At 46.1% G+C, this 218,636-nt stretch overlaps 3 protein-coding genes across 7 annotated transcripts; 1 reads left to right on the top strand and 2 right to left on the bottom strand.

The window, feature by feature from the left end:
* Positions 1-22,190: 22,190 nt before the first annotated feature.
* On the bottom strand, positions 22,191-25,757 carry RPL37A (ribosomal protein L37a). Its single transcript, XM_064451308.1, has 4 exons — positions 25,614-25,757; positions 24,886-25,014; positions 23,593-23,675; positions 22,191-22,343 (listed from the first exon to the last, which is right to left on the bottom strand). Exons 1-4 carry the CDS (start codon positions 25,614-25,616, stop codon positions 22,280-22,282), a joined length of 279 nt encoding a protein of 92 aa, XP_064307378.1. The 5' UTR covers positions 25,617-25,757; the 3' UTR covers positions 22,191-22,279.
* A 3,774-nt stretch (positions 25,758-29,531) lies between these two features.
* On the bottom strand, positions 29,532-69,839 carry SMARCAL1 (SWI/SNF related, matrix associated, actin dependent regulator of chromatin, subfamily a like 1). Of its 5 annotated transcripts, XM_064451307.1 has the most exons (18): positions 69,745-69,839; positions 67,778-68,738; positions 67,033-67,083; positions 64,062-64,322; positions 62,811-62,861; positions 58,770-58,950; positions 57,678-57,828; positions 54,179-54,337; positions 52,322-52,387; positions 44,200-44,340; positions 38,369-38,587; positions 37,490-37,560; positions 35,169-35,271; positions 33,291-33,473; positions 32,680-32,780; positions 31,093-31,189; positions 30,440-30,666; positions 29,532-30,339 (listed from the first exon to the last, which is right to left on the bottom strand). In XM_064451307.1, exons 2-17 carry the CDS (start codon positions 68,646-68,648, stop codon positions 30,460-30,462), a joined length of 2,913 nt encoding a protein of 970 aa, XP_064307377.1. In that variant the 5' UTR covers positions 68,649-68,738; positions 69,745-69,839; the 3' UTR covers positions 29,532-30,339; positions 30,440-30,459. The 5 variants fall into 5 exon arrangements, 4 of the variants coding, with proteins under 4 accessions (XP_064307377.1, XP_064307374.1, XP_064307375.1 ...); XM_064451304.1 differs by having other exon boundaries at positions 29,532-30,666; XM_064451305.1 differs by lacking the exon at positions 69,745-69,839 and adding an exon at positions 69,606-69,737 and having other exon boundaries at positions 29,532-30,666.
* An 18,364-nt stretch (positions 69,840-88,203) lies between these two features.
* Positions 88,204-195,838, top strand: MARCHF4 (membrane associated ring-CH-type finger 4). Its single transcript, XM_064453302.1, has 4 exons — positions 88,204-89,471; positions 163,789-163,944; positions 172,996-173,188; positions 194,733-195,838. The coding sequence occupies exons 1-4, from the start codon at positions 88,980-88,982 to the stop codon at positions 195,092-195,094; spliced, it is 1,203 nt and encodes a 400-aa protein (XP_064309372.1). The 5' UTR covers positions 88,204-88,979; the 3' UTR covers positions 195,095-195,838.
* Positions 195,839-218,636: the final 22,798 nt, after the last annotated feature.

Raw genomic sequence — 218,636 nt, 5'->3', positions numbered from 1 at the left:
CCCTCTGCTCCTGCTTTTCTCACACACAAGCCAGTAGCTGCTCCCACTCCAGCATAATGGTAACCTCTCACCTGGGGACAAAGGCTGTCACCAGATGCACATTGCCATTTTGCCAATAAACAGTCATTACTCAAAGAAGGGTAAAAGCACAATGAACAGTATAAAGTGCTTGGTAAACCAGTTCACCACATTGGTCTGAACTGGGAAGAGTTGTGAGACATCAGCCTGCCAAATCCTCCACTGAAGTCCTTCCAAATTACCCAGGCCAGCCAGGACAGTGCAGCTTGGCTGGGAAGCTGATGGGACAGGATATTTGCAGGCAACTGGACTTCCCCTGTGTCTAGACTGACTTGGAGGGGGGCGGGAATTGCACTCCGTGACTCACCCCAGGCACCTGGCAGCATGACAGTGGCCTCTGCTCTCCCCCACAAAACCTGACAGCTGTGGTGGAGGACTTGTGTGCACAATGCTGAGGAAAACCAGTCTGAAGCTGGGTCTGGGTGCTGAGATGCTCCGGGTGTGGACCAGGCAGTCTGGCTTCAACCTCTGTGCAGAGCTCTGAGAGCACAGGCAGACAAACCTGCTCCACCACTGCTTCTGTCCATGCCATGTTCTGTACCTAAATCATGGGATGACATGGGACATGACTACTCTACCTGAGCTTGTCCCCAGAATGGGACTTACCTGCTAGCCACATTGCTCACAGATGAACACATGCCCCACATGAGGCCTGGAGCCCTGCAGCAGAGATTCAAGTCTTGGTTCACATGATGATGATCAGAGACACTGCTCCAGTCCTCGAGAGACACCAAGAGCCTGAGCCCGTTGGCAGGTCCTTTGAACATGAGCAGGTCAGAGATCTGGGCATCTTCTTTCAAACCCACTCTTGAACTGGAAACATGATGTCACAGCCTAGCATGAGAAAGTCTAGCAGGGCTGTACTTCACACTGGGACAATAAAGTCACCATCCCCTGGGATGGCAATAAACTGTCCCCAGAAAAGAACAGCTCTGCTGGTGTGACTGCTCTGGGGACTTCAGTGAGCCCAGCTAAAGCCACTCACAAATCACATCACCTCCCACCCCTGACCCACATAGCTCTGCGGGTAAAAGTCTGTACCATTGCTCTGGCCAGAAACATTAGACATAACAAATGTATTTTTAAAACAAGGGGAAGGAACATTTTTCAGGCCTGGGGGGTAGAGGATGTTGGCTTGAACTGCAGGAGAAAGTTCAAGGTCAAATCCTCCTGCATGCAAACCAGCTCCTCTGGCAATGCTTTGCCAGAGGATACTTTTAGTTTCATCTCCTATTCTAACATCTTCCACAAAGGTACTACTCTGCTTTGGGCACACACATATTTCTGAAAAAAAAAACCCAGGCTGTAAATCAGTTCTACTCTTACCTGGTAAAGTTCTCAAGGCAAGAAGAGTCTCCAAATAATACCTCTAAACCATACAACAGGAAGTGAGGTGATTGTCACCGATCGCTCCTCCTAACATGCATCCGGCACTGTAAATAAAGAATGCCTGCCTTTTAACACTACATTGGTGTTACAAGGTTTATTCCCGATTTCAGTGACAATGCTGTCTTTCTCACACCAAGACACTGATGCATCAGCCCATGCTTCTCACTCAGGATCCCAGCAGAAGGTTTGGGCTTCATAATTCTCGTTATCACCTCTTTTCCAAGACTGGGACAGACAGATAGACAGGTGGACAAGCAGACCATACATTAGTAAAACAGATCACATTTAGAGCACCCCTGACTCTTCCCCATGTTCTTCTTCCTACTGGGAATCCAACCTTTCCCAACAGAGATTGCCAAAGTTTTATTATTTGTAGTAATTGTCCCAGCCAACCAAAGGGCTACTTTGTGGCTTGAGCACAAGCTAAAACCAGACTGAAGTCCTATCTCGGGCCTCACTGCCAACAGATGTAGTTTTATGAGCTGGTTTTCTTGGTTTCTTAAGTATTTTACTCTCCTCCTCATTAGAAGACTGTAGGGAAGGAAGTGATGAAGTACACCCCGCTCACAATGTTTTGTTGATCTCACTCATCTCCCCCAGCCTGAGTCACAGCAGATACTGCACAAGTTAGTAAGGCAAAGTTATCACTTCAAATATGTTTAGTTCGGCATTTGGTGAACAGTATTTCCTGCAATGAAACCTCATCTTGTAGGTATGCTAACTCCCCTGAAGAAATGTCCTTGTGCACAGCAGATTAATCACTGTCCCCTGGGCATGGTGTTCCTTCATTTTTATTACAGTAAACTATTTTCAGGAAAAATACTGCATTCGGAAATTAACTACACTACAGATGTTAAAAAATATATCTTGTGTGGCTCAAAGCAACTGGCGTGGTCATTTTTCTGCTCTACCCACTTTCAGTTCCTTGCCACCCTTAAAAAAGATTACAGAAGGTGCATAATAGAGGTCATGCAATTTTGTTCTGAGCTCTTTACCTGCTCTTTAATTCAGCTAAACCCTCAACAGAATATTTTTCATATGCCTGCGCAAAAGGAGTCCACCATTCAAGAGCTTACCCAGCTGCCTGTGACTGCAAAGCACTCCATTAACCACTTTCTTTTTAGTGCTCCTCACTGCATAGATGTTCCACATATTTCCCAAAGGTTTTGGGGAGGCAGCCACCCTGGGGCAGCACTCAGCAGCCCCTCAGCAGGGCTGAGCAGAGCCCTGCAGTTGAAAGGGGAAGCTCTGCATGTCTCATGGGAACACGCTGTCAGTGCGGCAGCGTGCCAGAGTCAACATTCATGCTGACCTTCAGCTGCGAGCAAGAAAATCCCATAACAGAGACTGTACCACAAACATCTGTGCTCTTGCCGTGGCCAGGTGAAATTACTGTAACCAGCTGTTAATTGGCCTCTCCCTGAAACTGGCCCAGGGGCAGCAGTGCCGGGGATCGTGCAGTACAGGAGGAGCAATGGTTGCACTTTGCAATGTGCTCCCCATCTGGGCAGCCCTGCTCCTGGGGACTCTTTGTTCAGTGGCCAGGTTTGCAATGGGTCATCTCCAAGCCTCCTGGCTCAGCCAGGGTCACCCTGTCTCCAACAAGGTCCTTCACCGCAGGACTCTCTGCCTGGAGGAGATCTGATGGCCTGAGCCACCCCATCCTCCAGGCTGCCCACAGAGACCCACCAGTGGCTGGCTGGCCCATAAGGAACAGGCCCTTCCCTTGATTGCTCACATTGCCCTACAGACATAGATCTTCTGCTGGTGCCTGGTGATTAGAGAGCTGCTCCCAGTGCCAGGCTCTCCTCCACTGCCTGGCTGTATGCTGGGACACTCTGGCTTCATGTCCAGATTTTTCAAATATTTCGCTTTGTGGTTTTTCTTGCAGCGCTCAAGATATTTTGCAAAAGGCACCTTATAAATTGACTCAATAAATACACATAAAACACCAAGTTTAATCCTTCCTTTCACATTCTTCTTTTCATTATTAAAATGTCCCCAACCTACTGCCTGCCTCCCCACCCTGTGTTTAGGCCAGTCCAGCCCAACTTAAAATACTTTTGGCTTCTACAGGAAGACTGGAAAATGACTATTTTATTTCAAGGAAGCTTGTTTTGGACTAAAATCAGGGCTTGTAAATGGTCAAAGCAAAGAATGGCTGTAAGAACTATCACATCGAGTGCAAAAAATAATGACAGCATGGTGGTGTTTTCATGCCAAGGGGCCCAGTACCATACGATAAGACCTCCACTCACCCATGCTTCCTTGCTGGGGCATCCTGAGTAAGAAAAATACATACAAAAGAAGAACAAATTCTCAGGGACAGAGAGGCTAAAAGACACCCAGCCATGGGTTGAGCAGTGTGGGTATAGTCATGGGGACAGGCAGGACCTGCCCACACCAATAGTGTATAGATCAAGAAGGTGTCTGTCTGCAGTAAATGATTCCTAAAAGGTGGGTTCAGGCCCTCCAAAAATCAGGTCATATCGGCACTGGTTTAGAATTAACTTTAGAGGAAAATCTATCAACCCTGCTTTGGTTTCCTTGTCACCATGGTCTTTGCATCATATCCAGCACCAGGGATGCTCAGCCACCCAACAACCGTCTGTTCCTATCAGCCTCCAGCTCCCATCTTCTTGAAGCCCAGCTCTGCTCAGCACTGATGGACCATCTCCAGGCCCTCTATGCATTAGAGAAGTAACAGGACAAGACAACAAGAGAAGCAGCAAAGGTGAAATGGTGATGACAGCAGTTTAGCCTGCACTGGCCCATGCTCTGCACCTCATAGGTTTCCTCCAGCAGCTAAGAGATGGAGAGAGACAGCAAAGTACTAGAAGGGCATTTTGTACATCACCAGGTAAAACCTGAGCATTCAGGATTTCCCCTGCTACCAGGTGACAGACCCTCATCTGAAAAATGAGAATTAATCTTTGTTGTCTGCATCACAGCCATGGGCACAATGGGAGACTCATGCCATCCATAGGGATAAGGGGGCACCCTCATCTGACAGGGCTCTGGGTGACAAGCCCCAGAGAATAATATCAATGCTCTTTAAAAAGCAGAAAGTTCCTAGATAGGGTTTCATCAGCTAAGAGGTCAGAGCAGCTGACAGACCACACTAGCCCAGATTTTGTTCCTGGAGGCCTAACTCTGTGGTTTAACTTTCTTAAGATTCCTTTAAGGATCCCAATGTTCTGGACAAGAGACCTTTGGGACCTCTTGGGTAAATGTGGGCATTTCTTGTATTCACTACCAGCCTTTGGCTGCACTAATACCTTAGCTATTTCATCACAGGCCTCTCATGCCTGTTAATATGTCTTTTGGACTCATTTCAGCCCTCAAGCCTCCCCGTTCCACAGTTCTGCTGAACAGATTTGTCCTTTTTCAGAAGGAGCTGAGCACTGTGGTCTGGAGGTTAAAGCCCTGGAGGCCTGTGCATAAGACTGCTGGCCTCGGTCCCTGGCTCACTGCAGCCTGGGCACCCCTTTTACCCTTTCCGTCCCTCTGAGCCCGACGGAGAGAACCTGGCAGCAGCAGGGTGACCTAGCCTGCAGTGTTTGCAGGAAGGGGAATTACCTGTGCATGGGCACATTTGTGTCTATCAGATGTTCTCACTTCTTTGTTGATAACCGAAAGCATGATGGCAGCAGTGGAGCCAGGCACAATGCCAACTCAACCAGCCATGTCTGACACTTGCGAAGCTTTACTGCAAGATCTGAAAGGCAGAGTGAGCAGGCTGCTTTGTCTGATAAATGAAGGGATAAACCCAGCTTTTGACACAACAGATATTTAAAGATGGCCAGAAGCCCAAATAGAGCTTTGTCTTCAAGATCTGAAACGGGAAAGACACTTGTCTTTTTCATGGGATTTGTCTGGATTTTTCTTTGCAGAAATAGTTTGGTCAGCGAGAGTCTGCAAGCAGAGCCAGAGACAGCAAACTGAAGGCCATGTGCTCAACAAAAATCAAGCCCTGAAAAATGGGCATGGTGATGACCTTCAGTGCCTTCTGTGTGAGGAAGATGCACAGAGCAGATGAGGACCAGAGCCCAGTCCCTGCTGCCTGCACTCCTGGTGGCTTCCTTGCCCATCTCCCAGGAGAGCCCTCTTCACCCCCTTTCCCTTGGAGGTGCAGAAAAACAGGAGCATATATGCACAGGCTGCTCACCCCTGTGCAAGTGAATCCCACTGGGGTCAAAACCCCAAGGCTTGAGTCATGGGAGTTGGCAACTAAATTGATTCATCTGGCCAGCTTATGGCACTGGACTGGCAAGGTTGTGGCACCATCACCAGGATGTTTGAGGGGGACCTTTCAGGCATCTGGCTTTGCTGCCACCTAAGCATGGAGGTTTTGTTCCTAAGGCTTTTAACAGTGGTTTAATGGACAATTAGCCAAGCTGGTCAGGAAGAAATGTTGTTAAAATGTTGTTGCTTTTCCCTGCTAAAAATGCCATTATCCTTGACCTATTTTTAATATGTCTCAGGTTTAGGATGAAGAAGCAAAACCTCCAAGGCTTTCAGAAAAGGCCCATAAATTTGTTTTAAAAGAAAATAACCTCAGAGTTGGGGTTATTTGGTCAGTTTCCCATGAAAAAAACCAAGACAAAATCCTGAGAGAGAGATGTACCCTGTTGAAATGCTCAGTTTCACAAAAAGGACTGGTTTTCATTGTAGATAAACAATTCCTGTAAGAAAACTGGAAGTATGTCTGATAAGATAGTTCATATGAGTTTGGTTCAATAGGAGCTACTGGATCTAGTACTCTCATATTCTTACCGTGTCACACTCCTCCTGAAACTGTCAGTAAAAGAACCTGCATCCTATAACCAGGTAACTAAACAAGACTGACACATCTTTGCTCTTTTCATTATAGACAGAGATTTGTTGTAGTTCTTGAAGGCCTTAATTTGCAATATTTGACAGTTTAATAGTTTCCCCACACCTTCTGCTCATTAATTGCATCAATGAAAGAAATGCATTTTATTTATATCCGTCTACGTCAAAAACCATCACGAGTGACACTTTTTAATAGGAACCATGTATTCAGCAATAAGAGAAATGTCACAGTGCTTTCCACAATAACAATAAAATTATAGATCTTGGAGCTTTTAAAGCAAGGATAAGGTAAATTATTTCGGATTGTTCCTCCTGGTGCCAAGTCTGAAGCTGATGCCTAAACTACTTTAGAAGTGTAAATTGGTGAGAAAAAAAGCAATAAAAGGTATGAGCTTGTCACTTACTTTCCTGTTGCTCCAGACTGGATCTCAAACTACCTTCTCCAAAGCAGCTTGCTCCATGGCACACATATCCTACCCAAAGAGAAAACCTTGAAGAAACTCTTCCACCATGGTCCACCCACACAACCCTTTTTTCCTCAGCTCCCTGCAAGGCAGCAAGTACAGGCCTGTCCTCAGTGTGAGCAGCAGATGATGACTTCAGGGACCTTACCTATGGGTAGGATAGCAAGGAAGGAGGAACTGGAAAAGATATCGATGCTTCTGCAGGCCAAATGAAACCTTTCACAAGGCCAGAGATGCAGATAAAGTGACTTACTGCTATCCAAAATGTACAGCACTCCTCCTGCCCCCGCATTTAAGGAAAGGGCCGGAGGTGTCATTAAGCAGGCAATTTCTGGTTCAAATTAACTATCTGATCATGCTTTTATCTATCAGCAAGCCCACAAGATACCCAGATCTGCTTGCCTTTCTTTCCATAAATGTTGTTGTGCAGTTCTGGTCACTGTAAACAGTTCCACACTGATAGCTCTGGAAACTTCATCCATTTGTGCCCAGAGGAGCACAAGCTTCAATCCATCCAGGAATGGAGAAAGGGGAGCCTGTCTTTTACCAGTGTCTTCTGCAGACACATTTGCTGGGCTAAGACTTGGAGCTGAGGCTGAAGTATATGGGAAAGAAAATGACTGAGAACAAAAGATGGAGGGGAGGACAGGTTCAGAGACATAACTTCAAATATGACACAGACCATTCAGCCCATCTATGACACAACCCCAGAGTGACTTGGTTGAGACAATAATTATGCACATGGAGAAGAGAACTGATATGACAGGGGCTCTTCAGCCTGCCAGACAGAAGCATAACACAGCCTATGGTATACCAGCAAAACTGGCCAAATTCGGCCTAGAAATAAGCTTGGTAGAAGGAATCACCCATTGCCTGTGATGGCTTCTCCATCACTAACAGTTAAGAATAGTGGGTGGACCTTTCCCTATAAGATCTGCTCTTGCATTCCTGAAAACTTCTAGCACTACTCAGGAGACTGGATGATCAGTGTCCCCTTCATCTTACCTGAACCACTGCTCAGCTACCTGCTGGGGACCACTTGGGATGACCAAGACAATAATCAAAATGAACAGATGACCTACATTTTGGTGACGGACTCTGCTTCAGCACCAGGCTCCCGAACAATGCAGCCTGCTGGCCAGATATTTCTCTCCCTCTGCCTAACCCATTAGATCAGAAACAAGCCAGAAGAGACCAAAACAATCACTCAGCCTGAACTCTTGCACAAAACAGACCACAGAGCCTGCCCCAGCAATTCCTGCATGAATACACTGCAGTCCTCCAGAGCCACTGGGAATACAAAGCTGGAAACAATAGCTTCGAAAGAACAAATCTAACTTATAAAGCAAGAAAAGAGGACATGGGGGCAACAAAAGCCATGGTGGGTCTACGAGGTACTTTTGTGTGATAGCAGGGTTTCTTTGGCTGAGTCCAGCAAGAGACACTGTCCGCATCCAGCCCTCAGGATGAGCATGACAGAGCAGTTTGTGCTGCAGAGAATTAAAAGTCTTCAGACAGGAGAAAAGCGAGCAAAAAGGCAGCAATCTGAGATGGGGCCGGGCCGAACTCAGACACGCACAAGTCATTAAGCTAATGTCTCTGGCTAATTGCACACACAGAGACATATCCTGCAAAGAAAACAGCCTGAGAAACAGCCTCATGGAACAGGCATTAAACAAACGCATTAAGCAGGGGAACAGTAATCCTTTTTCGATGCCGGCAGGGTGTGAGGCATTTCTCATCCACAGGACTGCAGCCATTAAGTCACGCTCAGCCCACAGAAACCCCACAGAAGCAAGAAATTGCAAGAAGCTACAGGCCGCCCCATCATCACTTCATGTACAAAGGCTCAGGGCAAAGAGGAAGAGATCTGGCTGATGATACATGTGTGCTGTTAAACATACCTCCCTGGAAAGGACTGCAAGCCCCAGGTTTAGACTTACTAATAAAATCATGAAATGAGAGTGGGGGAAGGAGGCCAAGGCTTCTGGGTATTGTTTGCAGCTCTGCCCGTGTTTGCTCTGTGAGTCAACCCAGAGTTATTGGGTCTTTTAGAAATGGGCCATGAGTCATCCAAACCATTGGTTCCTTCCCATTCTAGAAACCCCCAGCCCAGGATGATGAACACAGAGGAGCAGCATTTTTCTTGATTAAACCCTTCAGCCTCCCAGCTTCCCCTACCTTTTCTTATGCCAGGTATCTGTAAGCCTCAAGCTCCTCCAAGCAGAAAAGTATGATGCATAGCCTGATGCCCTCAGACATCAGTGCTTGAAAGGTAAGACCTGCTGTTTTTTAAAGCCAAAGCAAGAAGGGACCTCAGAAGGACAGACTGGTTTCAATCCTCCAGTGTCAGCTCTACCCAAGCCACTTCTGACAAGTGTTTGCCTAATCTCCAACTTGAAACTTCCAGAGATGACATTACTACCACCTCACTTCATCGCTATGTGGCCATCCTTATCGCAGGGAAGCTGTTCCTAAAATGGAATTGTACAATTCTGAAGTTGAAAAAGACCTCTGGTGGTCTCCGCTCCAACCCCAACTCAAAGGAAGGCCAACCAGATCTACCTGGTCAGGTGTTGGCCAACCAACACCTAACTTGTATTTCTCTCTTGCTGTGGCTTCCACCATCACTTCTTGTCAGGTCTGCCATGGATACAGAGAACTGATGAGTACCTTTCACCTTACAGCAAAATCATTTGTGTATTTAAAAAAATGTTTTTAAAGCACCTTTCTTTCTTCAGATCCTTCAGCCTTTCCTCATAGGTCATGTTTTTGAGACTGATCTTTTATGCCTGTCTCCCACAGACAATTGCTAGTCTCCAGCCACACACATTCTGAAGCTGCCAACCTCATGAAGACTACTGCAGCTGTAAATGGGAAGAGTTAGAAGCACATGCCTCCACAGGCTTGCTCCATGGAGAGACGACAGAAGAAAGGCAGGCAAAACAGAAACAGCTCATCAGATGCTGTGAACACCAGCCTTCCCTTGGGCCCCTTCTCCTCATGTCTCCAACAACCTCAAGCATGAAGACGCATAAAAAACCCAAGTGCTCGGTTCAGCTGTTGATAGCTGTGGTACTTCTTTCTGTGCCAACAATGCTGCATGCCCCAGTGCTTCCCAGGGCTAGCAGCATAAAAGAGTGGAAAACCTAACTCACGAGACATTACTGTTATTGTTTTCTGACAGGGCTGTGCTAAAAACCCCTTCACCCAGAGGAAAGCCCTTTCATGCCACGAACAGGCTAAACAGTCCAACTGCTGACTGGCAGGCTGGGAGGCAAGGCTCATGGTGAGGCTCGTGTGTTCCTCAAGATCCAGAAGAGTTAGCACCAGGTCTCCCTTGGCTGTAAGCCCACTCTTGGATAACCTCTGCTCTGCAAATCCCTCAGCTGCATCACCCCATCCTCTTCCTAGCCCTGTCCTGGGAGCTCTGCTTCACTATCCTTTCTTGCCTGTTCCCATCCTGCAGAGCATTTGCCACCTCCTTAATCACAAGAAAATCCCTCATTCAACTTCTCTTCAACCTGCCCTAGTCCTGCATTCTCCCCAGGTCCCCCCCTCTCCCCAAACACACACGCATTTTAGGGCTGAGAAACTCCAGTCAGAGTCAGGAGAGCAGGGCTTTGAAGAGAAAGGGCTTTGCCATGTTAACTATAGGTGCCTGCCAGCCAACAGCCCAGCCCCTGAATGCGCAAGGAATTTTGACCTCACATAGTGAATTTTCCTAGAACTTTAAACCTTTACTGTTGTTGTCATTGTTGTTTCTTTGGCTCTCTCTTGCTTTTCAATTTTCCACTTGGCAACTGCGTTGAAATGATGCAAGGAAGTAGCCACTGCTCAACTGCAAATTATTAATTAGATGCCAAGGAGTCTGTGCATGACTGCACGCAGGGCAAAGGGGGCCGTGTCCTACATTACAAAATCAACCGACTGGCTTGGCATTGCTTTTCTGCCCTGAGATATAATTTAGTGGCGAGTCTCCGTTTGCTCCAGAACTGATTCCTAAAAGAGAAGGCACTTGCACAGTCTGTTGAGGGAGAGAAAGGGAGGGAAAACAAAAAAAACCCCACTACCCTTGGTGTCCAAGGGCTGATCCTTTAGCTGTTGAAACTCTTTCCTAAGAGCCTTGATCACTGTTAAAAAAAATACTAATTGTTCTTAGCTAGGGGCTGGCTAGAAATAGTCTGACTGAAGATGTTCAGCTGTAAAATACTAATCAGATGAAATTGAGAAAGATTTCAGGTGCTCAGGGCTACCCAGCTCTCCAGGTTTTCCTAAGACTTACTGCCACCCCAGCGGGAGCTGACACCCCTCTGCTGAGACAGTGTGTCTGTCCACATGCATCCTCCCAGGCTGCTGCAGCACAACTGAAAGTAGGTTTGCACAAGACATGGCTGAAGGCGCTGCGGTTTTCGGTGCTCTGTGTACACTGCCCTAGACACGTCTCTGCTCAGAGAACCTCATAGTTTAAATACTCAAGACCAACAAACATCCCGGGGGGGATCTGTCCCAGTGGGTAATTACCCTCATTGTTAAAAATTAACAACAAAACAATAATCATAGACAGCTGAGCCTTTCGTGCCTTTTATAGCCACATTCCCACAGCTCCACGAGAGATATTGTTTGGGATTCACAAATAAATTTTCACCCCAATTCAGGATAAATCCTTAGTCAACTGTTTCAGTTGCTTTCCCAAGAGGGAATGGCCACTTCCCATGTGGCTCTAGCCATGGCGTATCTTCCTAGCCTGCATAACCCAGGCAGCAGGGATGGGGGACTTTGATGCTTGTAGAAGCCAAGCTCCAGACCATGCTTGTGCACCCAGAGTTGCTGCATCCCTTGTTTTCTGAGTGTTTTAACTCACAGCATTGCCTGGCCTTGGCACTGACAGAGACTTGGGAGCCATTGGTTTACTCCTCTCCTCCAAGAGGTGGGTTGGTGGCAGATGGCCCAGGGCAAAGGGAGGTTCAACAGAAGTGTAATCATGTAAAAAGCTGCAGCCAGCTTATCTTCAAGAGGGCAGGCAGGGGTGACAAGGAGATGGACTTAAACTGAGCAGAGAAACAACCCTATCTTCTGGAAGCCAAGCTGATAACATAGGAGAAGACTGGCAGAGGCCTGACAGGAAGGGTGGAGGGAGCTTGGTCAGCTGAGATGCAGTACATCCTACAAAGCCAAAAGAGCATGCTTGGCTTGGAGTTCTCTGAGTACCAAATCCTGGGGGGGATCTTGGGCCTGTCATTTGAAGGCAGACCCCAGCTGTACCCTGTTTATCTCGGGCTTGGGTGTCCCCTCCTTCTACCACCTGTAACAATTCATATTTCTGTATGCCAGGAAGTGCTAACCAAGATTAAGGGTGCAGGCTTGCAAGTGGCAAGCAAAATCTTCTACAGCTCCCCTAGATGCTGTAGCTGATCGCTGCCACTATGTAGCTTGATGCAAAACCAGAGCAGGATGATGTAAACCATCACATAGACCTTGTCAGGGTTAGCAGGAACAGCCTGTGCTTGGTCCTGGCCCTGAGAATCAGAAAGTCTTCGTAGTCCAGACTGAAAAATATCCCTGGGGAATCTGCTCCACTGGTTAATCACCATCACCCTTAAAAATTAATAACAAAACAATAAGCGTAGACAGCTGTGCTTTTCCTGCCTTTTATAGCAACATTCCCACAGCACAGTGAGGGACATTGTTTTGGGTTCACAAACAGCTTTTAAGCCATGTTCATGCCTTCATCTCTTTTTCTGTGGCTTACCTCTCACCTGCTGGACTCCACCCATCAGAAGGCAGCCAGCCTGCCACTTCCACTGCAATGAAACCAACCAGCTGGCAGAAAAGCATATGCACGCATGCAGCAAGCTTGGTGCTAGCCTGTGTGAAGCTTAGCATTCCTTCACATTCTGGGTTGTGGAAAGAGTTGTTCAAACCAGGCTCATAGCAACCTAATAGACTTCACACTCAGAGTTATGTAAAATATTTTCCCTGCTTTGGTAGCTGGCAAACTTTGTTTTATAAGACAAATGGAATTTATTAATGCAAAATATTTATCAAGTCTTTGTATTTTTTTTCCAAGGGAGTAGAGAGGTTGACCAGGAGTCTTTCATCTTTGTTGGCTTCTGAATGTTAAAAATGCAGCTGAGTTGAGCAAGGCCACCAGCCAGAGTCTCTCTCATTTCCATGCAACCCCTTTTTCTGCAAGTGATGGCAAGTTGTCCCTTTGACAAAGGTACCATCTTCCTTCAGTGATGGCAGAGAATGCTCCTGAAATGTATTCTGAAAGGCTTGAGTGATCTCCATCCTACAGATGAACAACAGATGTAAAAGGCAGCAGGCAGGGTCCTCTGCATTCAGCTCTCCACTGATGGCCAAAACAAGAAGATATTCCACTCCTCAAGGACCTCACATCCTCCAGGAAGGTGCACGTAAGGTGAGAACACACCAAAAAAAGGAAACAGTGGGAAAGGAGAGGGCAGTACATCAGCCAAATGAAGTAGCCTGGTCCCCACATACAACCACTCTGATCACTGATCTCCGCCCTTTGGAAATAAAAGAAGCAACACAGCTGGCAGCTCTACTGCCATGTCCAATGCCTTGAATTCTCCAAGTGAGCAATGTGAAATGACTTATCACTGCTTACGGTCCACACTGTAAAAATCATCACTGTCTTAAGCTGCTAAGCACTGATGCTGTATTAATAATCCAAACCAAAGTTCTGGGCAACAGCCAGACTGCTGATGGGCTCAAATCACAAACCAGCTTCTTTAGGCTTCCATACCTGCCTGATTATTTATCATCTTCTATCTTTTCCTTTGACTGTTTTCTTCTTTGTTTTAATAGATACCAGCACAGTCTTCATCTGAGGTTCATATGAACTATCATGGCATACACAACTTTTTTATCAGAGGTAGACCTACTTTGGAATAAACACTTCTGTTTGCTACAGGAGGCTGCATTTATTTCTTTCTTATTCTTCACACACAAAATAGAATACATCTTCAGCTGACTAAGGTTAAAAATTTGTTGTTTAATGCCTGGATTATTTATTTGTTCCCCTTTTTCCTTGCATGACTCTTTAAAATGTTCCCTCTACACACTTGCCTTTTAATCTCAAATCAATCTATTACAGTAAAAACAGTTTCACATCCGACAGCTTGAATGGAAACACACATGACTGATAGAGACCAAGATCCTATATTGAAGCAATCAATTTGGGCTCCCAGCCAGGATATTGGAGATGATCTTGTTCTGCATCAAAATTTCTCTCTTCAAAGGTGAGGCCCAGTAGGAGGTGGTGACTTGAGAGAACTTTATTCGATGAAAAAAAGGCAAGTGCCCTCTTGGTCCACCACTTAGCGCATCCCATGAGGTAATATTTATTTGGAGGAATTGTGTCCTCTCTCCACACTTTCAAAGAACTGGAGCCATTCCAGAACTGCCTGAAGGGGAGAGCAAAGCAGGAACTTGCAGGACATTTGTCTCAGGGTGGGAAAGGCCTGCAGAAAAAAACGTTCCTTTTACAAGATGAGATTTAATCAAAGAAATGGAGATGGCTCACAGAGCAAATTCCTGAAACCAAACTCATGAGTTATAAATAAATATTCCCTGGTGTCAATAGAGGTTGCTTTGGAAAAGCCCACTAAATCAAGGCTGAAAATTTTCTGTTTTGGTGAAGGAAAAAAAAAACCATAAACAAAAAAGAAGTTGTCATTAACAGGAGAGCTACAAGATCCACTAGGATCAGGTGTCCACACTCCAGGTTAATGGGCCCATTTCATGGGAGCAGGACAAAGTCACAACACTTCGAGCAGAGAGAGCTTGAACAAGAAGCACCTGAGTGGAAAAGTAAGGAGTCACCACACAGCCTGGACTACGCTTCCAGTTGTCTCAAGCACGGCTTCTTCTGTGCCAAGGCCTGCCCTTGGCTTTCCAGCCCCCTGCTCATCCCAGGCTGTAATGTGATGAACGCAGCTCTGTGGCCCCACAACTCAATATCCTCTGCAGCAGCTTCCCCACATCCCCCTGATGAGCTCTTTCCACCAAGAGCAGGTCGGACTCTGAGCACAGGGGAGAGGATCTAACATCCCCAACCCAAACACAAACGCATGCTCCCAAGGTGTATCCATCAGATGACCAAAGGCCAGGAGAGTACGTCAGAGGCAGCATGATGCCCAGAGAGTCTTTTACAGAATTCATATTTTTAAAGTGCAGCCCAAAGCCTCAGCTGGTGTAACCTAGCAATACTGTGCTTGTAATTGCACAAAAATAAGAAGCCCAGGTCAGCTCTCCATCTGCTGCCACAGGGGCAAGGGGCTGCCATGACCGTGCACACCACAGCAGAGCTGGTAAGGGCAGCTCCAACCCATTTTGCCTCCTGAGAAATCAGGTGGAGACATGCTGCCAGCAAAGCCCCAGGCGTGCCGCCCTGTGGCGCTGACCGTGCTCTTCCCCTGGCTGTGCACCGGCAAGCTCAGACACTTTCCCGCAGTGACACTGCTCACACTCTGGGTCAGGAGGTGAGTAAGAGAGACAAGAGAAGAAACAAGAGGTGGGCAAAGGTCAAGGGAAAGCCAGCCCTTTGGCTCTCCAAATGCCTAAGCAATATTGTCTCTGGTGAAGCTCAAGGGGGGTTTGTAGCCTGACATATCAGTGGATGCCAGAGTTCAAGGAGAAGGTTTCCTTTAGAGACACTGGGGTTTTGGCAATGCTGCACTGGCTTCTTCTGCCTTTCTTTGCTTTCACACTGCCCTTTGCCTGGGGCAGAGGCAGAGAGGCAGCTCTGGCCTAAAGCGCCAAAGCCAGGTCCCACTGGCTGTAGGCACCAGCTCCAGGGCTGCTTCTACACCAGTATAAGCACTGGGAGGGACGGGGACACCAAAAGGGGAGCACAACAGCCTCATTCACTTGCTAATAGGCTACTGAAAGACATAAAATCTATGATTGCCATGCAAGGATACAGTCCAACTTGCTAAAAACAGGAAAAACCAAGAGGGGGCAAAAGAGGCAAGGAAGTAGATTAGGTTTTCCAGAAGAACCCCAAACCCCAAACTTCCAACTCAACAGGAGCCCCAAGAGGCTGAGCAGAGCAGTGACACCAAACCGCTGAACACCAGACAAACACATTTTTTAGCTCTGGTTAGAAAAATCCTTTCTTACAGACCTGTCATGCTCAGCGCAACACTGTACAGAAAGGAGAAGGGTTGGGGATTTTTGGGGAAGGGGAGGTGGAAAAAAAAAAAAAGAGCACAAACCCTGTGCTGGGAAAGCCACACCGATGAGCTTGTTAACATTTGAAGAGACTGCTTGGCGTGATTCCTTACAAAGATTCCTGCCAAGAATTTGCAAGAGGAAAGTATATTTAGCAATCCAAGGCATGCCAAAGTCTTGTCAAGAGAAAAAAACGCTTTGAATATGTGGAATAGCAATTAGACATTTTCTAAGCAGCCATTTTCAAAATGCATCCAGGCATCTAATAAGGGCACCTGAGGCATATCCACAACTCTGCCACACTCCATGCCTCAAAAGACATCCGCTAAAGATTGAATACTTGGAGGAAGGATATGTTACCGATGGCAACTGCCCACTTCCAGAGCACTGGGCCAGTTTCAAGCAGGCGAATCTCTGTCACACTGAACCACTGGAAACACACAGTCTCATGCCACTGCGTATCACTTTGTAGCATCCTTTGAGGAATCATTTCTCCAAGAAAAGCTGTGAGCCATGCTGCATTGCCATGAAGCAGAGGGGGTGCTGCCTGCCCACCTCTTTCATGGGAGCTGGACCGCCAGCTCCGTGATGCTCTGTTTCTCCAAAGGGAGCTGGTGAATATCCAGGTGAGATGAGCAGCAGCTCAAATCTGGGATAACATGTAAAATCAGATGGTGACTTGCAGCCCATTAGAGTGGCACTCACATCACACCCCAATCCTGGCTGATTTTCTCATTGGCCAGTGCTCTGAGCTGCAAAGCCAGCAATAAGCTTCATCACTAAAGCTCCTTTCTTTCTAGGGAGAGACCTAGAAAAATTTCCCAGGACAGGGTGTATCTGCCCCAGGAAGGCAACTCACCTGCATCAGTCACTCTTGCTTCTGTAGTGTTGTTGGGAATCTCCCTGAGATGCAGCATAGAGGAAGAGGCATGAAGAAGCTTAGGAAGGCAATAGGCAGCACTTGATCTTGCATATGGATGAAGGCAGCCAATCATACAGTGAGGCCAAGACATTTGCTCCTTGTATAAGTTAGAAATCACACTAGGATACACTCCTTAAAACATGGTGCCCATCGCTTATACCTGTCAGGCTCTATTACAGTCAAATCCCCAGGTAAGACACAAAGCCAAAAGGGAATACTTGCACATGAGCTGAGATCACACCACCTTTAAGTCAGGGTGCACAGAAGGGACAACCAACACCTGTGGCTGAGGTTTCTCATCCCCATGAGCCCCAGGCCCCAACAGTCTTTAATGTGTGGCAGAACACAAACACAAATGGTGCCCCCAAGGCTTAGTATCATGATCCCCTACAGAGCAAACAGGCTGTCAGTGAGCAGGAGGGAGCAGGTAGCACAAACGGGGTAAAGCCAAAGCAATTATTTTCTTTTGGAAGCAGATAAATGGTTAACAGAGAAATCAGAACAAGGACAGTTGCCCCAAGTTCTTTCAATCTTTGGTTTCCAAGTTTCATTGTGCTCCTGAAATGCCTCTTTGATTACAGCCACCATCTCCTTCAGTTATATCTTTGATCCAGTGTAAAAATCCCATAGGACTGATAGATTGCTCTGAGAAAGAGGTCCTCTGCCTACCTGCTCTTCAAAGGCGACCAAGCTCAACCAACCTGCTCAGCCACATCTACAGAGCAGTCAGTCAGATTCAAAGTCTCTGCTTCCATCAAACCTTCCTCTGATTCCCACAGCTGTAGCAATCCAGATGGGTCAGACACTGCTGTAAGCTCATACCCTCCAGGACAGGTGCCAGAACTTTGCTTCTACAGCATCTAAGACAACTCTGTCCAAGTTACTAACTAAGGCTCAGCAAGTATACTGAAAGCAGTAAGTAAAATTGCTAAGAATTCCTGTTTTCATCCTGGATTCTCAGAGGAAACAACATGCTTTGAGGCTTGCCTGGCCAAATCACAGAGTTGTTGATACAATAAATTCTTCTAGGATATATACAGGGTTTGGATAGAGCACCAACACAAATTCAGCTCTGTTAGAGGTGACAAGTGACCATAAAACCCCATCTCCAACCTTCCCATTCCTACGTCCTTATCTCTTTTGGCACAGACTCCTGTTTCAGTCCAAAATCACTGTTACAGTCTGTTTTAGGGGGAAAGCATGGAACGCTGAGCTAGGAAGCTATAGCAGGCATACAGGTGAACAGAGCCTTTCTCTTGGATGGGAAGGGAAGCTGAGAAGATGCAGCCAAGCAGCAGCCCTGCAACACTGAGCAGCAGAGCGGCAGTGTCACCCGCTGGCCGCTCGCAGCATTGCCAGCTGACAGTGCCCTGACCACAGCATCCTTCCTCTTTCCTGCCCTCTCCACATTCCTCCCTGCTCTCACTTTGGGGAAACGTGCCGAATTGACAGCCCTGAAGGTTCACCGGCACAAAACGCATCTGTTCAGGAGCAGGCCAGGGTTCCACAGTGCTCTTGGGAGAAAACAAGCCCAGGAGCTCGGCGGGTCCAGCCCAGGCAGGGCTGCAAGTAGGACCACAGAGTCCAGATCAAAAAAACCCCATCATCCCACATCCTTATCTTCTCTTCCCATTTCCACTCTGCCCGGCTTCCACCCTCTGCAAATATGAATCCCAAAGGTAACTAATAACTTCCTCAGCAGGAATAGAAGTCACCTTAGTTAAGATACCTGTGCAACCACCCTGGGATGTCAACATATCTCAGCACCAGGACTGGGAGGGGAAAGGGACATGTAAATGTCACCCAACCACACTGAATCAAGAATAAAAGGCAATATGTAGAACAACGCTACCTTGCTTGTAAAGGCAGTGAGAGCTGGTAACGCACACCTTCACACAGCAGCTGTCACAACCAGCTACAAGCCTTTGAGACAGCAGGTAAATCCAAGTTTTCCAGGGGGACGTTCACCAGCTTGCCACTTACACCTTGTAGTAGTGGTTCAAGAACTCCAGAAGAGAGGAGGACATGTTTAACCAGGGGACACCCACAGCTGCTCCAAGGACTGAGCGGTACTTCTCTCCAGCAGATCACTGAGGCATAGCAGTGACTTTCCTGTGGCAGATGAGCCACATCCATGGCCCGTGTCACTGCGGATCCCTGTTAAGTTTTCCTCCTGTAGGAATGCCTCATGCAGGTGGGGCTGCAGTTTTGGACATAGCATTTTCCCCTCCCATCCTCAAGCCCACGACCCAGGGAGCTGGGCTGTTGTTTCCAAGCTGTCAGGCCTCCCCTGCCCCAGCTGGCTGCATGGTGCCCCCTTGTAGAAAGAGGACCTCCACAGAACCACCCGAGCCCCTTCCAGAGGCAGAAGCTGTAGCAAGCAAAGTAATCAGTGCTTACGTGGTTTCATCACAATTTCCCAACAAAAGGGCTCACATGAAGACAGCTCTAGCACAATGGAAGTTGTCTTTATTTAGATGCAGTTTAAGAAGTGTTATTGCTCAGAAACCTTCTCAAAAGCACTCTCCCAAGGTGATGCACAGATGAGTGGCCAATACCTCCTGAGCTCACTCGTCTCTATGTGAGCTGGCAGCTGGAGCCCCTCCCCCCAACTGCTTCACCCCTCTTTCCAGAGGCCCAAGCAGGACACCGCTGTTTCTGGACATCCAGTCTATACCAGCTCCCCACCCCTTCTTTCTCACCGAGGAAGGATGCCAACCTAAAGGATGCAAAACTTGCAAAGCAGCTCCTCAACCACAGCACTTCATAAACCTAGGTAGGAAGGTTAGCCGAAGTCAGGGGCAGTACCCCTTAGTAACTCACTGAGGTCAGGTCAGCAGCTGTTGTCATGGTTTTAGCTGGGATAGAGTTAATTTTCTTCACTCTAGCTGGTATAGTGCTGTGCTTTGAAATTAGCATGGAAAAAAAACCTGTTGAGATAACACACCGATGTTTCAGTTGTTGCTGGGTAGCGCTTATACTAGCCAAGGACTTTTCTAGCTTCCCATGCTCTGCCGGGTGCACAAGAAGCCGGGAGGGGAGGGGGCACAGCTAAGAGAGCAGATTCAAACTGACCAAAGGGATATTCCATATCATGTAATGTCATGCCCAGTATGTTACCTGGGAGGGGCTGGCCGGGGGAGGGAGGCAGCAATCGCAGCTCAGGGACGGGCAGCATCAGTCGGCGGGTGGTGGGCGGTTGTATCGTTCGTGTTTCCATGGTTTTTTTCCTGTTTTCCCTTTCCCTTCCTTTTCCCTTTTATTATATTAACATTATTTACATTATTATCATAATCATTTATCATTATCATTTTATTGTAATCATTAAACTGTGCCTATCTCAACCCACAAGTTCTTTTGCTCATCCGATTCTCTTCCCTGTCCCACAGGGGTGGAGGGGGAGTGAGCAAGCGGCTGCGTGGTGTTCAGTTGCCAGCTGAGGCTGAACCACGACAGCTGGTTTTCAGGCAGCTGAAGCACCCTGACAGCGGCATAAGCCATCCTTATGCACCATTCACCCTCTTTTCAGTGGGAGCAGCAGCCAGCAGGAGAAAAGCTGGCTCCTTGCACTGTTCCAGGTAACCACACACTAGCATGCAAGGTATTCCCAAGGGAGCAGAAACACCTTACCTTAAAGTTCAAGGCAGCTTAGAAATGGCATCCCAAGAAAGCTGGTTAGCACAAACCAGGACCAGCAACAGCAGTGCCCAAGACTAAGCTAGGAGCTCTGACAAGTACTTACAGAGAGCTGCTGTGGGCATGTCATGTAAGAAAAACAGCAGCAAAAATGAGACAGTCGAACCAAGAGTTTCTTGAACCCACAGGTTTCCTGCGTAACCCTACTATAACAGAAGATGTTGAGTGCAGAAGGCCATGATGTTCATCTGCATACATAAAAATAAGCCATTGCTTTTCAGGAGTCACCTGCTGCCACCTCCACTCCAGGCCTGTCACACAACTCTCTCAGCCTGCACTACAGGCAGAACAAGGTTTGTCAACAGAAATGTGTAGCAATCTCTCTCCCAGAAACCAGATGAGGGAATGACCCTCATCACTGCTGGGATGCAACATGAAGGATATGCAGGTTGGTGTGAATGACACTGGATACCCGAATACATGAATTTACTTTAGTAAGGGAAGTTTAGAGCACTGAATTAAAAAAAAAAATAGTTTAGGAAACAAGCTCAGGGATAGTATAGTCAAGCTTCTGAGACAGAGACTTCTTGCAGCTTGGGAAAAGGTTCCTACTTAGGTCCAGTTCTGAATCTAAAATGTCAGTCTCATTAATGACATCATTGCCATAGCTCATCACCACCTAAATCCAACTAAAGCTTAAGCTGGACCAAAAGCAACCAAGCACTACGCTACCTGCTTACTATTTTTCCTCCAGCAGCTATCAAGGTTATTACTAAGACTTGTCTGTTCTAACCTAAGGACGGGAAGGGTGCTGCAGTCACCAAAAAGCCCAGACAAAAACAAACCTCAAACCAAACTGAAACTCACCTGACAAACAGTCCATTAAAAAAAAGGTTCCAGCATCTTAAGCTTTGGCAGTCTACAGAGACGGTCTGGAGGCAATTGCTAATTCAAACAGCAGCTTTTCCTCCAAGACCAAACGTCCCAGGAGTTGGCTCAACATGAAAGTTTATTGTTGAAACTCAGTAAGGATCAGGGAACTTGAACATACTGACATGGAAGCCTGCTGCCAGACCTAGGAAGAGCAAACCACAAAGCATGGTCTTGTCAACTACCCTCAAGATCCGCACACAACACTCTACAGGCTGTAGTAAGCAATTGTCTATAGCTGGCACTGGAAGATGAAGCGGCACCAGGCAGCAGCAGAACAGGATAGCTCCTCTTCTACCACTCCAATCTCTGCCCCCGAGCCAGTCACGATGCTGGCTTGCAGCACACACATCTTGCAGCACACACCCTACCCCCCTGAGCCCTCCACAAAGGCAAATGGGAAGAGGTAGAGTGATGGTTTGCATGTCCTCCCCCCTTACACCTGTCCATTCACCCACTCATGGAGCTCTATGCTATTCCTCAAGGCAGAGACATGAAGGACACATCAAAATGTGCCTAGCTTCTTCAAGCTATTTAAGCTTTCCACAGATTCATCTCAGTGCATTCAAACAACAAAGTATGCAATTAACTGGAAAGGAAAAGTGGTTTTTAATGGCTTCACCAGTAACAAGAGCCACTCAACTACTGGATAGAAGTACTAATGCCTCCATAGTTATAAATACATTACAGCGAGACAGACGGGACTTTCTGCAGAAAGACAAACACAATTCCACTCCATTATCACCTTTTTATTGTTAAAAGGACAGATCTTAACAGTGGAAAAGAAAAAAAGATGTTTCACAGGGAGAAAGGGATGTAGCTTCTACTGGTCCTTCAACTCCTTCAGTCGTCTGATCGCAGATTTGACTGTCACTGCAGAGGTGGTACTGGAAGAAGAAGAAGAGTCATCTGCACGTGGCAGTAGAACAACCCGCACCAGTGATATTTTCTGGAGAAAGCACTAATCATTTTGAATAGTTATCGCCTGATTGCACTGTCAACAGGGAGCTAATTCCACTTTGATTTTCATGACAACAAAGCGTAGGCCTTTGTCTACAGAAGCACACGCCAACTTCACAAGATACATCTCAACCCAAATTACCCAGTCATGCATCGACTACAAGCACAAGCACGTGGGCTCAAATTCCGAGACTGTTCTGTGTGGGACAACAGTGTCTTCTACCAGAACTTGGGGGAAGGAGAGTGAAGAAAGGGAGTAAGCAAGGGCACCATCACAGTAAGGATTATAATAATTCAATGCTTTTGAAACAAAACACACAAAAATAATTTTCCTTGGAGTATACCCGGTTTTGCCCATTACATTTGTGTCTCTGAGCAGAGCAGGCTAGGGTAGTAGTCAGAAAAAAAATGTTGCTTAAGCTTTTAAAGAAGAGGTAAGAGGTCCTTTACACAATTAAAGCTTTTATAGTCAAAACAGTCAAGACAGGAAACAATTCCCGGTTCAGGGGCATAATTTATTAGAAGCTGTTGAAGGTCTTTTTAGAATAGGTCGGAGGGACATCAAGTGTCGTTTGTACAGGTGATTCCACCCAGAGATGGTGGGATGAACCAGCCATCCTCTCTGCTCCTTGTCTCCCAACATCACCAAAAAATTGGCCCAAGCGTAATACCTTGTACAAGCAACAACTGTAGCTCACGTCTCCAGTAAGAATTGCTACTACAGCCAAGGCACAGAAGAGGCTACTTAAACAAAAATACTTCAGCATTTACATCTATTTCAATTTCTTTATTTGAAGTTTGGGAAAAGATGCAGAGCTTGCATTTTTGAGGAATAGAACAACTGCTTTAATAAAGCCCAGAGAGATAAAGAAATTTGAGGGACCCACCAAAGCCCACAGCAGTAACATCAGAGATAAAATGCAATCTTCTCAGAAGCTGCACAATACTAAGAAGATTAGCAATCAAATCCAATTTGATCCATTCCAATCAAGTTTTAACAATGCAGACAAAAAGCCCCCCACATATTACTAACTCGAGACAGACCTACTTAATGGTTAGTAGATTAAAATAAATTAAAAAAAAACCCCACACCACAAACCACCACCCCAAAACCCACTGTATTATGCCTCAGCTATATGAGAATAAATGCTGATAGGAGCTTCTTCCTTTCCTTACTTGTAAGTCCAGGCACCACCAGCAACTGTCTTCATGCAGGACCCACAGTGCCAGATACCCACAGCCTTCCTCTTCATTTTGGTCTGTAATAAAAGAAAAAGGGAAAAAAAATCCCCACACTCTCCATCAGCTGAAAAAGCCAAAGAACAAACTTCAGGTGAGGACTCCAGCATCACACCACAGCATTACCTATAAGCCCAGTTAAGACACACACAGCTCAGGGAATGTTTTTATTCAAATCCTTCAGAAAAGGGTAAGTCCTTCTGAAACACGTTTTCATTCAGATATGATGTAGCTCATTTCTGAGCGCATCATCAGAAATTCAGCTCTTCTGAAGGAGAAAAATAGTAAGGAGTTACCCAATAACTGGTATCATCACCTGTTCTGATGACCAATGTAAGACCGTTGTTATCAGTGCTCCCTGGACATCCCAAGATTGCCCTAAACCAAACAGCACTGAGAGAGGGACTGGTGGGTACTGAGCTCCCTGCACCCAGGAAAGTCCCCGTCACCTTACGAAGCTGACAACGGGTTTGCCTAGACCTATACTGGATTTAGGCAGCTCTGCAAACAGGGCTATCAACATCCCCACTTCACATGAGAAAGCCACTGAATACTAAAAAACCACATGGAAATCTTTCTAAATTTCCAGGCACTTCTGGGTACCTGCTTTACAGATATGAGTAAAAATTATCTGGGCAAAGCACAAGCTGATGGGCCTCTCAAACTGTCAAAAACCAGATTTAAGAGTGCGTTTTGATTATGTACACAAGCAGATAAGATTACTTCTTATCAGAAATTCTTTCCCATCCAGAGTTATACAGCACACAAACAAAAGTAAGCACCTGCAATCAAGTTTTAAGCGGAGGAAGTAAGCTCTATTCCTCCTCCAGGCAAGCTGTAAAGTTACTGAAGGGAAAAAAAAAAAGAAAAAAGAAAAAGCCCAAGTCATGCCTTCGTTATCAGGACAACAAGCATGTTGTTTTAATTCTGTCAGATCTTTTTATTAGATACCTAAAACATACAGTATGGCATCATTTCTCACTATTTTGTGTAATGAAATATAATTTGTTTTCATTTAACTACCACTAAACATGCATGTGAAACGTCTACTAACTTATTTTGTAAGTGATTCTGACAGTAGCCTAAAGCTCACAATAAACTAATCACACTGTGTCAAAACTAGTCGAGTTATCCCTTCAGTAGAAAAATTACCGAAGCATCAAATTGCATTTCTGGCATCAATAACAAATTTGTTTTGAAAGACTTTTTTTAGGGAAGAAGGCCTCTCACCTTGCCACAGAAGGAGCAGGTGTACTTGGCATGCTGGCTAATTTCAATCTTCTTCACCATTTTCCTAAGGGAGGCACCGTAGCGGGTACCATATTTACCCACGATCCCGACCTTCTTGGTGCGCTTAGCCTGTTGGGAGGCAAACCAGAATCAGCTTCACCTTTACGGAGATGTCCACCCCCCTCGGCAGCTCCCCCCCTCCCGACAGGGCAGCAAAGCGCCCAGGACTCCAAAGCCGCGCCGCAGCCGACCAGCGCCTCTCCGTGACGCTGTAAATAGAGCATCGGATACAAAAACGCGAGAGGCTCACGCTGCCGCAGCCCGCCAGCCGCCGCCGGGGCACTTCGGGCAGAGGGCCGCAGCCCGGCGGCCAACCGCGAGCAAAGCCGCCTCCTTGCCCAGGGCGGCCCGGCGCTCACACCGAACGCCGCAGCAGCGGAGCCGCCCGCCCCTCACTGCCCGGGCCCGGCCTGCTCCCGGGACGCCCGCTCGGTCTCCCAGAGTCTCCCCGCCGCCCCCGTCGCTCTGCCCATTTCCCACGGGCCGCCTCGGCGGGGCCGAGCCCCTCCGGTAGCCCGGCGCGGGGGCAGAGCCCACGCAGCGGCCCGGCCGGCCCCTGCCCTGCTCTCAGCGGGCACCGCGCCGCCTCCGGCCGTGCCCCGCAACCCCAGCCCGGCGGCCCCAGGACGGATGGCGGCGGATGGGCCGCTGGCCGTACCCCCACTCACCATCTTCCTGCCCGGCGCCGATGTCGCAAAAGGAAGTCCCCAGTACGCAGGCGCAGTGTGAGCCGTCGCCGCCGGAAGCGACGTCGGAGGCGACGGAGCGCAGAGCGGATGGGAACCGGAGCGGGCCTGTCTGCACCGCGGCGCAGCTCTATGGTCGCGCTGAATATTCCATACATTTATTCCATTACCATAGGGCTCGCTAACGCCTAAAGCACGCAAACCGCCGCGCAGCTGCAACTTGATGCTGGAAGACGCATCGCTCAGAAAACACCGTGTATCGTTGTGAAACCCAAGCGGTTTCACATTTCACATGAGCACGAGAGCTCAGGTTCCTGGATTTCCACCCAAAGAGGTCATACCAGCAAAGGAGATGGAGCAGTTACATTCACTCACCTCATTTTTAAAGAGAATAAGTAGTAGGTAGATGTCAGAATTAAAAAAGGAACAGCAAACCAGACTGGAGCTGCAGAAGGGGTAAAACCAAATAATAACTGTAACAAATATAAATCAATAAAGGTGAATTATAATTTTAAAGCATACCAGCCCTAAACCCAGAGTTTTCAAGACAGCCCGATCAGGTGCAACCACAGCATCTATCGGACACCCTGGCACCAGAGCCACCTCCGCCACCAGCACCAAAGGGCGAGGCCGGGACCTGGGAAGGCTCTTGTACCGCTCAGACCCAGCATGGGCAAACACGCCCCAGAGCTGCAATGCTCTCAACAGGATTAACAACCTGTTAAACCGCCCCTAAGAACCGCAATCCAGTTAGCCTTGAGAGTGTTTTAACACGCAGAGCTGGCTCATCCCCTCCCACCACAAGGGAGCTGGGCTGCCCGACCCACCTGGAGAAACTATCCCTCAGTACTTTTCCCAGGTGCTTTTCCTGCCATGGTAGCGCCATACCCACCCTGACTGCCTCGATCCATGACAGCCCCCCTCTTCATTTGCAGTCTATTTAATTAATAGGGAATCAGCAACTACATTAGCCTTTCCTCAGCTGGGGCTTGTACTTTCATAGATGCTCATGGACAGATGCCACATCCCCTCTTGGCTCCTGCTTTGAGCTTTTGAACACTCAGTTTTAATTCCTGCTGTCGTGCCAGGCTCCCTATTCCCCAGTCACCCCTGCAAACCCTGCTCCAATCTGAGCAGGTCCTCCTGTGAGCTGGTGGGCCAGAGCCCTGTTCCAGGTGAGCGCTCAGCGGGCCGTTAGGCAATGGTATTTATATCTGCCTCTGTTGTGTCAAAATCTCATTTGATATATCCTAGGAATATATTTGCCCTTTCCAGATCCTCGTCATAATGATGACTCACCAGTTACATCTTTGATACCAATGTATTAAAAAGGAAAAAAAGAATTCCTTTGGCTGCTTTGAGACTATTTGGTTAAGACAACAACAACAAAAAATGCCAGCTAACACATCCAGAGGATCTACTGCCATTCTCCACTCTGTACCTACAGAGTTGAAGTCCACTGTGACAGTATGGCCCACAGTCACATCCTTCACCTACTGGTATTACAGGCAGCTCTGCCAACCATCAAACCTGACCCCCTCAGACGACAGCCACTCCCAGAGCTGCCAAAATAAATGTACGTTTCCAAGCAACTGAGAAGATGGATGGATGCAGACAGGCCATCACAGCTCTGAAAGCCTTGCCCCGACAGTCCATCACCCTGAACTCTTCTGCATGCCCCAGGCTGGCCAGCTTCATGTATGGAGGATGTAGTTCAAACTGCTCCATTCTATTGTTCAGGTATTTTTCATCTGTTCCTGGTTCAGCCCCCTTCCTGAAAACATGCCTTTCTCTAAGGTGGGTGAGAGCAGGCACAGGTGTACAAGCAGGTAACCAGTCACAGCAAGGTGACTCCAAGATCCAGTAAGATGGGGCCTTCCCTTTACTCTACTGGGCTTTAGATAATGCCAAAAAGTTTGTTACACCATCTTCAACAGGCAGGTGTAGGAGTCCCCAAGAGCACCACATGTTCCTGAGCCTGCCTGCAGGTCTCACTGGCAACCTGCATGCTACCTTGTAGAAATTCTCATCAGTGAGCCTTGGAGATCCTGAGCCTGCTGGCAGCTTCCCAGCCACCCCCTCATCGTATTAATGACAGACTAATGGTGTAATTGGGCTAAGGCCTGCACAGTCTTTCCAATCTCTTGATGTAATGACTAAAAGCATTTTCCTGCAAGATTCTTCTCCCCTTTTTTCATCTAGTAAGGATAAAGTGAATCTCAAGTGTACTTGAAAAGCCTTTGTAACTCTGCAGCACACCAGATGAGATTTTATGGGTGCTAACAAAGAAAGAGTACACCTAGCATTCCTCTAACAGGGCTGGGATTTATCAATATATGGATAAGATAAATTGAGTTTATGAGCAGCAGAATTCTCTAAGGGTACTTTCAGCAGATTTCAGAAAAGTACTACTTTTAAGTAGCGGTAGCTTTACAAGGAGGAAAAGCATTACTCCTATAGGAGATAACAACATGGGTATACAAATAATGTCTTCCATATTTTTTTTCAGTAGGCAGACAGCAACATTTCTCACCCCTTACCCAGAACAACCCTCTCTGCAAGTAGAAAGATCACGTGTCCTAGAAACAGATTAAATACTCCGTGTTCAAGAAGAAAGATTTTAAAATGTCAAAACCTGTGTATTTATCTCCTGGCCAGCTGCTGGAGCAAGAGAAATTATGTTTAGCGCTCTGTCTCAAATCCAGAGATAAAGCGTTTCCTCCAGTTGGCGGGTCACACAATCCTCAGTCCTACTCCTCTTCACCTGCACACAAACATCAAAGCACCTTCTGCAGTCAGGAATGGAAAGCAGGTCTCTACCCAGCGCAACTGCATACACAGCCTATAGGGCACTTCTGTGACAACACTTGCTGAAAATGGGATAATCAAACCCTTCCATGCAGGAAAAAATATCTGAGATATTATCACGTTGATCTTCTAGCACAAACTTTTTCATTGTTAACTGTGGAAAAGATGCCTTTCTGACAGCGTCTGGTATTCCTGCACACAGCCAAGCATGCTGCCTGCACAGCACGTTAGCTCCTGGCCTCCAGAAGCTAAATGCAAGGCTTGAGTTTTCTTTTTCCCTCCACCTTTCTCTACAGATAATGGCTGCAAAACATAGCTAACTCAATACCTCTGTGAAATTACATCTTCTGTACTCCCTGGTCACATTTACTTACCACTACCCCATTTCCAAGTATCTTCTAGTACTAAGACCAGAAGCATGAAAGACATGAATTTAGGATCATGCTATACCACACTGGCAATAATACACAACAATAAGAAAAACAGCCAGAGATGCCTGAAAAGATCAGTTGTGATAAACAGAGCCATTTGCCTTTACATCAAGCCCACATCAAAAGTGGCCTCTAGAGTTTTTGCAGTGCCATCACCACCATGAAGTAGAATCAGGCCATGCCCAAGGGACAGCACAGGTGTCACAGGGTCCTGAAAGGAACCAAAGAGCAGTTTTGCTCAAGCAGCACCGAGGCTGGGAGTTCAGGCCTCCTAGTTCACAGGGCTGAGAGGATGAGAGAGACTATCACAAATCAAAGACAGGCATTTTAATCACTGCATCAAGCAACAGTGCTACTTTTGGCATTCTCCGTGTAACCATACATTTAGGTACAAGCCTAAATGTCTTATGGAAGCAGCTGTTGATTTACCTATAAGCAAAGTATCATGGGAGTTTCCCTTTTGAAAGTTGGTGTGTTTTAGGAAACACAAAAGGAAGTCTTCCAAAAAAGACCTGTCTTTCAGCCATTGTAAATATTAAAAAAAAAAAAACAAAAACAACAAACCAACAAAACCCTCTAGTATCTCCACTGCATCGTGTATTTCTCAAGCTTAAGGACCAAATGGGAGATGAAACTCTGAAATAGAAAAAGTACCAAAAGCTTGTGAACCACAACTTAAAACAACTTTTTATTTAAACAGCTCAGTCCAGTATCGGTTTCTTACAAAAAGAGAACGAAAGTCCACACATGTCCCCTTTCCCCACTTATCTGTGGAAATCAGTCTCAAGCCTTGAAGGAAACAAATACACAGCCTTCCTGAGCAGCCGGGCTTAATCCTTGGCAGTCAGTGCAAGCTTCACTGTCCACTGAGACAAGAAGCACATGCCATGGAGCAGGTCCTAAGGTTTAGCAGATGAGGCCACAGATCAGTGTGCTCAGGCAGACATGTGCATAACAGGCAACACACACCTCCTAGCAGACAGTTATACTACTTAGTTTCAAGTTACTGACTGCTCTGCACAAACAAAAATCTGTCATTCTTCCCCCTCTCCTCCATCTCCACAAAACATCAAGACATGTCCGGATCTTTTCTCCTCACTGCCAAACTGCATCCCAGAGATCCAGTCTGTGAGAGACCCAAGTAGGGGTCAAATTTTGCCACTGAACTGACTACAAATACAGACTAAAATTCTTAGAGATGGAAGACCGATAACAGTGTTAAAAGCACTCTGCAGCTGCTGAGAAGTTAGTTTTCACAACAGTTCTGCCCTGTGGACAGACAACCATTACCTGCTTTTTAAACAAAACAACTGTGGAACCTTACATGCTGAAACAAAGCAGCATGCTACTTGCCCATGGCCACTCGGTCATCAGCAAAACCAGGACTGCAAAACCTACAGGCTGCCAGGTGTGTGCCGCTCATCTGTCACACTGTCAGATTGCCTTCTAATCCTTTGAGATGAAATGCACTAGAGATACAGAAAAAGTCTTTTATTTTTGAAAACTAAAAAAAAACTTGATTGCTTTTGGTTTTGCTTTTTTTAATTAAAAAAAAAATCTCTTAGCCACCTTCTCTTTTGCTGTCACTATTACACTTCTAGAAACTCCTCAATACGCCGCTTTTTGGGGGGACTCACTGAATGTGCCTCTCCTTCTGTATCTTGCAAGGCACTGCCAGAGTCAAACTCACAGCAAGCATCAGCTGCCTCCAAAAGCAAGACTTCATCAGTGTCATCTTTGCTCTCAGAGAAGGTCCTCTGGAAAAGGTCGTAGATGGTCTTCTGCTTTGAATCAGGCTGAGAAATTAGAACAGACAGAATCTGCATATACATTGTCATATAAAAACAAAGTGAGCAACACTCAGAGGGCACTCCCCAAGCCAGTGCACATGTGTGTATACCTCATATGATTTTTGTTTTAGATATATATAGATACATATATATCTATCTCATACACACATATACATATATATGCTCTGGAAGATCATGTCTCCTTGCATGCAGCAGTTTGGGAACTCTGTGGAGAGTCCAAATCAAGGCGTAGATCCTGGGAGAGGTTGGAGAATCAGTTCTGTAGCATTAAAGGCAGAACAGGTGTAAGGTGAGCCTGCCCATGACCTGCCAATCTAGATGTTTGGCCTAGCTAGACCCAGACCTTTGGCCACAAGCCAAAGCTCATTCAGCCTCTCCCACGGACCACTGATATTCTTGCAGGTCAATTACCTTACGGCAGTAATTAGTGGATTCAGCTGTTTTGGAGAAATTGGTTTCCGAAAGACCAGCTTCCCCCAGCACTTTGATTTTCTCTTGAATCATTGGCCTAGAAGATGTAAACAGATATTACTGAAAGGAAGAAAATATCATGCAAGGACACTGTGTCATTTACTATGTGGAGATGAAAAAAGATATAACAGGGATATAAAGGTGGCTTTTCTTCCAAGCTTGTTAGTTCCTTAACCTGTCCTGCTCTTGTTTATGACAACTGTATGCTGTCTTGGAATATCAATCAATCCAATTTAAATAAGTAACAAGAGGAGGATTTCAGGCTATAAATATTTGGAGAACACACATATCCAATAGGGAAACTAATTTGACTGAGGCAACACCAATGGTATGAAGTCAGAACAAGAAGATGCAGCAAAAGGGAGTCCCGATAGCCTGTGTGTTCAGTCTCCAAGGCAAGCAATGGTAATCCCCACCAACAGACATCAGCATTTCTAGGGTATCTCCCAGTGTACTGCAGGAGGAAGAATTCATCGCTGGCCCAAGAGGCTGAGGTCCCAACCACAACTGTAGACTGGACACTTTGAAAGAAGCAAAGGCCACAACACAATTAATGTATTTACCAAATAGCCTTGCTTTCTTGTTCTTTTTCTTGCCTTTAAAAAGGACGCCACTGTCCTCCTTTGAAGAGCTGTATTTCCTTCCCATTGAGCTTTAATGACTGCATGGGCAGCCTTTCACGAATAAAGGCAGAATTACTATCAAGTTTACACAAAACATGGGCGATGCGTCTGTTTCCAGATCCCTGCACAAGTGAACTGCACAAGTTCACTTAGTTCATTCGTTCCTTTGAAAAAGGTGAAAGATGTAATTTTGAACTTTAAATGAACCAGCTGGTGGATAATTTCTTTTCATTATTTGCAGGTCAGTTCCCTTGCAGCACTAAGGATCCCTCAGATCCTCCCCTTCCCCACGATGTCAGACTCCCCAGCCCTAAGGGCCAGTGTCCACTGACAGCTCTCACTGCAGCCAAGAAGGCTCAGACCACAACTCTCCAGAGGTGGGTCAGCAGCACTTCTTTAATCCACATGAAGGGCTCACTGAAGAGCAAGAGGAAAGCAACAGTGCAGTCCTCCTCCACATCTTCTTGTCCAAGCACTCAGCAGCCAGATTGCTCCTCAGACCTGATCCACAATACATCAAACCATCTCCAGCATCTGTTGACTTTGCTTGAAAATACTCAGCACTTTGAAGTACCCCAGCACACGAATGCTCTGCACTGTATCTAAGACAATTCCTTCTCCTTATACAGAGGTGGTGAAGGTTTTAGATGCATCAACTCTCCTAGATTTTCTCTCAACATCCTTTCGTCAGATAACTACTTTTATTCCTCCTGCTTGTCATCCACTTGGTTATGTCCACTGTGGCCAGGCCGTGTCACCAGGTCACAGCAGCCCTGACTGGCAGTTATCGCTCCTCCCCTCACAGGCTGTGGAAATCAGCACTAACACTAAGCACCTTACATCACATATGTGACAAACAGTGAAAACAGGTGGCAGGAGAACCAAAGTCTTTCTCACTTCCTACCATAAGTAGTCATCTGCTGTGCCTTTAGCCACCAGGTAGTGAACATTAACAGAGCTGGTCTGTCCAATCCGATGTGCCCGATCTTCAGCTTGGATCAAAACCTTTATGTAAAAACATGACAAAGAAGAAGTGAGAGCTGCAGTGTCTGAGAAATAGCGTAAGCACCAGAGAACATGGAGATCTCCTTTCTTGTGCTTAGCAACTATTTCTCATGTGGATCCTGTTAACACCTGCATCCTCAAACACACAATAAGCCCAGAATTCATCTGGTGCACCGGGTTCCTAAAAGGCACTGAGCATATTTCAAAAGTACAGGGTCAGCATCAATCAGATATACCCCTTCAGAACTTGGCTGGGCATGTTGTTGAGAACTCTGTCAAATTGAGAACAGGAGCACATTTCCCTTTCATGCCATCTTCTCCAGCCAGCAAGCTGTGTGACCAGCCTCCCTGGTTCAAGCCCAGGCACTTGGGAGTGCACAGACAAGTATCCATCAGAGAAAGGAAGAGAAAAACCCCAGAGAAAGTCCCCTGCCCGTTATATCTCCTCCCAAGCACCAATGTTTCTGTTCTCCAGAGACCATCCACCCCCGTCCCCTCCAAGACACATACCCCTGGATTCCAGAAGAGTTCTGCAAACACCACCAGTTCTGCAGCAGATAACGTCAGGCCCATGTTTGCAGCAGTGAGGGACAGGACAGCCACAACCTGCTTCTCTGAGGACTGGAACTTGTGGCACAGAGACTGCCGCTCGGCTGAAGATGTTGAGCCATCAATGCGAATGTATTCAACATGCTGTGAAAAGCCAGAAGATACTTTTTAGAGTCCTTGTGTCCCCTTTCCCATATCCTCCTTCCGTGTTTCAGTGGATTCTGTTTCCCTTCCCCATGGCAGAACCAGAAAAGTAAAAAGGCAACGGTTGTATTTTTAAGACCTTTCCTCATCTTTAAGGCAGAAGCACTGTAGCTCAGCATGTAACATACCTCCCCTCTGTTCACAATGCATGACTTGCTCCTATGTCCACCGCTCTCTCACCAGTCCCGAGCAACATGAAGAACAGCTGGTAATTCAGGTACAGTGGAAAGGCAACTGGCTTAATATGAAGCTGAAAACTGTCTGTGTGCTGATGTTACAGCTGCTACAACCTCCCCAACCTCCCTAAGTCTTCCTCTGTTTGCGATGGGAGGAGATGGGATCCTACACATCTCAGTTGCCCTGTGGTAGGCTCAGGATAGGCATGACAGACTTGGGTGATTCAGGCTGTCCTGGTTTCAGCTGGGATAGAGTTCATTTTCTTTCTAGTAGCTGGTATATTGTTGCGTTTTGGATTTAGTATGAGAATAATGTTGATAACAGACCGATGTTTTAGTTGTTGCTAAGCAGTGCTTATACTAGTCAAGGACTTTTCTGGCCTCCCATGCTCTGCCAGGTGCACAAGAAGCTGGGAGGGGGCACAGCTGGGACAGCTGATCCACACTGGCCAAAGGGATATTCCATATCATATGACATCATGCTCAGTATATTAACTGGGGGGACTTGGTTGGGGACGGGGGCAGGGACCGCTGCTCAGGGAGTGGTGGGGTGTTGGTCAGCAGGTGGTGAGTGGTTGTATCACTTCTCCCCCACCCAGGGTTTCGCTTCTCTCTCTTATTGTTTTCCTTTTCATTACAATATTATTATTATTATTAGTTATTTTAATTATTAAACTGTTCTTATCTCAATGCACAAGTTTTCTTACTTCTGCCCTCCTGATTCTCTCCCCCATCCCACCAGGGTGGGGGAGTGAGTGAGCAGCTGTGTGGTGCTTAACTGCTGGCTGGGATTAAACAACAACACAAGGACATAACTCTTCAGCGTCCAACCTTCTTGCTCTACAGGAGGATGCCACCACAAAGGCAGCAAAGTCACCACTGCCACTGTGGTTTATAGTTTGGAACATTAACTTGAACCATCCTTCACACTGCCCCAGCATGACCCAGAACTCTTTCAGGGCATCCATGGAAGTCTCTCACGAATAATTAACAGAACACTTTTGAATTCAGAAATGTGACTGGCAGGTCTATCAAGTCTCCCTACAGTATCCCAGTTCAAAAATATAAGAGCACCACCCAGATAAAGGAAGGCAGCCACAGCTGGATTTGGGTTGTTGCATTCTCCCCTCTCTGAGGAAAGCCTGGATGACAAAGCAGAGATGGCCACACATGGTAACACTCCTCCAAGAATTCACAAGGTCCAGAGCAGACGATGGAGATTAAAGAGCATTAAATACAACAAAAGCCATTTAGCTAATACAAAGTGCATCCTTTGCAGGGTGAGTCATTCACCCTGACAACTCAGCTGCCTCATGAAGGGCACATTCAGGAGCACAGCAAGTAGACATTATCTCTGCCACTAACTTTCATAAACTATCTGACCGGCCGTAACTCTGGGGAGCTCTTGTTCTGAAGCTGGAATAGCGATAAAGTTAAGACAACTCAGTCAATTACTTACTTTCTTCTCCAGCTCTGCAACTATTGCATCCAGCACTACCTTGTGATGAGCAAACACCAGGAATTTATGATTCCCACTTTCCAGTAACTCCAGGATGTATTCTCTACATGAAAAAGGAAAAAAATTAAAAAACCCCAGAACTCTGTAAATTACGTGCTGAGAGAATACAGGCTTTGCTCACAACAGATTTTAAAGATACTGCTCATCTGTCAACAGAAACTAAGAAATAGGCTAGCATTAAAAAGTTGCTATAAAACGCAAGTAGCAAGTCTCCTACAGATTAAAAAAAAGGCACTGCAGGAAAATCCACTCATTTGTCTTCACCACAGCTGGACAGCTGCCTACGTTTATACTTGTGTATCACTGAGAATCAGTTTATTATATCCTACTCGAAACGACATCCCAAACCAATCAACTGGAAGTCATCTATACTTATTTGGCAATCTCATTCACCCTTCTGTTTTTCTAACTTTTGCACAATCACAATCCACTAAGATAACATGTATACAGTTATCCTTTCTATGTTAACTTAGGATTGCTTTTACTTTGGAAGAAAAGGTCTCTAAATGCATGGATCAGAATACCCTAGAAGTAGATTGTCTTGCAAGGGTTCACATTGACAATTTACTACAGCTTAACAACCTAAATATATCAGCTATTTCTAGAAATCATCCAAATACATATAGGCTAATGACCAATGAAAGGTAACAAGACTCCTTTTAAACGCAGTTAAACGGTGTTAATTAAATGGAAACATCTGGCTTTTGCCATGGACTAATAAGCAGAGCTACAGAACCCATTTCTGTGTAGTAACTTGTGATATAGTCAGGTCAACTGTAGCCTGAAAAACACCTATAAGCCTAAAATTTGTAACTAAGGATAGGAACAGCCATCAGAACAGATGATACAAATGTCATCTTTTCTTTGGAATAGCGAAGTTGTTGCAAAGATCAGGAATACCAAAGTTCTTTGCTAAATACAACACAGCTTAGGTCAGCAGCAACTGTCAAAAAACACCAGTGGGATTTCCAGTGCTATATTAAGATGTGTCAGTGCTTTGCAGACAGCTCCCAGGGTTCATGATGTTCACATCCCCATTAAGTGACAATGTCATTTAACATTTAACAAATCTGAGAGGGAAGTGGGATTGATGGATTTTAAAGCATCATTCATTGTAGCAAGCAGATGCCAACACATTACAATTATTTTATATCTCATTCCCATATTCCGTTTCACAAACGGCTAGTCATTTCAATAGAAGCAATGGAAGACACTGTTATCAAGGGTGAGACATGGGAGATGCTGATGATCATAGGAGAGTACCATTAGCTAGATAGTACTGTACCTTAGCAGCATATAGTAAGTGGTATTTTAAATGCTACTAAACTCCAGAAAAAAAAATTAACTAGTTCCTACCAGAAAGTCAAGCAAACAGCACTTCATGGTTTTATATTCAGTTCACACTTGCAACTCAAGTAAAGGGAAGAAATTCTTCTAACTGTTCACTAACTTAAAAGGAAGAAACTCTTCTACAGAAACAAATGCTGGGACTCTGAAGTGCAGTTCTGTGCCAAACACACAAATTCTGCAGCAAGGTCTGAGGCTGTGAAATCGCATGGTCCACATCAGCTGGTCGTTACATTAGAGGACTGTGGAAAAGTAAACTGTTCTCATGTTATTAGCACACTTTTATTAAGAAGTCATGCTGTATGACCTAGAGCAACTCCCTTGCAGTCCCAGCAGAAAGGCTAAGGATGAAAGGGCACAGAAAGTCACAGAAGGAAATGATTCCTAAGGAAGACACAGTTAAAAGCACACCTATGATAGAAAACTTTTGCTACTGAGGTCCTCTGTGAGCTCTGTGGAAGAGCCAAGAACTTCAGTAGGGCCTGTGACACCCACAGAGCATGTTACAACTAAAGCTCAGTCCATCTCATAAGCTTTTTGGCTCAGGGTTCCTGCTGCAGGACAACTGCAGTGTTTGTTTTCTCATATTCTGTTGATACTTTTAGTTTCATTACTGCCCCCCTCCTTAAACTGAAATAGGGTCTGGACCTTGACCCAAGTCCCAAACACCAAGTGATTTTAGATGGTTCAAATGACAGTTTAGATCCATATTTGGAATGAAATCAGACAACCTAGCCTAGGAACTCCAAGAGAAGAAAAAGTTTAGTGCACTGTAATTAAAATCAATTTTTTTGGAGATGGCTTGAGGCTATGCTTCATGTCCCTGCACTGTTATCTCTAAAGCACTGTTTTCCTGTTCTCAGCGGGAAAACATATTTTACTAAGCAAGAATGAAGCAATGACATGCAGCTTACACAACTGAGTGGATTTTAGCTTCAGCTGTTCTGCTGTAGAAGAGGAGAAGAGCTGTTTTCTCTTGTTGTTTCTGCAGAGAGAAAGATAAATAAATGTGAGTCTCCGAAATGCCTTTTCTCTGTCTCGCTTACAGATCTGGGATGACTGCTGCTGCCAATAAACGCTTTGCTAGGAAAAAAATCAGCCTAAAACTGCACAACAGAAGGGGGTTGGAAGGGGAAGTCTCCTACTCGCCACTGGGTATGGCAGATACTCACACAATCCTAATTTCTGACACCTCCCTTCCTATCTCCTACTCAACTCCTACAAGTTGGATGACAAGCATATCACAAATGTAGTTTGGGTTGAGAAAGCATTTCCCAAGTAAAATTGCAAGGAAAAACTCCTAAGTTCTTACAGAACTGTATTAGCAACCTAGGAGCCTAGAACATGCATTTGCCATTCATACAACAAACAAAAAAAGCAAAAATACACTTTTCATATTTTTGGCTCCTGCTGTGTTTACAACACAGCTTCAACAAGGCTGTGTTTGTAGGGTGAATAGGATTACAAGGCAAGACAGAAGAGTAAGTACAGAGGCAGGAGGTATGAAAGACAATTAGAAGGGACTAATGAGAGAGGAAAAAAGAGAGAGGAAATGGTATTTCACACAAACAGACAAAGCGGACTACATAAATCAAAAGGAAAAAAAGCTGAGCTGTTAGGATTCCATTGTACATTCATTTAAAACTGTGCCTTCAACAGCCTTCCACTGTGCCTTCACATGAGGCGTGGCTCTGTCCTTCCTTGGAACTCAGGGTACTGCTTTTCCACTGATGATTTTAAATAAAGGTGCCTGAAATACCAATGATTCATCATGAAAATACTTTCTGACTTACACTTCCATATCCTTTGGCCATATTCTCTGCCTCAGCTGCCAAGACAGCTTTGGTCTTTGCACTAATGCCTTCAGGAGCCACCACAACCATTTTGCGTTGCTTTGCTGGGAGCTGGGAAAGCACATCTGATTTCAGACGTCGGATCATGATGGACTCTTCTAGCAAAATTTTCAGTTCAGTTAAGTTGGATGATCGAGAGTAGTCCCAACCCCATGGCATCTGCAAAAGATCAAAGCAGTTATCAGTGTCAGACTTACAAGAGACTGACTGTTCTGGTCTGCAGGCGATCCAGGAGTAGAATAAACTTCCAGGGAAACTGGACAAGGCAAGAACTTAATGGTTAGTAGACAAAGATGGCAGTAAGATAAAAGTGTACAAACTAATCCACCCAACATGAGAAGGTTACTTATAAACCTCCTTTTTCCCTATCCTCAAGTGCTCCAGGAGGTGCAAGGAAGAGGACTACTCTGAACACTAGGGATCCTTACCACAGTACTGTGCCCTGGCATTCATCCTCACACAGCAAGGTGTTTCAGCTCTCCACTTGCAACTTTGGGCAGGCTGTCAGAACTCACTGCAGTTCTGTACACAAACATTTACCTCAGCTTTAAGCAGAGAGAGAGACACAGAAATCTTCCCTAACAGCATGAGGACAAACATCCTTAACCCAAATGCTTTCACAGAGATGTTACACTTGTCTGACATGCCTAGTAAATGCTAGGTCAAAATTGCCTGCTCTGCAGCAAGAGACTGTGACTTGTCTCTTGATCTGCTTCCTGACATACTCTGTTTCTGCCATTACCATGTTTGGCTCAGACTCAAGCAAACCATAAATAAATTGTGGCCCAAAATACATCACTCCAAGCATTGTCTCTTTAAAGTATCATCACTTCAAAGCTCCACTGAAAAAACCCTTCATTTACTTCTCCTTGAAGCACTTGCCTCTGAACCTGCCCTATGCTCCAAGATCCTGTGTGCAGACAACATATCTGTTCAGTTAATCTCAGCTCATCACTGCTCTAACTAGTAACCCCACAGCCTATCATTTGTCCTCTGGGAAAGAACAACTAAGCTGACAAAGAGTGGCCTCAGAATTGCTACATTCCCCAAAAGAAACAACTTTAAACAACTTTCTTTTGGACAGGAGACCAATAAGGTTTTTATGCTGATTTAAAAGATAAAGAGACACCTTTCTTCTGAAGTTTCACAAGTAAGTAGAGGAAACACAGACACAGTAATACTGAAAACCAAGAGGTGCAAAAGAATCTCCCTCACAGCTCTAATTACAAGTCTTACTGGCAGTGTCACAAAAAAAAGCCCCAGAACAAACAAAAACCCTACATATGTATACCAACACCCTCCTGAACTGCAGATAATGGCAGATGTGAGGAGCCTTAGCACCAACCCATTTGATCTGCTGCTCTTTTCTCATTGTGCCACGTTAATTGCTAAAATAGATCTAACCTTAAAAATCCATATTTCTTTCATTTCCTTCCCCAAGAGAAACATGCTGCAACACAGAACCGGAAATAAAACAGGAAAAAGCTCCGGAGTATTCACTGCATCCTCCAGTGAGTGCACGAGACAAAAAGTAGATCATACCAGCCATGAGGTTAGTCATGTTAGTGACTGTTTTTAAGGGATGGTGCTTTGACAGAACAGGGATGAGAACATGCTACGAGACAGAAAGAAGAGGAATCAAACATCTCATAGGCAATTAAGACCTCTCCAATATTTGGAAGTAAGCATTCCTACTTTGGATTGAGGCATAACAGGGCAATCTACAATTCTATTGCTATGTTGTAGTGATGTGAACCATTAACTGACTTCAGATTCTGGCACCTATGGCCACCATTAAAACTCATTTGACTTAATGTACATAATTATCTACCAACCAATCAGTTGGTAGATAAACCAACTGATTATCTATAGTTGGTTCATTAAAGCAGGAAACAATTAAAAACCTAGATACGTAGCCAGTCTGGGTCCTGTAGAGTTAGAACTTTGGCTCTGTCAGTAGCACACTGGTATACAGCTAGACATAATAAGCCCACCTGGATCTAAGTCGAGCCCTCAAAAAGCCAAGATGGGTATTACTGCTCTGCTTCCCTGAAACCAGGAGTGTAGTACAGATACATCCCTCAGGTCCATGAAAGGCTGGCTCAAGTCTAGCTTGGTTTATTAGCTTTAGGCATGCTGCATGAAAGCTGACAGTGCCAAGCCCCGTCTTTGTGCCCCCTTTCTGCACTTCTTTGGGGTCTATGGACCCAGCAGAGCAGAGGTACAGAACCAAGAAGGACCCCCTATGTGCTGTGCCCAGCCTCATAAGCCCCCTGCCCACACTGCTCAGAGAGCTGGTAGCTAAGTAGTGGGGATCAACACTGACTAGGCTGCAGAGCCAGAGCTGCTACAGACCCTGGACACTCTCCTAAGGATACTCCATGCAGCCAATGTTTTTGCGCTTTCTACTTCCATAGCAGGCAAGTGATATATATGTTTCACGTCCATGTAGCACAATTCATTTCAGAAGAGTATGAACAAGGCGCAGAGCCAATATACTATCTACCGACACATTAAAAACCATATACAGGCAGAATCCCTACGGTATGTTCCGATTACTGTATTTCTTTTATGGTGACTGTTGCTGGAACTATTTGCGAACAAGGAAATATGCTAGTTCTGTGCTGCAGGTAGCTAGTGATAAAAAGATGATTATTTTTGGAATTATTAAAATATAGTTTAGTATACTTTATTGTGGGAAAGAAGAGAGAAAAGAGAGGGACATTTATTTTGCCAAAATACACATCTGGCTTTGATCCATAACATTTCAGAACATCCAACTGTGATTTTCTTACCAAAGCGTTACAGCATCTTACATGAGTCAGTAAACTTATTACAGTGTTAGCAGAACCTGCCAAACTCTTAAAAATTCAGAGCATGTGCTCAGATAGAAATTATTTAATATTTGCCAACATCACCCACTTTGAAAAATGAATTCACAGCATGTATTTTGGGAAACAGACCTGAGATATTTTGTAAATAAGCAGGTGACATTTCACTTGCTGCATTTTCAAGACTACAGATGCTGGGAGGTTGAATTACAAAATGATAAACTTTTATTTTATATCTTTTCTAATAACATCTGCCAGATATTTGCAATTTTCTGTCATAAAATCTATTATCTTCAAACAGAAAATTGTCAGGTTTTAGTTTGAAATTCAGTGTTTCAGGTTTACCAATTTTTCTTTAATTGTATAATGCAAACAGATTTATTATTAATACCAAAACATTTTTGCATAGCACCTTTCATCCTGACAGATTTCCAAAACCCTTGCAAAACCTCTCTGGTTCTGTGCAATTCCATCCCCACTTATAATGTTGCCACTTTCAAGATAGAAAGAAGACCTTATTTAAGTAACAACAGTGAAAGTACCACAGTTCTTCAGAGAGGATATAACTGCTAACACAATCTCAGGTTAGAGCTGCAAAAAGGAACATGAGGAACACACTACAGTGTACTACAGTAGTAGTATAGTAGTATACTACAGTAGTAGTATAGTGTAGTGTACTACGCTACACACTACACAACTACAATCATCAAAGCACCTTTTAATTTACTCGTGTGGATCTATGGCAACCCAATATTCCGCAGTCCCATTTTTTTTCCTCTAATACTATCTACATCTCTTCATTTCCAGCAGCCCCACTTCTCTAAATAACCAAATTCTGTCTAGGTCCACTCTATCATTTACTGACATCAACTGTAGCAAAATGTCCCAGGCAAGCACTGAGAAGACCAGTAATGTTCAACTGTCTAGTAGCGGCAGGTCAAATAGGAAACAAAATTGTACTAGAAACCCTGTAGAGGTTTTGAAGGGAAGCTGATCCAGACTGTGACCTCCATGCTGAATTTCATTGTAGACTGAAAACTCATTTACTCAGAATACACTGTTACAACCTGGATCGTGCAAAACAATTTTATTTCTTTTATCCAGTTCAACATCTTACCTGAGGTCCATATGCCTTGTAATTGAAGCAACAGCTAGTCATGCAGAACTTTACCCTCAAAGGGTTTATGAAACTCCAAACCGATTTAGACTCACATGTTGCAATTCAACTTTCCTTTTTACTGCAGAAAACCATCAAGATTAAACTGTATCTCTTCATTTCCCTCTAGGAAGCATTCTGGACGCTGCTCAGACAGGAATCTTTCAACAAAGATAATAAAGCTCAGCAGAAGACATGGCCCTCTCCCTCCATATGATTGCTACTATGGAAGGAGAAACATTAAGTTTATCCTCTGTCAGAAAAGCAGTGCTTTGCTAACATGAATCCTGTCACCTTCCAGCTCAAGTGCTGTATCTGTGATTTCGCCTGCTAAATGGCTTTACTTTAATCAATGGCATCAGCATAGGAGCCAATGAATTGCTCATCTTGCACATTTGGACATACGTAGAACAGCACTACACTAGCTATAAAAGTAAAAGTGTGCATTCAGATCTAGGAAAAAGGGGACTTGAGACTTGTACGAGACTGCAGTATGAATCCTCTGGATGGAAGCCTGGCATATGTATGTATACCCCAAAAAGAGAAAAGAAAACAAACACAAAAGCCCTACAAATAGCTATAACTATTTTTACGGCATACACTGACCATACTTCATTTGTAAGTATTTTTGAGCACCAAAATGGTCGCTTGGTGTTTCCAACCACTCTGCTGGAAGTTATTGCCCAGCCTTACAGAAAATGAGGCACAATAAGTGAAATGGATTGCTCAAGAACAAAGAAGAGCGAGCAGCTTGATGCACTACAGGTCCATGCTCACACTGCCAAACCATTCTGTGCCACAGGCAAACAGCTACATGCTTGTCCTGGAGGAACTGGAGGGAGAGCCAGATTAGAGGGCTCTTGTTCCAAATCAGAATTTAGGGGAACTTTGGTTCCCCTTTTTGTGCCTATGCAACCAACACAGAAGATCCTAGAGCCTCCTTGTACAACATGCAGCAGCAAGCGCTCTTCTCCTAGCAGTGTGTTTTCCAACAATCACAGCAGCCCTAGAGATGGCAAATCCAAGCACAGCTGAGTTGCCCATACATTGAGAACAAGGCAGACACCTGCCATCATGGCTACAAATGCTGGCTTCCTGCAAAGACAAGATCTTGCAGTGGTTGGACTCAATGACTCTGCTGAACCCACTGCTGAGCAGCTGGCAAAGTTAAGAGAAGTTAATTTGTTTTCAAGACATGATGAGGACCATATCCATTTCCTGACTTAGAAGAGGGTGGAATGCAAAGGTGGACTATAAGTCTTAATTTTTATTTTTTTTTTTACTTACCTGGAGGTATAAAATCCAAAGTGCCAAGCAACAGAAGCCTTACTTTGCTAAACAGTCACTAAAGCAGACTAGAAACTAGGTTGTTTTGTTTGGGGTTTTTTTTTGTTATTGTTGTTGTTGCTGTTTTATAATCAATTAGCCCAAACCTGCAGCTGTTTAAAGGTCCCAGAGTTACTCTGTCCATTTAAAACACTGTGGGGGCAAGTTCTTATTAGAATAGGATCCTTTCCCCATCTATGGCGCTTTTTTTGTTTTAAGCTTTTTATTTCTATGGCTTTCAGGGCAGATTTTGACAAGAAGCATTACTACCTCCATATCTCAGGACACTGCAGCACCTAGAGCTTTTCAGGTTGAGAGCTTTCAAAATGACACTCTGGAATAAGACATTCTCAAAAAAAGATGTAACATCAGACAGAAAGAAAGAAAGAAAAAAGCCTCCCCATTTTGAAAAAAAAAAAAAGCAGAGTCCCAATCTGCCACTTCCCCCACTGAAGTACCTTCCTGGCATCACAGTAGCGTAGCCCAAAGGAGTGGAACTGCGGGAAGAAGGCTGGCTGGACAGCCATGATCTGTGTGTAGAGCTCTGCAGGCCGTGACATGGCAGGCGTTCCTGAAAGCAAGATCACTCTCCTGGCAGCCTGGGAAAGCAAAATGGAGCATCATTATCATACAGCTTACAATATGATCAGAACCTGCTAAGAAGTCATCTCCAGTCCTGAAAGAAAATCCCAGAGCCATTGTCCAAGCACCCTAAATTGAAGAGTACTTCACCTTCCACAGACACTTTCAGCCTTCACTGCCTGAAGACACTCAAGGACAGTGCTTAGAACTTCTAGGAAGCAGGACAAACCATATTGTTTCTTATTCATCATCTGCATGCTGTAAGGAAAGGGGACATCAATTTTTATGACAGTACTTTCTGAGCTGGCATTTACCCACTAGACACATTAATATCTTATGCCTGGCTCAACACTTCATTTGGCATCAGATGTCACAGGAAACTGACACACCCCCTCAGGTACATCCTCACCTCCAAAATAAATTCTCTTGTAATAAACCTGCCACAGCAAGCCATAAACAGACTGTCTTCCTCACAAAAGCAGAAGAGATCAAGGGAAGCAGGATTTTTCTCTTACTTTTTGTTCAAGTTTTTAAATTTTACCAGCAAGGAGAGAAACGTGAAACTGCCTGAAGCAGGACCCGAAGATGCCCACCTCACAGCCATAGTGAGTCTGGATGCCAGAACATGAGTTAATAAATACAAAACATGTAAGAAGATTGTAAAGCATGTATTGTAGGGGAGACAGGAAGGAGGTGGGGTGGAAAACCTGTATCTAAAGTAGGTGCTCCTAAAAACTGGGAAAAAAATTTACCGCATAGACATAAAAGCCTCCAAGAGTCATTTCTACCCTCATACCTCCATTATTATCTAATTCTATTATTAGATAAGAGCTATGAATTTCTACTGCTGTAAATTCACATATAGTAGTTAAATTACAAATGCCTTGTAATTTCCTGCATGGTTTAATGCAGGTTCATTAAAATAACAGAGATTCTTGAGTGACATCTGTACCAACAGCTCATTCACATTTAAATGAAAAAGAAAATGAAATTCTTTTATCATTTCACTGAGATCTACCAGTCACCCAAATCTATTCAGCTGATTCATCCACTCGCCAGCCAAATCTGGTAGAAAAAAAGAGTTCACAGATTAGCTACCGGAAATTAATTTCAGGACTCTATCAGATATTTATATATAGGTTGTAATCAAGGTGGGACTTGCCTTCCCTATTAAACAGATCAGAAGGAAATGTGATCACCATCAGGATCACACAATTCCCATAAAAATGTAAAAAAGCAGGATATTTGTTGAACTAAATAAGAGGCGGGGTCAAACCTTCTGACATGTTGGAAGGTGAGAGTTAGTTCGCACAAGACAGAGGTGCCTATGCTACTCAAAACAGGGAGGAGTCACAGAGGCGAAAGGTATCAGATTCCATGAGGAAGCAATGTGATAAAGCAGAAATTAGGTCAGTTTTTAAAATTAAGTTAACAGTGGAGGACAACTGACAGAACCTAGACAATATCTGATACACTGCAGAAGCCTTTGAGGAATGAACAAACACCACCCTGAGAAATCTGCTGAAATGCAAGACAAGCCAGTCCCACATGTGCAAGAAACCTCCAAATTGAACTTCTTCCTCCTGGATGAACAGAAGGCCACTGCTAGGAAAAAGACAACATGGAGGTCAGGCAATTACAGACAGTTCATTTCAAATAACTCTGGATCAAGCTAAAGCAAGAAAAGTTCACTCAAAACAGACCAGGGACATATTAAATGCAACATAAACCCAACTGCGTTGTAAGTTTTTATGCCATTCTCAAGACTCCTCCTGTTTGGAGGGCGCTCCCCAGAAGCTACATGAGATGAGGCTGGAACACTAATTCCCCAGTAGTCAAAACAATTAATCAGGCTCCTTCCCCAATCCCTAAATAGGTATCAAAACAGAGAACGATGAAGTTACAGGTTATCTGAATTCTGAATTTGTCCAGCTGCTGCTTTGCTGTGCGCAACTTAATTTTGACCAGATAGGGTATCTAACCACTGCAAGCACTTACCAAAGGCTGCGATACATCATCTGTAATTAACCATTTTAAACAAATCGAGAAGTAAAAAAACAATGACAAAACACCCAAATCAAACCAAAAACACAACCCAACAAAAAACCCAAAAGATATTATCTCCGCAAGAGCTGTGAAGAACTTGAAGAAATTAAGTCCAGAAAATTGCGTGGAACATAGGTGGTCTAACTCATTATCCCAAGGGTCCCTGTCAGTTTTAAAATCCATGAGAGAATGAGCCCAAGAGAGAAAAGAAGGAAAAACAAAAATGCTGGGAAGACAAGTTTCCAAGTGTTGAAAGCTTACTTAAATTCTGGATGAAAGAAATGGCTTTGATTCACATGTCTTTTTCTAGTGGCAACTCATTTTGAATAGATGCCAATAAAGATTTGCTCCTGCAGAGAAGTCTCTACTGATCACCGCTTAATTCTTGTTTCCTGCTGAACCTTCTATGCTGTCAAGAGTGAGAGCTTACTCTCTTTCTTCTCAGGTCTATAAGAAAAACATGGAACAGCAGTGCAGAAAAGATTGCGGTGACCAGCAAGGACTTCCTAGCAAAACCAAATCTGTAATCAATTGGTATGTATTTCCACATAGGAGAACTAACATTAGCTGCTCATTAGCATTTAAGCATGAAGTTTAATCTTCCCCTCCTCTCTCTGGTGTCCTTGTGACTGTTCTTACAGCTACTTTCGAGATTGCTTAAGGGAACTCTGACAATGACTTGACTAGTGGAGACCTGGTCTATAGCCCTTATTTACTAAGCAATATAAGACAACTGTGGCTTTGTAGCATTACGCTTGCACACAAAACACAAGAGCAAGAATTAATTCCGCTGCTGTGACAACATTCACGAAAGCCACTTTTGAAAGTCAAAGAACAGTTTATGAAATGGTAACCCCCGACACCACTTACTTTAGAGGTCAAAATGCAGCACCTAACTGATTCGAAGGGGAGTAGGTGAGGAGGGGGATGTATGCCACAAAGAAATAACTGAACATGCAAAGAGCCTCATTAACATACAATGACTGTCTCGGTGTTAAATGAATTTCACAGCATGAGCTCTGCCATATGCTAACAGACTAACACTTTTAAAAATAAGTGTGGCTGGTTCTGGCTGTACAATTACTTGTATCCCCTGTTTTTGCCTACTCTCTCATTTTGAATGGCTTAGCACAACAATAGCTTATCCTGTGGAATGAAAAAACTGAGAGTGGCCAAAGAGATAATCACCTGATGAAATAGAAGATTTGATAAAGAGAAAGGGTTGCAGCTGTTTTGAGGAGTCTGTTTCTGTACTTGGGTAAGATAGACAGGGCTCTGCATTTCATAAGATGATTCTACAGTGGTTATTCAAAAAAATATAAATGCTTTTCCCTATTCTTAAGTTACATCTAGACAAAGAATGTCTGTCAAATGGTGACAATCAGCTATGACTGCAGTAAATTACACTACCTCCCTATTTCAAGGAAGGGAAATTGGAAGGTAAGAGCAGATCTGAACATGTAGCCTTGAGGGCCCACAGCTTCTCCAATTTCAAGATGAAGTTCCTTCTCTCAGAAGGTGACAAGCAAGGCTTGTTTATCCAATCCATATGGATTTGTAATGCCTATAGACAACTGTTTTTTATTTCCCACTGGAAAGAGATTTTTGTGTTCACTCACCTACCTTCAGCATTGACCTATTTCCCTCTATTATTTTTAAGCATCTCTTTAATAAAACAAGCAGAAAGAGTATTAGATTTCAGCCACATAATGTATTTGGACTTCCATAATAGAAACAAAGACCTTTAACCCTGCAAACACCAGGACGTGCATCATGCTATTAACCTGAACAGCAGCTCAATAGGAACAATCACATTAGAAATATTACCCAAATGTTGTGGAACAAAGCCCATAGGGAGCACAACAGGAATAAGATCATTTTACGCCACTGGAATCTTTGATTAGATACTACTTTTTATTTCTCAGTTTCTAACCCAGTTCTTCAATAAAAACTTACTGTCGTGCTCCCAAAAAACTCATCCATGTTCCACTGGGACTCTGCCCAGTTTCCACTGCCTTGCAATACCCCATGCAATTACAGAAGAACAGAGACCAAACAGCACTTTGGCTGGTCAAAGGATGCAGAATCCTTTTCAGTCCAGTCCCCAAGAGATCCCACCACATATCAGTGAAAAACTTCCATTTTCTTGTTTCTTCTTCATCTACACCCCTGGGGCTTTGCTGTTTTATGGATATTGGTAGCATGTATACTCCCTTTCCTACACTGATGTGTCTGTACCAGTCTAATCTTGGAAGGAAAAACAAAATGCTTACAAAAAGCATAACACCATGACACTTTCTATCTCTGAGGGAGGCAGATGCAGGGCAGAGGCAAAGGGAACAACCAGTACTGTCAGTACACCCAGGAGAACTTAGTCCCAATAAGGAGACTAATGAAAACAGCAACTTGTCAAGTATGTCTTATTACTGACTGCCACAGCTCTGGATTAGGGGCAGGGACAAGCCAGGCCTGACAACGGTGACTCAACCAAAACCCAACTGTATGAGGCTATTCTCACTTTGATATGCGTGGAAACAAGACAAAAGGACCACTTTGAATACAGGAAATTCTAGCCCTCTTGAGTACCATAAGATATGCTGATGGTGGGGACAGATCTCATGCAGCTGCTGGCAGACTGGTGAAAGCTGGCTGAGCTTGAAAGCAGGATTTCTGCCACATGCTAAAACATCAAAGGACTGTTTTCGACTATAGCTTTCAATCCTTCTGCCTCCATAATTTTGCAGGTACACATACAGACTGTGTACAAACTATGCCACCTGGTTCCATGCACGTGGGTGAAGCATTCTCCCCCTTGCACAAGTCTGCACACTCACAAGTTTGCACACCCACTGGGAACTTGAAAAGAATAAGAAATCTGGCCTAAACGTTTTACTGCTGCTATTTCAGCTCACCCTATCTTACTGTTTGTGTAGTTTTAAGTTACTCTCAAAGTATTGTCCAATAACAATAAATTGGGCACAATGTGTCTATATACTTACTCTAAACTAATAACAACCTGGGGCAAGCTACCAGGTAGCAAGCATGGTCATTGCACACACCCAGCCACTATAAAGTGCACTAAAAAGTCTTTCTGGCCATGCTTCCCACTGTCCCAAGCAAAATTTTCCTAAATCTTTGCCCGGGTAGCAGCTAAGTATGTCACAAAAGACCTGAATACTACACACACCAAATACTGCAGACACACACACAGTTTGTGGTGTTTTTAATATTAAAAAATGTCTAGGAGTTCCCAACTGACAAACTTAGGCCACATGTTTAATACATGTTCCTGCTTGACAATTCCATACCACACTTGCTCCGTGACATATACAAGAGAGCAGGAAAAGATTAATTATTAACAAGCGACTAAAAATTCCACTTCATTTTGAACACTGGTCAATGTCAGATATTAAAACTAAAATGAGGCTTTAAATGCTGCAACCATGGGTTAAATACTCCAGAGGTGGAGATTCAGCTTGGCCATCTAACAAGGCAGGTTCAAAATTAATATCCAAGGTAAGTCATCTTTATTATGAATGTATTGATTTAATCTGATTATTGTTCAGTTCTGTCTAAACACTCCCAACAATTTTTACATTTTACTTATTACCCAAATGGAGAAGTCACAGGAGCAGATTCTATCAAGACAGAATGAATCCATTAAGTATGGCTGGAAGTGACAGAAACATTTCAGGCTCAGAAGCATTTTAACTTACATCTGTCCAGTGTCATTATGGACTCATAAATCTTTGTAGCTCATAAGGACCAAGGATTACATTTCTTAGGTGTTGGGTTTTGGGTTTTTTTTGGGGGGGTGGGGGGTGTTTGTTTGGGGGTTTTTTGTGTTTTGTTTTTTGGGGGGTTTTTTGTGTTTTTTTTCTGTCCCCAAAAGTCAGCTCAAGGCTAAGTTTTCACGCTTTAGGGTTTTGGGAAACTCGTAGGGAATATAAGCAACTATGGCAACTTCAGAAAGTTTGAAGTAGTGTAATGCTAACAACAAAAGTGGCAACATTTAGAAGGTAGACAAGGCACGAGTTGGCTCCAGGGCTCTGGTTATCACACTGGCATGGCTACACACTGTGACCTTAAGGCAGGGACTGAGGTGCTAGAAGCAGTGTACCTATCAAGGGCTTGCCTATGAATACAGCTTTTTAAAATCTCTTCTAAGAGCCCAGTACTGCTCTAATCCCTTTAGCGTAAAGAAGGCAAGAACAAGAATATTATGCTTGGCAGCATGTTTATCAATGCCTCTTATTCAATTCTGAAAGTATCATATGTCAAAGTATCATACTGAAAATACTCCCATTTTTACCCCACTGACTACTTACTATAAAGATGACACAGTATAGTTAAATCCAGTATTCAAGTGATGAAAACTCCTCGTATTTTGGCAGTTCTTTCAAATGTGAAAGTATTGCTGTGATGTGCTGTGCTAGTAGTGACCACAGCATCGCTCACAAGTAGCTGAAGATAAAGCTGCCAAAGGGGCTAGTTTTAGAGCAAACGCCTGTGTTGGAAAAGCAAGGAGGGCAGAAGAGTAGCTATTAACAGCAAATACTCTCTTCAGAAGTTATAGACAGCAAGTAGGAGAATAAAATTTACCTGAATATCTAACATGAAACATCTGGTAATGTATGCTGCTCACAGGTGAGATAATGCATGATATGAACATGAAACTCTTAATGCTTTCAGAAGACTGAAATTCAGTTTCAGAAGCACAAGTTCAAGTCTCTTAAGACTAGTGATGTGACAGCATAAAACTGTAAATTCTCAATGAGTTCATACAGGCAATTAACCTCTGCCTAACAGCTACCATCTTTCACTCTCATATCTTGTAGCCTGCAAATAATTTTGACAAGCTGATCCTTACAAAGCTACAAGTAGGAAAGGATGAGACTGATTTTCGAGCATTTTGCAATGATGTAAATTTGTTATTTTCCACCATTTTCAGACATACAGCCTAATTACTGTACTTCAAACTGCTCATAAAATTGGACCTCCTACTTAGTTTCCAAACATTAAAAGCCTGAAGTGATTTGAAAGGCAAGAGAAGACAAGAGTCAGGCCTTTAAAAAGAACAATTAAGTTATTCAAGGACAAACACCTTCAGCTTGTGAATAAGAATCTTGTGTATAAAAGTTGGTTGCTGTAACGCCACCACAGATAGAGTCTTCTCTTTACACACATTTGCGGATAGCTGCTGAAGAGGAACGGCATTTACCTTGTTCTAATATACAGACTTTGCAGTGTCTAGAAACTACTCGTGACTTTAATCTGCTAGAGGCTACCAGGGAGAGTTTGATTCTTTGATCTCAGGACAACAGGCAGACATTAAAATTTACATTTCTGCTATCACATACTTGAATATTGCCTCCCTTCTGTGGGCCAACTGTCTTGCTAACCTCACATTCTGCCATTTCCTGCTAGTTCTGTACATTTAACCAGCAGGAGTGCTCCTGAAACCCAGGCACACAAATACATTGGAAGCTTGCAGTAACAGAGTAGAGCCCAAAACCAAAGCCAAGGAAGGGACCTACGTAATGTCATTTTGATACACGGCATTGATTTGTCTGCCAAGAAGTAACTGATAATTATTATTTCCATTAAACAAGCTACATTGACACTACTGTATTCTTTCTACTCTCCCTGAACACATTCAGTAAGTTTTCACATTCTCTTTATCCCATCACCATAAAACTCATCAGTGGCAGTACCACAATTAGATCAAGGGAGCTTATGAAGTTCTTTTGTCAGTTCTCACCATCTAACATTTGTACGGAAACAAGTGGCTAAGCCAGACGCAGATTTTGCTCTTGAACCTACAACATTACCTGGATTTCCACTTGTACAACAACAGAATTCAGCTGCTGGCTCCTAAACCTGGGAAATGGAACAACGCTGCTTTTGAAGCCTGGCGTTAGCTGCTGGAGGTTTGGCTCCCAGCATACGCACCTTGAGTAGAGGCATGGCAGCTCGGCACCGTGCAGTTTTTATGTTCTTTAGGAAATGAGATTCATCCTGAAACAAAACAAGCGTGAAAGTGAAGACAGTTCTGATCCATAGTCCAACTGCAGGCTACAGAACAAATTCCCAGTATTGACAGCTATCTAATATTACAAGCCTATCATCCCAGAGGATACTTCAAGCACTGGGATGGTCACATCAAATTCTAAATGAAAAGATAGCATGGAGAGTAACTGGCTTCCTACATTCAAACCCACAGCTGCAAGCAAATGAATAGATATCAAACCTGAAAGCCATGAATCTCAAATGACCGCAAACAAGCGAGCAAAGGGGGCTGGAGAGGGAAGGAGAAAGAGGAAAATTATTTCCATCACTGATGCTCATTTGCCCCTATGTGTCCTTTAAATGCAGCAAACACAGGAGGCCTCTACAGTGCCACTTCCTTAAATAAGGGGTTAATGAAAATGATAAAGAAAAAAACCAAAATCTAATTAGGATCCAGCTGTTCTGCTGATAGGGCTCGCCAGGTGGATAATAGCCTCCTACTTGAGACATCACCCCCAAACAGGCTTCATTTCTACTGCTGTAGCAAGGCAGAACTTAGACACAAAAAGAGTAATGGGTGCCCTCCAAGGGTTCGTTCTCATCTTTTCACGTGTGGATGAGCAAGCAACCATGCATGCAAAGACAATACAACTGCTTAGCCTCTCAGGCACAGCCTTCTCCCTCCTGATTAACAAATAAGCTACATTAATGTTCCCAGCCATCAAAAGAAGATTGGAAGAAAAAGCAGGGAAGCTCAGCACTCAGGAGGACTCTCATCCGTAAAACCATATACAGGGTCCAAATTTCAACATATACACACACAGAAAGAACATCTGCCAGCTCAGTGCTGGTAAAAGGTTCTAGGGGAGCAGCTGTAAGTCCAAGTCCCTTTACTCCAAGCACCAGCATACGAAAGTAACAATCTGCATTTCTACCCTGACAGAATGCCTTGCCAGAGAGGGGGCAGGAGGGGGGAAAAAAAAATAATAAAAAATAATCAATTCCCCAATGAGTTGTTTGGCCTCCAAAGAACTCCATCTATTTCCACATTCCCATGTTGTGCTGAGAAACAAAATGATTAGTATGTTCCAATTGTCATGATCTTAGGGACAGGTGGATATGTGTGCTGAAAACTCAACTGAGAACATCAAACACTCATAGTAAGCTACATAGACAGTTTTGGTCTCTATTGATCCAAGCTGGATTTGAAACACTAGATGTTTTGAATTTTTAGAAACTGTAATCTAGAAAAATGCCTTTTACCACAGCTCTATAATAGGTTAAAAATGGATTTAAAAGTAATTTACAACAGAAATTATACAAGTGATAAGAGAAGTCTTAACGCAGATTGTCAGTGGAACATAAGCAATGGGAGATTTTTTGATGCTTTACCCATATACCTGATGTGAGAGGTTACCTGGTTTACTGGATAAACACTAACACTATCCTGACGTCCAATCCCCTTAAAAAGATACAATTCCAAGACTACTGTATTGACATACCACATTAAACACCTTGCTCTCAGCAGAGGACATGCCCAACACAATGAAATCAGAGAGGCATCATAATTAGTAGAAGAGAAAACAGCCTCAGGAATCAAAAAGGAATTAAACTCTACTTGTTATCTGAAAATGTTTCAGAGAAACCTCCTGCTTCTACTCATGAAGAGAGCTGTGATCACAGCCACAATTACAAGATAGTTTCAGTACTAAATAAGGCCCACTTCACACTGCTGTACAACAGAAGGGTTACCCCATTTGCAGCATACAATTAACTTCAAAATTTTAGTGTACCACTTACAATAATAACTACTTGGAAAGTGCTCTTAAGTGGCTTGTCCATCTTGCTGAGGAGGTCAAAGCTGATGATGTTGATCAAGCTTGCTGTTAGGTTGTCTTTGCCAGTCACTATGACATTGGTGCTACCTGGACTCAAGGATGGAAGCCACCTGTGAAATGCCTGGAGGAAGAGGAAAGCAATTAATTGCATTCTGGTGCTTATGTCCTCTGTCAGGATCCCAAAGCACTTCACAGAGCACCCTCATGAATGCTTAGAACATGGAGCCACCCCACCCACCATTAGACATCAGCTGGGAGCACAGTAAGGGCAAGCAGCCTTCCCAAAGCAACAACCCTAGTAATGGGAAGATCAAGAACAGAACTCAGGCTATAAGGCCCAATCTACCTTCCATGGCTAGGAAGGCTCAAACATGCTCTATTCTTGCTTCTTACTGAGAAAAAAAATCTGATCTGTAGTAGAAATGCACATAACATCCTGACAACGTTACCTGCTACGCTCAGAGAACACAGTGACCACTACTGACAGGGAAATTTGGTTTTCCCACTCAACGGGAACCCTCAGGCTGTGAAACACAGACTTCTAAGCAGTAAACATCTCTCACTATAGCAATGTTTACTCCACAGTGAGGATGAAGTAAAACTCATGCAGATCAACAAAAACTCTTCCACTACCTTGCCTTCTTAAGTCTACAAAAAACAAAACCACGAATGAAAAGATCAAGTTGACAACACACCAGCTGCTCTATGACAGCAGCTGAAATACACATGGTGATTGTCATTCAAATCAACCTCTCTAAGTGTTCCACACACCATAGCAAGATATCTTCCCCCAAACCCATCTGTTAGCTACTCAGCACCCACCATTTCCCTTGTAATTGTGTCCCCAATGACACTAACCTCTCTGCAACATTTGAGTTCTGCTGATGTTGCTCTGCAGAGAACTGGCTGGGCTTTAGCAATCAGGATCTGGTCCCTAAAGAAGTGCATCCAAGGAATGGTGGTAGGAAATGGCACCTCTGCCTCTAGGCCCTTCACTTGTGGAAATTCCCCAAGCCGCATTCCTCTCCTCTGTTCAGCAACCACATGCAGCAGTGTTAAACATGAGCTTCTCACATTTCTCAGTATGTGAGAAACTAACAATTAATTATCCTTTACCATTTAGAGTAAGCACCACAACCAAAATGGGCCAACATGTGGGCAAGGTTAGATCCAAATCAAAAAATACACGGTTGATGCTAATCCAAAACTTGGACAAAGGTGGCAGCAATTGAAAAATATCTGGAAGCTCCTAGCTGTACTGCCTTCTCCTTTTATAAAGGGCACGTGACTAATTCACACCGTAAAAAGTGATCCTATATTTTTCACTTGATGCTGACCGTTGTCCACAAGAACTGCTCTGAAACTGCCCTGACAGTTTGTCCTGGTTCAGCTGGGATAGAGTTGATTTTCTTCCTAGTAGCTGGTATAGTGCTGTGTTTTGGATTTACCATGAGACTACTGTGAAAAAACACTGATGCTTTAGTGCTGCTAAGCAGTGTTTATATTAAGTCAAGGACTTTTTAGCTTCCTATACTCTGCCAGTAAGGAGATGCATGAGAAGCTGGGAGGGAGTATAGCCAGGACAGCTGACCCAAACTGGCCAAAAGGATATTCCATACCATATGACATCATGCTCAGTATATAAGCTGGGGGAGATGGCTGGGGGGCAGGGACTGCTGCTTGGGGACTGGCTGGGTGTTGGTTGGTGAGCAGTGGCATCACTTGTTTTTCCTGAGTTTTATTTCTCTCTCTTTTTGTTATTTTCCTTTTCATTACATGTTTTATTTCCATTATTAAACTGTTTTTATCTCAACCCATAAGTATCCTCACTTTTACTCGTCCAATTATCTTCCCTGTCCAACCGCGGGAGGGAGTGAGCAAGCAGCTGCGTGGTGCTTAGCTGCTTGCTGGGGTTAAATCATGACACCATTAATTATTTAAGTTTCAATGCCAAACTCCAAAGACTCATGGCTGCAGTACTTCTCACCCAAGAGTACCTTGCATCTTCCTGCTAGCTGCCTATGGCATCTTGAATATAAGGGCATTCAGTGGCCTGAGCCCAGAAAGCCAAAATAAAATGCCAACAACTCTGAGATGAAGACAATTTCTGGCAACTCAGCTCAGGAGCCACTACAGAAGTTTTTGCTATTACAGTAAGACACAACTGTGCAAGAATGAACTGAGTAGATTACAGACTATAATAAACTCCACCTTTTTCCACTTTTCTTAGACCTGCCTCCTTCACATACCCACAAAGCAACACATATCATTCTACAGCAAATGTCCTAACAAAACGTCTCCCACAACAGCCTCCTGGGGAGTCAGGAATAGGGGAAGAAACTGGAAATCAAGCACTCAAAGAAAAAAAGTTAAAAAAAAAACACCAAGAAGAAAAACCCCAAACTCATATTGCTTAAATCTCTTGAAGCAGGATGTAGGAGTTCAGCTGCAGGTGTCCAGCACTTAGGAAACCAGGCCCCAAATCCGTTCCCTGTAGGTATCCCACAGAAGCCATGGATTCAGGTTAGGTGTTGACCCAGAGGTCTACAGGCCTTCGAAATATCAAACATGGTGAGCATCACTCCCTTGTTCAGTAAACAATTTTATTTTCTTGTCTCCCAACATTTCGTTGCACTACTGGACAAGAAAACACAAGCCAAGGTGCTCTAACAACCTGACTACAGCACAAAACGAGCAAATCCCAACCAATACGCTTCTCATCAATGCAATGTTACAGGGAAAGCTAAACTCCCACTCTTTCCTGCTTAGGCATGAAATTACTGACCTAAAATCTCTGGCTCACCTTTTTCTCCCACAGTAAACATTTCACTAGCCTATGGCAACCCAACAACCTCAGTGTACAAGCCATGTCAATGATTTATTTCAAGATACATTTCCCAAGCATACAAGCTTTCTTGGGCTTCTGATCAACATTCATAAAGGACTCAAAGGAAACAGCAGCATACAGTGGAGAGGCCAAAAGACATGTTATGGCAGACACTTAATGATGATAATGCTCTTGAATAGAGCAGAGAATCCCAGCATCTGGGCTTCTATCCTAGCCAAGGGAGTGGCAAATACTGTTGTGAAAGGCTTGAATACAACAATTGCTTGAATGCAACTATTGTCTTTGATACTGATGAGTAAAATGCCCCCTATAAGCCAGCTGACTTGCAGGAACAAAGTTAACAGAGGGTCAGAGAAGATATTTTCTCTAGATCTCCCTCTTTCCAACAGTTCAGCTGGACCACAAAATGTCAGCCAATAAAAGGAATAGGCATATATCATACAGTCAGTGCCAAGCAATTTCCCCCCCTCAAGTTTCTAAATTAGTACAAATTTTAGTTTCTTCCCCTTAATAGACATCTTTTTTAAAATTTTAACTTGTACAGAGTGCAACACAGCATAACCATCACACATGCCCTCTACTGGCCACCTGCACATGCTCAAGCTCACAGTACCTCTGCCCATGTAAACCTCACAGAAGAAGGAGTCACCACCAGCAAGGGCCATTCCTTTCGGTAATACGCAGCAATGCAGATCGCCTGGATGGTCTTGCCCAAGCCCATGTCATCCGCAAGAAGTAAACGCCCGTTTCTCAAAATTGCAAAACTGGGGAAAATAGAGATGGGAAATAAGTAAGAGTCAAGAAATGGGTTGCTATTTGTCCTGGCAGCCAAGAGGAGCACAACTTATCACCAAGCCTATAATGTGGATCAGCTAGAAGTGATCTGGGTTCTTCAGTAGACCTGGACCTTCTTCCTTCATCTTAACACAAGTGAGCAACTCTCACAAATCTCTCAAAGCTTCTTAACAAAGTGTTTCAGCCTAGACCTTAGAGTCTTTAATTTCATATGAGGGGCAGTCTCAAGACCTTACAATTATTTAAAGCACATTCTTTCCATGTTATTACTCACATTCTGTCCCAGAGTTCATTCTGACTGAGCTAAGAAAATATTATTAATAACAATGCCACTTTAACACCAGTAAGTACAGACTTCCCTGGATTGCATATTGAAGTCAACAACTAACAACTATATATGATGGGGAAAGGGACATCTAAAAGTTTATCTCTACATCCACTCAGTCATTTTAAATGTTTCAGGGCCTGGGCCCCATTTCCTGGCACCTTCCCATTGTAATTAATATTTTAAAAACAACAACAAAAAAGATATACTTGGGGAAAAGAAAAAAAAAAAGATGACCTTACAAAATTAAAAAATCATACGACAATTAGGTACATACTGAATCACAAGAGGGAGATCAGAGATGTATCATTCGAACACTTTTATGAGACTAGCAAAATGCGACTTTCCTCCTGACTCGTGATGAAGAACTCTAGCTACAAACAGATGTGTCACTCAAAAAAAAATTCCACAAAAACCCCCCAACAAAACAAACCATACCAAACAACCAAGAGCCCAGAGTGTAACAGCCCAAGACTCTGAAGAAATATGGAGCCCTCCATAGAAGACAATGCAGCCTGGGCACCAATATGAAGTACACAACTCTAGGCAAGGTCTATCTCTTAACAACATGCAAAAAGGACATACTTCACACCTTCCCGCTGAAAGGGCATGAGGCTCGTCACAATTTTGGAGTCCACTATTGAAAGGTCAGCATCAGGAATGTCTGTCTGTGATGTAGATCTCTGTATTTGAGCAGCAAAGGTTTTTATTACTGCATCAGGCAGCGGCTCCACTTCTACTGACACAAGCTTCTGTAACACTTCCACTGCAAAGAACAGAGCAGTTTATTATCAGAAGGAGCAAAATACACGCAACTTACATTATGGATGTCAGGGCACAACCCTTGACCTCATCACAATATTATGTCTTATCCTGAAACAGCTCAAGAAAACACTGCATCATGCACAGGTGTCAGCCTGGCCTCTTCCCTGAAGTCTATTTCAGAACCACATGATGAATCACATCTCCTCCCCTCGTATTTAGGCTTGGTTATAAAAAACTGAAAGTCTAACGCCATCATTCAGAGATGATTGCTGCTAATACAGCTGGAGCTGGATTATTCACACTGAGGGCAGCTTAGGGCACACTTTACTCAGAAATAACAGTATGGATTTACACAAAAGAGCTCCTGAAGCCTAGAAGGCAGGGGCATCTTTACCTTGACCTTGGCATTCTGCATTAAACACCTCTGAGGTCTCCACCATCCCTTAGTGATCAGGAGTGACCTGAGACACAGTTACCTAAAGAAGATCATACATCTTCAGCTTTGAAAACTCTCTTCTCCTCCAGTTCCCCAAATCACACAGGTTTGGCTCTGTCTCCACTTTATCACCCCTTGTTTACCATGTTTGGATAAGAAAAGAGGAAGTACCTCAAGACTCAGAGAAACTGCTCTTGTACCAACAGCAGCACTCTGACAGACATCCTTCAGGGACATGATACCAACAGCAGCTGGTGCCCACTGCTGTCCTCCTGGACAGAAGTAGCTGGCAGGCCAGAATCAGCTTGCAGGCAGCCATTTGAGTCTCTCACCATTACTGTTGCTTCACCCATGAACCCTCGCAACTTTACCTGCAGCCTAAAACCTTTTGAGTGGAACTAAAGGGGTCCCCATCCTCCATTATGCAAAGACCTCAGGGCCTTTATCTTTTCAACTCATGTATCACAACAAGCAAAGCATCAGAGCAACCTTATTTCAGTCTTCTCCAGTAGCCTCTCTATCCCATCCCAAAAAGATAAAAGCATTTTCATTTTAGTCCAAAAGTAAGTTTCTGTGAAAACGAATACCAGTTTAAAACATGCAGTGAGCTGGGACCTTGTTTACCATACTAAACATGATTAGTAATCAAGCTTTGTCCACTGAGTAAGAAACAAAAGACACCTTTACGCTAGAAACACAATGGACATGCACAGATCCTTTACTGCAGGAAGCATTTTTTGTTGTTGTTTAGTGGTTGGTTTGTATGTGAAGTCAGGAAGACACAAAACAACTCTCTTTGCAAAAATAACCAGAGCTATGCAAATTGAAATAAGAACCCACTATACCAGCAGTCAATGCACCTCCAAAATTGTTAGGTATTTTCATTTCAGTTATCTCCAAGATGAAAGCAGCAGAATGGACCCCTGCCATATGAACGGGGAAAGAAATTCCAAGAAATATACATTAAAAAGATTTTTGTTTGTGGCTGGGCAATGACCAAACTTTTTAAACTCTCCAGTTTAATTTATACTTCTTCAATAGCAAGGAGTCTCTCCACCCAAAGTAGAGCACAAGCTTGTTATTACACTCACAGACTGAGCTATGTGTTACCATAATTGCTACAATTTGCTCACTGATAATTCTGTTGCTATTGTTCTGTACATGAGCTGGGAGAGTGATTAAGATATATCTGCCACCAGCATGATTCATCTAACAGACATTTTTTACTGAAATGACCTTTATGTAAAGATGACTGAGCAACTAAACAGAGAGACGTTAACCTCTACAAACAGTTCCCAGCTAACAGATATCTCTGCTGGAAATGGCAAGCAGTCTTTTCAAATTCTTTTTTTTTTGTTGTTGTTTTTTAAGTTTTGACATAGGTAAATGAACACGCACAAAGCAAATGCTTTTCCTCCAAAGGCATGTGCTAGAAGCCTCAGATGCCCTCCCAAATTATGCCCTGCAAGAACTTTTACAGAGAATTTTTTTTTTAAACTTTCCTTAAATTTGTGGGATTCTGAAGACTTCATCCAATGCATACAACTGCCCACCAGGGTGGCCAAGAGTGTGACAGACTGGGAGATTATGTTTTTGCTCAGACTGCCTAGCCCATGCTACAGGATCAGGCCCTTTGCATGTGCAAAAGGCCCTTTTAGCAAATTGAGGGAGAGCATCAGCTCTCATTGAAATCAGGGCCCGTCAACATCCCAATCCTGGAGTTTGATAACTGTCTCTCCCAAGACACACTCACTTGTTTTCATGACCTGGCATTCCTGCAAGGCCCCACAATGTGGCTTTCAGCCCTACAATCATTACTGATGTTTTTAAGACATGCATCATAGGAGCATGCAGATACTCAATTATTAACCGTGCTTCAGTATCCCAAGGAAGCAGGAGCCCATGCTGGAGAAAAACTACTCTGGGCAAGAGCACTTCAGCTCTCAAACAGTCCTACTTTCTAAGGATGTGTGTACAGCACCTAGCTTATTATCTTTCTGAAGCTTACCTCAATCACATTCCACAGCCACATACCCTCACACAAGTACCAAGGCAAACACAGCAGGCCAACCAGGATGATAAATAACAACACTTAGGACTTGTGTAATGCTATTCATCTCGAAGCACTCTATACACTTAATTAAATATATAAAAAAACAAAGAAGCAGGTGTGCTAGGAGCATGCTGCTGAGACTGGATTATTCTGCAAAATGGCATCCATTTTTTGAAAAAAAAATCAAAAACAAACCAAAACACAACAAACCACAGTTCCGTATTTCAGTTCAGTGAGTCAGTTTCAGCAGCATTACACAGATGAATAAAGGCAGGAGTCTACTGGGTCAACTTCTACCAAGAAATGAGCATTGCAGCAACACTATGTGCTTAGATTCCACTTGCAAAGGAAAATATGATGCTCTCAAAAAGATTTTTTTGCTAAGCTTTCTTTTAAACATCCATCAGCGAGCACCAAAGCATTTTAGTAGAGTATGAAATTCTGCTTCAAGAAGAACGTTTCTCCTTCAAGCAGATCTGCACACTTCTGCAAGAGAAACAAGCAGTTGTTCTTGTTTGCCTCACAATGAAGTCAGCTATGGAAGCAACCTGAATTCTAACCCGCCTCATATATCAATTAAAAACTTAACAGTTGTGTGCTGCCTGCAAAGCCATTATTACTAGCAGTCACGTACGAAGCTGAACAAAATCAACTAGACAGTCACCACCCAGACTGTAACTGGATGAACTAGTTGTTACAGAAATCATCAGCTGACTTGAATAACTTAAAAAGCAAAATTTGCTGGGTGTGAAATGAAATAGCACAACACCATGCACACTACTTAAAGAACTGGAAGTAAAACAGTCTCACACATGTTTGTTTTCTAAGCAAGAGGTGGCTGTGCTAGTTTACAAATTGATATACACACAAAAGGGAGCAAGGCAGGCTGGCACTGAGGACAAGGGGAGCACAGCTAAAAAGAGTCAGTAAGACTGAGTCCTGTAAGGACAGGAAGGCCTGGCAGCCACCATGCCAACATCTTCAAATCTGGCAAGTGGGAACAGAGGATTCTATCTCCTGCAACTTCTTAGTTCAAGTAGACCTGCTGTATGTTATAAGCAATAAAAATAGCCTTGCAGTAGTAAATACATCCATGTGCTCTAAGAAACAGAACAGAAATTCAGAGCAAAATCTGACAAAACAGAGCCACCCTCCCAATGGGTCCCTAAAAGACTGCCATGAATAACACACATTTATAAAATTTTGAGTCTGGGCAAACAGTATAAGTGCCTGACAAAACAGGAAGACACCTGCTTCACAATTCATAAGCAATTTATCTCCCCAGAGCAAAAAGGCTTAGCCCAAGAAATGAAGTTAGAATTTATTTGCCTCCCCAGAAAACAGCCCTAGCAAGGAAAACACAGCTACTCACTTAGTTTGGGATAGTCCTCCAGCAGGAAATTCCACTTTCTGGTGTTCATATCTGCAATAGTTACAACAAACACTGTCATAGGTCTCATTTTTTTTTAAAGACTGAATTCTCTGTCTGTAAGAACATGGCTATCCATCCATATGCTCCGTATTTCAGAACTGCTTTAAAAGAATTCTTATCTTGTCCAGCAATCAATTCTTCTCTGTTTGCTTTCATGTTAAGCAAACAGTTCGAAGAAGACTTACAAGTATGAGCACACATCTAGAAGTGGTAGTATCACCGGAGCAAGCCAAGGTCAGCTCCCCTAATGAACCATTTTAACGAACCCACCTGCTCAAGGATTTCAGCAACCACTTTCTCTTCACTGCAAGAAGGGATGAAGAATATGTGTGAAAGTTCCTATTCGTTAACCAACAAACTCTGACTTCAGGCAGAAACGCTATCACTTTCAACTGTACCTCTGTACCTACAGGTGATGTGCTCAGAATAATACAGAGGAAATTCCCCAGTTCATCAATACCCAAAATGTAACGTCAATGCCAGACTTGTCTGGTAGGTTTATCCCTGGGTAACACCTGCCTACCACTTCCAGGGAAGTTAGTGAATTCAGAGTCAGCTGAAGACACAGTAAGCCAGGCAGGGCCCTGCCCAAAGAAAAAGAGCTCCAGGATTTGTTCCCCATCCTGTCACCGACCTGCTGTGACAATGCATAGGTCACCTCATCACTCTGTGCTTCATTTCCCACATTACAAGTAGGAAAAACTGCTATTTACCATTGAAATCTGCATGCCAACATAAAAAAGTACAGTTCCATTTGCCTCAAAAAGCTGCTGGTAAATTCAGTTGGCTCAGGCAGTCGCAGCCATTATACACCACAGTAAAGCGGGAGAAATGTGAGAATGTCCAACTGCATTTGATAATGAAGACAAGAACTTATGCATGGCCTCCATACTGCTGGCAAATTATCAGCACATCCCACCTAAACAGTAAATGTAATCATGCTGAGTCCTGAAATGCCACCTTGGCTAACAGGCCCAGGAGAGGACATTTTCTGGTACAGAGTAAAAAGCAGGACAGAGATACAGCACTATACCAGAACTACAGGAGCTCTCAAAATCTTCACCAAAGTACGTCCTCTTGTGCTATTTCAGAGGGATGCACCGTCACAACTTCTCTCCTCTGAAGCATTCGCAGCACTCCAACAGCAGCCCCAACATCATTAGAATAAAGCAGAAATAACCAGACACTCACCATAATTTCTGGAATCCATCTGTTTGAACACTCCAATCGCTTCTGCAGAATACCCAATATCAACCTCAAACCGCAAGCGAGAGATCAGCACACACTTCCCTTTGACAAGGGCCGAGGGTTTCTTCCAGTTCTTACACATATTCAAGAGAGATTTCACATCAACCCCACTGCCAACGAAATGAGAGCCTGATGGCAAGCCAACTGCATTTTCTCCTTCCAGTGGTGCCAGAATTACTGACGAAAGTTGATTTGCTGCTTCCACTAGGGAGAAAATAATGAGATACAGAGAAAAGAATTAATAACAAATAACATGGATAAACTGAAGATACACAGAATGCTTTGGGAAGAGAAGGCACAAGAGAATGATGAACCACCATTGCACCTTCAAGTTTGAAAGGAACGATGAATCCCTTCGTTCACTCACAGGGACAAACAATAGAGAGAGCGATGGCCTAGAGGAGCAGATTGGTGGGATTTTCCACAGAGAATACAGCAGGGGCAGAGGGAACATGTGACAGTAGGTAAGCAAGTCAGTCAGTCACTGCATTAGGCTCCCTCTCTGCCAGCAATCCCAAGGTGTGGCTCACTAGGCCAGGGCAGGCAATCTGCAGAACCACATTCAGCAGTAAATTGCGCAGAGTCGTAGAGTGTTTCCACTTACAAAGTTGCAGGGACTGGGGCATGGTGATCAACAGCATGTGCCTGAAAAGATGTACTTCTGCACAACAGTAAAGCAGAAAGATCTAAAAATATCTGCCTCCTGCCCAATGTCCATGTCTGATATGCAATCTCATTTAGGAGGAATGCTGTATATTCACAATAGTGTGGGAAGGATATCAGGAAGGATGCTAGTCCAAACCCCTAAATCTCCTTTGTTACAATTTAAGTCCATCACCCTTTATTCTACCGTGCCCTACAGATAGACTCATACTTCCCCCCCAGCCATCTGCACTCCTATCTTACTAATCACCAGCAACCACCTCTGTCAGGATGCCAGGGCATGGGGAGAGAAGGGACACAGCATTTTACAGCTGTTCACCTGAGACCACAGCTATTCACACTAATAAACGTTCCAGTTTTCCCTGTGTCTCTCTAACAATCTATAGCTGTATGTTGTCTTTATTATTATAGTTGAACTGCAATGGTTAAGGAACAAGAACCATTTTTTTCTTGTATTTTTACTGTACCAAAATAATTAAACCCATCCCCAAGACACCAACTCATAGGTACTACAGTAACACAAGAATTCACCAGCATCTCCAGACTCAGGAGCACGCAACCACTAAGCACATTCTGCCTCCATGTATTTGTAAAGAGAGGCAACCTCCCCTATCCAGTAGCTGTTTAGAGTAAGCCCAGGTGAATCTAATCCTTTGAGGGTTGAGTTGCACACCATGATCCACCCCGCTTCTTTTTAAATAGTCCAGCTTACTGATAGACAACAACATCTTACACAAATTTAAGTCAGTGGTTAAGATTTAAAAAGGGAAAAAAAAAGGAAAAAGAAACAAATTCAGTCGCTTTCTTCCTAACCAGTTCGTAAGCCATTTGGATTTCATCCACCTTTATTTTAAAGTAAGTGACTTCCAGAATAAACCCAAGCATTTCAGATCTCCACTCTAAAGAAGTTTAAAAGCATCAAGTGAAATTAATTTTTAAAGTAGAGGACTAGGAAACCACCAATTTAGGCTCTCTCCTCCCAGTGCACAAAGCAGGAGAGTTTAGATGCTACTGTTTTGGCATTGCATAGTTAGAGGTCATCCTTACAACTAATACTGAATGAAACTGGGAAAAAAAAACCCACCATACTTTACTCTTTTATTTCAATATCTGTTTCAAGGTTTGACTGCATGCTTAATTTAGCCTACAAAAAAAGAAATGTAATACAGGATAACATTATTCAGAAGAACAAAATTAACAGCAGGAAGTTTTACAATAATAGTTTTTACACTTACAAGACTTCAAACCAAGGCCCTTTTAAGTCAGTTCCCTTTTCTCAGGGTGTTTTTTTCTCCTGCTATCGTTGTCCAACCTGGATCACATATTGTCTTCTCTTGTCAACAGGAATTTTCCACAGTGAACTCATATATTGGATAGCTTTAAGGAAAAAAGCCTGATCTCTAAAAACCATCCTCTTCATTTGCAAGCTCCTTGGTGCAGAGACTCTGCTCTCATCTGTACTTGATACACTTCAAGCAAACCAGCAGCATTTAAATTATAAATGTGTGGCAACCCACATGGGAAGCTAAAATACCAGCACTCAACTGTGGGTTTTTCAAAGTGCTCAACACAGGCCTAATTCTGTTCCCACTGAAATCAATAGTGATTTATCACTCGCTTCGATACAATGTGCTTTTGAAAAGCTTACCTGAAGGGTTTGCCTCTATCATCTCTCAATCTTTCCAGAACAAAATGACAGGACAGAAAAAAAGATAAAGCCAGCCTTGTTATGCCAAAAAAGGCAAATCCATTTTTAGTCTCAAAGCTCTAGAGGATTACCCTTTTTTGTTTTCTGACACCCAAAATTAACAGGAAAAAGTGTAAAGAAAAAAAAACACCAAACCAAACAAAAAAAACCCATCACAACAAAAACACTTTAAAAAGAAAATACATAAACAGACCTAGAAGTTAAACTTTACTCAACTGAACACACTCAGTTCTTAATACAGACCCATATGAAGCACCTGCACAGCAGACATTTTTCCTATGATCAGGTTTGTGGGTTGCTGAAAAATTCAGCAATGGCAGAAAGAGTTAAACCATTGGCATTTAGATTACATGAAAAATTACATTATTTCTAATCAACTGCAAAGTGTCAGAAAAATGTTATGAGCTAGACGCCTAAAAGATGGGCATTATGTTTGAGAAGCACTACTCTTATTGCTGCAGACAATAACAAAGCTAAATAATAATTATGGAAGGGGGTCAAGATCTGGATTCTTTTTTATCATTCAACAACCCATTTACTTACTTAAACTGCTGTAATCTTCCAGGCTGAAATTCCATTTTTTCATAGCAGGATCTAAAATAGGGCAGAATATGAATCATTTGGGGCAGAAGAAAGTGCTGCTGTGAAACACTCACATGAGGTAAGAGAGAATTCAGTCTACTCATGCAAAACTTTTCAGCACACGTCTGAAAAACAGCATGTCCAATTTAACAGCTACATGACTACAAAAAAGCCATAGGGCACATCGATACTAAGACAAGAAAAATGCAGCAGCCATTCATGGGGAGCAGCAACACATGAAGGGTGAAACAAGAGTACAATGTAACAAATAAAGGCAGGGAGAAAAGATCACAAGCAAGCCAAAAGATGGAGACTCCACTGCGCTCAGCAACCCCCAGTTAACAGAAACACCTCAACAACTCTGAACTACAGCTGAAGTGACTCATTTTCCCATACCAATTTATCAACAGCTTCTCTTGCTTCACTCCCAAAAGACTTTGACCAGCTGCTGTCACTAAACTTCTCAAAGCACTGTTCATAAAGCAGGGCTTCTGATTCCTTGGCTAAACCCAAGCTCAAGCTATTTATGCCCAGAATTTCTTTTCTATTTCAGCTGTCCTTACTTTTTCAATCTCCCACTAACACCACATACTCCACAACAGCAATAGCTGGACTGCTAAGAGCATACAGTGACTATGTAGTTCAGCAAACGCTGAAACTTCGATCCAACGTAAAACAGAGATAACATAAAACAATCAATCCTTACCATAGCTTTTGCTTGGTATCTTCTTAAACACAGCAATGAGTTCAGCATTATACCCGATTTCAACCTGGAATCGGTCTTCCCCATATTTCACACATTTTCCATTTGTAACACTATTTGCTTTGTTGCAAGAGGCAACTTCAAAGGTAGAGCCTGTACCAGCAGAGCTGGTCAGCTTCTGCATGCTACCGCTGGCCAGAGAGGCACCACCTCCCCCTTCTCTTTCTGTTGGTCTGCTCGTGTTTATCATCATTTCTGAATCACTCTGAGTGGCACTGCTCAGTGATGAAACATATTTTATGGCATATTTGTTCTGATTTTGTGAAACTTTACTACCATCAGGGTGCCCGTTATCAATTAACGTAGGACAAGATGGTTCTGTTGGGTTTTTGAAAGCTGGGTAGCATTTGGGCTGCTGGAATTTACCAAGATTAATTAAAGCTTGCTGTCCATGTTCCTGACCACCAGTATTCAAGTAATGTGTATGGGAATAACTCGGAGATTTTGGGTTTATTGTAGGGAACTGCTTAATGCCACTTGCTTGTTCTGAGTCCTCTGAACAATTATTTTTTTGCTTTCCATGTGAACCAGCCATCTGCTGATTTGCACTATGATGATTATAATATTTCTGAAGATAGCTCTTCCGCTCTGCAGGACTGTTTGGACTCTGTTGATGCTGGCTAATGAATCTGACATGATTGTTTTCTTCCTTCAAGTTTCCCTGATTGCCCAGACTCTGTTCTTTCACCTGAGGTCCAGCAATCCCCACCTGCCCAACCCTCTGGGCCGCTAGCCTCTCTGCTCTCCTAGCCAAAGCCTTCTGGCGGTTCTCTTCAATTCTTCTCTTCTGTTCCTCTGTAAGGCCTGATGACATCTTCAACAATTCAAACAATAAATCTGAATCAAAACTGCATCAGGATTTCATCACAGAGACACCTGCTTCTTTACAGGAATGGAGGCCAGTCTGAAAAAAAAACCAAAAAAAAAAGGAAAACAGCAAAAAGAGACAGGGAGTTTCAACCCTGCTTCCCCCATAAGTGCTTATTGTATTGATAACTCAGTATTATTAGTAACAGAATATTACTGTAAGAGATCCTACACAAAAAGACAGTAGTACAGCAAAGCTGTCAGACCAATGCTGAGCCATTATCAGCAAGCAAACACTGACAACTACTGCTGGGGCTTTTTTGCATGCCAGTCCCACATAGATAAAACATATAGAATGAGAAAACCCCTATTCCACTACAGTTCTGAGCACTCTCCTCTGCAAATTCCAGCAGAACTGACAAAATAGCCAAGCACAGGGACGCCCTGCACTGCGGAGCCAGCCCTGCAAAGGCAAATGCAGGCAAAGAAATACATCTCTGCAGAGTCTTGTGTGGAAGCGTTTCATATTTCTGGTACCCAACAGCAAAGATGGGACGACAGCCCCTCTTTCCTGATCACCTTCTGGTTCTTGGGCATTTCTCTGCTGCATGCAGCAGATACCCACTCAACCCCAAAGGGCAGAGTCAGCTCCTGCCTTGAAAAAGATCCACTCACAGGTCAAGGACCTTCTGATAAAAGCGAGAACATGGCTGCACCACATCTCCCAAGAGCTGCCCTCACCCAATCTACTCCCTGCCTCATGCCCCGGGGGCTGCCTGCCTGCCCCGTCCAGCACTCGGAGACCTACTTTCTTCACCACCCTTTAAGAAGTGAGGCTCTTTCCCTGCCCCGTCCTCTCCCAAGCACCAGGCTCCCCCGCCCCAAACCCCGCTGAGGTCCCGGCCTCCACCCTGCAGGCGGGTCCCCCGCCGCCCCCGAAGACCACCCACCACCCCAGCACTACCTCACCCCACTGGGGCCCAGAGGCCACGCCGTCGGCCGCGGTCCCTCCCCGCTCCCTGGGGGCTCCGCTACCACCCGCCGCGGGCTCAGCGCCGGCCCGGCCCGGCCGCCTTCCCCTCCCCACAGGCCCGCACACCAACCGGCGGGCAGAGGCCCGGTACGCCGCTACAGGGCCCGCAGCCGCGCAGACTACAACTCCGAACAGCCCCCGCGCTGGCCCCCCGAGGCGCCAACCGGCCGGCAGCGCGCCGGGAAGGAAACCCGGGCCGGGGCGCTCGGCACGCTGGGAAATGTAGTCCTGTCCTCGCGGCGCCATCTTAGAGGCGCTGGGAGGTCTCACCGCAGGCGTCGGGGGGTTGGAGGCTGTCCCCGCCACCTTCTCGCAGCGGTTTGGCTCAGGCCGACAAGCGGGGTGCGGGCCGCTGCTGCCGGCCACGGGCTGAGGCTTTGCGCCAGAAAGCACCCAGTGCTGCCTAGCTGGGCCAGGGCTCCCTCACCAGCTGTCTCTGTTGTGTGTGGACTGGTGTGCCAAGGCATGTGGCTCTTAAATGAGTGACTATAAGTGGGGAATAAAAAAATTGAGGTAATACATGAGAAAGGGTGAAAACGTTGTCAGCAATGAGGAGCGAATCCACCCCAGAGGCCAACTTCTGCAATCTTTGAGAAGTGGTGGAGATGAGGGGATGATCCTGGCAACAGGAAAAGGGCAGATGTCAGAACTATCTAAAAGAAGGGCCCAAAAGAAGACCCAGGCAACAACAGGGCCATTAGCCTTACTCCAGTCCCTGGGAAAGTAGTTGAGTGAGTCTTCCTAGAAACTATCACAAACCAAACCAAGCTGGTGACTGGGAAAAGCCAGCATGGATTTACCAAAGGCAAATCATGCCAGACTAACCTGATCACCTTCTACAACAAAATAACATTTTCTGTCTGCATGGGGAGAACAGTGGATATTGTTTACCTGGACTTCAGCAAAGTGTTCAACCCTGTTTCCCACAGCCTCCTCCTGGACAAACTGGCCAGATACAGCCTGGAGGGGTGGTCTGTGAGATGGGTCAGAAATTGGTTCACAGGCACTTGCAGAAGGCAGTGATCAATGGGTTTTACTCAGACTGTCAGCCTGTTGCAAGTGGGGTCCCTCAGGGGACTCAGTCCCTCAGGACCAGGCCCCATGCTGTTCAACAAGTTGTACCATAAGAGATCAACAGAAGAGATAAGTTGCACCATCTTGATATAAGAAAGAAACTTTTTACAATGAGAACAATGAATTACTGAAACAGCCTCCCCAGGGACATGGTGGGGTCCCCCTCACTGAAGTTTTTTAAAATGCAATTGGACGGTGTGCTGGATAATCTCATCTAGGCTCCCTTTCCCACAAAAGGTTGGACCAGATGATCTTTCAAGGTCCCTTCCAACCTGGCTGTTCTATGATTCTGGGAACACATTCATAATAAGGTAATTACTCATTTTTGCATCAAAGTTCTGACTAAAAGGGTCTCCCAGGGTTTTAATTATACATGGGGCTTGATTATACATATCAAACCACCTTTCATGGATAGTCATGATCCCAATGTGGGTGACCAGAGTGATACCTGAGGAGCAGCATAACCCCCTGCTATCTCTGACTTTCACTGCCCTGCCCAGTGGCAGGTCTGGAGCCATGATCCCTACCCCCAGATGCCATTTTCTCCCACCTGACAGACCCTTTGGCTGGGGACACGGAAGCCAGCTGGCTGTTTCACAGTTTATTCATTCTTCTCTCTGCTGGTTAATTAGAAAAGGTTATCCTTAAATTGCTTCCTGATTAAGCAGCAGTGACTGCCATTAGTCAGGAGCTTGTCAGCCTGAGAAAAACAAGGCAGACAGCAAGAATGAGGTGCGACTCAACACACAGCACAACCCTGGGAGTGCTGTTACTCACCTGGGAATCGCACATGCACAGATGTGATGCGAGCATGCCACGTGCACACAGGCGCTCACAAATACACCACTTTAAAAAAAAAAAACACAGGGCTGAGGAGTGGTCAGGGTGCAGGGTTTTATCCCAGCTTCTCTTAAGAGAAAGAGTAAAAGTCAAACCTTTTTCCAGATTCCAGGCCCCCTCACTGCAGAGCAGGTTTGCTAGGAAAGGAGACTTGGCCCTGTGGTCTCTGTTCAGATCCTCTGCTGTGCCCTTTCTTCCCCTGCAAGCCAGCAGACTCCAGCTGGCTACACAGCAGAGAGAGAAAGGAATGGATGAGAGACCTTTTTCCCTCCTTCTTGTCACACTTTTAACTGCCCAAAGCTAAACCAGATCCCAGTGTCACATATGGCAGAGAGAGAGAGAACATGCAGAGTATAACCCTGCAACTGTTTCCAGCCACCTTCTCCCCGCCCCCAGCAGCTATCCAGTTCCAGGCCTCTAATGATGGCTTCTCACACTATGGGAGATCTGGAGGAAGAGGAACCAAACTTGGGAAAAGTGGAGAAAAGCCCCTATTGGGGACTGCCCCCAACTCATGAAAATGATGAGAGCAGAGCACCATTTGCAGAGAGCTCTTGGGTTGCATGGTCAGGCAGACAGACAGACGTTGAAGCATTTGCTCCATATGGCACAACTTCAGCGAGGCACAAGGAACAGCCCAGCCATGCAGAGAACAGACCTATAAAATGAGAGGCAGTTTGCTGGTAGCACTCCAGGTGTCCTTTCAGTCAGAACATGCTTCCAGCAGTGGCTTGGACTTACCCTCCACATACTGGGTCAGGGACCAGAGATGCACTATGAAAATCCTGGGAGGACTGGGCTGGTTAGCACACCCCAGCTCTGCTGCAGAGGAAATGGTTCACCCACTTCTGAAGAAATGCTCCCACTGGTGAAAAAAAAATAAGGAAATGGGCTTCTCAGTGCTGTTCTTACCAGGATCTTTCCATCACTCGGCTCATGCTCTGTCCTCTCATGGGCTGGGCTGGCTGGTCCTAACTTCTGGCTCCCAAATGAGGACAGAACTACCTGCATTGTACATCTTGTATAAGCAGCAGCTAATATCCAAAATACAAGTGAACCAAGACCCCAGAGCTATTCTGGAATCTCATGGATCATCCTCTGAGGGGTTTTGAGCTGCTCTTAGGAGTTGCTACTGCTGTCATATTGAATGTATTCGCCCCAGTCTGCTGCCTTGTCAACACACCTTGAAGGCTCTCCACATGGACAGAGCTGATCGCCTTCATCCTGGATGTGTGGCCTAGCCTGCTCTCTCTGCTGGGGCTGAATTGCATGCAGAGCTGCTGTGTGTAGCAAGGGCATCCAGCAGACAACTGGAAATCAGTCCAGGCTGACCGCCCTCAGATGCCCCAGCTTCTTGGAGGCTTTTGGTAGCTCACACTAAGGTCAGAGACACCATTACCAGTGCCCAAATGTGTCAGTCTTTGACCAGCTGTGAAGAACTTGTAATTGTACCATCTAAAACAATCCCATGCTCATGAGCCTTATCAGTTCCTTCCCAGCTAAAACCAGTCAAGTGCCTGGACTGGGGACATGCAGGTCAGTTCTTCAGAGAAGGTCTTGGGGCCAGAGAGTCAGAGGAAGGCCGCTGGACTGGCAGAGCTTCTTCTGGTTGGAGAAACCCTTTCTTGTGGGCTACTGGCATCTGACCTGAATACTTTTTACTGCACCTGTCCTCTGTAGGCTGCGGGGTTGTGTTTCCTCTGCTCTGGTTTGGGGTCCTCAGAAGGGTCTGAACTTCCTAATGGAGAACCAGAGCCCTGGGCTTGGAGGGCCAGGGGATGCTTGGGTTTGGGGGGATGCTGACCCAGCATCCCTGCCCCTGTACCAGTCCTCTCTGGCTTTCTTTTCTTAGACAGCTGTCAATCCCCTCTACTTTCCCTCTGCCATCAAGGCACAGCAGGGACCATGGCCCGCTGGCCCATTTGAAAGCCCAGCTACTACCACAAGCTGACTTTGCATCAGGCCCTTTCCCTGAGCATCTCTAGCACCAAACACAAAATTTGGAGTTTGCCGAATACAGCTGCCCTTGAAACTCCGATGAAAAAGGACCTGCAGAGGCTTTTCTATGAGCCTTTCTAGCATGAGAAGGTTGCTCCCCTCCTCGGACTGCCAGCTCAGTGAAGACCACTTCTTTTTCCCTGCTCTTTGGCCACCTGGTGCAAGGAAAATTAGTCACCCTCTACTCTTTTGAAGGAGCCTCTTTTATCTACACAGCTTGTTCTTCCCTGGCACACTGAAGCCTTCCTGCCCTTGTTTATAGTACAACCCCTTCAACAGATTGCAGGGTCTCTTTTCTGCCTTCTGTCCTTCTTGGCTGGATTCCTCTCCACAGCTCCAGTCCAGAGCAATGGTCTGCACAGCACATGGTCTCCGCTTTGCTGCCAGGCCACTGCCACACTCACAGGAGTGCTGCAAAGCTGAGCTGACTCTTGATCTTTTATGCAATGCAGCCCAGGTGTGGGGGGCAGTTCACTGGCACCCAGAACAAAGACTTAAAGAGGAAAAAAAAAACCCACATCCTATACTGAGATGCGAACAGTGTTTCCAAAGCTTCTGTGTTGCCAGCACGTAACACAACATGAGCTGTGATCCAGCTGGGGTCCAATCTGGACTCTCCAATGTCTTATAATATGCTCAAGATCAGGGCAGAGCACATCCCTCTGCTCAACACAGCTGGGATTTTTTTGTCCAGATACTGAACAGAACTTTATCTTGGTGAAACATGGTTGAACTGGCAGAAGGGTGTGAAGTTAGAAGGAAAGGCTTCTGTGCACACACAGAGAATTTAACTGCAAAAGGTTTATTTCCTTAGGAAACCAGGTTAAACAAACAAAAGTGGCATTTCCAGTTGTATTCTGGGATTAATATTAAATTACTGGCCTGGTTTTCAAGCTCAGAATAAACAGCTAATCCTATGGCCTTAGTATTGATGTAAAGTGAACTTTTGAGATCCTGTTTGTTAAAGCTAGTCACAGGTCTCTGCCCTTCCTCTTCCTGGTGCATAAGAGACCCAGACATGCAGAGAAATCCTTTAAGCAGGAGCGTCAGAGATCATTGATGTTAATCCTTGCACAGGAGCAGCATCTTTCCTTGGAGGATCTTAAAGCATACTCCAGACCAAGAGGAGTTGCCGGAGTAGCTCTGGCTTTCTGTGGGATGCAAAGTCTGATGCCAAGAGGGTTTCCAAGAGACACAGACGTAGTGTTGTGGCATGCCCAAGACTGTCCTAAAAGCCCTGAGCTTACAGTGGGTTCTGATACAACTCTTTTGCCATCCTCTGCTGTGACTTAGATGGGAGCAGCATAAGACCACTGCTTTAATTAGGAACATGGACTCAGCACAGGACTCTCTTCTGCCTCAGTCTTCACTCAACCAATGATGCAGGAAGGTTGCTCTGATATTAGAAACCTCTGTGAATGCAGTGCCTGGAAAGTGAGCCAGAATCTGGCCTTGGCAAACAGCACAGTTAAGGACACGCTTAACTTGAAGTGTGTGCTTAAGCTTGTTAAGCCTCCTCCTTCAACAGAGATCGTTTTCATTTATGTTGGGAGTCTCATCTGCTACAGAAGGGGGGAGTCACAAGGTGATTTGTTTGTTATATTTTGTATAGCAGCCTGATCTAGAAAACACTTGCTGTCAGCTGCAGTATTTTGCTACCAGCTTGTCTCAGTGACTTCCAGTGGGCTCCTTGGGATAGCAGTTATTCCACAACAGGGAGTGCTCTTGCAGTGTCAGGGCAGTGTGCTCACAGGGCGCTACTGCTGTCTGCCTGGGCAGTGCTGTATGTCTCTCATTATAAATAACAAGGGTCATAGTCAATGGGAATGCACATGCCTTTATTTAGGGGGAGTATTCCCCCATTTTGATCACAGGAAAAGTTGTGATAGCCAGATCCTGAGAAACAGCTACAAAGGTTCTGTTTAAAAGAATGTGACTACAGAAAGCAGATGCTCATCAAATTAAATAAGGAATTTAATTAGCCTGCATTTTATCTTGTTTTCAGCAATGTGATGACAAATCGCATCTTAATAAAATAACATTAGGGAGCAGCACAATTCCAGTGCTTCAGGAAATGAGAAGTATTATAAGTTATAGGCCTGTTCCCACCAAAGAAGTCATTCTCATTCAGAAATCTGACATTATGTTAAGGTGGATAATGTTTTAGCAAAGTGGTCCTCTGGCATTTAGAAAGATCTACAGCCACTTTTGGATTTAGAAGGCTTAATATAGGGTGGTGGGGGAGAAGGAAGTGGCAAGAATAGCTCAAGGGACTGGTAGTGCAATTCATTTTTTTATTCTTATGGTGGCACAGGTGTGCAAAAGTTTGTCTAAACCTAGTTGTAACTTCTGGGACTCAAGAAACTAGCATTGTTCGGAATATTTCTGTTCAGTAAAAAGGATTAAAAAACACAAGAGTTACAAAAATAAAAGATGAGTTTTAGCTTCATTATACAAGAATAAAGGAACTACTCATCCCATTCAGCATGGCTGTCCACTGAATCCTTTCTTCTGTCTGTACCAGGGAGCAGATCCATGCTTAGGTGATAGATCATGGGATTATCACATAGCTGTCCACTATAAAATGCACAGTTTGATCCTAGGTGATATCTTGAGGCAATATACTTCACTTGTTGATCTTATATTCACAGAATCACAGAATTACAGGTTGGAAGGGACCTCATTGTAAAAACAGTTATTCCTGGTGATCTAGTTGACATTTTCCATCTTTCAGATTCAGTGGTTCCTCCAAAGCTCTTGTACTAGGAAAGGAGAAAAGTGCAAGAGTTGTCTGATGGGATGTCTTGTCATGTGAGGGTGCACAAATACACAGAGAGTACGTACATTGTGTTTATACATGTATACAAATATATATATTTGCTGATAGAGTAATTTTCTGGATTCATGATTTAATGTATTAATCTGAGATTATGCTGCTAATGCTGAGGACAGAAATGCTTCAGAAGTCATTGATGAATTGCAGCTCTTCTGCCAGCAATTTCTTGGTCTGCATTTAGTTTAAGTTGATGAGGGCTGAAAGCTGTTGCTCTTTGACAGCTGTTCACTGGTGTATACGAAATGAGTTTATGATTCTTGATCCAGGTCCTAGAAAATGGATGTCCATGCTACAAAACTCACCTTTGCACCTATCTAGAGGGATGGTGATGAAGCTCTGCTCATTGCTATGGGCAGCCTTGAATCAAAAGACAGTGCAGAAGTATGGGTTGGGAGTGGGTCTCCTCTTTTAACAGGCAACAAAATAATTTTAAAATTATCTTGCAGGGTCTAGATTTAAGACTGAGTGTGGAAGGGTGAGGTTTTCCCTTCTCTCTATCAGTGGAAAAAATTCTGAGATGTGTTGACCTGGAAAATCCAAGCTCAGAAGCAGCAGCTGGGTTTTCAGCAAGTCCCTTGTTTCTTTCCCCGTTGTCCATCTGGATTCACTGTAACACAGAGAAATCAAGCATTGCCTCTGAGGTCAAGTAAAGTTTGGAAATGGCCACTATTTCCATACAGCTTTGCCAAGATGGGTGGTGCTGCCCCATGCTCTGAGAACACCGCTTGCTGGATGTGAAGGACTTAGGTCTGTAAGCAGTGGTGGGCATGACTTTTCTCATTTGCAGAGCTGCTTGCAGAATTGGACCCTAAGCCCTCCTGGAGCGAATTGTGAAGCAATGCACAAATCAAATCAAGATGCTGACTGTGACTGCATCACGGCACAATATCATGCTGACAGAATTTGAGGCTAAAAGCAGTGACATTCATGTCTAGCGATGTCTAATAGATCATATAGTTGTAAAGTGACAACTGAGTCCTGGAGGACAGACTAACCCCCATATGCCCTGCAAATATTTTCCAGTCCACAGACAAGTTAAAGACCAGGTCTTGAAAATCATTTGATGCAGCACCTGAACTTGATCTCTTAACAGCAGAACAGGTAGTTCCCTCTGAACTTGCACATGCTGTCAGGCTTTATTCATGGTCATGACACCATGTGGTATTAATGTTCCCTGTGAATGCCACCAACTTTTAAAATAGATTTTCCAGGCTTTCATTCATTACTTAATTGGTGCACAGCAATATAAGAAATGAAGCGTATTCCTGTAGGGCAGTGATACTTCAGACAGGCACCAAACTATTTGCAAGCACAATCAAAAACAAACAGAAATATTTTCAGTTGTCCCTGCTTCCTCATCAATTTCAGCAACAAAGCTGATGTACTGCCAGGTTCTGATCCCACTACCTGGGATTTGTCCAGGTTAAGAACTTATTAGTACTTATTTGGGGGAGGGGGGGGGAGAGAGAACACAGCTTGTATAGATCAGATTAAAGTATTGGCAACTCCTAAGCAATGCTCATTCCAGGAACAAGCTCACTATGTGATAACACCACTGCTATAAAAGAAGTGCATTTTGAATGCATGCCACTTTGCAAATGCCTGGTGGGTCATGAGTTCCTGAGGCTTAGTTCCTAGAAGAGAAACAGAATTGCTGGAAAAGTTAAATACTCTGGATGGAGATTATCCAAATGATTTAATGGGTGAGACACTTAACAGCCACTGGACCTTGCTTTGCCTGTAGTTGATGGTTCAGAACCATTTTGAGTCAGAGTAGAGTAGAAATTATTACAGCTGATACAGACTAAATTAAAAAATCAGCATCTTGACCCAGGCATAGTGAGCAAAGAACTCCACTGTGTGCTGTGATTAGCCTTGGCTTGCACATTCTGTAGGAAGGGCATGGTTAAATGCAAACCTAAAAGAACAAACTCCTGTCTCTCCTCTCAGTGTGGTTGCTGGACGTCAGGATCATGCAATATTAATAGTCAGTGTGTGTTAAGAGTCCCCCTCTCTGCCTGATCCACAGATAGTGTACATCTGTCTCTTTCAGCCACAGAGCTCAGCTCAAGCTGTGGATGCTTGTGCTTTTCACTTGGGAGCCCTCGATGCACCCAGCAGCAGGGCAGCTTTGCCACCGATGTTAAGTCTGGGCTTGGCAGATGGCTTCAGCTTCCTGACTGTCACCCTGGCATTTTGCATCAGCATTAAAACCCCCTGTGTTATTTTTGTTTGATACGTTAGCCTCTTTTTTTGCCACAAAGCAGAACATGAGCAAAGGATTGGAGACAAGTGAGATGACTGGAGGAGGGATGGACAGCAGGGTAGTAGGAAGGAAAGGGTGAGCTACAGTTAGTTGCAAGCAGAGAGATCTTCAGTGGCTTCAGTATCTCATCCCCTTTCCCCATCCCTCATTCACACACACACACACACACACACACACACAAGGAGGGAGTTGAGCAGTGGGGAAGAACATGGAAAGAAGATAAATGAAAGTGTCAGTAGATGGATTGGTTTGCACTTGGTCTCCTCTCATGTCTCTGCATATGTCTGCTGGTATGTAAAGATCACACAACCAAGGGACATAGCACTGACCCAGCAAATTTATACTACTGAACATAAAAATGAATCAAAAAGAAAAATGCAGGAAGGGGGTGGTCAGGGAAGAAGACTAAAAGAGATAATTTTTTTGTCCTGTGTACAAATTTTGTTTAGGACAGCAATTTTGTGGGAGCACATATTGCCAATGCCACCACAGGAGCAGCTCTACCTCAGAGAAAAGAGACCAGGTGGGCAGTTTTCTGTGCTGAGATCCCGTGTGGTTTTGATCCTTATGTGCCTAAATGAGGGCTCCCCAAAGGGCATCAGAACCAGACAGGGGTGAGCTCAGCAGCAGAGTCCCAACACATGACGGCTTCAGACAGAAGAGGCACCATCTCCCTCTGCAAGCTCTCATGATATCACACACCCAAACCACGTCAGGGAGGACGAGAGGAGAATATACCTCAGGGTACTCTGGGGCAATTCTCCTGTGGTTTTCCAATTTTCCAATAAGCTACTGTGTCCAGAGGAAACTCTGCCCCTCTGTGTAGTGCCACCATGTGACTGAAAAAGCAGCATCCCAGGGAAGAGATTGTTGGTCTGCCCACCCTGCCTTTTGCCTGGATGTCCAAGACTCCAGCCATGGGCTTCGTTTCGCATATGTCAGCAGCAGCTAGCTCCTCATTGTCATAATGTACATAAGCACAGTCATTCCTGCAGTCCTGCCAGCCTGTGATCTTCCTCTGGGTCTCATCAGACCCAGGCCCATTCCCAGTTACCATGGGCACTGCAACACCATGCCCTGCAGGTGGTAAAAGTAGGTCCTGCAGTGGGCTAAGCCCACCTCGCCCCATGCGCCCTTCTGTGCAGGGAGCCTGGGGAGAGGCCCATGATATGGCCACTGTGCTGGGGTAGGGGGATGGTCAGGAGCAGGGGAAACAATGGCCACTAGCTCCTCTGGTGGGGCCATGGCAAGCTTCAGTGCCCATCCCTGCTTCTCCAGGGACAGGTGGGGAGGATCCGGGGCACCATCCTATTGGCTTTCCTGGCCTCCATGGCTGGAATGGGAGCCTTACCCAGGACCAGAGGCAGGTTCAAAGGTGGGATGAGGTTCAAATTTGGCCTGTTTCTTACGTGTGGAAACTTTCCTTTTTAGAACATGCTGGAAACCTTTTTCCTAAGGCACTGTCTATCCCCCAGGGCATCCTTTCCTCCTGCTCATTGCTAGTTTCTACACAAATGCAAGATCTTTGGTGCTTAGTCACTCTACCATTCGTGCTGTTTATTGCCTCCAACAGGCATAATTCTCTGCTCAGGAGAACTTTTCAAGTTCTGTGGAGGAGCCGCGGGCTGTTGTCATCCTGTTTCCAGGGGACAATAAACAGCAGCAGTCAAACTTCCATGGAACAAAGATTGTGTGATTATTCAATCGTAAAGAGAGTGAAGAAAAACAGATATATATTGCATGTGTGCTTATTTGCACATCACACAAGAATGTGCAAATTGCTCTCAGAAGAGAGTCTTGCTATGAGGTAAAATAGGTCCCCATGTAGCGCTTCACTGCTGACTCAAATGAGGGAATTCTCCTGCCTGTGCCTCAGTTTCCCTATACAAATCAAAGGGCTTGTCTTCCCACCTAGCTTAAGTGCTTTCAGGACCAGGAGTTTATGCATGCCCTTACAGGGCAGGTCAGGAAGGCAGGATGTGAGTTTGGGGGTGATGCAGGGAGAGAAGTGTTTCCTGGGGTTAACAGCTTGTATTTTCCCCTTCTTCTTGAATAAGAGCAAGCATTTGTCTGGGATGAAGATCCAGAGAAACCACATTAGTCATAAGCTGGAAAGGGCTGGTGTTAGAGCCAGCCCATCACCACAGTCACCTGTATCAGACCTAAGGGTTAAAAAAACATCACCAGAGAGAGCTAAAGCCTGTTAGGCTGCCCAGAGAGGTGGTGGAGTCATCGTCCCTGGAGCTATTCAAAAATGTTAAGAAGGAAAAGCCCCTTCAACAGCTGGGAATTGCTGCCAAATGCAGGCACTCGCTCAGAAGCAACTGGTTTTGAGGGTTTCCTTTTAGGGGCTGTGAGACTGAATACTTCAGTCTAGTGGGAACAAGCCACTAAGAGCTGCATGACCCCAAGGACCAGAGGGGATTTCCAGCTCATCAGCCCACTGGGAAACCCAGGTGCTCAGCACCTTCATGGAGGCGTTTGGCACCTGGCAGCATCCATCCCTAAAATGCTCCCCCCGCCATAAAATGTAATTACAAAACACTTCAACTACATAAGCTTCTAAATCAAGTAATTATCTTGGCAAGAAAATGTATATGGTTTTGAAATCCCTTTAATTAACATAAAGTCTGTTAGGAAGTGGTAGATCTAGGCCATCACTTGGATGTAAGTCTCTCACTTCATGTGCTGAGGCCCTGGGACAGTGTGTCAATGCAATGCTCAAGCTCCCTTTCAAATGCTGTGTCTGGGCCACAGGCAAGGCCAAGACCTGCCTTTCAGAACAAGGTTTCCATTCTGATGTACTATTGTGGGACCGTCCTTAGAAGCGCAATGGTCAAAAATGAACTCCTGTTTCCACTGGTGTAAATCTATTAACTTCTCTCACTCACCACTTCTATTTCTCTCTGCTTTCATCGCCAGTAGCACTCTGTCTCCAGCAGCCCTGCCTTCAGATCCACACATAACTTCTTATATCTGTTTTCTCTCTTCCTGATGGAACCCTCAGTTCTTTCATTGACAGACACTGTGCTTGTCCATTGACAGACACTGCACTTGTCCTTTGGGCAAAGGTGTGGGGACAAGTGACCAAGGAGACTGACACCTGCCAGTGAAATCTTACTAGTGACAGTTGTGAGCTTTACTCTGTTTCTGATGTGCATTGGTCTGTATTCAGGGCAAGGGAGAGAGGCAACAGTATCTTAACAGGCTGTGGGTTAGCCCAGTGTTTTGTACCTGACATTTCCAGGCAGATCTGGAAACATGCTGACTGTTTCTGCTGTGAAAATGATGTGGAGCTGGTACATGTGGTAGGTGCTTCTTCAGCACAGGGAGAAACTAGAGTGTCCTCCTGTGATGTTCTTCACTATGTGCCTTTCTTCGATCTCCAGTGTCCCCTCCCTTCTCAAGACCCACTAGATGAAATGAAGGTCACTTAGGAGACACCTAAAATAGCCTTCTCCATGTCTGGACCTTGGCCTCTGCCAACATGGAAACTCAGCTACTACTGATTGAACTAAGAAGATTATCTGGCTTGTAAGTGACTTCATTGCTGGTATTGTATTTATGCAGCATGTATATATTTGCCTGCTGATCCAGAAACAAGCTGCTGTAGCTGAGAAAGTTATCTGGGCAGCCTAAGATGTTAAGTCCTAAGATATGAATTTGAAGGATTTGGGGAAACAGTCTCAAGTGTTCAAGATGTTTATTATACTGAAGCAGAGTTCTAGCTCAGGAGGGATCTCAGATCAGCACCCGATTCACAGGATCCATCTCCTGGACATCCTAGCATAGTGTCACCACACATGACCCCTTTGTACCATGAATGGGTCCTCTTAAGGACAGATATTCAGTCTTCCCTCACCAAGTTGTTCCTGTTTTCTTAAGCTGAGTATGGCAGTGTTGTGCCACAGTATAATCATGGTGGTCCTAAGAGGAATATCCTCAGTGTTACTGTGCCTGATCATGAATCCTGGTAGCTAAGAAAATGCCTGATGACATACTAGATCCTCTCGGTTCACCTTGATTTGGAAAGCATGGCTTATCTCTCAGAATCAGCCTCTAATGGGCTTGTTTAACAACATTGTTTCCTCTCTAAATCCCATGTCAGACAAGTGAGAGCTAGTTCTAGGACTGTTGCATGCTGCTAAAATAACATACATCTAAGAATGCAATTAGAGACTTGAAACAAATTTGACTTGACTCAGGAGAGTAGTGGAAATATCCAAGGGACCTGTGATTATATAGTTTCTCTTTTTTTTTTTTAATGTCTAAATTCCAGGTCCTTTTAGGTTTGGGATTTCATGATAACTACTACATTCCTGGATAGTTAAAACCACTCAGCATTTGGCTAAATGCCTTCTGAAGATATCCTGAAATGCACCATCTATTGCGGCTGCTCTATTCAAGTCACATTCTGACTAGTCACCCAAGGGGACAAGGAATTCCTTTTGTAGGAGTTAGTGTAGGACTTGTTACCAGGAAAGCTCTATGTTTGGGATTGTCTAGTCCTGAAGAGAAGTGCTGTGGCTTTACAATTTTGAATTTGAAATCCAAATCCTAAAGGAGGAAGGGGGGGGGGGGGGGGGGGGCTGTCCTTATCAGCAATTGTATCATCTCTGTCACATACTCCTGCACACTGACTGGCCTCAAGACTGCTTGTGGAGAAAGCGCGATAAAACAAAGACCTGGATTTCTTCCTAAGCCCAAAGAAAAAGTTGTGCAGTTGTACTTCTTTCCTTGGGCTCCTGTTGCAGGACATGCCTGATTTTTCCTTCTCTTCCCTTAACAGAGAGAAAGCTGCCATGAGAGTACAAAAATTTGCTCTGTATCAACTCAGAGGCAGACCATGATCCTTGCAGGAAGAGAGTGAGTGGAAGTTCAGTCCCTGCTTGGAGAGAAAGCAATAGCACAGGGACTCCCTGTGTGCAGAGTACCATGCTTTTTGCTCCAGCCCAAGGCAGCACATATACCAAGGCACAGCTCTCCAGAAATTATTTCTGATCTCCTTTGAGAAGATCATTCCAATCAGTACATGGATTATTTCTGGATGCTTGGAGGATGCATAACCCCCACCTATTGAGCCTGGCTTCCCAGCAGCAGCATCCTTTGCATCAGCACATTTGCAACTGCCCAGAAAGAAAGAAAGACCAAAGAAAATGTGACAGAGCTCCCTCCAGCCCCCAGCTGTGTCTGCCCACAAGTTATGGTAATTACATCACTTGAGATTTATTTAATATCTCCACCCGGGAAAAAGAACCAGGAAGTCTGGCTGTGACAAGCAATCAGAGGGTACTCAGCTGATGAGCAGCTCCCCATCACTGAGAGAGCAGTAGGAACCTTCAACGGATTGGATTTAAGTAATGGTTTGCCAGAGGGATGGGGCCCACGCCACAGCAATCAAAGCTCATCTGCACCATTAAGGAGCTGTAAGTGGAGCAGGAGGCGCAGTGCAGCTATTGACCGAGTAGGTGGGCATGAAAATGGGTTTAGGTAACTGTTTACTTCCTGAGAGATGGAGAACACAAAGGGATCTCTGGCAGCTTTCTGGCTCTCTGATCCCGGCTGTCCACATCAGCATTTATATTGCCTGTCTCTCACATGCTTGTGCACAATGACCGGTATGCTGTGTTCAGGCTGTTAGGCTGCAGTCCACACAGAGTTTTCCTGCTTGCATTTGCCCTCTCACTATCTCTGCCATTTTTTAAAATTCTGACCTAACAACATTTAAAAGAAAAAAGATTTCTTATATGATTTTGTGTCAACCACCACATAAACAGATTGAGTATCACTGCAGCTCTAGCAACCCTCTTTCTTCCTTCTTCCACCCCCTCTTCACTGAGCGATGGCTTGCACAGAGAGGTGAAGAGGAGGCACATAAACAGCAATACTTTATTCCTCCTTGTCGAGGTGGTAGCTAAGGGCCAATGGGCCTGCACTGCTACAGAAGAACAGAGTGAAAATATCTGCCGTGAGACCGACCTGCACCTAGACACCTGAATCCATCTCCTCTTCCGATTTCCCAGTCAGTAGCTCAGATGTAACCAATCAAGAGGAAGCAGTTCTCCACTCTCAGCTGGTGGATCCATAGTTTTTTCTTCCTCTTTCTTGGCAGGGGTAATGTGTCCCAGAGCTGATGCCTCCTATATATTTCCTCCCTATGTTGACCTCAGGACTGTTAGTGGGCTCTAGAGACAGGCCCTTCTGCAAAAGAAGGTGTTGCCCATCATTTGCTGCACATTGCTTCCTGTGGAGCAAAGTTAGGAAGGCTGCATTGGCCTCCGGACAGCTCCCTGCTCTCACTGGGATCTCACTGAAGTGTCTTGGGCCAGCTTTTTCCAGTGCAGTCATTTTAGGCAAGGCACCTTGATCCATACCAAGGGACCTGAATGCAGCATCCAAGTGTGAAAACACTGGCCACTGTCCCATTTACCAAAAGAAGAATAATAGTACCCACTCACCTCTGGGAAGCATATGGAACACCTCCGATTTATTATTTGTTTTATTTATTTTGTCACATTTATCAGCCATTCAACTCTCTGGGCACACAGCCCATACATTAAAACCCAGAGTATAATACAAAGATCTCCTCTACCCTGAGAATATCCTTTCTGTGAAACCAGGCATGGGCAGGAGGGAAGGATGAAAGATGCTTTACACAAGCAAAGGATGACAACAATATATTTTTCTCCAATTTTGTTATTGATGGAACCAGTCTAAAAATGTTGGCGACATCAAGACAAGAAGATGAAGGCAATAAAAAGCAGGGGGGGCTGGAAAGCCATCCTGGAGCATGGGCACAGAGACTCAGCCTCTAGCCAGCCTGTCTCATGCTCAGGAAGTCCCTAAAATGCTCTTTCCATTATTATTTCTCTAATGACCCCATTAGACACATGTGGAATTCTGAGAAGCCTTAAATATGTTGTAGAGAGACACACTGGCAAATCTGCCCAGCTTTTCTGAGAAATGGCAGGCTGCAGTGATGAATGTTTTAGCTTCAGAGCATCCTGATGTGTAATTTATTTGCTGGAAATTAATTGCATGTGCTGGTTTCATTTTCCTGTAACGAATAATCAGATTTGCTCCCTTTTTAATTAGGTAACAACATAGATTCCTCTGCTCTGATCATGTCACAGTGGTTTATGCATGTCGCGTCTTATTCTAAGGGAGACAATTTCAAACCATTGTCTAGGGCCCAGCCCAACTTTTGGGTGATGTGAGATTATCTGTCAGCTGTAGCTCTTGGGTCACTGCCAATGAAGACCTCAGGCACAAGACCAGCTGAGAACCCAGCCTGTTGGGTTGCACACTGTATCCTACTGAAGCAGGAGTTTGAGGAAACCCTATGGAGAAACCAAATTCAGGAGCCTGAAATTTCAATGGCGTTGACATGATGTCAGACCCAGGCCCAGCTCTATGTCATCAAAAGGTGCGTCCCATCTGGTGGGTGTTCACTGGTCCCTGAGCTGAGACATCGCACCGACATTAGACAGATTGCATGGACTAGAAGCCGTCAGATCATCTGTATCATTAAGACTTTTGGACAACATCAAAACCAGCACCTTTGTCAGCAGTTCCAGCTGGGATGGCAAAGACAAAGTACCAGTGGAGAGCTACCTTCCCCCTTCTGTGGGGAGGCTGGATGGGGCTGCATGGACACATATAGCTGGATGATGTGGAGAAAGCCACCTCACTGATGTTTGCAGTGAAAAGCTAATGGACTCCAGGAGCTCCTACTTAAGATTTTCAAATAGGCTGAAGAGAGTAAAAACTGTCAGCTTTGGCTGCCATTGGTTACTTCTAGCAAATCTCTAATTAAGCAGTAGTGTTCAGTCATATTTACCCTTCATTGGGCTACCAGGAACCAATATTCCTACTGAAATGTGTGTTACTGAAACAAAACAAATCTATCAGCGAGCAAGCGCTGCTGGAGTGAAATGAAAAAATATTGATTATTATAGCTATTAAACCATGAAATCCTCTGCAGCTAATTAATCTGTGAGGGAGAAGTTTGTTAGTGGGATTTTGGCTTCCTGATGGGAGCCTGTAAAGCAGGCACCATCGCCCGAGAGATCACCAACCACTCGATCGCTGCCACCTGCCCCTTGAAAGTTTCCTTATTTCGTGGGTTCCCGCGAACGGGTGGGTTTGTGGCGGGTGGGAGGTGAAAACCGGCATGGAGGCACACCGGAGCACAGAGGCCGCACGTTCAGGAGGCTGCAGAGCCTCACGGCCTCCCGGTCGCCCGGCGGGGCCGGCTCCCGCCGTCCCTCCTCCTCCTCCTCCTATTCCTCCTCCGGCTGCGGGGCGCCCCGGGGCTAGGCAGGGCTAGGGGGGGCGCTGGGTCGTGGGCGCGCAGCGCGGCGCGGGGGCGCGCCCGGCGGAGCTGTCCGCGCCGCGTGGTGCTGAAGCCGCAGCGGCCGCCCAGCCCCTGCCCCGCCCCATCTCCCCTCCTCCCCGGCCTGGGCTCTTGCAGGCAGCCGGCGGCCCGGGGCATGGCAGCTTGGGGAGGGCCCCATTTCTCCCTTTGATTCTCCCCCCACCCCACCCCGCCTTTTTGCTTCTTTCCTCCCCCTCTCGTTGTTTGGTGGTGGTTTTTTTGTTGGTTTTTTGTTTTTTGTTTTTTTTTTTTTATGCCGGGGGAGGGAGGAGAGCGCGGCCACGTTACACCCCTCCCTTCCTGCAAATCCCCGCTTGCACTGCAAACAATCTGCCTTCCCCATTGCATCCAAGGGAGATAGCAACAGCAACATCATCACGGCAAGCCGGATGGGAGAGCAGAGAGGAGGCTGCCGCTGAGGGAGAAAGGCACACACGCACACACCAGCTCGATGTTGCCAAAGCGGTAGGAGCCGCACGAAAAATAAGCCATGCTGCCCCGTGTGTCTGGCGCATTGTGCTCCATCTGAGCCTTTTAGGAGGAAGAAGAGAATTATCTGCTCCGATTATTTTTTTCCCTGCCAGCGAGAGTGCGACAGACTTGCGATGGTTGAATGTCAATGCCTGTGAGAGAGAACAACAGTCAGAGGAGGAGGAGGGCAGAAGGGGAGGAAAATGAAGGTGGAGACGGTGGTGGAGAGAAAGAAGGAGCCTCGTTCAATGCATCAAAAGGAGGTCCCTGCAATTGCCGATAGAGCCCTGGCTGCCTTGCCATCCACAATGGTCTGCACAAGCTGCCAATGCGTTTGATGACGTTCCTGTTTTGTGAAAGGAGGAAATGAAACGTGATCATGTAAGATCCACGTTTCCCCGGTCAATTACATGCGAAGAATAGATCCAATTTCGACGGGTTTCTTTGGTCCAGGATGGTAACAGCTTAGGGAATAATACAGCCGCCTTCACTCACCAATTTCACTCTGATTTTTTTTGGTGTGGTCCAGACAGCTGCTGGAATAGAGAAGGTCAGAATATATAAATATATATAAAAATATATATGATATATGATATATATATTATATATATAAATATATTCATCTCAGTGCATCTGGGATTAAGCTCATCGAATGCTAATTATTTCTTTCAGGACTTCTAATATTTACAATGAAATCTTTTAAAGGCGATGGTAAAATCTGAAGCCACCTGGGAGTACAGTGTTGGAAACGTAGGGTGTTTTCCCACAAACAATGTGAAGGTCTTTTTTGTCAAAGAGGCAATTTTGATAATAACAACAGCTACCAATTTTGCATTTTGATAGCCGGACCGGCTGCTATTTTGTCTGGGTGCACACCGGGTCTCGTGTGATCGGGTTTTATTTTTTAATTGAAAAAAAAAGGTTAAAAAATAGAAGAAAAAGGAAAATTACTTGAGATGCCAAATACTGTCGAGAGAAGCATATTCTCCCTCCTCCCCACACCCACCGGAGACGTGGACCCTTCTTCTTTACAGGCTTAGGAGTTGCGGGAGCCGACCAGGGGTTTTCTCCCGCGCCCGCTGCCCGCGCCCCCGGACCCTCGGGCGTGGGAGATTTATTTCCTCCTCCCGCTGATTTCTAAACAAACTTGCGGAAGGGGGAGGGGGGTAAGAATCCCCCCCAGGAGCGCGGAGTCGGGTTGTTTTTGTGGTTTTTTTTTTTTTGTCTTTTTTTTTTTTCTTTTATTTCTTGTCATCCTCGGCGGATTCCAGCAGGCTGCCGGGGATTTCACCCCCTCGCCCCCCGGCTCTGCTTTTGTCCTTTCCCCGCCGGCCAGCGCAGCCCCCCCGGCACTGAGGCCGCCGCGGAGCCCCCCCGGCCGCGGGGCGCCCGGCTCCTGCCCTTTGCTTTCCCACCCCGTCCCCGCCTGCCAAGGAAAGGCACATGTTAATACCACCCGGCGCGGTCATTTTCTGCTACTGCTGCTGCGGGCTCCTCCGTCCGAGACAGATGTTGCGAAACCAAGGCCTCCTCAAGTGCCGCTGCCGCATGCTCTTCAATGACCTGAAGGTCTTCCTGCTGCGGAGACCCCCCGCGCCGCCGCCGCCCTCCCCGCCGCCGCCGCTCCCCATGCCCGGCGGCGCAGAGGCGGCGGCGGGCGGCCCGGCGGGGGCCGCTCCGCCCGGGGGCCGCGGGCCCGGCTGGCGGGCGGCGGCGGGGGGCGGCGGCGGCGGCGGCGGCGGCGGCGGAGCGGGCAGCCCGGCCGCCGAGGAGTGGGGCAGCCCCGCCGGGGAGCCGCCCGCCTCCCTGCCCAGCAGCACCTCCTCGGATGACTTCGGCAAGGGCAAGGCCGAGGACCGCTACTCGCTGGGCAGCAGCGTCGACAGCGGCATCCGCACGCCGCTCTGCAGGATCTGCTTCCAGGGGCCCGAGCAGGTGAGCCCGCGGGGACGGGGGGCGCCGGGGCAGGGGGACAACGGCCCGTGGCAGCGATGCTCCGGCCTGCGGGAACTGGGGCCAGCTGCTCGCAGGGGTGCTGCTCCCCGCTGCCTGGAACAGGACCCCAAACCCAGAGGGGCTCTGCCCTCTGCCCAGGCCCTGGGCTCCGGGGTTTTGCGCCTTGGCGGTGTTTCCCAGGGAAATGTGGGGCGGAGGCCCGCTCCGTCACTCTCTGCTGCCTGGCAGCCTTGCCCCGGGCACCCATGCCCGGCCTCAGAGCCGTGCAGCTGTGGCACGGCAGGGACTCACGGGCTCCTTCGTGGAGCAGAGCACATCTCGGCGTGGGGGGCTTTTTGTTGCCTCACGGGTACCCAGTTGTGTTGACCCCAGAAGTGATGCAAAGGAGGCGTTTAATGTACTGTTTGCTTTTAAAAATACAACTTTGGTCCGTATAAAACACGTGGCAGGAGGCAGCCCCACCTCATCAGTTGTTCCCAGGGGACGGCTAGTAGGAGCTCTGCAGGTTTGCCATTGCTCTCGTGTTCCCGGTTGCGCTAGCTGGAGGAGGAAAACCGCTTGTTACAATTGTACCTGCTGAAGCTGCAGCCTTGAGATGCTCCTTGATACTGACTGAGGTTGGGCCAGTGAAGTTTCCCTCCACTACACAGGAGAACGAAACAAATGAAACCTCGCTAGAACATCAGGTGCCACCCTGGGGCATTACTCTGCCTATCTAATGACAGTTAAAAGCAGTTCATGTATTTTCAGGCTGGCAACTTCCTTACAGTAATATATACAGCAATATTTGTACCTAATGTGACACAGCTGCAGGTGGCAAGGAAGGCTGCAGACCTCTGCTTGTGGTATCAAGCCCGGATATGCAGATAACTCTATTACTCAGGATAGTCCTGTTACCTGTGATAATAAGGGATCCTTGCACAAGAAAGGGTTGCAAGGTTCGACTTGGCTGATACCCATTTCCATTTTAGGCACAGGTCCTGGCACATAAGGCGATACGTTAAAATCTTAAGCAAAACAGGTTCTGCCTCACATCTTCGTTCTCCTTCATGGACCTGTGTGCTCTGCTAAGGAAAGCCAGTGCTCATCTGAGGGTGGCCACGCTCTGGCACGCGTCCTGCCTGTCCCAGGGATAGCACCCACATCTGTAACGCAGTGATCATGCCTTCCCTTGTGTCTGTCCGAGCATGGTGGTGATGGGGGCAGGGAGGTGGGGAATAGGCTCCCAGTCTTTGGGGCCTGCCACCAACTCATCCAACTGTCCACAGCCCTGCTGCATGTGTCATACCAAGGGTCCCATAGATCAGAGCTCGGTGCTCAATGGACTGTAGCCTTCTCTAATGGTTTATGCAGCTGACTGATAGCTGTGAGACACAATTTTCACCATAGGCTTTTAGATGGGGGTAGGGGAAATAATTCTTTTTTGGAGATGCTGTATGCCTTCCTCACTTGACTGTCTCCTCCCCGTCTCTTCTAAAAGTTGGAAGCCATGCAACTCCCTCCCTGTGAATTTGCATCATTCCACATGTCTAGTACTCTTCCCTGGCTTGCCATTCTGCCTGTGTACACGAGACGTAGTGCCTGCAAGATTGGCTTACATGTCTGAGCAAAGAGAGCCTAAGCAGAATTTAAATAGAGGTAACTTGCTTCCTTAGAGAACATAAATGCTTGGAAATAATTGGATGCTAACTTTCATACTGAAAACCTGTGTAGGCTGCATTGTAAAAGTGAGGCTATTTGCTGACCATCTGCCAACCTACCTGAGTGAGAAGCTGAGCAGACGTGACTGGCATCTAATAGAGTTTCAGCAGGATTTCTCTTTTTTGCTTCTCACAGTTTCTGGCCAATATAATAAGACACTTACAGCTAGTCCTTGAGCAGTACCTTATTCCACAAAAATTTTTTTCTTCACCAGCATGTCTTGAGGAGTGTCTGAAACCCTTTGCCCTGCAGCAGCTGGGAAGCATAAGTCATTACGGAGGCCCAAATCACAGGGTTTTAAAGCATGGCCAGATCCTGACACAGCTTCCTAGAAGTACGGTTCAGAATAACTGAGAGCTGAATCAGTGCAGCTGATGTCAAGACCTGCAGTTTGGTTTATTTGGCCATTACGTCAATAAAACTCAAACAGGGCTAAATCCCAAATTCCTTGTTCTTTTTTATTATGCTGGTTATTACAGGTTTAGCCTTTATTTCCCATTCGTTTTCCAACTCAACAGCTGAGCGAGGACCCTTCATGTTCTGGATGCTCAAAACTGTAAAAGTCATAGATGCACATTATTCCATACCACCCCTGCCAAGATCATAATGAAAATTTATCCATTTGGAAACAAAATGTAATTGCTAGTTCTTTACTGTGCAGATTAATAACAATGACAGATATAAACAGTGTTTTATTTACCTGTCAAAACCATCTGAAACTGCTGCAGCTGTGGGCAAATTCGCAGGGCTGCATCACAGTACCAAGAACAAAAGCCTTCATTATAAATTGACTGTTAGGCGCTCTAAGCTTATTTACCCAGATAAAATGACAGCGAGTCTCCAAAAGATGTTTTAATCCTGTTTTGATTTAAAAAAAAATACGCCAGCCAAAAAGGTTTATTTGCTAATCTGACTTCACAAGTAGGTTTTATTCAGTATTTAATGCAAAATAAAATCGGTAGGGATTTCAACTTTAAATTTATGATTGCCCACCACACATGATACTTCAGGCTACCGAATTGCTTATAGCTTAAGCTCCTCATGTTTGTTTGTGGCTCCTATGGGTAAGCTGATTCTTTCATTTTAAAATGTGCTGAGGACTGTAGGAAGGAGTAAAGCTCATTATTGTAAAACTGTTCTGATCCTTGCATGTTCCTTGAGAGAAACCAGTGGTGCAGATGAGGAAGAGTAGATCTGATGGCCAGGTGATCACAGCATCTCGGCTCCTGTTTTGAGGGCATGAAGAGCAAGCTCTGCTCAGGTCTGGCAGTTGAAAGAGGCAACTACTTTTATTGAAAATGAGGGCTTAACATTGTGAAAGCTGATGGGCTGAACTCTGAGCTTGGTAATAGCATTGCGTTTCAGGGTCTTGCTTGGCATTTTCAAAGGTTTCACTGAGTGAGCATCCAGCACCATTGTGTCAGCTAATTCTGAGACCCTGGATCAAACAGTAAAGCTCTGGGACAAAGTGAGAAAGAAAGATGCTGGAGTATTTTCTTCTGTTTTGGTTAATGCTTAGTTTTTGCAGAATTTTGTCTGTTTTCCTGGCTCTCTGACAATGTTCTGCAAGAGGCAGAAACTAAGATGAGCTCTGCTCTCACAAATGTTTCAAAATGCTTGCTATGGATCCAAGTTGAAAGCAAGTCATGGAGAGTAGCAGGAAAAGACATGCGTGAAAAGCCTCTTCACTTCAGCAGATAAATGCTTTGCCCATGCCACAAGGAGTTAGCAGTACTGTGGAGTTTAGGATCTCAGAGATGGTGCTAGCTGTGCCAAAAAAAATAGAAAAGCATTCTTAAATGAAACCAAGATCGTTTGGAAATGAGTGTGTCTCAAGGATTGCTTGTTAGATTGTCAGTTAGAGCGTGCGTACATCTTTTCTTACCTGCCAGCTTCTGTCTGCATTTTTCTATTACACTGTTCTGGGGAAAAAATGCTGTAAAGATGGAGATTTGAAAAGTTAGTGCAGATAGGATTGGCTGGCTAAGGAGGATCAGAGAGAACAGACTGTGGACTCTTTTGCCTGCAGGCTTCTAGCTTGGACTTAGCTTGGTATTCAATAGAAATGCTTGAAAATAGACTGTTCTTCCCACCGAAGTCCCCTGCAGATTTTAAGGACACCAATTCATTAATATGAGAACATGAAGACCTTCAAGGAAATTGGAATGGAAGACAACTTATAATGGGTATTAGGACATGCATTTCCATGTGATATGTCATTAGGCTGTGGAGCTCCTTGCTGCAGGACGTTAGCAGGACAAAGACCTTGACTAAGTTTAATAAAGGATTGTAAAGCCATGTGGTTGTTAAGGATATTTAGAGTCATTGCAATTAATGATAACGCTTCTGAAAGTAAAGTTCGTGCTTCAGGCCTGAAGCCAGTCTAGAGATCAGGGTAACACTGAAGAGGAGCAGAGCCCTGGGGCTGGTCTCTAGCCCCACAGCTCACCAGCCCCTTGTGCATGGCCAGTGAGATCCACCTCTCCAGGTGCATGTCTGGATTTCATGCATGTGTAATGTAATGACTTCAGCATGTAGGCACTTGACATATTCAGGAGGACCTCTCTAGAGCTAAGGTGACCCTAAATTACTCAGTCTGGATTAATACGCCATTCTTGGGCGACCTATGTAGGATCAGTGGATGGTTAGTACCATTGAATGGCTCATCATTAGCATGCATTGCTTCAAATAACTGGTGAGAATCTCAACCCCGTTCCTGTTAGAAATACAGGCACAGGCAAAAGCCATCATTAGCTTCCTGCCTGGTAGTGTCTTCAGAGAAGGCATGAACTAAGCCAGGAAGTATTGCCACTCTACAGTCTGGTCTCTCAGCAGCACAGAGGAGTGGAGGAAGTCTCTGAGGTGCTTGATTTCTGATTTACGATGTTGTAAGATTGAGGAGAATCAGGTACCTCTTTTCTGGAGTGAGACAAAGAGGAAAAGAGGTAGCCTGTGGCAGAATTCAGGTCACGAGTGTGAAAATGAAGGAGTAGGAGAAACAGCTGTGCAACCAGCATCACAAGCATGTCCAAAGCCAGGGAAGCTCAGGTAGGGGGATACTGGTGTTCAGTGGGGTCTGTGGAGACCAGCTAGACCATCAGGACATTGTTTTCAAACACATTGAATAACATGATGATGGTGCAGGCTTCCCATCCATGTCCTTTTCATAGGGGTATTCCCACAGGATTAATTTACTTGATGTCAGAAGGAGAATCATTCATTGGAAAACAGCCAGTCCTGCTAAAACTGAAGGCTAAGAGATGCTGGGATGCAGCCCTTTAGATTTCAATCTGTATATTATAATTTATGACAGAAGGGAAGGGAAGATGCTTCCTGTGACATTCAGTCCACCTCTCTGCCTTCCCATCTTTGAATCTTAACACCTCGATAGCTAACTCTCCTGTTCCATCTGTCCCAGGATCAAATCTATACTGTACAAGCAGAATGTTTTTGGCTTCGACAAAAGCTTTGCTTGAGCCATCAACTGAATGGAGCCCAGGATGTCATTTATTTTAGATTTAGGCTCTTGTTGCCACAGAGTTGATTGGCAAAGCTCCCATTAACTTCAACAGCAGAAGGGTAGGCATCCAGAGCAGGGACTTGACCCCTGTATTTCAATAATGTTGTGCACACAGTGGGGTTTCTATAAATAATAGTGAAGGCCACTAGTCCCATTGGCTTTTAATTGCTCCAGGAGATAGGGTTTTCACCTTTTGTGCCTGCTGAAACTCTGATGCCTAACCCATTTATCTCAGTGCCACTAGCTAGCCTGAGGAGTAGTTTTTCTTTTCTTTCACTTTTCCCCGTATAAAAGGCTTCATGAAGGAACTTGTCTGTGTTTGTGTCACTGTTTCTTAAATATACATTTCAGACCATGATTAACCGTGGCTGATGTCAGTTAGTGACAGAACAAGCAATGCAAAAGCATGTAGCTCCATTGTTTGCATCTGTAGAGTCACTGTTATTTCTACAAAGGCAACACTTGCTACTGCAAGGGCTCTGTTTGTACAAAACTGAATTGCATTCAGGTTGTCATTCAAGCAAAAATTCATTTCCAGTGAGGGCCTCCTCTGTGGCAGCCTTTTGCTCACATTGGTATTTTTCCATTCAAGGTTCACCCAGTCCAGAAGTCAGAAATACCGTTGTGCCAAAAATCTGTGATGCTGTGGGTTCTATGTGTCCACTGCACATGTCTTCAACACTCCTAGGCTGGAGTAAGATAATAAGATACACTGTAAATATTATTGGTCCATGTCTGTGGCCACCCCATCCCTTTCATTAGCTGATTGCTAAAGGAATAAAGCCACGTGATGATGTTAGCTGAGTTTACGCTCATCAGCCCTCCTCTAAACCTACTGACCGATTTTAGCCAGATTTGGCAGAGAGTGGAGATCTGAAAGCATTAAATTCCTGCAAGTTTCATGAAAACTAGCTGGATGAAGAAGAGGAAAACTAGAAATGTCTTGTTGTGGGTGAGATTATAGCATTGGCTGTGTTACACAATGTAGAGTCCATGCAGGACAGAGCTTCAGTTGGAGCAAAAGCTTTGACAGAAACGTGTATCCCATTAGACATAAAAAACCTGTCGACATGATATGGTTTCCATGGGAAACCAGACTCATAATACTCACAGAATAGCTTGTTAACTTTTTATCTTTCTCCTTTTCCTTTGTTAATCAGGGTTACTTGCCTAAAATGAATTGCTTGATGCTGAAGATTTTCTTAGCTTCCCCCAACTTTTCACAACTGACCTTTTATCCTTTTCTGATTTATCACTGGTTACAGTAGAACAGATTACATTGTTGGCAGTGGAGAGTGATGAGTAATGACTTTCTTCTGGTGAGGAAAAGACCAGCAAGACCTGGAAACCTGTGTAGATAATAAATGGGCTGTCCCCATGCCCCTCTGTGAAAAGGGATGAGATAAGGCAAAATGTTGGTGGGCAGACTGGTTCCAGTGACAGGGCCCAGATCCTGAAATCCTCACACATCTTTTCTTCTGTTGCATCATTTCTTCTTCTTTACGCTCTTTGGTGGTTTTCTCTCACCTCCTCTTCCTTCTCTTCTTGGCCAAAGTCAACTGACACATCAGACCTTAGTCCCACCCATCCTATCTGGCTCTATTCTGCACAGGTTCTCCTATGGCCTATGTACCATCTTAGCTGAGCACCATCTGTTTGCAGCTTGAACACTGGTGGCATTGCTCACAACAGTCACATGAGTTTAACCTGCTTCCCTGGGTAAGAGTGAGGGAAGGGCTGGTACAGAATGGGAGAATGATAAGCAAAAATATGTTTTACATGTTGTTTTATTCTTTCCTACATCCTGTGCCTTGTGTTTCTTGGAGAAACCAGGCTGTGCTTGGGGAAAACTGTGTAAACTCCATGGAGAATGGGATAGTTCAAGCTTGAACAGATTCCTGAGAAAATTTTTTCTCCTCTGTAGAACTTTGTAGGGAACTTCCGTTTCAGTTGGAGAATAGGACTGTCAGCTGTATTTTTTACCATGGAGTCACAGACATTTTAGACTGGCAGGTCCACATACAAAACAACTTTGCAGAACAGGAGAGAGAAAATGGACTTGATATTCCACCAGTTTGGGAGGTCAGAGACTGCTACTGTCTGTGGCGTCCCTTTGTGCCATGCCACACTTAGTTGTTTACCAAGGGTTGCTTGATTGACAGTGTGTTTACATTTAAGGTAAGGCCATGAGGTCAACTTTTCCATGCAAAATTATGTGTCATTAGCTAAGAGATCCATGTAAGAAGCACCTTTAAAGTTTGTAGTGCATTGAGCATTTGGAGGTGTTTGCCCTGGATGCAGACAGTCCTGTAGCCACAGCATCTGTGAAGTTGTTCTCTGTGACTGCCATCGTAACCTCTGGTATTATGTGGGTTTAGCTTCTGTTACTTAATCCATGCACCCATCATGCCCAAGCACTGGTCAATGCCCAAGTCTCAAGAGATCAATTAGTCCACCCATCCAAAATCCTGGCAGAGGCTGATCTAACCAGTTCTTAAGAGTGATCATGGGTGGAGGCTCCATCTTTCCTGCTGCAGCCTATTTCTTCTTGCCTTGCCCATTAGGAGGAGAGCAGATTATTTTTACTGTTTCCTTTTTTCCAAGTAGTAAGTAATTGAAAGTATTATCCAGTAGTTGTATGTAAATATAGTGAAAATTCATCCTCTGAGGACAACTGAAACCATGAGACTCCCTGTTCTTCTCTAGGCTAAACAATCCCAATTCTACTTTTGCTCTTATGACATATTCTCTAGACCTCTAATCGTCCTTGGTCTTATCCTTTGGACTCTCACCAAATGGTCCATATTTTGCTTTAAATGCACTGTCTAAAGTTGAAAACAATTCTCCAGCTGAGTCCTTGTCAGTGCTGAGCAGTGCAGACAGGTTTTCAATCCTGTTTAACAGATAACAGAAGCCATCCATTCCAGAGTGATGTTTGCCCTCTTTATTTATTTATTTATTTGTTTGTTTGTTTATTTAGTTGTGGAACAGCAGAAGATTATTGATTGTTACTCAACTCATGATCCCATATAATCTCCATGTCCTTCAGAAGTGCTTCCTGGCCAGTCTTCCTCCATGCTGGCTCTATGCAGTTGGCATTACTGTCTTGGTGGAGGAGCTGTAGTTGGTCCAACTGAATTGCATCCTTTTTTCCCCAGTCCCCTCCTCCACAGTCTCTTAATGGGGTTCCACAAGGCTCCTTTCTCCTTTTCCTTCCCATCTTTCTCCTGCTCATCCACTTCCTACATCGGCTGTCTCCCAGCCTTCTGGCTTGATTTGCTTCATTCCAACCCCAGATCTCCTTCTGTTACTGTATGCTCTGGTATCAGCTCAGATTTCTTGTATCCAGTGTCTTCCTCCATGTCCATCTTTCTTCTGCCTTCCTTTTGTGCTAGCACTGTCACTCAGGACATTGACCCTACCCTCAGCTTGAGCTTCTTTCCTCTCACTTCCCAGCTGTGTATTCATGTTGTGCCCAGATCTTCATTTGCTTTCTTTTGGGTTGCACAAACACCTGCTCAGGTCCCCATTTCTTCCCTTATTTCTGTGATCCCTTCTTCTCCACCTTCCCAGCACAGACATTGCCCTGTTTCAGTTAAGTCAAAACCAAGACGTGAAGATCATTTTCTTTGCCTGGTATTTTGATGGAAGAAGTGGTTCCCCTGAGAACTCCCCTCCCATCAGCATTCCCTGTCTTTACTCAGGTAGATCCTGTTCAGTTTTTTACTCTGATTCCCATTCTTTGGGAAAGCCAGGAAATCCCTGTGGGTGGATCTGATGAAGACTTAACACACAACATTGGCACGCAGAAATCCTGTGGACACTTCACCCACATCACATCAGTACCTACCCTGGCAATTTCATGCAGGCAGTGAACTAAAGCTCAAAGGATGGTTTGCTCTTTCTGCAAGTACAGGGCCATGGGCTAAACCTCCCCCTCCAAACACACCAGCACTTTTAGTTGTGTCAGGTTGTCTTCTCAGCCTGTCTGATATCCTGCATGACCTTGCCCTGTCTGATGAATGAAAGCACTTTCCCTCTCCTTTTCTCCTTGTTAAGCACACTAGGACCTGTCAGGATTAAAGGTGCTGGAGAAGTACAAGCAGATTATTATCCCATCCCAAGTGATATTAAAAGAACATTAAGATGGATCAGATGAGCATTCAGGAAAAGTAGGTAATAATAAAATATATCAGAGGGAAATAGCAGTTAAGTAATTAAAGAAAGGGTTTGCACAAGAGGCAGAAGTAAAGTTATGGGTGCTTCTGGCCTCTAGACCATTCTTTATTTTAATACTGTGATAACCTTTAGAGGATGTCAGTACGCCAAGCATTGTACCAAGAAGTGAAGCAAAGGCTTTGCTTGGCCTAAAGAGTTCACATTTTAGGACATAAAAAACCTAACATTCCTTTAACATTGAAGAGAGGTGAATTCTTACACGATTTAGGGCCAGAGGGGGTTATTGGGCTAGTCTAGTCTGAACCTGTCTATAACAGCAGTGAAATAAGTTCCCTCAATGAAATTCCCACTTGAAGGTTAATAGCTGTGCAAGTATTGGAGAAGAAATATCCCATCTTGATTTTAAAATCTCCAACAATGGGAAATTGTTGCAGTGCCCAAGAAGAAAATCTGGAGAAATGGAGAACTGGAACTGTATTTGCATATGAACTTTTGCCTTGTGTTCTGTGACTTTCTGTCACAGAAAGTCTGTGTATGGTGTTATGTCCTTAGAAACCAGCTTCAGAAACTCTTGAGCTGGCTGGCAGAGGAGATTTTCCCTATGGAAAAAGTTCTGTGTTTGAAGACAGCTTTTATTCCACATTAGATTAAAAGCAAGAAACTTTCAGTCTGGGAGAACATGCATGAGATTCAGCTAGTTCGCAAAAACCAGTTCATAGCCTCCTCTGACATACAAAAGCAGAAGTGCTGTCACCTGCATTTAACCCATGTTTAGAAAATTTTATTCCTAGGCAGGATGGCTACATAATTTCTAAGAGAAACTTTTCTATAGCCCCCATAGCCTGTTGTGAGGACTCCTACTTAAAATCCAGCTTGCTGGATGACCTGCCATGACCTGCCATGACCAAGCTGCCATGACCTGGTCCAGCTGCCATTGCCTTTTTCTTTCTCAGTCCTCATGGATTTATTTCTTGCCCTTCTTGCAGAGATACGAAAATCTGCAGGAGATCCCCTGGCCTCCCCATCCTGCAGCTATTCAAGAGATCTCTTCTCTTACCTTTTTCTTGGTGTTGCCACACAAGAGCTTCATATCTTTAGAGGTGTGCTCAGGCATATGATGCAAATATCAAGGGAAGGTGGAAATTCTGAGTGTTATATCTCAGATCAAACAAAATCAGACAACCCCAGAATAATTTAGGATGCAGGGATCTCTGGAGGTCATCTTGTCCATCCCCCTACTCAAGCAGATCCAACTAGATCAGATTCCTCTTGGCCTTGTCCAGCTGAGAGCTGGCTATCTCCAAGAATGATTATTCTACTCACTACTCTCTAGACCTATGGTCTGATATTTGACCTCCCTCATGGTGAAAATGTTTTTTTTCTGATTTCTAATTAGAATTTCTCATGTTCCAAATTTAGTCTGTTGCCTCTTTTCTTAAAACCATGTACCTTCAAGAAGAGTCTGCCTCTCATAGAATCATAGAATTGTTTAGGTTAGAAAAGACCTTTAAGATCATCAGATCCAACCATTAACCTAACAGCTGCCAAGTCCACCACTAAATCATGTGCCAAAGCACCACATCTACATGTCTTTTAAATACCTCCAGGTATGGTGACTCAACTGCTTCCTTGGGCAGCCTGTTCCAGTGCTTGTCAACCTTTTCGGTGAAGAAGTTGTTCCTAATGTCCAACCTAAAATTCCCCTGGCGCAGCTTGAGGCCATTTCCTCTTGTCCTATCGCTTGTTACTAGGGAGAGTAGGCTGACCACCCACCTCACTATAACCTCCTTTCAGGTAGTTGTAGAGAGCAATAGGGTCTCCCCTCAGCCTCCTTTTCTCCAGGCTAAACAACCCCAGTTCACTCAGCTGCTCCTCATAAGACTTGTGCTCCAGGCCCTTCGCCAGCTTTGTTGTTCTTATTTGGAAATGCTCCAGCACCTCATTGTCTTTCGTGCAGTGAGAGGCCCAAAACTAAACACAGGATTCAAGGTATGGCCTCACCAATGCTGAGTACAGGGGGTTGATCACTTCCCTATTCCTACTTCATGCATCATGTATTCATGATACAAGCCTGGATGCTGTTGGCCTTCTTGGACACCTGGGCACACTGATGGCTCATATGCAGTGAGCTGTTGACCAATACCCCCAGGTCCTTTTCCACCAGGCAGCTCTCCAGCCACTCTTCCCCATGCCTGTAACATTGCATGGGGATGTTGTGACCAAAGTGCAGGACCCAGCACTTAGCTTTGTTGAACCTCATAAAATTGCCTCGGCCCATCAATCCAGCTTGTCCAGGTCCCTCTGTAAAGCCTTTCTGCCTTCCAGCAGATCAACGTTCCTGCCCAACTTGTTGTCATTTGCAAACTTACTGAGGGTGCACTCAATTCCATCATCCAGGTCATTGATAAAGACATTAAACAAAACTGTCCCCAGTACTGAGCCCTGAGGAACACTGCTTGTGACCAGCCACCAACTGGATTTAACTCCATTCACCATGACTCTTTGGGCTTGGCCATCCAGCATGTTTTTTACCCAGCAAAGAGCACGTGCCATCCATGCCATGAGCAGCCAGTTTCTCCAGGAGAATGCTGTGGGAAATGGTGTCAAAGGCTTCACTAAGTCTAAATAGACAATGCCCACAGCCTTTCCCTCATTCACGAAGTGGGTCATCTTGTCATAGAAGGAGATCAGGTTTGTCAAGGAGGACCTGCCTTTCATGAACCCATGCTGACTGGGCCTGATCATCTGGTTGTCCTCTTTGCTGTATCTTTCCATGGGGTGGCTGAAGACAGCAATGAGATCTCCCATTAGCATTTACAGTGATTTTAGGAGGAGCTGTACAAAAGATAGGATTAAATTTCTGCTCTAGCTCTCTAGGGTGGATTTGGACAGGTGCTGTGCCGCCTAGCCACAGAGTGAAGAGTGAGAACAAATAACCCTAATAATAGCAAAGGCTCAGATATTTCTGTTTGTCATAGCCAAGACATTTCTTGATCCAATAATTGCTAAACCTCCAAGAGGCGATACTATTTCAAATATGAGTCTTATATAGAAATACTCGTTGTAGAAAAGCTTGATTGAGCAAGAACTATTTCTGTTTAAATTGAACAGAAGGATAAGCAAAAAGAGATCTGTAACTAAGGTTTTCAACTTTGCAAAAGCAGTTTTTGAAAAATTAGGAATCTTTAAAAATAGACAGTATAGCAGAAATTTATTATACGTTGTCTAATGACTACTAAACCAGCCATTAGTCTCTTTGTAACAAACAAAAGCATTCTGTTACAATTGCTGCTTTCTGGAAGCTCACAGTCATTCTCCCTTCTACAGGCTATTTTTGCTTTCTGCCTTCAATTAATTTGCCTGGATAGCTGTTGAAAACCTGTCCCAAGATGTATTTTAATAAAAATGAAAAGTGTTCTTTTCTCCCTTTCTAGCTTGCTTTTCTAAGCAACAGTACTTACCCATGTAAGTTCTAAGTCCATGAGATATACTCAGTGACATTTAAACTTCTTTGCCAAGTTCAGCCACCTTTGATAAACAAAAGTTGAAGAATTCTTAAGCTTTTATGAGTTTCATGAATAGCCAAGTGGGGCATACCCCCACATCGGGTTTGTGATGTCATGGAGGGGAACTGTCTTACCCCTTACTGTCCACCCCTACTAGACATCAAAGAAGTGACTTTACTCCCAGGTACAAATCAGAGAGAACCTATATTTTGTTTGGCTTCATTGCTCTGAGAACTTCTGGGTTTGCTGTTGGTTTTGTTCTCCATTCTGTTTAAAGAAAGGCAAGTAAAAGATCCATCTGCCAGCAGAGGCTGAGCCTAGCAAGTTTAAATGCAGTACTAGAGTATTTCAGAAAACTATACATTTAGGAAAACCAAGGAACCACATAGTAAAAGTTCTGATGTCTTTTCCACTGACCAGGGTCTGTTTTTTCAGCCGGCCTCTTCCAAGTGCACTTCACAACAGGGCAGCCATGCCCAGCCAAATGATGCTGTTTGCCCTTCAGGCAGCACAGACGTGGAGGAGGTTGATGTAGAGCTGCCTAGGAGAGCCTGAAAGCCTGAGACAGAACCTTTGGTAGCTGGCTGATCTCTTCCCCAAGCCTGCAGAATCCCACATGTCACTTGATCGCTATAGCAAACCCAACTGGAGTGGAGAGCCAGGTGGTCAGGGGAGTGATTATAGACCAGTTAAGTGAGCATGCAGGGTGGGGAGAATATCAGAAATAATTCTGTGCGACTTGACGAGAGGAGGAACTTTGATCAGAGGCAGCCAAAGTATGTCTGTCAGTAGGAAAGCAAACTAAGCTGCTGGAACTCTTCAGATGTTGTATTGTTGTGGTAAGTCAAGGGGAATGCAGAGAGGGCTGTGGGCTTCCACAGAGAGTCCTAGAGGCTCCGCGTCAGAGACTATTTGCAAACACAAGGCATACAAATGTGTGTGTGTGTAACTGAGCTGCTCTGTGTGTGTTTAGGAGGATCAGAAACATACAGGGCAAATATTGCAGTCTCCTCTGAAGCTGGCAGGAGGTTTGCTGCCGTAGCATGGCTCTGTTTTCTGTTTGGGTTGGATCCAGTTATTTTTCCCTGTAATGGATGTGAGGAGACTGCTGTGATCGGGTTTCTCTGATGAAACAGAAGGTTCAAGGCGATGATCTTGGGACACAATAAGCTGGAAAACACATGCTCTGCGTCTCTGATCAGCACAAAGTTGTATTGCACCTGGTGGAGCCTCAGTCATTCGCTCCTGCCGGCAATCCCACTGCCACCAAAAGAGCCCAACGGTGTTCATGTCCTCCTTGCTTCCTTGCATCACTCCCAGTTCTGCCTTTCCCCACTTGTGTATCTCCTTCCATAGGATTTATAACTTCATCCCTCTCCAGGTGATGTCTTTCCAATGGGGGAATGTAACTTTCTGTCTTTTCTCACCAGATAAACCTCTGCCCCTAAGCATTCTGATCAGAGCAGCAATACCAGCCTTCCCAGGCTACAGGGGAGGTTTTCACCTTCTCTGCCTACCTCCTGAATGCTCCCAGCTTTTCAGCATGCTCTGCATTTTGGCCTGATTAGGCTATTTGTTCTGTTGTATTGCAGAGACAAGGAGTGGTGCTTAGGCACAAGAGAGTATGTTCTCTCTGTATCTTGTAAAATAAGAGAAAATTTGCTCAGCTGGAAATGAAATAACCTGGAGTTCAAAACTCATTTCCACTGACAGCTGTTTTGCATTTTCATACATTTAGCAGCCATCAGCACTGGCCAAGGTCTCCACCCCTAGGTAAATGCCCCTAAGGCACATAGCTATTTGTATGCTGGAGGTACTGATGAGTAAAAAAGAGGCTGTAGGAACACGTGGAGATCAGGAAAAGCATCCAGATCCCTGCAATTTGGCCTGCCTTAACCATGTCTGGGACAAATATGTAGGTCCTTCCTACAATTTATATCCTGTCGGGGGGGAGGCAGGGATTTTTGCCAGGTGTCTCTCTACCTGTAAATATGTGTGGCATAACGTCTGGGACACAGCAGCACTCACATGTCTGTCTTGAATCTGCTTCCTTTTATATCACTGTGTCTACATTGCCTTGAGCCTTTTTTCTTCCCTCCTGAAATGTGCACAGCAGCATCGGAGGTAGATATCTTCAGTGCATTGCTCCACTCTTGAACTGCACACCCTCTGGGCCTTTCATGAGATGGTCGGAGGACCATGGAGGTCAAGGCCCTGGTTTTGCACTAACACACTCCCTGACCCCTCTATCTTTCAAGGATCAGCCTGATCTCCAAGCAGCAGCCAGCCATTATGCACTGCTGCAGTGTGCACCGATCCTAGCGCTCACTATTAGGTGGGGATTTGCTGGGCATGTATTTGCAGCAGTATAGTCAAAGGCAGATGCCATGTGGCAGACCTAAATGTGATAGAGAAGGAGATTAAATGGTCACTTGTGGGTCAGCTTTTCCTGCAAAGGGCAGTTTGGTGTCATGGTGCGCATCTGAGCTGTTGAGCAGATGCAGCAGTTTCAGGCTGCTGCAAGACACTTTCCTGGAGGTCTCTACTGATTGTCACTGCAGGTTTGGAGACACAACAAGCCAACCAAAAGCTCTGCCAGCCAGGGACATCCTGTGCAGAAAGCAGTCCTTTGGAAGGTGACTACTGTTTGCTGTTACTGGTACATATGTACTCATAGATCAGTACTTTAGCTGTTTCTCCCAGTAGCATGTGCATGGCATGTCCAATGCAACATGGTGATTTGCAGCATATCATGACCGGGCTGAATCACAGTGGCAAAAGGATCAGGCCTGTGTGTGTTTTGGTTTTTCAGTCCCCATACTAGTGCTCTGCATCTACCCACTGAAAAAGATCTTTCCATCTGGCTGGTCATCTATGAGATTCACCAGGTTATGAAAGCAGGATGACCAAGAAAGATCCAAGACATGATGATGGCTAGGAACTTAGGCTTGTTTAGGGTTGCGCAGTTTCTGACACTGGGATGTCAGGGCTGTGACTGTGAAACAGTAGTGAGCCCTTCCTGGACAATACAAGCAGTAAAGAAAACTTCCTGGTCAGGGCAGTATTTAACCTATGTGAGAAAATCTCTAAGCAAACAGCACACCATGATATGGAGGAAAACCACATGGCCTTCCCCCCATGATTGCACGGAGAGAGGCACCTCTGCTTTCTGCAGAGCCAAGGTTTGCCTTTTTGCTAGAGAAAAAGGGTAGGGTGAAGGGTGTGGGGAACTGAGCAGCAAACACAGTTCTCTCAGCTGAGAGTTAACCTAGAGATCAGTATTAGCAAACCCCAGGTTTTAGAGTCAAGGTAGCAGCTCAGTCACTAGATAACAAACAGGTCCTAGCCTAGGTGGAGGGTTGCTCACTGGTTCTAAGAGGACACACTGAGAGTAGTTCCGCCATGGTCACAGCTTGACTAGAAGAGGTTCCTCTTCCAGTTCAGGTGGATGAAGGAGGATGAGCAGCAACCCAAGGATCTCAGGTTTTCCTCCAAGCTTTGTAAACAGGCTCAGAGCCTGGGCACATCACGGAGGTGGGACACAGCTCCAGATTGCAGACACCTCAATGCGAGTGTCACAATGTAGGTGTCCACATGTGGACTGGGTGTCTAGGCAGTGAAAAAGCAAGAGCTTGACTCATGCCCACACAATGATTTCTTAACAGAAAACACCTCGAGGTAGGTAATCGTGTCCCTAGTCAATACAGTCAGTGGAACTGGAGAGCTGGACACCTACATTTAGTTAGCTGACTTGCTCCCAGGGCTCTGCTGTCAGCATTGACTAGACGTCCATCAATTATATGGGACCACAGATACCCAGTGCGCATACAGCTGCTACATCTAGATATAGTCCATCTGGACCTGGATTCACTTGTAGTGATATGTAGAACCCTTTCGTCCTGCCATAAAGCAGGATTAGAAATCTTCAGTTCTTGCTAGGAAGGCTTTAAGGGATCCTTGCTTGACTATAAAACACCTAGAACACTTCAAAGTTAGGTGCTCTGCAAATGTTGAGATTCACGTTATTATAGGTAAACAGCAATTCAGAAATGAGTGTACAACATAGAAGAGTAGTAAACAGATGGGAGAAGTTGCCAAGTAAGGATGTGCTGAAACAGTGAGCAAAAATAAGTGTTAGAGACAGTCTGACATTTTTATAGTGAGACAGATGCAGCCAGGATTTGAAGCAGATAGCAATGAAATGGGGCCAAGGAGGTGAGCTGCCTTTTCTTGGCCAAGTTCTCCTGTTGGGCAGTCCTTCCTGCACTCAGACAGCGAGCATTCCTCGTCGCTGGCCTGGCTGGGAGTTTTCGAGGTAATCACAGTGCAACACAGCTCCAGTGGACAAGGCAGGAAAAGCAATATTGTTTATGATGAGCTGCTGTGTGGGAGAAAAGAGAGTTTAAACACAGCCTTGAAGTCACTGGATTACACCAGCACTGAGCTGAGTTGAACTGACAACTACTAATTGCTGAGAGAAAAATTACTCACTAAAACCCAATAATAATTGTCTTACATCTAATTAAAATGGATGATTTACAGTCAAATAGAAAACTAGAGTCTTGGCATGGGGCACATGCAGAATGTGATGGACAGCCTGCAGCCTTGCATATCTTTTACAGAAATAGAGTTCGAAAGTTGTGCGAGACGTACTGTATTTTAATTAACCAAAACCCAGAGAAGCTGTTCTGCAAACCTAGGCAGAAATTGCTCATGAGGATGCTGTTCTCCTGGCAAAACACTGAAAGTCCAGTCTGATGCTGATAACTGCAAAACTCCTCTGGCTTCCGAGGAGTTACTATTTTACCTTTTCTGGTATCCAGGTGGAATTGCTGCTGGAAACTCTTCCATGGGGTGGGGAGAGCATCGGCAGAGAGGGTCTCCACAGAGAGTATCTCCACAAAAAAATAGCGAGAGGGAGCAATTCTTGGGGACTGACATAGTAAATGTGTGACAGGCACTTCTGAAAATTCATGTGCCTGCCAGAGACATTAAAACTTTTTCCTGTTGGTGTGGTAAGAATGTATGAAATATTTGTCGGCGTTTACACAAGCATGGGTTATAAGGAAAGCTCTTGTATTTTAAGGGATTGCATACTTTATTACAGTATATGCTACCTAAGTAGTACTGAGAACAGTTCTCATATATGTGTGTACTGCAAGGGAACAGTAAGCAAAAGGCAAATGGTTGTTGGTGGTCTTATGTGTGATTTGGATGAACAGGCATGGGTTTCCTCTTTTTGGCATCCAGAATAATCTTTTCACCTCCATAAAGTGACCTGAAGTCTCTCTGAAATGCCAGCTGGTGTTGAGGCTCTCCTCATTTGGGTGCAAATGCCTCCACTATGCTTCTGGGTCATTGGAGCTAAAGGGATCTGTCTCTGGTTCCCAGCTCACTTTTTAACCTTGAGCAGGTTGTTTCCAATCTCTGTTTTGGGAGGGACTGCTCAGCAGACCTTGGCTCTGAATTTCAAACTGCTGGGCCTGCTCAGCAGATGGAGATGTCTGATGGGGAACAAGGCACTCAGCATCTCTGGAAATGGCACTGTCAGTTCAATGTCATTTTTCTTTTTTTAAGAAAAAGTTGGCTTGGTTGGCCTTTGTGTTACTGTTACCTCCCCGTGCATATCTTGATAATTCCTTGTTGTTGGGTCATTTCTGTTTGTAAAGCATATTAAGGACAGTTCAATACCAGTGTGGGACAGGCTCTTCCCTAAGATGGTGGTGGCCTCCTATTCACTTCCACTTCTCTTTTTCTCTCTCTCTTGCAATTGCTTGAAAATTCCCTTGAGCCCTTGCTTAGCTGGTTCACCCTGGACTCAAAATAGTAACAACCTTAATCCAGGGGACTTCGCTAATCCTGGGGTCAGAGTGGGAGGCATGAGCGATTGCTCTGAGCAGCAAACCCATTTATGCAAAGTGTTTCACTCTCTGAGCAGCATCATTGAGTAAGGATGAGATTAGAAGGATATCACTGGCAAAGTGACTAAGAGATTTATTTTATTCATAGGCTTGGCTTGTATTTAAGGAATTTACATTATTGGGATTTTTCAAAATCTGAGCTGGCTGAATCTATCCTTCTTCCAGCAGTGTCACGTATATTGAAGGCTTGTTGTTTCCTTTCTAGTTCGTACCTTCCAGCATGGACACATCACTCCCATTGCTTTCTCCGTTGCTTTTCCACACTTGTTTTCAAATGACAGAAGTACCACAGCCTCCCCCAAGTTCCTAAGAGTTTATCATAAGGTGATTCAGTGTCAAGACATTTTCCCAGGTATTCAGCCTGTTTTTTCTCTTGCTTAATTAATTTTTTCCTGATTTGTCTAGTTAATACTCTTGGGAAGGATTAAGAGGGATGCATCTCCCTCTGACACTGACATGTCTGAATATTTATAATAAAGAAGAGTTAGATTTTGAAACTTCTAGGTCAGAGATCCCCTCTAGAGAGGGAGCTGGTCCAGATCCATCCAGGATGGAGATCAATATCTCTATGCATCTGTCCTGAGAGAAAACCCTTGGGAGGACAGACCTCAGGGAGCTCTTACCCCAGCTGAGGTCAGGGATGCCAGCGTGAGGCCTCCAGCTTGCAACACTGAGGGAAGCCCTGGAGTGCCTTTGCTCCGCTAGGATTGTGTATGCAGCCAGAGTACTTGGGAAATTATATTAGCAAAACCCCACACTCCTCTGCTAATTAAGACTGACACCTTGCTGGGGGCTTTGGAGAGGTGACAGGGCTGGGCTGGATGAGGAGTAGGGATGGCTGGGCTGGCACAAACAACTTGTTCTGGGAGAAGGCTGTGTGGAAAAAGACATGCAATGCTGGAAGGCGAAACGTCCACAGTGAGCAAAGTCAGGCTAAAGTCAGTTCAGAAACTGTGTCCTCCCAGCACGGTGTCTCCCTGCTCAGCAGTTGAACCAGAAGCAGCAGGGACGTTCTTAAGGGGGAAAAAAAAGGTGTCACTGAAGTTGAACATGAGGACATGGGTGTCACTGAAAGAAGGCAAAGTCTAATCTACAGACCTTTCCTCAGTGTAAGGATGGCTTTCTGGTCTCTTGGTGTGCTCACAAGCAAGCTGAGCCAATCTAAGCCCATGCAGCTATACTGAGCAGCAACCTCAGATCTGCATTTCCACCCCTTCCAAGCCCTAGCACCAGTGACCATGCAGCCAAAACTCGAACAAGAATCAACTTTTTAAAAATTCTGATTAGCTTTCAGTCAGATCAGTTCCCCAGTCTGACCACTCAGTCACCAATGCAGCACCAGTGAAGGAGCAGGGCAACACACCCAGGACAGCAAGGGAAAGGGGAACATGACAGCACAAACTTAGGCATAAACTGTACATGGAATTGCATCCCAATACCAAGAATTTAGCAACTCCCTTCTAGCAACAATGAAGTATAAGGCATTTGAAGATACACTGCAGCAATTTCAAGGGGATTATTATAAAGCCCAGTGAGATAAAGCATACTTTAGGCTCAGCTCTTCAAGAAAACAAGCTCCCTACCTGGCCTGACATCTGAATATCTGTCCCAGGAGGGACAGATATTTACCTCTATAATAATTTCCTTTACCTCTCTAAAAGGAAAAAGAAAACCAGTGGCACTTTTAGGCATGGAGCCGTGCCATTTTTGTTCTCATATACTTTGCAGTTTTTCCCAAGTGACGCTGAAGTTGTTCCCAGATCAGTGATACAATGTCTTCTCGCCAGCCTGAGAAGAAGAGCTTTACAACGGCTATGTATGAGGTGGTTGCAGGCTGTGATTTCAGAGGTTTATTTCTTAGCTCTCAAAGACCCCCAGTACGAAAGAGAGATTGACAGTCTGGGGCCAGTCCATGGCAGGGGGCTGCTAAAATGTTCAAGGGGCAGGAGCCCATGATGGGTGCAGAGAGGTGGAGTGAGTTGGAGTTTTTTAGCCTAGCAATGAGACAATGAAAGGGGAAATCTGCTGCCTTCTGCTACCTAAAGTCAGATTATAGAGACCGCAGGGACAGAGGGGCAGAGTAAAGGACGAGAGACAATGGCACAAGTTGCAGCAAGGGAAATGCTCTTCTGATATACAGAAACAAACTTTCACAGTGAGAGTGGCGCAGCCCTGAGTCAAGGACCCAGAGTATGGTAGGATCTCAGTCCTCAGAGATCTTCAATGTTCAGCTAAACGAAGCCCTGAGCAACCTTGAAGCTAGGTCTGGTGTGAGCAGGAGGTTGGACTAAAGAAATCCAGAGACCTTTCCCAAGCTAAATTCTGCAACCCTATGAAAACTACAGGGTGAGGGGACTGAGAAGTGTTTGCAATGTCACTGCTCATAGGATTTAGACTTCTTGTTCTGGAGAACAAAGTTGGGGGGGAGAAGATTTTCACACATGCAGAGATGTGTGCCCACCCTCTTGCCTGCCTTCAGACGGGAATGTGCCTGCAGCCGTCTCAGTGGTGTCCCGACTTCTGTCTTGTTGACCTTTAAATGCTTGAGCTGGCCCAGCATGAGAGCCTGCCCTAATGAGCACAGCAAAGAGCCTCTGGAACCAGTGGCAGCAGTCGGTGCATTACTGGTGCCAAGGAGGTGCCTGTGCCTGGCTTCATACTCATGTCAGGTGTCTGCTGCTGCCATTCTTCACCTGCTGCAATTTTAAGATCAAATTAATGTAGAATCACTGAAAACTGGAGCTAGAAGGGGCTGGATAGACCTGCTGTACGCCCACCACCTGCTTTACCTGTGCCTCTAACATAGCCCCTGCTATATCCCTTGCATAACCCCCAATATCCTGTATCATCCTGCTTCTCTCCACCCCATGCCCCCAGCTGACTCCCCACCACTCACTTTTCTCCTTGTTTCCAAGCATGGCTCTTCTGCCTTTTCCCCCCTTTGTGCCTAAGACCTGGTGCTCAGACCTGGATTGGAGGTCCCTTCTGTCCTCCTCTGGGATAGCAGCAGAGTGGGAATGGTGATGGAGCCACACTCTGAGGTTCATTTAGCTCCCATGGTGAGACCACCTTCTGGTGAGCATGAGGCTGGGTTTGGTGCCTCTCTCTCCCAATCCCTTCCATCCCAGCAGAGATGGAAATAATATCCTCCAAGCCTGTCTCGCTTATGGGACCCTGGAGTGCCTGGACAAACTGTGTGCCCTTGCCCATCCCAGTGCTGCTGCTGCCCTTTCTCTATAAGGGAGCAAGGAAGGAAAAGCAGGCAGGAACAAGAAAGCACTTCTTTGACCAACCTGGTTTTCTGCATGTTATCCCAGGTCCATCCAGTGTAAGATCAGACCCCTGCTTCCCAGCTCATCAAGCCCTTTACCCTCACTATTATTCCCCAGTCCATCTCACTGAGGCATCCCAGTCCTCCCTCTGGTGACTGTCACCTCAGAGTCACAATTGGAAGCATCTGTCTTACACGTCCATTTCCCAAAGCCCTTCAAAGCTCAGTACTGCCAACTTATCACACTTGTGACTGTCCTCACGCAGGGCTCTTTCCCCTCTGGCACAGCCCCATCTCCTGCACAGCCCCTGCCCCCCCAGCAGCTCTCCCAGCCCATCCTCCAGAAATGGTCTTCCCAGGTCCCCCCTTCATCTTCACCTTCCTCCCTGGCAGGAGCATGGGAGGAGAAGGCAGGCAAAACCTCTCCCTGTAGAGTGGGTGTGCTTAATTTGGTGTTTGTTTTCAGTGCCGTCTGCTCAGTCACTCCTTAATGGAGTTCATTTGTGATGTTCAAAGAAAGAAAAAAGATACATCCCTGCCTCACTGCAGCACCTTCTTTCAAGGGAAAATACCTTCCCTGTTTGCCTGTGGATGCTGGTTTCTGTCTGTGAGGTTCAGCTACCAAAAGAACTGAGTGTGGTCACCTGAAACATGCTTTGAAATGCTGCTTATTTTCTCCCTCAAGGGAGCAGGTGAAACATTTTCAATCGTGTCTTGTTCTGCCAAGGGGGAAAGCAATGCTAAAACGCAGCCTGACCCAGCGGAGGAGCCAGGTGAAGACGACAGCTCAGCAAAGGCAGCATGGGCTCACCCAGCCAGGTCCAGCCATCACAGGCAAGCCCTATATCTCCTGAGCATATCCAGCACCAGCAGACAGAGAGTGTCTTCTCTCCCTGCTCTTGCTGAGGACAGACCCTGAGCATCCATGCACTGGGGGTGGTCAGGAAATCTCGACTGATTTCTATCCAGAAGTCCAGGCTACTCGAGACCCGTTTGGCTTTGTGTCCACAAAGTCCTTTATTTAACCAAAGTCAGGCCTTCAGCCTCCACAATGCACTCTAAAGTGTGAAACAGTTGATTTGTATTCCTTTAAATTGCTATTAATTTCCTCTTTTAAAATTTCCCTCCCATTCTTCTACACTGAGTTTGGATCAGGTGCCACAACCAGCCTTATGTCCCTGGACAGGGGCAGGTTTCCTGGCCGCTGCATGGGATTTGGTACCAGACAGCAAGTTTGCAGGGGAGCCATTTTCCTGATTTTGGCATGGGCTTTGACTCTTACTCAAGCCACTGTGAAAGGAGAGGCATTAGGGAATGGCTGAGGTCTCCAGAGAGCCAGACCCAAGCAGAAGTGTGAAATGTCACTGTGCCAGTGGGTAAGGAAGAAAGTGTGTTAATGCTTTCGAGAAGCACCATCAGGCCACAGACTTCATTTCTCAGCCATCCACCTCGCCACCCTATTTGCAAACCGCAAATAGTAACACCTCCCTCCATCCCTTCCTCCCTCCAGGGAGCTAGGAGGCAAAATTAACTATTGCAAGGCCCACTAGGCGCATGGAACAAAGCATCCAAAGTGTATATGAAAAAAGCCTTTCCATGATGTAAATTCTCGCTTGTGATGTATTTTAGGCTTTTCACAAAATTAAAAATAAAGCGAGACAAGCCTCCTCGTAGAGCTGAGAGCTGGGTGTGCATGCAAGGCGGATTTTGGCTCAGAGCAGGTGCTGCTCTCCACAGCGTGAGCAACTTGAAGGAGAGAGCCCGGCCTCGCATTGTGCTTTTAGCACAAAAGGATGGATCTTGAGGCTCACTGCAAAGGAGTAGCGCTGCATTTCCCTGCCACCATAGTCCCACCTTCGTTATGGCAGAGCACACTGCCGGGAGCAATTAGGCAGAATGAGTTTTGTTCTTTCTGAGAGCAAGAGCTCTCTCGTGGCGAGGTCGCTCCTCACTGCTCAAACATGGCTTAGCAGACGAATTTGCTGTGGTTTTTGAAGGGGTGCTGCCAGGCAGGGTAGGACTAACAGGTTCCATTAGTAAGAGGATGAATGAGAGCCAGGGAGGAGCGTACAGGCTGGTTAAAGGAAGGAAGGGACGGTGCTGAGATAAAACCTCTCACCTGGACCTCAGAAGCGTGTGGTGTAAATCTGTGCTACACTGAAGACCTCCTGTGTGTCCTCCGGAGAGTGTCTGCCCACACACCAGCTCCCACCTGGGAGCTGGGGACACCTTGCTGTCCCTTCTCCCCAGGGGGACCATCAAGGTAAAATCATTGACAATTACACAGCCCTCAGACAGCATAAGAAAAGGAGATGCACACGCACATGCCTGAGATAGCCGCTATTAACCTTGCCTCATTTTATATATTTTTACAGCTGCAGCAGATGTCTCTGTGTCTCCCTGGAGGGACTTTAGGTACTTACAGCCCTTTCAGCTCTGACAGAGCTGCCTAGAGGACCTGATGGCTTTGGCCCTGGCTCCAAGAGGCTCCCTCCTTGTCGGCAGGCTGATTGAAGACAGTAGGATTGCCCCTGCCCTTAAAGGGGCTTCTCTGCCAGAGCATGGCTGGGTTTCAGCAGCAGGGTCAGCCCTGGCAGCCGCTCACCCAGATCTAATTGCAAGCTCAGGACATAAGACAGAAGATAAATAAGAAAGGATGTGCTGGGAAGCCCCACAAGAGGAAATAAGGATATTATTATTGATGAATAAAGATAATAACAATAGTAGTTGTCGACTTGATCTTGCAGTGTCAGGCGCACCAGCCATGTTGTGCTAGTGCAGGAGAAGCGAGAGGTGCAGCAACCCCTGCACGCCAGTCACGCAGCTCATTTGCTCTTGCTGAGCTGAACAGAGCACGTTTGTAGAATGCAGCCTGAATATCATAAGCTAAAGTGACCTGTAGGATTTTCCTACTATAGTCACCTGGGGAACTGTTGGCAGCAATAATCCAGAAGTATTTTTCTGTGGCATCAGCCCAGAGGATGGTGGAATTTCAGGGAAATGTGCTGAATTTGCAGATCTTTGGAGCTGGCTGCAAGAGTCTTGCAGAAGATGAAGAGGAATTGGGTTTTGGTGGCAGGGCAGTGCTGGCTCCAAGTCCTAGGCTCTGCAGCAAACTGGTTTCCCCCTTTATGCCCCTGCCAAGGGTGCATAGGAACCCAACACCCACCCTCCAGGTGAGCTCTGCACATGTTCATGGGGTGGAAGAAAACACCTGTAATTTTTCACTTCTGGTGTAGCCATCTCTGCTGTGGCCCAAAATTATTTTTTTTCCAACAAAGATTATTTTCCCTGTTCCTTCCCAGCTGCTTGCTTCTTGTCCAGCCCTGGCCAGGGCTCTCTGTCTGCAGCACACAGCTGATGTCTGAGCATCACATCTCTGGGCACCCTGGGTGGTGGGTTAGCCTGGCTTTGAGTGGGCACTCCAAGCAGCCAGGAGCGGGACACCCTGACAGGCAGCTCTGCCAGCCTCTTGCCCTGCTCTCCATCCTATGCTCTGTCTTCCCATGTCCTCACTGGCTTGGCTTACAAAATGCTGGTAGCTGCGTGGAGATCCCCTTGCCAGATTGAAGGGTCATTTCCCAGATTCTGGGGTTGCTTAATAGGGTAGGTTTGGTTGCTGAAGAGCCAGTGTCCCAGGCACATCTCATCTCCCTGAAGTTTGCAGCTGCTCCCTTCACCCCACTTGTGCCTCATTTTCCCCTGTATATGTAATACAAATGAGAGTGGCTGGCTCTGATAAGTCCTAGAATGCTTAGTGTATTAAAGATCACATGGCACCTTGGTAGCCTTGGATGAAAGAACGTGGAAAACAGCTCCACATTTTTATTAAATGCATTTTCTATCAGTCATTCTGTGCTGCCTCCCCAAAGCCACCAAGTCCCTTGCAGATGAGGTGAAAACCTTGTACAAGCAGCTGAGCCAGCTGCAGGGACCTGCTGACGGAAGAGCCACCCCTGGACCCACCATAGCTCCCTGAGCTCAGGGCTGGCACAGCTATCCCTGGAAATGCCATGTGGTGGGATGTATCCCTCCCGCTCCAGTGCAGTGTGCACAGCTGGACCCCCAGCCTTAGTGCCAAGGTGAAGGACATGCTCTGCAGAGCTAAATGCTAAACATACTTGCTGTCTTCTGTTTCGTGCCCCACAGCCACCTTTCTACCTCGCCCCTTTGCAAGGCAGGTAGCTTTTAGTCGGGGAAAACACTGCTAGGATGCTGCAGCAGCTGCTGGCTTGGAAAACAAGTTACAAATGGCCTGAGTGAGAAAATGTAGAGCTCAGGTAACCCTTGCCCACAGGATCTGTGGGGTGGATGGAGTCTTGACCTGGATAAGAAGCTTATGTGTGTTACGGTGACTGCACATCACGTTGCACAGGAGCAGCCCGTGTTTGCTTTGTCCTCTCACCCCCTAAATCTGATTTAGGGTGGCCTCATCTATGAGGAAACCTGCTTATTTCCCATTCCTTCAGTCTGTTTCAAATCACACTGCTGGCCACCCCGCTAGTGTGCGGCTGTATGTGTGTGTAGAGGGGTGTTAAGCCCTTTAAAGCATGAAATGTGATAGCTCTCCCTGCATGCAGTGAAGTGGGGCTGCAAAGGGAGATGGAATTAATTGCACCAGCAGCAGAAGCTGATTGACAGTCAGCGTCATGGCGGTGGGGAGGTGAGTCTGCAAAGGAGTAAGCTTTATCAAAAAGCTGGGAATCAGCTTAATCAGGAGGGGTTTTCCTCAGCTGGTAGCTGGGCGGAAACATATCTGTTGGCATTAGTGCCTGAGGGCACCTGCTGGGTTTAGAGATGTGACATTGCTTGGATGCCAGCCTGGGCTCCCTGAGGGTGTGGAGAAGGGCTTGCAGGAGAGCAGCCTGGATGTGCTGCACGAGAAACCTGGTTTGCTCTGCACATAGGAAAAGGGCCACAGGCCAGTCCCTGGGGATGTGGGCTGTAAGTGAAGGCTTGGGACTGGTCTGATATACCAGATTTAAACGTGAATTTTGGAGGTAGCAATTTTCAGAGGTAACTGTCCCAGGCAACTGGGTCAGAAGACAAGGGACACTGACAGCTAATCTCCAATCCCCTAGCTCACTGTGGAAGACTTTAATAAACATCTCCACAACCCCAAAAACACTTTGTACAATATACCCATTCAGAGTCCCCAATAGGGCCAGATCCTCAGTGATTCCAACCTGGTGTCTTTCCCTCCTCCGTGCTATGGAGAGGTTTTATTGCATGCATCGGAGGTGTGACCACCCAGGCTGATCAGTCCCAGGCTGATAGTCACCATAATGACAAATTACCCCATGGCTCTGCCTTTGTTACAGGGCTATCACCACCATGTCCATGACATACAGATGAATCATTCTGCCCAGCAGTAGTGCACATCATCCTCCAGAATAGCCGCTGGTTACTCATGCACAGCAGCAATACGTGCTGGCTTACTGCTCTACGAGTGTCATCGCCAGCTGCCACTTCAAAATGCAAGAGGGATGTGATTTAGATCTGCCCCATGCCATTGCTGAGTGGGGCTGAGCCCCTGGATGGGCGAGAAGAGGGGCAGCAAATTGTCCCTGTCCCTCTGTGGAGAGCGGAGTTGCTCAAAGTCTCTGCGGAGCATAAGGAAGAATGAGGATTTCCACCCTTGAATAAAGTAATTTGAGCAGATCTCAGTGGGAGGCAGGACTGGGCAGCAGGGCCCCTCAGCCCAGTATTCGGCTCACAGCTGTCACTGCCTGACACAGGAAAATGGACTAGGGCTTGTCTGCACCAGAGAATTTCCCCCTGCACTAATCTGGTCTGGCAGGGGAGGCAGAGTGAGGTGCCAAAATGTTTTTTTTCCTTTTTCCTTTTCATCCTCTTTCTAAAAAGCAGTTCAGCTGTTGGGCAAAACACGGTCTAGAGTAGCATTTCAGGCAGCAGAAAATTAGTTCAGCTTTTACCCTCATTAGCTGATTGCCAGTAATTAACATTTTGTCATTAACTACAGGTGTTTATGGCCTGGAAGAGAAGTTTGGGTGTCTCCACATTAGCTTGCAGAAATGCACTGATTATCTCCATGTAATTGGCTGACTGTGCCTCAGTTTCCTTATCACTAAGGGGAAAAAAGGGCTATAATGACTTGCCCCCATCCCCTACTTTACATTCCAGCCTGTAAGGGCCATCAGAGGAGAATCTGCTGCCTTTAGATATGGGTCTTTTTAGGAAGTTTGGCTTCAGGAAATGTAGTTTTTCACTCTGTCTAGCTTGCCAGCCCTTCCCTTTAATAAGCCTCATCGTCCAATAGATCATAATCTCTTTGGCATTAAGTGTCTCTCCATTATGTCCCGGGGTTTTATTAAAACTATTATCTACAAATGAGTGTGGATGCCCACAAGTGCATTCGTGCCTGTTTTTTGATGGGACCTGGTTATTTTGCAGCTGGTTACTCTAAGATATCTTAAAGAACCACACCTGGGGCCCAGGTGGACCGTCATACCCTAAAGATCCTATCCTGGTCTGAAAAAGCACACGTAGCCCAGCACTTGGGTCCGAAACCCAGAGGCCACTGGGGATGGCTAGCACTCCTTCATGTCATCCTCATGCTTCTCTCTCTTTGACAGGCTTCTGTATCTCCCTGGGTTTCCGAACAAATCCTCCCATACTGCTTGTTTTCTCATGACAATAAACGCATTTATGTAGCAATCTCTTCTGGAGGAGTAACCCCCATGGTAGCAAATTCTTATGTGCAGCCTGGTATTTCAGAGCAATGGTGTAATGGGAAATAAAGCCAGCTGGAGTTTCATAGGGAAAGCTAAATGAGAGCTCCTTCTCCCCTATCCCCACTGCTCCGGCCCGGGACACCGAGCATGGCCCCAGCAACGTGACATGGTTGTGGCTCTCCTCCCCTCCTATTCCCACTGCAGCTGTGACGGCCCCAGAAAACATGAGAGACAGCGGCACTTGGTGAAAAATGTGTTGACAGGAGGGTGCTGTAAGTGTCACTGAACAAACAGGGAGCCTGGGTAGGGAGGAAGAACTGGAAAATCATACACAATACGCTGCCAGTTTCCCTTTGAAAGTCATTCCTGTTTATCTCCCCAGCACACACCTCTCCCGTTCCTCCCGCCGCTGCTGGGAGCCTCAGCGCTCTCTGCTTGCCAGCCACTCCTCCGCCTTTTCCTACGTAGCAATCGCCACCTTCTGATGCTTTTTCTCTGAGCAGGAGGATGCACAGTGGAGATTGATAACGGAGTTCAAAGGCCCTGGGGATCAAGTAGTGCCTCTTTCTCACAGCTACAGTGACTCTGAGTCTCTTTCTGGCGACTCCGCCTGCAGGGCTGTACACCAGTGCCTCTCCCAGGTATAGCTATGGTCTCTGCAGGCTGAGTCAAAGGGTCTGGCTGTATCTAGAGATAGTGGCAATCTTCGATAGGAGGGAATATAGGTTTTCAGCAGAGCTAAAGGCAGCTGAGTGGTTCCTGGTTCACACAGCAGTCCCAGAGTTCAGCTGCTGTCTGCATGGGCAGAGCGAATTTGCATGTGCCAGCAAAATGCACGTTGATTCAGCCTCACACACCAACCTCTCCTGCACAGCAGCTTTGGCTGCCGATGCAGTCCCTGCCGTATTTCCATCCCAGCAGTGTCGGAGCCATGCTGTTAATAGGTGTCAGCATCAGGACAAGCAGATTTGGCAGTCCCTGGGGAGAGCTCATCTGAAGGATAGGGACACGAGGGCATTACAGTATCTAGGCTGGGGCTGCTCAAGCACAGGATGGGAGTATTGGTGTTGGAGTCTCGGGACAGGCTGTCATGCTGAGGGCAGGAGACAGAAGAAATGGTGTTCATCCAGTATGCCCAGCACTTGTACTTTCTTGCCGTTGCACCTGCTCAGTTTTCTCTCCTCCTCCAAGGATGTCACCTGCTGAGCCTTTGAACTGCTTTTCTGTGTGGCATGCACTGGCCTTGCACAGATTAAACCCAAGTGTGTCTGAAAACCCCCGGGGCAGCACTGGGAAAGCATGACATCCCAGAGAGTGGCATCCCAGGAGCAGCCAAGACAAGGGAATTATGGGGTATCCAGATAAGTCCAAGGAGTCCAAGGACTGGCCTCAAGCAGGGCTAGTGTGTGGCCAGAAGCCATGTCACAGCCACATGTAACGCCAGGTCTTTATGAAGGAACAGGACTCCAGTGACTGAGCTGTGCAGAGCATGTTTGCACGCAGTGGGAGCTGTGCTGTCCACATCTTCGTCAGTCTAGGGGCATGGTACAGTCACACCTGATCTGGTGTTAGGGAAATGGTCTCATTGGGATGGCTTGTAAGTCCCAATGGCTGTATTAGCTCTTGCTGGACGCATTGTTCACCTCTGCAGCTCTGCCCTGCAAGTGCCATCCTGCTGGAGTGGTTTTGCACAAGGCAGGAATCCCCAGCCCCTGGATTTCCCTCTGCTCTTGGCAGACAGGCTTTCTTCATGTAGTAAAATCTCCAAACACCTACGGGATCCCTGCAGAGTAAAAACTCCCAGTCTCTCTTTTGGTGAATTCTCTGCCTTCTCTACTCCTCAGCACACCACCCAGACACCTGGGGTGACATACCTCCTCTGCAGGCAGAGAGGGAACTCCAGAGGAACCTGGAAAATGTGCTCTTCCTGCTAGTTAGATGTCTTCAAAATGGAAGGATCCACCACCAACAGCCTCAGCAAATATTGCCTCCGGTGCTGGCACCCTGGTCCTAGCTCCATGGTTTCCAGGAGGAAAAGACCCTGGGTCTTCAGTGGAGGTCTTGAAGAAAAGGGTGCCTCAAGGCTCATCAAGACTGCTTTCCTCTGTGTCTTGCAGACAAATTCTCTGATGCTTGATCATGTGAACTGAAGCAATTTCCAAGATACCAGAGCATTTCTGACACTTCTTTTAGTGTTCTCTCCATCTTGTGTGGACACTTCACTCCAGAGTCTAAAAAGGAATATAACTCAGTCCATTGATTTTTCTACTTAGGTAGTTTTTAATAAGGTCTCTCTCTTCTATGCTTTCCCCTATTTTCAAGCAACATAAGCAAATTTATTATCTTGGAGCCCTCAAATCCTTGCCAAATTTGTCTGGAAGTGGTCAATGGCTTAAAAATGAGTTATTGGGTGGTATACACAGACCCACATGCTACCAGCAATGTGGTCTCATAAGCCCCATTCCCATTACAAACCATGCTAAAAAGGGGAAGAGCAAAACCTGGTACGATTCCATGATATCTGATGAGATGAGGAAAGTCATGATGGGGGGAGATGCGACACTGTAGAGATGGCAGTGATGAGAGAGCTGAGGTAGCCCTGACTGCGCAGGAGAGATGGAAGAATAAAACTCAGCAGTGTATGAGGCTGCTGAAACGATGGGATGTATCTGACCTATGCTGGGCAAAGCATGTGCTGGGATAATCCAAAAGACTGCAGTTCTGGCCAAAAGTTGATACTCCAGGTGTGACTAAGCACTGGTTTGAATGCCTCCATGCTAAGATCCTGTGGGTGTCCCAGAGTTTGAGCTAGAGAACTGGATAGACCATTGATGGTCACTGGGAAAGTTGGGGCAGGGAAGGAACTGGTGCATGCATTTCTGCATGCATTACTGCACAAGCACATCATGCCCTGGGGAAGGGCTTCAGGGCTGACAAAGTGTCTCAAGGGTTTGGACAAGAAGGTCTCTGGCAGGTGTTCAGTGTGCCAACAAGAATGGAAAACACCCATGGGACATGTCATTGCCACTACTACAGTAAGTAGGAGACAAAATCCTCAATTCTCTCAGCCACACTCATGCAGCCCTTTGGTCACCAGATGGATGCCAGCAAGATCATTTCACTTATGAGAACTTTTTCAGTTCTGCAGAGTGTAGTGGCTTGGCCAGAACAACTGCTTCCAAGTGGGGGCCGGAGAGGCACCTGGGACTTAGCGTGAGCTCAGCCAGCACAGAGATCCTCCTCATGCCCCAGCAAGCACCAAAACAGGGAGAAACACAACCCAAACTGGGAGCCAGATGTTCTGGTTGGGTTGAGATGCATTTGCAGCCTCTGAGTGGATCCAGGGGAGAGGCAGGGAATGTCTGTGTCCAGGAGATGCAGGGAGACAACAGTGTGAGAAGAGAGCATAGGGGTGGGCTGCAAGAGGAGGCAGGTTATTCTGGTGACGTATAGGTGTGGAACAGAGGTCACGGTTACCGTAGGGCCCTTGAAAACTGAAGTGGGAAAGGAGGGTATGTACAAGCAATTAAGAGCCTGATTAACGTACTCCTGTGGAGAATGTGTGTAACCACATGATGCACAAGTCATGGCTGGAAGGCAACAGCTATTAAACAGACATTCAGAAGCCTTTAGGAAGCAAAGGTAAATTCAGGGATGATTTTTTTTTAATGGGTTCTTTTATGAACCAGCTATCCTGGTTTCTCTGTGGTGTGGAGTTCTAGCAGGTTCCCCTCATTTCAGAGCCAGTGACACCTATCATTTCAAACATAATCAGGTTATGTTTAAGACTTCAGGAGCTGGGGGACCTAGTGCATCTCTCCATAGGTTCTTCAATGGCTAATTGCTTTCACTGTTTAAAAAAAAATGCACTTTATTTTTAGATTATCTGCCCACCTTCATCTTCCATCCACTGGATCTCCTTCTGCCTGTCTACCAGATTAAAAAGCCCTCCACTGTCAAAAGCCTTCTCCCGGTGGTAGTACTTAACAGATTGCAGTCTTGTCATGTCTTCACCTTCTCTTCATTAAGATAAGCAGATTAAGCTTCTCTCTCCACTCACCAGGGAAGCAAGTTTTCCCAAACATGGACTCACAGTTCTGCTTTTCATCTCTGAAATTGTAGGAGGGTTGTGGGGAGTCAGGGTACACTCCAGATTGTCCAGATGACCAGACTAACCTCAAGACAGCGGGATAAGGTGTAGGCTGTGTTTGAGAGGCTAAACACGCTCTGTCTGAGATGCTGATTTGCCAGACTCTGGTCAATTGAGATGAAGTACAGCACAGTATCACCTTGGAGGCCTCGCCTCTCCGTTGTATCCCCTTCCAGGATGTATTTACAGGAATTGGAGGTAAAAGAACATTTGTTAACTTTCTCAACTTACAGTGGCTCCTCCCTGCATCCGGCAGTCCTTGGGTTAATCTTGCCCTTGGAGGTTTACTGATTTGCAGAAATCTCCGGTTTATTTCTTGTGTACACTTTGTTAAGGATAGGCCTGTATGTCCTGTCTGCTTATCTAGCCTGAAGGATTGACACAAACGAATGGTGCCATCCACAGCCTGATCATACTTAGCATCCTTGCATTTGGCAGAGGCTGGGGAACTAGTTTTAAAAAAGAAGAAAGAAGAAAAAAACTGTAAGATGCTGTCAGCTCTGCTTTCCTGAAGGGCTCATTAGAAAGTATGTTGTAAGAATCCGCTCAGCATTTTTGTGATTTGATCAAGAGTACCCAGGAGGGATGAGTGAAACAATCTGGAAGGAATAAGAATTGATCCAAAGCTCAGCCTGAAACTTATTGGAAGTTTGTAAGTTTGAGCAGCTTCATGTAACTGTTCCCATCACCACTTTCATCAGCTCCTGCCTTGCTAACACTGGGACCAGGGTCCGGAATAACAGAACTGCTCTAAAGCCAGGACGTGTCCTACCTGACCAGACCTGCCAAGTCCTGAAGAGGATCTCTGCGTCTGGATTTCTGGCCAAGCCACACTTCTAGATCACATGTTCCTCCCTCAACATAAATGCACAGTTTCTCATCCTGGCAGTCTGGGAACATGCTGTCATTGCTGCCACCTGGGAGCAGTGGGTGGGATAGGCCTCAGAGCTGGGGACTGAAAGATGTCCAATCCCCTATCTTTGCATGCTGTTTGTGGTGATGTCTGTGAAATGTGACTTACTAGCTGATTTGGTTTAATGCACTCAGATTGGTTTGTGTCAGGTCCCCAAAACCTTTCCAGTCCTCTTACCTCTGGTTTGTGAAGAGTCAGGAAAGGGATGTCCAGCTGACCAAACTGTGCCAAGGACTGAAGAGTCCTCAGGACGACACAGAAAGATTTAGCGAGGGAGAAGACTAAGGAGAAAAAAAGCTCCAAGGTTCAGGGTGGGTAGAAAGAAGAGTAATTGCTGGAAGTGATCCCACTGTCACCACAAGGGGTCTGCCTGCTGTTTGGGACCCTTCCAGTCCTGACCCCATGGACTGCCTCTGGTCCCCAGTGTGTGTTAGGGCTTGTGTTTAGCTCAAGAAGCTTGCTTTCAGTCAGAATGTTCTCACTGGTGGGCATTAAAGTTCTCATGATGCTTTTGGAAAGGGCCTCCAAAGAACAGTGTCCTGGTGAAAGGGCATCCACACAAGTGTCTGGAACTTGCCACACACTTGCCAGTCTGAGGAAATCATTGCTACTGCAGTCTGCCTAGATCTCTCATTAGAGTTATTCAGTTGTGGTAGGCCTGCCAACACTAGTGGCATTGAGGGTGAATTACTACTTTTAGTGGCAGTCTACTGCTTCCCTGATTTGGGCCCTAATCTGCCACATTTCCAGTTAGCTACTGACATATGTACACATCCTCTCCCTGTGTCAAGTAGGTGAGTTTTACACTGAGCAGTAAATTTGATGCCTTCGGGTAGCACTGGACTTTCCAGAGCAACTGGACTTTTACAGAGGAAGAATCTGCTTTCCCAGGAGGTGATATGGTGATGGTTGGGTGGCAGCCAAGGAAATGCCTCCCATGTGTCACACCACATGATGGAGGAATGGTTGTGGGATTTCATGCCTAGTGCGTAAAGCTTAGCAGATAGAAGGGTACATCTTAATTGTGGAGTTGTGCAAGTACTACATGCATAACCGGGACCCAGTTCCCTTTCTGTCCTGTTAGTACAGCAGAAGTGAAAGGTCTTAGGTGGCAGGTACACTCAGTTACAATGTTCAGACTAAAAATAATTAATCCTTATGAATGCTAAGAGAGAGTTTAGGGAGCTGCCAGCCTGTTTGGTTATAAATCCCAGCTAAATGGGTTTACCACAGTCAGTCAAAAATGTAACTTAACACTGACTAAATTTCTTAGTAAGCAAGGAGATTATTAGGTGTCTGGGCAGGAAGGGTGGATCAGAGTGCTGATCCTTAGAAGTCAGTGCGCCTGTGGTGGTTAAAATGTCCCCCTGGGCTTCCACAAAACACGCAGGATAGGATGTTTAACCACGTGTACTTAAGGTCATAGGTGATAACTCCAAGCCTCAGGGGACCTGTGGAGACTAAACCCACTAAGACTACAGAAGGGACTGTTCAGCACTGAGGAAATCTCCCATGCAAAGATCTTTTACCATGCAACAGTCATGGGTGTTCACAGTATATACGTGATATACAGGATTCACATTCCGTTTTGCACCTTAAATACAAAGAACATGAGAAGGTTGGGAAAATACAAGGTATAAAAAGAAAATATAAGAAAAAAAGAAAAGAATCCCAAAATTATGCATAGCAGAGAGAGAGAGACGTGCGATCTCTCCAGCTTTCTCCAACGCTGGACACTTCCAGAATAAGCACCAGAACTGCAGTCCCTGCACTGATAGCACAGCCCTAGCCATGGCTGCTGGCATGGTGGTTTTTGCTTATTAGGTTTCCTGAGGGGCAGGGGAAGCCTGACTGAAGAACAGAGTGGCTTGGTGGGCTAATTAAAGGAGTGTGCTAATGAAATCTGCTGATGACATGAGGTTCAGAGATGTTGGCCATGGAGAGGAGAATGAGAGAGAGACTCAGCTTTGGATTACTCTCGGTAATAGAAATGACATGAAATGAAGTAGGGCTACAAGGAATAACAGCCTGGACTTCCAGTGTTGCTGCTAGAAATGGTAATGCTGGACCTTGCAGGCCAGGTGTTTCCTGAAGAGGCAGGAAAATCATGACCATGGCATTGGCAAGCACTCCAGGGAAGGGTTTCTGGGATAGCCACAGGCATGACGACTCCGTCGGATGAGAGGAAGACACCAGCTATGTGTTTAGCCTAATAAATCAAAATCTGGAGGAGAGACACTGGACTATTCTAGCTCTGCTTGGGGTGGAAGACCACAGCGCAGAAGAGTGATGTACGCTGGTGGTCAGCACTCGTTCCCAAAGGAGAGACATTCAGAAACAGCCTCTCAATAGGAATAACAAGAAGAGGAAACCTGCTTGTAAGAGGAGTCCAAGTCCTTTATTTGGGATTGAGGCTTGCCCTGGAGTCATGCGACTTGTTCTACCCAAGTTCAAAGTCTCCCCTATAACAACAGTCAGTTCAGAAAAGTCTTGTATAAATCACCCACCATGTCCCAGAGTCTGTAACCCTACTGTTCTTCACACACCCAGTACCTGTTTGCCAAAAATAATAAATAAGGTAACTACAGGTAGGAGGAGGGTGGTATGAAGTTTTACCTGTGAGGGGAAGATCTGAGATTCCAACACTGGGTATACAATTCTATACATACAGCTGGTTTATCCTAGCTGGATTTGTTTTAGTCATTTGAGACTCATCCACTAGCAAAAGTAAAAATAACTTCAAACTTATGACTATTTCATCATCTCTGGTTTCTTCTCCCCGATCAAAAACTAGAGCTATAAATCAGGCAGTTTATCTTTGTAATCTACCTCTGGTTAAAGAAATGTTATCCTAGATCTTAATCAGAGTAAAGCTTTGAACAGAGTATTAATTTGGGTGTAGGGGAATAGACAGGGATCGGCGACCGGAAGATCACGGGCTGTGACGGAAAGACAGACTCCTCCCCATAGGAGTGGCAGGAACAGGAAGCGCAAGAGCTATATAAGCGTGTGACGCAGCTAAATAAACGGACATTTTGTATCCATCATATTGATGTCTGTGCATCACTGTCCCCAGGGTGGGTAGAGCCCTGTGTCCCGGAGATATGCGGCCCAAGATAAGTTCTCCCGTAGAAGCATACAGCTACATTTGGGAAAGGTCTAGATCTCCGCAGACACTCTTCATCCCACCTAAGTAGGCAGGTCTGCTGTCAGGAGGCATGGAGAGGAGCTGAGATTTGCTGTGGTCCAGCTCCTGCTCTCATAAACAAGGGCAGAGCAAGCTTAGACACCAAGACCTTGTCTCAACTTTGTTTTGTCTCTCATGACTTTGTAAAGAGGAGATAAGATGCAAATCATTCAGGACAGTATTTAAACTTCCACTCACAGTCCAACTGGTGGTCTGACAAGACATGGCTATCTGAGGAGAATCCCATCTGATCAGAAGGCAACTGGGTTTGTCATTAGCTATAGTTAATCACCTCTAGCTAGCGCAGGCTCTTTGGAGGTAGCCTTTCGTGATGGTCCTGTTGTGCCTCAGCCACCTGTGCAAGGCAGCGCAACCTCTCCAGCACCTGAAGTTGTGAACATACCTAATGGTCTCTGCCAGAAAAAAAAATGCCAGGAAAACTCCCAGGAAGTGCACCTGGGAATGAAGCTCCCTTCCCAGGCTTGACCAAGGGGCAGCAGATGCTACCCCTCAAGCTCTCATCTTCTCTTTGTTTCACCCAGTCCTCAACATTATTTCTAATATCAATATTTCACATATCAGACAGATATGTGAGGAGCCACTGTCCAGCTCTGCTGTAAATTCATTACAGGATGTACTTACCCCAACTCAATTTCATCCACCGCTAAGGAAAGGTAGCATTGCTTCTCCACAGCCACGATATGTTACATAAATAGTGCCTTTCCAGTAATTTTGGAGATGTTGATGGTTGACTGAACTACCAGCCGCACAGCCTGGGAAGTTATGTCAAAGTAAGACCCAGTTTGTACTACCCCTGGTTTTGGTACCCCCAGCACCCACATCTGGGCATGTCTGAGGGCAGGTACAGGACTGCAAGGGCCTGCGATTCAGTTGTCTTTCTGGCTGGTGTTCAAAGGACTTACAGAGACTGTATTCTTCCACTGAGAAATTGCAAGGTCCCCTTTAACCAGGTAGCTTCAGCTTTCCAGAGGCCTCATGAAAACATGGAAAGGACAAGCTGAGGCAGTCATTGGCGTGGCTGTTCTCTATGGTAAGCAGTCTCCTGTTGCCCCCAAACAATGTGGCAGATCCCTCCACCTAGAAGTATCTCCCAGCACCTCGCAGTACCACAAATCAGGGTCCAAAAAAGTGGCAGTAGGGCAGCTGAGCAAGGGGGAGTCTGACCATGCTTCCTGGTCCATTCCAGAGTGACCACATTACATTTCTCCTTCACTCAGAGGCGGTCACTGGCCTTCATCAGTCCCAAAGCAAACTTTGCATGCAATTATTCCTTCAGCCTTCATGCGTGGTAGATCACACAGACCCTGCTGGGGGTCTCCAGCCTTGGTCCTATGCTGCTGGCACTGCCTTCCTGGGGAACGGCAGGCCCACTTCATCATGGCTCCATCACAGGTAGAAAACCTCCCCTCCAGCCCAAGTGTGGCCCTCTGAGTGGGACTGAGAAAGGGCCTTTAGTTCTTCACAGCCAAAAATGTGGTAGGTTTGAACATACCCTCCCTGAGCGACCTGCCCTGAGACTGTGCTGTGGAGAGACGTATGTTACGTAGGTCCTGCCGGCTGCACAGAGAGCATTAAATGACTCACTAGGCTTTTCTGTCAACCTGTTGGACTTTTTAATTTTTTTATTATTATTTAGCCTTCAAAAGCATTTTTCATGTCCTCTTATATGCTTTTAATGAAATGCATTTCATTTTCTTTTTTTTTAACCCAAGATTAAGGCATGATTTTCTGTTTTTAATCCTGGGCTGGGCATTATCGCTGTCAAAGTTTTTGGTATGACTGGGGGTTTCTTTTCCATGTGTGTTAGGGAGAGCAGGACTTGAAGCAAGAATAGACATCTACATTTATTCACTGTGCCTGCCATGAAAACCATTCTTGTTTGAAATGAAGTCTTGTTATCTCAAAGATGCCTCTTACTTCTGCAGTGGCAGCTGCCAGAGAAAAAGCATTACCCTTCCAGCTTGTACAGGCGGGTTGGGGCTGCATGTGTGAGAAGGGAGGAGCATTTTTTCTGGAAGGACCCTTTACCCAAGTGCAGATGCCTTTCCAGCACAAAATTCTTGCTCCTGGGATGAGGGACACCATGAGAAGATGGAGTGTGCTCCTCAGGAAAACATGGAAAGAACAATTGCAATGAATTGTGTGAGCAGATTGCATTTTTAGGCAGTCTCTGCTGTCACTCAGCTCTGGTGAAGGCTAATGTGCTTTTCTGGTGGAGCAGAGGGCCTCTGAGAGGAGCAGCACAGCCCTCACTGCCCACCTACACAACAGCACATTGAGGTCTCATTTGCAGCCTTTCCCAGAGCCTTTGCCAGCCCTGGAGATGGAGGTGTGTGTGTATGAGACAGGTGCCGCTCAGAACAGCTCTCCAAATTACATCACTGGGGAAGAACACGGAATACAGGCAGGGTGCAGGGAAGAGGGGGGGAGGCAAACTGGCAGGGTGAACCCAGGAGCAGGCAGGGGAGAGGAGATCGGCAGGATCTCAAAAGCAGAGGCAAAAAGAGAGCTTGATGCTGTCACCAGCCTGGGAGGTTCAGATAAAGAGCATGGGCGTCCCGAGGACTGTGTGTGGCTGTGTTGGGACGTGTGGGTGTATTTGCTATCTGACAGAGATTGCGCAGCATCATCATCATCCCTATCTAATATATTGATTGTGATTAATGCTATTACACAGTGTATCTGATTAATTAACAATGACTTCCCACTTGCAACTGCTTCTAGCTAAGCAAGTGCTTCAGCTCTTGCCCATCATATACTGGCACTGGTATTGCAGTTCCCAACAGCAGGGCTCCCCACTGCCCACTGTGGGAGCACGGTGGCCAGGGCACTAACAAAAGGGCTGGAGGAGACGTGCCAAAGCACCACGTTGGTGGCAAACCAGCTTTCTCACAGAAAGAGTGGTATGGCCCATTGTGCCAGCAAAAATGATAGCAAAGGAAAGAATGTTCATCTGGTCAGATGGAGCAGGAGGCTTGGACAAGTCAGAGTTGCCCTACCTGTGATTCATCCTCCTCACAGCCTCAGTTCCAACCACCAGGCTGTAGGCTTTGATCTCATCCAAATAGAGGGCTCTGCACTATTTGGACAGGAGGGTTTAAGGCTCTTCAGTGCCTCACATCTCCTCCTTCTTTGGCATCAGTTGTTTTTTCTTCCCTATATAGTTCTCCAGCCTTGACAGGGAAAAGGCACTATGGGAACCTCCTCACCCTGACCTCCATGGTGGAGGATATCAGGTGCCTGCATGTCTGCATCTCCTCTGTCCTGTGCTCAAAAGCCATCTTGATCTGCTGCCTGTTGGCACCTGCATGGGAACCAAAGGAGAGTGGTGGATTTTTGTAGCCTTTTCTGTGTGGAGGACAGGTCTCCCCCTGCCTTCTCCCTCATCCAGGGGCAAAGCCATCCTTTGGCATCCCCTTCCCTGATGTGTGTCCGTCCTCCCCCCACCCCAGTTGCCATCTGTCCTTGTGATATTTTTTTCGTGGATGGTTTTTGATAGCTGATAACCTGTTACCATGACAACCAGCCTCTGTTATGACATCGGTCTTGAAACGAGCCCAGGCTGATGGTTTTCAAAGTTCCCATGTCTCAAGCAGTCAGAGGGTTGCCTTTGTGCCCTCCATTCATCCCCAGCATGCCTCTGAGGCCAAGAGGAGGAGGGTGAAGTTTCCCTCTAATGAGGGCAGTGGGTGCCTGGCTACATTTTTATGCATTAGTGAACCAGAGAGAGATTAAAGGAAAGAGGCTCCACTAAAGGATTAGCAGATTTGGGTATTCAACTATCTCTTTAAATTATTATCCCTAATTATGAGTATGATGAAAGTCCACTTGGTGAGGGATTAGAAAAGAGTCAGATGCAGCACTTGCGGCTCTTGTGCTAGCGCCTGGCTCTGGGGAAGATCTCCATATCATGCTTTTGTGTGCTCCACTCTGCTCTTTCTTGTTCAGGTGGAGAACAACTCACTCACTTAAAGGAGGGCTGAGGTCCTGGTGTTCCCTTTCCTGCCCTCTGAATCCATGAGATGTCCCATGTGCAGGAGAAGACAAAGGCAAGCAGGGCCCCTGTCCCCTTACTGGCTCCTCACCATGTCCCTTTGCTTCCATTTCTGATTGGACATGGTTTCTTTGACTTCCCACATCATGACATGATCAGAGCCCCACCATTGTTTGCAAAACCCTTTGGGTTCCTCACATATGCCCCAGACACAAAAACTCTTTAGTATTTAAAACCCACTCAGTCTTTGCTACATGTAGGTCTTCTGTACCTGCCATGTTATTTCCCACTTGAAGGGCTCCAAAGCAGTTTGCAAGGACAAGACTCAGGTTCCTGCTGCTGACGGGACTTGTGTTGGGAGGGAAGAAGGGGACTGTCACTGAAGACACAAAGCCCAAACTGGGCCAGACACTGGAAGTTCCTGGGAAATGGGTGAACTGAAGGACAGGGATTTCCTCCTAGGAAGAAAGCAGAAATTTGGGCAGGAGATAGGGACTAACCCACCTAAACCTGCAAAGTGCACACAGGGAGGTTTTTAGATAATTTTGGGGGTCATTCTGGGGTTGCTGTACCCCCATTTTCCAGGCAAGCTAGCACACTCCTTCCTGGCAGCCTGCAGGGTCTGGAATGACAGTCAGCTGCAAGGCAGACTTGAGCGCTGGGGGCTAGAAATGGGGCAAAGCTCAGGGACTGATGTAATTAAGCTCAAACATCCTCTGGGGAAGGGTGAGGCTAAGCAGGACTGGGGAGAGGGAGGAGCAGCTGGCATCCATGAGCCTGGGTTTTGTCACGGACTTGGTGGTACTAATCCCTTAGGTGGAGCAGACCTTGCTGGCAGCTGGGAGAGGGACCCTACAGCCCTCTGAATTGTGCCTTGGGACAGCTGATCAGGAGCCCCAGAGCCAGCTGCAGCAGTCTGGGGTCTCTTGTGGTTACAGTGTTGTGCTACAGATTTGATGGAATAATTTACTTTTTGGGTGTTGGGTTTTTGAGGGCGGGGGAGGGTAAATCACTGGCAAGAATTTGAAACACAGCAATTAATAGGATTAAAGTGTCATGTTTTACAGGACTGCATACACAATTTACAATAATGGGAATTGTAATTATAAGCACTCCCAACTGACAGGTAAGGCACAGCTTTGCGAGTCAGAGTGCCTTATCCAGCACACCACAATGTCTCTTTGGGATGGGGAAGAAATGAGCAGCAGTGCTTGGGAGCAGCAGCATTTTGGGGGAGGAGTTGTTGTATTGGCTCATGGAGGAAACCTGAGTGGTCCCAGGTGGGGAACAGAAACCACATCCAATCCAAACATTATCATCACTATCAGGGCTGCCGAGCTCCCAGTTATATCCCAGTAACCACAGCAGTATTGCCTCCAAACAGTGATAACCATGGGTTTGCTGAGCTTCTTGCTGAGGAGAGGGGAGGAGAAGATCAGAGAGGAGGTGAAAAACCACATTTTGATCACTGCTTTGACTCAGTGTAGATATGTGCTTTGCCGGTTTTGCTGCAAACCTGCCTTACATGCGTGAATCTGGTGGAATAAGATTGAATGATGTGCAAGGAGCTCTACATAGGAGGGATGTCAGTGTGGGGAGTCGGAAGGGCTCCTTGGGCAGGACCAAGGCCAGTGCTCTGTGCCCCAAACATCTGCCCACCTCTGTCAGCGCTTTCTCTGCAGGGCATGGTGGCTCCATGGTCCATGTCTCAAAGGGACCCCATGTCTTTGGGGTGTGCTTGGCGTGGTTAATCAGTAACATCATGATTATGAGACAAGAGGTATTAGTAATTGGACGCTGCCACTTAGTTTCATCTGCAGCACGTAAAGTTGGGAGTTCCCAGCACAGGGAGGTTGGTGCCAAGCAGGGCTGGATTTTTGGAAGGTTTCTACTTTGGGAAGCTCTCTGAGGTTGGCTGTTGGGCCCCTGCATGTGGCTGGCACCCAAAACTGGCTCTCCTGCATGCCCATGGCCATGGGCTCAGCTGCTTCCCAGCAGACAGGAGGAGACCCAGGCTCTGCATCGTTACGCAGGTAAATGGCACATCCTGAGCAATGGTGTGTTGTCCCCAGCCTGGCTGGTGTGGGAAGCACCAGCTGGGTAAATAAACTAAGAAGCCTGAGAGAGGTGATCTGGCTGCTGTTTCTACAAGCTTCATCTCACACCATTAACAACAGAAGCTGAATTTTACCTGTTAGTTTGCAGTCCTGGGGCTGGTTTTGTGGTGCTGTCATGCAGTGGCAGGTTCAGATCCAGCTGGGCCGATTGAACCAATCCTCCATGCTCCACAGCATCACAGTGATTTAGACCAGCTCCAATGTCAGCAACGTGGAAGCAAGCACATTTAGGCAGTATCTGACACTTTTCTTTGTCTACCAGAAAGCAGTGGAGCTTCCCATAAATTGTTCCCTCACTACCACGTTGGTATAGTCCAAGAAGGTCTCAGTCTTCCAGGAAAGAAGCCAAGATTAGGTTCCTCATAAGATCAGCCTTGGCATCACTAGGTCTCCAGCTGAAAATAGGGTCAATCCAGTCTCTGTGTTTTCCAGTACACTGGAACCGTGACCGGTAGTTCCCAAATTAGGGGTCCCCTTTCGCCAGTGGCATCACGAGCCCCGTGGAAGTACATTCCTAGTAATAGAGCTGTGAAATGAGCCCAGCAGTGCTCTAGGAAGTGGATCATCCGTGAAAAAGCCTGGATGCAACAGGGCTAGAAACTGCCACCACAAAGAAAGCTGAGATTGTCACTGAGGGGGAACAGGTCCTGTGGCAGGGGAGGTGGCACAAAATCAGTTTCTTTTAACTTCTGCGGGAGATACCCGCTGTAGAAAGGAGCAAAAAATGTGTCCTTCACCTGACACTGCTCAGCAGTTACCAGGATCTTTATGTGAAGATCTGCACAAAGGCAGTGGAATATTTGGGGGATGCCAAGGGCAGAGGGTGGGCTACATTTACTCAAATCCAGTTTAGGAGAGATTTTTGTAAGCGTTGACTCTGAAATTCACAGCAAGGACAGAACAAAGCTCAGGCAACACAAAGGCCTTATTGGGGGGGGGGGGGGGGGGGGCGGGGTGGAAGTCAGCAGCTCAGCATGGGGGGTTAATTCCCTATTGTCAAAGAGAGCTGGAAAGCAAACCTGATCCAGCTCATCATGTGCTCACCTTCCTGCCAGGCTGGTCTGTAAAATCTCTGCCCACAGCCAAGGCTCCTCCTACCTCCATGCAGTTGTTGCTCCTGCACCATTTCAACCTGCCCCTGTTATGCCATGTTTATAAGATGCTGATGGAAACCTGATTCATAGTTCTAAGCTGAGGAGGTGGGTCTGCATCTAATGAAATGCAAGAGCAAATGTTGCCTTAGACAAGATCAGTTTTTACAGGTTTATATTTTTTTTTCAGCTAGATTTATACCCCTGTCCAGCCCTACTCTGTGTCTGGGGGTTACTGCTGCCAATAATTAATAAGTAAGTGAAAAGCTGGGCTGAAATTCCTGCATTTCAGTGGAAACCCTCTTCCTTTTGGGCTAGTTTTCTGATGGCCAGCAAGGAACAGAACAAATCCAAACTCCCTGGCCCTTTAGCTGAAGGCTTTTCCACCATGTTTCAGTAAGTGTTCAAATTCACCCTCTTGCTGATTTAAATGTTTCACAGCTTACAGGGCCTTAAATGAGTTGTGTATTAGAAACAATAAATTACATCACAGCGTGCGCAATTGGGTTCAGCCTAAACATGAAACACTCGTTTTCCTGAGTCAGCGAGTTTTCCCCAATAACTTTTAAGACTATTTGTGTTTAAAAGTCATCTGCGCAGAGGATTTGGGACCTGTCTCTTTGAATGCTGAGGTCAATAACTGCCTTCTGAATGCCAGCGAGAGCAAAAAGGATTTTAGTTATCCACGCTCCTTTTGCCAGGGAGCTAATTGCTTTGTTCAGAGAAGTTGTGTGTGGTTGGGGGTATTACAGGCGATTGCAAAATATGCCAGGCAGCTGCAGTGTTTGATGGCTGGAGCTCTGCCCTGGGTCTTGACTCCCGGATTTGACTCTTAAGTCCATATTTAGTCCCCTGAGGCATATGCCCTTCCCATGCCTCAGTTTCCCCAGCAGTACATAAGTGCTATGAAATAATCCTGAAAAACAGCTCATATGAGAGGGGTTATATTTTCAATATGCTGTTAATAAATACTGCAATATGAATCATTCGGTAGCCTTACATATAATCATATATCCTCCTTAATTATTGAACAGATGCTTTAATAAAACATGCAACAAATAATTCAAAATCTATTCAAGGAACAAGATGTGCAAAAATTCTTCTTGTAAATATGTAAAACAAATAATTTGTGTATTATTTAAAAATCAGAGCAGTCCTTTGCTCTATCTATAGACAATAACTGAACAGAAAAATATTGAAGTTAGTAAACAGCAAATTAATAATTCACATAGTATTTACAGTCACAGTACACCACCAAGTGCATATTCATTTTTCACCAATCAACTGAAGAGATGCTGCAGTCTAAAGCACTTGTGTCTGGGAACTTTTTTGAGCTGTTTTGTGACGGGGGAATGGTGCTGTGAGCTACTCGTCAAGTTGTCCAGCTGGTATTGGGGCCAATGAAAACCTGCCAAGATGGAAAGCCAACCCCTAACTAGAGGTCTGCAGCATTTCAGCTCCAGCGTCCGGAGCATTGTACAACCCCTGCTTCATGTGAGGACTAATGATCTCATTTGCATGCTCTGCATCCTGGTCCTGTTATCACAGACTGAATCCAGTTTATGGCATTCAGATTGATTTTAAATTATTTTCCTTGCTCCTAGCTCTGCAATGGTCAGTTTTGGAGGTGATTGTCCTATGTTAACACTTACTCTTCTCTGGAATTGTCTGAAAATCTAGTACTTGGGCTGTACCAAAATCTGCATGTTGCTCAGGAGAAATAAGAAGTCATTTAGGATTCCCATTTAAAGAGGAAATGCGGTTGGAAAACAAATTTTGCCACAGACCTCCTTTGGGATCTTTGTGAATCACTCAGAACCAACCTGAAACCATCACTGCAGTGTGCAAATTTTGGGGAAAGAGGAATAATTTGGGTCGCCTGCTCTCCTGAGCCCCCCACCTGGGCCCCCAGATGGCAGTGCCAAGAGGTGTGCACCCTCAGCAGCCAGGTATTGGGTGCTCAGGGTTCCTTCATGTTGAATCAGCACTGCTACAGGGGTGGTTTGAAAGCAACAGCTCATTACAGAAACACAAGATGGTGTTTTGGGAGCAGCTTGTAGACATCCAGCTTGTACCCGCAAAGGCAGACTCATCTGGCAGTGGGGACATCACCCCTCCATCCCTGTCCCCAGCCATGATGGGGGGGAAGGTGTCCTCATACCCTGTGCACACAGCCGTGCAGGAGGAGACATCCCAAGGGCAGTGCTGGGCCAGCCTCCATAGGCAGCTGTGACCTGGCTGCCAGACACCTGGCTGGGGATGTCTGCACCTGCCTGCAACCCTCCTGTTAAATCAACCCCCTACAGCCACTGCTGGGGAGGAGTTTGCTGTAGATCAGATCTTTGATTTCAGCTCCCATCCCTACAAGAGGCTAAAACCCAAGAGTCAGGGAGTCAGATAGATTTATGTGGGCAGCCCTCCAGAGAGGGTTTTAGACCTGAACTCAGGAGCGTTTAGGCCACTTGGGTTAGGATCACCTCCAACCTTCCGCTTTTTCTAATGACACTGCCCAGGGCACATCTCTAGAGTTCAGTGTGTTTAAGAGCTTTTTTTTTTTTTTTTTGTGCTAAATTTTGTGGGGAAGAAGGCCTTTTCAGAAACTCTTTGAACAGGTTTTTCTAAGATCTAGATTTCTATTGTGTTTCAGATCTGAAAATTAAGTGCTGCCTGACTTCTCCAGTTTATCCCCAGAGCAGTCAGATGTTGCTTCCTTTCTGAAAGCCCAGAGCATTCACAGCATCCCTGAGCTCAGGGGACTGGAATCAGGAAAAATAAGTGTTTTTTCCTTTCTAGCTCACTGGTCTAAATCTTGGTCAGCGACTGCCCACGTGGGGCAGTCCTGCCAGAAGAGCTGAACCTTGTTTCTTGTCCTGAGCCCTGGTTGGTTTTCAAGGAGCAAAATCCCAAGACACGCTCACAGCTAGGTGTTACCAGGGCTGGGATGGAGTCAGGGAGGTTTCGGGGGAGTTGGGAGTGTTGGTAAAAAGGGAGCAAATGTAGGTGGCTCTCCAGCATGGGCTGTAAGAGAGCAAGCCTTCAGCCAGGAGTTAAGAGTACTAAACCCAAAAGGGTGGAGGAGCAAGGAGAGAAATAGCCTGACCTGTTTTCACAACTTGGAGACATCAGCCCTCAGGGGTGCATCTGGATCTCCTGATGAGGGCAAGGAGGGGAGTCACCAGAGCTCTGCATCAGGGGTTATTTCTTCAGTCAGATTCCTCTTGCATTTCCTCCCAGGAGCCCCTGACAGATCTCCAGCAGGGATTCATGCAGCTCTGTCAGTCATTCATTACTGCTGGAGACTTTACATGCTGACAGCAGCCGCTGATGGGACTGCAAAGGAACAGGGGGTGTCTGAGGGACAGGAGGTACATTTTACTCCATCATTTTCCTTCTTTGCTGGGGCTTGTGTGACTTCATATCTGACAAAGACGGGTATTATCTTCAGCTCTGTGACCAGATTTTAATGAGGCAATACTTTTATTTCTGGGTTACATTCATTGAATGCCTGGATGCAGAGAGGAGGCATTGCACAAGGATTAAACCATTATCAAACCTGCCAGATATGGCAAGCCAGAGCTGCTGTCCATATTTCCTGTCCAAAATCCTCCACAGAGACTAAGGCCACCTTGCCCCAACCCACAGTCAGGAATCTCAGCAGGGAATAATCAGGTGGTTTGGGGTGAAAGTCGCTCATGAAAACTAACTTCTTAAATTTTGGGGTTAAGACTGTAAGACCACAGAGCATAAAAGGCAGCCATGGGTTTCACAAATGTTGCCTTGCCATCCCATCAGGTGAAGGGTCTGGGTATGGTAATGACTGGAGATTCCACTTCTGCTCTTACATGGTGAGGGCTGGTGGGGCTGAGTGTAGAGATGTGGTCAAGTACCTACTGATGCCATCAGGGGCTGTCCCTAGACTGCCTCACATGAGAGCAGGGAACATGGGTTATCCTGAGGGTGCAGTGTGGATGTATGTTAGGTGCATCTTGGCCAAAATAACCCTTTTGGTTCATCCCTTTTCATGCACTCACAACCACGTTAGGAAAAGCAGAGGAAAGTGAAAGGATGGAATCCACATGGCAACACCTGCTATTTTCTCTTCTCCATGCTCTCCCAAATTTTTAGTTCCCATCATCTGTAACCACTTTCTTGGCTGAGGTCCTCAAGTCATGGCCACAGAGCGGTACCTGGAGAGAGGTGGTGAAGGTTTTGTGTGGTTTGTCTTTCCTGGCACCCCTGCAGTTTTCCACTCATGGGTACAGTCCTGGCATTGCCCCACTCTTTGGGTCACACATTGGCAGGTGTCTAGAGTTAGGGGCTGGCTGTTCCTGGCGGCAGTATCTGTTCTACCATCCAGGTGGGACCTTCCCTTTTTTCACAGGGATGCTCTACTCCGTTTTAGTTTTATCACTGGAGATAGACCCCATTGCTACCATGAGTAAGGACCCTTTTCTGGGCCTTTGGCATGTATTTAATGTATTTAGCATCTGTTTTATGCTAATGCTTCTGTTTTCTTTTGCTTATGAGAACACCAAAAGAAGAACTGAAGTGAGATTCAGATGGTTTTCTTCTTTGTTCTCCCCAAAATATAAAGGGCATTATTCACAGTAAAGATAAATCAACAGAAAGTCTGTCTCCCCTTCTGTATACATATAATGCAATTTCAGCTCCAGTTTAAAAATGAGGAAAGCTATCCCTATAAAAGCTAATTATATTCAAAGACTATTAGTGTAAACGAGACATCAAAAATACTGTTGCATTTATAAAAAAATTTAAATTCTAGTCAACCTGATTGTGCAGGAAAAAGCCTAAAAATATCAGCTCTCAGATTCTTGAGACAGAATTTCTGCCATTGAGAAATTTCCAGCTGCACAGGGGAAGGTGAGCACACTGCACCCTATATACCTCCAGAAACTTCTAGAAACAAAGCACTGTCCCCATGGATATGGTACAGCAAGGAAGTGTCCAGACCAACTCATTGGTCATGGCTGGTCAATGGTTACTTCTACAGCTCTCAGCCTGAGACTCTTTCTTAACATTGGTATCATCACAACAAAAAGTAGGTGTCAACGTCTGCCTTGGACTCCATTAAAGACAGTAGGCTGTAGGGCAGGCATCATCTCACCCAAAATAAGCCAAACAAACCCTGCCCTCTCTCTTACCTGTCTTGACTTGTCCCTAAACCAGAAGCCCAGGCAGCCAACCTCGGATGGAAGTGTCTGCATGGGAGCACTGCACATTAAATGTGATATATCCCATCTCTCAGATGAAGTGTTTCTCTTGCTGTCAGTGCCTTTCTCAATGTTCCTCTCCATTTCAGGTTTCAAAAAAGGCTGATGTTGCTGCTATCTGTAGGTTATGCAAATGAAACATCAAATTTATTTCCCCCAAAATACACCACCTTCCTTTGCTCTGTTTTTAGATAGGAAGGAGCTAAATAACTAGTTCACCTTGGCTTGACGAAGGAATGATGGTGGGGATTATAGGTTAGAAACCTATAAAATCTAGAATGGGGTGGAGTACAAAAACAGGGAACAATTAATTATTCACCACTTCTTCCAGTCTATGAACCAAAGGGCGCCCAGTTACCAGATAACAGGTCAGAAGGCAGCAAAAGGAAGGTGTCACACAATGCATCAGCTGGGCAGCTCATTTCCTCAGGATGTTGTAAGAAGAAAAAGAATAAAACACCTGAAAGAGGGATTAGGAGTTATTAAACAAAGTGGTCCAGAAATGACCTCTTTCAATGGACTTCAGTCTGACCCTGTTCTTATTAAGACTGTCACTGCAAAATGTTAACCCCAACGACTGTGGCAATCCCAAGAGGAATATTAATTAAAACACAGTTGTCCAGTTCAAGACAGTAGTGATGGGGGAGATTCAACAGATATCACTGGCTTTAGAGGCAATATCATCTTCTGTCAAAAAGCAAAGGAGCCCAGCTGGACTCTAGAAAATGGGAAGCTGATCTGCTGCATGGCCTCAGGCAAACCATTTCCTTGGTATTGCTCCTGACCCTGGTCTGTCTTATTAATATGATGGTCACTCCTGTAGGGCAGGAACAATCTTTTACTATTTTTCTGTTCAGTTCTTAGGAGAAATCAGCCCATCTCTCAGGCAGTGCCTCTCATTGTGCTTGCAACAGAGACCTAAATTGGCAATAATTATGTCTATTATGGAAAAAATCCATTCCACTGTGTATTTTACTCTGCATATTTGAAGCTGTTCCATTTACAGACACCCTCTGTGTGTCACTCCACTTACAGACTCTGATGCAGATGGTCCAATTATTTATTAATCTGGTTTTAAAATATCCTCAGAGTGTTTCAGCAGGATACAGTTTCTTCAAGGTCCCAATTTCAGCAGAGTCAATAAGAGTTTTGCTGTTGAATTTGCTGGAGAGCAGGATTGAGGCTTCTTTTGTCCTTTCTGACCTTCCCTTTCACATAGTACCAACATCTCTTAGACCTAGGAGAGGCAGTTACTCTTGTGGTACATTCATTTTTTAAAATGTCTAAAATTGAAGGGATTAAGTCTTAAATCTTTGCCTGCATCCCTAGAGTGCCTTTATACTGTCACAAGCCATGGCAGCACGGATAAGAAAAAGCATAAAAAATTTTGTGAATTAAGTGTTAAAGAGCTTTTTCTTTTTCCCTGCCACATGTCCCAGAAGATTCAGGACATCTGGGATGTTGGCTGCAAGCCTGAATGAACCGGATTTAGTGGCAGGTCCTTGGACTTTGCCCCACTTCTTTACAAGTATGTGAAGCCCACCAGGTGATTCATCCAGTGCAGGCACCACAGCTGAACTGGGCATCATCATGACTCAGGCTTTTCCCTTGCTGTGACATGGAAGATGTCTCACTGCAGAATAAGCCCTTAGCTGATCTCAGTTAGCCAGCCGTCGAGCCAGCCACATGCACGGGATAGGGCATGCGGGTTGCACTGAAACCCAAAGGCCAAATTTGCCCAAACCATGGGGGACTTCAAACATCAGCTTGGGGATTGTGCCCTTCCTCTGCAAAAGCAGAGGAGAAAAAGCGCTAGGAAACACATTCACCACCTTTTTGCTTTTCCAGCACCAGTAGTTGAGCACCATTTCTGATGTGCTTATGGGGGGTGAGGCACCAAAGGGTCTGCAAAGCACTCAGATCTACACCTGCAACCTTCCACTGGCTTCATGGGATGAGGTCTGAAAATAACCATAGCCTTCAAAAGACAATAACAGCAGAAAATAGCACACACAAGCCTTTCCTCTTGTGCATCCTGCGAACCTGAGTTTGTGGTACAACGCTGCTATTGCCACAGCCAGCCAGCACACACCTGGGAGGAGGACTCCCATGTTCTGAATGGCACAGAGTGTATTTTAGAGGTCTGAACCTCTGCCTCTGGTTCAGTGCTCTGTCCCCCGTGCAGGAACAGCTAGAGAAGCTTAGAGGAACAGGGCAGCATATTTCCCCAGGACAGGTCCCTATTTGGCCTCATATCCTGACCTGCCTCTCAAAAGTACCTGTCCTTCAAATCCCATCATTGCAAGGTTAAGCTCCCTTTTATTGCACAGAGTAAATTTAGAAATAGTTAATCAGTACATTTGTCTTATGTCCATTAAGTTACAGTGCAGCAAAAAAGATTTCCCAGGAATAAAACGATTATTGTGGAAAATGAAAGGAGCCCTTTGTTTAGTTCCCTTTTGTAATTGTTTGGACAATGCAACATTTGAACTGATGAGCAGGAAACAAAATAATTCTGACATTAAAGAGAAGTGGAAGTCTCCCCAGTGCTGCCACCAACAGGGTGATCTTCCCAGCTCAGACCATTACTGTGTGAAAGTGCTTGCGGCGCTCCAGGTCTCAGAGGGAAACGCAGACAAGAGGGACACCAAGGGCTTCTGCTTTGCTGAAGCTCATCTGGGCTTTTGCTGCTGCACCCCTTCGTGCTTTACCTCCATATTCTTTGGCCTTTTGTAGCCAGGGGCTTCTGTCATTTAAAGACCCTTTAGCTTTAGGAGTAGCTCAGATCCTACCCTCCCACTGATCAGGCAGGATGCGAGGAAGCAATGCAGAGCTTAGTCGCAGACAAGACTTGGGCAAGCCTGGAGCTGACCTAGTGTGGAGCAATGCCAAAGGTGTGGCATCCTCTTGTAAAATCTCTCAGTCCCTAATGCACAAATATTAGACATTTGATAAACTTGTGAGGCTTCCGTCTCCAATAGGCTGGTTTCACAAGATTCCAATATACTCCATCTGGTACAAATAATATTCCTACACTTGCTGCTGTAGAGTCCTGCACACATCAGAAGCAGAAGGATTTATGTTTGCTTGTGTCTGACATCTTCACCCCTAGTAAAATTAAGAACAACAGAGAGAAAGTAACTGAGCTCCTTAAGGAAGCCTGGTCTCTGTGCATCTGTAGTACAAAGTCCTTGGTGTTGTGTTGAACATATGGTGATTTTGAATGACCAGGGTGCTTCTGGGCTGAAAAAGACAAATGTGATTCTGCAACACAGTGGAAAACAGTCTCCCCACTAGCTCTCATGCAGTGTTGCTACCTGCAGTGTGGCTGCAGGAAGGGCTAGGCCAGGCTAGCATGACAGGCAGACCACCCATGCTTAAAGAGGAGGTCCTCAACCCAGAATCAGCACAGGAACAGGCTACACACAACCACAGTGAGGTGGTCTCATGAACAGAAGCTCAGGAATTCAGGAAGAAGAAACAGCTGACAGGAGACCTGATTTATCCCTGTAAGTACACAGGGGAGGGGCAACTCCTCAGGGAAAAAGAGCTGTTCAAGCACCCCAAATTATTTTGTAGCAGGAATATTTAATACAGACAGAGCTGGAATGAATTCAGGGTGAAAATCATAAGCAAGTTTCTAAGTGACCAAGTAGGGAGGTTTTGGAAGAGCTTTCCGGAAGGAGTTGGGGCATTAAATTGAACTGATTTTACAATGGAGGAGAGCATGTTTGTGAGTAAATTTATGAGACGTGCAATAACAGGAGGCTGGAGCTGGCTGCTGAAGTGATCTCTTCAATCTTATATCTGTCTGTTCAAAACAGGCTCCAATTTCTTCACATAAAGGCATTTACCTCAGTGAGGGAAATGTGTGGCTGGCCACTAGCCCATGAGCTGCTCTCCAAAGCTCAGACCTGCTTCCCATGGTCTGCTCTCTCTGTGGTTAGGCTGGAGGCTCACACTTCTTGGTCTAAGGAGAAACTGTCAAGCCACAGCACTACAAAATCTCCTGCAGCACAGAAACTCCACCCTCTGAAGTCAAACCTAGTTGTGCTCTTGTTCTGCAAGAGCCTCTTTTGAATGCTTTTAGGCTTTTTTTTCCTCTGCAACAAGAATAAAGGTATATTATTTCTAATACGGAAGCAATCCAGAAAAGATATCCACAGAACAGTAGAAGCATTGTGGCTCATGACACGTGACAGCTAGAACAGAATCAATGCAAGGGGAAGACCCTTCCCAGCCCAGGAGAGCATCATCCAGGATAAGGTGGACCCTTGTCATATGAGGGAATTTTGGTCACCGTCTCCCATTGCTTATCCTTCAACTTTACTAAATAATCTCTCTCCCTCCCTGATCTTGCAGCTTCCAGCAGGCCATATATGCACAGCGGGACTACCTGTCCCTCTCCAGCTTTTTTTGAGACTTTGAACATGGGTCTTCACCTGTGCTTGTGGTGGGTTGACCCTGGCTGGACACACGGTGCCCACCAAAGCCATTCTATCACTCCCCCTCCTCAACTGGACAGGGAAGAGAAAATATAACGAACAGCTCATGGGTCAAGATAAGGACAGGGACATCACTCAGCATTACCATCACAGGCAAAACAGACTCAACTTGGGGAAATTAGCTTAATGTATTATCAAGTCAGAGTAGGGTAATGAGAAATAAAACAAAGTCTTAAAACACCTTTCCCCCACCCCTCCCTTCTTCCCAGGCTTAACTTCACTCCCAATTTCTCTACCTCCTCCCCCACAGGGGGATGGGGAATGGGGTTTGCAGTCAGTGCATCACATATTGTTTCTGCCACTCCTTCCTCCCCAGGGGAAGGACTCCTCACACTCTTCCTCTGCTCCAGCATGGGGTCCCTCCCATGGGAGACAGTCCTCCATGAACTTCTCCAACATTAGTCCTTCTCACAGGCTGCATATCTTCACAAACTGCTCCAGCGTGGGTCCTTTCCACAGGGTGCAGTCCTTCAGGAACAGACTATCCCAGCATGGATCCCCCACAGGGCCACAAGTCCTGCCAGCAAACCTGCTGGGTGTGGGCTCCTCCATACATGGGACCACAGGTCCTGCCAGGAGCCTGCTCCAGCATGGGCTTCCTACAAGGTCACAGCTTCCCTTGGGTTCATCCATCTGCTCCAGCATAGGGTCCTCCATGGGCTGCAGATGGATATCTGCTCCATCATTAACCTCCAGGGGTCAGCCTGCCTCACGGGGGTCTTCACAGTCTGCAGGGGAGTCTCTGCTCTTACTCCTGGAGCACCTCCTCACCTCCTTCTTCACTGCCCTTGGTGTCTGCAGGGTTGTTTCTCTCACATATTCTCACTCCTCTTTCCAGCTTCCATTGTGCAGGTTTTTTGTTTCCCCTTCTTAAATATGTTATCACAGAGGTGCTACCACTGTCACTGATGGGCTCAGCCTTGGCCAGCAGCAGGTCCATCTTGGAGCTGGCTGGCATTGGCTCTGTCAGACACAGGGGAAGCTTCTAGAAGCTTCTCACAGAAGCCACTCTTGTAGCCCCCCCTTCCCCCCAAAGCCTTGCCATGCAAACCCAATACAGTGTGAAACCCCCCTCAGGTTTTGTGAGTCCAAATCTGAACAAGCAGTCCTCAAATCAGCCACAACCATTGGAAGAAACCAGCTCCAAACTTACACAGGAGAGAACAAGTAAACCTCAAATTGGTAAACAGCTTATTGCTCATTTAATATTATCACTCAAAGCTCTCAGTTTGCTAATACACCTGGGTGATCTTGTTACAATTACTGTTGAATTGCGGAGGAGCATCCTCCAAAATAGTTCCAGGTAGATAGCGCTTGCCTGGCAGACAGTTCTGAGTATCTCCCAAGTGAAGTAAGTATTGTTTCCACCTAAATAGGATCTAACGAGCCATTCAGGGGAATGGGGGGCGGTGGGTGGGAGAAGTCTTTGGCCGGAGGAAAAACATCCCAAAGAGCTCAGTAGCATTTCCAGCTTGCTGCTGGTAGTGCTTGTCTCTCAGATAATACAGGCTAAGATAATTTTCTTAAAGTGCAAATGAAACCACAGAATTAGGTTGGGGAAATGGGGGTTTTTAGGGTTCAGATTTCATAATTGTTTTCTGGAGTCTTAGCCTTCAGTTTCATAATATATTATCCTATCATGCTTGCAAAAAACGATGGACTGTGGCAGTCCCAGAGACTGCTTCCTGCATTTCCAGAGAGCCAGAGAAGACAGGTGAGAGCTGAGCAATGGCTCATCACTGGTTCACAGTAACGCAGGCAGCCGTATCAGTGCTGCCAGGGACCTCTTCACAGCTCACAAAAGCACAGAATTACAGCAAAATCACAGAGAATAAGTGAATGTCTGCCCTGAAAGGATGCTGGGTTGCAACTGCATGTTTCTGTGAGCCTGGGGGTAGGGCAAGGAGTTGCAGTTCTCTGTGGAGTTCCATAGTCCATGGCAAGGTTTGCAGAGAGCAGTAACTGCTTTCATCAGCTGAGCTGATACAGGTGAAAAGCTGGCCTGACTCACAGAAAAACTTATGTCAAGTACAGGCCAGATACAGAGGCTCTGTATTAACCTGGTTGTACAGAAAGAGGTGAGGCTGGGCAGCCCCAGGGCATAGCTGAGGGTTAGAGAGAACAAGGAGACACTGCAAGCCCCAAACAGAGAGGGAAGGATGCTGAGCACCAACCAAAACCAGGGTGAGCAACCTTGTTATTGCAAGGCTTAAACCTGAGAGACGCAGTCGTTCATTGACAGAAAAGTGATTTTTAACCCCAAGATCATCTCTTGAGGATCAGGCAAGAAAAAAGTCAGTTGTATCATCTCTAGTGAAAAAACATTCCCTCCCTATTGATTGTATCTTTATTCCTGTTCATAGGAAAGGGGACGGATCTGGAGCTTAACACACAGCGAGGGTATGGTAGGTTAGACATAAGCAGAAAGTCTCCTCTAGGGACTAGAAAAATGTGAGGGGTTTCCAAATCACAGAAGCTTAAAGATAAAATGTGTTTAGCAATCAGGTTAGAAATCTCATGCCAGCTGCCTGGTCACATCCAGCCATTAACCTGCTCTTGAGAGATTTTGTACCTGAGAAAGGTGCAGAGCAGGGGTGGGTGCAGGAGGAATCCCAGTCAAACCAGTTCAGAGCTCATGTTCACACCCAGCATCATTGTGGACCAGGACAAATAAATCTGTCCCCAAGGGCTCCAAAGTGACCCTGGGTCTGCCCAGCCCACGATGAGGTGGGGGCAGAGCAGAGCAGAGCAAATTCCTTTATGGGAGGGGAGGTTTGGGTGCAAGCTATCAGGTGGCTTTTTCTTCCCTATGACTATAGTTACAATTTAGGAATAAAATTAGTTTGTATTTCATTATTAAAAACTTAAAAAACATGCCTGGGAACAGGCTCACAAAACATATACAGGTACTGCATGACCACTCAGAGACAAGCGGAGGAGTCAAGAAAACTCCGCGGTCCCGGTTCTCCAAGGGACCACAAGACCAGAGAGTTAATCCTCCTAAGAGGGAGGTGCAAATTCACATTGTCACTCTACAAGGGAAACCAATCCTGCATGACTGAGTAATGTATCACAACCCACTGAAGCCAAATCAAGGCCAAAATATTACTGCATAAAAGGGAGCACAGCCCCCTTCCACCCATCTTCCAAGCACAGGTTCCCTATTATGTGTCTATCCCTTCCCTGGCACCACCAAAAGCTTCAGTTTTCCCTAAGGCTGGTTTTCAGCCAGATCAGCAGAGCTGGCCAAGCACACAGCCACCTAAGCGCCAGCTACAGCACAAAAAGGACAGCAAAAAACTTCCTAGATGCCTGTGTGACACATAGCAAACCTATGCCCAGGCAGACTTTTGTTGTGATAGAAGTTAAAATGTACCTTCTCACAGTTGCTTTAGGAAGCAATTTAGATATGGAAGCTCCACTCCTGAGGACCCTGGACTTATCTCCGAACAGGTACCCTGAGAGTTCCCAACAAGAGACCCTGCTGCCTCATCAAAACCCTAAACCAGCCTTCTTTTTCACTCTTGAAGAGTGTACATGTGGTGCTCAGGTGTGTCTGATAACGAGGGACAGGACTGTGGAGATGAGCCCAATGGCTTTCCACAAGCGTGTTTAATAACCAAATTAGAAAGAAGACTTGGACAGTAGAAGTCCTGGGATGGCTTTTGGAGAGGTGCCGTGCTGCAGCACCTGCAAGTAGTCTGTGATGCTGTGTGGTCCCTGCTGAGGAGGTCTGAGCTGGAGAAGGCCCAGGTTCTCCCCAGACTGTATTTTAGGAAGTTGGGCTCCTGGAAATGTTTTCTACTTTAGCCAGCATAGTTTTAATTCAATATTAATACTTAAGAAGAAAGGCTGTAATAAGACCATTTTATGTTCCAGGGCACTTTAGGATCCTCCTCCCACTGCCCAGTGGGAATAGGAAAGCTTTTCTATGAGTGACAATCTCTGTAACTGAATATCAAAGTGCAAAAAGCCTGTGCACACCCATGTCGATGCCTTTTCTTTGAAGGCACCCTCCACAGGATGAATAATGACGTTTCCCTTGTAGGTCTTCAGTCCTTGTGTCCATCCCCACATATTGCCCCCATCATCTTTCAAGGCTGTACCTTACAATGTTTCTCCTGTGAAAACAGTGCAGGTGAACATGGCATAGCATCTGCAGCCATCTATTGCTATCTACTCCTGACAGTCTGGGATGAAAAAGGAGAAATCAGTGTATGTAGGGAGGTCATGTAAAGAGGAAGGTTTGAAGGAAAGGAAGGTTTATGGCAGAGTTAATCAGGCAGGTTTGAGTGACCGCCTTTGTATATCTCAGCTTATTTCATAGTGCAGGGAAAATACTGATTTTGCTTCTGGAAAACAATGTGCAAGTGTCTGTACAAAGCCAGGGACAGTGCAAAGCCCTTCCCTGAAGGGCTCACACTCTGGGGACGATGAGCACGTAATCAGCCCTGAGGTTCCTCCTGCCTAAAATCCCAAGGACCGAAGCAGACAGGCAAAGCATCACCCAGGTCAGGGCAGGACCAGATCTGCTGGCAGTCTTGAGGTGGCTTGAATTTAACACATTCAGTCCTAGCAGCGTTTTATCCCTGCCTCATGAGGAAAACCAAATAACAAATCTCCCCGAGTTCCTGCCTTGCTGTTTCTGCACAGCCAGCGCTGCTATCGACTGCGGCCAGCAAGCAGGCAGCACCAGGCAGGGCTGGGCACGTGCTGCCAGCCTGTGTTTACTCCTTGCACCACAGCTCTCCACATCTCTGTTTCCTTTGCAGTTTCACACCTTGCTCCCTTTCATCACATTACGCCGAGGTGACCGCTTCCCCTCCGCCTTCCCTTTGCGCTCCAGCCCAAGCGCTGAGCGTTGCTTTCACATGCCCCAGTTACCTGCAGGCTGTGCAAATAAAATCATTTCCACAGTGACAAACATGCTTGTATTTTTGGCTCACCTTGGGGAAACTCTTGCTCAGTTTATGTCCCTGTTTCCTTGCAATCGAATCAGATAAGGAGGGAGGCGAGCTTCCCCCTGTAACAATGGGCAAATCTAATAATCACAGGCTTGGATTATTACGGATTATTATTTTTTCTGAATCTAACCAGAAAACAAGCTAGTTAGGAGAGACCTGAGCACCCTGCTCTCTGTCTGTAATATAGCCAGCCCTGAAACTTGGGGCAGCACAGCAGCGCACGTTTCAAGACCTGCCCCCCGTGTGCTCACGTTCATCAGTGCTGTTACCAGGCAGACTTTCACCTCAGACATCTCCAAAGAAATTAAAGAAAACAAATTAAATGAAAAATTCAAAACCTGTTGCTCTCCTGCTTGCAGCAGGAGGGAAAATTGCTGGAGATCCTGGACAGTGAAGCCAGGATGCAGGTCCCACCCAGAGATCCCACTCAGTTTCCCTGGCTGCTGGCAGAGCCCAGGGATGGTGGCCAAGCACAAGAAGGAAAGGGTCTGGAGGACGCAGAAGGAGTGTTTCCACCTGCCAGGCCCTGGAGCTGTTAGAAGTCCTCCAACTTCTCGGGATGATTGCAAGTACCCTTGCCAGCAGGCACCACCAGTTTAATTTTTCACTCACTGCCCCTCAAAAAAAAATCTCCAGGTGAATTTACCACCTGTGGAGATGCGTGCATACGAGAGATGAAGGCAGACGCAGCTTGGGCAGGAGCCATGAATGCAGACACTGTGTCTCTGCCAAGGCTCCTCGACCCTGCTCTGCCACCTCTGGAGCCAGGAAGCGTGGAGGCTTGCATGGTAGCTGGAGGTACTAATTTCAGAAATGAAGTTAAAAAAAAATCATCTTCCATTGCCCAATCCTTTCAGCAAGGACACAGAAGTCAGACTGAGGGGGTGTGTGTAAACGTATTGAGTAAGAGAAGCCCCCTGATGAGGTGCATGTGCAGTAGTAGGATAATTTCCCTCAAAGGCTCTGTTTGCTTTCACATGATGATGGCACTGAAGAACACCTTCCACTTAAACACCCCTGTGGGTGGACGGGACTGACAAAGGGACATTCTTCCAGACCAGATGTGGGCTGCCCCAGTGTTTAAGGCTGGGACATGCTCCAACTGCCAGAGCGGCACAGCCATGCCAGCAAAGATCAATGTCCGTACAGATGGGTGACCAGGCACATTTAATCATTTGCTCTTCAACAGCCTTATTTATTCAAGATCTCAAAGCCCCTGACAAATGCAGATAAATGAAGTCTCCAGTTGGCCATGTGCAGTGAATAAGAGTCATTACCCTGATACACAGAGCAAGGATCCCGGCATGGAAATTGCCCCAAACCCAACAGCATGTCAGCAGCAGAGCTGAAGGAGAGAGAGCCAGGTCTGGGACCCGCTCTGCCCGTGCTGACCTCAGATGGACGCGCTTCTTGGCACACCCCAGCCCACAGGGAGCATCCGTGGTTGCCGCAGGTATTTCCCATTGCCAGAGCATCGCTGTGAAGGGTGATGGCAGGGTAATGAGTTTCTTTAGACTTGCCTGAATGCTTTCGGCTCTGCAGAAACAACTTCTCAGCGTTCAGCACCAAAGAGCAGCTGAGTTGCTGGTTACATAGTACCCTGCCCTGAACACAAATCTCAACAATTAGTGGGACTTCTTCCAGGTAATACACATCTGTGAATAGTGATAATTTCTGTGCTCATCCCTCTACCAATCCCAATTCTGCAAAGGCAAGAAAAAAAAAAACCCAGGAACTTTCACAAACCTCTTAAAATTCTCCTGGCATAAGAAAGCCAAGGAGCACCGCATTAAAAGATCTCAGGTTTTGGGACTTCTGGCCACTGGCCACTTTATACCCATGACACCCAGAGCAAAGCGATGAGAACAGCATCCCTCTTTTCACTTCGTTCTCTGGTCGCCCAGCTGGTCACCCTCTTGCAGCATCAAGTGAAGAAGTAACTTCAATAGTGAAGGATGACAGCAGGTCATCATCAGGGAAGGGGGCTGGCCAAATGGCACACTTCCATGTTGCTTTTAGCTCAGTGTACCAATAAGTGGGGTAGAGCAGGTGGGTGGGTGTAAAGGACAATCCCATCCTAAAAGCTGACTGCAGATTAGGAAGACAATAAGATCTCCACCACTGCTAAGTAACAGCAGTGGCGTCTCTGTGCAGCTTGAGGGGCTGAAGCCTGTGGTCAGTGCACACCAACTTTTCATTCCCAACACTGCCCAAGAGCAGGTTGAGAACCAGTGTCATAGCTTGTGCCTTTGGCTTCACTGCCAAGGCAAAAGAAAAGCCCCGGACAAAAACAAGCACTTGACCCTTCCTGTGCAGAGACACATCTTGCTAAGGGAACTGTAAGTTGTTACAGAATGAGGCGAGTTGTTTCCGAGGAAGGCAGCCCACCTCCTAGCTAAAGGAGGATGCTGGAAGACCTGTTACAGCCCAGTCTGTCTGGGTGTAGTTCACCAAGTTAAATAACCTAATCTAGGTGTGGTAGGAGGAACGTCGTGTTGCAGAAAATGGTTCCGTATCTGATACAGCAAATCCCACGGGGACGGAGCAGGAGAAGCAGTTTGACAAAGCACAATAAAGACCAACAACAGAGAAGGTAATAATTCATATTTCAATAGGGCATCTTTTGTGCTGAAGGATACAAATGATTTGGCCACTGTTTGAAATTCAGCCACCTCTGGAGTGGAACATAGCCGTGCATAACATCTGACATTGCCTCAGTGTTGATGTATTTGTTAATATGCAAACTGCCAATCAGTATATCTTCAAAAGGTTATTGCAGAGTTAGATAATAAATCAGCCCTATGTAATGCTTAATATCTTTACACTGACAGTGCTGAAACCTCAGAGCCCTGGCACTGTTTATATATACACGTCTCTGTGTGTGTATTTCACTCTTACACACAGAGTAAACTTGATATTGTTCTTCTGCAAAAGGAAGATGGAAAGAAAAAATAGCAAATACCTTCTGTAGCCCACTTTACTGATGTTATGGCTATTCTTATATTTATTTCTACCTTTCCTCCTCTCTATTGTATACTCTGCCTGTGAAAGGGAAAGCTGGATTCCCCATCTAGGTGGGAAAACACAAAAAGGCTTTTCACCAGGAGGTGTATGCAGGGAAAGGCTGAAACACATGGATTCCTACAGCTTCTTATACAGGTGGCCTTTGGCCAGGGCAGCATTGGAAAATCAGAATTAATGTGCAGCTGCCCCCAGGGACAGTGCAGCCAGCACCGCTGGTACCTTCGGCTCTATCCTCTTGAGCTGCTCTCGGCTGGAAAGTTGTCATGCAAGGCAAAGGGATTTGGGGATTAAGCTGCCTGTCCTCCTTTCCCATGGTTTATTTTTGCTGCACTTCAACTAAGTGGGCCTACAGGTTTATGGTCTCTGGACCATGCTCCCGCGGCGGGGGGAGGATGGTGCTGAGACTTGGCAAAGGTGTGCTTACCCACCTCTTAATGCCAGCTTTTCCCCAGGGGACTTCACCTACTTCTCCAGCACCTAGGATGCCTTGAAATTAGAAAGGAAGTGAAGAGGCACTGTGAGCACTCTTGCCATGGCCAAATGGTTTGAAACTCCCTGCTTTTATCCCCTCCCTTATCCCATCCCTTGGTCTGGCTGCTCTGCACTGCTGCTGCCTCCCCATGTAGTTCGCAGCCCCCTAGCTCCCCAGGCATGACCCTGAGCTGCCAGCCCTGCAGACACCTCTCCCCAGATCCCATTGGGGAGGTATTACCAACAGCAATTGCTTCATCCCATTTGGGGTCCTGCACGGCATCCATCATCACTGCACGAGTGCGTCCTGCAGGCAGCTGCTCTGCTACCGCTCCACCCCCTGGCTCGGCAGATACCTGCTGAAGAAACACTTTGTATTTATGGCTGGTTTTTAGCTCACTGCCAGTAAAGGCAGTTCAGCCTCACTCTGTAACTGCATCATTTCTAAAGGAAGTGCCTCTGCCTCCAGTGCACGTTTGTGCCAGCAAGCATTTTGACTTTCTGCCAAACATTTAAGTGACCTTATGGCAGGATTGGAAGGCAAGGCTCTGGAGCTACACCACCCACGGTCCCTGAGGGCCTCTGTTCTCCCCTCCACCGCCTCCTTCATATATTTTTGTTCAGCATCTCTGCTTGCAGGGTTGCCTGAGACCTTAAAAAGAAATGCCTTCCCCACTAAGACACTCTATAGTAATAAGAAACTTGATCTCACATAAATTGGGATGTTCTGAGAACCATTTTAATTTCTGCTAATCGGCAGATGAAAAATGAATTACTTCAGATGTCATGTCCTAATGCACGAGTCTCGTAACGTTTGGAAAAGCCGTAACGGAGTTACCCAGTAATTGAAGGGCTCTACATGAGTGAACTTTGTAATTGCATATTCTTCTCCTTGAGTCTGGGAGGCAAAAAGGAAACACGGATCAGGCCACATCTTAATGAAACAGTTCAGTCCTGCGGCGTTACCGAAGCTAAAAGTAAACAAACCGTGCTCAATATTTTATATCGCAGCTCCCCAGCTGCCCCACTTCACTGCCCCTCCACCGCTTCTGCTTTCAGCCCTGCGCCAGGCTGCCCTCGGTCCTGGCAGCAGCCTTCACTCTGAGTGCACCCAAGGCCAGCAGCTGCCCCTGTCCCAGCACTATCCCACATGGCAGGAGGCACAAACTGCTTTGCAGACACAAATGGCTTTAGAGGGTTTTCATCTCCAAGCTGACAGTCCTGACCGACCTGGAAGGAGGAGGAAAAGCAAATGCATAACATCCCCATCCAGACCTGTTGGGGTGGCCCCTCCTGCTGAACCCCCATCTCTGCTCTCAGCTGGGAAATGCTGCCTTTGAGTACTGGGAACGTTTCTGCCTATGCCTTATTATTGTCTTCCACTTTTGAATATGCACCCAGTTCCTCCAGCTCCCCACCTTGCTGCCCTTGGTCCTGGCCTGGGGGTCACTCGAGGGTACTATGGCAAATGGTACTATGCCAAATCCTGCAGTACTGTAATTTTTCACATCCCTCCATTGATGAACTGATGGTACCAGCATGAAGCAGCTCTTGAGCAGTTGTTGCACTTTTGGAAGGAGCATCTCACTGCTATAAGGCTGCAAACAGCAGCTGGCCATTTTCTCATTCCTGAAGAAAGCGGGAAGATGGGCAAATATAACAGAATAAAGATTTTCTCAGCTCTTATGTTGAAGGGTTTTTCAGCTTTCCCAGGAAAAAAAAAAAGAGTCTATCACTCTGTTTGTTTCACTGTCTTTAAAAGTGGGATCTATCATCTGGAGTGTCAAACCAGTAGCCATTTCTGTGGATTTTCCATGGCTGCTCCTCATCGGCTGATGGCATAATGTTTTCTGAAATGGCCATTAGCTGAGCATCTTTATGAACAGCTTCCCAAGGAAGTAGCTGCAAAGTTCAATTTGCTGAATTATGAGTACATCTCTGATAAGAATTGCATTATATGGTACTTGCATGCTAAAAGCATTAACTTTGAACTTTTAAAATACGCATTGATGGATCTGATGAGGACTGAAGAAGTAGAAAGGTGAAGGTCCCCAAGGATTAGCAATAATAAGGAATAATTGCTATCTCTTTTTTTTTTTCTTTTTTTTTCACAAAAAAGAAGCAGTATATTTAGAAGAATTCTATTTAGCTGAGGCTTTTTCAGTAGAAAAAGCCATTTCTACCAAAAAAACCCACCACCAACAACAAAAACCTTTTTAATTGGTTGAAAAATTATTGCAACAAGCCATAACTTAAGGGCACTTGATTTGTGCTGAAGAGCTGTTTGGCTTCATAAAGTCACATCAGGTTTACCCCAGCATCGTAGGGAGAAAAACTGAGCTCACTCTTGTGTCTCCCACAGAATAAATCTAAGTATTGTCTGAAATACTTTTACTTTTTAATTAAGAAGAACTAGAGTAAAACAACAGTGGATTTGTTTCAGAAGATAATAGATCATTCTACCTCACAAAATGGATGTGGTCTACAGTAAATCTCCAGAAGTTTAAAGCCTCGATACTTTGGGTGAAAGCCCAAGAGCTACAGACTAGGACGCTTCTCTGGAATGTTGAGACAGCTCTGCTCTGTATTCAGGACAAGTCTCGAGCTGAACTCGCTTTAACACCCAAGTGCTCAGGGATATTCAGGTATCTTGATTTCACATGCACAGCACTGTGATTTCTATGCACTGAAGGCTCTTTGCTTAATCAGTGCTATTATCACACCTGATGAGGCACAGCAGGTGATATTTGAGATGCTTGCCTTTTGATTCTTTGCAACTGAGCAACATTTAGTAAGAATTACTTAAATCAGCTAATCAAAAACATGTTCAATGACATTAGGATGAAGGGAGCTCTAGAACACCTAAGCAAAGTTATTTTTCTTCTGGAAATCCTTTTGCAGAGAGAAAAGCATATAAATCCCAATGCGATCTATATATTCTAAGCTTTCTGCTCCTTGGGCTATTGATGAGTTCCTGATAATCCTTTGTTATTCCGTATTTCAGGCAAGGTTCCATTTTGTTCTGGTAGAACTGGTTTTTGCAAACCTTTTCTGCTTGTGTTTTGGTGGCATAGCTGAGACCGGCCAAGAGCCTGTGTGATAGCTGCAAGAGTAAGGGCACGCTGTGGTGCCCGTGGGCTGTGGCTGGGCTCAGTGACTACATCCATGCAGAGCTGGGACAGCCTGGTGTCTGCCTCCCCTGTGCCAGGGAATTTCATTTTGATGATGGTGCATGAAGGCAGTGGCATGGTCCTTTGCAGTGTTAGTCTACCAGCTGCTGTTCCTATTGAATAGGCATTGAGCCCTCGTCCTTCAAACCAGGTTTTCATCCCCTAGGAAAGGTGTTCTCTGACTTTAGGAAATTAATTTGCATGGAGTTTGGCTACCCAAAAGTGCTGATGCTGAAAGGACAGGATGGTAAAGAGGTGCCTTTGTAAAGAGGCAAAGTACAAAGCTTCGTGCAGTGGGCACAGCAGGGGGCAATCACCTCCAACTTGCAGTCACCTGGGGCAGGGTGAGCTCCTCCCATCCGTGCAGAGGTGACCACAATGCCTTGTCCACAGAGGTGTGAGGGCCTGAGTACAGCAGGGAGACACCACCTAACTACCCAGACTCTGCAAACCAAGGGCTTCCACTGTGTTGAGAAACAAAGGCAGAGACAATGCTGGCAGAAACTGCTAGAGATAAACACCTGCAGAAAGTGAAGGTGCATGTTTTCTCCTCTCTGAAGTCTGTAGAGCCCTTCTGCTGTATCAGAAGTGCAGAATGGCCCAGTCTGCTCAGCACAGGGTAGGATCAGTCCTGGCTTCTTCTTCTTGGGTTCAGTTGTGGCAGCAACAGCACAGCAGGAGTGCTTGCAGGTCCCTGTGCTTGCTGTATTATTTGCTCTGAGGACAACTGATGGGTCAGGATTCCTGTTCAGAAGAATCTCCTCCCAGAAGGGCCTGTCTTTTGGCAAGGCCCACACACAGAGATGGAGCTCAGCGTCTTCCTTCTCAGTCAAAGAGACACTCTTAGGAACTCTCTCACTTCCCCAGCAGTGGCTGTCCCAAGTGAGAGCCAGCCCCCAGCATCCCTTTCCATGCTGTCCCCCTTTCATAGCCAAGTGGGACTTACATCATACAGCTCTCTGCCCTTCACCTTTCACTGGCCTGAAACCAGGTGTTAAAATCCTCCATAGCCCATTGCACAAAAAATACGATTCTCTGTTTCTTGCAAAAATGTATGCTTTCTTCTCCTTTAAAGTCCTTTCCCTTAAAGGAAATTGATGTTGAGCCACGAGACAGAGACACCTGGTCCTACCTGTGTACCAGCTCCCTTTGGCCTTTGCCAGTGGTGGCAGGGATGTGCCCAGAGCTGGTGGATAGTGCCTGCCTGCGGGCAAACACGAGTGAGTTACAATCAGCTGACTATTGAAACAGCCCTAACCTAGATTAAACCCTTTTTTTTCCACTTGTTTTTAATGGGAAGGGGTAGAGCCACATCCAGATATTTCAGTAAACTCCATAATATTCCTGCTTTGCTTTTCTGTTTCCAAGGCATTGCAAAAAAGTGCCCCAGCTCCCTGACAGCTCACATTAAGCTCTGCAGAGCTGTGTTCCATCATCTTCCCCTGGAAAACAGAGAAGGAGTGAGGGCAGAGCTGTGGCATGGAGCTACCACTCCAGACTGCTCCGAGGATGAGTCATCGAGGCAAAGGCTCGTGTCTGAGGGAGGCAGAGCCGCCACTCTCTAATGCATTGGGCTTTCTGCACCGAAGACATCTCAAGCCTCTTCCTCTTCTTTCTTCCTGAGTTTTTATTCTTCATCTTTGATTGTCACCTACCCTCCTGTCCTGCAGAGCTCTTTAATGTTTTAGTAGTTAAAGGGGGAAAAAAAAACATCCTTATTCTGCTCCCTGGTGGGGCTGAGAGCTGATCTGTGTGCAGAGGAGACCAGTCCCTGCTCCTGCCTGGCTGAGCCCATTGCACCATTGCTTACCCTTTGGGAAAGGTGGAGTTGCTCTCAGGCTTTTTCAGTGTGGCACCCATCCCTGTTAATAAGCAATGGGGATCCCACAGGGGCACACGGACAGCACTGTGGGGGTCTTGTTTTTGAACATCCCACTCAGACGTGGCAGAGGAGGAGCAGGGCAATTTGGTGAAGAGGGCAGCCAACGCTGTGGTGTGGCTCAGGGCCCTTTTGGGGTCTCCTGTGCTCTGCTGACCTGGGCACAGCTCTGGGATAGGGACCAGCCAGATGCCTCTCACCCAAATCCCTGTACTGTTGTGAGGCATGGGGGTATGGGGGTTTTGCCTGCTCTCTGTCTCTGATACAGCTGAGCCTCCTGAGTCATCCACTTTAACAAAAAAACCCACATCTTTTTGTTTAAAACATAGGCAAACTTTACTGATACCCTGGTAAGCAGGCAAGGTGGTGTGATGGTCCCTTAGCTCTGCAGCAACAAAAAGTCCCAGAAACCCTGTGGGGATCAATAAGGCTCAGAAAAATCTTCCTTCCTTCCTCCTTCTCCATCCTTCTCACAAATTCTGAGCTGCCATCCCCAGCTTTGTCTGTCCATCCATCCATCTGTCCCAGTGGCGGCGATAGGCACAAAATTCTGGAGAGGGGAGGAGCAGAGATTACTTAAAATTCCCCTTGGCCATGGTAAAGCTGAATGCAGCAGGCAGCAGCTGCTTAGCTGGAAAGTCAAGTCACTTGTGGTAGCTGTGGGACAAGTGTTCCTGCAGGAGACGACTGTGGAGCAGGTTCCACCAAGCCCTCCATGCAGTTGTGGCTGCAGCTTTTCCTGTTTTCATCAGAAAGGTGCAGAAAAAGCCTGAGCAGCGTGGCAGCCTTGGTGTTCCTCGTAGGTGCTGCGGCAGCAGCCTCCGTGGGCGGAAAGGCAATTTGTGCAGTTTTCGGAGGACTGGGACCTCTGCAGACGTGATGGCTTTTCAGATAGGACTCACTCTGGACAAACATTAGGTCTCGACTCAGGACTGTGTGAGACATATCTGTCTCCTGACCAGCACCCACATTTCCAGACACTCCAGACACACCCGGAGGGGTGCACAGTGATTTTGCTGGGTGTATTAAAGCCAAGGTGCCTTTCTGCTGGCACCCAGCCAGTAGGTACAGGGATGCCTGTGTTTTATTGCTAGATTAGCCATTGCTCTGACAGAGATAAGTGCCCCTTTTTCAGGGCTGCCGGAACAGCTATCACCCATCAAAAACTGCAGAAAACCATGAAAAAGCAGAACTGTGCCCCCTGTGCACCCACCTCAGAGCCCCCAGGCTACAGTGCCTAGCTGTGGCCGCTGACCCATACTGCCATGGGGATAAAGAGCACCAGAGAGGGACCCACACCTCTACCGTGCCAGAGCCCCACAGAAATGTGGTCCTGCCCCAGGGAGCTCCCAAGCCAAGATCCCACACCAGAAATTTCAGGCAGACACAAGCTTAAAGCCATGGCCGAGCAACAGAAATAATTGTCCGGAACTGGGTTTTTTTCTGGTCTTTTAGAGGGCTGCGGTTTCTCTTGCTGCTGGGATGGTGGATGCTCACTGCACCCCAGGGCACACATCTCTTAGCTGGCATGGGGCAGCACTGCTTCTGCACACTGCAGGGATGCCCAGCCTTGTAGGGAGGCTGTGGGATGAGCCAGTCCTGGTCCTGGAGGTGGCATGACAGCAGTGGTGGCACTGATATTTTTATAATCACTCATGTAGATTTTCCTATAGGTTCCCAAGGTTTTAGGGAGCTGCCCAGTCAAAGGATACCCCCCACAAGGAAAGTCTCAGCAAATTGCTGTGAAGATGGAGGCTGGAGTCAGCACCCAGCTCTGCTGGGGTGCCTGGGGAGATGCTGTCTCACCACAGAGCCCCGTACATAACCGTGTCCTGTGCTGTCCTAAGCTCACTCCTCACTGGGTCCACACTCTGCATCAATCTCTCACAATGCTAGACAACCTTCGTGCAATATACATATATATATATTCATAGATACTAATTTCATGTCCCTTGTTGTCTGTTGCTGTCTGGCACGGCACTTGCACATGGGAGGGTACTCACAGGAAGCATTTGAGATGCTGGTAGTAATGTATGTGTTTAGGTTCAAAAGCATGGAGGGTAGTGCCTGTAAGTGTGTGTGAATACAGAGTGATCGTTAGTACCTGTTTATTGAAGTTTACCAGCTCTGTAACAATGGGTTTCTCTTTGCCATCAGATTTAACTCCTCTGTAATTATGTTCCTAATATGGAAATCATTTGGCATTTATTTGCCATAATAAAACTTCCCATTGCATTTAAATTCAATGTGAAGATTTAAGTGTATTTAGGAGACTCAGTTGAAGACCTGAAATTAAATATTCCTAGTTTCCTTCTCCAAACAAGACAAACTCAGATAAATACTAGCAGTCAGATCTCTGCATGCAGCTACTCCTGTGAGCAGTGGCAGCTGCATGCGCATACCCAAAGAGAGATGGTAGCCCTTGTGATGTGGACAACTCTTTCAGCTTCTCACTGTCCAGCACTGGCCTGGGGCACTGGTCCTGCAGGCGATGCTAATGACTGATGCTACTTTGTACACCTGAGCAGGGAAAACACACAGTTGCAGAATAACTGCAGGTGTTAAGATCACTACCAGCCATCCTGGTTTGCTGTACAGCTTCCACTGGTTTTCAAAATGTTTGCTGTAATAGCTGTGGTAGCAGGATGTTGCTAACATGGCTCTTTCCAGCTGAGCTGGTGCTCAGGAGCAGCCCAGGCAGCAGATGTAGGTCAGCACAGCTGGAGCTGGGAGAGCTCAGAATGACACCATTGTCCCCAGCCCTGCCACGTTCAAAGGAGACCAGGTGGGCAAATTTGCTATACTTAATTTATAGTTAAAAGAACAGGCCTGGGAAACAGATCCCATGACCACCTGCTGGTGGGTGAGCAGCTGCAGCTTTAGTAGCAATGTGTGGACGGGCTCCCAGTGCTGATAAATGACAGATAAAATGGCCAGGTGAAACACTGACACCAGCATGCAACAGGGTTGACGCTGCTCCTGACGTTGTTATTTTCTCCGTAAATATACTGAGCACCAGAAGCATGTGCTGGCGATAATTTTTTGTCCATTCTTTCTTAGAACTCCTTCCAATAGGCTTAAAATAGCAGGGCCCAGATAATCATTAACCACTTTGACGTATTGCAGCGGATACAGATTGGCAATTCATAAGGACAGGACAGAGATGGAACAGACCCACACTCCCTCCAGCAGTAACGTCCTCCTCGGGGTAAAGCCAGTTCAGCTTGGCCTTGCCACTGCTGCTCCTAGAGACAAGCTCCCATCACAGCCAGAAATAGGGAAGAATATAATATATAAGTGCTTACTATATCACTCTTCCCAGAAGTAGGGAAGAGTAGTAATATATAGGGAAGAGCATTTCATCCATATGTTGAGAGGGTTAGGGCTGAAGCTAGAGCCACCCTTCCCTTTTTGTAAAGTCTGGTTTTCCACCTTTGTCATGAACCCTAATTTAGACTTGGATAGCAACAACAACAACCAAAAAAAGGTAGGTGCCCTGAGGCCCTGAGTCCTAAGCCCACTTGGTTGCTTCAGGGAGCAAAATGGTACTGAGCAAGCTGAGGCTGAAGCTTGCAGCCAGGAAGCATTTCTTCACTAGTTGCTGATAAAGCAGAAATGCTGCTGAGGCTGATCTGAGTGACAGGTTGTAACTCTACAGAGGAAAATTGCAAAAATAAATGTTGGGAAGTAGACCCGTCAAAGGGTCTTTGGAGAGCAGTCCCCAAAGGGAATTGGTGGAATGCTGTAGTCTGAAGCACTGGAGAATACGTTGTGCAGAGCTGACTTCTACAAACCTACAGGAATGGGCATGGGGATTTAATTTCCATCTCTAATTGCTGTGATCTGCACCTCATTTTGGGCTTGCTTTTGCATGTGTGTAGCTTTTAGGAGAGGTGCCTGTGGAGCAAATCCTTCATGTGTATCACAGCTGATGGACTGCTCCTGAGCTTGCTGTACAGCCAGTGATGAGACTCCTTCTCCTTGTGCTGTACAAAGGATTTATTCCTTTAATATGCCTGATGTTTATTTTTCTGCTGGTACAGGAGTGCATGTGCGTGCGTGAGCATGTGGCAGTGTTTTACAAACGCCTGCTGTGGACAGAATTGGGCTTCACAGTATGCAAAAATAGCTGTGCACCACACGCAAGGATATAATATTTCACATGGCTGGAGAAAATGTGATAAATCAGGTTTTTGCTAGATTTGCAAAAAAACGAGAAACTGGGGGATTCATCTCCACAGTTGAGTCCTGAGCCCTTGCAGGAGCCAGCAGGACTGTCTGGGTTGGAGCATCCCAATTAGTGAAGGGGAACTAGGTCCCCACAGCAGTGTAGAATGTTTATGGACATCTCTTGGCTCTGAAGAGACAAGCTCAGATTTTTTAGACTCATTTATTACAGGGCTCAAGAAGCCAACAGGAACCCAGGCTGCAGCTACAGCTTTTCTCCTCTGCCTTTGCCTGGAGGTTGTTGCTCTTAGTCCCTGTTCTGTCCTGCCCCGTTCCTGATCCCTCATCACCAGTGCCTCCAGCAGCTCATTAGTCAAAACCCAGGTCCTCACTCACCCTTTTGAGCCTTGCAGGAGACCCCGGTGTGTAGCAAGGTGGAAAGGCAGGGATGCTGTAGAGCTGGGAGGATTCTGCATTACCTGCTTGGTGCTGGGACTACACTTGTGCACTGAGGGGTGAAGAAGCTGTTGAGAAAATAAAGCACCAGGGACTGAGATGAGGAGAGCAGGCCAGAGGCATGGAGCAGCAGTCCTTGTACCAGGCTAGCTCTTGGTGTGGAATAGGACTGGTGAGCAGGGGAGTAGAGGAGCTGTGCTAAGCCCTGATCTCTCCCCTTTTGCATCCTGGCTGGCAGTACATGCTCATGCGGGTTCCTTATCACACTTGTGCTTTCCCACCCCAGTCCCAGCAAGGGGCACACACATGCACAGCCTACCTGAGCCCCTCAAACTGCACCTCACATGGGAGTTTGAACACCAAATATCAGTTCTCCTCCCCATATGCGCCTTCCTCCCATCTAATCTTTCCCTGCTTCCCTTCTCCTGGCTTGTCCAGTCACACCTTTCCAGGTGAAAAAGGTTCATGGGTCCTACAATCCTCCTTGCTGCCCTTCTCCCTTTGTCCCTTCCTGTGTGTAATGAAAACCAGTGACAGGTAGAGCTGAGCCTGGTTTTGTAATGTAAACAGTTATTTACATTTTTGCTAGAATTTCATGGAAGGTGACATTTTTAGGTCACCTAGCTGAAGCAAATGAAATTATTAACATGTTTGCATTAGGTTTCATTTTAAAAAGTATCACTCCTGCTCAGCATAGGGCTCAGTTCCTCAGGTCTTGAGACCTGACATGGTACCCTGAAAGCTAAGGCAACTTCTCACCAGGATTAGTAAGAGCAGGATCTGGTTTCCTAACCCAAGGCAGCTGGGATGAATGTATTTTACTCTGTCCAGCAGCCTCATATGCCGGGGTTTGTTATCCCTGTGCTACATTGGTGGTAATGATGGGGCTGATGGTGCCAGCCTTCTCCACCCCATAGATATTCTGCCTTTAAAAGCTTTTAAATCTTGGAGCGCAGCTACATACAAAATTGGGATCTATACTGTGGCTTTTAAATACTAAAAGGTGGGAGTAAAATGTAATTGCGCTTTTCTTCCCTAAACAAGCCATGTCAAATGACTGTAAAAAGAACTCCTGAGCTTGCGTGTGCAGAGGTCAGTTTAGTCCCGTGGTGAACAGCAAAATAGCAGCTGGATCAGAATAATATTGAGGTTTCCTGGATACCCCTGTTTAAAGCTACACCAGAAACAAGGGAGCAAGCCAGGAGGATGAGTGTTTCAGCCACCTCTCATAAATGTCTGTGTGTCATAGGCCAGGACACAATTTGTTCCTCATCTTGCTTGCTTCTAGAGTGGAAATGCCAGCCCTACGGGCTAGCCATCAGTATGACTCACTTTTGACACAGACTGTCTGGGGAAGTGGAGAGGGGAGTGGGGGATGGGGGGTTGAAATTTGAAGACCTTTTCCCTGCCGGGCTACGGGTACACTAAGCACACCCTACTACCCATGGTCAGGTTCATCCCTCCCACTCCAGGAGCACTGGGAAGGAGAGACCTGTGTCTAGCACTGCAAATGCCCACTGCCTGGCAAGTCCCCATGGCGCTGGGCTCAGTCCAGCTCCCGGAGGCACGCAGCACCTCCACGGCTGGTATGAGCCATCCTGCGCAGAACGTCCAAGGGCCACTGCTCTGTGGTCCCCCTCCTGCCTGGCTGGGCTCAAGAAAGCCGCCTTGGGCTGAGTGGTACACCAGCCTCCAGCAGAGGCTGTCTCACAGCTATCCCCACCACCAACCTCACTCTCTAAAATAGGAGGTAGAGGTACAGAAATGTGAGCAGTGAAACAGTGGCATCTGGTTGCCACCAGAGCTGTCCCTACTCGTTGTGGTCTAGTGTGGGTGCTCTGGTGTCTAGTAAGAGCTGTATTCATCTAGCTTTTCCTTCACAATTATATTAGGCATCTTTCATCTACCCAGCTGTCTCTTTCCACACAAAATTGTAGGACCCAAGTATCTGAGACTGTTACCACCCTGTCAAACTCTGTTAACATCAGCCAAGAGCTATTAGAGGAAAAACGGAGGAGGGTAGCACGTTTACCTGAGCCAAATCAGGTAAAAAGGAACAAAGAGCAAATGGGTGGATGATAGAACTTCTGCAGTGCCATGCTGTGCCATGCTTGGGCCCTGTGGGAAAAGGGGAGCCTCGCTGATGGTGTCTCTCTCTTTCAGGGGGAGTTGCTGAGCCCGTGTCGATGTGACGGATCGGTGAAGTGCACGCACCAGCCATGTCTGATCAAATGGATTAGCGAGAGAGGCTGCTGGAGCTGTGAGCTGTGTTACTACAAGTATCACGTCATTGCCATAAGCACAAAGAACCCTCTGCAGGTAAAGGTACTAGAGACATTTCAAAGTCTATTTATTATTGTTTCTATTTTTGTTTCTGGGAGCAAGTGGATTTTACCTGCGTGGGTTTTCCTTCCCTGAGCGCAGTGATCTGTATGTCTGAGACACTTAGAAAGGTTTGTCAGGAGCTGGTTGAAAGAGGCCCCATGTTCTGCTCCGTGGTACAGGGGGCATCCCTCGGATGTCTGCTCTTTCTGTATTTGACAATTTCCACGTTCGTTTTCCTCCTGTTGAAAATACCAGTGTGACCACGATAGTGCTGTAACACCTCACAGCCCTTCAAATGTGTTAATACACTGGGGACTGCAGGTATGCCACTGTCCCCAGAGGCAGTTGGGAATGAAGGGAGTTACAAGATTTGCTACAACAGGGTACACAGTCTGTAGCAGAGCAGTATCTTGAGACCCCGTGTGTCTAGAGTTGTGCCATTAACTCCAGTCTCCTGCTGGGCCTCCTCTGTGTTGGCATGAGGGTTAGAGGAGGTAGATGGAGGGCTCTTACAGCTCTCCTCTCTGATCCTGCCACCCTTTTCACTTTACTGCTCCCTCATGATCAAATATGTGCTTGCATGGCACAAAGGGTGTTGGTTCTGATGCTCTGGTTTCTCCAGTCCTGATTCTCGGTGGATGTTTTCAGATGTGCGCACAACAGGTAAAGCACATCTTGATGTAAGTGGCTGTGAAAGGCATCAGAGGACCCTCCTTCTTTCTCTTCCAAGTTCAAAAGCACTGTGGTTTAATAAGTCCCACTGCAGGCTGGTAACTGAAATCAAGATTCAGAATGGGGAAAACTGTGACTGTTAAAAAATTGGTTAAATTATCCTTAATAGCTATTAACTTATTGCGTGGGGTGGGGGGTGGGGGGGAACACCTGAAGATGGTCTAATTGCTGTTTGCCTTTGCTGAGCACCATTAGTGCCTCGGGCATAAGCACATTGTATCCAGGCACTACTGCTTAATTATCATCATCTGGACTGGAGAGACATTGCAGCAGCATGCTGTGGTTTAGAGACCGGGAAAATGTCTGTAAGTATGTTGGTCTGTCCAGGACCCGGCTTTGGCTCTCTGCTGGTCACACTGCTCTCTAACAGGAGGCAAAGACTTTGCCAGTGATGGTGCCCAGTTTTATGGGGGCAGCAGGAATGCAAACTCCTGCTCTTTACTCTGAACTGCAGTCTCTGTGTGTCTTTTTCCAGGCCTGATGTCACTAACTACAGTGATGAAAGAGGGACACCCCTTTAGGATTCCAGACTTAGTGGGGCATCCTGGGGAAGTTTTTCTGGGGGGAAGGAAAGAGTCTGCCTGCTCTCTGCAGGTCCCTACAGCTTCTGATTCAGTTTTCCATGTGCCACAGGCTGGAGAGATCAGTAGTTTCATCCCAAGCCCCAGACCCAGGGTGTTTTAATTTCTTGACTCTAGTAACTCAGAGCAGACTGAAACACAGGAGGGGAAATGTGGACAAAGCAGCGGGTTTTTTTATTTTTGGGAAGCTGGTCCATGAGTGTCCTAATGTTTCTTGTGTCTCAGATCAGGGGTACGATGCTGAGCAGCACTGAAGGTTTGCGGGTGCAGATTTGCAAGCGTGTGTGTAGCCAGCGCTGCCTTCAGTGAATGATTTCCAAATGCTCTACACCTTCAGGTGGTTCAGGGCAACAGGTCACTGACTTTCCTCCTGATCCTCACTTGACTAAAATTTGTTAGAGCTATTCACAGACAAGCTCCCCTCCCCCACACACATTTCAAAAACACTGTGCAAAGCATTGCTCTTTCTGGGATCCCCTGTTAGAAAGTGGCCTGATCTGCTGGCCTTTGCCACGAGAACAAAAACTGAGTGGCAGGAGCAACTGAGTTAGAGAGCTCAATTCAAGGACTGAGGGTCCCAGAGGACCGTGCAGACCCTGGGCTCGGAGGCTTCATGTTGCTGTCCTAGACTTCACAGCACTTCTTGCAGAAGCACTGGGACATTTGGAAGGCGGGAAGAAGCAACTGAAGTGAAAAGCCACTTGGTCTGGAATGAGCGTGGTGTGTGTGTGGAGTTACAGCTGCGTGCCTAGGCACCCTGTCTGGTGCCAGCACAAAGGCACTTCTGGGAAGCAGATGCTACACTAGCACTAGTATGTGAAATCCCATGGGAAGCAGCTGATGTACCAGGCCTGAACTTCCCATGAGGACTAAGGGCTCGGGCCCCACATAAGCCATCATCACACATGCCATCAGGATTTCCCTCATTCCTCAGTGGCTCTCACCATCTTCTGATGCTAGGAAAGGGAGGCAGAGAGGATCCAGGGGTTGTGATGCCCTGACACTATGTGCCATAACAATGTGTCACAGCATGTGCAGGTGGGAAGAGCATCCTTTCTGCTTGGACTTCACCCCACACATGGATAACAGGGGCCACCTGGACATACAAGCATGTCTCTAAGTAAAGCAATAGTCCCTGGCCTTTCCTCTCAGGGTCTGCTGGAACTTCTGCCCAGCTTTATTTTTAGTAGAAAGTTCTGAATTTCTCAAGCACAGGTTTTGGAGTGCAAATGCAGTAGGAAGTCACGGTCATCTGTTTATTCCAGACCAACCATAATACAGGCAAGGACCACACAAACCTCACCTCCTTGTCAAATGAAACCTGTTTGGGTGATGTGCTGAGCTGGGCTAGATTCTAACCAGCAACGTGGCCTACCTGTCCCCTGCAACTATCCCCGTGTCCTCTCATGTGACAGACCACTGGAAAGCCAAACCCAGGCAGCCGTCAAGCCCATGGCTCCCTGAAGCATGTCCAATTGGTCTGAGCAGAGCAGCACACCCGGCACCCACATGTTCCCCAGGAACTGCATGTTTCTCTGCCCATTTTGATATCTGCTGCACATTTTCTGGAGTGCTTAGGAGCACGGCATGGGCCAGGTGAGAGAGGCCTTTAGTCTGGTATTTTGGCAGAATGAATCTCTATGAATTAGCCCACCCACCCCCATCGCTGGATTGCAGGCATTTACAAGCAAAGGTCTTAAAGCAGCAACACTGTAAACCCACTGAGACTGGGGGATTAAAGTTGTTGGACAACATGGCAGGTGTCCTGCCCAGAAGCAGTCAGGCAGCAGATGATCAAAAATATCCCACCAGCTGTGAGCAACCAGAAGATCCAGAGCTTTTGTCCATCCATCCATCCATCCATCCATCCATCCATCCATCCATCCATCCATCCATCCATCCATCCATCCATCCATCCTCCTGCTCTCCAGTCTGCCAGTTACTGTGACAGGAGTCATGGGCATGGAGGTTTTAAATGCTCCTCTCCATTGCAATATTTGTGCAAAGCATATGATTTAAAAAAGGCCCTAAAGACACAGGGTTTTAGAAGCATGTGATAGTACTGTAGGCACCCTGGTGCCAATACATAGTGAGTAGGTATCTGCCATGATTGGACTCTGCAGTGGATTTCATCTATAAAGCTCCTTTGTAGCCACTCCTGAGCCACATCCACTCTGATGCTCTGATTTTAGCACAAACAAAAAATCTGTTTGAACCAACCTACCCAGACCTACAACTGCCTGCAGTCTTGGGGAGTTCAACTCTGCTTTATAGTTGTTATCTCTGACTCCTCCTGTATTGTGGGTTGTTTCAGCTCCAAAGATCCTCAGTGATCCAGTGCTGGGGTTGGGATCTGGTCCCAGTTCTCCTCTCGTTCTATTTTGACTGTGGTGATGCTCTGTTAAGCGCTGATGAGTGTTTGTTTATATGGTCTGTTCATCAGGACACCCACATCTGCAAGAAAAGTGGCTGAGGTCCCAGGGTGTTTGAACTTGCCTTGAGGCAAGTTCACTGGTGTCTCCTGGTTGTCCCAGGAAACTTGCTGAATCACTTGTGTTGAGTATGAGCTTTGGTCGGACCCTGCTGAACTCCAGCTGCAGCCTACAACCTGCAAGCAATGGGCGCAGTCACAGCAAGAGAAACTTTGTGGCCGATGCCAGGGGCTTTCTAGGATACCTAGAAACTCAGGCTATACTTTAGTGTGAGTTTTGCCAGATGCTCTGGCACATGGAGGAGAGGGGGTTTCGTCACTGTGTGTTTCCATTACACAGCCCTAGTGGATGCTCCTTCCTCCCTGCTGCCTTTCCAGTATCTGAATAAGCCACAGAATATGTAAATGTATGGCAGGGAAGGTATCACAGCGGTGGCATAACTTTGCTTGGTGAATTTATACAAAGAAAAGCCATGCTCCAAAAGATAATTGAGGAGGATGGCCAGGGCCTCAGGACAGCAGTGAGGGGAGAGCCAGACCTAGGCAGTGCTGGGAACGGTCGACTCCAACCTTCTAGGAAAAAACTCTGCTTGCTTGTGATCCTGGGTCTGAAACTTAAATTGCTGACTAGCACAGCTCAGGATGTTAATGATACGTACTAAGGGGACGTGTCAGATACAGCAATAAAAATAAACTGAACTGCCTGAGGCAGGCATGGGGGAGCTCTCAGAGGAGTGTAGGAAGGCTTTTCCAGCAAGCAGGTCTTCTTTGCAAGCTACTGCAGTAAGACATAGATATCTTCTGCAGGCAAATATCTGCCTTGGATCTGCTAGTGCTTGGGAACCTTTGGAGGCTGCTGGTGCCAAAGAAAGGGAGATACAGATCAGGCCTTAAATACTACAGTAATGACGTTATTAATCTGCATTACATTAGCAGCAGGAGTTTTCACTCAGAAGCCTCTGAGCAGAAGCACTGAAGCAAACAGGGAAACAAGTTTGTCCCAAGTACAATGTGTAGGTTATGAAACAGTGCAAGAGAACAAGAGTGACATGACTGGCCTGCACCAGTCCCGGCTTGGCCCCGGCTAAGGTCACTGTGAATTTCAGACCTGGGCTCCTAACTCCTAAGAAACCTATTCTGAGGCACCTGGGTCACAGAGCTTTGCAGTTTGAGGACAATGGGGAAGCTTGGGGAAAATCGGTTCAAGAGAGTGTGGTGCTCTGTACAAGCACATCTGCGTGGTGTGCCAAAGCACTCAGGCAAGGGGAATGGTAGCAGAGGACAGACAGATAGCTCCGGAGTGAATGAGGACATTTTTTTAGAATTATCTGGAGGGATGGAGCCCTTTTTCCAGTGTGGGTAGCAAGCATCGCAGAGAGCTGTTTGGGCATGCTCTGAAGCCATTGTAAGCCCAGAGGTCACAAAGCTGCTCCTGTTATCCTGCAGGAGCCTTTAAAGCTTTCTGGTGCCACCAAGTCCTTAGTTCTGCCTTGTTCAATGCTGGCAGAGCATCAGTAGAGCTTTCTAACTGCCTAAAGGTCACATTCCTGATTGACAACCTGGGTGAGCTGCCAGTTGTTAAAGGTGCACTTCAGAACAGCTCAGCGGCTACTTGGGACTCAACAGTCATTATCAGCTGCGGAAAGAAGGGCTTGGTTTTAGGTCTCTCCCCACAAGGTGGGATTGCTTGACACTGTGACCTTGCTAGAGCTTGAACGTTGGAGCTGGAGATTTGGAGAGAGGTGGCTGTGTCTGCAGCCAGGCATTCAAAGAGCTTTGGGGGTTTCAGATGTGCCGGTAAAGGGACTGTGCAACATTACTGAGACCTTTTTTTGCAGCTCTAGCAGTGAACCGAGGACAACAGGCTCACCCATCAAATCCCTGGTCTGCTGGCCGTAATGATGGTGGAGAGGGGTTAGGAGAACACGTGATTTTCTAAGGGCTGTTATGAAATCTGAAAGGCACAGTGCTGTGATTGAGGTGGGCTGTCAAGGCCTCCAGTGCAGGGATGCATCAGGCCCAGTTCCTGCAGCTGAAATTTATCAGCATGTTCCACCTCCAAACAGGTCTTGGACCCTTCTGTCTGTGCTCTTACTGGGTAGCATGCTTTATCCTCTGTCTCACCCCTTTTCTTCTCTCTGTGCAAACCTCATACCCTAAGATGTGTAGCAAGATGGAATTAAAAGATGAAAAATAATGACTCCGGTTATTGGTGGCTCGGGCTAGATGTGTGATGGTAAATTGCAGTTCTCAGGGCTGCTAGAGAGGAAATACCACATTTATTACTTACTTTTTTTTTTCTTGGAAAATATTAAATTCTTCTGCAAGTGGTTATTTTCCCCAGTGTTCAGCTCTGACCCATTTACTTCCTTGCCAGAGGGTAATCACACCTCAGTGCCACCTCCTGAATAGTCAGGACTGCTGCTGCGTGTGTCACTGTCACTTACTGCCAGATGCCGGGGGAGAGTCTCCTACCCCCTGGCACGGCTGACAGACTCCAGCCTCTTCATTACTGCCACAGCGAACTTCCTGGCAGCTGCTGCCAGCTAAGCAGCGTCAGGCGGTGGCCCTCCCTGTGTTCCAGCCGCCCTATTTCCAACCGGTGGGGTTTGAAGTTTGCACTCAGGTGTAACTTCTCTGTGCCCTGAGCCACATTCCTTTTCACAGTGTATTTAGTACTACACCTAAGGCTCCCTGTGTCTGCAAAGCAGTGGTGCTAGTCGTACATGGCTGCTAGATGTGCAAAACAGCTCCTTCTTCTTTTTCTGTCTTTAATTGCACCTTGGAAGGACCTGTTGCCACCACAGGCCTTGTAGTGTGCCAGACAGATGGTGAGGAGCCAGTCCATTACCTCCTCGAGAGAGAGAAATGATGCAGAATGATTAGGCTGGCACAGGCGCACACGGGTCAGCATGAGGGACCTGCAATAAAACCTTCACATGCATCACCAGCCTGTGCACCAGGCTCCCTGCACTCCCGTCCTCTCAGCATTTGCCAGAGTTACTGGAAGAGGAGATGAGGTCTGGGGAAAGCTGCAGGCGTGAAAGTGCAACCCCGCACACTTACCCAACTTCTCCCCCCAACCCCACCCGCCATGTGCCTCTGGTCCTGGAGCTCTGAGCTGATGGCACTGGTTGCAGATTTGTCCTGCATCTGCTTATGGTACTGTTGAGGATGAAGCTGAAGAGCTGATGGGAAGGCAGCATAGCCACTGATCCCACCCTCAGAACCCAAATTTGGGGGTGGTGGGTGCTGGGATGTCTGCCACCCCCTCTGAGCTCTGAGGTGGCCTTTGCTCACTCTCATGAGGGGAGAGGAGTGGCCCAGCTGTGCATCTCCTGTGGACTCCAGTTCCCATTGTCACTGGTACCACCAAGCTCCCAGCCTTCAGAGGAAGGCATTTCGCTACCTCAACTTCTTCTTGGCACAAAGGGGCCACTGGTGTAGATGGATTTGGTGGAGGTGTGGAGCAGGCTGGACTATGGCAGAGTGGGAACAGGCTGTTTAAGAGACCACTGAGTGTCCCCAGTGCTTTGTGTTTGCCCTTGGCTGGGCCAGCTGCTGGAGCAGATGGCAGGAAGAGGATTGGGGTTAGATGACCATAGTCCTGCCTCAGTGGGGAACAGGTTCTTCTCTGTTCAGCAGCTTTATGGCCATCTACTCTGTCGCCAACTACAAAATAAGCTGGTACCACCCACCTCACTGATGCTGCACATCCCTGACATACAATTTGAGGGCTGTCTACCCTTGCAGGACATAAGCCAAGCAGCAAGGCTGGCAGAGGCAGACACTTCAGCTCACCCCTGAATCAAGCCAGGCAATCTCCTTCCAGTGGCAACCTGCAGACCTCAGCCTCAGGCTAAAGCTCTTGTCTGTTCCTCTCCAAAGGCAGCCCTTTGCAGGGGAGGGCATTTGGTTCAGGGATTTGATCACTGGGCTGGTAGCAATGCCGTGCATGCTTGTACCAGCACAAGTTACCTGTTGTCCTTCTTGCCCTTCAGTCAGGGTTCAAAGTCCTCCCTACCTCCCAAGGAACACTGGTACCTCCTGGCTGGCCTGAACATTAAAGAGGGACCCAGCAAATGAACTCCCTTCTTGCCCTGCAAAAGGATGAGACAAGGCTTGATGGGTGATCATGCTGTTCCAAGATATGTTTGACAAACAGGCAGGGTGCTGAGGGCTCCCCAGAGGTGCCACCTCACAGGGACACTGAATTTGGGCTAAACATTTTCAATTCCTCTGAACCCTCTATACCTGCCGGAGGTTGAAGACTGCCTTTATTTATCCTTCTGCCAATCCACTGAGAATTCAAGGGCATGTGTCTCACAGCTAAAGGTTGCCTATATACTTCGATGCAAGGAGAGACTGTCTCTTCCCAGCCTGTTTATGTGTTTGATTTTTGATTTGCAGGAGGGGCTACAGACTATGTCCCCAGGTCTTGTTAAAGAAAGTAATTTCTGCTCTTGGTTTTTACAGGGCGGTTCTCTCAGCAGTGTAAATCTGAGTGGGGAGGTTTTATGCTGGATGATAGAGAGGAATCTGGGCTTGGGATATTTATACCGTAGCTTATACAGAGCTATTTGACATAGTGAACCGATTTGGGGGAGTTATTTCTATTTTTTTCTTCTTCTGAGGAAGAAGCATTGGCGTTTACCTTGGAACACAGCCTGAACATGTCATCACCTAAAGGCTGAGTGTCCTGACCACAGCAACTTGTGTTGTTTGTAACAAGTTCTGTGGGATGTGCGTTGCCGCTGTGAGATCCTACCTAATGCTGTGATCCTCTCAGATCTCACAAAGTGGGACAGAGCCAGCTCATGGGAGGCCTCCCAAGGAAAGCTTGGCTCTCTGAGACACTTCTAATGGCAATAGGATGCCCTGGCTGAGGATGCTGCCTGGCTTTTATTTGAGGTAGCAGCTGAATGTCCTGGTTTGTGGTGGACACCACAGACCTGCTGTCACGGGAATATTACTTTTGGTGTCTTTCCCCAAGTCCACCCTGCCTCCCTCGGGTCTCTGTGCTTTCCTGGTAAGATGAAGGATTCCTCCCTATTTCCCCTTCAGTAATGGTAACAGGAAACATGGGGCCATGCACCTTTCAACTGCCATGCTCCACCCCAGATATGGACCAGACAAAAGCACCTATTCATAGGGTGTACATATAAGTCATAGATGCTCTTTGGGACCTCCAAAACCACCACAATGTAAAACAGCAATGTTCCCAATGTAACTAATCTCTTCTATTTTTCCTTCCTCCCTCCCCTTTGTCCCCTTTCCTCTCCCTGTTGCCCCCCCTTGCAGTGGCAGGCCATCTCTCTGACAGTCATTGAGAAGGTTCAGATAGCAGCGGCCATCCTGGGTTCCCTCTTCCTCATCGCCAGTATCTCGTGGCTCATCTGGTCGACCTTCAGTCCTTCAGCCAAATGGCAGCGCCAGGACCTGCTCTTCCAGATCTGCTATGGAATGTATGGCTTCATGGACATTGTCTGTATAGGTGGGTGATTGCATCTCACGGCACGGCCGAGGTCGCCCACCTGCTCACTTGCGGAGAGGCACAGGAGATTGCATAGAAAGCCAGCGCGTACAGCTTGGCTCAGATTGAGCCTCCCCGGCTTTTCTTCTTTTTTGCTTTTTCAACACCTATTTTAAAGTCCTCTCTGCTCATCTGCACAGCCCTAGGGTATCTCCTTGGCTGGGCTGGCAGAGGGGCCTGCAACAATCCCAGAGAGAAATAAATCTCTCTTCAGAGCAAGAAGAGGGTAGGAAGGTCTGGAGGAGGCTGGAGAGTGTAAGGCTTTGAGAAACTCCTTCCTCTCTGGAACAGCTATTTAGGGACTGTCCAATGGTTAGCTATTGCAGGCTGTCTCCATGTGCAACTCCTTGGCTCTCCAGCCCAGTCTCTATGCCAGGCAGGGGTAATTGCCCCTTCTTTGGCCCACCTTGGGGCTGCAAGTTCCAACCACCCCAGGTCATGGCCCAGCCTGGGGTCCTTGTCAGGTCACTGGTACAGAGTAGCTCTGAAGATGAAGCTGTCCCACACTGAGAAAGCCCAGACAGCAAAGCAGATGCTGGCAACCTGGACCCAGAAGGTCTCCCTGAGAGCAAGAGCTGTAGCCCCAGTGCAGGCCTGTGGGATGGGGGAATGTAGCTGATGATACCTACGGGCACTCACCAGTCAGGCTGTTGAAAGAGGGGTGGTTACTGAGACAGTTCAGTGAACACCAGCCACCTCCAAATGTGCTCCTGAGCAGTGTCCGCTCAAGCACAGGCCAAAAGATAACATCAGTTCAAGTGATCCTGCCAGGAAGCAAAGAGGGTCCCAGAGAGCTCCTCATGTCTGGGTCCTTCCATCACTGGTATAATGGGAGAAGGAGCCTCTCAGAAACTTGGTGGGACAAGGCAGTCCTTTTGACTTGGTGGATATATGTTTGTGTGGGTAGGGCCAATCCAGATAAAGGAGTACAGCTCCCACTTCAGCCCTCAGGAGGAGCAGGACAGACATTATCACAGAGCAGCAGTGCGGGAGTAAAACAAATCCAATGGCAGGGCAGAAGTTGGACAGCATACCCTGGTATCCAGGTTCAAACGGCTTTTGGCTTCAGCGTCCTTCTAGCGCAGGAGTTGGGCCTGCCAAAACCCAGACCAATTCTTCCCACTGTTGCCACCACTGTGCTCACAAGGAGATGTGAGCTTGGCCTGTAGACATCATCCTGCTCCTCCATGAGATGCTGGTGGAGCTACCACATATCTCCAGGAATGAAGGGTGGCAAAGCAGGGTGAAAGAGAGATGGGCAGCACCCACATGTTGGCACAATAGCCACTGGGGACATCCTCTTGCTGGTGTGATTGGGAGTGGGAAAAAATGATCCCTCTGTGCGTGTGGTATGCGTGTGTGTTGCCTTGTTGGCAGAGGACAGAAGTTGAGAGGCCTGGCCTGGGCTGACATCAGTAACATTATTAACTGGCTTTGATAAAGCTTCAAGAGCTGAGGGGAACGGATTAGCTCATCTGTCAATGGGAGCTAAATCCTCCCACATGGTAGTGAGCAAACTGCACCAGCCATGAACTGAAGGGGAAGTGGACAGACAGATTCAGATTTGAGATTTTCCATTTCTTTCTTATAAATTTTTTTAAGGTCTGTCCTGTATTTCTCTTCTCCACATTCCCTAAAGGGAAAAAAAGGCCCCTTTTCTATCTCCGCTGATGTCACTATCAAACTTAATGCCCTAAACTGGGAGCTTTGATTTTTTTCCAGCCAAAGAGCAAGCAGCCATCCTGTTCCCAGGAACATTTCAGAATCGTGGCTTGGGGCAGCCCCTTGTCTCATGCTTCTCCCTGTGCAGCTGGCCATCTTGGTGGGCCGGGCATGCTGGCTTTCCCACAAACTCAAAAGCAGCTGTGAAGCATTACAGGTGCAGTGAGTTAACATGCCTCTATGTGGCTTCTCTTGCCCAGCACCTCAGAGCAGAGTCCACCCAGATGTGGCTCCACTTGTGTGCAGCATGTCCGCCTCTGCTGCCAGGCAGCCCACCCATGCTTGACCAGGAGAGATAATGTTCTGGACCATGTGCGCCTTTCATACATTTCAAACATTTCCCTAGAAAAGCTTATATGTGCATGCAGCCAGACCTCTGCCCCTGCTGTGCTCCAGTGTAAAATTTGCTTGTATTGTGCATCAATACCCTTTGTAATCCCGGGTGCTGCTGCTCCTGGGTCTGCAGTGGAGGGGAAGGGCAGCTCTGAGCAGTGCTAGTTGAGATCTGGAGGTCACTCTCCTCTCTGCTGCCTCCTCCTCCTCTTCTTTCTCTGCCCAGATTGAACCAAGTGACAAATGAGGTCTTCACAGGTAGCTGTGGCTCTCTGGCTGTTGATGTGGTCACATCTCTCCCCTAAGTGACTTCTCTCCAGCCCTTCTGATTTCAGGGGGCTGCACTAGTGCTAGCCAAAAGGCTGGTCTGTCCGATGGAGAGGCCAGGCTAGGTCACGTCAGCAGAAGGGGCTGATCAAAGGGAAGTCTGTAGCTGGGTTTAATTCCTCATTTGTTCTAGCTTTTCTCAGCTGTGATGGATGCAGCAATGCCAGCTCCCTAGAAGGCTCACAGTGAGTTCCTCACTGTAGAACAGCTATTCTCCCTCTCTTTATCCTTCTCCCAAACCTTGCAGCATTGTGCAGGGTCTTTGTCACAGCCAGGTGAAGCAGGTTCTATAGATTCAGAGTTCTGCTCCTGACTGCCAGCATGGCCCAAAGCCTCTTGTTACGTCTCCCTAGGCTTTAGTTCCACTTCTTCAAGGTCAGGATAAAACCTCTCATGGATAATTGCAGTGGCAACAGTTCTCGAAATACCAGGGTGCTGTCTGTGCATTTTGGTGTCTCCTCCTCTGCAGTCCAGCCCTTTTCCCCTTTTGCTTTCCAGCCTGTGGGTGAGTAAGAAAGATTTAGGAACTAAGAAATGCTCAGTGATGGGGAGAGAGCAGGACGTTAATTGCGGTCAGTTCCACCACTCTTGGTTTTTTCAGCTATTGCTGAAAAACACACACATTGCCTGTGCATTTTTTGGTAACAGGCTGGGCAGCCTTAGCTAGCAGAATGCTATACTGTAGGTCCTACACTAATTGTATGAATTCCGATTGTTCCTGCCCCCAGTTTCACCCTCAGTTTTGCTTCCACTGGCAGAGGAGCAGAGGTTTGAAAGACAAGGTATTCACTAAAGAGCAGATGTGCTGAAGCAGAGCTCCTCTGCAGTCCCCACTTTGGTTGTCCTTAGATGTCTCATGCCCATTGAGTAGCCAGTGACATTTTTCCAGGAGGCCAGTTTACACACCCTGTCACTGGAGTTGCTTAGCAGAACATTTCCTCTGGCACTGTAGAGCCTCACAGCTGGAGAAGACACCAAATCCGCAGAGATCCTGACTATTGTCAGACAGGCAATACACATCCAGTCAGCAACTGCCCAGCTGTTTTGTGTGATCTCCTCCCCACCAAGTCATTAAGGGATTTAGGTAACAATTTGCCAAGACAGAGATATCTGTGGCAATTTGCATAGGCAATCCCATGGCAACACTGGTCATTCCAATGTGGAGTCAAGGGTGAAGGCACGAGTGCTCACTTGTACATGTAGCTCCCTAAGTACAAGTAATTTTGTTGTTGTAATCTTCGCTTGAGCTGTACTTGATCTGAAATAGCCAGATCATCTCCAAGCTGAGCTCTCAAAATACGGCTGTTAACTCAGAGACTATGCTAACTCAGACTCCATGCATCAAAATCCAGGGATCTTGGGTTTGACCCTCAGCCACTCACATTCAATAATACGCTAATTTTCTTTGGACTTTGCTAGATCCTAGCACTCTCCACAAAAACAATTTTAAGGAACAGACACCATTTGCTACCCCTTCATCCACCATGGAAACAAAACCACAACCAAAGTAAAATGAAGCCGTTGCTGACAACCAGCAGGACAGATGGTATGGCCCCAAGTACCAGAAGCTACGTCCATCTGGGCAAGACATGAAATATAGATTTTCAACATTGTTCTCCCCCTTGCTCTCAGACATCTAACAGGAGGGCAGGAAGCACTGGAAAGGATTGCTCGGGATTCGTGGGAGTCTCTAGTACTGGATTTTTTTTAAGAACGTGTTAGAAAAATCTATGTCAAGAACAGGTTGAGGAGAGATGATCCCAGTTTGTGAAGGAGGAACAGACTAAATGCTTCTTCATATCCAGCCAACCCCAGCGTCTTTGATTCTGATCTCTCTCTTTCATCTGTGCTCTCTCTGGTCATGTCTGTAAAACAGATACAAGAGTTGGATTAAACTAGAAACTGGTAATGGTGCCAGCATAGGTATTGCTCTGCTATGGAGCTGTCTACAGTACACACATTTGAGATCAGCAACCGGGAAGTGAATGAAAAGTGAGACAGGGACTGTTCATTTGATTAACTGTTCTCTCCATGGGTCCATGAGAGGTAAATCCAGAAAGCTGGCATAGAGAGGGATTAGCAGAGATGTGGTTATCAAAATGCAGAGATAAATGGAGTGAGCCTTCACAGGCCTGAGTTACTGAGTAGGGAGAGTAGAAGCTTAGAGCTGGGCTGTAAATCCTGAGAGATACCTGCCTGTTAATTAAATGACAGCCCTTGGAGGGGGAGGGAGGGGTTTGCCTCTCTCTTTGTCAAGGTGCAATTAGGGAAAGTCAGTGTTTGTAGATTAAGGTGTCATTTGGGGTCAGAAGGACAGGAAACCATCTCCTGTTAAACAAGGAGAAACTCTGCCAGCTAATGAGAGCATGTCACAGCCTAAGCTCAGGCATCATCAGATCAGCTCCAAGGGGGAAGCATGTCTCAGAAAGGCCATTAGCAGGCTGTGCACATAGGGCTGTCACTGTCATGGTTTGTGTGCACAGTCCTGCTTGTGGCTGGCATGAGCGGGGCTTATCCTCAGTAATGCAAAAGCAATCCAGTCTGCCTCTCCTTGGATCCCTGTCTGGTGGAGACTGTTGCTTTGTCCATGCCCACCCAGTCCTTGCTCTCTGACTCACCCTGTCTTGGTGCTGACAGCCGCGCAGTTTTGCAAGTACTAAATCCTCATGCTCTTTGAAGCTTTTCCCTTGCTTTCCTTGGCAGCCAGCCCCTGGGGGTATTTGCCTTCACAACAGTAACTGCACTGCAGCTCAATAGCACAAGAGACAGGCAAAGCAGGACCATTCATCCTGCCAACGATTTTTGTTGGCACACCATGGCGATCCATTACAGATCAGGAAGTGTGTGCCCGCTGTTTTTAATCCCAGCTGCCAGCAAGAATAATCAAAAGCATCCAGTATGTCTGATGGCATCTCAGCACAACCGTAGGTAATAACATAAGAAATCAATAGCCAATTAAAAGTGATCCACAGCATTTGATCTTTCATAGAGCAATAGGAACAGTAATTAATGGAGCTTCCTTGAGACAGTCACAATTCAAACTTCCTGCCAGGACTAATGTGGTTTCATTTTAAATGAGCTTTGCTTCCTAGAGGAAATGCCAGGCTGAGGTAGCCTCAGGGTATTTTGTAGCCAGGTCACTTGGGCCCTCAGCATTCAAAGGATTTAGGAGTCAAAGTCCCAATATAATAAAGAGAAACTGAGAAATTAAGTGTCTTTAGGGTCTTCATCTGTATTGATCAGATTCTCAAAAGGAAAGCAGATGTTTTCATTCAGGTCTGTGCAGCCCCCCAAAGTACAAAGCAGGAAGATTTGCTACAGCAGTAGAGAATCAGTTGTGGGGAAGCACCAAGCCCATGCATTGGCTTGATGACACCCTAAAGGCAGAGCATAAGGCAGAGAAGTTCAGCAAATGTCTTCTTCAGAGGAGAAACCTGAGACCAACCCAGACAGCAAACATGCATGCCTTTGACATACCTGGAAGACATCCATGAGAGTATGCAGAAGTCTTCCATGAACTTCAGCTTAATTCACTGCTTGCCATGCTGTTCATGCACTTCTTGCCCAGTTTGCCTGCAAACTGGAGCTACCAGGAGCTAACTGGAGTGACCAGATCCGTGCCCTATCATCAGAGCAGGTAGCTGGGATAAAGTCAGGCAGCCAATTCCCTTTTTTTGCACTGTGAATTCTGGTTTGTATACATTCAGCCACAGCATGCACGCTCGAAAAATCACTGACCAAATCATTGATTTATCAGCTGTAAAGTGGGGTGTGGAGACAGGAACAGTCCCCACAGGGTGCACTGTGGGGCTCTCAGTCCAGCTGGGCAAGGACTGTCCCTCAAGAGCAATCACTCAGGGCCCTGTACCTGGCCCAGCAGCAGAAGTGACACTGCAGCTGATATGCTGGCTGACTTCTTGGCCACTATCCAGGAACAGTAGGTGCTCAGCAAAGCCAAGACATGCTGCCACTCTGTTCCTGAAAGACGGGACCTATTTTTGTCTAATGCTGCACTGATTATTCAATAAGAGAGCAGAATGGGCCAGCCAGCATGCGTGCGTGTGTGCTGCTTTCACCAGCGGGCATTTCTGCAGAGCCTCAATGTGCCTACTGAGCTCCAGTGCAGCTCTGGCAGCTCTCCGCAGAACAAGCATGTTGCTGCTGAGCAAATAGCCTTGGGGTTTGGACCTGGCTCTGAACCCCCTCCCTTTTTGCAGGGAAGGAGCTTGGCTTCCACCACAGTCAGAGCAGCACCTGGCCTTTGACACAAGTCCTTTCAACTCCACAGTCCTTCACCACATCCGTCTTCATGCAGTTTCCCACTGTTGCAACAGGGCTCTGGACATGTATTTTGTCATGAATAACCATATGGTGCTCTCTGCTCCAGTGGATCAGTGTGTTTAGCATTTAATGAGGGCAATATAGTTAATGTTTTCTGAGGGGGACAAGAAAGCCTTTTGCCTTGTGAACTGTATCTTGTGCTTTCAAGTGTGATATGTTATAATCAGAACAATGCTTCCCTGACACTAACCCGTGTGCTGGAATCAAGTGCCTGGTGTCCCTCGGTTAAGCTCCCATCCATGGGCAGAGGCAGAAGCACTCACCTGCCTGTCACAGCCTCTACTCTATGGCAGCAGATTCCCTCATAGGCAGCTGGTAGGATCTCCTGCACCAGCTGCATAAATTGTGCTATCTAGTAAAGGATGGAAAAAGTCCTCAGTTCTGTACAAGGCTGTGTTTTTCCAACTGCCTTCTGTCCCATCGCTCCTCCTACTACAGCCTCCATCCCTGCAGACACATTCCTTCTGGAGGTGGGAGGCTGTGGTCCATGACATGCCTTTGTGGCCACAGCAAGAGAAGTCAACTCTGTAGCCAACGATGAGGTGCAGGGGGGTCATCCCACATGCAGAGTGGCTGAAGCTGCTTTGGCTGTGTCCCCAGCTCTGTAGGGAGCCAGAAGCAGAAGTAAGAAGAGATTAATGTGCAGCCACGTTAAACCAGCTCTTGGATCACTTCTTAAAGTAGTGACTGATCGGTTCTTCTCGTGGAGGGATGGCTACCTACCAACAGAGCCATCTTTCAGACCCAGATACAACAGCCTGAATAGCAATAGAACAGCAAGAATACTACAAACAGGCCCATGGGCTACTCTGCTAAACTTAAGTGGCTAAATTTATTCTGCCTGGAAATAACTCCCTGAAGCAGCATTTTTCTTCCTGATTCAAGACCACCGATGCCAGCTACAACTTGAGTCCCTCTGCCCCATGGCAGAGCTGGATCCACAATACCCATAAGACCATGTAGTGTTTGGCAGAAGTTGTTCAATAAGACTCAGTAATGCCAGGGATCCTGTCCCCAGCAGTCCAGCCAGCACTTTACCTTCTCAGAGAGGTTCAGCCAGCAAGCAAATCCACAGCAATGACATTCAGGCAGGGTCAGTGTGGCATGTGCAGTCAATACTACCTGCTGAATGCAGAGAAGCCTGAAGAGCCAAAGGTCCAAGCATTTGCTGTGCCAGGTGGGTCAATTCACTCTGCTCAGTCACAGCCACATCATGGACCTCTCTGTGTCCTACAAGGCTCTTCTCCAGACCTTTGCTGCAGGCTTAGCCATTCTCGGTTCCTTTCACTGCTTTCATTCTTGTCAGCTTAGCATTGACGAATCACATACATGCGTATGAATTCTTACCTGCCCCTTTCAGCCTGTGTCAGCATTCAATCAGCTCGGTATCTCAGCCACTAAAGGTCTTCAGCTCTGGTGGAAGAAGCTTGTATACCCAAAGCAGGAAGACAAAAATTTTGTCTTCCCAGAGATCCTAGCTAGTAACAGATCAGAAATGATAGACCTTTGTCCTCTTGGCTCCTACCACTTTCCTGAATTTTGAATAGTGCCTCTGTGTGAGAGGTGAAGACCTTTGCAGGGGAGAAGGTGGTGTCAGACCTGTGGGGACACTCTAGGGGAGCACAGAGGAAAGGCCACAGCACCCAAGGTGGAAGGCTCCTGGAAATCTCACAGAAATCCTGGAGTCTGCAATGAAAGATTTTGTCACAACTGTGGAGGACAAAGCAGCCAAATGCAGGCTGCACCATGGTGTGTCCCAGGGACACATTTATCCTGACAAAAGGCTGGCCAAAGAGAACTCTGAGCACCTTCTACCTCACACCCTTGGGATGCCTTCCTACATGGCAGAGGGGAAAGAGACCCACATCTTGCACCAACAAGGGGGTAGAAGCAATTGCAATCCAAACGCCGACCTGCAAGTTCAGAGGCGCTCCCAGGTGCATTAGTTTAGCCAATGTGTCCTACATTACACTGGGGGATGCTCTGTTAAGCGTGATCTGTACTCATCTTTATGTATCTCCTAACTGGTCCCTACTCCTCTTAGTGAAAGAGCACTTGGGTGGCTGGAGCAGTCCGAAGGGATTGGGCTCAGACAGGACCTGCATCCCTCAGAAAATGAAAAACTGTGAAACTATTCCCATTTTTTTCTTTCAGAATTTCATTTGCTAATAAAAGCAGAGAGGGAGGCACTAGTTCTACCTTCAATAAGCAAATGTCATGTTTTGATCATTATTGAACAAAGCATTTTGATTTAGCATTTAAAGATGACTGCTCATGCTGGGTATTTTAAATTCAGTGTCAGAATTGGAATACAGGATTTAAAAAACAAAATTCAAGTCCAAATGAAATATTCTCACCGGTCTGAATATATGTATGTATTCTTCCATTCTGGGGGACAGCATGACTTTTTCAAGTCTCACTCCAAGCAAGTGTGAAGCCAGATTTCCAAACCCTACACAAAACAATGCTGTCGTCCAGCTTTGCCTTTAAAGAAAAGTCCAAGGAACGGCTGAGGCTGCAGCATGACTGCACAGACAGCACTTTGGTCAAAGTAATATTAGCTATGAGATAGAAAGGTTCAGGTCCCAGACCTGGAGGACTGACTGCCATGGTGCAAGCATAGTGAAATGGAAGCCATGTGCTTTTTCTCTCCTCACCACAAGCATACATCTCCATGGACTTCTGTCAGGGAGTGTCTGGAAACAGAGACCCAGAGACCAGGGTGTGCATTTGGCCAGTGCTCTGCTCAATCCAGTTTGCAATTATTTTCTACTCCCTCTTTTAAAGACCTAAGAGTGTCTGTCATGCATACAATGAGTGACTATTATCTCTCATGCACAAAGGTGTGGGGGGGTGTTCTCATCTCCATTTTAAATCTGGGGTGAAAGACGCACCAAGAGGGTCTATATAATCCTAGCTACAAGGCAAGGAAGGGAACCTTTAAGAGAGCAAGGAGGTGTATGGGTAATGCCTCCAAGCCCTATCCCTTCTATACTGTCACAGTTTTGGGTAGACTCACATGTGGGGAATGATGCTGGAGATGTATGATTCAGAAGCAAGGCTGTTCTGCCGGTGGAGCTCTAGTCTTTATTTATTTATTTGCTTTTCCCAAGAAGAGTCTCATTTATTGCTGCCCGCATAGCTAGAGACTGCCCTTTAATCCTCTGCTTTATCGTGCACTGTGAATGAAATACCACAGGAGTACAAGAGCCCTTAAGGGCACAACATCCATTTTGCTGTAGCTGTCCACAGCCAGCTGAGTTTACAGGAGTGTTTTGTTTGTGGTTTATCTATTGCCTGAGCAATGATTTCTCTGGGTTTTATTTTACCTATTTTTGCTGTTATTTCTTGTTCGGGGTTTTTTTGTCCCAGATTTGAAGCAAGGTGTAGAAGTGCTAGTCTGGGCAGGGCAGGAGGAAGTTGTGATGGTTGGTAGGACCTATGCTTACAGCTGAAAACACCGCAGCATTTGTAGAGCAATGATGTTGCTGTGTCCGGTTCCCAGGGTCAGCCCAGCTCCTCTCTCACAGATGGCATCCTGCAGACAACTAACACTGTTTTCCCATTAAAAACAAACCATGTGGGAGTGCTGAATGTAAAGGTATTTCCTGTCCTTTGAACGTCTCCTACCAGCTTCTTAATTTTGCTAGTCTTTCCTCATTTGGGGCCTTACCAGCTCAGCCCTCCAGGGCCCAGCCCATGTGTTACAGAGGAATGTGAGGGTGGGCAGAGGACATGAATGAAGACGGCTGTCCTGAGATGAAGGTAGCACCTTGTAGAGAAGCTGGCATCTACCCAGCAGCCATAAAAGCTCCCCCAGTGCTCCTACAACATATTGCCCCCAACTGCCACCAGCTCCCCAAGCCCAGTGACAGGTAGTCTCACCTGTCCTCTCAAGTCATCCCACTGGTTAAAGCATTCCTCCTTCCCCAGCTACAAATGCCATTCATGTGGGATGGACTACTCCTGCTTCTGAGAGGAACCCTGTGCGCACAAGAATCACTGCCACATACTTGCGTTGCGTGAGCTCATGATGTGCTGCACTGACATGACCTGGAAATCTTCTCTTGCGTATAGCTCAGCAGCATCCTGCAAAATCACAGTGCTGCTTGGAGGAGAGATGCAGCCAGCTGTTATGCCAAGCACTCCCATAAAAGAGCTGCCTCCTTTCCCTGGCCCCCCTCGCTCAGCCCCGCTGTGGCAAGGGGTGAGGTCTGCCATGATCGCTCACCTGGTAGAACAGCAACTGTGGGCACCTTCTGAGATGCCACATGCTGGATCCATCTCCCACCCAGCAGGGCTCTTGCTGAGTCTGGGGGCGGGTGTTAATGGCTGCAGAGAGCTTGAGGTGTAGTATAACCACCCACCCAGATGGGACCTGCTGCTCCTGTTGCTCTGCCAGATGGAGCAGAGGAGGCAGGGAAGGAGAAGGGCTCCCGCTGCCTTTGTGGGGGGTCCTGGCCCACCTGGGGCTGAGGAAGCTTCGAGGCAGAGCTGTCCTTGAACCCCAGCTTGCACTAGAGGCAACAAGCCACAATAAGCACAAGGTTTGCCTGTTAGTCAACAGTAAGAGGCTTGGGGGCTAGCCTGTTTGTGCTGTTAATGACCCAAAATGGCAGAGTCCATACCTCCACAAAATACCCCCCCAAGATTGCTGGGAGCAGCTTTTCTGCGTACATTGGTGGTGGCTTTGCCTAGGCCTTGGAGGTCTTGCCCTTTGAGGGGCTCAGTTTGTTTTGCTGGAGTTGTGGCCACTGTGGCACATAGATTGCTGTGAAAGCTGCCTGCCAGCGGAGCCCCATTACAGCAAATACTCTTAAAGGGTGATGGGTGGAAGGAGTGTTTCATCTTCCCCAGACCCATGGGCTCCCTGACAGCACATCATCCAGTGATCAACAGCATTCAACAGGGTCCAGCCATGCAGCTATCCCAGTTCTGCCAAGCCAAAACACAGCCCAGATTCGTACAAATTGAACCAGTTTTTCAGATATTAAAAAATGTGCACGGAGAATGATTGATAAGAAAATGCTTAATTATAATCAGCTATGTTTTTTTCCCATTTGCTAAGTATTCACTTGAGCTCTAATAATTATGAATACACTTTCAGTTTATGCTATATGTCATTCAATGCTGGACATTTCTAAGCTTGCACACCGTCCTTGTACAGTTCCAGCATTATTCAGAGCAGACCTTTACTAGATGTCTTGTGGACTAGAGACAGCCTGCTTACTGGTCCAGTGTCTTGCAACTACCTGAAATGTCTAAAAGACAGCACCAGAGGTCCCAGGCCATCCGTCACCTGGACTTCTCCTGTATGCAAAACAGACTGTCCGTAAGCTCTCAAAACATTTTGGGGACAAAATTTATATTTTGGAAAGCGGGCGTAACAGTTAAGAAAGAGTCTATACTTCCTGTCTGATTTCACCAGAAAGCAAAGAATCCCTGAAAATCCGAGTGTAGCAGTAGTTTGTATGAAAAGTGTGCGATGAAAGCATTCCTGAGCTGAAGAAAAGGATGAGAATGATGATAATGGACTCCAGAAAAGCAGCGGCAGCAGCCTCAGGGGACCAGAACAGGGAGTGTCTCTTGGGAAGAGAATCTGAAAGATAAAAAAGCTGCGAACAGCTCGCGGCTGCCAAAAGGAATGATACTAAAGGCGCAACAGCAAACTGCCTGTGAAGGGAAAGCTCAGAAGCGTGGGAAGAGAGCACTGAGGCTGCATCAGGAGCTCTTTGAGGACCCAAATCAGATGCTGCAATCACACAAAAGGCAGAAAGAAGAGTCTTCAACTAATGAAAAGTCTCTAGAAATCACACAGGCATAGGGAGCTGTCACAGCTGAACCCCAGGATGACCATCCAGAGATACAAAAGACAAGAAATGGGTCCACAAGTATATGTAAAGAAGAAGAACATGGCAAGTCTAGAGCTCAAATAATAGTTGATACAAAAAGATCCAAAGAGTTAAATGTTGCCTTTGTTTCAGTCTTCAAAACTTAAAATAATTTTAATGAGGAGAAAGGAGCCCAGGGCAGAAACAGAAAAGAACAGACTCAATAATATACAAATGAGTTCGCTCTGTCCTTGTCAGCATGTCCTAATGAACTTCAGAGGAAGCTGCAGGAGCTGCCTCTGACCCACGAGCATTTCACCATCAGGGACTTGGGGAGGATGCAGGAGGTGCCAGGCAGCTGGGGAAATGCAAGCAGGGTACCTAGCTTTAAATATAATCTCTATCATTAAAGAAGGTAAGAACTGAGGCTCACGGAAATGAAGGGCAAATAAGCTTAATGATTCATAGAAAGATATTAGAATAATTTTTAACTAATGAATTGATGAGCACAGGAGTATAACCATACCTAATTTGGGAGGGTAATTGTCCTAGTGGCTAAGGAGGAAGCAGTCAGTTTGATATGCCATGACTTGGGCAATGTTTTTGGTGCTTTGCCTTAAGATTCTCCTAAACAAACCAGAGAAATGTGGTCTAGATTAAATAACTGTAATGCAGGTGTGCAGCCGATCGAAAAAGGTCTTTCTCAGTCATTGTCAGTGATGTACTGGAAACATGTTTCAAGTAGGACTCTTTGGGATTCTGCTTTCTTCATTATTTTTATTAATGGCTTAGATACTGAAATAGGAAGTGCTGTTATAAAATTCACAGATGACACCAAGCTTGGAAAGGCTGCAAGCACTCTGAAGGATCGGGTCAGCATTTGAAATGATCTTGGTAAACTGGAGATATCAAGAAGATGGAATTGAAGGCTGCAGAGCTGGGCCAAGGGGAACCTGAAGAAATTCAACAAGAGCAAGTGCAAGGTCCCGCACCTGGGGAGGAACAACCCATGCACCAGTACAGGCTGGGGGCTGAACTACTGGAAAGTGGCTCTGTTGAGAAGGACCTGGGAGTGCTGGTGGACAGCAAGGTGACCCTGAGCCAGCACTGTGCCCTTGTGGCCAAGAAGGGCAACGGTATCCTGGGGTGCATTAAAAGGAGTGTGGCCAGCAGGTCGAGAGAGGTTATCCTCCCCCTCTACTCTGCCCTAGTGAGACCACATTTGGAGTACTGTGTCCAGCTTTGGGCCCCCCAGTTTAAGAAGGATGTGGAACTGCTTGAGCAAGTCCAGTGGAGAGCTACCAAGATGATCAGGGGACTCGAGCATTTCCCATATGAGGAAAGGCTGAAAGACTTGGGTTTGTTCAGCCTGGAGAAGAGAAGACTGAGGAGGGATCTCATCAATACCTATAAATATCTAAACGGTGGGTGTCAGGACAATGGGACTAGGCTCTTTTCAGTGGTGCCCAATGACAGGCCAAGGGGCAATGGGCACAAGCTGGAGCACAGGAAGTTCCACCTCAACATGAGAAAAAACTTCTTTCCTGCGAGGGTGCCAGAGCAGTGGCACAGGCTGCCCAGGGAGGCTGTGGAGTCTCCTTCCCTGGAGACATTCAAACCCCGCCTGGACACGTTCCTGTGCCCCCTGCTCTGGGTGTGCCTGCTCAAGCAGGGGGGTTGGACAAGATGATCTCCAGAGGTCCCTTCCAACCCCTACCATTCTGTTATTCTGTGATTCTGAATAAAGAAAAGTGTAAAGTGCTACCTTTAGGAAGGAGAAATCAGAATCTCCAACACAAGCCGGACCAGGCAGTCACACTGCTGAAGACATTGATTCTGTGACGTATCCGTTTATTTCATCAGGGAATCAAAAGGAAGGTGGGGTATACAGTGCTGATCCTGCACCTCTCTGCTCTGGGGCTTGCACCTTCCTGGGGTGTTTACTTGCAGAAAAAGGGGGGTGAAATGAAATTCTGGAGATGATGAACAGGAGTGAGAAGGAGGGCATTACCTGATTCCCCTGGTCAACTCTGATGTTCACATGTGCCCTCCCAAATCAGTCCAAGTGCAGAGTGCCACAACATTACTGTCAATTATGAATCTACCTCTCCCCACTCCCTGGTTCACCCGCTTCCTCATTGCCTTCAGAGCACAGCTCTGCAGCCCTGAGTCTTGGCCACCAGAGGATTTAAAGATGCTAGGTTGTTTAAAGAGCCTGTCATATTCAGGTGGAACTGACCCTGCCACAATGCTGAGGGATGTCAGCTACTAGATGCCCCTTTCCCAGCCCATATTTGCAGGGAAAGGCCCCTATGGCTCTCTTTTCCTCATTTATCACCAAGGACTATCTTGCATCATGGATGAGGGATAAAGTACAGAGGACTGCACTGAAAAGCAGTAGGGATTGGAAGGGTCCAGTGAGAGCTCGGTGACTCACCTCCCACATACTGTGAGGTATTTGTGAAGCTGGGGTGAGGCAGAGATTCATGGTTATTTCTAAAGCACTTTTTGGAATGGAACAATCCCATGGCAATTATGAGAAATTGGGAATTGGTGGGGCAGCCTAACAAGCAAATGCAGAGCACAGAGCAAAAGTCAGTACACTTTACTGTACTACACTAGAAACCTATGGTTAGGGAACACAACTGAGCCAAAAGAGACCATCTGTGGCTAGGTATGGCCCCTGCAGCACGCAGAGCCCATCAGGGAAACACCACTCTCTTGGCTTTGGTTTTTACGCCCTTCCTTGTACTGTTGACCACTGCTGGAGGCAGAGTGCTATGATCGACAGACCCGTTGTCTGAACCAGAACAGTCACTTTTCTGCTCTTAGGTTAAGATAAAAGGCGGCTATGGCTGGAGCATATAGGATGAGATTAATGCAAAGAGATAAGTGAGGGCTCAGCTGCTGGAGCTTTGGAAACAAAAGTGGGAGCATTTGAAATTGCCACAAAAACCTGAAAAATTCACAGAAAGGGATAGAAGGGTTTGCATATGCAATGAGGTCAACAGAGGGAAAGCCCGGCAATGAAAGTGTTATCTCCCAGGAGAATTGGTTCGCCTTGACCTGAGCCACCACTGCTGTGGATAGAAACATTAATCTTTGGTCACAGCAGCCATAATCTTCCCCTGACACCCAGCAATGAAAGCAACAGAAACTAACTGCCAGACTAAAGCATGGCAGCTACCTGGCTGAGGTGAAACTGCATTTGGAAAGGAAACCAAAGGAGGAAAGTGCTACTGAAGGTGGAAACAAGAGGTGACAGGTCAGGTGGCAGGACAGGGACTTTATGAGAAGCACAACAAAGTAACTGGCTGGAATGCTGTGATTTTTTCCTCCTGTAGCTAGTGTGAGTGATGTACCACTCACTGACAGCAGAAGCTTTGTTTTGGTGGTTTCCTTACTGGCAAACAAGAGAAACAGTTCCTGCCCCAAGAATTTACCTGTCTCTTTCACGAAAATGCATGGCAAGTATTGGAACAGGAGAAAGGTTAATCAGAGGCTGAAAATCCCAGTTAAAAGATCACTTGATGGCAGAGGCTGGCAATGTGTAGAAGGTAACTGCTTGTCATTTCTGAGAAACTGCTGCTCCGAAGTTTCCTTAAATTAGAGGCTCACAACCACTCGGGTTAACCTCACAGGATGGCGGTGCACCAGCTGATCCCGCCTTGCCCATCTGGAGGCACAAATGCAGTTGTCCTTGCTACATCTGGATTTTGCCCATGTTCTTCCAACAGCCCTTTTAGCCATTGGGCTGAGGACCTCTCTCTTGACCAGTCTTGCCATAGGCCCTCTGACAGCAGTGCACCTCTGGCCCGACTAATCCCAAGAGACAAAGGGCCACCTACACACAGCCCATATGTGTCCACCCTCAGCACCAAGAACATTTACTTGCACAGAGACTGCCCACATGGATCATGATGTGGTGTGGGCAGGTACTGCAAGGCTCAGAGAAATCCTACAGTGACATGAGCCTTACCCCTGGGCCATAATACTCACCCTTGGTCACGCTCCCCTTTCTTGCATTTTAAGAGTCCAGAAGTTCAGGGTTAGCTGTGGCAATCAGTAGAACATGGAAATTAAACTGCTTTCACCAGTGCTAGCTAGCTCTGTTGCAGACTGCATCTCAATCATCTGGAAAAGAAACAGTCCAGTATTCTTGCTCTAGGATGAAAATGAGAGTGGGGAAGGGGGTGTTAATGGAAGGGGTAAGTCTTTCATCAGAGTCAGCAGTTGTCAGCTTGCTCTCCCAGATGCTGTGGGTATGCACTGATTGGGTATGCAACTGCACTGACACAACCCTTGCCTAGCCAATCTGTACTTATGTTGCTTACCTGTTGCTTTAAATGCAAGCTGGGACCATGCTCTGCGCTTTTTGGGGCTGGGCCACTTACTGTGATAGTTTTGCATAAGAGCAGCGGTTATGTTCTCTCCCATGTATAATAAATGAAAGGAAGCATAAGATACCAGCATAAGCGATGTGTACAGTTTGGGTATAACGTATTGCCAAGGTATTGTTGTGTTTGCCTGTGCTGTGAAGCACAAAGCAGCCTCTCAGCTCTGGGAAGTAATCCCTGCACCCAGGATAATCACTAGTCTCTCCTGCCTGGACTCTACAGAGGTCCACAGGACTGACCATGATCTGACAGTCTGTGTGGACTCAATAATAATAAAGCTGCAAGACAAAGAGCAAAAAAGGCTAATATATGGAGAGAGTGAACATAGGGAAAAAAGATCAATATGGTTTTCTGTACATATTGTTCCAGGTTCAGCATGTGTTAATTTGGAGCACTGCACTGGGTGAGCCCTACCACGTTAGCTCACCGATACTATGTCTTGTTCTAGGAACAGCACAGCTGCATCTATGTGGCAATGTAATCAGAGGCATTAGAAATTTTTTTTTTTAGACTTTGCTGTCAGGTTAATGATGCCATCACATAATATGGGCTGTCTCCAGCTTCAGAGCCTTCTGGGAAATCTTTTCATGGGTCAAGCCAGTGCAAGTAGAATATCTAAGAATGGCCAAGGCTCCATCTAGCCAGATGCCATTGATGGCTGCAAACTGACATAAGAGTCAAATAAGAACAAGAGAAATGTGTTTAATAGTTCCCCTGAATATTCCTTCCAGCATTCAACAATTTTCAGCTCAAGGAATTTCTTCTGGGGCTGGTCCAGCCAGATCTCTACAGGGGAATGAGAACGGCACATCTTCAGGGCCCACATTCCTTAGGAGTTTCATTTCACCAACACCAGAAACAAGGGATGCCATGGACTAGGCAGCAATCTGGACCAACGCATTTTGCATGAACCTCACAGAGATTTTACTTCTGAAGACGATGGTTTTCACAGAGGATCCACTGAGAACACATTTTTTGAAGCAGAAGAGGGCAAGATAAACTTGGGAGGAGTAGAAAATGACCCGGCCCCTACCAGAATCCATCTGAAATTCTGATATAGACATTTCTGAATTGAAAAGAGAGAAGTGCACAAAGAGGGAAGTTCACACCAACCTGCTATCTTCCCCACATATACAGGATTTGGCTTAAGGAATAATTACAGAATCACAGAATGGTAGGGGTTGGAAGGGACCTCTGGAGATCATCTTGTCCAACCCCCCTGCTTGAGCAGGCACACCCAGAGCAGGGGGCACAGGAACGTGTCCAGGCGGGGTTTGAATGTCTCCAGGGAAGGAGACTCCACAACCTCCCTGGGCAGCCTGTGCCACTGCTCTGGCACCCTCGCAGGAAAGAAGTTTTTTCTCATGTTGAGGTGGAACTTCCTGTGCTCCAGCTTGTGCCCATTGCCCCTTGGCCTGTCATTGGGCACCACTGAAAAGAGCCTAGTCCCATCATCCTGACACCCACCGTTTAGATATTTATAGGTATTGATGAGATCCCTCCTCAGTCTTCTCCAGGCTGAACAAACCCAAGTCTTTCAGCCTTTCCTCATATGGGAAATGCTCGAGTCCCCTGATCATCTTGGTAGCTCTCTGCTGGACTTCTAGCTGGACACTTCTAGTTGAATACAGGTCTTCCTGAAGGATTTCCCACTTAAGTCTGGCCTTTAATTGGGAAGTAAATAAGAATGATTCTTGAGGGAGGGGTGTTTCTGGAAGGGGACGCACAGAGCCGAACATAGGAATTCCAGTCCTAATTTGTATCATGCAGATAAGATTTGTTTCGATGGGAGCATTAAGTGTCCTGCAGCTTGATATAAACTGATGGAATCTTGCTTACTGTTGGCATTTACTCGTGCAAATGAATCATTGTTACTTCCACCTCCCTGCCCGCCCCTCCACTTGGTTCCTTTTTAATTTTACAGCTTCCTGAGCTTGACACTGGGAAATCGATAAGTAATTTAGAGCCCCGTAAATACAGATGAAAACAAGTTATTTCATACTTTTATAAATATTTGGAAACCAAAATTATCTAAGAAAACAGGTGCTCAGTTGACTCAGCAACCCATCCATCAGCATCACACAGTTAATTGCAAAAGATCATAAACATTTATAATTAGGAGGCAAACAAACAAGAATTTTATAAACAGCCCTCTTGAATCAGGCTGCGCATTAAATATTTGTGATAAGGTAATTAAGAATAGATTTACAATCCTGGCTCAGTGTTTAATACTTTGGAGAATGGATTTGATTCTATGGAGAATGTTCTACAGCCAAGGAGAAAACATTCGATTTTGGCTCTTTTATCCAAGGCTTAAAGTGGTCTCAGAGAAATATTGGCTCTGTCATTGATCAGCATGGAATTTCATTTATTACAGATCAGACAGCTCATTTAAACGTATGTCTAATGTCCCTCATTACGGGCTGCTCCACTTCAGGCCTGCTTCAAAGGTCTGTCTCCTTGGCTGGATCTGCACGCTTTCCCTAAGTCCTGCTTTTTATGGTTGATGCTTTGATCAGAAGATGTCAGGATTCTCAACTGTGTTTCAAACTAGGGAGGAAAACCCACGTTTTTCTATTATGACATTACGGTGTTTGGTTATGGAAAACCATCATCACTACAGGATTAGAGCTGTGCAATCTCACTGGTCTATGGGAATCAAAGATCTCTTCCATACTGTAGTGCCCAATGCCATTCCCTGTCCCAAAATAGCCAAGTTTGAATACTTAAACTATCTAATGTGATTACTTCTACAGCCAGTAAGCAGGCACAGCACCCTAGTACGATGAATGCAACAGTCCACCTGACGCTATTCTGTGATCAAGTCAGCAGGGCTTCTAGTTATGCTTAAAACCAGAAGGGCTAGAAACTCAATCTGTACTGAGGCTAGAGTTTAAACTCTGTAAAATCAGATGCAGACCCTAAGAAACCAGGTGGCTTTGTCTCATCAGTGAGTAATGGGGAGGTCAGCCTTCAGATATTTTGGGTTTTGATATACACAGATTTACTCCAATAATAACCTATCATCATCAGAAACTAGAAGAGTCTGGAAAAGCAGGATGGAGGGTAAAGCCCTAGCATTTGATTCATCAGGGATAGCAGTAAACCACTTCATTCTGTGGTGACCATCATCTCCCCACACAATGCTGGTCAAGGTAACCTCCGCATTTTGGTATGATTTTGCTTATTTCTTGTGAGTCTTTCGTTCTTTGCCCTTGTACTAGTAGGCTTGCAACAGGTAGGCAAGAGGGCTGCTTTTCCTAGAAATGGTTCTGATAATCTTGATCCTGACCAAGAATGGTGAAGCCATCGTTATTAAGAACAATTAAGTTATTAATGTGCTAATTCACCCAGTATGTGCCCTACCTGGGGCACAAAGGCACTTTCCTAACAGACATTGCTACGAAACAAGGTGACTCAGACCCTCCTCGTTCTGCATAAATGCCACTCTAGCAAAGCTTGTTGATTATATTAGTGTGTCAGCTAAGCCAGTCTACACAAGATGGTGCAGCTTCTTCCTGCCTCAGTGCATCAGAACAACACAGTGTTGCAGTCACTGCTGGTCCTACTGCTTTCAAAGGATTTAGCCAAAGCCTGGCAGCGTGAATAATAACAGAGCTTAATGCTCTGGTCCTGTCATTGTCTAAAGAACGTCTAACTTTATCTAATCCTTCAGTCCTCTTGCAAGGGTGGGAAGGATGACAGAGACCGGTGGGAGGTGAGCTAACTGTTGGGTGGAAGGACCTGAGCTGCTCCTGCTTTTTCAAATGCAGAGGCCATTAGAAGTCTGTTGTCTTACAGCCCAGTGCCATCCCCCGGGCATCAGCTCTGGTGTGTGCAGACGGGTAGCAGGACATAGGCGTTACACGCATACTCAGTGCACAGACAGTGTAAACTCATCTGCCCTTCCTTTCAAGCGTGTTGTTTTCCCCCTTGGAAGGGAGCAATGATGTACAATGAGGTACCTGCTCTGCAGATGAGCAAAACTTTGCCTAGGATGACAAACCATTTATAGGTATAGACAGACCTTTTTTTTGCACAGTTGTGCCTCTGACCTCCATGTGCGTGTCTGCTCTGCTGCTGTGTGTGGGGGGAGAGACTCAGCTGTGTATGCACATGACGCTGGTGCAGCAGACGTCACCAACACGTCAGATCCAGTAACACCCCCTCCAAACACACAGTTCGCTGGGTGAATCATGCCTATGCAGCATGCAAAACCAGTCCAGTGATAGATAAACCTCAGGCGTTTATTGGTAAACAGATACTGTTTTGCTGTAAGAGCATAACTCACTCTGCTGCATTTACGATCCATTTATTGATTGCTGAGATAAAGCTGTAATCCTTTTAATTCAGGGAAAAAGGGATCCAGCAGAGCAGGAGCACTGGTGCTCTGCCAGTCGGTAATTAAAATACATGATTTATTGTTGAATAAACATCGGCTGAGGGAGAACTGAGCTAACCAGCTAGCTGGGGGCAGGATGCTGGGGTAGGTTTATGGTTCTTTCTAAAGTTTTGTTTCTGTTTTATGTTTATTTCTTTCCCCCTTCCCTCCAGGTCTAATAATACACGAAGGGCCCTCGGTTTACCGGATTTTTAAACGGTGGCAGGCGGTCAATCAGCAGTGGAAAGTGCTGAACTATGACAAAACAAAGGACATGGAGGAACAAAAAACAGGGACCAGGACAAATCAGCGCCCCTCCTCCCAAACCACCCACTCGTCCTCCACTGGTGGTACAGCCACTAACTCCGCTCCAGCCGACAGCGGGGCACGGGCTGCCGGCCATGCCACAGGCACCCTCTCTGACCACCACTGTGCTTATACCATCCTGCATATACTCAGCCACCTGAGGCCTCACGAACAGAGGAGTCAGTCTAGTAGTAACAGAGAGCTCGTCATGAGGGTGACGACGGTCTGAACCAAGGAATTCAGGAGGCCTTAACATGAAGCGGAGGAGGCAAAGAACTATAAAGCAGAGGAGCATGGTGTGCCTTTTTCTTTCTCGTTCCTTTTTTTCCTTTTTTTTTTCTCTTCTCCTTTTCTTTTTCGGTAACTGCACAAAATATAAGAGGCGGCACCTGGCCAGCTGAGGAAAAAAACAGGTGGAGGGAGAGCTGCACACTCATGCTAAAGAGGTTCATGTTTTCCAGCCAGTTTAGAAAAAAAAAAAAAAAAAAGAAAACCTAACAACACAAATCACAAAAAAACCAACAAAACAAGTGCAATACAGACTACAAACTGAGTAGGCAGAGTTCTGGGGACGCAGAGGAACAGGTGGTTTAGCATGTCTTACAAATCCTATTACCTGGAATAGGTAACACTCTGTACACACCCCCTGTACACACACGCACACAGACAAACACACACACACACACAGTGTGAGATTTATAAAAACAAGGAAGGGAACGAAATATTTGGAGTATTTTTGTTTTCCAGACTGTGATTAACTGGGGCTATGAGTTGTTTTGTTTCATGAGTCACTCTGGAGCCTTGTTCGATTTACCATAGGGTAGCTGAAGTGAAATGGCTGGGGATTTTTCAGTATTGATTTACAGAAAGAGAGATTGAATCATCTCACCAAGAAAATCTAACAAAACCCAGGCGTAGCCAAATTTCACCAAAATAAAAAACCTGGGTCTTTCATAACGTTCCTGACAAAGGGTTTGTGAGGGTGGAACTGGGCGGGGGGGGGGAGGGCGCTCCATGACCTTTATTCAACATGTAGACATTTTTGGCAAATTTTGTACAAATGCTCTGCAGGTGTTTCAAGCACAAGTACTGGTGTGATTTATGCCTTCATAACCCCAAATCCAGCATCCAAACTTTGCCACTCACACACATAATTTCTCATGCATACATTCCAGGTTAATTTCCTTCCATTTTACTCCAGTCACAAGAAGCCGACCCATCTTGGTGAGTTTCTGCTACTTTGCTGATTCAGACACTCATGCATTAGAGTTATCCATCTTTTTTTTGTTGGTGTCTGTATCCCTGCTGCTCGATTTGCAACAGTCTCATTCAGTCTTGTAGGCTGAGCCTTTCACCATCCAGTCTGTTAGTTTATTACAGAGTCTATTCCATTCAATCTTTGAAGAGAGAGTTAGTCTGAAGAGGGAGCACAGTTGCTGATTGACTATGTAACACTTCTAATAACTCTCCTTCTCTGGGATATATCCTCGAAGGTACCGGTTGCTCTTCAGGAACATTCTCTTTCAATGCACAATGGCTGAATCATTTGTGGATATTAAAGGGACACTGTCAAGTACTTTTTAAATAGTTTTTAGAGTTTGGGCTTTTTTTACTCTCCATTGTTTGTAATGTTCTCTTACAAGCTTGAAAATAAAATTTCTTTCCCTACTGATTTTGTCCTTTTCCATTTGGGCACGAACTGTTCTCTCCACTCGCCCCATTCCTTTCACTATCCCCATCCTTCTCCTCCCTACCTTTCTTCTGTGACAGGAGGAAATCCATGTTACTGATTTCCTGATGACTGTCCTCACTCTATGGAGGGTATGTCCCAGCTCTACAGGGTTGAGCTGTCTTTGCCAGTGCAACTGCCACAAAGGAACTGTAAGATCAGGAACCCTAAAAATACAGACATTGGCTAATTGAGGAGCAACAGCTCATCAATCCCAAAACAATGAGCCTAGAGTGATAAAGCCTGAACCTAGCTCCCTGCAAAATTAAGCTAAGGACTTCAGCAGCAGTGCTGAGCAACATTGCCCAATGGCTGCGTCCAACTGCCCTCCGTCTTCATACCAGCACCTCTCGCAGCTTCTGTAGGAGCCAGGGCAAAGCAGAGCCACCAGCTCCTTTGGCAGCTAGGCCATCACAGGTCAGGTGATTCTGGACTGGGGACGGTGTCAAACTTCAGCCTCAGAGTTTGAATGCACTAGCCATTCTGCAACATTGAAGATGGTGGTTAGCATCTTAAGGCAGGTTGTATTTTTCACCTCGATTACTTGACAGTGTCCCTTTGAATATCAGAATGCAACAGAACAGGTACTTCTCTGGCAGAGACTGTGGGAGGTGAAACACCGGCCAAGAAAGCTGACTTACTGCGGACCCATGTGAAACAGAATGGTTTCTGAGGCCACTGTACCTTTATCTGACCAAGCTTACTATCTACCAAAGAGTGCTTTTGGCAGAGGGGAGGGAAGAGATGTTTGTGGGCAGAGGGAGAGGGAAGGGGCAATTCTGATTGCCTCTAAAAGCATCTGCCCTCAGAATGAAGGTGTTGCAACAAACAGTCTCTAGAAGAACCAATTCTGATCCACAGTAGAGAGAAACCTGGCCAAAGCAAGCAAACACAGCAGCCTCTCGCCCCCATGCCTGTCCTGGAAGCTGTCCTCATTCCAAGAGTTGAGTAATTATGGTGGTTTTGGGAACAGGGAAGCATACACAGACAAAGGGACAGCTGTCAGACATGTTGTTTTCCTGCCTGCCCTCCGCTCATTTAATATGGAGAAGTCAAATTCCTTTTATTTGGCTAATGGCTAAAAGTTTATGAGGTCAGAAGCACAACTTGCTGTAAGAGTGGTGCGATCTAGTATTCTGAGCACACAGGACTCTGCATACTCTCACTCCAGCTCTGCCACTGACTCTGTAGCCTTGGGCTGTTTGGCTCAGTCCCCCCTCCACGCAAAGGGGGAATAACAATACGTACCTACCTCACAGGGGAGTTGTGAGAATCCACGTTGGTAAAGCCTGTTGAAGTGCTAAGTCTACCACCAGTAGTCACAAAGCGTGTGGTGGGGGTGAGCAGCACTGACCTTTTTGCTGGTTACAGTCCGAATCACTCAGCGGGAGTCCCGTTGGCCCTCTCCTGCTTGAGATCCTCCTTGATCCGAAGCGGAGGGTGTCGTCCGAGTGCCCTCTCCTCCATTGCATGACATTTTGAGCAGCTGTGAGGTGCAGGGTAGTGACAGACATGAAGTCCTACTTGACCAGGGATTTGCTACAATGTTTTCTATATCTGTGGGGTTTGTTGGTTTGGTTTTTCCATATATTGTGCTTAGAAATAAACTTTCCACTTAGGGCTGGCGGTTCGGGGTCTCTTCTGTTGCATGGCAATGTATACAAGTCTTATTGTCTGTCTTACTGTGCAAATGATCCCGCAGCCCAATTTCAGAGATGGGTATGGTCTGAGCCTTTTCATAGTGGCATAAGACTCAAAAGCCTGTCTAGACTGTTTAATATTTAAACAACACTATGAACTTGTCAATTGTATGTGTTCTGTGCAATACAAAGCATGTCATTAGCTGGCTTGATGGGCAGAGGGGGCTAAAGGAAAGTTAAAACTTGTTCAAAGAGCTTCATACGTGTGCCAGCATGGAGCCAAAGGGCTGCCACCAGCAAAGCAAACTCGGGGAAGCCATTGGAAACTGTTTTCAGAACAGTTTACTCCAGAACAAGGTACTTCTGAGTTTATTAATTTCTAGGCTGTCAGCCTGACAGAACAAGTGCAAATTTGGTGTGGGGTTTGGAGTTTTGGATTCTCTTTTTCTTTCCTCCCCATAGTATTGATGGCAGAAATACTGATGAGGGACCCTTCCTTCCATAGCACAGTTCTCTGGTCTCCCACAACCTCCTTGTGCCATCCCCTTTGTGCTACTATGCAGGACTTTAAAAGGTGCAAATGGAGACAGTATGCTCCTGAGACATGCGAAATATATTGTGTATTCTAGCAGACAGAAGAGGTGGAGGAGAGCTATGCTACAGAATGCATCTCTTCTTCCCCACATCCTTCCTCTAGTCTTGTCTGCTGGGTTTCTTAAGATACGTTCTCTGTATTTTGTTACAAAGCAGTCAGATCAGCTTCCACTGACAGACTGATCTTGCAGAGTTTGGCAGCTGTTTCTCCCAGTGGAGAAAATTCCAGGTCCTATCACCGTGGAGACCCCTCAGTTCTTGGGCTTTGTGGTCCTCCAACACCGTTTGGGGGTCGTCAATGTGGAGGACTGTGTTCAGCCATCATCAGAAATCATGTGTGTGTGGTCCTGCTCATTCTTGTGATTTCTGCTAGTCCCCTGATTTTCTGTCCGTTTTGAGAGGTCTTTCTGGTAATGCTCTTCTGATTATGCTCTTCAGAGGTGTTTTGCTCTGTGTCAGTTGCCAATGCTGTTCTTGCCTACTGAAACATCAGTGCTGGCCTCCAGCTTCCACAGCTCTTCCATTCTTGCCATCCAGCCCCTTGGTAAATACCCACTGCCAAGTTCAGACCCTCTTCCTCTGTGCCTGCAATGACTCAAGCACATGCACTAACCCAAGGGTCATCAGAGAACACAGGGACCATTAAAAGTCTATACCAATAGTCAGACTCCATAACCATCCATCAGTCCTCTTTGATATATATTCACTTTGCCAATCTCAGTGCCTGTTGTTAACTGGTTGCCACAAAAAAACCCATAATACTAGCAAAACCCACATACCCTGGTAACACTTGGTTTCCAATTTCAAATGTCAAAAGTGATGGACTGTTTTTCAAGTAAATCAGGGGTGTTCCCTGTTGTGGTTTCCCAAGCAAGGTGCTGAAGAGGTTCATGTGTTACCTTACCATGACAGGATGTCCAAGGAAAGAGCAAGTCAGCCGCATAGATTTGAGTCAAGAGAGGCATTGGCTGTCCACTATGTTTTTACTTGGGGAGATGGGAAAATATGTCTGCCAAGTCCCTGACCCTTCTCAAAGCCCTTGTATCTGGCAGCTGTAAAACATCAGAGCCAATGCCTGTAGATGGAGGACAGTTCTGAAGACTTTCCGGTTCTGAAGGCCATCCTGTGTCCGTGTGTGGCAGTCAGTCATTCAAGCATCTTCCCTTTGTTTTCCTCAGGAGAAAAAAAAGATTATTTTGACTAAGCAAAGTACTGCTGCTCTTCAGTGTAGGAGGAGGCTGTACCACCAGCACTTCCAGCCTGTGGTTCATCCACCAGAACTCCTGCACATCTCCTTGTGAGAACACATGGCCAGAAGACCTATTTCTTCCTCTTGCTATTATATGTCAGTAAAGCACTTGGAGGGAAATAGTCAGCAGTGCAATTGCCTTAGTGACTACTGGCTACGTATCCTAACCTCCCCTCCACTATTCACCTCACCTGTGACAGCTCCTTCTCATTCTTGAGCCAACAGATGCCTCACCCCCCCTGCCATCCCTAGACGCCAGCCCTGAAGATCTCCTGAGCAGACACAGACATAGGATTCCTCCCAGACTAGTTTCAGTGTCTTCTACATCCTTCATATATCCAGAGAGGCAAATTCATTTCACTGATAGACAATGACATATTTGAATCCTGCGAGGATAAACAAGTGTAGAGGCTTATTGCATTGACCTTCACCTCTCCATCCATGTTGAGGGAGATAGAATGAAAACATCAATTTGTTTCCGTACAACAGCAGTGAGCTGATGGCTCTAGCAACATTTCCCTCAATAATGCAAGTCTGACATGCTGCAGTTACTGAAGGCAGTCTTTGATCTCATATCTATCACATTGGATACAAGGAGAACAGAATCTGACACTTCTGTCCTGTTTACACAAACATCAAAAACTATCTTAGTTTATTATTCAAATTACCTCCAGGTCAGTGGGTGAATTTCTCCTTTGATGAAAGAATGGTGTTTTCTCCTCCAGAACTGGAATTGCAAGATAGAATATATGTACACAGATACATATATATTTATAAATGTTATCCTGAAAAAAAGAAAAGAGAAAAAAAACCCAAACAAATAAACCTGAAAGAACACTGAACTGCATTGAATATGTTTTGACAGGAGCTAAGGAATTGCTGTGTGGAAAGTACTACATATGATTTGACTTCAGGCAAAGAGAAGACAGAAGAGGGAAATGTTTTTATGTGACCTCTAGCCTGTCTCTGGTTCATGCTCGTTATTGTATAGCATTTAATTAATGCCGAAGTATATGGAAAACAGACACTCAGCTCCAGCAATGGGAAGCAGACTGAAGACCCCTCAAACTTATCTGAGCCATACTTAAACAAGCACAATGATGCCAAAGCACAAAAACCTGCCATCACAACTGTTTGATGAGAGATGGATTTCTGAACAGGGACAAGGACTCAGAGAGAAATCCTTTTCCAAGCCACATTGACAGTATTGTTTCCAGCTTGTTTACTTTATTATTAACCCCCTTTTCCCCCCAAGCATCTTAAAAAAGAGAAAAGAAAAAAGAAAAGAAAAGAAAAGAAAAGAAAAGAAAAGAAAAGAAAAGAAAAGAAAAGAAAAGAAAAGAAAAGAAAAGAAAAGAAAAGAAAAGAAAAGAAAAGAAAAGAAAAGAAAAGAAAAGAAAAGAAAAGAAAAGAAAAGAAAAGAAAAGAAAAGAAAAGAAAAGAAAAGAAAAGAAAAGAGGAGAAAAGAAGGATTCTGATACTAAGGACTTAAAGAATTAAATAACAGCAGAGAAGAGGTACTAAGGGGAGATGCTTCTTTATATGTTATGTTATGCATCAAGATGTGCTTTACCAAACAAAATTAGGAGGTCACATTCAGTTCCCTGCTTGCTCAAAGAAAGTCTGAGTAATTGAGTCTGCTCATAATCAAGGAGCCTTCCTAAAGTGTAGCCTTCTACAGGGGACCACAGCTTCCCTCTGGATGGGATAGCCAGCATCAGGCAGAGATGTTTTGCCTCCAGTTGCACCCCTCTATGGCAGGATGACAGCCTGTTGGTAGCAGGTTGTTAGCACTGTTGGGCAGTGGGAGCATCTATCAGCTTATATAAGTTTTGATACCAATAATCACAAGAATTGCACATGCCCTGTGTGCCCCCGCAAGTGACCTATCTCATCCTTTACAGTTCAAGTTGGTAACAGCTACTCTGCTCTTTGCTCTTCATTACAAGGCAGCTTTCATTTAAAATCCAGCCTGCCACACTTCTCTGGAAGTTTTCCCACTGCTTGTCACAGAGGTTGTTCAGTCCTTTTCCCTAGAAGGACTTCTACCCAATCCACCTCATCTTCTTCACAGCTACAGAGACAAAAAATGATGTTCTCTGAACAGCTGATCTCAGTAACTATGTCCTTATGAGACTATATTCCCCCTTTCACTCACTACTCCATAATCTTCACTCTCCCTTGGAAAGGGGTGATTCACTGCTAGTAGAGCATCTCTCTAAGATATGAGAGTGGACAGCCCTTCTACTCCTTGCTAACAGGCACATAATCCTTCCTCCCATCCCTCTAGACTGGTGTGGCCAGCTGAACCCTTTTTCATGGAGTTTAGCTTCTTGATCTACTACAAATGCTTTCAAGCATCTCCTTCACTGCTGTCAAGCTGTGGGATAATGGCACGGGGAATCTTTCGTTTCTTAGCCTCAGGGTAACTAGAGTGGATGATGTACCTGAGCCAAAAAAAAGGTGAGGACAAAGCACTTGTATTTTAGATGGTGGTAGAACTGAGTGACGTCTGCCCTGATAAGAGGGGAGCAAAATTCTTTGTCAGGTTTGTACAGTGGCAAAACAAAATGGCCTTGTCCTTCATGTTTTTAGCTCATACACATCAGCCCTCCATTATAAACAAACCCTCTGTAGGCAATGCAGGCCAGGACTGGGGAGGAAATCTTCCTCATTCCACAAGCACAACCAGCCCATAGCTATGCATCAACCCCTTCAGGACTTTTGCCCCAGAGGGGCTGAGGGTGAGAAGGAGGTAGCTAGCGGGGATGGCAAGAACACTTCCCTGGATTGTCATTCCCAGTGGGCAGAGTCCCTAGTAGGCTAATTCTGCATCACCCCACGTGAGTCCCCTTTGAAATCACTCCCAAGGACTACGGACTGATCCTTCACTGCTGCAGGGTCTGCCCAGGAGACGAAGCAGTGTCTCTGCATGGATCTCCAAGGTCTGTTGGTAGGGTCCTGCATCGGGCCTGGAAGAAATCGCTACATCTGCTGAGGGATGAGATGAGTCAATGGTGTGTCCATGCAGAAATACTCTTTTTGAGATTTCTACAGGGATGTCTGCGGGGTTGGGAGTGGGGGGGGTGGTTTTGTTCAGGGGAGGAAGCACGGGGAAGGGAAGGCTGCAATGTAAGAAACAATCAGCCACAAGGGAGGGGTTGACTAAGAGGAATGACCATGTCAACTGTGTTACTGTCCCGTCATTCTCCTGAACCCAGAATGGAAACTTCCAAGTGCTCTTCATGAGCTTACGTTTATTAGAAAACTATTCTTGGGTGTTCGAGGTTGTTTTCTAATGAAAATATACATAATAAAAAAAACAAACAAATTAATGACTCTTGTTAATCTTTTCCTCTCCTTCTCTGTTAACCTGCAACATACACTGTGCAACTGACCTCCTTCCTTGATCATTTACTGCCATTCCTGGTCAATAAAATCTCTTTCTGGTCATGATCCACACAGGGCCTTATACGGTAAGATTTCATCTTCTGACTACGGATCAGAGGTCAAGACTTCATGTAAGGGATTTCAAAAAACGCTATGTGTTAGCATACATAACACAATGTGTTAGCACTTTGACTTATAATTTGTTTATGGCATTAAACAGCAAAAATAATTTACCAAACATCACTATAAGGTTCATGTCTAGCACCTTCCCTATGTGCAAGAGAGAAGCTCGAGGCAATCATGGTAAGTACAGGCAAGCACTGAAGAATGCTGCTATTTTCAGAGTACCCACTCTGGTGTGCTAGGTCCTTCCCAGGGAAAATACAGAGCTTCCCTTGACAACAAGCATCTCCTGTTTAAGCAGTACTGGAGTCAGCCCTCACTCCACAGCTTTATCTTCTACAAGTTACTGTGTGAACCTCAAGACACAGAGAATGCTCAGAGCAAGCATGCACAAAGTCAGGACAATGGAAACAACCACCAATGCCATGGTACATAGGTGTTGGTAAAGAGCTGTGCTAGATCCGAAGGGTCTTTCCTGAATGCTGGGCACATGACACAGTAAGCTGTACCCTAGGACATCTTTTGAGGTGGCCCCTTGTTTCTGTGGTGCCCACTGAATGCCTAGAGCATCACTTTTTTAGGTGGTGTGCCCAGAAAACCAGTGCAACCAGGTGCACACCCTTCCTGTCTCAGGAAAGCAGGGCCAGTGTTTCACCAGCCAAACGCAGGGCTCACAAAAGATGGTCTCAAGAAGCTCTGAAGATGATTCTTCTGCTGAAGTGTCTCAGAACTTTCCCATGGTTGCACATGCAGGGATCCTGCCTTGAAGGGGCAGGGAGTCTGTTCCTCATCCTTCCCCTGGAAGCCAGATGAGTTCTTTTCTTCTCTCTCTCACTTTTTTTTTTAATATAGGTCTTTTCCAATAAGGCTATTGAAATACATACAGACGCAGAGAGGGAGAAGGGAAGAAACTGAGAAAAAGGAATGGTCAGGACAAGGAGCTGCTTGGGAAGAAACAGCTGTGCTAATCAGAAATGGAGGACAAAAAACATGCAGAGGGGATATGACAGTGGGGGCAGAAGATAGGGAGCAGGGCTAGAACTGGCAGAGAGAAAAACATATGGTGTGAAGGGGCTGGTGGCAACTATTCATTACTGCAGCCATAACGCTGATGGTTTGGAGAAAAGAGAGCAAGACAGGCCCTAGAGAATCCTCAGGGAAAGGAGGAAGGAGCCATGAAACACTGGTAGACTGGACTTCACAGAGTCTTCTCCAACCAGCCTTTCTATAAGTCCAGGACCTAAACTGTATCTTTCACTACTGCAGATTGACAAACAACCCTCTTGTTAGATGATATCCCCCAAGTAATGAAAAGGTGCATCACCCAGGCTAGGCAGACAGAAATGACTGCACATATCATCTCAGCTGTAACTCAGTTATTCTTCACACAATTATTATGCCTAATTCAAGAAGGACTCCCACGGTTTGTTTTATTCTGAGCACACATGTGCTAAAAACCATAATGTGCCCTGCACGTGCTCAGATCAAAAGTAATTTCCTACACCAGCCAGCCAGGCCTCTGCTGAATTGTAGCAGCTATAACACACTGTGGTCTTTGCCAGCTCAGGGGGTTTTGGGAGAGCAGGGATGCTGAAACACTGGGTTGCTCTAGAGATAGAAGGTTGTCTGTAAAACAAGGAGGTTTGAGTGATACTGCAGACTGGATTCCCTCACACACAGACAGGAGTGTTGCCAAAACATTGGGATCTGAGCTCAAGCTGCAAAATTCACAGCAGAATTGCAAAAATCACAGGCTTGAGAGTAAAAGGCATTTCAGGCAAGGTGATGGCAGGAAAAGATTTTAACCACTGAGAATGTGAAACTATTTTGGTTTAGAAACAGGTGAAAATTTCAAAACTTAACCTACAATGAAGGTAGATGTATCTGCATGGGGAATATATTTACCTGAATCTTAAAGAGAAAATAATCTGTTTTAAGAATTTCCAACAGCAAACAACGGTGTCTCCCATCCAGAAGTCACCGGTCACTTCCAGAAGTGATACAACGGCCACTGGACCAATGTCCAGAGGATGCCAATCTCTGAAGAAGATGGCTAACAACTGTCTGCAATTACACTAGTAACATTCCCAATGTAATATAAATCTATCAGACAACCAGCTTATTAATCTTGAACAAGACCGCCTAAGGGCCTGACTTAAACCAGACTGAAATCAGCAGGATGTTTCCTCAGACTTCAGTGGGCACACAGGGTCAGGACTGTGCCCTTGGGGCATTTTGTGCTCCCAGCTCTTCAGTACTCACGTCTTCTGGTTTTACAATACAGAGTCAGAGCACAGGAGAGCAGTGAGTGGAGCATCTCTGTGAGGCCAGCTGAGTTGGTCTCATTGCAGGATTTGCAAAAGTCACTATTTTTACCACCCACAACCAAAACCCCCGCATCTCCCAATGAATTAATAGCCATTAATTTTAACGCACCAGCTTTGCAACAAAGGTCGTGTGAATCTGCACACCTGTGTGCAGTCATGCTTACATTGTAAATACACGCCTGTGTCAGATAGCATTCAGGCTGCTGAGAGCACATACAAAATTAGTGCAAGGCAAGCCCAGGGATGTGCACCAGCTATGCTGTGATGTCTCCTGATGTGTGTGGTCTTACTCCCTGATAAACTGGCACCAGCCAAAGTGGAAAAGTAGTTAGTTACCTTGCATCCGCAGGGGAAAACAGCCTGTTCACAGGCAGTTATGGTAGATTAGCTGAAACATTGTGAGTTCATTACCAAGATCAGTTACTCATATACCTGTAAACAAGGCCTAACATCCACAAAAGTAGCCAACCATAGCCCCATGTATCCAGGCAAGACATAGTCAGAGAGTTGCACGTCTTACAAAGAATAATTAAAGAATTTCCCTCCCTCTCATTTTGAATTTAGCTGCCCCGGTTATTTAATGCCATAAATAACAACTTATTTATTTTATATATTTCTTAAATGCCCACAGAATTCTTTAGTTTGTGAATGTTGTGAACTTTATTGTGTCACTAAAGTCTTATTGAACTTTGGAGCAGCCTCAGGTCAGAGCATAATGGATCATTTTCAAGGCTATAAGCAGAGGAAAGGGAGGCTAATCATTTCACAAGGTTCCACATGCAATTCATGTGTTTGTCCTTTCCCTTCAGATAAGGTTTCTTGGTGGTGACAGATGCCAGATCTGGAGTTGTTCCTCTTCACATCAAATGAAGTAACCCTGGAAGCTATGTCTGCCCTTGATCTCTACTAAACACCTATATGAGTTGAGCAGTGCTTAAGGCCATATATTTCAACCTACCTATGTAGGTATTTAATGTAGGCATCTACAGCTACAGCTCTTTATACATCTAAAGGCCACCTGTCAAATTCTAAGCTGCCTTTGTAATCATCAGAGAAAAATAGGTACCTCCTAGGAATTATTCATCCCAATTGTATTCAAACTGCCTACACAGTTGTCTACTATGATTTGAGATGCTTGACTGGCCTCCAGCATCTCAATTTTAAATTGTTGCCCATCCCTAAACGCAGGAAAAAAGCACCCACCCCTCTTTTGCAAGTATTGGGTAGCCAGCATTTGAATCAGTTGTCTTTTCCCTGACTTTATTAATCAGAGGAAGTTAAGCTGCCCAGGCTGAACACAAGATGTGGCCCCCAAAACATTGGTTTCTTCACTCATCTTACTGAAAAAGGAAGAAATAACCTAAGGGATTTGTGAGGTTCTCCTTCCCACCACAGTCAGTATAAGACTCCAACCACCAGACCTCTTAGCCCTGCAGCTAATTGTGTTTATGGCACAATTTATGGCTTGTGACATCCATTGCTTGCAACCCACCTCCAATTCTCAACTTCTGTTCTTAATTTGCAAAAACGATGAAGTAATTCAGGGTGTTCAATTCAGGTGATTTTTTTATAAAGCGGAATCCTAAAAGCATACTGTTCAGCTTTTCCTAAAAGTGAAGACCCCCTTTCTAGGCAAATTTAGGGCCTGCAAATTACTGCTACCTCATGAAAATTCAGGCCTGGATTTCTAAACTCTAAGGGGAAACGCAGCATTTTTTAAACAGCAAACTCTGCAAGGCTGTGAATGAAGCCTGTCAAAAAGCTGCTCTTTGAACAGCAAGGCAGCTAGTCCTGTGACTGTCACCATTTGTGACTTGTGATACTGCAGAGAGGTCTAATCATTACAGAGCACCTTGTATCAGAACCATCTTTCAGAGCGTTGGAGAATTGTTTGTTTTCTTGTTTAAAGATTGCAGTAGGGGAGGAAAAAAGTCCTGATAAAATAGAAAAGGAAAGGTAGACAGAGGCCGAGTACCCAGGCAGAATGGAGCAAGTACAGCCGCCATAGTCAACTAGCTGGCCTGATGGAAAGCCTAGCCTTGTGCTAAAGGACTGTCCCTGGATTAGAAATCATCCTTGAAAATATTTAACTAAGGCATTTGCCTGACAGTCAAATCAAACAAGAAGAGGCACTTAGGGGTGTGTTGAGGCTTTAAAACACTATTTGCAAGGTTGAAGGAGATCAGGTGCTCAACAAGCCAAAGCTGTTGGTGCCCATTATATCTTCCAGAATAACTGATCTATGAAAGGGAATCACTCATGACCCCACACAAAAAGCAAATTATGTTTTACAGGGAGAGCTCCACACCCAGGAGACATCTCTTGGACTGCCCTTCTCAGCTACCCAAACAGCAGTGTTCCTCTCCCATCACTTGACCTGCAGCCTGTCTTGGTCTCCCTTCTGGAAAGCCAAGACTTGCTATTCTTCTGCAGAGCAGGGGCAGATGTCACTGGCTTCCCATTAGCACTCCATCCCCACCAGCAAGTGGGCCACTGGGCCTGAGCTCACAAGCACTGGAAACTGTGGTGGAATCCCACCTATGCTTCATACGGACATCACCAAAAGGGACAAGCAATCCTGTTCCTTGTGCTGAGCTTGATTTGAACCCATCACGTTACACTAAAACTACAGCCCAGGAGACATTTGAAACATTCACAGCACATTTCTAAGCACACTGTTTCTGAACATGTGTAAAAAAATCCCATTACTTTACCACTGCAGAAGAAATCCAGTATTGCCTTTGGCATCTGTCTCCACACTTCTTCCACACTTTTCTCTGAGCCTGTGGTGGTGATATTTGCTGCTGTTACTGAGATGCATGAGATTATGCAACTGTCTAGCATTTTGATTTAATCATCTAGGGGGAAAAAAAACACATTCCAAGTTCTATTAATAACTGGCAGCCAGCTCCCTCCTTCCCTCCCTCCCCAAATTCCCACAGAAGAAGGATCACAGATCCCTGCAAGCACAAACTAGCAGCCTGACTGGATCAATAACATCCATGAAGCCAGAGATTTGCAATGAATTCTGGGCAATTAATCTGCCAGGGAAAGACAATCTTAATTAAGAAAAGCCAAGCTGTTCTTTTCCCAAACCTTTTGATTAATAAAGCCACAGTATTGGTTTGGCTCAGGATTTTGGTCTACATGTTAATAGGTTTTGTGTTCCTACCAAATGTTTTGAAAGCAACCAGGCAGGCAGTGGTAGAGTCTTCAAGCCACAGTCTCACATCACAGAGATGTAAGCATGTTACTTTACCTTCTTGACAGCACATTAAAGGTGAATGATCTTGTTATTTAGGATGGCCTTGGTGCTGGGGAGAAGCACTGGCTTCACAGCTTGGATGGACAGTGCCATGGAGAGGTTGCCCCATCCTTATGTAAAGAAGCTACAGTTGAGATAAGACTGGGACCCTCTCTCCTCCTCAGGAAGAACATCCAGGACAAAGGGTTTTCCTAGAAGGCCAAAGCTCCTGCTTTCACATCCTATTCAGGCAATCCTGGAAATATCATTTGGAACCAAAGACAGCTTGCCAGCACCCATATTGGGTTGCAAGCATCCATTTGAATATGAACAGTCGTACGGGTCACTCAAAAGTTCCTGAAGCAGCTGTTGTCATGAGTCCTCCCAGGCAACACACCAAGATTTAGGAGGAGTATGGGTATATTTCAGAGACATGGGATTTAAGTTCTTTATTCTTTTGCTTCTGGTTCTACTTCATGCTCCTCATTTCATGTGTGGTAAGTATCTATGGCAACACCTATCCTAGTATGGTCAGTGTGCTCAGGACCTTTCTCTGGTTCTGACACCAACTGGTACAGACTCACCCAAGTGCAAACTCTTATTCCTCAGAGCAAAAAAGGCCAAAGGGTGGCCACATCCAAACTGTCTATTGCCCCTGACCTGTGTTAACTCCTGAGCCATGCTGGGTACTCTCATGGATGAAGCCTGGGCCAAAAGCACGTCAAAAGCTATGCTAACAATTTACCAAGATAACTCCAGTGCCTGGGGAGTGTTTCCTGGACATCCATTCACAACAGAGGAGATGTCTCAAACCACTTCAGTAGGGCACATTCAGAAAGACCCAAGAAACTCCCCCAAAGCAGCACTATTCCCCAGCAAGGACTTAGTCAGCTGCAAGCAAAACCCTCCTGCAGTAATTTGCACATCTGGTTTTGAAGGCCTAAGAAGGTGTGTTCTTTTTATTTCTCCAAGGTAATAAGGCTGTTTTGGTCTATGAAAAATGTGACAGTTGATCACATGAGACCATACAGGATGTTTCTGGAAGCACTGGCTGTGTTGCAATGAAATTCCAGACACTTTCAAAGGGAACTTGAATCTCACCAGCCCTGCTTATCTCTGCAGGTCAAACCCTACTCACCTGTCTGAAGCCTAGTAGGGTGTACTTATTTATTGGCAAAAATTAACATTTTCCCTAATGGTAATTGGATACAGGGTAATTATGGTAAAGACTGATGAAAATAATTTAACTCCTGCTATGGGGACAGCATGATGGCAGCTAGATTAAAGATGTCCTTTATAAACCATCACAGAGCAAGAGAACATGATAATGAATGAGTTAATTACACCAGCATTTGAGGCTGATACTACTCATCTGCCGCTTTGATTAATTAAAACTCTGACAGACAACAATGAGGCCCTTCTCAGGTCTGAAAGCAATTAATTGCCAAAGTCCTCAATAAATCTAACAGTATTGCTGACTGAACTGGCAGAAGAGGCCACTTTGAGCAGCCCCAGAAGAGAGGCAGCAAAGCAGATTATGGAGTCTGAAGCATCTCCAACACGATGCATAAATCTTTTGATGTCACAATGGGAGCTGAGACCTAGTAATTTTATCTTCTTGTTTAATCACCTTCTCACTCTCCTTTCTTCTTTTACTCTCAAGATCAGAGAGAATGGAGAGTCTCAATAAAGGACATGAACTGCTGAGGGGATTGTTAAGGATTGTTAGCTCCCTTTTTGTCCTTTGTCCAGACTTTCCAAGCTGTAATGAATGGGTTAAATTTTGCTCTTGAATGTCCAGTTGTAACCAGTCCTGACAAAGCAGGATTTTGGAAATGCGATGGGGAGCTGAGCTCTTCCAATACGTTCCCTGTTCATCAGTTAAAGGATGTCGAAAAGCAACAGCACTTACCCAGAAAGTGGTGGCAAATCAAATCCCACTATGGGCAGGTTTGGGAAAGACTCAGAAACCAGATACAGACCGTGGGGTCAGGAGCAAAAGCAGGCCATGAGGAACAGAAGATGAAGCTGATCAAATGACTTTCTACCATAAGAAATCCTAGACTTCAGAACCACTTTTCAAGGTAGGCAGAAGGGGAAAGCCCTAGTGTACAACCATGTGAGAGAAAAATATTTTGTCGATGTACTGCGGGGGATACTGGCCACAGCCAGCAGAGGGGGGAGGAGTTAGTGCTTGTCACTTCTTGCCCTCTGTCTACACTGGGCGTCAGTCTTGCAAACTAAGCCCAGCTAGGACATGATGGGGTTTTGAAGGGACACCGTGAAAAACCATTTTCTTTTGCAGCACCAGGGGTAGAGGACAGCAGACGACCTTCAGAGACAGTGCAGCTCAGACACGTAGTTTGGAGACCTTGCACTACAAGGTGCTGCTTTTACAGAGAGACGGGGAAAAAAAACCCTTTCCTTCCATTTTTATCCTACTTATGCATTGTTAAGCAGCTCTTGCATTTCACCTTGAACAGTTACAATTGAGGAACTAAAGCTTCTTCATACCACAGATCCAAGACAATGATTAATAACAATTATCAGCAGTGATTAGCTAATACGACCATAATACAACAATCCCACTGCCTGCCAGTCAACTGCAGGCACCAGCGCATTGAAGCATGACAGCTGTTCTGATTAAACACTGCCTCGCTCCTGAGGACAAGAGCAGAATCCTCTGCAGCATCAGCCTCAGCTGAATGTGGTGCAAGCTGCAACTTCCCATGCTGGAACTGGCCCGGAAATTGTGAGTTTAGCCGTGTTGAACTCAAAGGATCATTGCTCTATAATCACATTAGAGAGAGGGTAAGTATATCCTGGGTGCATGGCTCTTGTTTCAGTTCAGTAATTGAAAAAGAACCATGTATAAAAGGGTAAAACAGGGGTAAGTAAGCAGAGTGCAACAAAAAGGGTTTACTTACAGGGGTCCTGTTTTAAATTACAGAAGCCGATCGTCCAAGTGTTGCAAAAGGGCTCACTATGGAAAGGAACTTTTAATCTGCAAGTACAGTAAACAACAGACCCCTTTCCAGTTACAGAGGAAAAGGAAATTAGTCAAAGAAAGAAATGGACCTGAAAGGGGGATGGTAGGAAGGCACTTTCCAACAGATGAAGTGGCCTTTTGCAAATACTAATAACTCTTTGTCTCCATCTAAACAAAGAAGGGTGAGAGACAGATGCCACACACATAGCTAGATTTCCCAGAAGAATGGAAGAGAAATTAGGACAGACCAGGTGTCCAAGAATTAAAATTTTGGAAGAGTTACCAGAACACACAGAGAGGTGTTATTGCTCAGGTGAGCTCCAGCTGCCTCAAGTTATGTCCGTATCACAGAGTACAGAAGCATGCAGATCCACCCTAGGTGTCTCAGAAAAGCCAGCTGGGTAAGAGTCATGCAAGTATCTCTTCAGAGCACTGTGCTCCCCTGAGCTCAAAGGGCGAGAGGAGGCTAATGTTCTGCCAGCGCATTTTAAGCCATCTTCAGGAAGCAGATAAGGCCGTGCATCTCTGCAGATCAGTTGACGTGACAAATATGTACAGACACGTGCATCAACTGTGGAGTGAATCCATCATTCAACCCAAGATTTGGGTCAGATTTTCTGACTCCACTTGCAACTCAACAAAAGACCGCTCAAAAAACCAGAGGGACAAGGACAGGGTAGTGGGTTGGGTTTTTTTCATATGTTTTTGCTTTCTATCCCTTCCAAGTATCACACATTTAACTCATCTTACTCTCCAGAAGTCCTTTCCCTGTTGCCCAGTCCCAAAAGACTGCATATTCAGGAAGGGAACTGAGAAACCACTCTCCAAGGGAAGGGATTTTTTGTCCCAGTTTCAGGTTTAAGCCCATTTCACATACTAACTTCTAATGTTAAAGCTATAGCTCCCTCGAGAAAATCAGGTTAGAAGAAACAACTTTTTTTAAACAACATTAAAACCTTACAGCGTACTGCAAGAACCATCGTTCCAAGCTCCCTTCAGTATCTGGCCATCACAAGGTAAAATGGGGATGTGGGTATAACTTTAGCTTTGAATTTCTTACCACTACCAGTCCAAAGTAAGCCCCAACTTTTATCCACTGTATAGGCCAGATGCTACAGAAGTAGTTGGTGTAATCTGCCATGCTGCAAAACAAGAGTCATATTGAATTAGCCATTCTCTACTACACTTCTGTCCTGCTCCTCCACAAACAGGTGGGTAGTAGAAGTGTAATCTGAAAAAAACACATCACTTTCTAACTCCTATTTTATAAGCCAACTAATACCTCCGCTTACATAGCATTATCGTCATGGACAGTTGAGAGAAGCACTAATTAGACTGGCACATTAGACACTTGTTAATTACATTTTCAGTTCTCAGTGTTAGGGAGTCTCTCGTTTGTACCTTTAGAAGCTGCAAAAGAAGGAAGGCTCTGTATTTGAGAAAACAAAAATAACTTTTCTCTGATGCTGTGTAGTTCTTGAGCTGGCTAACCAGCTACCACAGTGTAGTCTGTGACAAAAATAAGGCAGCTAATGTATGGACCTGGATATGCAGATGGACTGATTTCTATCCACAAGAATATACAAAATAAGCATTTCTCTGCTGAAGTCAATGAAACTGTATTGGTAGGTAAAGCAGCAAAACCAAAATCAAAATACAACCCATCACTCCTAGCATTTTGATCTTGGTCTGAGATCTGCATTCACAGATGACGTTTCAAAGTATTCATAAATGTCTGGAGTTGAGCATTCCGTTTGGTCCAGTTCAGCTGATAAGTACACAGTTCAAGAGATAAAAACACCATCTAGGTTTGAGGGAATTAGAGCTAATATTTTTGATTCAGGCTCAGCTCTGACTTGAACCGATTTTTCCCTTACCCATGTATATGATACATTTTGTAATATCTTCCTCTCCAACAAAAGTATTACACTTTTCTCAGCCTCTCCATCTCATATGCTTAACACCGCATTTTCACATCTCTTTCACGGGTGGCCTCTGAGCCAAATACCTCTTCTGAAGCACAGAAAGGAGAAGGATGGCTGCCCAACAAAGCGTAAAAGATGTGTGGAACGTACGAACGGACTCCTGAACTGACCTGCAAGTTGCTCTCAAACAAGAGAGCACTGAAAGGAGGAAAAATCTAGGACTAGAATCAACATCCCTCTTGCACAAAACTGAAGAAAGCAAAGGGTGTATCAGCAACAGCGGGCAAGCTCACGTGCTGAGTTGCACTGAAAACCACAGTTAAAGTCCTGCTCAAAGCATAAAGTCCTGCTCAAAGCATATGCTCACGTAATCGACCTGAGCCACTTGCCCCCGGAGAACTCACAGCAAAACTAAAAGTAGAACCCAGAAGTCCTAATCACAAATATGACCAATTAACTACCAGCACATAAAATCTGGCAGCTAGCACATAATATCTTCGATCTGCTTTCATATGCTTTGGTTTGTCAGGCAGAGAGCAACACCAGCTCCGATGGCACATTCCTGCACTGCCTTTGCTGTCAGCCAAGCTGTGACAGACAGCAAAGAGCGCACCAACAACCTCTTGCACTGAACTACTTGTGCCTGGAGCCCTCTTGCAAGCACCCACAGAATTAAGTGTAAAAGATTATCAGATTTCTTTCATAGTTTTGGAAATGTTCTTTCAGACATCTAAAAAAGCGACCAAGGGCCTAGTTGGAAGGGAGCATGGTTGTTCCCTTTGGAGTGAGGAAACCCTGCACACAGGGATGCAGCCGCCACCACGGAGCAGCCGCGCAGCGAAATGCCCCGAGCAGAAAGCAATAGGGGCTTTCTGTACCTCTTCCTTACTTATTAACTGCTGCATCTTTCCTGAGAGAAAAGGGCCACGCATATATTGGCTTCTGCTAACACAGCAATCCACTTAAGGTGCTTTACAAAGGATCAGCGAACCTACCTTGAACAAAAGACAGACGCTTTTCTTTCTCCATTGTTAGCGTGGGGGAAAAGTTGCCTTTTCCCCGAGTTCAAGAATTTGCATTAGCCTCAGCCAATCCATGACAGTGAAGGGGACAAAAGCATTGCTCTATCTCACACAACAGGTCTGAGGCAAAAGAAACCGCTTCACAGCTCCCATCCCCCTCCTTCCATGCTCTAGCATGCAAGCAAAAGCTCGTGCAGAGTCATGGATTTCTAACCTCAGAAGCAACAATTGGATCATTTGTTCTGATTTCTCCCGCACCCTTTAGCTCCTTTGGCTAAACGTTAATTTCCCAGAAAGCTATATGTAGCACTGATTTGAAGGCTGTGGGACACGGGAGAATCCATCCATTTCCTCAGTATTTTGATCTAAACTGTCAGGGCAGGGAATGGGGTCTCTCCATGTCTGCTGCTTTTAACGACAGAACCTGGAGCACATCACTTAACTACACATTACAAACCTCAAAACCGGGGCAAAAAGGTTACTACCAGTCCACCAAAGTGCAGTGAGATCGTCACAAGAAACATGGTGTCGATTAAAAGCAGATTGTCTGGAGTTCAAACACTGTCTGCAAGGTGAATCAAAACTTAAAGGTGTTACTACAGACAAACGCATGTGCTTAAAATCAAAATTTCTCTGGCAGTGTCAACTGTCTCTCACAGTTACAGCCTATATTTAACAAGGGAGGCAGCAAGGCATGCTTACTTTCAAAGTGCATTTCATGACAATTTGCTATGCCATCCCCACTATAGGTGCTCAGACAGCAGCAACAAGATGAGTTGGTAGAAAAGTTTGGCTTATATTAGGCTCAATAAGATTAGACTGGAGAGTTATCGAAGGCTGGATTTTGACAGGAGATGACAGGACAATGCTAGTCTCAACGCAGGCACATTTTGAACCCACAGAGACATTCTGCTACCAGGAACAGCACGGGTATTTTTGGAATCATTCAGAATCTGCTTGTAGCATGTCTTGTCACACTCCCTTTCAGCCTCCCACACTTTCCCCACCTTTTCTCCAACCCTGCAGTGCAGGGAAAGTTTGGGGTTTTGCATCATTTGCACTCCTGAGGGCACAAGGCTTTTTACTGAGAAACCAGCACTGAAAAGCATTTGCTGGTAGAGCAAAGCCCAACTGCTAAACACCATGACCCCAGCGAAGGGGTTCCAGAGATGGGCCAGTTGCTTGCCTTTTAGAATCCAAATGGGTCTAAAAAGCCCCCTGGGGCTTTTGTCACCACTTTTGATGTTGGGCCAGGTATGACTGCACTAATGGCACACCCGAAGACATGTCACCAATGTCACTTCCCCACCACCTTTGACTTGCCCAGCTCAAGTGTGCAGAGCCAGTCCACAAAGGCCTGTGGCAGGGACAAGACTTCTGTTTGCCAGCCTAGAGCCTTACCTGAAGGCTGCACCTTCCTTCTACTAACAGACACAGCTGGAGTAACAGTTGCACAGGGTGACGGCACATTAAGTTGTGTCTAGACCTGGATTTTACAGATTCCCAGTTGTTGCTTGTACCACTGAGTTGCACACAAGCTGTCTTGGTGCCAACAAACACAGAGAGTCCTACATAAAGTTCTCTTAGACCAGACCACCATCTTGCTCATTGCTCGATTGACCAAGTGCAGGTGCTCTCTTAGTTGCACTACACAAATGCAGACACAGCTCCTTCCAGTCAACACAGGGACCCCAAAGGCCCCAGTGGCATGCACTCAGTTCAATGCCATCTCTTTTGCAGAGTAGGTGGAGCCAGCATCAGATGAGCTGTCTGCATCTTTTGCTTTAGGATCAAGATCCTAAGTTGGCTTCTCTGCAGCCTGCACTAGCTTTTGGTCTCGAAAGCTTACATGGGTGATGCTCTTTCCTTCCTCCTGCTGATCTACAGATCAATATGAATCTCTTTATTCATCTAATTATAGCTGCAGGGGGCTCTTCACAGCTCAAGTGCATTTGTCTCCCTGTGATGTTAATACAATCAGGCACAAAGATCACTTCATTAAAAGATCATCTATGCTTGATCTTATTTGAGCTATAAAAATCACTCCTTTGTCATACAAACTGTATGGCAAAAAGTGCAAAGCTGGATGTCTCGCTTTAGCCCAGGGAGCAGAGTTCAGCTCCAAAGAGCTGCTGGAAGAGGAGCTGTCACCAAGTAAAAGCAGCACTTCCATCCTGATTCAGATGGAGCTACAGGCACTCCACGCCTCAGTTAGCTTTCTACTTAAGGGCCCAACTCAGCCAGTATCTTGGCACTATTTGAGCACTAGTTTAAGACACTGCTGCTTGCCTTATGCTTGAGTTGGTGGGACAGGAATGTAAGCATCCCTCAAAGCCAGCCAGCTTGGTTCAAGTCACCCACAGACGTGTCTGAACTAGCCTGGCTTTGCAAACCAATGAGCTAAGTTGCGCTTTCCGCATCCTTTCCACCACAAAGCTGCTGGTGAGAAGGACAAGCCTCCAGCAGAAAGGCAGTCCTGCAACAAAGCAGCAGCAGCACTCTTCAGCCGTCGCAGCTGACCCCAGGAAGGACACCCATCTCTGTGCAACAGGACTCATCCGCTGCATAGATAAATGGGCGCTCTGCAATCAGGTATGGGGTGGAAATGAGGAGTACATTGAACGTAAGGCGCAGAGCATCTGTGGCAGAATCCAGAGCACAGTCTAGCTCTCCTGTACTGTAAAATGATGTCCTGTTTTCTTCAGTCCACCTCCTCCACCTTCCTACTACATATCCCTCCTGAAATGCAAAATGCAGAGTTTTTTTATTTACAGTACAGTCAGATGGACGCTGTCCTTGGGGCAAAGGGACTCTTTTCTAAGTAGCTGGTGGCCTAGAGGGGATGTTGTCTGCAAAGAAGGCTGAGAATGTTCCAGCAAATGCAGCTCTAGGTTGATACTTAATAGCCAGTCACCCAGTGGATATTACACTTATACAAAAGTGCACATCTTCAGCAGTAAAGACTAAGATTCAAGATTAACAGCCAAGAGTAATCAGGTAGAGGAGGGATTTGAATTTGAGAGTCCAATATCATTAGAAAATGCTTTAACCTCTTGACTTGGACAGACAACAATCGGGTAAGGGAACACAACCACCCTGCCTCCACTAGATTTTTTTCAGATCTAACCTATTTTTGCAGACGTCATCTGAGGACACCTACCCTCAGGCCTGTGGGTGAAGAACATTTTCTTTGTTAATTCTGCAAGGAAAGCAATGCAGCCTTGGGACATTGGAGCGTGCAGACAGTACACAGGCAGAGTACAGCCTTTGCTGCTGACTGTGTCCCAGTCCAGAAGGGACATCTTCCAAATCCTCCATAGAAACTACTTACCCTGCCAACACCTATATTTCTACCAATACTGACCCATCTGTGTGGATATTGCCTCTCTACATTATGAATCACTCAGCTGAAAAACAGGAGCAACGCTTAATGTTCTTTTGAAAACCTCAGGATGGAAGTAAGCTATTACAGCACTCTCTGTGCCACTAAGTTATTAATAAATGCACAAAGTCCTGAAATCTTTTTAGTGGATCCTCAC

Source organism: Phalacrocorax carbo, chromosome 5 (genome assembly GCF_963921805.1).
Source record: "Phalacrocorax carbo chromosome 5, bPhaCar2.1, whole genome shotgun sequence".
Classification (NCBI taxonomy): domain Eukaryota; kingdom Metazoa; phylum Chordata; class Aves; order Suliformes; family Phalacrocoracidae; genus Phalacrocorax; species Phalacrocorax carbo.
The sequence above is the reverse complement of the archived record's forward strand: the minus strand, read 5'-3'. Positions and strand labels throughout refer to the sequence as shown.

Coding starts and splice junctions, on each gene's coding strand:
- RPL37A (XM_064451308.1), bottom strand. Junction 23,676..24,885: donor CCTGCTCCTTCTGTGGCAAG/GTGAGAGGCCTT, acceptor CTTTTATTACAG/ACCAAAATGAAGAGGAAGGC. Junction 22,344..23,592: donor GGTGGTGCCTGGACTTACAA/GTAAGGAAAGGA, acceptor TTCTTCTTCCAG/TACCACCTCTGCAGTGACAG.
- SMARCAL1 (XM_064451304.1), bottom strand. CDS start 68,648: ATGTCATCAGGCCTTACAGAGGAACAGAAGAGAAGAATTGAAGAGAAC. Junction 38,588..44,199: donor GCTACTGTGATGCCAGGAAG/GTACTTCAGTGG, acceptor GATCTTTTGCAG/ATGCCATGGGGTTGGGACTA. Junction 31,190..32,679: donor ACAGCAGATGACTACTTATG/GTAGGAAGTGAG, acceptor TACATCTTCTAG/GCCAATGATTCAAGAGAAAA.
- MARCHF4 (XM_064453302.1), top strand. CDS start 88,980: ATGTTAATACCACCCGGCGCGGTCATTTTCTGCTACTGCTGCTGCGGG. Junction 89,472..163,788: donor GCTTCCAGGGGCCCGAGCAG/GTGAGCCCGCGG, acceptor TCTCTCTTTCAG/GGGGAGTTGCTGAGCCCGTG. Junction 173,189..194,732: donor CATGGACATTGTCTGTATAG/GTGGGTGATTGC, acceptor CCTTCCCTCCAG/GTCTAATAATACACGAAGGG.